Genomic DNA, 285,371 nt, shown 5'->3' with positions numbered 1-285,371 from the left:
CTCAGTGGTAGGATGTATGCTTAGCATGTACAAAGTCCTTGGTTCATGAAATACTCAGCACCAAAAATACTCAGCTAAAATAAAAATAACAGAAAACTTCAACCATTTTAACCAGTTTTTGTTTTTGTTTTTTGGTGGTACTAGAGTTTGAACTCAGGGCTTTGTCCTTGCTAGACAGGTGCTGTCCCATTTGAGCCACACCTCCAGCCCTTTTTGCTTTTTGGTTATTTTTTTAGATAAGATCTCAAGTTTTTGTCTGTGGTTGGACTTTAGAGGTCTACCTGTCATCTTCTGCCTCATCCCATCCCATGTAGCTGGGGTGGCCACCACAGCTGACTTATTTGTTGAGATGGGATTTCTCCAACTTTTTGCCAGGGCTATGATCTTCCCGATCTCTACCTCCTGAATAGGTGGCATCACATGCCTGAGACACAGCGCCCAGACTTTTTTCTTTTATGAGACAGGGGCTCACTATGTAGCCTTAAACTCACTATGTAGCCTAGGCTGGTTTCAACAAACTCATGATTCTCCTGCCTCAGCCTCCTAAGTGCTGGGATTACAGACTTGAACCACCATACCCATCGTTTAAAAAAATTTTTTTTGGTGGTCCTAGGGTTTGAACTCAGGGCTTCACATTTACTAGGCAGGTGCTGTATTGCTTGAGTCACTCCACCAGCCCTTTTTTGTGTGTTTGGTATTTTCGAGACAAATCTCACAAACCATTTGCCCAGAGCTGGCTTTGAACCATGATCCTCCTGATTTCTGTCCCCCAAATAGCTAGGATTATAGGCATGAGCCACCAGCACCCAGCTCACACCCAGCTTTTTAAAGCTGGTCTTAATTGTACATTTCACTGGCATTAGGAACAGTTCACATTATTGTATAGCCATCACCACCATCCATCCCCAGAACTCTTTCCATATTGCAAAACTGAAACTCTGTATCCGTTAAGATTGTGGGAGATTTTTTGCTGGGTTTGTTTGTTTGTTTTGTTTTGTTTTTCTCTCTCTGGGGGAATCCCAGAACACTGAACCCCATGGGTCCCTTCAATGATATGGGGGACTTTTCTGGAACACCTAGGGTACCTTGGCAGTCCAGGACTTTGTTCTTCTGTTGCAGGTTTCCATGATACTGAGGCCATGGAGATTCCTAGAACCCTGTCAAGCACCCCCTCCCCCAGGGCCTGCTGTCCTGGCTAGCAACACCTTTATGACCTGGAGCCAGCAGAAGGTTTCCGAGTCTTCACTGCAGTGGGGCAGGTGGAGAGAGGGGACACCTTCTGCCCAACAACCTCCTTTTCACGCTATCCAATGGAAGAGCTGTGACAAGGACGACTGATTTTTGCCTTACCCTGAGAGAATTCCAGATTCTCCTGTGTTGATTTGGGAACAAGATTTCAGCCACCTGGAACTGAACGCTGCACCCCTATACCCTAAACGATGGTTTTTAGTTCCAGGTTTTGTTCTTTTTCCTTTTTTTTTTTTTTTTTTTTTTTAAGATCACCATGTAAACTGCATCCTTGGCTCAGGTCCAACCCCTCAGAATCTGTCTATGCCCAGGTGACCTTACTCAGGAGCAAATACCTTGGCCTTCCTGGTGCCTCATCTATGCAATGTACCTGTAGCATTCCAGAGCTCACTGGCCTTTCCAGATGTGCCTTCCCGCTTGGCTTCCAGCTGCTTGGCAGTTTCTCTGCCAGATGTGAGGACAGCTAAGACTGCCATCAGACCCACCCTCCCCTCAAGGGCCTGTGCCATAGGTCTGGCCACCTGATCTTCCCCACAGCTCTTGAATACTGGCAGTAGTCTTATTGGCCTGACACCATGACTGGAGCCAGCCCAAGACCACCCTGGCAGCTCCCAGCCCAGAGACTTTAGTCTGGGCTCACTTGTGGGCCCTGGAGGCGATTTTTACCATGTTTCCGAAAGGCCAAGAGAGGGTGGGTTTAGAGGAGTGAGGGGGATAAGGGAGAGGGGACCAGAGTGCCTCATCCAATAGTTTAGTTGTGTTACCAGTATGCTTTTCTGAATAAACTTTGGTTTATCTGATCTTGGTGTTTGTGTCTTCCATCTGGGTCCTCTGCAATAACCCTCTATTTGGGCTGTCCCCAGCCTCCCTCTGTGTACTCGCACAGTGCCCTGTGCTGCCTCCTCTCCACCTCTCTGCCTTCCAGAAGGAAAGGAAAGGGAAAATGAGTTCACAGATTTCCAGTGAGGGGACAGAGGTTGCCTGAGGGCAGGAACCAGAGGGAAGAAAACTGTCTGTCCCTGCCCAAGGCTGCAGGGAATTGCTCTCAATGGGCCTCTGTTTGGGAGTTCCATTGTGGAGCCAACAGGGTCCTGTTCTAGTCTAACCCCATCATCTTACAGAGGGGGAAACAAGGTCTCCCTGTATTGCCTTACAGCTGATTAGGAGTGGAATTGGGGGCTTCTGGAGCCCAGGACCTGGTTTTTTCCTGTTGTGCCTACTCTATGGCCCTGATTCTCCAGAGGTTGTTTGTTGGCCCAGCCGGCTGTTGCTTGCTGACTGATAGGCCAAAGGGCACGCCCGGGGCAGAGGACTGTCCTCCTTGCTGGCTCCTCCTTCCTGTGCCCTGGGCCTGATGTCTGCAGCTGGGAAATGGGATCCTACTGGCAGAGCTTAAACTCAACAGGAACAGCAGCTCCAGGCTGGGATCTGAGGCTGTGTGTCTTCCACACCCACTCTTCCAAAAACCCTCCCAATGTGAAAACTTGGAGTGATGTACGCACATATGCCCACCTTTGTGTTTTGGCCTGGCATTTCTAAGGTGGAGGGAAATGCCACCTGCTGCTGAGTTCCCTCGTTACTCCCCTTCTCCCTCTCCTGTCTGTACATTTCACACAAAATAAAAAGTGCTTCAGCTTTATGCAAAGTCTGGTAAGCCCTTAGCTTGGTGGGACATTTTGCAATGGAAAATGTGCTTTATTGGGCCGGACTTGTTGGTTTATGCCTGTAATCTCAGCTATGAGAGAGGCAGAGATGGGGGATCTCAGTTCCAGACTACCATACAAAGGTTAGCGAGACCCCTATCTCAGCTAAACTGGTGTGGTGTGATATGTCTGTAATCCCCGTTACATGGGAGGTGAAGGTAGAAGGATCCTTGTCTGAGGCCATCTGGAAAAGTATAAGACCCTATCTGAAAAATAAACTAAAGCAAAAAGGGCTGGGGTGTGGCTCAAGTGGTAAAGTGCTTGCTTAGCAGCTCAGGGCCCTGAGTTCAATCCCTAGAACACCACCACCAAAAACAAAACGGAGAGGGCATGCTTTTACCTGCGCTCCCTTATTTGGTTTTCCCAATAAATAGTCTTAGAGGTGAGCATGTTGACTCCTGCCCCAATACAGGAAACAGTCCCAGAGAAGAAAAGGGCCTCATCCAGGGTCACACGGCTGGCCAGACACAGGACAGGGATTGGAAGGCACAGATTCTCTAAGTCCTGTGGTCCTTGGCAGTCTCTGAAACTTGGTTTTCCCTCCTGGAGACCAGGTGTTCAGGAATGGCCTAATCTGGCATTTCCTGCTTCATGCGTGTGTGTTGGGGGATGGGGAGGGACTTTGAAATAAGACAGTGCTTCTCAGGGACAAAATGAGCCTGGGAGATCTCAGGGATTTGCTCTTTTAGGGCTATTATTTTCCCAGTTTTTCTAGGGGTGAGGGTAGCTGGTGATAAGAAAGAAGAATTAATCAACTCACATTTTCAGGCATGAAAGGAAAGAGCAGGGATACAAGAGAAAGATCTGGTTGGGGTGATTTATTTATGAATTTGCTGTTTCATTTGTTACACTAAGTATATCTATTAGAATGTAATAGCAATATATATATATATATATATATATATATATATATATCTCATTTAAAAATTTTGAACAGAAGTGTACAAAGTAAAAATAAAATCATTCAACCATCCTAGAGATGAAACCATTGTTGAGTGCTTGCCTAGCAAGGGTGAGGCCCTGAGATTAAGTCCTAGTACTGTAAAAAAAAAAAGCAAAAACCCAAAGCCAAAGCATTGTTAACTATTACATTTCCTTCCAATTTTTATAATTAACCAAACACATATATGTATGCATACACACAAATGCACATTTAAACTCTAGAAATTCTAGTTTCTTTTTGAATTTGACAGTACTATAGTTCTAACTCTATGTTCATATAAGCAATAGTCAGGAACTGTAAGAATCCCATGGACTTTTTGCTGTTTTTTAAAATTTTTTGGCAGCATTGGAGTTTGAACTCAGGGCCTCATGCTTGCTAGGTAGGCGTTCTACAACTTGAGCCACTCCACCAGCTCTGTGGGTTTTCTGACCTTTAACTTTCTTATGTTAGCTTTGCTACTCCCTTGCCTGCTTCCAATAGAGATCTTTGAAAAATCCTTCAAAGGGAGATGGGTCCTTTTTTAGCAGTGAGTTCACTGAGGCTCAGTGGGTCAAAGTGGTCTACTCAGGGCTGTGCCCTTTCTACCCCCCTACCCTACCAAGAGTAGCAAGTACAAGAGAGTTCTAGAGTGACTGTATCCCACCCCATTGTCAGTCTTAGGGAGAGGAACTCAAGGGACCAGGAAGTGGCTAGAACAAGGTGAGAAGGACCTGAGCCTTTCTGGCTTCTGTGGGGCAAGGTATACTAGGGGTGGGGAAGTGGCCGGAACCCAAGAGGAACACTTGGGCAAAATCAGAAGTCTTTGAGACCCACCTAGTCTAACTTCATCAGCCTATGGAAATCGCAGTCTGGCTAATCTGAAGATGCTTTTGCCCTCTTAATTCCACAACCCCATTCTTTTTTAGTGTTGCTTTTGTTTGCTCTTATTTTTTTTTTTTTTGAGACAGAGTCTCACCATGTAGCCCAGGCTGGCCTCAAACTCATGATCCTTCTGCCTTAGTCTCCCAAGAGCTAGGGTAACAGGCATGCACCACCACACCAGCTGATCCTTTCCTTTTTGAACTGAGTGGTTACTTGGGAACATTGTTTCTCATAAAAAGAAATGAAGCACTAGCTGGGAGTCAGTGGCTCACGCTTGTAATCCTATTTACTCAGGAGGCAGAGATCAGGAGGATTGAGGTCTGAAGCCAGCTTGGGCAAACAGTTTGTGAGACCCTATCTCGAAAATACCTATCACAAAAAAGGGTTGGTGGAGTGGCTCGAGGTGTAGGCCCTGAGTTCAAACCCCAGAACTGCAAAAAAAAAAAAAAGTTGTGCGTTCTTTCCCCTTGGCTGTGGGGACAGTCAGCAGCCAGAGGCAGTTCCTCTAAGCTTCATACCTGCATATCTCTGGTGGGGGTCAAGTCTGCCTCGCTGTCATCTTCATGAATCCTGAAGGAGGCACTCTGTTCCCCAGTTGTAAAGCACTACTGAGTCAAGGCTGGAAGAGGCAGAACTAACTTTATGCAGTGCCTACTATGAGCTAAGAACATGATGGTTACCTTACACTACTCTTATTCTCACAATTCTGTGAGGTACGGAATGAAAAGTTTAACAGTTTACCTCCCAGGGGAAAACTGACTAGCCAGGGTGCTTGACTCCTTAGTGCTAGGAACCAGATCTGTGCTACCCCACCATACCATGCTGCTCCAAGGATTCCAGTAGACAAACTGTTTTCTGAACCATCCAAGGCTTCATCCTAATCCAGTCTGAGTTTTGAAATAGTCATATCTTGAGCCAAGGCTGGAAGAAAGTCATACTATTACAAATCTGAATTACATCAGCTTTTCTCTTCCAGGTTGCTGATGATGTTAGATAGTTCCCTTCAGGTTTAAACAGCACACTGTGCTGCACACAGCCCACCTGTTCCCTGGAGACAGTCCCTGTCTGCCAGATGTGAGGAGGATGCATGACAGCCCTGCATCCTGTGTCTCATTCCTTTCCAGGACCCATGCCATAGTTACGATCACCTGGCCTGATCCTGAAGCCTCCTCCTTTTGAAATCCTGTCTCACCTCCTAGGTGCTCCTCTCTGCCTCCTTTAGTGGGTCTGGGCAGTGAGCATGACTGGCTCACATTTGTAGGTGAGCTCAGCCTGTGAAGTCAGAGAGGAGCCTGATCTCTTATTAGTTGTCTGGTCTGTGGCAATTTGCAGAATTTCTTGGCGTCAGAGCTTCACCACTCAGTCAATGGGGATAATGTCAGTGTCCCCCTCATTGGGCTGTGGACAGGGCTAATGAGATGCTGTCACAGAGCAGAGCGCCTGGCGATTTAGTGAGTATAGTTCAACTGTCAGCAGTATTATGTCTTTGGGAGGTTTTGTAAGACATGTAGGGGAAATGCTGAGCCCAGAGCCTGCCCCGTGGATGACTCCCTCTCCCACCCGAGCAACAGCAGTCTCACCAGCCATAGACGGATGATGCCTTCCATTCTCATGGGTGTCTACTCTGCTTTCGTGGGATCTGAAGTCCTCCTTTACCTTCCTTTTTCTTCCCCTTTGAAGTCTCACTTTGTCTCTGTGCTCCAAGCAGTACCCGCCTTGGCCTTCCTTTCAGCCAGGAAAGAGGACTTACTCCTTCCATTGGGTTTTCTAAGGTTCCAGTCCACGTGGAGAGGTGACTTGGCCTCTGATGGAAAGTGTCAGTAGTGTAACATTCACAGATTCTTCTTGCTATATGTTTGCAGGGTCTCGCATGATTGTGCGTTCAAACCAAAATTTAGCCAGGCAAAAGGTCGTACGTTTCCAGTTACTTGACTTTGCTAACTGGTGCGTATCTGGGCATTTCACAACATGACTTTCCTCACTTCTCTGGTAAACTTGGTTATAATTATTACCTTATCATTGTCCCTAGGAACTAGTGAACTTGCCAGGTTTGTTTTTTTCTAAGTTAAGTGAATAAACTACATCAGAGAGCTTAGCGTAGGATGTGTATAGATTTAGCATGACGTGACTGCAGCCACCTTCAGCTATAACTGCATGTTTGCTCCTCAGTAAACTCAGACACTCATTCCTGAAAATCCTAAGTAGATAAAACCTTCAGAGTCATGTGTGTGATTTTACGATCAGATCCTGGCTCCAGGGATGTGCCTGGCTCTTCCATATTATTTTAAAATAAAACAGGTACATTCCAGGTGGTGTATATTTATACACCAAACTTTTTGACCTAAATTGTGGGGGACCCACTGGACTTGCTATGCCTCAGGACCACACTTTTGTCAGTATGTCTCCAATAAGTTGCATTCTGCAATCTTGGATCTGTCTGCTTCTCTTTATTCCATCTCACGGTATTGTGAGGCTGTTTCTCATACACTAGGACCAAGTTATTCCAGAACAGGGTGCCAGAAGACCAAGATGGTGGAGTCTTTTTTGGTGACTATAACGATGATGATAACAACAACACTATTGGTGATCATGACAGTAATAGTAATAAAGATTATAAATGAGCAAGATGCTGGTGGCTCATGCCTGCAATCTTAGCCTGCAATCTTGGGAGGATCATGGTGTGAGGCTAGCCTGGGCAAAAAGATGACAAGGCCCCACCTCAGTTAATGGCTGGGCTTGGTAGAACACAGTCATCATCAGCTACAGTGGGAAGCATAAAGTAGGAGGGTCAAGGTTCAGGATAGCCTGGACAAAAAGCCAGACCCTATCTCCAAAATAACCAGAGCAAAAAGGGCTGGAGGAGTGGCTCAAGCAGTAGAGTACCTTCATAGCAAGAGTGAAGCCCTGAGTTCAAACACCAACACCAGAAAAAAATTACATAATGTCTCTGTACCTTTGTACTCTCAGTTTACAACATTTTTTGCATTCATGATTTCCTCCTATTCTCTGATCAACAAATGAGGCTCATTTGTTGAGGGGAAGTGGTTGCCTAGATTTTTGGGTTTTGAGGCAGAGTCTTTCTATGCAGCTCAGGCTGGCCTTGAATTTTTTTTTTTTCTTTGGTTTGAACTCAAAGCCTCAGACTTGCTAGGCAGGTGCTCTACGACTTCAGCCATGCATCCAGCCCTTTTTTTTTTGTAATTTTTTTTTTCAAGATAGAGTCTCCAGAACTATTTGCCCTAGCTGGCTTTGAACCACAATTCCTGATCTCTGTCTTCTGAGTAGCTAGGATTACAGGTGTGAGCAACTGGTGCCTGGATGGCCTTGAACTCCTCATCCTCATGTCTTAGCCTCCCAAGTTCTGGGATTACAAGAGTGCACTACCATACCCACCTTAATTTTTGCTATTTCTTTAAGGATAATTGATGTATTCAGATTTTTGGTGGATCTCCATTGTTGACATATTTATTTAGATTGTCCCACTAGAATGTAATGAATGTAACTTTTTTGAGGAAAGAATTCCAGGCTCTCTTGGGAGGCTAAGATCAACAGTTTGAAGCCGGCTTGGGCTACATAGGAAGACCCTGTCTCAAAAAAACCCAAAAGGCACATAATACCTAGTCATGAAAAAAGGTTGATGTCTAGGTGCTACAACAAATACACCCTAACACTTCGGTAGCTTAACATAATAAAAATCGATTTGTGTTTCAAATACACATTGATTTATTCCTCACACACTTGTTCACTGAGGGTGGTCCTGGATAGTGGGCAACTTTCCACAATGAGATGCTTCAAGGACTCTGGCTCTTTCCACTTCATGGTTCCACTAACCCCCTGCATTGGCTGGCAGGTGGGGGAAGAGAGGTGGGGACTAAGTTTCTGAGCACGTTCTGTTGGTCTGTTAGCAACACTGTATCTCCATTCTCGTCCATGGGAGTCACATGACCTGACCTAGGCCTGGGAAATGCAGTCCCTAGTTCTGCAGCTGCTGCCCAGTAACAAGTCTGTACCATGGTGGGTGGTATGTGTAGGGGATGCAGGCTTTTTGGACAGTTAACTGTCTTTCTTGGGAGGCACAAGGTTTTACTGCAGAGGTTTTCATTGCCTTGCACTGTGAGATTTTTTTTTTTTGTGCCAGTGTTTGATGAATGGTTGTTTTCATGGCTGCCAAGAGCCGCTGAGTAAGAATGTGACTGCAGACATTCATTTCCTTGCTGTGTTTGTCCAACAGCTCACTGTCTCACAGCCGGAAAGCTCATTACTCACAAGTACTGCTTTCCCAGGTACAAGAACATAAAGAAGTATTTATTATACACTGTTCAAGGGCAACAGCAGCAAGCTATTGATCCAAAAATACACTCTGGTCAAACATTAACTTTAAAGATTACAGAATATCCAATAGTAGAGAGATGAATGCCAGCTAAACACTTCTTTCATTTACTCATTTTTAAGTTGATACATAAGTCATATATCATAAAATTTCACATAAAAATTCCCATTTCAAAGTGTGCGATTCAGTGGGTTTTAGTATGTTTACAGGGTTACACAGCCATTTCCACTATCTGATTCCAGAATAATTTTATCATTCCCCAAAGAAACCCTGTACCAGTTATCAGTCACTCCCATTTCCTCCCCTCCACCCCTTCCCAGTCTCTGGCAACCAGTATACTACTTTGTCTCTGGATTTGCCTTTTCCGGATGTCTCATATAAATGTGATTGTACAATGTATTTATAGCTGTTTTTTCCATGGAGCGTAATGTTTTCAATCGTTGTTTTTGGTGCAGCATGGATCACTGCTTCATTTCTCTTTATAACAAACAATATACCTTTGAATGGATAGACTACATTTTGCTTATCTATCAATCATTCACTTAAAAATTTTTAAATTGTGGCTAGGACAGGTGGCTCATGTCTGTAATCCTAGCTACTCAGGAGGCAGAGATCAGGAGGACTGCGGTTCAAAACCAGCAAATAGTTTGAGAGACCCTATCTTGAAAATACCCAACACAAAACAGGGGCTGGCAGAGTGGCTCAAGTGGTAGAACTCCTGCCTAGCAAGTGTGAGGCTCTGCATTCAAACTCCAGTACTGCCCCTCCTCAATTTTTTTTAAACTTTGGCAAAGTTATGTTAACATAACTTTGCTATCATAACCTTTTCAAGTGTACAAGTTCATTGGTATTTAAGTACATTGTCAGTGTTGTGCAACCGTTACCACCTTCCATCCGCAGAACTGTTCTCATCTTGCAAAATGGAAATTCTGAAACCATTAAACAATAACTCATTTCCCCTCCCTCCAGTCTGCTTTCTGTCTCTGTGAAGTCAGCTAGGCCAGGCACCTCATCTGGAATCAAACAATATTTGTTCTTTCGTGGTGGAGTCATTTCACTTAGCATAAAGTTCCCCCAAGTTCATCCATGTTGTAGCATGTGTCAGAATTTTCTTTCTTTCTTTCTTTTTTGTGGTACTGAGGCTTGAACTCAGGGGCTACACGTTGAGCCACTCCACCAGCCCTTTTTTGGATGAGTTTTTTTGAGACAGGCTCTCGTGAACTATTTGTGTGCCTGGCTTTGAACTTCAATCTTCCTGATTTCTGCCTCCTGAGTAGCTAGGATTATAGGCTTGAGCCACTGGCGCCTGGCCGAATTTTCTTTCTTTTTAAGGCTGAAAAATTTTCCAGTGTCTGCACATAAACCTTGTTAATCTGCTTATATGTGGATGGGCACAAGGGTTGCTTTTACTTTTGGCTGGTGTGAAAATGGTGCTATACAAAAACAGACATGAAGACCAGTGGAACAGAATAGAGGACCCAGATATGAAGCCACAAAACTGTAACCAACTTGTCTTTGACAAAGGAGCTAAAAATATACGATGGAGAAATAGCAGCCTCTTCAACAAAAACTGCTGGGAAAACTGGTTAGCAGTCTGCAAAAAACTGAAACTAGATCCATGTATATCACCCTATACCAAGATTAACTCAAAATGGATCAAGGATCTTAATATCAGTCCACAAACTCTAAAGTTGATACAGGAAAGAGTAGGAAATACTCTGGAGTTAGTAGGTATAGGTAAGAACTTTCTCAATGAAACCCCAGCAGCACAGCAACTAAGAGATAGCATAGATAAATGGGACCTCATAAAACTAAGAAGCTTCTGTTCATCAAAAGAAATGGTCTCTAAACTGAAGAGAACACCCACAGAGTGGGAGAAAATATTTGCCAGCTACACATCAAAGGACTGATAACCAGAATATATAGGGAACTTAAAAAACTAAATTCTCCCAAAACTAATGAACCAATAAAGAAATGGGCAAGTGAACTAAACAGAACTTTCTCAAAAGAAGAAATTCAAATGGCCAAAAAACACATGAAAAAATGCTCACCATCTCTAGCAATAAAGGAAGTGCAAATTAAAACCACACTAAGATTCCACCTCACCCCTGTTAGAATAGCCATCATCAGCAACACCACCAACAACAGGTGTTGGTGAGGATGTGGGGGAAAAAGGAATCCTCTTATACTGCTGGTGGGAATGTAAACTAGTACAACCACTCTGGAAAAAAATTTGGAGGCTACTTAAAAAGCTAGACATTGATCTACCATTTGATCCAGCAATACCACTCTTGGGGATATACCCAAAAGACTGTGACACAGGTTACTCCAGAGGCACCTGCACACCCATGTTTATTGCGGCACTATTCACAATAGCCAAGTTATGGAAACAGCCAAGATGCCCCACCACTGACGAATGGATTAAGAAAATGTGGTATCTATACACAATGGAATTTTATGCAGCCATGAAGAAGAACGAAATGTTATCACTCGCTGGTAAATGGATGGAATTGGAGAACATCATTCTGAGTGAGGTTAGCCTGGCCCAAAAGACCAAAAATCATATGTTCTCCCTCATATGTGGACATTAGATCAAGGGCAAACACAACAATGGGATTGGACTTTGAGCACATTATAAAAGCGAGAGCACACAAGGGAGGGGTGAGGATAGGTAAGACACCTAAAAAATTAGTTAGCATTTGTTGCCCTTAACACAGAGAAACTAAAGCAGATACCTTAAAAGCAACTGAGGCCAACAGGAAAAGGGGACCAGGAACTAGAGAAAAGGTGAGATCAAAAAGAATTAACCTAGAAGGTAACACACATGCACAGAAAATCAATGTGAGTCAACTCCCTGTATAGCTATCCTTATCTCAACCAGCAAAAACCCTTGTTCCTTCCTATTATTGCTTATACTCTCTCTACAACAAAATTAGAGATAAGGGAAAAATAGTTTCTGCTGGGTATTGAGGGGGTCGGGGGGAGAGAGAGGGGGCGGAGTGGGTGGTAAGGGAGGGGGTGGGGGCAGGGGGGAGAAATGACCCAAGTCTTGTATGCACATGTGAATAAAAAAAAAAAAGAAAGAAAAAGAGAATGGTGCTACAAACATGGGTGTACAAATATCTCTTTTATGACCCTGCTTTTAATCAGGCATACCCAGGAGTGGAATTCCTAGATCCTATGGAAATTTTTATTTATTTATTTTTGCAGTACTGGGTTTTGAACTCAGGATCTACACCACGAACCACTCCACTAGCCCTTTTTTTGTGATGGGGTTTTTCGAGATAGGGTTTTGCGAACTATTTCCCTGGACTGACTTCAAATTGTGATCCTCCTGATCTCTGCCTCCTGAGTAGGTAGGATTACAGGCGTGCACCACCGGTGCCCAGCCTGTATATTCATTTTTAAACAGTCGTTGAGCAGCTATAATGCCAAGGCTCTACACTTGGTAGAAACTGGAACTGCCAAGATGTTAAACCTCAGTCTCTCTGCTCTTAGGAGCTCATTGGGTAAATGCAGGTGTCTCCTAGAGATAGTTCTGTATAAACATAGAAGGAGGAGAAGAATTAGTTGGCGAAGGCTTCACAAAGGACCCAACATTCAACACGGATGTGAAGCGGTGGGAGGTGGTTGGGTGGGGGAGAAGGATATCTAAGCCACAGAGCAGCACATATGGCCAGCCTCCAGGAAGAACCCAATTATTCCATCTCCTGGTATTCATGAAACTGGAGTTTTGGACCCCAGGCCCAAACTCCTGTGCTTCCATACATCAAGTCTGGCCACTTGCTCCAGATTCCAAATAAAGCGACATAGTGAAAGGCAGAGAAAGGACACTAATCACATGGCCAGGGCACACTGGGGGAAGAGGCAAAGTAAGTACTTCAGCCCATCTTCAGCCATCTTCAGGGAACAGACACGAGCTTTAGCTTTAAATAGACAAAGAATTAGAGCAGGGGACAAAAGGTAAGCACAGTTGAACAGTCCCAGTCACAGGTGTGTTCCAGTGGTGGAGTGGGGCCTGGTTGGACATTATCTCAGTCCTTGTTCTTTGGGGGTTTGGACAAGTTGTTAACGCTGTCATCACTTGAGGGGAGCAACCTAGTCTAAGAGATGATTACTCCCATTCCAGGGTACAGTCTCATTATTACAGGTAATTGTCCTCATTTTTTTTAGGGGGGGTGCAAGGCTCTGCTGTTCCTGAGGGGTAGTTTTAGTCCCTTGCCATAAAGATGTTATTAATCATTTCTGTCCTTCCTTGATTCCAGGTGGCTGCAGGAGAGAACGGCTTGGGGTAAAAGACAACAAGTACAAAATGGAGACAGAGATGCTAAACTTTTCTCCTGCTTTCGGTTAATTTGTGGGTCCAGGTAAGAATCCAGTGCTTTTCAGCAAAAGCAGTTTAAGCACCTCTTACACTCACACTCTTGCAATCCCCGCACAGGGCCAGGACTGGCCCAGAAAGCCAATATGAAAATGGTGGTGTGTGGCTTCGTGTGGCTTCCAAGGATGCATCATGAAGGACTTTTGGCTTCTTGCTTTGCTCCCTGTTGGGCCTCTTGCTCTGGGGGATGTTAGCTGCCATGCCATAAGGACACTGAAGAAACCCTCCGGAGAGCCCCAAGTGAAAAGGAACTGAAACCTTCTGCCAGCTTGATATTACTGGCCGTAAGGCTTGGCTCCCACATTGAAAGAAAAATAACATTATACGTAGAAACGGAAAAATGAATTTATTTACAGTTTTGGCCAAAACTAGAGAGAAATTCTCTGTCTCCCTCTTGTCCACAGAGTGTCACAACTTATAGAGAAGATGAAGCCAGTTAGGAAACACACATATGGAGATTCAGCTGTGGCCCCAGGTGAGGGAACTGGGATATAAGTCTTTCTCCTGGCTCGAGGGGCCAGGACTCTTGAGGTGGGCCATTGTCACTCCTAGGATGGAGTTTCCTGTATTTCCCAATTCCTATGCCCTATTGCATTGATAGTATGAGAATGCTAGTGTCAATTTTTCAGCCATGTAGTCAACTCATAAGGGCCAATGTGCCAGCCTCATCCAGCCTTTGATGACACAGCCTTAGCCAACGTCTGACTGTAGCCTCATGAAAGCCTCTGACCTCAGCAGCCCACCAACCCGCTCTTGCCTTCCTCACCCAAACCACTCAAAATCCTAAAACAGGGTGAAATGATGCACATTCGTTATTTGTTAAGCTTTTAAATTTTGAAATAATTTGTTATACAGTAAGACGTAACTAATATATCTAGAAGAAGGAAAATATCTTGCATATTGTGGACATGATGAGAAACTCGTGGAAGCTTACCATGAGAGATCACAGCCAGGAACGTGATGGTCAGAGATGCTGCTGAAACCCCAGGTTCTAGGAAAGAGTGGGTGAGGCTGCCATCTGGTGGCAGAAGGCTTGCTTAGGTATTCTCCCCTCCCTACTCGTTTATAACACTAGTTCTACACAGCATTTCCGCTTAGCTTTCCTCCAAGGGTCATAGTTGAGTTTTATGACTCAATTACGTGGGCCATAAACATACTTGCTTATAGATGCAAAGACTTACTTCTGAAAAATGTCAGTTTAAGGTATTAATTATCCTATTTGATTGTTTTATTTTCTCCCTTAGTCTCTACTACCTATCTGACTCAAAATTATGAAAGGGAAATAAAAAGATAGAATGCAATTATAAAAAAAAAACAGAGTTAGGGCTAGGGATGTAGCCCAGTGGTAGAGCGCTTGCTTGGCATTGTGAAGCCCTGGGTTTCATCTCCAGCACCAGAAACAAATGAACAAACAAAACCAGAGTTAAAAACCAAAAGCCGTGTCCAGTAGATTGTTCCTAACTCTCATTGATGTTGGCCGTGACTGCTGGCCCTTTGCGGTCTTTAGAGCCTTCTTATGTTTTCCAATTTTCCTTCCAAATAATGTCAAAGAGCTCTTGAATAATATCCCCCAATCCTATAGCAGCCTGAGAAGGAAACCGACACTACAAGTGGCCACGACAAGCTTGTGGCCCGTGGTCCAGACAGAACCAGGGGAAGAACTGGAAAGAAACGAAAATTTTCCCACTGGAGTAAATTACTGGTGGTGGATTTTCAGATTTAAGATGGGGGCCTTCTAACTTCAAAACTACATTGTCCAGAAGGCTTTCCCCATTCCACCCTTAGGCTCACCTGTCACTTTCCTTTGTGCCTGCTTTTATGGGACTCACTGCTTTGTATTATAGTTAAGTCAAGTCCCATGGACTTACTAAAGTAAGATTCCTTGGAGGGTGGAATTTGAGCCTTCCTTATCTTTGCAATTTTTTAAATCATTTTTAAGAAACAGGCCTCGTACAGGGTGGAAAGAAATATGGATTCTGTCCTTCAAGAAGTCAACATCCGGAAAGGAAGACATGCACATCTAGCTAGAATGCAAAGAAGAAGCTGACTTGCATGCACTCACTCAAGGGACGTTTGTTGGGTACCTACTTTGTGCTAAAACCTGGACATACAGAAGTTAGTCAAGTCAGTTCTCTCAGAGGAGCCACGAAGTAAACAGACAATGACTTTCCATACATCAAGTGCTGGGATGGGGCCAGTCCCTAATTCCATAAGAAGGATGGAACAGATTGTGGCTCTTGTGGGAGGGGGAGGCAGGGGTGAGACCTGAGTTTTGGAGTTTTGGAAGATGAATAGGACTTGGTCAAGTAAAGAATGTGGGGGAAGAAAGTCTTTTAAAAGGCACAGTAACGAGGGAAGATGTGATATATTGGGGGGACTTCTGGAGGAGTTGAAGATGCCAGGCCCTTTGTAGGTCACAGGTGCCAGTGAAACTTTTGCAGCAAGAGAGTAGTCTGAGTTGGACACAAAAGGCAGGAGGGCAAAGAGGTGGTAGTGGGAATGGCGATGGCCTTCCATGGGATTTAGACCTGGACTAGTCAGAGAGCGAGCAGTGGGGCCTGCAGAGGCTATCTGCATGGGAGACCAAGGAGGCTCCTGGGAAAGATTCATCCTAAGGGTAGAGAGGCACAGTACAGTGGACAGCTTTCTGAATATAGCTCAGTGGTAAAACCCAAAAACAACAAAAAACTTTAAATTTAACCCTAGTACCACCACACACACAAAAAAGCCAAAGAAACCCAAAACCCCTCAAAAAACAACTACAATGAATACAGCTTAGTGGTGTGTGTGGGATTTGCATCTGTCTATATTCTAGCCCTTCATGGATTCTTGTCTGGTTTCTGGGCTTCAAGTAAAATAAAAAGATTGCTAAAAATTTTTGATCATTTAACAATATGCCAGGAATTTATATCCTTTGGCTTGTTTAATTTTCATCATAGCCTTATGAGGCTGCTATTATGGTTATCCTCATTTTATAGTTGGAAAACCCAACTTACCTAAGGAGAAGCCCCCACTAAACTCTTCCTTCCTTCCTTCCTCCTTCCCTCCCTCCTTCCCTCCCTCCTTCTCTCTCTCTCTTTTCTTTGTCTTTTTTCCTGGGGTTTAAACTCAGGGGTTTGTGCTTGGTAGGCAGGTACTATACCACTTGAGCCATACCTCCAGCCTTTCCTTACTCATGTTGGAACTGGTACATGCCAGGTAATTGAAAAAGTTGACTAAAGTAAGGAGCTACATACAAAAAAACTAGTACATATTATAAGCATTTAAGTTTGAGATTTACATATAGTTAAAAGAAATAATAGAGAGGTCCAATACACCAGTCCCCAATGGTATCATCTTGAACCTCTTTTGCAGAACCCCCACTATGTGCCAGGCACTGCTCTGGTTGCTGGAAGGTTAGTTTGGGAAACAGCTGACAGAAGCCTCGAGAATGAGTGAGATTTCCAGGGAATGTGTCTGGAGTTAGAAGGAGGGAAGGTGGCAGACAGACAGCATTTGAGGGGCAAGAAGAAAAGCTGTAAGGAGACCTTGAAGGTAGGAGGACAAGCAGGAGAGGATGGTATCATGGAGGCTAAGGTGGACAAAGGTGCAGGGAAGAAAGGGCAGCGAAGAGTGTACAGTGCTGCAGAGGTCACCTGAGAGGGGGACTGAAAGTATCCATTGCAGCTGGGACATCACAGGCGCCCAATCCTAGGGAGGGAAGCAGGTCGGTGGTGTGGGAGGAGTGAGTTGGGTAAGGAAAGATAGGTAGAGAGTGTAGCAAGGCTTCCAATTAGGGAAAGCAAGAGGGAGTGAAGGAGAAATTTTCCATGGATCTTGTTTCCTGGATGAGGAGTCTTTGTCAGCAAGATGAGGAGTTCGGGACTCATTGAACAGAGCAAGGTGTCATAGTGGGAAGAGTTGGAATTTCCAGACAGCTGGAGGAGCAGGCACCTGTTTTTCTGAAAGGAGATACTTGTTGGAAGAGATGCTGATAAAACTCTGTGGTTGTTGTGAGAGGGAAGTGATTATTTCCAGCTGGGCAAAAGGGGATTGGATTTGGACAGAGGATGGGGGAAGGGCATTCCAAACAATGCAAGGAGACAGGAGTGCCAGGGGTGTTGGAGGTAACAATTGAGGGGTTCAGCTGGCCGAGGTTGAGGCACCCGAAGGGGGTATCAGGGCAGATGAGGCCAGCAAATACATACTAGAGTGGAGGAAGTGGAGTCAGATGATATATGAAGTTCAAATTCCAACTCCCAGTGGCTTATTTGCTATGACATTGAATTAGTTCCTTACCAAGTCTCAAATTCCTCATCTGTGAAATGGTGAGAACCCTGATAGGGTTATTGGAGGAGGACTAGATAGGTAATACATACAGAGAGCTGAGTCCAGTGCCTGGAGGCTGCTGAGCCCGCAGTAAATAAGTGCTATCTGTCATTAACGCAAAGCCATTTGATATTTGATGTGTGTCTTAAGGGTGATTAACGGGATCATATGGTGTGAAGGGGACTGAACAGGGAAAGGCCTTGTACGCAGTAGCTACCCATTCAGCACTAGATGGCATTCAGGATATGGTTTGCCTTTCCTCGGTTCACAGTTCCTAGGGGGACGGTTAGCCAGGTAAGTGCCCCAAAGTCGGGGGCAGGAGAGAATGATGTAAAAATTTCAGCTGAAGCTGGCCCCGGTGGCTCATGCCTGTAATCCTAGCTATGCAGGAGGCAGAGATCAGGAGGTTCAAAGCCAACCCAAGGCAAACAGTTCGAGAGACCCTATTTTGAAAAACCTATCACAAAAAAGGGGGCTGGTAGAGTGTTTCAAGGTGTAGACCCTGAGTTCAAACCCCAGCGCCGCAAAAAAAAAAGAAAAAGAAAAAGGAAAAGAAAAAAAATCAGCTGAGAGCTTCTCGGCAGTTATTAATTTTATTTATCTATTTATTTTACGGTTCTGGGGCTTGAACTCAAGGCCTCACGCCTGCTAGGCAAGCGCCCTACCGCTTGAGCCACTCTACCAACCCTATTTCATTTATTTATTTTTCTTTTAGATCAGGTCTCACTATGTAGCCCAAACTGGCCTCCTATTCGCGATCCTCCCGCCTCCGGCTCCCGAGACTGGGATTATAGTCATGCCCCACCACGCCTGACTCCCAACTGTTCCTTGCTGTAATCCTCCAGGTTGAGACCCCGCAGTGAGGTGCAGGGTCTCCAGGCGCGCACTCCTGGGGCTCCGCATCTGAGCAGCGGCAAGAGTTAATGAATCGCTGTACGCAGGAACAGAGCTAACTCAGGGATGCGTGGAGCGGGAAAGGAGCTCCCCCCGCGCAGCGCAGTGGGTGGGCGGAGCTAAGCCGAGCGAGGGGCGGGCTGGACGCGCTGGACGCGCTGACGTCAGGGGCACGCAACCGCAGAGCGCCTCGCGTCCGGGAAGCAGCGGCGGCGGCGAGGGAGGAGGCGGAGGACGCGGAGGAGGCGGTGGGATTTGCGACTTCACAACGGTCCTGGGAGGAGGCGCGGCGTCAGGGTGGGGTGGGTGGGCCGGAGTAAACGCTCCGCGCACAGCGGTCCTTCCGGTACCCCCTGGCCGTGTCTGCCTCTACCTACTCCGAGCCCGGTAGGTGGGGCCCATCGCACCCCGCCCGTGTGTCCACAGACTTCCGAGTGGGGCGCCTGGGCCCCGCGGGGGCCTCCACCTGCTGGCCTCGCAACCTTGGGCGTGGCCTCCTGGGCCTAAGGGACCCCACCAGGCTTCCTGGGCAGCAGAGGTGCTGGTCAAGGCTTCTGCCAGCGCTGACCTGCTTCACGCCGTCCTAGGCCCCTCTCTTGCTCCCGTCCTGGGTCCTTCGCCCACGGGGATTTAGGGTACTCGGTGGCCCTTTTATCACCTGTCCCGCCGCCCCCCCCCACCCCCGCCGCCCTCCCGCCCCGTGTCGCAGCTCATTGCCCGGGACTGGTTTATATTGCTGTTTGCTGCTTAGCGTTCAGGACAAAACTTTGAAATTAGGAAAAGAGCTTGAAGCTTCATGTGGCTTTCCTCATGAGAAACGAGAAGGGAATGGGGCATTATGGAAGGTGATGGTGTCGAAGATGGGGCAGGCCAGGAGAGAGCCTGGTAGTCCTGGAGGAATATGGTTTATTTACATTGTACACTGTAAACAGTGATTAATAGAGGCCAACCAAAGTTAGAAGAGGAAGCCCGGTAGAAAGCAGGGAGTTTTACTTTGATGTGGTAAGTGTTGTAGGGAGAGTGAGAACTTTCCAATCCAGACTTGGGGGTGTTTGGCAAAGACTTCCCAGAGCAAGCCAGTGGTGTTCAAGCTGACGCCTGAAGGATGAGTAGAAATTGACAGCGCTCCTGAGAAAAATATTCCAGGATGTCATATCTCTTGAGATTATGGGGTAGCTGCCTTCTTCTAGCAACCACATGTGCTGGTCATTATGGCTTGTTTATTTATTTTTACTTTTAAGTCTCTTTTTTTTTCTCGGTACTGGGGCTTGAACTCAGGGCCTTGTGCTTGCTAGGCAGGTGCTCTATCACTTAAGTCACTCCGGCAGCCCTGGCTTATCCTTTTGATGGGTCTATGGAGAAAAGAGCTGAAGAACGGAATTTTATGGGTATTTCTGTTTCACACCTGTGAAATGGGTATTCCTTCTGTTTCACACCTGTGAAATGGGTATTCCACATGTAGCCCCATGGACCTCACAGGTTTGCTGTGAATACTACATTAAATAATGCAGGGGGAAATAAATCGGGGACTGGCAGTACAATGCAAATGTCTGGAATTTTTATGTTCACAGAATGCAACCATCAGAGCGTGAGGGGAGTGGGCCAGAGGTGAGCCCCAACATGATGCCTGAGACTCTCCCAGAGTCTCCACATCCCCCTACCAAGACCCCAGCATTTGATCTCTTCAACTTGGTTCTTTCCTACAAGAGGCTGGAGATCTACCTGGAACCCCTGAAGGATGCAGGTGATGGTGTACGATACTTGCTCAGGTACAGACTTTATGGAGTTGTGGTAGCCTGCTGGGCCTTCTGCCTCCCTACTCTATAGTAGCACTGGCCATTTAGGTGGTGGTTGGACTGTCTATTCTGCCTTAGTGATGACCAGTTTTGGAGGGTCTGTTTGACCTCTAGATTTATCCAGGCACACTCTGTGTCTCAGTCCTACCCCAGGAGAGGCAAGAACTGGGAACATTTGGCCTTTGATCAGAGCTTTTCTTCATGACTGGTTCAGTTCTTGTCTTAGACAGCCTTGAACATTGGCTTTGATAGCCTAGAGCAGGCTTGCTCTTTTCTCTCCCAGTATTAGCATAAATTATATTAAAATTGAGTAAGATTTTGAATAAAAGTCAAATACAAATATGAGTAAGCTGGTACCATTTTCATTAGTTGTTTGCCATTACAGATCTCATTTTTCTTTTCTTCTTTGGTTTTCATAGTCCATAATTTTTTCAGCTTTCTTTCTCTCTCTCTCTCTCTTTTTTTTAATGATACTGGGGTTTGAACTCAGGGTCACTTTTAGCCACTCCACCAGCCTTTTTTTTGTGATGGATTTTTTTGAGATAGAATCTCGCAAATTATTTGCCCATGGGCTGGCTTTGAACCTTGAGCCTCCTGATCTCTGCCTCATGAGTAACTAGGATCACAGGCATGAGCCACCGGTGCCCAATCAGCTTGCTTTATTTCTTATGTTAAAAGTATTTCGAGTTACAGATATATCCCATTCCCTGAATACTTCAGTTTGTGTTTCTAAATAATTAAGAACATTTTCTTTCACCATCAAAGTAACATCATACCTAACACAATTAGTAATGAATAATTCCCTGCTGTCTTCCTACAGTCAGTTCATAGTTGTGTTTCCTTAGTTTTCTTAAGGATGTCATGAAGAATTGTTTTGGTCAAATCATGTTCCAGTCTTCTAATCCAGTACTATGCAGCCTGTGTGATTATGTCTCCCTTAGTCTTTTGCAATCTAAAACAGTCTCTTACTTCTTGATACTGGCATACTTGAAGGGACTGAAGTATTCTGTCTAAAATATTCTGAAAATTCTGACTGTCCCGCAGAATTTCATACTTAGATTTGTGTAGGAAGTTAGATTTAAAGGGTGGACCAGATTCAAAAGTTTTTTTTTCCCCCAAGGTAAGTGTTGTGTCCTTAATACTGCATCACATCAGGAATCAAAAAAAGCCTGGTTGTCCTAAAGAGTAGAGCCTGTGGCTGGGTTTTAGGGGTCAGTGAATCCCCTGAAACTGTGTGTAAGATTGTCTGTTCATTCATGTTTATTTCTAAGAAATACTTTTCATTAGAGTCTCAGAAAGACCCTTAACTCTGTAAAATGCCTAAGGAGACTAGTAGGCAGGATGAGTGGAGTTCGGTTACCTGCAAGGGTGCCATTGTGTTTGTATCCTTGCCTCAATCTGGAAATAGCTGATTTATTATTATTATTAATTTGAGACAGTGTTAAGCTATGTTCTCTAGACTGGCTTTGAATTACTGGGCTCAAGCAGTCCTCCTGGTGGGTCACTTATTATTAACTTTGACCAAGGCCCTAAGTCTTTCTTGTTCAGCCCTTTAACTTGTGGCACTGTCTCTAAGGTGAGAGCTAGTCAGTGTTCTAGAGCCATGCTCCCTACTTTAAGATCTCTGTGCTCTTGGGGACAGAGGTAGGTAGGAGGAGGAGGAACTCTTTTTCTCATTTTACAATCTCAGCACCATCAGCTAGCTGAAATGAGTGTTAGTTTCCCTTAGGGTAGGGAGAGAGTTCTAGGGAGATTAGACTGTGCTTTCTGGCGTTTTCTGTGCACAAGTTGCATGTTTTGACCTTTTGAGGCAAAGCACAAAAGTAGATACATACTGCCCTTCTCTACTGTTTCATAGTGCTTCTTGGCACACCAACCTGTCACGGTTTTTCCATTTTATGGAATTAGAGATCTGAGGATGTTGTAGGGTAGTTAGAGCTGGATGGAGGGGAAGTCTCCGCCCTAAAAACCCTTTCCCCCTAGTCTGTGGTCTCAGAGTGCTGGCAGAGGGAGACTGGTCTGTGAAAGTAGCTGTCATAATAGTTTGTTCTTTTCTTAGTAAAGAGGATTTGACTTTGAAGAGGGACCTAATCTTGGCTTTGGCTATTAGGTCCGAAGCCTGGAGTGTAGTAAAAATTTAATACTCCCTTCTGGGATCACCTACTCTTCTGTGTGGGTCTCCCAGACCAAGCTGTGGGTAAAGACATTAGGGAGAAGGGAGAAACTTTGAAAGGAAGTGACTTCGTGGGTGGTGGTGTGATGTTTTTATTTCTCAAATAGGATTTTCTTTAGACCTAGGTTTTATTTTGTTCTTACTTTGGTAGCATTCACTAAAGGTTCTGAGGCCTAATTGGGGTTGTATGGGTAGAGCATGTTGAATTTCAGGAAAAAGGCAAAAAGAGGCCATTATGTTTCCTCATAATTTCTATTAAAAAGTAAAAGCCCCACATAAATTAACCTCATTTAATAATTGTGAAATCTTCCAATTCGAGCACAAAAAAAAGGCATTTAAATTTTGAATACATTGCTTGTTGGCAGTGTACCTGTTTATTTTCTCAATCTTGTTTCCTCTGATGGCTCACCTTGTGTATACTGACACTGCCTTCAGAATTGGGGCTCAGTGGCTTCATTATTATGTCTGCTCTTATTTCCCTATGAAGGGCTCCTTATTGGGGACTAAGCCAGCAGCTCTCACTTGTCCACAGCAATGGAGTCTCTGGTCTTCTTTTTCCCCTCTCTGGGAACTTCTACATTTGGTGGTGGTGTAGTGGTGGGGGTACCTTTGTGTCTGCTTCCAGCTGTTCCAGTTCGCATGGGGTCTGTTTGCTAAGTGAATGCTGCACCCTATTTTTCAGTTTTTATTTTTTTATGTATTAAGTATTTTTCTCCTTCTAATTAACATATTTTAAAAACTCTCAGATTAAACTTAGTAGTATAGATAATAAGATAAAGTCACAGTGATCAAAGAAGCGCATGATTTGTTCATTCTTTTTTTCTTTTTTTGGGGTTTGAACTTAGGGACTTAACATTTACCTGGCAGGTGCTCTACAACTTGAGTCTCGTGGCTCTTTTGGTTTAGTTATTTTTCATATAGGGTCTCATGGTTTTTGCCTGGGCCAGCCTTGGACTGTGATCTTCCTATATGTGCCTTCCAAGTAGTTGGGATTATGAGTGTGTACCACACACCCAGCTTATTGATTGAGATGGGGGTCTTACTAACTTTGTTTGTACTAGCCTGGTACCATGATCCTCCTGATCTGTACCTCCTGAGTAGCTGGGATTATAAGTGTGAGCCACTGTGGCCAGCCTCTGATTTGTTCTTTCTTGATTTCTGTGTTAAATGAGTTCTTGTGCAATGATGATACGTTCTCATGAAATTGTGAAAAAGAATAAAAGAAAATATTAAAGAATCTTTGTCAGCTTCCCCTATCAAGGAGCATACTTTTTTTTTTTTTTTTCTTTCTTGTGGTACTGGGGTTTAAACTCAGGGCCTACACCTCAAGCCACTCCACCAGTCCTTTTTTTGTGTTGGGTGTTTTCGAGATAGGGTCTTGAGAACTATTCGAACCTCCTGATCTCTGCCTCCTGAGTAGCTAGGATTACAGGTGTGAGCCACTGGTGGCTGGCTTCGAGGAGCTTACATTCCTAAAAAACACAGGTGAAGCAGTATTAACCAAGTTTCTTAGCAAATTCTTCCTTCTGGGAGAAAGTTCTGCAGGTGTTCAGTTTTGTCACCCTAGGGTTAATGTGACCCTAGGAGATGAGGGTCATTATCCCTCTCCTAGATGCCTACCTAAGAGACAGACCCCTTTTCATTTCTCCTTGGTCCTCTGTGCCCCAGGCCTCCTCCCAGCCGGAGGAGCGGCGGTCTGGTGATCAGGACTCTCTGTGTTGTAGGTGGCAGACGCCTTTGTGTTCCTTGCTGACCTGCCTGGGCCTCAACATCTTGTTCCTCACTTTGAATGAGGGTAAGAACTGCTTTTGGGGGCCAGTGTTTTTTTGTGAACAAATGGGGGAGCACTAAAATGTGGCTGTGTGTGAGGGAACCTTCCCTCTTCTTGCCCTGGGTTAGCGTCCTCCTGTGTCTGCTTAGTGTCAGAACACAGGCTCTGGACAGATGGTCCAGGCGGAAACACTTTGTGACCTTGGGCAAATTATTTAACCTCTCTGTTGAGGCCTAATTTTCCTCATCTCTAAAGGGAGGGTAATAATAATATCTTCCTCATAGGGTGTTTGTGAGGAATGGGATCTGTGTGTAACACTTAGTGCAGTGCCTGACACAGACTCTGCAGCCATCTTTTGCTGTTACCATTGTCACCTTCTTGGCTTATTTCTCACGCATTACCTTTTTCCATTTTGCTTTCCTAGCTGACTCAGGTCATTTGGGGACATTATTGGGATAAAGGTCTAGGAGGTTGAGCTGAGGAGGGATTTTTTGCCATGTTCATTGTTTTCTCTAGTCCAGCAAGTAAGCCTGGGCAGAAGGGAGGAGGATGTTCTGCTGGTAAGCTTCCAGTAGTGAAGAGAGGCAGGAAGCCTTGCGGAAGGTGTGTGGACAGGTGGGCGAACATAGTAGTCCTGGGGTTAAAGTCTCCTGTGGACCTCTGTTACAACGTATGCTGTGACTCTGTCCTTTCCCTGGTTAGAACTGGCAGATAGTTGTAGAAGAAGCAACTCCCTCAGGAAGTGAGGGAAAGGTCTAGGCCAGAATGTTCTGAGGAGCTCGTTCTTTATGTGTTCTTTCATACATTGCACTTGTATTTCTTAGCATCTCCTTTGTTTCTTGTGGAGGTAGGGAGTCAGGAGATTAAACATAAACCCAGTGCATACATATAAGATCTCATCTTCTTTTTCTTAGTTGGACTCTTCTTTGATCAAAACTTTGTAGCATGTTATGTTTTTTTGAATATATTTCTAGAGTAAATCAGGCACTATGACAGATATTTAGCAAACATTGATTATAGGCCTGCTGCTCTCTTAGCTTGTTTTTGGGATATTATATGACATGGGATTTGAATGTTTTCTCAGCCTTATTTTTCTCAATCCACAGTGTCCTATGGTATCCTACAAGCTAGAAAAGGGCTTCTAGTCTGACTTAGTGGCCCAAAGGTTTAAAATATCCATTGTTGGGGGCTCCCAACAGCTAGATTGTGGGCATGGACAACCTATTGTGTGCTGGCAGCATTTTTTAATGTATTAAAAATGAGGTTGGAGCTCATGCCAGCCCTTAAGCGCTTATATTAGTGGAGGAGACAGTGAACATACTCACAGTCTGTGGTGTGGTGATAAGATCTGTGAGGAAAAACAAATGGGCTGAGGGGCCTGGGGGAGTGGTGAGAGACTGCGCCTTAGCTGTCCTGCCTATGGGTGATCAGGAAAGGCCTCTCTGGCAGGGCCTTGGAGGAGGCAAGCACATGGGCATCAGGGTGGATAGGCTTAGCTGTGTTACCTGCAGTGTTCTTGATCCCTTAGGTGCATGGTACTCGGTGGGTGCCCTGGTGATTTCAGTGCCTGCCCTGCTGGGCTACCTGCAGGAGGTTTGCCGGGCACAGCTGCCTGAATCAGAGCTGATGCGGAGGAAGTACCACAGCATAAGGCAGGAAGACCTACAGAGAGTTCGGCTTTCTCGACCTGAGGCTGTGGCTGAGGTGAAGAGCTTGTGAGTACCGAAGAGAGGCCAGGGAGGTGAGGGAATGAGCCCTAGTACAGGAATGAAGCAGCCACCATGCTGAATGCTTGTTGTGTGCACCAGATGTCACAGTGGACACACCGCAGATGTCACTCCATTTAATCTTTTTAACAGTTCTGGGCGGTGACTGCTATTGTTACCCTCCACTTATGGCTGAAGACAAGGGCTTATATAGCTAGAAAGTAAGCTGGAATGAGCCTCCAGATTCAGTTGACGTCACAACTATGTTCTTTGGCCCTAGGGAGATAGTCTAGGGTCTCAACTAAACACTGCAAGCTGCTGCCTGGGTTCAAATCCCAGCTTTTCCACTTACTTAATGTAACATCGTATACATTGCTTCCCTGGGCCTCAGGTCCCTCATCTGTCAAATGGAATTGATGAAGGAGCTCATGCCGGGTGGAGATTGCTTGAGTGTTGATTACCCAGGAAGTGTTCAGTAAACATTAAGTCATCATTGCTATACTATGGAGAAACTTCCTAACGTCACAGCTGGTCCTTTGAGGAAGCAGCTCAAGACTGCTTAAGCTGTGCCAGCTTAGGGGATATGTGGCCTTTGCTGATTCCTTCCTTGGGCCAGGATCTATGAAGCTTTTGACATACAGCAAGAATGAAAAAAGTTAGAAACAAACAAATGCCTGGGCCCTGCCCAGAAATTCCGAGTGACCAGGAGTGGGATCAAGTATTAGGCTTTTTAAAAACCTTTTTTTTAACTGTGAAATAATTTAAAACTTACAGAAGAGTTGCATGGAAAAACACAAACAGTTCCCTTATGTCCTGTACTGTAGCTGGAACAGTTACTAACATTTTGCCACAGTGGTTTCAGCTATCACTCTACATGTTTTTTTTCTCTGAACCATTTGAAGATCATGTCTATTTACCTTAAATACTTCAATGTGAATTTCCTAAGAACAAGGACTTTGTCTTACATATCTATAGCACTGTAATAGAAAGGAAATTTAATATTGATAACATGAACATTAGTACTATTATCTACATGTGGTTCATAGTCACATTTTAGTTCTATTAATAAAGTTCTTATCAGCTTCCCCTAACCCAGGATCCAATCCAGGATCCTGCATAAGTTGAGTTGTTTGTTTTGTGGTGCTAGGGATTGAACCCAAGACCTTTATGTGAGACAACTACTGTGTCTCTGAGCTGTGCCCCAGCCCTGAGATTCAGTTTTTATGTCTCTTTAGTTTCCTTTAACCTGGAGCAGTTCCTCATGACGACATACGTGAATACTACAAACTTATTCTTTTGTACAAGCCCCTGAGTTTGGATTGTTTGATTCCTCATAATTAGATTTAGGTTGTGCGTTTTTGGCAGATCTGTGACAAGTGATGTGACATTGTCACTGCCTTCTATCAGAGCACATGACATTAGAAAATACTAACTTTGATCATTTGCTTAAGGTTTTTCCCCTGTAAATTATCATTTTTACCCTTCAATATTAGTAATTTGAGGGGAGATACTTTGAGACTATGTAAATATCTTGTTCCTCATCAGAATATAACCACTGCTTTAAAATCCACTGATGGGGCTTGCCTTCGGTTTATTACTGTGATGGTCCAAGAGATGATTTACCAGTTATCATTCCATCTACATTTATTAGTGGGCATTCTATAGTATTTATTATCAGCATGAGTTCAAAGATTGTTATTTGATTCAGTGTGTTATAATCTATTGCTGTCATTTATTTTCATCTCAGATTGTTCTAGATTTGGCCAGCGAGACCACTTTCGAGCTGGTTTTAGTGTTCTTTTGATCATCATTTTCCAGTGCCTTCTTACTTTATAAAGGATGTTCACATTCATCTTATACCTTCCCTACCTCAGCTCTAGAAGTAGACATTTTCCCAAGGAACCCTTCAGAGACCAGATCTGGGTGTAGGATGTACTCAAGGCTTCTGAGGTACCTCTGTGTTAAACACAAAACTCCCCAAGTGAGTCTGCCTCACATCCTAGTTGGAGCAACATTGATCTGCAACCTGTCATTTATCCTCACAGCTGATGTGTACCTGTGAGTTGGGTCCTCTGATTCTCATTTTACATATGAGGGAACTGCAGCCCTGAAAAAATGAAGTAGCCTGCCTGATACTAAGAGCTAATAAGAGCAGAAACTTTGAATTATATCTGTCTCAGCAGGGGCTCCAAAAAGAGGGACTGAAACATATTTGGAGCATCTTGGCCAGGTCCTCTTCTCTCAGTCTCTGAAGAGATTGACCACCATTTGCCAGCCTGGGCCTTTGAGGTTCCAGGCTCTGCTTCCTTGGATGGGGCAGGGCCTGCCCACTCACAGAAGCCCCTGTGTCTGCAGCTTGATCCAGCTGGAGGCCTTCTTGACACGCCTGTGCTGCACCTGTGAGGCTGCCTACCGTGTACTACACTGGGAGAACCCTGCAGTGTCTTCACAGTGAGTGGTCTCCCCACCCTTCTGCCTCCACCACTCTGTAGAATTTGCAGCTCAGACCTCTCCTCTGCCAAGTGAAGGCAGCTGCCTTGAAAGGATTCTGCCCCCCCTACTTCAGGAGGAGCCCCCCAGGCCCTTGTGTGTAGATGTGCTCCAGTACTGCTGGGTTCTAATTAGTTGCTTTTGTTTAGTTGCTTTTTAAAAAATGTGTGGTAAAAGTACTTTAATAATAGAGAATAACTCACATGTAATCTACCACCGTGATACAGTAGCTGACTTCACGTTTGGTTTGCTTTCTAGAGCTAGTCATGTGATAGATTTTATAGACTCAGAGCTTCATAGTGCTTATGAGATTTCCTTGTCTCATTTTCTTTTTCTTTCTTTTTTTTTTTTTTTTAAACTAATTACATCTTAAATGGTTTTCTTTGTTGCTATAAAACCTTTGGTATTGTTTGTAATATCAGAATAATATAGACTGTGAGTATATTATAACTTATGGAACCATTCTGTTATATGGTTAGTCAATACCTATTTTTTATTACTAACTCTATAGTGATTACTTTATGAATTTAGCTTTAGTATTTTGAAATTTTTTTCTTAGAATAAGCTTGAAGATGAAACTACTACATCAAATGGAATGGATGTGTTTGAGGCTCTGTATATGAATAATAATTATAACTAGTATTTATGTAGTCTTCATTTTGTACAGGCATTGTGCTCAACACTATGTATTATCTCACTCTTTGTAGTAACCTGTTGAGATGGCCCTGTTTTAATCCTTATTTTATGGGCCAAAGAAGTAATACTCAGAAAACCAAGGGACTTGTACAAAGAGAAGTGGCAGAGCCAGACTTAGATCTGTGTCTAGACCTTAGAGTCCATCCTCTGGGAGTCAGTTCACATGCCCCCAGCCTCAGACCCCAGCATGAACCTTGCCACCATCAGTTGTTAGAAACCAGTGACTTGTTGGTACTTCTGAATCCTTCCTCATTATGATTTTCCACTGATCTGTTATGTAGATCTTGCCAGTTTAACTGTGCCCGGGCTATTTCTCACATAGGTCCCTATGTGAGTGTGCTCCAACCTATTTCCTTCTGATCTTATGAATTTCTGATCATCCAGGTTCTATGGGGCTCTTCTGGGCACAGTTTGCATGCTGTATCTGCTGCCACTGTGCTGGGTCCTCGCCCTCTTAAACAGCACACTCTTTCTGGGGAACGTGGAGTTCTTCCGAGGTAAGTCTGATACTTGGGGCCTAGGCCAGCTTTGAAGGCTCTCTGCTTTGTCTCTACATCTCATCCTCTGCTGTGCTTTCCACAATGGGGCAGTACCACACTGGGGTCCTTTCTTGGAGAACCCTGGATCTCTGAGATGTTATTAGAGTAGGCTGACATTGCACCAGGGGAGGCTGCCACCGGAGCAATCCCCTTTCCTTTCTCAAGGAGAATGAACCACTGCTTCCTGAGATGGTGGCTTCTTGGAGATAAGGGAGGGCTGTTTTCTTAAAGCTGCCACCCGTTCTCTGGGCAGTAGCCACCTGGAGTTGCTGCCACAACTCTGTGTAATCGCAGAGTCTGCTGTCTGGCTTTTAAAATGCCACAGCAGTCTGGAGAGGCCCTGTGCTTGAGTGATTGCTATGTTGGTTTTCCTCCCTCTGTGGGGTAATTTGTGGAGTACTTACTATGTTGAATCTCTAGCTACCTGGAGTAGCTGGTGGTGTCTGTATTGCTCATGAGGCTTAGGTTGGGTGATTTGCTCAGTTAAGAAGGCAGCTCTTCCTGTAGCAGAGGGCAGGGTGCTAGTGGTGGAAGTGGGCACCCCCAATGCACCATTCAATCTGTCTGTGTCTGTCTCCCACCCTGTTTTCCTTGCCCTGGGTAGTGGTGTCTGAGTACAGAGCATCTCTACAGCGGCGGATAAGCCCCAAGCAGGAAGAGGGAGCTTTTGAAAGTCCACCACCACTTGACAATGGGGGAAAGGGTACTCTGCTGGACAGCACACCTGCCCCCACACCCACAGAGGTGAGTGCCCTGAACCATTAGTGAGAGCCAGCTGTGTCCAAGTTGGGAGTCTTCCTCTTAACCAGCTTGTTCATAGTGCATAGCTCCTAGACTGGCCCTCTGTGGTGATTCCTGCTTCTTCCCAGGCCACATCTCCTTTGGAGTGCTTAATAATAATAAGAGTAAAAAACAGCTACCCTGTGCTTTACTTAGTCTTACTTTGTGTCAGATGCTGTTCTGAGTGCCTCATAGCTATTACTCCATGGAGTAGGTTGTGTTTGAAAATGAGATTGTTGTCAGTGGTTGAAGAGAAGACTGAGTCACAGAGTGGCTTCTCAAGGCCTCGTGGTTTTGTGTGTGTGTGTGAAAGGGTGCAGAGGAAGAGGGCTGAGTTTCATACCAGGCCCTGTAGTTCCAGAGCCCTGCTCTTTGCCATTGTAAGTCCCGCTGTGGTCTTGTTCCCATCGCACTGGCCCTGTGAGGTTAGAGATTGCTTCTTTCCCATGACTTCCTTTCCTGCAGTGCGCCTTTCCTATGGGGAAGGACCGGAGAGGTGCTTAAGGATGTGGTTCAGGACAGGTGGCCCTCGATTGCGGGGAGCAGGGTTCTGTTCTTCTTCTCATGTCTTCAAGTCTCTTTTCCTAGGACCTCACGCCAGGCAGTGTGGAGGAGGCTGAAGAGGCTGAACCAGATGAGGAGTTCAAAGATGCAATAGAGGTGGGTGGCCCTTCCCCACACCCTCTGTTGACCAGGCAGCAGTTGGGTGGTGCTGGAGTTGTGGGCTTTTTTATTTTTCTATATCCATGTTGGAAGTCTGAACTTGCTTTGAGCTAGATCTTACTGGTTGAAAGAGTCCCACTGTCCCCTCTTTGTTCTGTAGCCTGTCATCTGTCCTGGGTGCCCAGGGAAGGAGTGACTGTGCAGGTCTATGGGAAGCCCCACTGGGGTGCTAATGATTTCCTCCATTTACTGGAGACGTGGGCTCAAGTGCCTTGATGTAGATAGGACAGATTTGGAGGAGGCCCCTGCCCTGAGTCTCTGCTCCTCTATAGAGTGAGTTCTATGGATGTCCCTTTAGGAGGTTGGAGAAAGTGGTTGCATGGCTAAGTGTGGTCAGGGGAAGTTCAGCAGCCTTCTTGATTTTAGCACTGTGGTTTAAATTGATACTTTGCACAAGTGTTTTATTTGGCTTCTACACTTTTAAAATAATTTTTTGAGCCAATGTTTAGGAGATTTTAGTTAGAATGAGGAGATTTTAGTTAGAACTCTAGCTTTTCAGTTTCTCCAGCAGCCTTAATTCTGCAGCAGTCAATATAGCTGAGACACCACTGTCTGCTTCAGACAAATCATGTGCTACAGTTACACATATTCCTCAACAGTCCTGTCTGGTCATGATAGCCTAGTGACCATTATTATTTATTGTCACCTTTACATTGTGGTTTTTCTTAGAGTAGGAAATCATTTCTCTATGTCTCTTTGTAAAGTGGAAGATTGAGATGTGAGCAGTGGAGGTCATGGGAATTCTTACCAGGCCTTTACTGCTATACAGCCCAGACCCTGTGAGGATTCAAAATTTTGACTGTTACAAGATTTCTCCAAGACTTGATATGTGAATGGAGGCTATGAGCCTGGGGAGGGTGGAGCTATGTGTGGCAGGAACTTTCCAGCATTTTTGTGTATTATCGTAAGGGACACCTTTTGCATCTTGATGCAGTTCACATCTCTGTTTGTAAAATATGTAAAACTTAAGTGAAACAAAAATTTTCTGAAAAGACATCATAAGGGATATATTTTTTCCAACTCTGTTCTGTTTTATTTGAATAATGGCCCAGTGTAAAAAGAGTAGGACACAGATTTCTCCAAGCATCTTTGATGCTGGACTCCTTTTAGGGAGGGCATCTGTTAACCTTACCCTGTGGCAGGTGCTCAGAACTCAAGAGTAGCATGGCTAAGTTAACTTTGGCCTAGAGGCTCCCCTCCTGTTCCTCCTTGCTCCTGCTATCTGTCTCTCTGTTTTCTCTCTTCTCCCCTGCACCTTGGGAGGCAGGAGACCCATTTGGTGGTGCTGGTAAGTAGGAGTGTTGTGAGGTGGACAGGGGCTTGGCTGGGTGGAGGGAGGGTGGCTGAGCTGGCTGTGCTGCACCTCATGGGGTCTGCTGTGTCCAGATGCCTCTGCACTCAGGTCCTCAGCCTTGCCAAGAGGTGGGCAGGACTGGAAGGAGCTGTTCCCACAGGAGGATGACGAGGGCGTCCCGTGCCCAGCAGAGGATGAGCTGGCTCTGCAGGACAATGGGTTCCTGAGCAAGAATGAGGTGCTGCGCAGCAAGGTGTCACGGCTCACAGAGCGGCTCCGCAAGCGTTATCCTACCAACAACTTTGGTATGGCCAGGGAAGTGGAGCAGAGGTGGAACGGGGTATCCAGGAGGAACCAGTGGGACTAGGGTGACACTTTGGCCACAGAGACAGAGTCCTGGAATTATGTGTACTGATTGTGACTAGAGCAAGGAGTAAAGATGTCTGTGGGCCAGCAGGAGGTTAGCATATATTCAGCAGAACGTATGTCCCCTTTTAAACATTAGTTTACAGGAAGTTCCCAGTGTAGGAACAGCCACACCAGAACTGCAGAGAGCTCTAATCCTGAGGAAGCGGAACCTCGGAGGCAGTGCAGCAAGCTAAGAACTGCTGTAAATCCTAACTCAGCTGGGTGTCCTGGCCCCCATGCCTCACTTTCCACTTCTGGAACTGGGTATAGTAGTTCTTATAGGGTTGTTTTCTATGTCTCAGATGTGATAGTACTTGTTAAGAGCCAGCACAGAGCCTGGCTGGTTTATAGAAAGTGCTTAGTAAACGGGTACTGTTAATTCAAGAGGCTCTGGCCCATCCTGAGGTTCCTGGGGCCTGCCTTGGTCTTTCTGATCCAGCTAGAAGCAAGTTCGAATCAAAAATATTTTCCTCTGGACATGGTAAAGCTCTGGGGTCACTTCTCCCAGCCAAGTCCCAGCCTTCATAGTAAAGGAGGGAACTTGGAGAAAGGTGGACTTGATTATAAGCACACCTTGGAAGCCTGGCTCAGATCTGGAGCCCTGGGAGCAGAGCCAGTAAAAATCTAGGTGGAAACCTAGAGTAGCTGATGACCTGAGAGCTGTGTGTTCTGGTGTGCAGTAAATTCTAGGTCTGTGCCAGAGAAGCCCATGGAGTTGCTCTTGAGTGTCTGCCTCTCTGCCCTGACAGCGGTTGTTTTCTCAGAATTAGAGGTCATGGACCTGTCATTCCCTTCTGACATTCAAGATTCTTTCTATTTGTGCTGACCACAGACTTCTGAAGAACACTGTGAGCTCTGTGCACTTTGCTATACAAAGTCTCAGTTAGTCCTTGAGGTAGAGGTGGTCAGGCAGGCAGTTCTTATGGGTCCAAAAGCTTCCATGTTCCAGAAGTCCCAAGTAACACTCCAGAGAACTACTACTCCTGGTCCAGCAGACTATCTGTTTACATTTCTGCATTTTAAGTAAAGATACTACATACATGTTCCCATTTTGAAGATGAGTAAACTGAGGTGAAAAGAGACTTTAGCTTGTGAATGCTAAATCTGAGCCTCAAATCTAGGTCAACTGATTTGGCCCTTGTGTCCTTTCTGTCTCATCTATCTCTCTCTGATTTTCCTTTGTTCTGGTGTCAGAAGTCTCTAGTTTTATTTCTGCCTCATTTTTAAATTTGGCTTTTGGTCTAGATATTCCTTGCCAGGAGGGAAAAAGGCCTTGCAGGTACCCTTGAGGATGGTAAAGGCAGGACATGATTTTTTCCCTAAGCCCTTCCTTCCTCTTCATCCTTCTGGACTGCTCATTTCCCCTGCTGAGATGTCCTCGAGCTCTTTGATGTGAGGGCAGGTGTAGTAGCTCTGCTTCCAAGGTGTTGCCCCCTGGTCTGGGTCCCCAGGTCAGGGTGAGGTGGGCTGCTTTGGAGGTTATCTTACTCCCTCTGTGCTGTTGTATGAAAATACTCTAAACTGGGTGGCTTATAAGTAACAGAAAAATTTTCCCACTGTTCCAGAGACTTTGAGTCCAAGATCAAGGAGTCAGCCCAATCGAGTTATGGGGATGGATTGGTTCATAGAGGGTACCTTCTTGTTACCTCCTCACAAGGGACATGACTGTTGCCCTGGCAGGCCCATGTGGCCTTAGGCTCTCTCTGCTCTATAGGTGTTCTAGGGTAGATGTTGGAAGGAACAGGGCTACTCCCCTCAATCACCTGTGTGAGCTGTTATCAGCTTTGAGAGTGCTCCTTGGCCCGAGGCCCGTGTGGGTACACAGCTGTTGCACTGGACTGTGGGACTGCCATTGAGTGCTTGGTCCTGGCTTTCTTTACAGTTCAGAAGAATTCCTGGATACAGGCCTGAGTGCCAGTACTGGAGTAGTTCCTTTCCCTGTCCCATTGCTCTGACTCCTTGCTACAGGAGTCGGGGGCAGGTGGACTTCACCCAGTTCTTAGGGGAGCAGCAGTGTCCTTTATCACCGTTAGGCGTTCGCTGTGTTATTTTCCTTCCTTCTGCTTGAGCTACGAGCTGACCAAAGTAGTGGGCATTACCTCCCATACCTCGGCCTCAGTCCTCCTGGCTCTGGCCAGTCTTCTGTTTCTTGATCTCTGAGGAAACCTCCTTTAGCAAGAGCTCTATCTAAGTGCTCCCAGCTGGACAGAAGAAGGAAGTGCATGGAGCTACCAGTACAGCGTTGATTCATTATGTGAAGGTGAGGCCTGGCTTTATCTCTGGCCAAGCACTTGACCTGGGAGGCACAATAGTGCTCCCTGAGCTAGTCATTACTCTGGCCAAATCACAGCAGGCCTTGGCCCCTTGGCCCAGAAACCTGCTCCTTCCCCATCATTCATCTCTCCTTCATCTTGCCTCTCCCAGCCATTTTTCTAAGCTGCCATCATCTGAAGCTTTGGCATCTTGTCATCGTTGGTGGTTTAGGAAGGATCCCTGGCTTGCCCACCACTCATGGTACTTGAGCATCCTGCCCTCCAAGAACTTCCTGGCAGCAGAGAGCAGGAGTGTACATTTTCAGGAGGCATTTCCATTCCTGCCCTATGGGCAGAGTATCTGTAAGGGAACACTGGAAGGGGTCATGCCACTGAGGGTGTGTGGGTTAGGTCCCTTCCAGCTTGGCTGGATTCTAGGGAGGAGATTCTCAGGATGTTCTTTGATTTCTACTGAACCTGCATGTGGGCTGTTTAGCTCTGGAAGGGCGCATGCAGGACTAGAGCCACAGGTGGCCTGGAGACAGTGGCTTCTGGGGGCTGTTTGGCTTTTCTCCAGTTCTGAATCTGGACCTTTCTCACTGAGCCCAGCCAAATAACTGGTTTGGGCTGGTGTTCTGAGTGCCCCATTTAGAAGAGCCAGGAGCAGGGAGAGTAAAGTAGCTGGGGCTTGGTCAAGGCTGAGTTGCTGCTGCCTCTGTTTCTCAGGGAACTGTACCGGCTGCTCTGCTACCTTCTCGGTGCTGAAGAAGAGGGTAAGTTTCTGAGGCTGTTTGCTGGGGACACTGTGTGGGTTGTGCAGGAGTTGAAGGGAGTCATGGATGAAGTCTGATTCCTCAGGTCACAGTTTGCAGGCAAACTCCCATGGTTTTGCCTTTACCAGTTTTCCCATGGGCTGTACCATCCGGTTGATTTCCTGCCCACCTGGTGCCTCCCCAGTTCCAGTCTCCATGGGTAGGATTGGCCAGTGAAAGGGAGGGAGGTACTTGGGGGTTCCCGCTGTCTGAAGGTGGTGGCTCAGTTTGGCATTGACTTTGGTTCTTGCCTGCAGCGAAGCTGCAGTAACTGTGGAAACAGCTTCTGCTCTCGATGCTGCTCCTTCAAGGTACCCAAGTCCTCCATGGGGGCCACAGGTGAGTGGTGCAGGTGGATGGTGGGTCACAGTGGGGGGTTTGGCTGCTTTCTGCTCCTGAAGAGGAAGGCTGCATTGTGGGAAAGGCGCAAGGACATCCTTGTCCAAGGCCTGCAGGAACGATCCCCAGCCTGTTTAGCAAATAAAAACCAGAAACATTTGATAAGTCTGAAGAATGGATACAATTTACCTGGGAATGATGAAACATTGCACAGAAATGAATACCTGTTGACAGATTCCCACAGTTAACACATACCTCAGGCTCCCCTTTGCCTTTCCCACATGAAACCACCAGCCTGAATTTTACTCTTTTTTCATTACCCTCATAACTTTTTTTTTTTTTGTTGATGGTACTAAGGTTTAAACTTAAGGTTTTATGCTTGCTAGGCCTCTTGAGCTATACCTCCAAGTCCTTTTTGCTCTGGTTATTTTGGAGATAGGGTCTTGCTTTTTGCTTAGTCAGTCCTGGACTGAGTTCCTCTTATTTTATGCTTCCCACCATAGCTGGGATGACAGGCAGGAGAACCACCATGCCCAGCTTTTTTTCCTGTTGAGATGGGTTCTTGTGAACTTTTTTGTTTGGGCTCTCCTAGAACTATGCTCTTCCTGATCTCAGTCTCCTGAGTAGCTGGAATGACAGGAGTGCACCACTAACTCAGATTGGTTGAGATGGGGTCTCATGAACTTTTTGCTGGTCTCTGGATCTCAGCCTTCCATGTAGTTAGGATTTCAGGCATGAGCCACCGGCACCTGGCTGCCTTGGTAACTTTTTTTTTCTTTGTGGTTCTGGGGTTTGAACTTAGGGCCTCGTGCTCGCTAGGCAGGTGCTCTACCACTTAAGCCACTCCTCCAGCTCTTGGTAACATTTTTAACAAAATGAAAATAATTTCTCTTCTTTTCATAAGCTGTACTTTTTTGTAAATAAAACATAGACAAGCAAAAGGAAGAAAAGTAAAAGTGTCCCAGAGAGAGTGGTTGGCCTGCCTATCACAGCACACACATAGGGTGTACATAGGATACATGCATATGCACACTCTTGAAAAATGTGGCCATGTGTTGGTTACTGCCCTGTGGTATGTTAGTGAAAGACCAAGTTGTTTTTTTCCTTTCTGATCTTACAAGTAACACATGCTTATTAACTAGAAAATTTGGAAATGACTATATAGAAGAAGGAAGAGAAGAATAATCCTGTAATCTTACCACCCAGAGATAACCACTGTTAAAACGTTTTGGGGGAATTTTCTCTGGTATTTTACTTAAAAAAACATTTCAAAAAGTGTTCTGTTGGTGCCAAAAGAATTTCTAATGCATAAAACACCTGGGAGAGGCCTGCTGTTGGCATCATCACCCCAGAGTCCCTGGTTCCTTTGGAAGGGCTGTGTCTGAGGCAGGCAGCAAGCTGGTGGTGGTGGGGAAGGGTATGGGCTGGGCGGTGGGTGGTCTGTCTGGGGAGGTGGTTCTAGTATTTGGGGCCATGAGCCAAAGGGCACAAAGAAGTGTCTCATCAAGTTCTTCTTCCTTTCCAGCCCCAGAAGCCCAGAGAGAGACTGTGTTTGTGTGTGCCTCATGCAACCAGACCCTGAGCAAGTGAGGCGAGAGGCCAGGCTCCAAGTGGCAGTAGTCCTGGGGCTAGCAGTAGGCCCCGACTTTCCCCTCTCTTGGCCCATGTGGTGTGTGCTAGGCAAATATGGCCTGAATGCTAGGTAGGCTTCCCTGTGCTTCCCCTGCTGTCTTCAGCCAGGATTGGCAATGCTGTGCTCAAACCCTAGGGGAGAGGAATCCTGGAGGGCCTGGCTATTTTTCCTGCTCTGCCCTAGGCTGAATGAACTGAGGGCTGGCCAGGGAGTGTCCACCAGAGGGCAGCAGGGAGCTAGGCCTGCTGTCAACTGGGCTCTGATGGTCAGGGCCAGTGTGGTTAGGCCTGGGGATTCCAGGAGACCTGTGATTGGGAAAAGAAGTTCTTCCCTGTGGTGTATGGGACCAGTCCCTCGGCCTCAGAGAGCCTGCAGAAGGACTTGAGCACGATTCCCCAACTCTTGGATTTGAGTGGCCCTCCTCAGGTACCAAGGTATAACCATGTCTCCGTCAGAGGTTGTGGCCAGGCCTAAAAAGAACAGGAACAATCTTGAAGCAGAGTTGAAGTTTCCAGGTTCCCCAAAAGGGTGTGTGCTCAGGGGGGCTGGTTGAGTGCTTTAGTATCAGGTGGAGCATAGCATGGGGAAGCAGAGACCTTGCCACCTGGCAGAGACCTTGGCTTGCACAATCTCAGCCCACGTAATACTCTGGTGTCATCACCTCCACTGGGGTGGCTGTGGGGCACTCACATCATTCCTGCTTCTCCTGCCCCGAGTTTAGGGTACTCCTTCCCTGACCTAGTGCCACATCTCCCTTCCTTGCCCCTTGTCCCATGGAGTGTGAGGTCAGGTGAGTGGAGCAGAGGTCCTGGGAAGTGTAGGATCTTGCTGTGCTGGATCCTAGATTCCAGGGCCATCTGCTGGAGGACAGTCTTGTTACAGGATAGAGCCACTTGGTCAATTTCATGTTCTTTCTGAACTTTGAGGGAGCCAATGTCTTCCCTAAGCTGTGAACTGGCTGCCCCTCCCCCTGCCCCACCACTATCCTGCTTTTTCACAGTATTTATTTATTTATTTCATGGTTCGTGGGATCATGCATCACAAGGAGTGAGATGAAGAGGGAAGAGGGGATTCCTCTGGCTGGGACTCTTGCCTGGCGTCATGAGCTACCTGGGACCCTAATCCATAGCAGCAGAGATGTTTCTATTCCCTAAGCAGGGACTGGTGATGCAGTTTGGAGACATGTGACTCCTCTCAGGCCAGCTTTCCCACCAGGCCATGCAGTGCAGCGAGGGCTTGGCAGCTGGTGCCAGTCTGTGGGGAACCAGGCAGGCTTGGTTTACCCCTTTGTCCCAGTAGGTTATAGGGGTTAAGTTGTGTTCTTATTTACATGGGAGAGTGGTGGAAAGGAGTTTTGTGTCTGTGGAAAATGGTCAATAAAAGGCTTCAAACTTCTTATGCTTTTGTCCTGTCCTTGTTTAGTGTTCTCCCTGGGCTGGAGAACCAGTTCTGGCACTGCCTGAGTTTTCAGGCCTTGCTGGACTTGCAGTCTGTTTGTTGTCTGGGTGAGCCCACCCTACAAGAGGAAAGCTGTGCTTTGTACTCAGGGGTTCTCAGCATATGCTAGTGAGGTTGCTTGGGGCTCTGTCTTGTGATCAAAATGAGGACCTGGGGCTGGGGTTGGGATTGGGACCAGAACTTGGTAAATGCTAAACAATTCAGGCTTTAGAATGGAAAGATTTCAGCTAATCTGTCTGTGAAAGCCAAAAAGGATCAGTGCTCAGGGAGGCTGAGAGCCAGCAGGAAACAGGCTGGCTTTGAGAGCTGGGGTGGGTTGGTTGTTTCTTGGGTGCAAGGCACTGTGCTAAGAGCTCTGCACACATTACTTATTTGTACCTGTGAGGTAGGCACTGTTCTCTCTTTCAAGGCAGTAGCACAGATTGTTGAACAGTGGGTGTCTACTGTGGGCCAGCTCCATGCTCATCCCACCTTACCCTCTGCCTTACCACTGGCTGGAGTGGGGCTAGAGGAAGTTCCCTGGTCTTTCTGTGCCACTTTCCTCATCTGTGAAATGGGCCGACAGTGATGTTGGCCTCATGGGCTGTTGTGAAGATGAAATGAGTGGCTGTCTGTAGGAGGCTCAAAGCACAGCCTCATGGCTCAGCCATGCCATCCTCACAGCCTTCGGGCAGACCCCACAACTCTGCTGTGTGTGGCTTAGGATAGTAATTTTTTTTTTTCTTTTAAGCCAGAGAATAATTTTAGATTATTTACCAGGAGACTCTCAGCGCCATGAGTGTGGTTTGAGAAAGCAGCATCAATGTCATTGCATTTTTATCTTTGGGAGATGAAAACAGGAGGAACTGAGGAAGGCTGCCTTGTGGGGCATGGCTCACAGATGTGAGAAACTCAAGAGTTTTCCCCCTTGGGGGTCAGCAGCTTCGGATGGGGAAGCCAGGGGTCACCTTGTCTCCTTGGGTGCATGTGAGAGCAGGCAAGGGATGTCATGGTTAAAGTGCAGGTCCTCTGAGAAGGAAAAGCCACAGAGGGATGTGGTAGGATTAGTGGTGTTGACAGCATGCTGGGGTCAACAAGGCTGAGAGGACCTGCTGCGGGATGGCCTGGGAGACAGACTGTCCTCTGTATGCCTGGTTTGAAGGACACCTGCCAGTTTGTTCTCAGGCAGCTGGGGGAGGGGACATGCAGCCAGGTTCTGTCTCAGCCCTTGCACCTGCTAGGTCAGGACTGGGACCCCAGGCCTGCTTGCCTTGGTTCTGTCAGTGCTGTGTTGAGTCTCCCAAGAAATCTGTGGTCCTTGAATAGGCAGTACTTTCTGGGATCTTCAGGATCTGTGACCTGGCCTGAAGCCAAATGAAGCTACATCTCCTCCCACCCACCCTTTTGTCCTGGGAACCTTGGAGACACCATCTCAGACTGGCCTGGCCCCTTCTGCCTCTCAGCTCGTGGCTCTTAGAATAATAGCAGTACCTATGTTCATCAAGTGCTTGTGCCAGGCAACTGTGTGCAGTACTCATTTCACCTAGCCCACAGTTAGATTCCTTCACCTGACTGATGAGCTGATGGTGGCACTGGGAGGCTAAGTAACCAGCCCCAGGCCATAGAGCCGAACTGGGAAGCTGTGGAGCTGGATGTGAATTGTGCTGTAGGTGTTCCTAGAGGCCTCGTATCAGAGACTGAGTTAACATAGCACCTCCCCTTTTCTGCCTGGTCCCCACTAACTCAGGAGCTAGCTACTGAGCTAACAGGAGGGGCCTATCCACATCCCCGCTTCCGCACCCCACAGCTCCAGGAGAACAGAGGCAGCCTTGTGGCAGGAGCCTTACTTTCCCAGTGCCCAGCGACCCCACCTCCTGTCTACAACACCAGAGTAGCACATTCCATTCTCTGGCTCAGCTGGGGGCTGGGGATTCTGGGTCCCTTTGGCTGCCTGCCTTCTTCACAGCCCCAGCAGAGCCTGCTGTCTGTGCTGGGACACTGGGTCCCAACCACACACATTCCAGCAGCAACTACCCCCCACGTCACATTTCCCAAGGAGGGAACTTCAGCCAGGATTATGGTGACCAAACAGTAGTGGAATGTGAGCTTCCATTGTGGGGAGCTGAGGCTGGACCCTGGTAGGGTGAGAGGAGAGGAGTGCCTAGGGTGGGTTGTCTCTGAGAATCCAGAGGGCCACTGGCTCCTCCGCCTGTTGGGACTATTGCGGTGGGTTTCCTGAAAGGCAGGCTGGTGGAAGCATGGCTGCTTGTACCCCCTGGCCTATTCTTGGCTTTACCTCTGCTGATAGTAGTATAGTGATCAGGAGCATGAGGCCAAATCCCAGCACACCATATATGCCGTGTGACCTCCAACAAGTACCTTTGCCTCTCTGAGCCAAAGCCACTATCATTAAAATGTACTACCTCAAAGGGCTACTGGGACGCTTAAATTCGAATGTGAAAGAGTTTTCAGTAGTGTTGGCTGCTCATCATGGCTTTGATATTTATTCATTTCTAGTATTAGAGTTCTCCCCAATACCTGTTTGGTTTTGTTTTGTGGTATTGGGGATTGAACCCAGGGCCTCAAGCTTGCTAGGCAAGCTCTTACCACTTGAACCTTGCCCTCAGCCCTTTTATTTTGATTTTGACATAGGGTCTTGCTAACTTTTGCCCAAACTGGCCTCAAACTGGCAATCATCCTGTCTCTGCCACTGGAGTAGTTGGGATTATAGGCATGTACCACTATTGCCAAGCCCTAATACTGGTTTATATAGTACCTGGGGATGTAGTTCTGAAGCAAAATTCCAAATGTAGATTAATTTTTATTTTTAGATAAAATACTTCTGCCTTTCTGCCAGCCATATATCTTAGTTGATTAAGGAGTCAGGAATTCTGCTAAGTACCTACTATGTGTAGGCATGGCTAGGTTATGACTTTGGTTAGTAAAAACACAAACAGCCATGTAATGAACATCTAAATGCCATGCATTGTTTCCAGGTTCTTGCCATGTGTTTAACGCTTACCACTCAGCACCTCTGCAGTGGAGGTGCTTCACTCCATTTTTCAGCTGGCAGTGTTCTCAGTGTCACACAGCTGCCCAGTCTCAGGCTTGGAAGCCAGAACCCCACTGTACTCCCTCTTCTCACCTACCCTCAGATGCTTCCTGTTTTATATTGGAACTCTGATGTTCCCAACTGAAAAATGTGACTTCCTCTGCAAGCGGGGGTGACTGTGTGCCTCTGTTCTGGCCATGTGCCAGAAGTGGAAATCTACCAGGTGGGACTAGTTGGGAAATTACTGTTTTCCTGATGAGAAGGACTGGAGGCAGCTGACATGCGGGTTTTGCTCTTAGCCCTTCTCCGCCTTGCTGCCTGGAATGTGGTTGTGAAATGAGGAAGAAGAGGCACTGTCTTATAACCACAAGATCACCCTCCCAGAGGAGGAAGACAGGAGTCTGGGATAGACCCTTCTCCCCAACCCCCACCTCTAGACCTTGTGTGTGGAAAGGCTTGCACTTTCCTCAGTGGTATGTTCTGTTTCATGTGGTCAGAGGCCGTCCTTCACCAGTACCATGGGCCATGGTATGCTCAGGCAGTTCAGCTGCAGGATCTGTGCAGCCAGGAAGAAGGAGGACAACGCAGCAAGCAGAAACTGGAGTGAAATAAGGGCAGGGGATAGGGTTTGGGCTGGGCAGGGCCTCTCTGGTCTCTGGGAGGATTCTTCTTGGTCCCAGAAAAGATGCGTGGGGCCTGGTAGCAGGTGTGAGGCAGTGGATGTAGAACAGAGCCCTGGCCCCACGTGTGGGTGCTGGGAGTGCCTGACCTGGCTTCATGGGGTGGCTGAGGACCTCTCCCCACCCCACTGCTCCTGACAGAGGTCAGCATTGTAACTTCAGCCAGAGGCAGCCCACGGTCTGTGTGCTCTGTGGAAAAATAATCCCTAGTCCTGGTTGACCATAGAAGTGTCCGTAAATATTTGGTCGGGGCAGGAGGCTAGGAGACAAGGAACAGATTCAGGGAGCCAGGTGGGCTGGGCAGGGTTTGGGCAGGGTGGGTGGTAGTGGCTTTGCCAAGGTGGAGGAGAAACAAGTAGACCTTTGCTGCCTCCTGGACTGTGCTGAGGCTACCTGACTGCTCAGGGTGGTTTATGGGCAACTTGTCAAGCCACCTGTTACCGAGACCTTGGGGAATGTAGCTCACATTGATCCCACCGCATAGTTCAGCCTCTGGTCTTTTTGGAGAAATGTCATCCAGTTTATCCCTGGTGACATTTTCCCAAGGTGATGTGCTCCCCAGAGTGGTTTTCCTTACTCATTGCTACTTTGATTTGGATGAATAGCAGTTCTTGATGGGACATGGCATCCTAGATCCACCCTACTGGCCAGGAAAGACCCTTAGGCATTGCCCTGCCTTCTGCTCTGGGGACATCTGCCCTGTCCCTCCATGTCTACTGATGGGCCCTGGGCTCCGCAAGGATCTCTTTCCTGGCACCACCCCTTTCAAACACTGGCTATCTGCGTGGCAGCTGCCTCTTACCTCCATTTGAGGCCTTCTCCCTTCCCTGCTCCATCCACTCCAAAGTGGCTGCAGCAGGTCCCAGTCCCTCACCCTCTCCCCGCCTCAGATGTCACCTCGTCCTGATGGGGTTCTCAGCCTGGTTGCACCTCACCCAGGTGGCATCTAAGATGATGATCTCTGGACAACTCCCAGAGAGCCCATTTTAGTTGCATTGGGGTGGAGCATAGTGTTTTGTAAAAGCTGTGTAGACCGTTTGCTGTTTATGTCTTAAAATGCAGATTCTGATACCACAGGTCCAAGTTGAGGCCTGGGATTCTGCATTCCTAACCAGCTCCTAGGTGATAGGGCTGCTGATGGCCAAGGGAGCATGCTTAGAGTAGCACCACTGTACAACATCTGTCACCTACAGGTCAGTATCGGTGCTGAGGGGTGGCTGAAAACCTTTGGGGAGAAGTGATGTGTCCAGTGCCTCAGGCATAGTTCCCTGGACTCCTCACAACCAGGGGATATGCTGTGGGACTCTCCTGGCCATGGAGCAGGCTGACTAACTTGGCACTTCTGTTCTTCTTCAGGGACAGAAGGCAGTCACCTCCATCCCTCACAGTGGTTGGGATGCAGAGGTGACCCTTGCCATGTGCTCTTGGGAAGCCACAGAAACAGGCATGCCAAAGGAGGTCTGTGTGGTCAGGCTGTGGGTTAGGATAAGGATGTCTTGCTAAAAATCCATTTGAACTTCCATAACCCTCATCTTCTTTGGAACTAGTTGACAAATCATCTGGTCCAAACCAACTTTTGTTTTCTTTCATTTAATTAAAAACTTAAAAAAAATTAATGAAACCTTGCCTGTATCTGTGGTCCAGAACCTATGGCCCCACAGCAGTAGCAATAACTTATCATTACCAGGGGCAGAGGGAGAGCAGGAAGCTGGGGAATGAGCCCCCAGAAGAGCTTGCAGGATAGGGTATATGCAGGGTTGGGGCTGGGCCTGCTTGCCAGTTCACCAGGCTCAAGGCCTAGGGTAGAGAATTGGTCTAGATGGGAAAGCAGGGTGTGGCCAAAGGGCATTGGGAACCTAACTCCTGTTCCTTGGAGTGCTGCAGTAAGGGCACAGAAAGGAGCAGTGGGGGAGGAAACTGTCCCCAAGCAGCTCAGCCTAACACTGAGACCCTCTCAGAGGCAAGGCCCCACCACCAGCAGCAGAGGGGAGCTGACACCGTCTACTTTGGACATCCCTCCTTAGGCTGCCCAAGCCCCAACACCTTTCTCTTGCTCTCACCTCCCTCTGGCCACTTTCTGAGACCCAGGGGAGAAAGCCCTTCTGAGAGAGGGCACCCAAGACTCCAGGGAATCCAGGACTCCTTGGTCAAGGAGGACAACCTAGATTCCCTGCCCATCCACTGGGCCTGTGCCAGTAACAACTGCTCCAAGCTACCTTCCTGTAGGAGCTTGGTCAGCCTGGGAATGGGGGCAAGGCCAGGTGGGCAGAGACAGAGGGCAAGGCACAGCTGGCTGGGTAAGGCAGGAGGAGGGTCCTTCAGTGGGGTTCCCCAGCCCCGTAGAAGAAGGGGTAGTAGAGGGAGCAGGGGTAGGAGAACATGAATTTGACTGCGAACTTCATCTCCTTATTCTTCTTGTCCCAGCGGTAGACGGCCATCAGCAGCAGCTGTCCATCAACTTTGCGGCCCATGACTAGGAAGCTGCCGGCCAGGCTGTCCAGCTGCGGGCAGGGGCACCCTGCTCCATTCTTCATGTGCAGGACCAGCCTTTTGGTGTCCTTGCGTGTTAGAGGGCCTGGCTTGAGCAGCTTCTTCTTCTTCTGAGCTCCAATCAACTTCCTGTCCCCATTCTCTATCTTGATCTCCTTGATGCGCATTTTGACCACTATGGAAGGAGGACAGAGGGGTGGTGTGAGAAGGGTCAAGGCTGCTTAGGACAGTGGTGACCTCAGCCTGGGGCTGGTAGGTCATGGATGTCCATGCTTAGGGAGCCTGATGTGCTGTGGGCTTGGATGGGCAGGGCTTACGTGGGCAGATTTTAATATTTAGGAACCCCCTATCAGGTGCTGACTCCCATGGACATTATGGAGTTTCATTCTCCAAGTACAGAAGGGGGAAATGAGGCATGGAGAGGGTGTGTTCTGTCCAAATTTTGGAGCCTGGCTTGACCCAAGTCTGGCCAACTCTAGAGCCAGAGCTTTTCCATGGTATCAATGGCAGGGTAGAGAGCTCTGGATGGCCAGTAGAGTGGGAGTTGGACGCCCCCCCTCCCCGGGAGGGGATGTAGTGGATGGAGTTGACGCTTGGAGGGGGTCCTTGTGTTGAAGGGAAGCTGGACTTCACCATCTTTGAGAATTTTGATGGGATTCTTAGCTGAGTGTGTGTGATTGCTGTGCCAGGTGGAGTATGGATGTGTGGCATGTCTCTGTGTGGGAGAATGTATTTGTGGTATTATAGGAGTGTGAGTGTGTGGGGTGGGGAGGTGGATGAAGGCAGGGTCTATGGTTAGAGAGTCATGGTCCAGGTCACTCGAGGTGTCCACAGAGAGCCTAGTAACAGTTGAGGATAGTGAGTCCCCTGGGCCTGGAGTGGGGAGTCCCTCAGGCTCTGGTCCTTATCTCTTTGAGAAGCCAGCAAATAACCTTGGCAACTCAGGGAAGGAAATTATCATATCTGCTCCTTTTCTACTCTCTCTTTCTCTCTTACACACACACATACACACACACACACACAACCTGTGTGTACTCTATTTCCAAAGATGCTACCAACATAAAAGACTCCTGTGATGTAAGGATTTAATTACCGTCTTTTCCCCCCTTTTTTATAGACATGAACGCTAAGACACAATACAGGGAACTGACTTGACTTGGCAAAGATCACACACAGAACTCTGTGGACCACGAATGAGCTAGGTCCTCAGTAGATTAGGCTCAGTTGTCCCAGGATGAGGAGGCTCTGGGATGAATCTGTGGGGACAGGTGATCACAGCCACCAGGCCAGAGGAGCACTAGGTATTGGGCAGAGGTGCTGAGGGAGGAGGTGCTCTACTTTCACCCCAGAGCCAGTCTCTCCCACTAGGGCTCATTCATCTCGGGGCTAAGCCTGCATCCCCCACAGAGATAGCCTAGCTGTGGAGGATCCTCCGTGGACAGTGCCAAGGGAGGGCCGCAGGAACTCTTGGCAGGGCTGGTTCCTGAGGTTCATGGACCATGACCATGGGGCTTCTGAAGCATTGCTCTCCTGGGAGGACTTATGGTTATTATCAGCTTTTAAAAGAGGTCAATGATGCAAAAGCTGTTGGAATTCACTGTGAGGGAAGGGGGCATGTGTGTTCATTTGTGTGTCTAGGAGGTTGCTTGCTGGGGGCCATGGCTACAGGGGCTCCACACTCACCGAAGTCACTGGAGCACATCTGTTCCATGAGGCCATCAGCACTGTGCTCCATCTCACACTGGGCGCAGATCTTGGTCACTGAAGAGAGAAGTCAGAGTGGGTGGGAGGGAGATGCTTGGTGAGGGGTTTGGAGGTCAAAGAGCCATTTATGACCAGTGTCACCTCATCTCTACTTCCTCATCAGGAATGATGCCACTACCTGCTCACTGAATGGTTGTGACAAGGACAAGAGAGGAGATTGTGCAAGGACAATACTGCTGAGGTGGGCAGTATTGCTCCATGATCCTGGCAGCAGCAACCATGACATGCATTGTTTCCTATATTCTTTCCCATCTAATCCTCAGCATATGAAGCCAGTATTATTTCTATTTGAGAGGAAAGGAAATGGAGGCCCAGAGTGGTTATCCAAGTTTGCAGAGTCGTGAGAACCGGCTTAGTACTCAGGATTTGTGACTCCCAGTCTAGTGCCGGAGTGGGGGTGTTTGCAGGAGCCAGGGCAGGGCTTGGACTGTGGCAAACTGAGGAGTGCCCCCTCCAAGGCAGGCAGCTTAACATTTCTAGAACTTCCAGTTTTTCAAGAGAAGCCCAAACTTTTCATTTGTCTATGAAATACTGAGTTTTATCTGCTAGCCATACAAACACTTCTCCAAGCTGCTGTTGATCCTCAAGGCCAAGACACAGTGCCTGACCTCTGCTGGCTTCCCTGAGTTCCCCCTCCAGGAGGGTACTCATCACTGGGGAAGGGGACTCTTGAGACAGTGGTGTGCAGAGAGCTAGGTCTGGTGAGATTCTGAGCTTCCAAGGCTGTTCATGTTTGGGCTCTAAAAAAACACAAGAGAAGGAACCTACAGGGATTTCTGCTTGGGACTGACATTTCCCTGCTTGGCTGACTCCCTCCCTGCTCCCTATTCTCTCCACACCCCCTAGACCCAGAACCCCAAGGAGAGGAAAAGGGCCAGGGAATCAGGGCTAAGTAGATGGCAGGTAAGGTTAGCCTGGAGAGGGGCTGTGGGATGGATTAGGGTGGGATCCAGTTGCTTTTTGGGGAGTGAGGAGAACAGGAAAAGAAAGCATGGTGCTGCCCCTTTGGGAGTCTCAGCCTTGGTCCCTTGTATTAACTGACCAGGCAAGGGTTGCCTGCTGGGTGCAACCATGTATCCTCTTGGCTGGGGCACTGGATGCCCAGGGTGGCCTGGAAGGGGAAGGGGGTGCTGTGTGGACCAGCACAGTGAAAGAGAAGGAAAAGTTAGGGGTTATGGCACTGGGGTACAGGTAGGAAGCAGGACTTAGGATCTTATTAGTCCCATGAATCTGGGATTGTTCTTACTAATGGAGAGGTTAAGCAAGTCACCCAAGGACTCCCTTATGGACAGAGCCTTATCCAAAAGACTCCCAGCTCTAGAATTGGGGTAGAGAAGTTAGGGTTCCAGGAATAGAAATGAGGGAGTCATAGTCCTGGAGTTCTCTTAGTCCCTAGTGTTACCCCCCTTCCCAAGGTCCTAACACGGGTAGGGTTGATTGCTTGTCTTAGAACCTTGGGTTGGTAAAAGTCAAGGTTCTGTGGCCAGGGCATTCTTGGGCTGAGAAAAGGAATAAAGCATTTATCAGGATGCCCCAGGGGACCCCAGGGATTCAGCGGCTTGGGAAATGATGGGCGCTGGGCTGCAATCAGAAAGAAGGAGGACCAATGGATTGTCCAGAGAAAGGCGGCTCATAGAGCTGTGCTAAGGTTTGGGGGTGGAGGTTGGGGGAGGCGTTCGTCAGGCCCTAGCTTGCAAGCCTTCAGGGCTGTCGGGAGCGCGGCGGCGTTTGCGCTACCTGGAGGCGCGGTGGCAGGCAGGTGCCCGAACTGCACAGCGATGCAGAGGTCGTTGTCCAGGGGGAACTTGTGGCAGTGCAGCATCTCTGGCCAGGGGAAGCCATAGGCCTCCATGAGCGGCGCGCAGCCGGCTCGCACGGCCTCGCACAGCGAACGGCATGGGTAGATGGGCCGGTCGAGGCAGACGGGCGCGAAGAGCGAGCAGAGGAAGACCTGTGTGTCAGAGTGGCAGCGCTTGGCCAGCAGCGGCAGCCAGCTGCTCGCCTGCTGCTTCACCTCGGCCAGGCTCTCGTGCTCGAGGAGGTTGGGCAGCCTCATGCGCTTGTAGCCCACTGTGTGGCAGAGCGGCAGATCGGTGGGGATGTCGAGGCACTGCGGCGGCTTGGAGTAGGAGCGGCCGTGCAGCGGCTCAGTCTGCCAGCTGTAGTAGTCGTACTCCTGGCCACGCGCTGGCGCCCCGTGCAGTGCCCCCAGCAGCAGCGCCAGCGCGGCCGCCCGCGCGCCCCCGGCCACCAGCATGGCTGCGATCTCCCCCGGGTGCGCTGTGCGGACCTGGACGCCCCAGGTGCCCCGGTGTGTGCCGCAACCTCCACCGCTGTGTTCGTCCAAGTGGGTGGCAGCTTTCCTCAGCTGTGGTGCCTGGAGTGAGCCTGGCACCTCCCACCTCCGGGCTCCAGCCCCAGCCTCCCTGCGCCCCAGCCAATCTGCAGTGGCCGGGCTCTCCCCGCCCCCCCCACCCCCGCCGCCCCAGGGCGAGGCAGGGTGGAGCCCCTCAGCCTCTACCGCCCAGCTCCCGTGTTCCCGCCTAGCGTGGGGAGTGCACCCCTTTTCGGGTCACCGGCTGTCCTGCCCCCAGCCCTGGACTGCCTTGCACTCCTCTCCAGGGCTCCCTCACTTTCCTGGCCTTCTCCTCGCCTCTGGCTTCCCCATCCTTCCTCCTTATCTCTCTGCTCCACAGCCTCTCCTGTTCCTTTTCTTACTCACTTCTCTTGCTTATCTCCCCGCCTGAGTCTTTCCCTCTCCCCTCTGCTCTGTTTTCTCTTCCCCAACACCTCAGTTCCTCTTCTCTCCAGTGGAGGCTTCTGGCTGCCCACACCCTCCTGGTCCAGGCAGGCAGAACTTACCCTGTGGTCTCTAAGTGCCCATTGAGTTTCTGCCTGATGTTAGGCAGTGCAGGCTGCTGGGGGATCAGAGATTGCTAGGACTCAGACTTCCCAGCCAAGATCGGGTGAAGGTAATTACAACTTCAGTTTAGTGAGCTCCTACTAAGTGCCAGTGCCAGGGATGGTGCTGCCACTGCACAACCTTATTGAAGTCCATTTCTAATGGTAGCTAGTACCCAATGAGTGCTAATTGCGTTCCAAGACATTCTAAGCACATTGCACAGACTGCCTCATTTCATTCACACGGTAATGCTATAAGGAGGGTAGGCACCATTATAGTTTCCATTTTACAGATATAGATACTGACACCTAGAGAAGTTGAGCAAGGATTAGAGCTAGCATTTGAACCTATAGTCTGGGTCCAGAGTCAGAGCCCAGAAACAACCAAGAGATTCGTATTTTGAGTCCGTAGGCCTAGAGAGGCTTAGACAGGTGAAGTAATTGGCCCTTGGTCACACAACTTGTATTTGAAGAAGTCAGGCTGCTGGAGTGTGGCTCAAGTGGTAAGAGCGCCTGCCTAGCAAGCGTGAGACCCTGAGTTCAAACTAGTGCCGCCAAAAAAAAAAAATGTTGATTGAAGAAGTCAGGAGTTAAATCCAGGTGTTGATCTCAAAGGATAGGCCTTAACCACTTTGCCATAAGTAGCATAAACAGGAAGCACAGGGGAGGAGGAAGGAAGTGTCACTGTCTCTGAAGAAGGCATCCAGGCAGGCATCAGAGAGGAGGTGACTTTCAGGAATCCCAAACTTGGTTTCCCCTTGTCTGGGCCCTGCCTTCCTTGGCTTTCTTGTGAGAAGAACTTGGAGCAGAGGCTTGGTGGGAGGAGAGACTTTTTTTGTGGGCCTCACCTGACCTCTGACCTCCCAGCCTGGCTCCTCCCTGGGGAGGAGTCTCATAGGAGGGCAGGGGAGTTGGAAGCAGCTCTACTGGGAGGCAGGAGTCCCCCCACCTCTTCCTTATATTCCCTGCCCCCAAATATTTCCAGGGCTCTTGCCTTCTGATGGATTTCTCCTTGCAGTGGTAGTGGAGTCAGGGTTAATATTCAACCACTTCATATGGACTGCTTACTATGTGCAAGGTATGGGGTGTGGTGTGGATGAGGACACAAGTGCAAAAGACGTACCCTTACTTCATCTGATGTATTTGTGAGCAAAAGACTCAAAGCAGGGCAGAGGAGGCAGGAGGGAATTCAGCAGACAGCCTAGGAGGGCAGAGGGTGACCTAATTATGTCCAGGTAGAGTAAGTGGGGGCCTTTCCTTCCCCTTCTTCTTTCTCCATCCCCAGTACTAAGAGGCTCTGCAGATGGTTGCTCAGAAGGGGAAGGACAATCTCTGCAGGGCCAGGTGGTGTAGTATAGTAATGGTGTAAGAACCATCGACTCTGCAGACAGAAGAGCCAGGTTCAAATCCCAGCCCCTGTGTGACCAATCTGACTCTGACTGACCTCCTTGTTGGTAAAGTGGGACTTGTGTTGGGCAAAGAAGATGAACGGGAAGAAAGCCCCCTGTGTAGTGCCAACATATAAAGAGCACCCAGGAATGTTGGATCCCCAGGGAGGTGTGACTTTGAAGTAAAAATGTGGTATGTGTTCTGAAACTCCCCTCAGAGACCTTGGCCCTAATTCTGATTTGGGCTCTGACAGTCATGCTGCTTCCCGTACTCCTGCTCCCTCAACCCTTCTCTGGATCTGGCAGGCTTGTTGCCTCTAGGGGAGGTGTGGTCCTGGGCACTGGTGGTTGTGCAAAGTGCTGGATCCTTGGGTAGCTGGTTGACTGGGGTGTTCTTGGCATCCCAGTGCCTGACCTGGACAGAGCTGGGCATTGTTCCTGCTGTTACTTATGTAAGACTAACACATAGCCCAAGAGCCAAGCGAGTCTAGACCTGGCATCCCTGGAGGTTCCAAAAGGTAGTGGGGCCAGACTGGAAAGTCTCTGGAAGAGGAGGATGCACTGTCTTTACCTGGCAGCTCTGACCTGGGGTCCCCTGAGGCTTTCTGACGTGGACTGGTGATGAGAGCCAGGAGGGAAGCCCTGCCCAGGGACTGTGAGGGCTGTGCCTTGGGGTGGTCATCAGGAGAGTCTCTGTGGTCAGCCCTTTTCCTGGCTCTGGGGCTGGGCAGGCAAGCCCACTCTCTGATGTGGTGCCTTTTCTTGATGAGGCTGACCTAAGGCCTAGGCAGCTGGGTGGAACACCTGGTATGCCGGGCATCTGTCCATCCTGTAGCGTCTGCAGTCTCTCCAGGTGCATGTTTCCCCAGCTGATGGAGGGGACCATTGGTTCAAAAAATGTGTATTTGTGGTTTGAGCAAAGTTCTATATAAATGCTTAGTAAGATACCTCTTAGATCTTAGATACTTCTTTGATTTAACTTGTTAATTATGTCATCAAATTCTACGGTTTTCTTTTTTCTTGTCTGTTTCTGTTAAGAGTTTCTCAGGGATTCCCAGCACCCTTTTGGGGGCTCTGCAAGGTCAAAACTGTATATAACTCAAAGGTCTATTCAAAGTACATAGATTTTAAGGTGACAGTTTGTTGATAGGTCTCTGATTCTACATTACAATGACCATTTAAGAAACTACCATATGTTAATTTTGGGGGTAGTATTAAAGAATATCTACAAACTAGAACCTCCCTATCTCTTCCTCCTGAGTGGTTAGGGTGAACCACAGAGGCCAGTGCCACATGTGTTTTGTCTGAATGATATGAAGAAAATTTGACCTCACACAAAAATGCAGGTGGAATAGGGAGGAGTGTTTTAATAGCCTTTTCAAATAATTGTGAATATCCCTTAATACAATTTGCTAAAAAGGCCCCCCACCCTGAGACTCAGTTGCCTCACCTGTGACATGGGAACACTTTGCCCTGTATTCTCCATGGGGTGATCTTGAGGACTGAATGAGACGATGAAAGGAAGGGGCTTAGGTTGATGATGGAGGTGAGGCTGATGTTGTCTTTGGCATGAGGAATGGAATGACACCCCTGTCCCATCACCTCTCCATCCCCTGACTGTGAGGAGGTCCTTCCAGTCCGGGCTTATCCCTCTTAGGAGAGTAAAACAGAATCTTGCCAGTATTGGCTGAAGTCGTCTGCCTTTTAACCTCAGTACTCCCTGCTGAGCCGCTGTCTTCATGCATTTGTTGTTGGATTCAACAGAAAGCCCAGACCAGTGGTCTGTGTGGTTAACAGAACTATTAGTGCTGGCAGGGGCCTGTTGTCTCCACACTGAGTTTTTTATAAGAGGAAACCAAAACTCAACCTTCCTGACTCCCAGTCAGGAAGCATTGTGCCTTTCTAGTCTTTCAACTTCGTCAATTGTAAAGTTAATATCTGTCCCAGAAGCCCCCAGCTGGGGAGGACCTCCCTGCCAAACAGCCTGGGCTTTGGTGAGCAGTTCAGGCAGGCTTGCTTGGGATTGCAGGGCATCCCAGGAGCAGTGGGGACTGGCTACAGAGGGGCTTGAGTTGAGCTCACTGGCCACCTAGACAAATGGACATATAGGCCAGCCAGAGCCCTCCCTTCTATGAGCCTGGCCACTGACAGCTTCTTCAGGTTGTCCTAGAGCTCACAAACCTCAAGGAATAAAAGCAGAGGCCAGACTTATCTTGAGTGGGGGGGGTGGAGGGGTTTGGTCCAGCTTTAAATGTGCCCATCTGAAGCACAAAAGTAAGTGGGATGAGGTCAGGCGTGCTGGCGTGCTATAGACAGGGCTGTGGATGGAAAGAAGGCTGAATAGTGCTCCCCTCCTCTCCCTGGGTTCCCAATGCACCTGGGAGTTCCTGGGCTGTGCTATAGGTAGGTAGCCCTGGCTAGAAGCACGACAGTCACATGATTTGGTGAAGAGCATGAATTCTGGAGTTAGATTGAGTTCTAATTTCAGCAATGCCACTTGACCTTGGGTTAGTTATTTTACCTCTCTGAGCTTCAGTTTCCTCATTATGTCCATGTTTTATTTTATTTTGGTGGTACTGGGGTATGAACTCAGGGTCTTGCACTTGTTAGGCAGGTACCCTCCATATCTAAAATGGGCGCAGTAATATTTTAATAAAAATAGTTCCTCATAGGATTATTGAGAAGATTAGTTGTAATCTTAAAATTTTCTTAGAGCAGTGCGCACAGTAAGAGTTGCCAATATAATTGATGGTTGCTAACATGGAACATTGGTGTGACAGTAGTCTTTAGAGAGCTTTGCTGAATTCTGCAGCAACTCTTTCCTGAATTTCTTTTCTATCCACTGCACTATTCCTTTCTTGCTCTTCTCTCTCTTCACATCCTCTCCAGCTGCCCTGTAGTCCTCTTTTTCCACTCTGCAAGAGCTGAAGTGATCATTCTGTGCCACAAATCTGATGGCCTCACCCTTCAGCTCAAGGACCTCAATGGCTCCCACTGTCTTTGGCTAGAGTCCTCCCTCAGGCTCCGGTGGACCAGGTCTCCATGCCGGGCATGCTCTAGAACCCTGAAGTTTGCTTAGCAGCCCTCATCACTGGTCATTATATAATTGTGTTTGTTTGCTCCATTTCTGGCTCCCTCTGGAACTGCCTCACAATAAGACCCTGTCTTGTCGTTTCAGTTTTTCTTGCTCTAGGACACTGTTGATGACACAATAGGTATTTCATGAAGGAATGACTGAATGGATGGATGAAGACATGGTGGGAGGAAGTGGCTGGGGAAAGGAGTCTTTTGAACCAGACAGTCTCAGATCCTTTTTTTGGGCTCTGTTGGAATTCTTGGGAGGCCAGGGAAGATCAAAAGGGTTACAGGGTGATTGTAACAGGTAGGGACTGGATGGAGCAGGTTGACCAGTATGTCAGTTGTCTGCTTCTGAGGGGTGGGGAGTAAAGAGCAAATCCCTAAGCTTAGCTTGCCTTCCTGTCCCCCCTTCCTCTCTTACATACTTGTTTAGGGCCTCCTAGGTACCTGGTACCTTGGTACCTCTGTGCTTTCCCATACATGATCTCATTTTGCTATCTCAATAGCATTGTGAGAGAGGTATCATTATCCCTCTTTTGTATGAGAAAACTGAGGCTCAGAGAGGGTAAGTAATTTGCTTAGAGTCAGACAGCCAAAGAGTGGAACCAGAACTCAAACCCAATACTTCTTTCTGTGGTTTGTGGATTCCTGGCTGCATGTGAGAAGTGCCTAGGAGCTGTGCCATCCTGTTGAACACTGACCCAAACTGCCTTGCAGGGGAAGAGGGCCTGAGGGAGCAGATTTCTTCAGTGAGACTCAAGACACTAAAGTTGCAGCAGCTTTGAACCAAGCTAGCCAGGGCTCTGACCTTGGGGAGTTCAGTCTAGAGGGGAGGCCAGGTGAGAACAAATTCAATGAACATGTAACCACAGCCAAGGGGACTTCCTGGTTGGGAGGTGGAGAGGTATCTGAGAGTCACCTAGGTGGAAAGGGGAGAAAGTACTGGGTACGGAGTCAAAGGCCCTTCCATCACTTGCAGACTATGGGAATTCCTGTGCCTCAGTTTCCCTATCTACAACCCAGGGACAGGAAGAATATCTTTGCAGATTTGTTGGGAAGATAACCAAAGGTATATAAAACTGCTGTAGTGTCAGTGTCCAGAGCGTTTTGTGCAATCCCAGGAGGTGGACATTGCAGGTCCCCAGTTTTTTGGCCCTGGTCTTGGTGGCGATGTAGGGTACTGGGGACCCTAGATTTATAAATTGCTGTTCTGAAAGTCATCCTCAGTTTTGCTGGGCCTGACCACCCAGGGGCTGTGGAGGTGGTAGTAAAAGCTCATAAACTATTCTGCATGTTTCCCCAAATCAACACTGAATGGCTCATTTGCCTGTAAATAAAACAGCAGATTTCTGTGCTTTGGGCTGAATTACATGCTCTCAGGACTGAGCTCCTTCTCACGCTGAAAGAAGTCCACTGGCGGCCTATAGAACTCTGAATACTATAAAAAAATAGAGGCAGGGAGGGAGAAATGAGTGGCTCAGCAGGGGACAGCAGGTCAGAGGGGCCTCTGGGGACTTGGCGCTCTGGGTGCTGGAGAGGAAGTTTGGAACCTGGGAGGGACCCCCGGGGGCAGTGGAGGGGAAACCCAGGGCAGAGTGCTTGGGGTGGGAGCCAGCTGTTGGGGAATCCTGGGCAGACAATGGCCTCATTAAGGAGAGGGTGTGGGCTGGGAGGAGCCGGGCATGGCCACAGCTGAGGGGTGAGGAAGTGGTGGACTGTTCCTTTTCTCCTTGACCCCAGCCAATGGAGCAATTGTCCTTTGCTGGGAGGGAGCTGTGGCCTAGCCTGGGAATGGCTGGATGCTTGCTCTTAGGGACACAGAGGTGGTCCTGGCCTCCTTGCCTGGCCAGAATGTTTCCTCTGGGCTGGTTGCTTAGAGTTCAGGCCCCAGAAGGGGCTACCTGGGCCTACTTCAGCTAGCAGTTCAGGGTATGGGTGCCCACACAGGGCTTCTTCAGAAGGGGACCCTACTTCCTGCTGCCCACTTCTGGCAAATGAAGGCCCTGATTAGTTTCATCTCTGAGACCTGGCTCAGCTCACTTCCAGTAGCTTTCCTTTTGCAATTCCACTCCTGCTGCTAGCGGCTGGTGGCTTGGATTGGTGGTTCTTCACTGTAGAATAACAGTTGAGTTAGAAGTGCTTCTCAACATGACCTGTACGTGAGCTAGGTCATGGGCTTGGTCATCAGGAGGATGGGGCTTCCCCTGGCACTTGGTGGGCAGTGTTCTACACAGCCCTACATGGTCAGTGATCAAGACTTATCCTGCCCCAAGTGCAAACAGAACTGCTGAGAGGCATGGAGAGCACTGTGCTTTCACCATTGCTTTTAAAGTAGAGCTTCCAAGAGAGGAATGAGGCATGAGAGAACTCAACAGGTAAAACACATGACAAGGGGGCAAGTGTGATTAGGGCTGGCACTGGGCCTGGATCCCTACTCAGCCATGGACCCTGTCTTATGTGAGCTCACTCCAGGGCCTCATCTGGCTGACATCTGGGGCCTCCCTGCAGCTGGGCCAGCCCTTTTTGGCTGTTCTGGGTGTTCTGATTGGTCAGACCTCTGTCCTGATTGGTTGGTATTGATTCTGATTAATGAGACACCTGCTGTAATTGGTCAGTGACTGCACTATACCAGTTGTTCCTCCTTTCCTGTACATATGCCTAGTGTTTTTGGTTTTGTTTAATTCTAAAAGAAACAGGGAATGGTGATGCAGGTTTTTAATCACAGCACTTGGGAGGCAGAAGGATCATGAGTTTGAGGTGAGCCTGGACTAAATAGTGAGACCCTGTCTCAAAAACAAAACAAAACAGATTCTAAAAGAGATGTTGGGTGGATAATTTATTTTTTTATTTATTTTTGTGGTACTGGGGTTTGAACTCAGGGCCTCACACTTGCTAAGCAGGCATGTTACCACTTGAGCCACTCTGCCAGCCCCAGATAAGGTTTGGGGATTAACTTCCTGCAGCTATGAATTGTCCCTGGTCTCCTGGCCTCCCTTGGCCAGATTGGCTGACTTGGGCACACCCCATTCCTAGTGGGGGAGAGGGGTTCCGAAACTATATTGCAAAGAAATCTCTATTGAAACCAATTAAAATACACATTTATATTTCTGGGCCCCCTACAGAGATCCCAGTGATTTGGATGCAGTGGGCTTTGGACCAGTATGTGAAATGCTGGTATTGGAGGGAAGAACTTGGAGGAGCTGTGCCTGGTCCCCTGTTCCACACCCCTCACCAGCTGTCACAGCCTCCCTTCAGTGCTGTGTTCATGGGCCTCCTTTGACAGAAATGGGAACTCTTCCTTTTGAAGATCTGGAATTCCCTCCTCTGCCCTTGTCTGTCCCTAACCTCTCTGTGGGGTGGTTAGTGGAGTTCATGCCCCTCTTATCTGCTCAGCATCCAGCAGGGCCTGATGGATGATGCTGTCAGTGGATGGTGTGTCAGGCCTGGGCTAAGTGCTTCATTGTCCCATGTAGACCTCTAGCCTTCCCTGTGGGATAGGTGTTATCATCATCCTCTTCCTGGTGCAGATGGGAAGGCAGAGGTGACAAGGTCACATGGTGGGGAGGCTCCCAGATGTATGGGAGGCTCCCATACACAGTCTGAGTGCAGGGAGGCACCAACCATATTATGCTTTGGTCTGGGTTATCATGCTCACCTCCTTGGTGAGTCTGGCTAAAGTTATGATGGTAACCTGAGGGCCTCCCACAGGTTCCTGTTTCAGGAGTAATCCCTGAGGGGACAGCAACTGAGAGCTGCTTGGGTCCTGGTGAGATAACCCCGCCCCCTTTTTTTTTGGTGGTAGTGGTACTGGGGTTTGAATTCAGGGCCTGGGCTTTGCTAGGCAAATGCTCTACCACATAAGTCTTGTTCCCACCCCTTTTTTACTTTAGTTTGTTTTTCAGATAGGGTCTCTTGCTTTTGCCCAGGCTAGCATCAGACTGAGATCCTCCTACCTCTGCCTCCTGAGTAGCTGGAATTATAGGTGTGTACCACCATGCCTTGTGCAGGACAACATATCTTAATGGGATGTTTGGGAATCAAAGCTGTTGCATTGTTCCATCCTTACAACAACTGGGGAGGCATGCATTTTACATGAGGAAGTTCCCATTTTACAAATGAGGAAACTGAGGCTCAGAGAGATTGGTTTACTTGAAATCACCCAGGCAGTGAATGATGGAGCTGGGCCTGAACAAAGCTTGGATTCTCCCCATGTTCTGTTCTTTTCCCATTGCCGCATAAGTTCGGAAAAAGGCCTGGCATTGGCCCCTCCCCAGCCCACTGTGGTGGGCTGTGAAGACAGCTCGGAGTCTGCTGGAGACAAAAAGGCCAGTGCCTTGCTGACCTGATTCTGTGGTGAGGCACTCAGGGTCACAGAGAGGTGCATTCTTTCCCCTCATCACCTAGCCCCTGGCTTCCTGGAATTTTTGTTAGAATTCCAAATTACTTGGCAATAAGTTCTTTTCCCCATAGTTTTTGCAAACAGGAACCCAGCACCCCTCTAATTCCAGACCACACACTTTCACACCCTTCCCTTCTCTATATGGGTGCCAGGACTCTGTTGGGAGCATGCAGATCTGATTGCAGACCTCAGCCAGGTGTGGGCTAGGAGGTAGCAACCTCCTGGCATATGCTGGTCCCCAAGGGAGGCCTCAATGTCCAAAGACTCAGGGTAAATCCCTGACTGGCCACTTCCTGTGTAACCTTGGGAATATTCTCTCTGGATCCCAGTTTCCCCATCTCTTACAGGAAAGCCATCTTGGTGAGAGGCTCAGGTGAGATCATGTCTGTGAAGAGGTTTTATCGCCATAATTATTTGATTAGCTGGAGGTCAAGTTTGTCTGGCGCATTGTTTAGGAGAATCTCTGCAATGATGGAAGCATGCCCTATTGTGCTCTGCAATTCAGTGGCCATGAGCCACATGTGGCAAATGCTCCTGATGAGCTGAATTTTTAATTTAATTGTATTCTAGTGAGGTGAATTTCACATAACACCAACTAATCACCTTACTGTGAGCAGTCCAGTGGCATTTAATATTCTCACAATGCCATGCACCCATTCTTCTATCTAGTTCCAGAATATCCTGTCATCCCCCAAAAGAAAGCCTGCTCACATTAAGCAGTTGCTTCCTGTCCCTCCTTCCCCAGATCCTGACAGCCACAACAATACTTCCTGCCTCTGTGGCTTTACCCCTTTTGGACCGTTCATGTAATTGTGCATCTTCACATATGGCTGTGAGCTTTTGTGGTTGGCTTCTTTCTCTTAACAATAATACAATGCAGCATGCATCAGGACTGCATTCCTTTTTAATGATCAAATAATATCATTTTGTTTAATTTTAATTAATTTAAATTTAAATAGCCATTTGTGGCTGGTGGCCACTGAACCAGACAATTCCTCTGGTGTCCTTCATGGCAAGTGATGGAGTAGGGCCTCTGTGGGCCTGCTATTTCCTAAGAAGACCCCAGGGGAAAGTAGAAGGAACTAGAGAATGAAAAGACTGAGAAGGATGTCCGAGGTCCCCAAAGAAGCCCAAAGTTTTGCCTGATGACATCTATATCCACTATGTTTTCAGGTCTGAGGCCTACCACCGGGCTACAGATGTTAAATCATTCAATCTGCACAGAGGTCCCCCCCACCTTAAAGTTTTTCTTTTTTGATATAGTCTTGCTATGTAGCCTAGGCTGGCCTTGAATTTGCAATCCCCTTTGCCTCAGTCTCAACAGTGCTAGGATTGCAGGCACATGCCACCATGCCCACCTTCACAGAGATCCTTGATGTACACCTGTCCTGCCTTTCATTCTTTTTTTTTTTTTTTTTTAACGGAGTGGTCGACTGGGGCTCAGAGGGCTGAAGAAACTCGTTCAAGGTCACATATCTGGTAAGTGGCAAAAGACAGGTCTATGAACCTAGGTCTTTGAACCATGGGCCCTTGCTGAGGCCCATGGTTTTCACTGTTAGGCTGAAGTGTTGAAGCCTGACCCTGTAGCTAGCTCCCACCCTAACTTCCGCACACAGGGGCAGGGTTTCCCAGCTCCATCTCACACCAGCATTTCTGAGCTCACTGCAGAGATCTGGGACTTTTTTGAGAGACAGAAGGAGTGGCTCATGGATTAGGGAGCAGCCTCTATCTGTTTCCCATTGTTTATCAATGAGTAACCTGGCCATGCCCTCAGCAGGCCCCCCCTATTAATTGATCTGGGAAGGAGGCTCTGTTAATTACTGATCCAGAGTAAACAGGGCTGAGAGAAATGTGGCTGATAGCAGATAGGTTCCTCAGCTCTTTGCCCTCTGGGAAAGGGCAGTGGGAAGGGGCAAAGGAGAGCAAAGGGAAGGAGTGGTCCTAGGAATGTCTTTGGGGTGGGGGAGGGAAGGCTGGCTTCTTTGTGTCCCAAAGAGTCAATCTGTAGATCCTCTGGAAACAAGGTCCCTCTGGGCTCCCAGTGTGCTGTGCCCTGCCAAAGGGATAGGGATGGGGAACAGCAGACTCTGATATCCATCTTCTTCATCCCTCCCCTTATCCATCATCCATTGTCCATACATCCTCCTCTTCATCTTTCCCTTTCAACATCCTTCTACCCTTCCTTTCACCCAGTCTCCCCTTTTATCCCTTCATTCATTTCTCTTTCTTTCCTCATTTAATTGATCTATTATTTTCTTACTCAATTTATTTACCCAAAGGTCTATGTCTCTCTTGCACTCTCCCTCCCCACTACCCCTCACTCATCTTCCTCCTTCCTTCCTCCTTTTCCTGTGTACTGACCATAGTGGTCACTACATTCTAGGGAAGAGACTGATTCCCTTCCAAGCCCAGCCACAGGGTTCTGAGTTTGTGTCCTACACAGTCTTAGCCTAGTTAACTCTTGACTACCTCCATCCTGGTCACTTTCTCCAGGTAAGATGCAGTCTCCCTGACCCTGGAAAAGGGTAAAACTTTGTTCCTTCAACCTAGGGACCATATAACTTATTGTCCAAATGGGCCCTTTAGAGACTGCAGAGCTGATTATCACTTCTGGGTGTTGAGTGATCTGGTACAGTCGTGGGCAAACCGGAGCATTTGGCAGACTGTCCTCAGCCCCAGCCTTGGCAGGCCTGCAATTCAGAGCTGAGCCTGGGTTTGGGGGTGGTCCTGTGAGTACAGCCACACTTTAACGTCAACCCCTTGGTCAGAGCTAGGTCTCTGACTCTCTGGGACCCCGGAGCCTAAGCTCCTGCATGACACAGAGTAGTCTGAAATGGGCTTTCCAGGAGGGAGCTCATTGGAACCACCCTGTGTGGAGGACGATGTAGAGGTTATGGGGAAACTGAGGCTCAGAGTGTGAAAGTATTTGTCACAACCTCACAGTTGGATAAACCTCTAACTCCACTCTCAGGTTACTCAATAAAATGACATAAAAAAATAAATCAGCCCAACAAGCCTATTTCCAAGCCCTAAACTATGTCTACAGATGGGGCACCTAAGTCTGGAAGGGGCATGTGACATTCTGGTTACCCCTGTGGCTAACCAGGTGAGCCGCTCAATTCCAAGTGGTCCTGGCAAGCAACAACATAAGCAGGAACAATGGCTATGGCAGGAACTCCTGTTAGGTGCATGCGCTGTTTTGGGTGCTTGGCCAGTTCAGGTGGGAGAGCAAGAGGGCAGGTGGAGGGCAGGCCCTTTGGGACCCCTGCTCCCACCCTCCTGCAGAACTCTCAGGTTGATCTGGGTACATGTGTTCTCCAGCTGCCACCACCATTACTCTACCACTGTGTAGGGAGATAAGATAGCTGCAGGCCATTAATCCAGGGGCCTGGCAGGGAGGCTGGGCTGGGGCCAGACACCACATCACAGGTGCAGATAAGCCCCCTCCTCCTGGCTCCCCTAGAACTGGGCCAGTGGAGGTTGCTGGGAAGTTTGGCCTCAGGTTCCAATCTCAGGTATCTGGAGAGGTGAGTGGAGCTTTCCATGGGGACTGGGACAGTTGATGGGCTGGGAAACAGGTGTGCAGGCTGATTGAGAGGAACCAGAGGTCCTGGGTTTTCACCTTAGTGTTTCCTCAGTCAGCTGTGGTCCTTGATGAGCCAGTGTGCCTCTGTTTCTACCTCTGAAAAAATGGGAAGGGGAACTAGATGCAATGAAGGGCTCTTACAGTTGGAAGGTGTCCAGTGACTGACCCAGGGGTGGTGAGGGGTGGACTTTTCTGTCTGCAGAGAGAGGGATGGGGTGTGTGGGGGCAGAGGAACCACCTTAGCTAAGGAGCAATGAGCCTGTCTTAGTCACTCTCACAAGAACAAGTGCATGGTGTCAGTGGTAGGGGTTGGGTGGGAGGCAGGATGAGGGATGAGTCCCTGAGCCTCTGTGCACTTCAGGGGGGCCATGCAGCACCCTAGATAGGTGCCTGGGTGCTGGAATAATGGAGTTTGATTCAGATCCCAGCTCTGCTACTCTTCTGTGGTGTAATCTTGGGGGAGTTACACAGCCTCTGGCCCCTCAGTTCTCCCCCACCCCCACCATACAATGAGGGATGATAACAGTATCTATGTGTTGTGATTTGGGGATTTGCTAGGAAGATCAATGTAACTTGCTTAGCCTGATGGCTGGCAGGTGGCAGGCACTCAGTAAATATTAGCTTTTATCATTCTTTCTTGGTCAGGTTCACAGGGCCTGGACAGCCTTCAATGCAGATTCTGTGTGACCACAGCAGTGGAGGAACCCAAAGCAATTGCTGGCTCATGATTCTAAAGTGTATTAGTTATATTTTTGTAAGTAATAAGCAACAAACTTAAAACAACCAACATTTATTCTCTCATCTGTTTTGGTGGGTTGGAGTTTGAGAATGACTGAGTAGGATGGTCTGACTCAGGGTCTCTCATGAGATCAAGATCAAGATGTTGCCTGGGGCTCCAGTCATCCTAATGCCTTGTGGGGTTGGAGAATCTGATTCTAAGCCCACAGGTGTGGCAGGTGGCCAGAAGGCCACGGGGCAGTTTGAGCATCCTCACAACATGGCAGCTGGCCTCCTGGAGCAGGTGTTCTAAGAGAGTCTGTATGGAGAAGGTGTAGCCTTTCCTTCCCTGCTCTCTGAGTTATCCACCTTGCTTCTGCTTGGTTCTGTTCAGTGGGAACATGTTACTACGTCCAACCCACACTCAAAGCAAGGAGAGCACCTGAGAATTTGCGGACGTATCTTACAACCACTGAAAACAGTAACGGCTTTTCTGTGCGCAGGTGCTCTTAGCTGGAAACATAGCATGCATTGTCTCTAAGCCCCATAACTACCTCCTGGTTCAGAGTGGCTGAGAGATTTGCCCAAGGCCACCCAGCTGGGATGCTCATGGTGCTGTCTTGTCTTTCCCATCCACCAGGCCATTTCCCACCCCAGGCAACCCCAGCTGAATCATCCCTAAGCTAGCCTTGGCTCTGAAGCCACACAGGACCAGCTGGGGAAGATGAAATTTTCTTGGCTGTAGGAATAGAAATAACATGTGAGACACAGCACTTAGGAAGAGTGGGGTCTGTAAGAGCTGCACTGGCGTGGGTTTGAGTTCTGACTCCACCATTTACTTCGTGCCTGTTTCCTCATCTACCTGGCAGGACTGCTGCAAGGATAAGATAAAGACTATATGGAGCAGATGTGTGTGCTAGTGGGACCAGTCAGCTCTTGGGCTGGGCTGCTACAGGACTGCTGTTCCTCTGAGGACTGTGCCCTCCTGGTGAAAGTGGTGTTCCCCTTCCTGGTGTGGAGCCCCCAATCCAGGTCTTGCTCAGCAAAAAGGAGCACACAGGGCAGGTAACTACTTGACTAGCCTGGTGGGTAAGGGTACAGCCAAGCCTGCAAGCCTTGGGACAGGAGGCTCCTCACTTGGGCAGTCAGGGCTCCCTCCCAGCTTTCCCCATTCTTCCTAGGGACCCTCTTCAGAGGGTCCTGGCAGGGAGCTCCCAGGGAGCCCCTTCCTTCAGCCTTCCTGTTCACTCCAGTGTGGAGGGATGTTGAAGCACTTGCCCACTTCCACCAGCAGAGGGCGAAGGTGCTGTGTCTGGGAACCTGGGAGAATCCAGGTGAGGTGACTGCAGGGCAGGGATGTTTTTGTCCTGGAAGTCCCTCAGCCCAGGGACTGGCTAGAGTGAGGTGACTTGGAGCAGAGTTGGCAAGGGTGGGGGCTGCATCCTATAGCTCCCCTGAAAAGATCAGTTTTAACTCCCTGAGATGGAGTCAAGGGAAAGGAGGAAAGGGTGGAGTTTCTAGGGTTTGCAATTTCGCATCTCAGTCCCTACCTTGTGCAGTATACAGAGGAGGAACAGAAGCCATCAGTTTCAGCCAGGCATGGGTGACTCATGCCTATAATCCTAGCTACTCAGGAGGTAGAGATCAGGAAGATCATGGTTTGAAATCAGCCCAGGCAATATTTGTGAGACCCTATCTTGAAAAAACCCATCACAAAACATAGCTGGTAGAGTGGCTCAAGGTGTAGGCCCTGAGCTCAGGCCCCAGTACTGGAAAAAAAAAAAAAAAGAAGAAGAAGAAGCCATCAGTTTCACCCCATAATTCATTCAGCAAATGTTGAATACCTACTGTGTGCCAGGCCCTGTGGCATGCAGGAGCGTATGGCAGATGTGGTCTCTTAAGGCTGGGCAGAGGCAAGATGTACAAGTGTCATAATTGTGAATGGCATGTAAAGGAAATAAACAGGAGCCAAGGGAGGCAGCAATAGAGGCTAGGTCTCCATTCACTGAGAGGATCAGGTGAGACCAGGCAGAGCAAGGAAGTGAGTCTGTGAGTGAGACCTGCCCCATTCACTATGTCCTACTCAATTGCAGTCTCCTATTGTCACCAGAAGTCACCACAAGTCACTATAGGAACTGGCGATGACACTGGGGGGGACGTTTAGTCTACCTGACACCTGCAGGCTCACACACAGAGTCAACCCTGCTGGAGGACCTGGAGTAGGACCAGTTTGGTTTCTGGCCTGGCTCCATCACTTTCCAACTGTGTGAAAGAATTGAAGGAACTCAGTCCTGCCTTTTGTTTGTTTTCACCCCCCCAGGGAGGGGGAATATCATTTTTTTTCAAATTTACTCTTTAAATGAAGGAGTGAATACTACCATGAGTTCAGGGTCACAAACAGCACCTGGAGTCACTTTGAAGGGTTCTGAACTGATTCTAGAGACACACAGGGGAAGCAAGCCCTTTAATAATTTTTTTTAACACATACTAGTGTTTCTTGCATGGTTTATCTCCCCAGTTATTGTCCAGAGGACAATTCCATAGGAATATGCAGGCACAGACTCAAGGCCCGGCTTTTTCTCCAATGTTGTGGAAAGGGACTGTACATCATGAGGCAGAGCCCTGTGCTCCTATGTTCCACTAGGACAGAACCCCTTTAATAATTGAATGGATAAATTGCAGACATTCATATAATAGAATATTATTCAGCAAGAAAAAAAGAAAGGAAATGAACTTGAAAGTTGTGAAAAAATATGGAGGAAACCTAGATACATACATACACTGACACTGCAGTTTTGACCAAGTGTGATAAAAAATAAATACATTTTAAAAAATCAAAAGAAATCTTAAAAGCAAAAATCAAAAATTCCTGTGCAGGGATTGCCCAGCTCAGTGGATGTGGAGAAGCTGTCAGTCAGTCCTATGTGATCGTCAGTTGTGTTAAATCACGTGTGATCTGCTGAGAGTTTCCCTGTGTTTCATTTTGTGAAAATATGTCTCCCCAAAAGTATATGATGCCCAAAAAGCAAGATAAAAGTTCTGGTAATTCTTCCAAGCCAAAAAGGGCACACAAAATATGCTTAATTTAAGTGATAAAGTGAAAATTTTAGTTTTGTTGAGTGGTGGCATGTCTGTAGCAGAATTGGTGTGTTTTGGGGACAATGAATCGAGCATCTGTAGTACAGCATCCTGAGCTCTGTGCATTCTGAATATGCGTGGTTTTTCCTCCATGATGGTCTCCTTGGAACCATAGATCTGAGGATACCAAGGGTCTACTGTATTCCCAAGTGAAAGCTGGCAAAACAAAAAGACTGTAGACTATATGGTTCCAGCTACATGACATTCTGAAAAAGGCAAAACTCTGGAGATAGGAAAAGGTTGCCAGGGATGAGGGGAGGAAAGGATGAATAGTGAGATACCTTATTTTTGGGGCAGTGAAACCATTCTGTATGACATTGATAAGGCGACTACATTGTACATTTGTCAAAATTCATAGCAAATACAGTATGGAGAGGACCCAATGTAAACTAGGCTTTTAGCTAATATTGGATCATTGACTGCTAACAAATACACCATACTAAGGCAAGATGTTAATAATAAGGGAAACTATGTGTATCCATTTTTCTATAAACCAAAAACCACTGTAAAAATAGTCTATTAATTTAACAAATGCCACATGCATCTAACATTATCTGTGTCAAAGACTCTCCCCGTTCCCCCTCCCCCGCAAAAGCTAGGAGCTTTTCTAATGAACAGTCATGGACTTGTGATGCTTACTAAAGGGGAAGTGATGAGCATGTGCTAATTGGAAGTTAGCACGTCTTAAAGCCCAGCAGTAATGACATCAGACTTTTAGAACTTGGACCAATGAAGAGTTCTTCAAGGAAGGGGTATTTCATTGCTAATATAGTTCAAAATTGCCACTTGGTGAGAAGAAAACAGAAGACTGGCTTCTGGGTTGTTTACTGGTGTTTTGAAAATCCTTGCTGGCCCGCCCCCATTTGCCTGTTCTGGTGATGTTCACTCCATTGCCCTGCCCTGGGCCCACCCCTGCCAGCATACGGGCATTTGCCACCTTCCCACTGCATGGCATGGAACCCTGCAGCCCATCTCTTAAGACCTTGTTAACATGAAGGAGAGGAGCTATGTCATTTCTCACATCTTTAAAATCCTTTTACTTTAAATAGGCTCTATTCTCTCTCTCTCTTTCTCTCTCTCTCTCTCTCTGTGGTTTGAACTTGGCCTCATGCTTGCTAGGCAGGCACTCTACTGCTTGAGCCATTTCACCATCCCTTTTTTGTGTTGGGTATTTTTGAGATAGAATCTCACAACCTATTTGCCAGGGCTGGCTTTGAACTGTGATCCTCCTGATCTCTGCCTTCTGAGCTGATGAACAGGTTCTAGGTTTACAACATAATTGGGCAGAAAGTACAGAGGATTCCATATGGTGCCCCCACTACTGTCTCTCACACCAGGGTGTCCCACAGCACAGTGGCACATTTGTTACTATTGATGAGCTTGCATCCACACATCATCACTCCAAATTTTGGTTTACATTGGGGTTCACTCTTGGCATTGTACACCCTAGGGATTTGGACAAATGCAGAATGACGTATCTCCACCATTGTAGTACCGTACACAATACTGTATGGTATTCTGTCCCACAAATCCTCTGTGCTCTGCCGATTCATCCGTGCCTCCCCGCAAACCCTGCACACACTAGTCTTTTTAAACTCCATGTTTTTGCCTTTTCCAGAATGTTATATAGTTGGAATCATACCATATGTAGCCTTTTTGCTTTTTTCACTTAAGAATTATGTATTTAGGTTTCTTCCATGTCTTTTTGTGGCTTGAATGCTCATTTCTTTGCATGGAATAATATTTCTTTGTATGGATATGTCACAGGTTATTTATCATCTTATTATTTTTTAAAGAGCAAACATTCCTAGAAGTCTCCCCAGCTGACTTTCTGTCACATCTCACTGGACAGAATCAGGTCATATGCTCCTTCCTAAGCTGGTTCCTGGCAGGACACCCAAGTCACATTACCCAAGTGACCAAGGGTCAGTCCTGGGGCAGGGTAGAGTCCAGACTCCTCTGAAGCTTTAGCCACTTAATACATGAACACATTCCGTGTGTGTGTGTGTGTGTGTGTGTGTGTGTGTGTGTGTGTTTGAGACAGAGATTTGCTGTGTACCCCAATCTGGCCTCCAACTTGAAATACACCTGTTTCAGCCTCCCATGTGCGAGGATGACAGGCATGGGACATCGTGCCTGGCTCATGAACAAATTTTTGCAATGCTTATTTAGTGAGGATGGCATGTGAACTGGTTGCTGGCTGAGTAACTAATAAGGTTTCCCCAGCAACCACATCTTTTTTTTTTTTAAATAAATTTTATTTATTTTTGCTTATAAGAGAATGCATTTTAGAAAATATAAAAACTCTAAAAGTAAACCAAACTCATCTACAATCTCAATTTCTGGTGATTACTGTTGTTAGCCTTCCTTCCTTCCTGAAGTGTGTCTGCATTTCGTCATTGTGATGCATATAATGAGGTTTGAAGTTCAGTCCATTCTAGTTTTGGCTGAGGCGTGGAGACAGACACCCCATGCAGAGGAGTTATGGGGTAGAACCCTGGGGTTGAGAACCCGTGAGATGGCTCACTTGTGCTGAGAGTGAAGGAGGATCAGGAACTGGAGATGTGGGGAGATTTTGAGAGAATTCTTTGTAGAAAGTTGTGATATAAGTCCCAGCCCCTTGGTGCCAACCCCAAACAGAAGAAAGTTTCCTTTTCCTGCAAGTCTGCTAAGACGGGCTTCAAGGACACCCCTTGGTGAAGCTTGTTATGTGTCCCTGGAGTTTGGGAGTCCCAGGGATCCTTGTCTGATGTGAGTCCAAGGTGAGGATCACCTTGGGAATGTATAGCAAGGACAGCAAACCAAAAACAACCCATTTTGAGAGCAAGGGATGTGAACATATGTCCTGTGGACCAAACGAGGGCCATGTGTGAGGGACTTGGCCTGACAGGATCCTCTGGAGGGGCGATGGAACTGAGGATCAGTGAGTGGGCCCTGGGGAAGGGGCAGTCAAGTGCAGTTTACACCTTTGCAGGGGGTCCTGGAGCTCTCTCAGGTCTGAATTCTGTTCTCCCAGGCTTCCCCTCACTTTCCTAGTGCCCCCTTCACATCCTCCCAGTCTGTTGTTCCTGGTCCTTGTGATTGTTCTTCTCCACGGGTCAAGATAAAGTCCCAACACCATACCCCTTCCTTTGGGTTTGTAAAAACTCTGCCAGATGTTAGTGGGTCTTCCTCTGCCACATGTAAACAGTTTGAAAGTTAGAAGAGGGTTTTGACAAAGAAGGAAAAGTTAGAATTTCTGTACTTGGTCTGTGACACAGTATATACTTAAAGGCAAAACACCTCATTATTATCAAAGAACCCACAGAATACACTCAGGCAAGGACCATCCTCCCAAATACCTTTACTTTTCTTCTTTTGGGGCTTCAATTAAAAATATAATAGGTTGTTTCACTTTATTTCCTATGTCTCTTTCTCTCACTTCTATATGTTTTCCAACTTTAATCTCTCTGTGCTTCATTCTGGATAAGTTTCTTTAGACCTAACTTCTAGCTCACTAATTTTCTTCTCAGCTATATCTAATTTGCTGCAAACCTAACAACAAGTTCTGAGCTAGAATTTCTATTTAGTTCTTTTAAAGATCAATTATATCACTTTTTTATAGTTTCCACTTCCCTGACAAATTTTCAAGCTTGGATTTGTATTTCTTTTTTTGCATGAATATGTTTATTTTTGCTAGGATTTATATTTCTTTGAACACAGTAAGCATAGTTGTTTTTAGTTTGCTATCTGATACTACCAATATTTTATATACCTTTGGGTCTATTTCAGTCATCTGTTGTTTCTTTTGTTCTTGTCTTGGATTTTGGAATAATATTTTGAAGTATAGAATTCAAGATCCAGTGAGTATTTTTACTTGCTTTTAAAAATGGGCTGATTTATATCAGATTCATTCCTGGATGGCCCTGGGCTGCAGTCGCAGTTCTGTGCTGGGTCTGGGTTTGTGGCATTCCTAACTCTGACAGTCTCTAGGTTTTCACCTCTTTCCCTCCAGAGCTGAGAGGAACACAGAGCAAAGCCTTGCTCTAGTGTGCTCCCAGGACAGTAGATATCCCTGACACTGAAAGTTGCTTTGTAAGCTGAGCTCATCATTCTGAATTCTTGTCTTCTCTCAGGTTTTTTTTTTTTTTTTTTTTTAGCAGTATTGGAGTTTGAACTTAGGGTTGTATGCTTGCTAGGCAGGTGCTCTCAGACTTGAGCTACACCCCCAAGCCCTTTTGTTTTAGTTATTTTTCAGACAGGGTCTTGTATTTTTGCTTGGGGTTGGCCTCAGACTGGGATCCTCATACCTCTGGCCTCTGAGTAGCTGGGATGATGGGCCCATGCCTCCACACTTGGCTTATTGATTGAGATGAGGTCTCACCTGGGCTGGCCTCAAACTACAAACTTTGATTCTCTCAATCTCTGACTTCTCAGTAGCTGGGATTATAGACATGAATTACCACTCTCAGCTTCTCTCATGTCTTATCCCAGCAATTCCTCAGTAGTTCGTAAACTTTGATGTTTTCAAGATACTGCTTTTCTAATTTTTTTTTTTGACCTACCATTCTTTCATGTCCTCAGAAGAATCTGGACTGAATCACCTTGTCTAACCTTGACCAGCAGTTTACAGGCAGAATGAGTGACGGTGACTTTCAACATCCAGAAATAGCAATGTTGGCCTCATCTGATGAAGGAGGCTTTACTGCCTCCTGGCCAAGGCCACACTTGACTTAGGCATGCAGATGGTGCCCACCTCCCTCACAGCTATTCTCTTGGCCCCCGTTGTCCTCTCGCCACAAGCAGAAGCAGTGACAACTGAGGAGTGAAAAGTTTGGTCTCAGTGGTGACTTGGCCAGCTACTAGTCCCTTACCCTGGATGAGGAAGTTATTTCCTCTCTTAGGACTTTGGGTCTTAAAATACTTTACTTGCAACATGGGATAAAGAATCAGATCTAAGATTATTTCCTATCACGATGCCTGAGAAAATCCCCATCACATGTCTTGTCATATTTAGAGGCTCACAAATGTTTGGTGAATCTGAATCTGAAACAGTTACACGACTATACCAATTTAGTTGTATTAGAAAAGTCCTCCAAATAACAACAACTTTAAGCAGAGAGCTTATTTCTCCTTCTCGTAACAGGCACCTGAAGGCAGGAAATCTAGGGTTTGGTGATGATGGTGATTCTGCTTTGGTGGATAGATGTCTGCCATTCATCCTGCTGCTGTTCTAGCCTTGGGGCACTCTCTCACTGGTCCACGATGCTGCCATACTGCTCTTGCGTTCAGGCAGCAGGAGGAGAAATGGCAGAAAAAGGTCACAGCTCTCCCATGCAGGGAGATTTGTGGGCAGTCCTGAACACACACCTGCTTAATCTCATGGGCCAGACCTTGCATATAGCTCACCAGGAGCTGCCAAGGAAGTGGGGAAGTGGAATCTCTAGTTTGAGTGCACTGGGGTGTTTGTAGGGTTCTTTTTCTACGGAAGACAAGGAAAAGGGAAATTGATAGTCAATTGGCAGTTTCTGACATAATGACCTTGACTGAGTTACTTTTCCTTGTTGGAAAATGATGTTCTCCTTCATTTTTCCATCTACAGAAATTGGTGGCACTCATGGCATTTCGAGTGGCACATTCTTCACTATGCAGAACACATTGGACATTTAGTGTCTCTGTCTCTGGGTCGTACCTCTCAAATGACAGTGACATCCCTAAACATTATGACCATCCCCAGGCAAACAAACCCACTCTTCCAACTGCCCCTAGGGGACAATACTACTCCTGGATGAGAAGCTGTGGACAAGATGATTCTAAAGTCCTTCTAACGGTGGCTTTCTGTGTTAGTCTTGGTTCTGTGTATGTGGATCTCAGGCTCTTCATCAGTCACGTGGCCAAGGGGAGGGGAATGGATGGGAATGCAGATGTCTGCTTCAGTCCTTCTTGACTTTGATGGAGTTGAAAATCGTTATGTAGGTAGAGCTAAGGACATTGATGGGTCTCAGGTGGTCAGAGAAGGAGAAAGGATGGAAGGAAGGACGAGGCCAGGACAGAACTTTCCAAGGAATTGGGATGGGGGTGGGGAGTGGAAGTATGGTCCCCCGTGAGCCCTGCCCCTCCCCCCCCCACCGCCTTCCCCAAGGCACTGCACCATGCCCCTGGTATGAGGGATGGAGGAAGAAGCTGGCACATGGGCCTTCATCTGTCATGATGTCCTCATTAGTGGCTCCCATGTCCATTGGCGAGACTTCATAAGCGGGGCCCATCTGACCTTTCAGGCAGTAGATGCTCCACCTGGCAGAGCTGATCAAAGAATGGTGACCAAGAGGCTGCAGGATCTGGGCTTGTGCCCAGTGGCTCTGCCTCAGGTCTCAGTCTCTTCCTGCCCCTAGACCCTACCCACATGGAGGGCAATTAGGCAGATAGTGCTCTGCTCACCCCATGGGTCCTGATGAACACAGCGGGAGGATGTGTGAGTCAGGAGACTCACACTGCCTGGATCCAAAGCGGGTCTGACATTTACATAATGGTGTGAATGATGGACGAGTTACTTGACCTTTCTTTCTTTTTTGTTGGCTCATCTGTAAAGAGGAGATAGTAGTTCATATCTCACAGGGTCACTGTGACTTGTATATGAGACAGTATGGCCAGGTTATGGAGAAGAGTGCCTGCTGCAGTGCAGGCATTCAGTAAGTGTTGGTCATCATGACCCTGTGTGGAGCCCCTCCTCTCTGTACCTGACCCTGGAGAATCTGGTGCATACTGTGTGGCCTAGAGAGCTTAAGGGTCTTGCCCAAGGTTCCTCAGCCAGCCAGCGTGGGCAGGGGCCTGTCTACCCCAAAGTTCCTGCTCTCTACCATCCCATGATGAAGGGAGAGACTCTCTGAAAGGAAAGAAGTAGCTTGGTGATGGTTGTTCTGCTCAGAGAAACTGGGATGTGGGGGATGAAAGTGATGGAGGTGGTGGAGAGGGATGCAGGCCACACAGCTTATGGTGCTTAAAGGTTCAGAATGTTTACCAAGGCTGGCGAAGAGTGAGGGTGAGGGATGTGAGTGTTCTTGGAGGATGATAGAGTGGGATGGAGGGCAGAGTGGATCAATGAGGCTACATAGCAAGCAAAGTCAAGTGAGTCTCCACTCAGAGTTGACAACTGAGTCCCCAGCTGCCTCAGCTGTGCCCATTCTGGGTCCAGGAACTCAGAGAAAGCTGCTCCCTGCCACCTGCCCTGGTGCAGACATAGATTCAGGCTTTTGTACACTGTTAGATTTTGGTCTTCTTGTACCTAGGAGTGCATGCTGGGAGCTGGAAGGAGGAGTTAACTCAGATCAAAATGATTTGTTCTTGAAAGTCATTCAGGACAAAGGGAGGGAGAATTAGAGGGCTCATGAGCAGGCTTTCCAGAGTCAGCCAGCAGCTCAGAGCCCTGCCATACTTGTTGCTGGGGAAAGCCACACACAGTGTGAATGGAGCAGATACCAAGGCAGCAGGCAGGGCTGGGCCCTAAAAGCACAGAGCGAGGCTGACAGCACCCATCTTGGGCCCTTCTCATCTGTTCCATAGTATCTCCTCCTATTGCCCTCACTCACTGGGCGCTGAGTGTGGAGAGAGAGAGGCAGGACTGTGACTGGGGACTGTGCGGTCTTTGGGCAGATGTGATGGACCTGAGGATTAGAGACTGGCACACAGTGTTGGTTCTGTCATTCATTATCAATGAGCACAATATTTAAGTAACGTAATAATCATAGTGTTAACATTAGACACGTCAATGAATAATGTGCATGAATTAATGATGACAACTATTTTTGTAGTGCTCACTATGTGCCAAATGATAATAAGTGAACTGTCTGTTTTACTCCTCCCAGGAATCTTGTGAGGAAGGTACTGTGACTCTGTGTTCAAAGAGGAAGCTGCACCATGAAGGTTGTGACTCATTCAAGGGCAAAGGGTGGAGGCAGGCACTGGATTCCTCTGTGTGCACTCATTCCACAATTACATGCTGCATCCTGGCTGCACACATCCTTATAACCTGTGAACCTCTACCTGTCTGGATTTCTCTTTACTCATTGGCATTAAAATGGTTAAATCCTCTTAATCCTGAGTAACTGAATCAATAGCATGAGGGATGTGACAAGTATTTATAAGTTCATTCATTATTTAATCAGTGATGGTTTACAGAGCTTGTATCTTGTGCTGGCTGCTCTTCTAGGGGCCAAAGATACAGCAGTAAATAGCACAGGCCTGCTCTCTGCTCTTGGGCTCTAAACTCCAGTTTGGGGTAGGTACCATCCAGGTCAGTGGATAAACAAATCAGGGCGTTCTCAGGATGCTTAGTGCTCTGAGTGAAAGAAGAGAAGCTGATGGGACTGGGTTGGCTTCCCATGGATTGGAAGAGAAGAGCTATCTGGGCAGGTGATACTTGGAGTTGAAACCCTTTGGCACAAGGCCCTGTAAAGAGCCTTACATGTGAGGGCTAGTGAGAAGGTGTGACCAGTGGGTGGCCGAGGAATGGAAATGTAGCCTGAGAAAGAGACAAGAGTCAAGCAGGTCCCAGGTGAGGAGTCTTGTGGGTCCTGCAGGAAGCTTGGACTTGTGGGAGCCTGCAAGTATGCTAGAAATATATGTGGTGCAGAGCACTAAACCAACAGTGGCAAAAACAAATACAAATTTATTTTTCTCACTTGAAAAGAATACCAGAGCCGATGGCTGCTGATGCTGGGTCAGTGGCTTGGTGACTTTTCTGTCACTTCTGGGCTTTCTGCTTAGGGTTTAGGTGGCTAAAGCAGCTGTAGGCATTACATTTCCATGCAAGGCAGCTTCTGCCTGCCTCTCTCAGCCAGAGCTGCTGTGTTCTGCAAGCGCTGGCAAAGAGAGCTGAATGTGGGGGTGGGCCTTTCTGGCCCAGGGTGGAGGCTGGAAGGAATGCAGGTTGCAGGGTGGCCATGGGTCCGTAGTGGCAGCTGTGCACCAGTGCTTCTCAGACCTGCAGGACCCAGCGGAACTGCACTTCAGACAAGCACTCAGGAGATGCTACCCAGCTGGTTCATCACCCAGACTCTGAAAAATATGAGTAAATACCAGGGCGGCATCTTAAGGAAGAACGTAGACCCTGTGGACAGTGCAGTGTAGGGGACAAAGGGCAACACCAGGAGGCCAGTTAGACCAGAAATCATAGTTACTTGGATTAGAATGGCAGTTGGGGAGACGGGGTTGGTAGTTGGATTATAAATAAAATGTTTAAAAATGTTGCCAGGTGCTCATGGCTCATACATGTAATCCTAACTACTATGAAGGCAGAGATCAGGAGGATAGAGGTTCGAAGCCTGCCAGGGGAAATAGTCCACGAGACCCTATCTCAAGAAAACCCATTAAAAAAAAAAAGGCTGGTGGAGTGGCTCAAGGTGTAGGCCTTGAGTTCAAACCCTAGTACTGCAAAAAAAAAAGAAAAAAATTTAAAAAGTTTTAAATTGTAGGGCTGGGGGCATGGTAGAGTGGTAGAGCCCCTGCCCGGCAAGCACAAGGCTCCGAGTTCAACTCCAGTACTGCCATTTCTTTTTAAGCTGTAGAATACACAGAACATAAATTTACCATTTTAATCACTTTTTTTTTCTTTTTGCAGTGCTGGGATTGAACCTATAGCCTCAAGGATGCTGGGCAAGCACTTAACCACTTGAGCTATGCCCTAGCCTTTTTTAAAAAATAAGGCAGGACTGGCCTGGAACTCAAGATCCTCCTACCTCTACCTCCCAAGTTGCTGGAATTACAGGTGTGCACCACCAGGCCCAGCCTAACCACTTTAAAGTATATAGAATTCGGTAGCATTAAGTGGACTCACATTTTTGTAACAACCATCACTACCACCCATTTGCAGAACTTCCTCCTCATCCCAAACAAAATTCCTGTACCTGTTTCCTCCTCTCCACAGGGTCCCTGGTAACCACTTTTGGTCTTCATGAATTTGAATGTTCTGGTCCTTCACATAAGTGGAATCATACAGAGTTTGTCCTTTAGTGACTGGCTCATCTCATTTAACATAATGCCCTCAAAGTTCATCCACATTGGAGCTTGTGTCAGAACTCCTTCTTTTCCTTTGGGATAAGATCTCACTGTGTATGTAGCCACCATGCCCAGCTAGATCCCCCCTCCCCTTTTTTTGTGGTACTGAGTTTTGAACTTGGGGCTACAAGCTTGCTAGGCAAGAACTCTACTGCTTGAGCCAAACCTCCAGCCCTTTTTGCTTTAGTTATTTTTTTTTCAAATAGGGTCTCACGCTTTTACCTGGGCCAACCTGGACTGCAATCCTCCTATTTATGCCTTCTGCATAGCTGGGATGACAGGCTCATATTGCCACAACCACCTTGTTGGTTGAGATGTGGGGGTCTTGTTAACTTTTTCTCTGGGCTGGCACTGAACCATAATCCTTCTGATCTTTGCCTCCTAAGTAGCTGGGATTTCAGATGTGTGCCACTGTGCCTGGCTATTCACTTCTTTTTAAAGCTGAATAATATTCCATTTTATGGATAGGCCCCATTTTGTTAATCCACTCATCAGTTGCTGGACACTTGGGGTTTTCTACCTGTGGCTATTGAGGAGAATGCTGTCTTGAATACTGATGTGCAGGTATCTGTTTGAGTCCAGTGGTTGGTTTGGGGATATGCTTTGAACTAGGACCGTCACAATTTGCTGATGAGAGGAAGCAAGGACCAGAATAGAACTAAGAATTACTCCTGGGGTACTGGCTGCTGCTGGTGGCATTTATTAAGATGGGGAAGAAGTTGTAAACTGTCCAGCAAATACCAGGTACTATTATTAATAGCCATAAATTTACCCCAATAAAGAAACTAAAACATCACTTTAATAAGTGATGCACCTGCGCTCAGGCACTCGGCTCTTGTACTCTTTCAATAGCTCCTGATTGAATCAGAACTTGGCAAACTGGGTCCCACATACCAAATCCAGCCACCACCTGGTCTCATGTTTGAGAGCTAAGAATAGTTTCACATTTTAAAATGTAAAATATATAAGAAAAAGACTACAAAGTCCTTTACCTAGAACAGTTGCTCCATTTTTCCTTTTGGCCTGCAAAACCTATCTGGTCCCTTGTAGAAAACATTTGCTGGCCTCTCACCTGCATGAATTGGTTTGGCTCAGACTGAAGAAATGTGCGCAGGTGGAAGTAACAAAACAAAAATAAAACCAAACTCTCCCGTCACTGCTGACCTACTTCTGTAGTTTTGTTTTTTAAGTACTTGCTGGTTACAGGACACGGTGGGCACCGTCGCCCACCCTGAGCCCACGCTCTGCAGGTCACTGAAGTTTATAGCCTAGTCACTGAGCTGGTGGAACTGATTAATGTTATCTAGCACTGTTTACTGGAACAAGTGATTTATTTAGCATCTAAATTTTAAATGGTGCCTGTGCTTCCCAGGAAGCTGTCTGGCTTACAAAATTACCTATAATAAATGCATGTAATAAATCCATTCTTTTGAACCTAAAGAAAGGTATTCAAGTTTTATATGAGAAAATCAGCTTCTCCTCATCCTCGCTAAATACATATTGTGTAAATAATTAAAAACAATGGTTTGAATGGGTGCTAAATGATCAGCTTGCCAAAATGCAATCATGGCTCTTATTTTAACAATTAATCATGCAAAAAGCCTCATTTGCTGGCTCCTCCCTCAGGAGGCCTCCTTTCCTCTCCAAAATGACCTAAGGATCTGTGGTGCTTACAATGGCTAGGGTGGTCAGCAGGGCTTTGCAATGCTGAGGGCTGGGGTGGGGGTTGGAGGATGTTTGGAGGGGTGACCTTGCACTTGAGGTTTGTAAGTGTTGGAACTGGTTCTGAGCGGTCTGGGGCTTCCTCACTTGCTGCCACAGGGATTCTCTGGCCTGGTTTGCATGCTGATCACAGGGCTGTCCTAATCCCAGACTCTCCAAGTTCTAATTCAGTTCATGCTCGCAGAGTACCCAAAGAACTGGGTCCTAAGAAGTAGCCAGCTTCAGTCCCATTGCCATGAGCTAAGTGGCTAGAGCCATGCAGGCTTTGCTGTGCAGGGGCCGTTCAGGGGAAAGGCACCTATAGGGTGGGCTAGGACCTGATTCTGAGTGTGGGGGGCTGCTGGCTGCTTTTTAACAGGGTTTGGACTGTGTATGTATAGCCTTTCTCAGGGACCGAGAAGTGAGCAATTATAGGGGATGCCATTCACAAAGGCTTCAAGATGAGTGGTGTCCCCTATAGTTGGGTCCTGCCTCTGATTGCCTGGTCTCCTCCCAAGTCACTGCCCTAGGGGTTGGCTCTGTGTGGCCTGCTGGAGATCAAATTGAATAACTTCTTTCCTTCCTGCTGCCTGCGTGCTGTGCAGCACCTCTTAATTTAGGAGTGGAATTCATTAGCACCTGCTCTACACTCTTTCTGGGCACCTTCATGGTGAGGATGACCCCTGGAGCCATCTCTGCAGCTTTTCCGTGTTCTGAGTTTTTACTGTTGGCTCTGCAGCAGCAGCAAGGTCTGTGAAACAACAGAGCTGGAGGGTGCAGGGCAGGGGACCACGTGAGCTTGCATCCTCTATTGGAAACGCGGACCCTGCCTCAGCTTCCCTGAGCTCCACCCTAGCAGTGGGACTTGGAGTCAGAATTTTAGATGTGGTCCCCCCTATGGTTCTGATGCACAGCCAAGTTCGAGGAGTGCTCATAGGGAAGCATGTGGGGAGCCAGGACTTGGTTTTCTTGATAGATTTCATGTATTTAGCACCCAGAGGGACTGGGATCTTCCTGAAGTCTCCAGGTCCACTACCCATGAGGCACTGCTCCGGGTAGTTAGGGAAAATCTTACATCGTAATGTCCTTCCTTGCAATTTCTACTATTGGCTTTGGTTCTGCCTTCTGGAATCAGGCCAAGCAGTCACACTGCTTCTTCTACATGGTAGCCCCTCAGCAACTGAAGTTGCTGTCAAACCAAGATTCTTGGATTTTTTTTTTTGGCCAACATTGATCTGTTATGACCTCCAGACACTTTGCCCTCCTGGTGCCTTCTCTCTCTTTCTCTCTCTTTTCTCCTTCTCCCTCGGTCTGTTTTTTGGCAGTTCTGGGGTTTGAACTCAGGGCCTTACACTTGCTAGGCAGGTGCTCTACCACTTGAGCCACACTCCCAGACATTTTTGCTTTTAGTTATTTCTCAAGTAGGATTTTGCACTTTTTCCCTGGGCTGACTTCAGACCATGATCCTCTTACCTCTGCTTTCTGAGTAGCTGGGATTACAGGTATTTACCACCATGCCAGGTCCTGGGTACTCTCTTGTGCTATAAACTTTTTGTGTATTCTCATTTAATCCTCCCAACATCTCAGTAAGGTTGACTTTATTATGCCCATTTTACAGATGAGGAAATGCATGCTCAGTGATGCAAAGGGACTTTCCTAAGGTTAGATGACTAGTTTATGCCAGAGCTGGGATTTAAACTCAAGGTCAGCTAGAACACCAGAGCCAGAAGACTCTCAGGACCCTCATTTTATGGACAGAGAAACTGAAGCTTAGAGAGTTTAAAGACTTACCACCTATGTCACACCAAAATACAATGGTAGAGCAGGGATATGACCTCAGCAGCTGCATTCTTAGTCATAATGCCAAATATAGCCTTCCTGTACAGAATCTGCATCTATATCAGCTTTGAAGCTTAACACAGAGCTAGCTGGCACGGAGAATGCAGCCAAAAGAAATATTGGTGAAGAGGATTATTGATATTGTTCTCAGAGCTTGACACTGCTCCTGTCTAATATGACATATATGTATATTTATGGACAAATACACCAATCGTATCAAAGAGAAAACATTTTTTAACTTGACACACTATGAGATAATTGAAATTGCTGTTGCCTGGGTGTGAAGAGGGTGTTTCAGACCATCTTCAAGTGACTGGTGCTGTTCAATGCTTCCAATAGTGTTTACTAGCACATCCCAGGATGTAGGGTGCCCTGTATCAGGTCCCACAGCTATCTGTTAACAGACAGCCCCCTTCCTTATAGACTGAATCAGATTGCATTCTGGTTTTGGACCCTTTCTCCAGCTGCAAAGGCCAAATATACGTTAGCTCAAACCAGTCATTCTTATCTCTGGTTACACATAATTCCAGTTGTCTTGCTGGTGTTTGTTTTAGGTCTGTCTGGGCATATGATAGGTGCACAATGGCCTCTCACTTGGCCAGTGAGACGTTAGGAGAAGAGAACATGGGGTGACCCAGCCCTGATTTTGTTGAGCTGTGGAGTTAACATAATCTGGAAGTCTCCTGCCTCCAGGCTTCCTGTATGAAATAAGAGGTGCCTTATTACATAAGTAACCTCTAGTTGGACATTCTGTTACTTGTAGCTCAAAGCACATCCTAAATGCATATGACTCCTAAAGAGTTTACAGGGCTACTGGGGAGACACTCGAGTGTTATTAGGGTCAGCACATGACAGCAATGTATAACTTAGTGCTGGCCACACAGCCAGCTACAGATGTGACATCCCAGGAAAAGAGAGTGAGGTCAACGGGAAAGGGGAGGTGTTCATAGAGGAGGAGGAGGAGGAGGAGGAGGAGGAAGAAGAAGAAAAAAGGTAGAGAGAGACAAGTATGGATTTGGAGCTTGGGCTGTAGAACCTGCTTCTATTGTTCATGAGCAGGGGGATTTTTAAAAACTGACAACTTGTCTTGGCCTTAGTGTCCCTATTTATTGAGGATCATATTAGGGCCCAAATTATTTGAAAAGACATTTCTTATGCTCCTCAGCACATGGCAAACTGTCAAATGAAGGCCCCTGTTGTATTATTCCCAAGATATGACCCACTGGGAGAACCCTGGCTGCAGCCACACTTCTGCCACCTGCCCTTAACCAGCTGCAGGGTCTTCCTCCCTGTGTGCACCTGGCTCAGGGGATAATGAAGAAACACTTTGGCAAAGATCTTTTTTCAGGATGCTTCTGTTTCTTTTTACTTGTGTTCTATTTCTGGATTTCAGGGCTCAGCTCTATCCCAGAACCCAGAGTTCTGCCTTTGTATTGATCCTGACCTGGTCCTCCGACTTCTGACTTTTTGGGGGCTATGAATTTGGCCTCCCAGGTCTTTAAGCTCTTGAGAAACCCTTTTGACCTACCTAGTTTGATACTCTGAGGATCAAACCTTCCTGCTGATAAATTGACTCACAGACCGCCTGGCTTGGGGCTTCTCCAACCTGTGCCCCAGACAATATCCTGGTGAGAGCGTGAACCCTGTTCAAATTGGCTACCAGTGAGGGAGGAGGCTGATGCCCACATCTGACTTTTAATTCCTAGGGATTTTGTACTTCCTAACATGAACAGGTCAATATGATATAAAAAGTTTAAAGTAGCTCACCGTCAGGAAGGACTGCAAAGACCGGCCATGGCTGCCCACTGACTGCCACATGGCCTGCAGTGGCAGATGACAAGAAGGTCCTCACATCTCGTTGGCCTCTGTGCCTCTTTACAAGCTTCCCAACGAGTGGGCGAGACAGTCTCCAGCCTGCTGGCTTATGGGTCTCTGTGGGAGGCCTTTCCCTCCCTTCTTCCATTGCTATTTGCTCCTTTTATTATTGAGGTAAAATTTATATCAAGTCCATAAATCTTTAAATGTGCCATAGACTATGCACTTTTCTATATGGATACACCTGTGTGAGCACCATCCAAATGAGGATGTGGAACATTTCCACCCTTCTAGAGGGCTTCCTTGTCCCCACTCATCCTCCCGCCCCCATCAGCCCAGTTGTCCTCACTACCCTCAGTTATCTCTGCTTCACTTAATGCAATATGGCAGTACAGACCACGGGCTTCACGTTGTTCCCTCAGTAACTTCACTTCTTTTCTCATCGATTGCAGGCAGGCTCTGTCACTCCTCAGACCGGCCAGCCTCCTCCCTGTTGTCACATCCCTGGTGACAGTCTGCTTTTGTCTCCTGAGATGGGTTGAACTCTCCGATATGCCTCCTCTGGCAGGAGTGTGTCTAGGGAAACCAGACTGCGTCTTTGCTCCAGGGGCAGCTGTGTGACTTTGCTGGCTGTTGTCATTGTAGGATTCAGAGGAGCTGGGTATAGACTGGGGGCTGTGTGCCCTATATAAAGGTTCCCAAGAGATAAGTGGCCTGAAGTGAGGACACACTGGGGGCTTTATGGAGGAAGTGGATCAGGCTGGAGGTGAATATGCAGGGATGCTGGAAGATACTGCTACCATGCATGAGTGAGTCAGGCATTTATCTGGACCTCCACTTAGATAGGGCCCCACTCCACTGACTGATAAGGCTGGCCTTAGGCAAAGGTTCCCCTCCCTCAAAAATATCCTCTCACCTGACTGCTGATGCCATGTTTTCCTTTACTGGGAGGACTCTGGGTATGCTAGGAGATGTGTGGCACCAATGGCCAAGGATGACACAGGGTCTCCTGCCCCAAGGGGTTCACTATCTAGACCAGGCTGTCAAGAAGTAGCCCACAGGCTAGATTTGGCCCTCAGATGTACTTGCTTTGGCTCCTGTACTTAAAAAATCTGGAAAAACAGCTGGGCTCCAGTAGTTTATACCTGTAATCCTTGCTACTCGGGATTGAGGATAGAGGCCAGCCTGGGCAAAACATTCATGAGACTCCATGTCTTCTTAAGAGCTGGGTTCAGTGGTGCATGGCTGCCATCCTAAGATACATGGGAGGCTGAGATCAGGAGGATGGCATTCCTGAGCTAGCCTGGGAAAAAAATGTTTGTGAGACCCCATGCCAATAGAAAACAGCTGGGCGTGGTGGTGTGTGCCTGTCATTCTAGCAATGGGGTGGGGGAGATCCTAAAATAGAAGGATCCCCATCCAGGCTGGCCTGAGAAAAAAGGGAGAACCTATCTCCAAAATAATCAGAGCAAAATGGACTGGAGGCATGGCTCAAGTGATAGAGTACCTGCACAGCAAGCACAACGTCCTGAGTTCAAACCTCAGAAACACACACACACACACACAAATCTGGAAATTGCCAATAAATACCATATTTTTGCAGTCTCTGGACGCACTTTGTCCTGTTCGCTACAGCCCATCCCCCTCTGGCATCATCCCTGGTCTTCCCCTCTCAGTACTTCTCTGCTGGCCACCTTTGACATTTCTGCTAATTTGGGTGATGGGAAGGTTGATGAAGGCTTCCTGGGGGAGGGCAGCAGACTTCAGCCCCTGTGGGAATGAGCCCTCCAGTCTTCTCAGCTCATACCCTCTGGGTGAGTGATGCTATCAGGTCAGTATGTGAAAAGAGAGGGGGTGAGATGCTGAGCTGATAGCACCAGGGCTCATGGAGTGGTTCTGACTCCAGGTCACCTGGATCAGAATCACCCACTGCAGCAAAACCAAGGGGAAAGTGGCCAAGATGATGTCAAGGTCACTCAAGTATTGGACTCACACAGACAGGCTGGAGTTTAGGGGGTGATGGGGTCAGGTGCAAACAGTGTTTATAGGGCAAGGCTGGGAATCTGACTATCATCCAGTCCTCTGATGGAGCCTTGTTTTGTACAATTTTGGTACAGCTGAGGCCTCCACTAGGTAAAGAGCATAAGAAATATCCTCTGTAGTCTTCTTGCCCCTGCACCTGGAGGAAAGGTCACATTTGTCTTTGCCAAGCCTTGTCATCTCCTGGAATTTTTGAACTGTTACCCAGGCAGGGGGCCAATTCCAGGATGGGACAGTGGCAGCTGGCAGGTAAGGACCATCTTACCTTCTTCTCAGCCAGGTGGGCCTGACAGTTGCTGGGCTCTGGCCAGGGAGCAGGGATCATGGCCCTGTGCTGGGAGAGAGGAAGGTTCGGTGATTTGTGCAAAGGGACAATGCTTTCCTGGGTTGGGATGAGCTGAGACAGTGTGGGGGAGTCTTGGACTACTTTTCCTTTGGAACTTCAGCTACAGGAGTGAGGGTGGGGAGTCGTGTGGAGGCACATGGGGAGTGTTAGGGCAGGGTCTAGGGAGTGTACAAGGAGGTGCAAATTTTCTTTCTTTCTTTCTTTTTCTCTTTTGTGGTACTCAGGATAGAACCCAAGACCTTGCATGCAAGGCAAGTGCTCTACCATTGAGTTGCCTCCCCAACCCCAGCCCCAAGAGGTGCTCATTCTTAGGGCCTTACAAACAAACCCAGATTCTTTTTTTTGGCAGTCCTGGAATTTGAATTCAGAGCCTCATCCTTGCTAGGCAGGCGCTCTACTGCTTAAGCCACTCCACCAGCCCTTTTTTGCGTTGGGTGACTTTTGAGATGGGGTCTTATGAACTATTTGCCCAGACTGGCTTTGAACCTCGATCCTCCTGATTTCTGTCTCCTGAGTAGCTAGGATCACAGGCGTGAGCCACCAGCGCCCAGCTAAGCTTAGGTTCTTAAAGTGACCCTGGGTACCTCCTTAAAAATGAGGTGCCCAGGGAACGAACTGCGGGAGGCCCTATTCCCAGGGTCCTGAAGTGCCACCTGCACTTGTAAGAACCTGAGAGTTAGGGCCCATGGCCTAAGTGTCGCTGGAGAGGAGTGCCCTGGCACTTATAGGTAGAAGAGAAGAGGGTGGGGCATGGAGAACCTTCCAGAATGCTCAGGCAAGCCCTTGATTCTTAACTTGGCTGCACATAGGAGGCCCCTAGAGAACTTTAGGATCTCATGACATCTAGGATCTACTTCTGGAGATTTGACTTTAAGTGTTCTGGGCCTCAGCCTGGCTCCTGGGGTTTTAAAAACTCCCTAGGGTTTCTAATGCCCAGCGGCATTTGTAAACCTCCAGTCTGGATGGGCCAGGGTGGGTACTCTTCACTGGTTACTCTTCCCTGAGTTTTACCTGTGAACCACAGACTCACAAGCCGGACACAGACTTCTGTGGCAGAGCCAGAGAACAGAGCACAAGTGGATGTGAGCCTGGGAGGAGGCCGACCATTCAAGTTCCCAGGGTGTGCCAGATGCATTTTGTCTGTTACCTGACAATCAATCCAGGAGGCCTTGTAGTCGTAAGCTGTTTACAGACAGGAGCCTAAGTCTTAGCCAGGTTGAGGACATTGCCTGTGTTCCACAGCTTTGAAATTCACATGTGAAAAGAAACTGGAATGACAGTTGGTCCTGTTGCTTACAGACTGACTTACCAAAGTATTTCTTTCCTTTTTCTTTCTTTCTTTCTTTTTTTTTTTTGTGGCACTGGGATTTGAACTCAGGGTCTCATGCTTGTTAGGCAGGCACTCTACCACTTGAGCCACTCTGCCAGCCCATCTCAAAGTATTTCTGAGGTCAGCTTCCCTCGTGTGATAGAGGAGACTCCTCTCTGCCTCTAAATCAACAAGCCTGTGCACATGCACACATGCACAATGCTGCAATTCCACCAGTTAGGTCATTGCATCAACACAAAAAGTCCTTGTGGAAGGGTAAATGGGGGACTAGTCAGCCATCACCCCAGATTGTAGATTACTGAGTGACTTTGCGGGGAGCCAGTTCTGGCGTCCTTGGCAGCTCCTGACATCCTAGCAGACAGCAAAGAAACATGCCAGGAAAGTCTTCTGGAGATGCAGAGAGAGCATTTAAGGCAAGGCTTGGAGGGTGCTGAAAGTTGATATATAGTGGTTCACTCATGCAAAATAATTATCACACTGACTTCCAAAGCAGGTGACAGTGCTGCGAGCAGTGTCTTGCTATGGTTGCAAAAGTCTGCTTTATTCTGCGGATGGTACTTTTGGCTTCTTCAGGGGAAATTTCTGCAGGAGTGGCGGGAAGGAAGAAAGCACCTGGCCAGCTGAGACATTGGTTCCTGTCCTGCCTGGCCACTGACTCAATGCTCTCCTGGGTAAGGAGCTAAGCCCCCAATCCTGATTTTCTCATATACATGTTGGGGGCTTCTTCTAGCCATGACTGAGTGATAGACTGTATTTATCCTACATGCACCCGAAAGCCACCTGAAAGAGTTTAAAAGACAAGCAAAACAGACAAAATCCTTAAAGTGATGGTTTTCAACACACTGGGCATTTGGCCACACAGTCTGGATCTCAGAGCCTTAAGACTTCTCTGTTTACTGCCTTGGCACAGAGGAGGAAAGTGAGCTATGGGGAGAAGTTGAAGGTACTACTGTGTGGTCCTTATACTTAGGAGATATAACACAACATCACTTGCATGTAGACTGAAAAAGATCAAGGTGAATACTATAAATACTAAAGCAGTCGCTAGAATAGAAAATAGGTATAGCTAATTATCCAGCAATGGAGATAAAATGAATCATAGAAAATAGCCTAGAAGGAGGCAGGAAAAGAGAATGAAAAACAGACGGGAAAAAACCAGAACAAATTGCAAAGTGAGAGACTGACTGCTCAAATTTAACCATGTGAACAATCACATTAAATTTAAATGGTGTGAACACTAAGTAGAGATGGTCATGTTGGGTAAACAAATAGACTCAACTGTATGCTGCCTTGTAGAAATGCACTGTATAAAGAAATAAATATATACTTGTGAAAGAATGGAAAAAGGCCACCAACATACAATCACCAACACTAATCCAAAAGGAAGCTGGAATGGCTGCATTCATATCAGACAAAGTAGATTTCAGAACAAAGACCTGGCAGATCTAGATCTATGGCTGGATCTCTGATCTGTGTCTATAATACAGTAAGCAATGATCATGCCGCATGAGATTTTGGTAAGACCCAAGTGAAGTAATACCTGGGAAAGTGTTTATAGATTGTAAAACATGACACAGGGCTCTAATTATTAGAAGCAGGACCGCTTAAATCCTTATGAAGAACCAGAGAGCCTAGTCTGAACTGTATGGTACTCAAGAAAAAAGAAGGAGGCTGGGTGTGGTGGTTCAGCTTGTAATTCCAACTACTTAGGAGGTGGAGATTGGGAGGATCAAAGTTCAAGGCCAGCCTGGGAAAAAGTTTGAGAAGCCCCATCTCAATCAATGATTAGGCTGGTGGCCTGCTCCTGTCATGCCCCAGCTGTGTGGGGAAGTACAAATAGGAGGGTCATGGACCAGGTTGACCCAATCATAAAACACAAGACAATGTCTCAAAAATAACCAACACTAAAAGGGCGAGAGGTATGGCTCAAGTGGTAGAGTACCTGCCTAGTGTACTCTACAGCAGGTGGGAGGCCCTGAGTTCAACCCCCAATACCGCAAAAAAAAAAAAAAGTAAGAAAAAAAGAAGGAAATACTGGAATACTGGACAGTCTCTGTAAGGCAAGCATGCCAGGGTTGGCAGGAGGAAGGGGGCCCAGAAACATCAGTACTCTGTACCTAGGCCAGTACTTCCTAAGACTGGTGAGTTTACCAGAAATCTGCAGTAACAGGGAGGCTTCCTCAGCTTCAGGGGGAAGAGGAATGGGCAAAGCCTGAAGCCAGAATACCATGAATGGACCTTGGCTTTGCATAGTACTGTCAAGGTCCATCCATGTTCTAGCATGATCAGTGCTTCATTTGTTTTTATGGCTGAGTAATATTCCATTGTATGGTTATACCACAATTTCTTGTTGATGTACACTTGGGTTGTTTCCACTTCTTGGTTATTGTGGATAGTGCTGTATATTTGTGAATGCTTATCTATTTGAGTACTTGTTTCCAGTTAAGCATAATCCAAGGACTGCAATTGGGTCATACAACAATTTTATGTTTTAACTTTTTGAGGAGCCACCAAACTGTTTTCCACATTGGCTATAACTTGCTTCACTTTTAAGATTATATTCTGAGTGTCAAGATAATAAACACCATAGAAAACTAGGAAATTATTTATTGAGCAAATTTAAAAAAGTTTTAAAGTAACTTTAGCCAGGAGTGGTGGCACACACCTGTAATTCTAGCACTGGGCAGGTGGAGGAAGTAGGATTGAAAGTTTGAGGTCAGCCTGGGTTATAAAACAAGACCCTGTCTCAAAAAACCAAAGACCCCCCATCAAAAAAACCAAACAAAATACAAGTTTTTTTTTTCTGAGAAATGACCCAAACATTGTATGCATATAACAAAATACAATTTAAAAAACAAACAAACAAACAAAAACAATGGCCCACTGAGTGTGGTAGCTGAAGCCTGTAATTCCAGCTACTTGGGAGGTAGAGATTAGGAGGATCATGGCTTGAGGTCAGCCCTGGCAAAAAGACCCCATCTGAACCAAAGGCCAGGAGTATTGATGTGTGCCTGTAATCACCAGCTGCTGTGGGAAGCACAAATAGGAGGACTGCAGTCCAGCCTGGCCTGGGCAACAAGCAAGACCCTATCTCAAAGATAACCAATACAAAAAGGGCTGGAAGAGTGGCTCAAGTAGTAAAGTGCCAGTCTAGCAAGCTCAAGGCCCTGAATTTAACCTTCAGTATCAGAACAACAACAACAAAATTCCAAAAAACCAAAAAACTAAGGGTCAGGGATGCAGCAGTGGTGGAGTACTTGCTTGGCATGCACAAGGTTCTGGGTTTAATCCCTAGCATCGCAAAAAAATTTTTTTAAAATTAATTTTAAAAATTATATAAAATACATGATTACTATAACAATTCAAATAAGGAAATTTTTAGGCCAGACAAATCCCCTTTATCTTCTTTTCCTGAGGCTGACCAATATTAACCTTTACTGCATATCCTTCCAGACATTTTCTGGACATTGATACCATTTTTAAATTTTTTTCACCCAAATATCCCACAGCATCTATATCATCTTGCCTTGAATTCTTTCTACCCATTTCTTACAAATTTCAGTTGTTCTAAAAACCGTCCTAGAGCCAGGCTGAGGGTCTCTCCCCTCAGATCTGAGATATGTCCTTATCCTGTTTAAAGAGTCTGAAAGTTGGCCTCAGGCTGGCCAACTTTGTTTGGGCGGCTGGATAACAAACCTATCATAGGAATGTATTATAATTTTCCTTTCATCTGCGTCTACTAATTCTTTGTAAAATGAATATGAATTGCTTTTATAATAAGAAATAAAGAAGTAGGGGAGAATTGAGGGCCTGCAGGCTCAGTGCCCAGCTTGTACCTTAATTTAGCACTTACTTCATTCTTCCTCTTGCATAATGAGTTGTTTATGTGTTTGCCTCCCTTGAGGGCGGACAGGCTTATTTATCTCCCTGCCCTCCCTTCTCCTCTCCTGGCAGAGCTGAGCCCTGTGCCAGGCACACAGCAGGCTAGCTGAACGAGCAAGGGCCCCTCCAGGCTTGTGTGGAGGCTTCAGAGGGGGAGGGTAGGACCCAAAGGCCCTCAGCTCCAGCTCACAAAGCCCATTCCTGGGTGTGGGTGTCAGACCCTGAGGAGCAGGCCCTGGGTCCCTGAGCAGGACATGGGGCTCAGCCTTCCTGGGAAGCCAGGTGTGAGGGCAGGTACATTGATGCCTGGTGGCCTCAGCTAGGGGTGGCAGGCAGCACCCAGCTGAGGAAGTAATTAGTGCTGCCAGGAGCAGGAAGTGGGAGAGGCTTGGGGGCCTGGGCTCCTTTTTCAAGAGAGAGAGAAAGAGAGAGAGAGAGAGAGAGAGAGAGAGAGAGAGAGATAAATAGCCGGTCTCTGGGCGGAGGTGGAGAGCTGTACACTTAGGAATGGAGGTGCGAATAGTCAGTGCCCAGGCTGTGGGGTGCGGGCTGTCTTCTTGGGCATGTCTGTCTGTCGGTCTGGATTGAGAAGATGCAGGAAATGGCACGGGGAGAAGGGGACTGTGGTCTGTGGCTGTGAGGCTGCCTGGCTGTGGATCTCCTTTCCCTCCCTGGGATTCCTCCATGTGTCCCCAGGGACTGGCCTGCCAGGGCTCACATCGCTGTTCAGGACGCAGACCACTAGTAAGAGGGCATCACGATAGCCCCATGGACCCCTGCTGGTCCCAGTCTCCTGCAGTTGAGGGCTGGTGGGAGCCCAGAAACCAGGACCATTTACAGCACTTCTACGGCTTCAGTCCTGAGGGTGCTGGGCAGCTTTGAGCCTGACTCATCCAAAAACACTTTATAAATAACCTGGTGGAGGGATGTGGGCTGTCCACGCCCCCCCTCCGCCCCATGCTCTGAGCAGGTGTCAGCACTACAGTGCTAGGTTTCCATGCTGTGCAGGGTGCAGCACCTCTGCTCTGGTGAGGATCCAGGGCAGGGTACTGCCGGGAGTGTTGTCAGTCTAGGAGTGGCAGAGAAGAAGGGCTGGGGCACCCCAGAGCCCTCTGCCCAGCCACAATGTTGTTGGCACCCTAGCCTTCAGTGGGGAGCCTTAGGGATTTCTGGTGGGCAAACAAAGCCAGTGTGGGCCGAACTTGCTGAATGACCCAGGGTAAGTCTCTCCCCAGTCTGGTCTCATAGCCCTCACTGATAAGATAAGAGGGTGGAATCATGTATGTAGGTCCTGTCTTGCTGTTATAGTTTTGATTCTCCTTAGTGGGCACAGGTTGTCATTCTTAAATTAGACTCCACCAATATTTACTGAGCCCCTGTGTACCTGGCTCTGTGCTAAGTGCCCTGAGCAAACATATTGAATAAGGCTCATCTGCTGCTGGTTGGCCAGTTGGCTGGGGCCTTTGCTGATCTGCCAATGTCAAGGTCCTGTGCCAGGCCACAGCTGTGTAGGTACTGGTTGTCCAAAGGACCAGCAAGGGGTGTGGCAGTGGGCCAGGTAGACGTGGGAACACCTGGCCCTGATGTGGAAGGACACTGTGGGCTCCATGCTTTTTTTTTTTTTTTTTTGAATTTCCCCCAGTAGCCTGGTCCACCAGACAGGTCCGAGGACTTTCTCAAGGTCACACAGCTGAAAGTGGGAGTGACCATACTTTGGTGTTCTGATTTCCAGCTCAGTTTTCAAGGGAGGAGTGACTGCTATTTCTTTCCTCTCTGTGTGGAAAGATCTAAGGTTGCCAAGATGGTGCCAGGAGCCAGCTGCCCATGCTTGCTGTTGATTAGGGTTCTGCTCTGGTCTTGGGCTGGGGAGGACACTATCCCTGGCACTCAGTGCTGAGTCTGGCGCATTCTAAGTGTGACTGAGTGACTAGACATTCCCACGTCAAATGCTGGGTATGTGCGCCACGGTGGGGATTAGGAGGAGCCTGTGTGCCGGACAAGCAGGGTCTGCTGCTGTCCAAAGAGAGCGCTTGGATAGGGCTGATTTTTGTCTCTGAGAAGAAGAGATGTTTGACTGGTTAGCCTTGGGCAACTGATGTGAGTGTGGCACGGCCTGTGTGCTCACAGCTGGAGCCCTTGCATCATAGATAGTGAGCTCCCTGGCCCCAAGTGGGTGGTCTCCTGGAAGGGCAGGGAAGTTCCCAACATGGCCAAGTGTTACAGGCCTGGAGGAGTTTATTTATATTACAAGTCCCTTGTCCTCTTCCTACTGAGCAGGACCCCTGGCAGAGGAAGTGGGAGTCTCTGAGTTGTACAGCATCTATGGCAGCCTGATGGTCCATGGGGCCTATGGCCATCAGAAGGCTGGGGCTCCCTCCCTTTTTTGTAGCCTTTCTCACCACTTATCACCTTTTAGCATGTTATGTATTTGTATTATTTATTACTTGTCCTTCCCACTAGAATAAAAGCTCATGAGAACAGGACTTTTTTGGTCTGTTTTATGCTTCACTGTATCTCTTGCATCTAGCTCAGAATTGGTACTCAATAATATGTGCTGTAATTTTTGTATTATTATTTCTGGAGCATGGACAATAGATTGGACCAACCTTCCTCTGCTGAATGTGATTTTCCCTGTGATCAGGGTCTTGGAGGTGGCTTAGCTGGTCTGGAAGGCGTTTACTCCAGGCAGATCTCCTCCACAGGAGCCCTGGAGCTGCAGGCAACTAGTGGCCTGCCTCCTCCCCCACTGTAGACATTCCTGCTTATTTCAAAACAGTCTCTCCACTCCCTCTGGGGCTCCCTCTTGCCAGGAAACTCAGCGAACACTGGGGGTGTCGGCTGGCAGCCTGGGTGCCATCTCATTCGGGAGGAATTTCCCTGGTTCCCAAAGCAGCTGTGTGCCTGGGAGCCCTGAGCCTAGGTGGCCTGATTTAAATCCTGGGAGCAGGGCTGCAGCTGCAGTCTCCCCTCCACCTGGATCTCCATGCTGGGGCCTCTTTGAAAAGTCTCCTGGTCTTACATGTCCCTACCCCAGGGAATTGGTCTTTCCTGACCTTTGGGTTGTGTTCAAGCATGGAACAAGGTCCTGTGGTCTTCCTTTCTTTAGGAGTGTCTCCCAAAGCCACCTTGTATCTCTAAGATCCCTCCCTCTGAAGAGTCCCAGTGCCAGCCCCTGTCAAGCCCTCTTAGCTACATCCCACATGCTTATTGCCTGGCCTATTGGAGTGGCTGATGTTCTAACACATTCCCCATATACTGTGTCCTCTTGGGGAACTTTAGGACACGCAATGCGTCATTCCCAGGTGTGGCTAATAGAACTACAGACTGGCAGGGGCAGGATTTCAGCCTTGCCTGGGCTGGTGGAGTGGCTCAAGTGGTAGAGTGCCTGCCTAGCAAGCATGAGGCCCTGAGTTCAAACCCCAGTGTCACCAAAACAAGAACAACACACACACACGGTTGGGGGCGGGGAGAGAGGGAGAGAGAGAATAGCTTGGCTTTTGGTCTCTGAATCTCTTTTAGGGGGAATGGAGACTGCCAGATCTGGAGTCAGAAGGACTAGACCCAGAATACTAACTTTTCTACTGAGCTGTGTCACCTCGAGGAACTTGCTTGTCCATCCATAAAATGGGTGTAGTAAAGGTGGTACCTCCTCCTTGGGTGGCTGTAGAGTTTTTTTTTTTTTTAATTTCTTTTATTCATATGTGCATACAATGTTTGGGTCATTTCTCTCCCCTTCCCTCTGCCCCCTCCCTTTCCCCCCACCCCTCTCCCAGCTGTAGAGTTATGTGAGATGATGTATACAAGGCCCAGAGCAAGGGCTCAGCGAAGAGGAGCAGCAGAATGCTGGCCTGGTCTTCCTCTGCCAAGTGTGGAGCCATCAGCAGTGTCCAGCCCTTCTAGGCCTGTCTGAAACCCTGCAGGGCCAGCTGTTCTCTTGCAACCTGCCCTGGGAACCAGGTGAGGGCTGCTTTCCCTGGGGCTGGTTTCTCTCTGGCTGTGGGTTTCCATGCAGAACCTGGTCCTTCCAGCCTGTTCTTTCTGCCCGACCAGCCAGTGCCCTGATGAAGTAGGCCACCCAGGCCCACTTCCCCCAGGAGAGATCTTCGCCCATTGTGTTTGGCAGATCCAACGACTCCAATTAGCAGAGACCTCTCAAGGATCCCCATTTCCTGTAAAATGACTCTTAGAAGGAAGAGCACTCTGTGCTGTTTCTGTAGCAGGGTGGGCTCTCCCCAGCTTGGTTGATCAAACGCTCCCACATCGCAGGACCTCACATCCCCTGGAAGCTTCCTTTCTCCCCATCAGAACAGCAGAACTAGGAACTGTTCTAAATGTGCCCCATGTAGCACTTTGTTTACGCTGCTTTGTGATCCTGGTTTCTTATGTTTCAGTTTTTGGCCAAAGGCCATGGCATCCCTGATTTTCATTCCAAGAAGTTGGGGAGCCAAGTTAGCTTCAGAGGCCCCAGACAGGGAACCAGGGATTACCTGTGTCCCTACCAGATCTCACAGGTTGGGCCTGTCTTCTGCTGAGTCTTTGCAGGCTGTGCCATTCCAGCAGGCCTGGCTTCCCCCACCTTTGTCATCCTACTCATCCCTACCCTCATCTTCCCCTAACTTGCAAGAAAGGAGCTTGTCTATCTTGGAAATCTTAACAATACTTTTTTTTTTGGCAGTGCTAGGGATTGAACCCAGGGCCGCTACATGCTAGGCACTGAGCCACATTCCCAGCCAGACAGATACCTTTAAACCAAGGACTGGGCCTTTCTGCAAGCCTGTTTGTGCCCAGATGCTCACAAATGAGTCCTTCTCTTTGCAGGAAGGGCCTGTGAGGTGAAAGTCATGGTCTTGCAGCCAGGGAGCCTGCTGTCCACTTGGCAGCAAAAGGCTGCTTGGTTGGTTTCTCCTGCCTGGAAAAGAAAGGCTAGGAAGATGTAGAGCCTATCTGACCAGGCTTTCCTGCTGAGCATCCCATCTCCCAGGAATCTCACATTGCCCTAGCCTGTGTTATCTGCACTGAGACCTACCACCAACTTTGTGCATCTTTCCCAAGTGGCGAGATCCCAGCGAAATCCAATGAGTGTCTTGTAGCTGACATCTCGTACGTTTTCTATTTACCCAGCACTGTGCACGGGCCTATGTAAATGACCATATTCACTCACCCCAATTATCTTACAGTGCAGGTGTTGCCACCATTATGAAGATGCAGAAACTGAGGCCCTGGACTCTTGAAGCATGTGCTGAAGGTCAGACAGCCAGAAAGCTGCCAGAGAGCCCAGAATCCAGCTCTCTCTGACCAAGAGCCTGTGACAAATGACTATTACACCATCCTGCCATCAGATCACCTCTGTCCCCGACGCCTGATCCCAGCCTTCTAGAATAAAGGCCCTGTACTTGTAGAGTCTCCAGGCCTGGCTCATGCTGGGCTTGAATACCATCAGGGTGGCATCCCACTCCTTCCGTTAGCAAACTGCTGCTCAACCTCAGAGCTTTCCCTGGGAGGAAATGGTTCCTGCCACTAAGCCCCAAATTCCCAGGGATTCAGCTTATTCTACTCCACATAATTATACCCTCTCATGCCATCTCCAATACCTCCCCCTCCAGAGGGCTTCACACTCCTTAGAGCCTTGTATACAATTACCCTATTCCATTTAACTTGGCAAATCCCGGAGTGTGGGTCTTTTCATCTGTTATAATTATTCCATTTCCTCTGTTCCTGCATTGTTTCAGATATTTCATCTCTGAACATCCTCCAATTTCAGGGTATCTTTCTGGAACACTGGTTGCCAAGAACCCAATGCCAGAAGTCAGGAAAAAGCTCATTAGGAGTGGAGAGAGGGAGGGAGTGTACTCACTGAGCAGAGTTGTGACCTGACAGTAATAGGGCCATCTGGAAGGTCTTACCTCCTTCCTTCCTGAATACCCAGGAATGTCAGCATACTAGTCTGAAGGCAGGAGGGGCTTACTGAGTGCCTTCCTGAGGCACAGAGGGACTGAGACCTGAAGGTGGGCAAGACCCTGCCAGGGAAAGATGTCAGGGTGGGTTTCTCGGAGAGGGGACAGGAAGTGCAAAGCCCTGGGCAAAGACCACTGATCTGAGCAGAAGGGTGATGGAAGGTCAGTGTGCCTGGGCCAAGGTTGGAGGGAAGGTGGCCCAGGTAGGAGGGGTTTCCTGCTGCTGGGACAGGAGCAAGTAATTTAGTTAAGCCCTTGTGTTTTCTTTGTTGGAATGGAGGTAGCAAATTCCCCTCCTAAGCACAGCAGGAGGCTTCAATGAGATCTAGGGGCTGGGCCTGGCACAGGGGAGGGAGTGATGCTTCTCCCTTTTATTTGCACCCCCTAGCTCCTTAAGGACAAACATCCTAATGTCTTGGCTGTCTCTCCAGACTACCCCTTTCTTCCATTCCTCTCCCTCCCAAATGGGGGTCTCTCTTAGTCCACCTGACACCCAGACAAGGCTAGTTAGACTTCGACCAGTCTGAACCCTGTGGTGTCTAAGCTCTGCAGATCCCAGATGATGACACATTGGGAAAGTCTGGGGCCCCCAGGGCGGGCTGCATGCGGCCTTTATCTCCCCTGAAATCTCTAAAATTAAGAACATACTGATGCCTGTGTACCCACCACTCCGTTTTAGATGGTTTCCTTCCCATGTGGAGTCTGTGGTAGGCTTGTCCCCAAGCTTCACTAGAGCTAAGAACTTCCTTGAATTTTGTGTTTATCTTTGTATCTTTCCTGATAGTTTCACACTTGTGTTAATTTACATAAGTAACATATTGTTTTAGTTTTGGAACTTTATATAAATGCAACCATACTGGATATATTCTGCTACCATTTGCGTGTGTGTGTGTGTGTGTGTGTGTGTGTGTGTGTATGTGATGTGAGATTTGTGCAGGTTGTTGCTGCTGTATAGTATTCCATAGTGGGAATGGATCATTAATTATCCATTTTCTAGTCTCAGCTATTTGGGTTGTTTTCAATTTTTTTTTTTTTTGAGACAGGGTCTTGCTACGTAGGCAAGGCTGCCCTTGAACTTGCCATCCTCCTGCCTCTATCTCCTGAGTCCTGGAATAACAGACATGTGCCTGCCTACCACACATGACCTGGGTCTTCTTTTCTATTTACAGAGTGCTGCTGTGAACATTCCCATTTCTGACTGGAAACACACAGACAGTGATATGAACCTAGGAGGGGAATTGCTGGTTAAGTTGTTTTCCAAATTGACTGAAGGTACTGATACTCCCGTAGCAATGTAGATGTGTCCATGTTGCTTCCCAATGCCTGATTTATGTGTCTTTTTAATGGTCGATGATCTGGATAGAGGGTGGTGGCTCATTGTGTTCCCCCCTTGATTTTCTTTAGTGTTCCTCAAATTAGTCATTTTCATTTCTTAAAAGACAGCTTCCTGTTGTAGCTTAGGCTGGCCTCAAACTTGATTCTCCTGTCTCTACCTCCTGAGTGCTGGGATTACAGGTGTGAGTCATCATGCTTGGCTTCATTTTTTGGCATTGGTGAGGTTAAGGTTACTCTCTTCTCTTCAAAATCTGTTTCCATGCCTACATTCTTGCCCATAGTAGCCTCTTCCTCCCTCAGACCTGGGTCCCTCTCTTCTCCTTTAGAAGCTTGCTGCTTCCCTTTGTCACTGTCATCTTCAGAGTCTCCTTTATATATGATTACCACATTTCATAACTGAGAAATGTGGCAGACAGCATTGGTTTCATACCCAATCTGACTATTTTCAGCTTTTTCTTCCTCACTTTTCTCCTCCTATCGAGTCTGAAAATGCTTTCCCCTTGCAACTAGAAATGGCCATGTGACCCAGTCCTGGCCAATGAGACGTAAGTTATGTCTGCTTGGAGGCTTCTGGGAAGGATTTAACTCCCTGAGAAAAGGAGGTAGGTTCTTCTCTCCTTCCTGCCATAAGTGCTCAGATGTGAGTACATGAGGTCTGGTGCACACTAGCATCTTCCAACTACGGGACAATAGGTCTGAGGGCAAAAGCAAAGTGCTCAAGATGTCGTAGTGAAAGGATGGGAAAAACCTGGGTTCTTGGGGACACTGGTGGGCCACTGGGCACTAGCCAGGAGGATTACGTGGAGCTGCACCCTCCAGACTTCTTATATTAATTAAATGTCTTTATTGTTCAAATGGTGTTAACAGGACAACCTATTTGCAGTCTCTGGGGGAGACAAGTTTCATGCCCATAGGGCTTATGGTCCAACAGGAAAGACAGACATTCAGGGTAACTGTAGAGTGCTCACAGTCAGGGCTTAATCATGGCTAAAGTATGAGGGAAGGCTTCCCCAAGAGCTGTGGCTTCAATGTGTCCCTTCTAGAATTCAGGTGTTGACTCTCTCTGGATGCTTTTAAGAGGTAGCTAGACCAGGAGGATCCTCCTTCCTGAATGGGGATTAAGGCCTTTATAAAAGTCACACAGCGTTTGGCAGAACTTGGAATGTCAGGGAAGTATTCCGAGGGAAGTATTCCGCTTGTTGGACCCTCCTCTGTGATCTAGCCAGTGGTCAGGAATTCCAAAAGCTCTGTGGAGTTTCCAAGCAGAGCACGGTAAGAGAAGTGTTTAGAAAGCTCTGTCTGATGGTAGGAAGGCTCAAGAAAGGTTTCTTGGGACTAATTAACTTCTAGATGCACCTGCAAGGTGGGAGCCCTTGTGCTGGGGTTGGCAGGTTAGAACAGCCTTCTCTCCTTCCTGCCCCAATTCCTCCAGTAGTGTCCAGAACATATTCTTAGCTATGGTTAAGCCCCCAGGCTCTGGGGCTCACAGTGGCCCAGTTCCTTCTGGAAGAAACCCCTCTCCCTCTTCTTTCCACAGCAGGAGCTGTGTTAGGGAATGTGGGATTGGCAAAGGTCACTTCAACATTCACTTCCTTCTTAGCATCTACCAAGTAGGCAAATACTGTCTTTCCAAGACAACTGGACCACTTGTCCAAACATGCAAAGCTAATAAGGGGCCTGAATGGAGATTTTTATCTATTTGACACCTCCCCCATTGTCCTGAAGAGGTTTATATCCTCTATAAATAAAAATTTTCATTTCTATTCCTTCCCATAGAACAAAATCAGATGTAAAATGATTGGTTCTAACAGTATTGCAAAGAAACCTCATCTTTCTCTCCTTTCCAGAGAATTCTACTTTAATTAATTCAGCAAGTATCTATAGGGCCAGACATTCTTCTAGTATTTTGGGTGCATCAGTGGTGAACATCGCAAAGATCCCTATCTAAGCTTGCAATTTTTCAGGCAAGACAAACAGAAGACATAAGAAGTAAATGGCAGACTTTGCCTTTTCTAAGGTGATGAGTGCTATAGAAAAAAGAAGGGGAACTGGAGAGTTTTCTCTTCCACCAATCAACACACCTGAGTGGCCAGGCAGATGGGAATTATGGAAGGGAAGGAAGAGATAGGACACAGTTTCTGTTTGTCATGATCAGCCTTTTGCCCATGGTGGGGATTTTAAACCAATTGCATGTGTTTCTTTGGTAACAAGAAAAAGTAAGTTTAAAGAGTGACGGATCCATATTGACACATGAGGTTCGGAACATGAGCCACCCTCTACTGCCACTGCAGAAAACAAGACAAGGTTCCTAGAGTTGATAGATTAAGAAACAGAAGAAGCACAAGCCTATCATTTAGCAACTTAAAGATGGCCATCAGAAGAATTTAAAACAGAAACCACTAAAAGAGTGAAAAAGTCATTTCTTCTAGAGAATAGATGACAGGGTGGGAAGGTGTAAGACAGAGTAAGTGGGGGCCTCCTGCCTTTTCTTTGGCTTTCTCTGTCTGGCTTTTTAAAGTCATAGGTGTGTGCTACTTTGATGATTAAAAGAACCATTCTGCAGAACCCTAGGGGTCCTTGGTCTGGGGAGGGTGCCTTAGGGATGTCTGGGGTAGGGAGAGGATGAGGGGGTGGGAGAGCAAGGGCGTCCTGTCTCCCTTCATCCAAATCCACTTTCTTTCATTTATTTTATAGATCTGTCTTTCATGCAAGAATTTGTCTGAACAAAGGGTTCTGCAGCTAAAATTGGCTTGAACTCCATGATCCCTTTTGGCTCTGGTAATTAATGATGCTTTTAAAGCACCTGTTACCCTTTATGCTCATGCCTATTTGCTTTCTGAAGTAATTTCCTTCTTAGTCAGAAGCCTTGCCATCTTTCCAGTAGGCTATGGTTTGAAGTGATTGGTGAGTTCGCTGCCAGTTTGCTTGGTGTGGATGTGAGACCCTGCATTCAATCATTTGTGATTGCCACTCTATGTGCCTTGTGAGCCACTATTGGGACAGGGGTCCCTTGGCATTCTGTCTGGCCTCCAACCCAGTGGCTGCAGTAATGACAGGTGAACATTTTAGCCAAGAGTTCCTGATGTCATCCCAGGGTCTGCAACCTCACATGGGCAGGGTAGCTATGAGTTCTACTTACAGAACCTTGCCTCTTGCCTCCCATTTCACTGCCTCTGGTGGGAGGAAAGACGGGGTGGGGGGGCAGAGAGAGAGAGAGAGAGACTCTGAATTAAATTGAATGAAGTTAACAAAGGGAGGCAACTCCCCTTTAGCTTAGTCACCTCCTAGTGACTCCACTTGCAGACATGTGTCATGGTCTGCCTGCTCTTGCTCTGGTACTATTTTTAGGGCAGGTGCCCTCCATTCATGTTTTAGAGGCTTTTGAGTTGTCCTTGTTTCTGCTTGGGGACTGCTTCTTTGAGTCCAGGGTTCCAGAGGTTCTCATTTCCAGGCACTGCTCAAGCCTTTTCTTTGGTTTTCTTTGGCTATCTGGCAGTCTGACACTAATCCTCGCAGACCACACTCAAATTCCATAGCTTGTAAAACCTTTCCTGGACCCCAACTCTGAGAACTCTGCCTTCATCTTAGCACTTATCACAGACCCTAGTTGTTGTTAATGACACAGACCAGGTAAGTTATAAAAAAAAGAAGTTTATTTTGGCTTATGGTTCTGGTCCAAGGCTTATGGTTTATGCACAAGGGCTGCATATGGTGGTGATTTCCTTGTGGCTCAGGAAAGCACATGGTAAGAGACAGGGAATGCATGAGAGACCTGGTCCAATTGGCTTTTATAGCAGATCCACTCTCGAGATAAGCACATTAACCACTACTTCATTATTTGCATGAGTTCTAATCACCTCTTGATTTCTCATAGTGGGGATTAAGTTTCAGCATGAATCTCAGAAGGGAAACCCTATTCCATATTCCAACCATCATACTGGTCATCGTCATCACTAGATGGTATTTTGGTGCCCTCCTGGGGTTGGGAGCATCCTACGGTCATTTTCTGACTGACTGCAGGGGATGTTCAGTAACTGCTCATGGAGTGAAAGGAAGCACATTTGCTGATATTTTTTCTGTGCTTTAGGAAATCCTATTGGATCTGGAACAACCATCACTGTGGGAAGATCTCCATCAGCGTTTCTGTGTAAACCCTTTCCTGTTTTTGTCTTGAAAGACCCTGTTTGGAAGAGTCAGGTAACATCTAGAGAAAGCCTCCTGTATTTGATGACTCCTATTTGGAGTGTGTGTGTGTGAGAAATTATTGCTACCATTTTACAGATCAGAGAACTGAGGCTCACACTGATTGAGACTCGCCTATGATCACATAGTAAATAGCAGAGCTAGAGACTGAACTCCATGCCACCTGGCTCCAGGGACACAGTTTCGTACCACACACTTCCTCGTAGTCTCCACAGTGTGCTCAGAGATGACACCATTTAAAATTTTCCAGACCACAATTTCCCCTCAAGCATTCAGGCAATTGTTTTCCTTCCAGACCCAACTGCTGAGACTCTCCTTGTCTCATGCCTTTTCTCCATTTCTCTGAGGTTTGCTAGCTCTTTCCCTGGCTCCTCTGCAGTCTGCAGGAGTTCATTTTTCTCTCATCTCTTTCCAGATATCAGGATTTCCAAATCTTTCAGTTGGTTTCTTTTTTTGGCTGTGGTCCTTTATTTTTGGATACTTTCCAAAGCAGCCACAGATTGGAAGATGATAACAGTGAATTAGTTAGTAGATCTTCTTTGATGTTATTTTGTGGGGGAACTCATTAATTTATGACAAAAACATCAAAGAGCTGGGCTCCTGCATGGGACTAGGTTGTCCCAAGGCATCTGGATAATAATGATTAGTCAGATTAAATCTCAAAGGCCTCTCGGCCTCAAGAGTTACAGTCCAGATGACTGGGGTGTGGGAACATCCCACCCTATAGCATCCCATACCAGCTTGAGTCAGCATGGTATGGAACTCCCCCCACTCTTCATGGCTTCCACTTTGATGCCTCCAAGACTTGAAGTCCAGTAAAGGTTGTTGTAACCACCCTGGGGGCAAGGTAGGGAAGGAGGCTGAAGCTGTTAAAGTCTCTTCTGTCAGTGGAGCCAGATGTTAAAATGAAGCCCTTGTCCTTGCATAGGTGATCTCAATGCCTTTTATAGCATCCTTGTCCTGTAATGACAATGGGAAGACATTTTCCTGGGCTACACAGGAAAGAGGCAGCACCATACCTGGCATTTGGCAAGCCTTCTATTCATACAGATTTAATGGACACGTTAGGATAAGTCATGATGCGTGGATAGTCCTTGACTAGTTGAAGTGGAGCTTGGAGTAGAGCTCAGGTCTTTCCATATACCACAAAACCTCCTAAGCAGCTCACATCTGTGGCCATTTGCCCTGCTTCTTTTGCTATCTGTGGTGGAAAATTGGCCATGCTCCTCCCCAAAGTCATCCCCTCTGTGTTTGTCTCAGATCTCATTTTCTGATGACATTATAGGGATTTGCTCCTGCCATTAGTCTGCTCTTTCCTGATCCATCAATGTTTCACTCTCCACTATACTTCCTATCAGTGTACAAACAAACTCCAATGTCTCTCATCTTGAAAAGAACCTCCCTTGCTCCCACCTGTCCCTCAGACCATAGCAAAATGCTTCTAAAGAATTGTCTGCACATGTAGTATCTCTACTTCCTCTCCTTTATTTTAACTCTCAAACCCACTTAATCAGGATCTCATCCCTATACCACAGAGCTCTTCTCAATGTTGCCAGTGACCTTCCTGCTGCCAAGCCAAGGGTCATCTCTTAGTCCTTATCTTATGCTACATGGAGAGGCTTTGGACACAGTGGGCAAGCTCTCTTCTCAGCCTTCCAGGGGACCATGCTCACAGGCCTCTGACTTCACTGCCCTCTTTTCAGCCATCTTTTTTTCTAGTCTGAAAGTAAGGAAGTACCCAGGATTAGTTCTTAGACAATTTTTCTAGCTATATCTAGTCTTTAGGTGATCTCCTGCTTTAAACCCCATCCACATATGGGTGACTCCTGAAGTTTATCTCTAGCTCCTATCCCTCACCTAAACCCCAATTGCCTTCTCTACTACTCTGCTTATAATATACACGTCAAACATCAAATGTAAGTCAGCTAAACCTGACCAAAATGCTATATTACCCATCCTTTCAAGCCTACTTATCCCATACTTCCTCTACTCTCAAATATATAGAAACCCTTTTCTTTCAGTAGCTCAGTCTTAAATATTGGGAATCATCTTTAACTTTTCCAGACCACATATCCAATCCATTGTAGATCCTGTCAATTGTGTCTAGAGCCTGGCCACTTCTCACCACCTCCACCGGCACTACCTTGTTGTAAGCCACCACCACATCTTGGGTGGACTAATCTAAGTGGTCTTGCAGCTTCTATGCTTGCCTCCCCTCCACCCTAGCATCCAGAATAATCTTTAAAATGCCACAATTGGATAATACCATGCCTCTAACTCTAATCCTTCTGAATTGGATCCAAAGTCCTTAGCAGGGCCTAAGTCCCATAAGACTGATTCGTTCTTACCACTTCTCTGATTTCCCATCTCTCTTTCACTTGCTCACTTCAATCTACCTACACTGATTTAGCTTTTTTTTTTTTTCTGAACATACCAAGCCCACTACTTCCTAGGGCCCTTATACTCTCTTATACTCTGTCCTCTCTGTCTGTACCTTGGCTCAAATTGTACCTTACCAAAAAAGTCTTCCCTCGCTATTCCTTCTAAGGCCTTCCTTCCCTTTGTCACCATCATTTTATCTTACTGGCAATGATCACAACTTGACATATTTTTTACTTACATATTATAGATTATTACCTCATTACCATGTAAGCTCAATAGGAACTTTGTGTATTTAGTCATTGCTGTATTTCAAGTTCCTAGAAGAATCTAGGTAGGTGTTCAGCGAATATACATTGATTGAATAGATTTATTGAGTGGACTCATCCAAGCTTCTCTCTAGTCATTGGGTAAAAAGAATGGTTTTCAGATGGCTGTCAAATTAATATGATCAAAATAAGCTGGGCAGGGACACACATCTGTAACCCTAACACCTGGGAGGCTGTGGTAGAAGCATTGGGCTATATAGAAAAAATGAACAAAAAAAGTAAGTGAGAAGAACTGTGAAGTTCTGGAGATCATCAGATGATGTGTTTATTTATTTATTTATTTTTACCGGTGACCACCGTGTTTGTAACTCTTTGATACCAAATCATTTACCAAACTCGGAGGTGGAGTGAAACATCTGCCTTTAACTTTTTTGGACTCTGTGTGCTTAGCTGTGAAGCAGGCAGTTGCTGCTGTGCTAGCTTATGGTCTATAAGAAGCTGGAGGGAGGCAGCGCAGTCAGGAGGAACACTCAGGTTCTGGAGCTTGATTGCCTATGTCTAAGTCCTGTCTTCATTTCTCCCAAGCCATGTGACCTGAAGCAACTTACTCAGTTTCTTCATTTGTAAAGTGGAAATAACAAAGGTAAGAACATGCTGCTCAAAGAGTAATTGTGAGGGTTACATAGTCAGGTGGCCTGGCACATAGCATGTGCTTGATAAATGTTAGCTATTACAAGTGGAAAGTTCTGGAGGAATTGCTACTAATGTGTAGAACAACAAACTACCCTATGATTGTAGATGATGTAGAATTTTAAAAGACATGATAATGATACTGTGGTTAGGCAGGAGAATGCTCTTACTCTGAGGAGATGGAATGCTGATGCTCATATAAAGCCTTACAATGCCTTTCCCTTCTCGTAATCTAATCAAATGTATCTCTGTTTCTACATGTCTCAATAAAGCAAATATAGTAAAATGTTGATTATAGTTGAAGCAGTTGGATAGTATAGTTTATTGCACTATTCTTTCAACTTTTCTGTATACTAGGAAATTTCAAAATAAAAAGTGGAAGGAAAAAAAGAAACGGCCTTCAGTATAGTCTAGTGCAGTCCAACCTCATATTTTACAGAAAGGGGACCATGAGCTCAGCAGGTGAGACAATGTCTGTCCACAGTCAGACAGCTGGAGAAGCCTGGAACCAGATCCCAGGTCTTCTGGCTGCCGTCTGTCCCTTTGTGTGGCTTGTTGCTGTTGACCTTTGGACACCAGGGAGAAGCAGAGGAACACACCTAGCTCCCCACAGAGAGTTGCAGGGGGATTGTAGATGTGTATAAGGGCACCCGTGTTGGGGTTTTCTGTTTAGTAAGCAAACAGACCATTTGGTTGGAAGGTAGGTCTGACACCAACAAATGGAAGGCAGCCCCAGGCCAGACAACAACCCTTGGAGAGCTGGCATACTGGTTTGGCAGTCTCTGCCTGTGGTTTTCGAGTGGCAGGTGGAGTGTGTGTAAACTCTGGGATTGCAAAGGAAAGAAAGAGAGTAAGGGGTGGGGACCACAGCCAGGAGGAACCTAAAGAGACGCTGGTCTCCATTCTGGAGCTCCCTGGAAGAAGAGACCCCAGGGTAGAGCTGGGGGTGAAATTCGGGCACACATTTAAAGAAAGGAAACGATTCTCTGCAGCCTGCAGCATCTTCGTCTAGCTAGAGGGAAGGAGAGGGAAGAGGAAAGATCCATGTTAGAATTTGGAACGTCCATGGTGGTGGTCAACATGTAAAATGAATGAGGAGAGAAAAAAAGAGGAAGTCTGGGATAGGGTGGGGGCCAGGTTAGAGCTGCGCTGCTGGGGGGCGTTTGGGAGGTAAAGAGGCCGCACCTGGAGGCCTGCGAACGGGTGGTTTCTGCAGACGAGTGTCTTGTCGCAGAGCGTTCCTGCCTCTTTCCCTGGAGACCGCGGTAGCGAGCGCAGAGCCCTGGCGCTCTTTCTTACTAGGGGGGAAGGGCAGGCAGGAGAGGCGGGGCCTCGAGGAGGGGCCTCGAGGCGGGGCGGGGCGGGGCGGGGCGGGGCGGGGCGGGGCGGGAGCGAGCCTGTGGCGGCCGGCGGGGCTCCTCTCCCGCGGGCGCCGGAGTCTGGGGGCAGCGGCTTCCCCCTCCCGGCCCGCGGAGGCGCTGGCCCCTCCTTCCCCCGCCGCCCCCGTCCCCGCCGCCGCGGCTGTCAAAGATAAACCGGGCCATTGCCTGCAGGAGCCGCGGCAGCGGGCGATCGGGCCGTGAGGAGCCTCGGGTGCGGCCTCGCCTCCCCGGCCCGGCGCCCGCATCAGCACCGCAGACAGCACAGCGCCCCTCGCCAGCACCCAGCCTCGCGCCCTCCTGTTTCTGGCCCGCGGCGCTCGAATCAGCACCGCGGACAGCGCCCAGTGTCAGCCTCGAAGCCGCCAGCCCACCTGCTCCCCGAGTCAGCACCGCGGACAGCCTCCCTTGACCAGCCCCGCGGTAGCCCCGGAGCCGCCTGCGTCCCCGGAACATGGCCACCGAGGTAGGGGCGCGCACCCGGCCCGCAGGCAGTGTCCGACTGCCGCCGCGGGAACGAATCCCCGCTAGGGGTGGAATGGGCGGGAGGGGAAGGCGGGGGAGGTGTGGGGGTGCGAGGTGGTTCCCCGGGGCGAGTCCCAGGAGAGGAGGGGAAGGTGGGGTGGAGTGGCAGGGCGGAAGAGAGGGGCTCTTGATATGAGGGCTTATCTAGCCTTTGACCTGTCAATCTTCTCCATGCTCCCTCTGAGCCCTGAAGTGTCCACTTGTTGGCACCAGCGCCAGGGTTGCTCCAGGGTCCCAGGCTGGGGTCTCTCTTTCTCCTGAACTTCAGGGTTCCCACTTGCCCCAGAGGGTTGGAGACACATGCACGCGTGTGTAATGGGATGGGCAGGGGAGGTGGTTAGCTGCTGTTGTGTAGCGTGGTCACCCAGCTTCTGAACCCAAAAACCTGGCTAAGGAAGACAGACTGGCCTCTATATCTGCATTTCTTTTGGAGGAAGAATGGGACAAAGACATCCTGAGGCCCAGAACCCAAATGGTTGGTTTTAATGAGCTTTTTGCACTGTCCCCCCGCCCACTTTTGTAAACCACCCCTTCTTGCTTTTTCACCTCATTCAAGTTACCTGACTGGGTGTATCCACATTTGCTCAGTGTCTTGTGGGAGGCACATAGTAAAATCTAGGTGCAATGGTTAAGAGATCAGGAATTACTCCCTCCAACCCTCATTTTGTGAGGGAGATGGGAGCTCTTTATGGTCCCACTTTATAAGTGATAAAGCTGGCATATGGAGAAGGAGGACCAGTTTGACACATAGCATATCAACAGCAGAGCTGAAAGTTTCTTCTTTTGAATTTTTGGAGTGGAACCCAGGACACCCAGCTCTGATGTTGACTTCCTTTGTGGTGTCTCCTTATTTCCAATGTACCTGGAACACAGCCAGGAGAGCAGAGGCCTTTGAATGATTCTGTGCAGTGCCTCTGGGCATCCTGGTGATTAGAGTGACATCAGTAGCAAGTGCTATTGTAATTCCAGATTCTCCTCCAAAGAGCAAGGGGCAGCTGCCTGGCATAGTTTGACTTTCTGATGAAGCTCAGGTTTGGTAGGAGGGGCTGTGCCCACTCAGGACCCCATGTGGAGGCAAGCCCTGGATGGAGCTTGGAGCCTGGCTTCTAGAGTGGAGGACTGCAGAGCGCTCAGAGAGTGCCATGGACACTGAGAAGAGCAGGAAGAATAAGAGGAGAAATGGCCAAGGAGCTGGTCACCTTCCAGAGAGGGCTGCAGACTGCAGCAGAGGCTGTGGTGTTGGATAGAAAGGAGGCAGTTCAGCCACATGGGTGTGGATGGGCCAGCAATGTGAGCAGAGAAGGCGGCCCCTTGGGTGATGTGATCTGACAGATTCCAACAAGCCCATCTGTCCTAGCATCTCTCCCACTCAGGCTAACAGCTTCTAAGCCACAGGCTGACACCTCTAGGTTGAAGCCAGGTTTCCGGGAGGCTGCTGTAAGCATGATGACTCTCCCCTGGGAGAGGCTGTGCTCACAATGCTTCTGTGGATATAGCAGTTTCCTGTGTACAAAGTACCATCACACACGTGAATGCCTTTTAGCCTTAGAGCAGCCCTGTGAAGTGGCCAGGTATGGTGTTATTATCTGCAATTAACAGATGAGACAACAGAGGCTCAGAAGCTTGCCTGAGCCCTATGAAGGCGGCAAAGAAGGCATCATTACCCCATTTTACAGATGATGCAACCACAGGGTTGAGACTTAAGAAAATATGGCTAAAAAGTGGCTGGGCCAGGATGAACACCTGAATTGCTTGCCTCCATAGCCATTATCTTTGTTGTTGTTATTGCATCCAGGGTTAGTGTGTCCAATTAGGTAGTTGTGGTGTCTTAACAGAGAGAAGGGTGCCAGGGGCCTTGGCACGAGGCTTTAGTTGGGGGAGGTCAGGAAAGACTCAGATGTGAGGACTCTGACTGGCCTGGCTGGGTCAGCTTGAGAGCAGAGAGATGTCCAGAAGGGACAGGCAGCTGAGGACAAGCATTTCCCATTGCATGGTTTGGCCTTGGTGGACTCTGATGGCAGTGCAGAGGGAGGAAGCTGAGGCTGTGCCAAAGCACAGGATGTGTACAGTATCTGAGCTGGAGTGAGTCATTCTCCCCAGGCTGTTTCACTATTAGGATTGAGTTGAGATTACCAGGAAAAACCTGTTGGGAGAAGAAAACCTCATTCTAAGTTCTCATAGCTGTCCCCTTAGGATTCTGAAGAGGAAGTCCTCAGCTCTAGCTGCAGGCGTATTGACAGGAGAAGAGAGGAGAGAAAAAAAAGGAGAGAGGAGGGGTAGAGGGAGAGAGAGAAGATCTCTCTGGATGAAAGCTGGATATTTCCAGGTCCACAATTTCTGTTTACAACTTAGCATTAGGGGAGGCACACATGTGAAGGACGCAGAGGAGGGACAAAGCCTCCCGAGTCATGTGCTGACCTCATTCAGAGAGCTGTAATGAGCCCATTTGCTAAGCAGCTGACCTCTGCAAATGTGTGTCACTGGGATCAGGGTCTTCCTGGGAAAGAGTCCAGATGACCAAGGACAATTGGAAGGTGTCCAGTTGGAAGGGACTTCTCCAACTGGAGTTTGGCCCCTCTGAGATTTTTAAATCACTTTCTTCTTTTCTATTAACATACCCGCATATGACATACTTTGATCAAATTCGTGTCCTCTATTATTCTTATCTACCCCTCATTTTTTTTGAGTACTGGGGTTTGAACTCAGGGCCTCATGCTTGCTCAGGCACTTTACCACTTGAATCACTCTGCCAGCCCCCTGTGAGATTTTTTAAATGTACCCAAGTAGCACTATCCAACAGGGAATTTGGAGGTTTGATCTCTGAGGCATGAGGTTAACAACAGTCAATGATTTGGGCTTGGGCCCTGGTATAGACTGAGAAAGAGGTGACCCTGTGCCCAGCTTGCAGGTAGGCCCTACCTGGCTACTTCTGACTCACGATCCACACTCCTCTGCCATGCTCCAGCTAGAGAGCACAATGCTGGAGCATCAGTTGAATCCTGTGATTCTTGAGTTGCGCCTCACCTGCAACCTGTGCAAGAGATGGTTTTAATGAGGACAGAGATGTGGGCCAGGTGGGAGTCATTTGTATGTCTTGGGCAGACCAGGCCCAGAGCTCATTGCAATCCACTGGTTCTCCTCTCCAGCCCAGCCTGGTGGACTGTTAGGTGTACAGGCCCTAACCATGGGACCTGTGGTATTCCCTCTCCAGGCAGCCTTCTTGTCCTCATCATGCTGCAGCTTGAAAAGTGGTGCCAGCAGATCTCACTACTGAGTCTTTCCTCATCAGGTCTTGTCTTTATTCAGCTGCCAGAAGGCTGGGGAATGGTGATGGGAGAGAGGGGCTTGGCTGAGGAAGATGAGAAGGAAAGAGCTGCTTAGGTCTCTGGGTCAGTTGAACCTTTGGAGAGAAGCTCAGGAGAGCTGCCCAGGGGAGACACAGAGGCTGCAGCCTCAGGGAGAGGTGTTCTCATGTTCTGAGATCCACCTGTAGGATTCTGGAGCATTGTGGAGCTATGCTGAAACCCGTCTCCTGCTTCTGGAACGCTAAGTAGCTGGCAGGTGGCTGGGGGTCTGGCTCTAATTTTTAGTCCTAGTCTAGCAGCTCTAGGAATGAGTCTGGTTCACAGGTGAGCCTTATTTGGCCCACTTAGTGCTTATAAATTAAAAAAAAATTGGAAATATTTAAAAGTCAGGATATCTGATGTTAAGAAGATCTGAATTTGTGGCTGGTATGAAAAATCAGGAGTGCTGGCAACCTGGGCACACTCTCGCAAGGCAGCAATCATTGGCTCCTAGGGATTGATCATGAGTTCTCTCGTTAGCCAGAGGCCCCACCCGGCCCATTTACTGCTCAGTCCCTGGAAACATTTGTGTTCACAATCCCTGAAAAGACCTGTAGAAAGTCAGAGCTTGGAGGGGCTCTAGTGATATAGAGTTCCAGGTTTAGTTTGTAGTTGAAGAAATGAAATGGGAGCATAGAGAAGGGAGAAACAAGACTTTTCCAGGGCCATGTTGCCCAGTATCAAGTCTCCTACTCTCTGCTTAGTGGAACATTTTTCTGCTAGGGCCTCTTGGCATAATGAAGCCAACATGGATGGAGAGAGCCACGAGACCCTGCCTTGCTTTAAATCCTGGTCTTCACCAATTGCACCAATTGCACACATGAGCCTGTGATGTGTGTGCTCCATGTAGGTCTGGGAAATCAAGGCTCTGCCAAGTAAAATATGTCTGATCCCATTGTTTAGCAACTGCTCAGGTCCCCGTCCTCACTCTCCAGGGACAGAAGTGGATTTCTAGTTACCTGGAGCCAGGAAGGTATCTAAAGCTCAGAAATTTGAGAACCTATGACTCAAAGCCAAGAGGAAATGGGACTGCATGTAAGGTAGCACCCTACTATCTTAATGGGTCAATACAATTGATGATTATTTCCTGCTTGGTAAACTCTCAGACAGAGTTCCTGATCAGCTGGTGGATGTTTTCCAGGCAGTGATTCAGGTCAAAGGCCATTTCCAACTTGTGGTTCAACCATCTTGAACACATGGCTCCTCTAGTGTCTGTGGAAGGGGAAAGAGCAGGAAGGAGTGGCAGGTCTTTATGGTCAAATCTACACAGGACATCATTTTCACTCACTTCCACTCAGCCATGTGGTCACCCCTAACTGTAAAGGAGCCTGGGGATTAATTTAGCTGTGTGCCTAGAGGAAGGAGAATGGCTGGTCAGCAACCAGCTAGTCACTGAGAGACTCTCGTGGGAGCACCCACATATGTGTGTACATAGGCTCAGACAGAGGAAGATGTAGGCATGGGAGGAGTGGGGGCAGCTGAGTCCATGTCAGAATGGCTGATGCACTGTTCTTTCCCTTCTCACCACCTCAATTCTTGGTTTTAGGCCTGCTTTAGTTGTCCCCTGGACTACTACAAAAAGAATCTCCCTCCGTGTCGCCTAATCCCAGTCTTGCCCACTTCCTACAAAACTGCCAGAATGATCCTTCTAGGGTTAGAAGAATCTCATAAGTTGGTTTTAGAAGGGCAAGAGAAGGCCACAGCCATTTCTTTTCTTTTGAAAATATATTACCTTGAAGTCATAACTAGACCAACAGACACATCAGTGTTTAACTCATTTATATTTCCAAAGCATCTTTATTTTTCAAAATTATTGTAGGATCCTAATAGATGTCAAAAGGGGACCTCTTCAATGAAAGCCTTGATTAGCAGAATCAAGGCCTATTAAAACTAGAGGAATGCTTGTACATTATTTAATCCATTCCAAAACTTTGAGATCACATCTTTTACCTAGATTTACAAAGTCTTATGTAGTCTTCTCTGATTCCTACCTTTTCAGGACCTTGCTGTCTTAATTATTGGCTCCTTCTTCCTTATCGAGAACCTTTCTCTATTTATTCTTTCCCCCCAGCTTTTAAGTATCTCCCATCTTAAATCTTCTTGTCCAGCTTTGTGATCTAACTCTTGCCTCCTATACTAGCTCATCTCCCATGGCTCTTATCTATCTGTAAGCCAGCTGTAGCCCCTTGCTGCAATCTGCCTCAAGCCACTAGGTAGATCCTGCTCTTCTGTCTTCATCAATCCATTTGTCTGGTCACCTTTTCCTCTTCCCACTCACTATTTGCCTTCAGCACTTGTAACCTATGGCCTCCCTTTAGGACTTGACACAGGCTTCAGAAAGCCTTTTCTGAATGTTTCTGAGCAAGTGACTTCTCTCTACCATTCATCACAGTCTAATTCATTATATATTTACTTGTCTTCCTCCCTGGAGCTCACAGACTGTCTTTTGCTCAGCATCCCCAGAGCCTGGCCCTAGTAGGAACTCAATAAATGAGAGCTGAGCAACTGAACAGAGTCAGCTTAATTACACAGGATGAACTGGCTATTTGTTCAGTCTGCCTTCAGGGCCTGGTCTCCACGTGGTTCCAGTGTTGGGCATATTTCACCCAGTGGGATGTTGTCTCCAATGTGGGTGACTGAGGCTGGTGAGGTGGAAGAAAGAGGCCTTGTTCTTTTGTGGAATTGAGCCCACTATCCTCAAATGCTAGGGCCTGAGTCAATGTCAAAGTTTGCAGATTCGAACAAGGGACAAAAATCACCCACTCCTTCTTACCAGGGAAAGCTATTACTTCAACTTCTGGCCTCACTTTTTCCTCACTTTTCTCTGGGAAAGTAGACATTCCTGGGCACTTTGTTTCCTGTGGTGAGAAGCGTGGGATGTGGAAACCATCTCTGGTGCTCCCAGGCCCCAGTCATAACTTGGCCTGGACTTCAGTGTCCCTGAGTTCAGGGGAACATCAGTGTCTTCTCTGTCCCACATCCTCCCAGCCCCTACTCCTGTTGTGATCTCTATTTGCAGAGCTTGGTGACTTCAGTCTTGTTCAGTGCCAGGTACCCCAAGCACAGGGCCCGCCACCAGGGTGTCTTGTTCCTTTTGTTAAAATTGGTTTTGGTGCTGTGGATGGTTCTGAACTTCTCATTTGGCTCAGCTTTGGTTCCAATTTAGCTTCTTTTTAGACCTGTCTGGGATAATTCCAGCAGCTTTTCTAGTAAACGCCAGTCTTGCTTCCCCAGGGCCTTCTCGGAGCACTTGCAGCACAGCTGCCTCATTTCTGTTTGCTGTGAACTTGGCTCTGAAAGACCTCCATTCCAGGGAATAAGTTTAGGATAAACTGAGGTGGGTGGTCACCCTGAGCGTTTAAAGTTAATTTGAGAATTAAGATTTACCACAATGTCAGTGCCTAGGCCCCTCACCTAGAGATTGGAATTTAAGTTGTTTGGGATGTAACCTGGGCATTAGGATTTTTTTTCATCTCCTGTCAATCTCCTCAGGTCCACAATCTGCAGGAGCTCCGGCGAAGTGCCTCACTGGCCACCAAAGTCTTCATCCAGAGAGATTACAGTGATGGGACCATCTGTCAGTTCCAGACCAAATTCCCCCCAGAGCTGGACAGCCGGGTAAGGACACCTTTTCTAAACTTAAGACCCAGAGCCATGATTGAACTGAGGGTTTTATTAGAATGTATATTTTTCCAGGATCATGTGCCACATAACATCATAGGACACATAACTTATTCAGTCACTTCAAATGGAAGACTTAAAAAACCTTCAACATTGTCCTGCTATCTCCTCATAGAAAGTTCTTTGAAGAAGCCTCAGATTTTCTAGTCCAGTAGCTCTCAAATTTCAGTTGTACCAGAATCATCTACAGAACTTGTTAAACAAATGTAAATTCACCAGTGATAGCAGGTGATAATTATGTGCCAGCCAGAGATGCTGACTCAGTTGTTGGACTGTGGTTAAGTAGTCTCCACTTATCAGTGACCATTCTTAACCTTGCACATTAGAATTTCCTGGGGAGCCAAAAAAACCAAAAATTCCAATGTCCCCAGGCTGTACCCTGAACCACTTAAATCCCAGTCTGTGGGAGTGGGGTCTAAGCATTGGCATTGTTCTAAATCTTCATTCTTAAAACTGATTTTTAAAATTTAAGTGAAATAAAAATTTTGCTGGGTGCTGGTGGTTCACAGCTGTAATTCTAGTTACTCAGAAGGCAGAGATCAGGTGGATGTGGCTCAAACCAGCCTGGGCAAATAGTTTGTGAGACCCTATCTTGAAAAACCGTCCACAAAAATAGGGTTGGTGGAGTGGCTCAAGGTGAAGGCCCTGAGTTCAAGCCCCAATACTGCAAGAAAAACATTATTTTAAACATAATTGTTTAAACTTCAATTTTTAATGATGAATTCCCAGGCACAAAGGAATGGAGTGCCTCATGGGTCTCACTTGGGAGGTGCTGGTCTTCCAGCACAGTGCTTCTTCTCGATCTTGGCTGCACATTAGGGTCACCTGGAAGCTTTGGGAAAAGGTACCTTGCAGGGTTTCCACTTGGGTAGGGTAGGGCAGTGGGTCTTTACTTCTCTGACCATCCTCCTACTTCCCAGACTACTGGGGTCAGAGTTTCTTGGGGGTGAGCCTTGAGCACTGAAGGCTTTAAAAGCTGCTCAGGTGATTTTTGTGTACAGCCAGAGTTGAACACCACTAAGTTCTTGTTTTGAAACTGTGTTTTGTGGTTGACAAGGTCAGTATCACCTGAGAGCTTGGTAGCAATGCAAGATCTCAGAACTAATCTTGGATTTCCTGAATCTGAATCTTTTAACCAGATCCTCAGTGTACAAATACACAAATTAAAGTTTGAGAAGCATCCTGCAAGACCATTCTCTTGAGGAAACTTAAGGACCAGAAGGAGGAAGTGATTTCACTGAAATTAGAAAGCACTACAAGGCCACATGCCTTGCCTCTCTACTTTTCCACAGGACTCTGATACGCCTACTGACACAATTGTATCCTCAGTGGGTAGAGACAAAACTAGATGCCTTGTGATCAGAATCATGGCAGTGAAAGCTTAGAGACACAGAGAAAGTGTTGGAGGCTCCTTTTCCTTCCTTGCTCCTGCCTTGTGTGGAGGGGAGCCAATCTCCATCTCCATCTGCTGTGGCATCCAAGGCGGCTACCAAGGACTCTGTGTCCCTCTAGACTCAGACACTGCAGTACCTCATGGACCACGGACTGCTTGCCTGGCATCAGCTGCTGAGTTTTGCTCCTGGTTCTGGGGGTGCATGTAATCCCCATTCCAGGCTGCCTTAGAGCTAGCCTGGGACTGGGAGAGGACAAAGGGCAGGTCCTGGCTTTCTTTCTGATCAGCAGTCCAGGCACATCTGAATGGGTTTGGGAAGGGCTAGCCTTTGCTGATCTGACCCCCAGTGGCTTTTGGAGATCCATGAGAGTCTCTTTCTCATGTTAGCATGCTTATCCTTTCAGGTGAGGACTCCCAGGGTTGAGGGGCAGAGCTTGGGTTACGGCCAGGATAGGCGAAATTTTCTGCGTGTTTCCTCCTGCTCTACTTGGAGATAGTAGCTGGGAACCTCATAGCATCTCACTGTTCTTGGGGAGAGATTTAGTCCTAGACTTGCATAGAAATCCCTAAACTCTGTGATGAGCAGTTATATTTCTGTGAAGGTAAAACGGGAGGAGGTACTCTGAGGAAGGTGACAAATGGGGCTACAGATAGTTGGATACCTGCTGAGTTTGGAGCATGACCTTGCAGGTGTAGGGTTATGGTAAAGAGCCAGACTCTTGGGTCAGAGCTGGGTAACCTTGGACAAGTTCACTTAGCATTTACCCAGTATTTATTGTGTATCTGCTATACGTTAGGCACTGGAGATAGGGGAGTGAATTAATGGGCTTTTCTTTTCTACTAGACAGTACAGAAAATAAACATATAGTAGCCCAGGAGGTAGCAAATATAGAAGGAGAGGGTGTCAAGGGATGTGTTTGGGAGAGGTGACCTGTCAAGAGAGACTTCTTGGATAAGATGAAGTACAGGATGAGCCCTGGAGCTGTGTAGGGAAGAGTCTGTAGCTGAACACACAAGCACAAAGGGCCAGAGACATTTTCAATAAGCAGGGAACTAAATGATGAGGATAGCAGGAGACAGGTTCAGAAGAGTGGCAGGGTGAGGCCATGAGGGCCTGGCAGGCATTGTCAGGACTTCTTGGATTTTCCTTGCAAAGAGATAGGAAGCTCTTCATCAGAGCTCTGATGTAATCCAACTTTAACAGGAAGCTAGCACAGGGGTGGGTCAGGGAGGCTAGTGACGAGGCCAGAGATAGTGGTGGCTGGGATCACAGAGTAGTCCTCACCTGTAAAATGGAAAGTAAAACATTAGTATTTTGCTGATAAAATTGTCATGAGATGCAATGAGTGTGCAAAAAGAATGCCTGGGATACAGAAATTGCTCCATAAGTGTTAGCTATTATTATGGATACAGGCAGGCCAGCTTCTCACTTGTCCACACACACAGGGGTGTGATGTGCTGGGTGACCGCTTAGTTAGGAAGGAATGTCCCCCCTCTCCCTGGAGAGATTCTTCCAAGGTCTCACCTAGACAGTCTCATGCATTTGGGGTCCCCCTCAAAACCTGGAAAATTTGGCCCCCAGGAGTTTGGTTCCAAGTTTGGCACAGCCATCACAAAGTCACTACACTGCTTGTCTGAGGGGCCTCAGGAAGCATAAGATATCCTGAGAGCCTCCTGTTTCCAAGGGTGGCCAAACAGCCATTCTTATTCCCATTCTACAGATAAGGAACCTGAAGCCTACTGTGGGTAAGCCATTAGTCCAAGGCCAAGCAGCTGGTTCCCGGCCAAATCTGGACTGGACCCCAGGTGTCCTGCCTCCCAGGTCTATGCGCTTTCTGCTCCACCTGCCGTGTCTTAGTCATACCCATGTGCCAGTATTTTATCTCCTCACGCTTATGTGTCTCCACCACCGTCACCCCAGCCTCACCTGTGACTGTCCACACCCCAGAGAGGCTAACCCTGCCTGGCTCTGTCCCTCTCTCCCTTCAGATTGAGCGGCAACTCTTCGAGGAGACCGTGAAGACCCTCAATGGCTTTTACGCTGAGGCCGAGAAGATTGGAGGCAGCTCCTACCTCGAGGGCTGCCTGGCATGTGCCACAGCCTACTTCATCTTCCTTTGCATGGAGACCCACTATGAGAAGGTGGCACCTCCCCAGCCTCCCTGCTTTCCCTGCTCTCCACCTGCTCCCCCGCCCCCTGCTTCCCTGTCACAGCTCACCCCCAATGGGCCCCTGTTTCTGCAGGTTCTCAAGAAGATCTCCCGCTATATTCAGGAGCAGAATGAGAAGATCTTTGCACCTCGAGGCCTCCTGCTTACGGACCCTGTGGAGCGTGGGATGAGGGTCATATCCTTTCTGGCTCTTCTGTGTGACAGCACAGAGTTGCCCATCCAGTGGGCTCCCTGGCAAAGCTGCTGGGGGAAGTGGGAGGCACCCTAGAGTCCTCTGCTCAGGGTTTTCCCAGGATTCTGCATATTGCTGGCCACAGGTCCCTCTCCACCTTTAGTTATTGGGACTGCTTGAGAGTTTCAGGGTTTGTGTTTATTGAGCTACCTTTAATCAGTGCTTAATAGATACCAGATGCCATATTAAGGGCTTTGAAAATTGGAATTCATGTAATTGCCATTGCAAGCCTAAGAGGTGGGCAGTTCTTATTCTCCTATCTACACAAGGATGATGGCTCAGAGTCACCTAGCAGATCAATGTCAGAGCTAGGATTTGACCCCAGGCTCTTTCTTAACTTTAAGGCTCTCCCACCCTTCAAGGAATATGCAAACCCTCCACAATCTCATGTCACTCTCATTTAATCTCGCTGTAAACAGGACCCCTCCATCCTCTTATTTACCCTTGAGAACAATGAGGCTAGGATGAGAGGACTCCCAAAGGTCACAGTCCTAGTGGGAGGATGGAACAGGGAGTGGGCCATAGTTTTGCTGACCCCAGCTGGGACTGCAGGGTCCAAGTGTGCTCACATCTCTCCCTCCCAGGTGGTAGCAACAACAGTAGCACGGTCACAAAGTAATTTTTACTGCAAAACTTAGAGGAAAAATACCACAGAAAATACAAATGCCCAGAACCAGAAGTTTACAGAGCCTGGTGAGAGGTGCTTGTTTTCACTGAGCCTGTGCTATGTGCTAGGTGTTGTGCCTAGGGCTGGCTGTACACACAGGATTTCATTGAATTAAGCTTCCCAGTACCTGCTAGATTCTATTATCCTCATTTTACAGAGCCATAGTTGACAGTTAACAAGTTAAGGGACCGGGGACTGCCTAGCTTGTGAGTGGGCAAGTCAGGATTTGAATTAGGCACACTGAAGTACTCATACTTCCTGCAGTAACACCACTTCACCAACCCGGCCATGCCCTAAGATAGAATGATGCTCCCCAAAGGCCAGACCCTGTGCCCCCGTGACCCTGGCTGTGTGCCCGCCCAGCCTGGTGCGCGACCCTGTGAGTATCCTGTTAGCTGAGGAATGAATGCGCAAGAACCGGCCTGGCGAAGGGCTCCCAGGTCTTCCCATCTCCACTGTCCTGGAAACAGCTAAGCTCTGCTGCCAGGGCCTCTGGCTGGGTTCCCCCATCCTGCTCAGCAGCGGGCATAGCAGCTCCTTAACCTGCGCCCCAGATCGAGATCTCCATCTATGAGGACCGGTGCAGCAGCGGCAGCTCCAGCAGCGGCAGCAGCAGTGGCAGCGGCAGCAGCAGCAGCGCAGGCGGGGGCGGGGCGGGGGCCCGGTGACTGGCCGAGAGTCCCTGCAGGGAGATATATGGCCGGAGCGAGGGCCTGGCCGACCTGCGGCGGCTGCGCTACCAGAGCACCCGATTCTGAGTCATTCTCTGCGCCCACCCTGCTGCTGGAGGGAGGGTGACTGTCCTCATGTTCCAGTGGCTATGAACCCATGTCCCCTGCCCCTGTCCCCTTGGCAGGATCAGTCCACTACCTGACCTGGAGCCTTTCTTTTACCAATGGGGCTGATGTGAGTCACCGGAGCCACATCTTGGTAGGGAAGGCTGCTTTGTGAAGAACACTGTTTGGACAACCTCTCTTTCTCAGCTGCTTCCCCCACACCCCTAAGAGGGGCCCAGAGAATTCCTATCTTGCATGATTCCACATCCCAAAGCCCGCATTGTAGTCCACTGGACTCTTCCTTTGGGTCCTGCTCCCTGTGTTGGCTCTTTCTGAGACCACTGAAGGGCCGCTGCCTGTCTATGATCCCACTTCTGCCAAATTGGACATCTGGCGAGATGGGCACTGTGTTGGGGACCTGTTCAGCCATTCTCCTGGACCTGTGGCTTTCTAGTTCTCCACTCAGAGCTGGAGGCCACCTCAACCTTGCCAAGAAGTGTCCAACTCTGAGACTTTGCAGGCCCCCAGATGCTGGTTGTGGGGTGCACAGCCTGGGGCTCTGGGAGGTTTTGTTGGGATCTGGGAAATGTCTTTGAAGAGAGATGTAGCCTTGGGGAGCCTGAACCTCCTGAAGTGTAGCCAACTTCCAGAAATAATGTGTGTGTGTGTGAGAGAATGACTGTGTGCACACATGTGTAGTGCACTGTGTGCATGAATGCAGGTATGTATGTATATAATGGGTGGGTACATATGTGAGTGCATGAATGTGAATGTGAGTGTATACATGAGTGCCTGTGTGTACACAAATGTGCATGAACCCATGTTTATCTGAGTGCAAGAGTGTACATGTATGAGTGTGAATGAGTGCGTGAATGCATATGTGTGAGTGTGTATGTGCTTGAGTGCGCATGTGTGTGAGTGGGAATGCACGTGTGTGCATGGACATGTGTGCAATAGTGTGTATGGCGTGAGTGCATGTGTAAGTGCACCTATGTGCATGCATGCACATATGTATGAGTGAATGAGAATGTGTGAGCTTGTAAGTGCTTGTGAGTGTGAGTGTGCACTTGTGTGTTTCCCTTGGCACTGTTGTGGCCTCCTTTGTCTTGTTAAAACAGTGGACGCTGGCTATTTCCTTGTGTGGGTCCTACCTGGCCCTCTGTAAGTCAATGTCCTAAAGCCCCTCAACCATTTGCTTGGGCTGCCCAGCTTGGCTCCCCCTTCTATTCTCCCCCACCTCTGACTCTACTGTGCACATTTTAGCAGAAGAGAAGTTGGGATCCTAGGAGAGCAGAGCCAACCTTCTGGTGGTCTTTAGTGCCCCTCTTCCACCGCCTGACAAACATTGGGGCCACAGATACTGCATATTCAGCCTCCCCAGACTCCAGGGCTCTAAGGCTGTGAGGCATGGCTTCCCTGGACATTCAAGGGAGCTGGCAACCTGCAGGGGCAAAAGCAAAATCACCTTGCTTGGAAAGAGGGGCTTCCCAGCCAACACTGCTCTGGCTCCTAAGGCCCAGGAAGCCAGTGGGAAGGAGACTTGGGACCTGGGATCCTAAGGTGGGTGCAAAGGGACTGTCTGCCTACCTTGCAGGAGGTGCTAGCAGTGGACAGGAAACAGCAGCCACTGCAGGTAGCTTTCTGGGGCCACACAGAGTCCTGGGTTTCTTCTGGACACCAGAGTAGCTTAGCCAGAGAACTGGAGTGGGGGAGCCTAATCCCTGAGGCCTCAGGAAGCCTGAGTGCTAGTGAGGCCTGGTGCAAGGGCACTCCCTACCCCACCCGCAGGGTTGCAGCCCCGCAGGCTCCACTGCAGCCCCTGACTCCTGGCTGCAGCCTGTGCCCACCCTGGCCCACAGTGTGGCTGGGCATTCTGTCTGACCTGTGCATCTCCCATGGGAGGGCTGGGCACAGGCAATATGGTGGCCTTTTGTTTTATTATTTCTTTTTCCAATAAAAGGACTTGCCCACCTTGAGGCTCCATGCTGCTTTCTCTGCCCCACAGTGACAGGGCCAGTTCTGTGCCCCAAGATCATGTGAGCAGATGTTTGGCTGCCTGAATTAGTTGCCTTAGCACACATTTGCAAAGCAGCAGATCCAACATGGGGCTGATGGACCGACTTCTCAGAATTTACAGTTTAGTGGGAAGACAGACACTCTAGGTTCTGAATCTTTGTTGGCACTTGCAGCCTTGGGTGGGAGGAACAGGTTCAAATGCCAAGCCCAAAGTAATCAATCACCAAATTAGGTAGGACCCATTTCTTGAGCTCTTAATCTAAGTTGGGCCCTGTTAGGGGTTGGTAACATGGGCTACTTAATACTAAAGATTAGGAAGTAGATGGGTGTTGGAGCTTGGTCCAGTTGTGTCTTCGATTTGATAAATCCTACATTAATTGAGTTGGATACTTTGGGTGTCAGATATTTTGCTAAAAGCATATGCTAGAGGTGGGAGGGGATTTAAAGTTTACCTGACTCCTGTCATAAGGTTCAGAGAGGCTGAGTGACTTTCTCCAGGTTACACAGCAGGTTGAGGAGGTTAAAATGGAAGTTTCTGAACCAGTTAGGAAGTTGCTTGAGGCTGTAGGAGGCAGTCTTGTAGGTCTGTGAGCTAAGGATCTGTTCCGGAGGTCTCACCAGATAGTGGGGACGACGTTCTGGTCCCTGGAGGAGGTGGGGATCCTCACTGGGTGATGCTGAATGGAACTATGGGTGACACTCAGGTTTTTACTCACTGCCCATAAGGGACAGCTAGGTGTGTGCCTGAGCCCTGGGCAGCCTGGACTTCTCTCTGAAGAAGTTTGACAAGCTCAAGCTTGGGCTGAGGGGGTTGGCATGAGGGGCTGTTCTCTAGTGACATGGAGGGTCACTCTGGAGTCCTGCTTGGGGTAGGAAGTTTGTTCTGTTCTGGGCCCAGCTGTTTCAGTGAGGGGAACTTGCAGAGGGGTGGGAATTTCCGAACTGGCAAAATCCGCTCCACGGACTAAGAGGCGTAGTAATAATAATGATGAGAATAACAGTAGCTAACGCTTATTTAATACTATGTACCGGGCACTAGGCTAACACGCTACGTAATTCATCATTCAATCCTTTCTACAACCATCTAGGGCATGGATGATTTTTTTTTTCAGTACTGGGGCTTGAACTCAGGGCCTTCACCTTGAGTCATTCCTCCAGCCCTATTTTTGTGAAGGGTTTTTTGAGATAGAGTTCCGTGGAACTATTTGCCTGGTCTGGCTTCGAACTGCATCCTTCTGATCTCTACTTCCTGAGTAGCTAGGATTACAGGTGTGAGCCACCAGTGCCTGGCTGGATGATGATTATTTCCATTTTACAGATGAGGAGACTAAAGCTCACAGACGTTAAATTGCCCAAAGTCATATAGTGAGGAACTGGCAGAGCTTGAATTTTAAACAAGGCAGCCTGACTTCAAACTCTGGGGATCTATCCAGCTTCAGAGGCCACCTCAACCATCCAAGGGCTGAGATCTGGCAGATTTCCCAGGAACGACCTGGAACTGGCTGTGTGTGGACTCTGAGGCAGTGCTGGTACCTCCATTCCCAGCAGCCCAGGAGTATGGGTGGAATGTGCTCCGATGCATGGGGCTCCCCCACCCCCAGGGGCAGCCTGAAAGGCAAGGGGAGACCTAACTCTGCAAGCTGGATGAAGTGTGGCTTTCTCTGGTGGACAGTGAATGACCTCCCATTGAAGTAAGCTTGTAGCTATGTCCTGCATCACCCTTGCCAGCCAGGGACAGGCCTCATGTCCCCTCAACCCCCTCTGAAGGGCACAGCACACTTGGTTTACCTCAGGTGCAAATCTGTTGCTGCTCAAGCTCTGCCAGCTGACTTCTGTTGGCTTCCTTCCTTTGGCCAAGGGTAGAGCGTGTGTGCTGACCACGGGGTTTATGGAAGCTCGAGGTGCCACGGAGTGGTGGGATCGTGCACTGCACCCAGGAATCAAAAGCGGTGGGGGCAAATCTACCCAGCTGCTCTGAAACTTCCCCTACCATGACCCCCAAGTCAGTAGCCACTGCCACCTGCAAGGAGTTTTCTGTGGTTTCTAGAGATGCAGGGCAAGGGAAGATGTCAGTGGTGACCACAGTTTCTCCCCACAGCCAGTGACAGGTTGAATTTTGGGCACTCGTGACCTGGGAGTCCCCCTCTTCCCCCACCTTCAAAAGGACTTCTGGTGAGAAGGGTCCCAACAGCTGGTATCTTCTCCTGGCTTTGGCCTCACTATGCACCCAAGGACCAGTCAGAGCAAATATCACTCTAAGTCAGAATTGAATTTGAACTCTGACTTTGTGCCATCAGCACACAGTAGAGTCTCCTGGAGCCTCAGTTTCCTTGGCTGAGGGATCTAATGCTTTGCAGAATTGTTTAGACCCAAGGTCTTCAACCTTGAATAAGACTGGTCACCTGGGAACATAAAAACCTCCAATACTTGGTTCTATCCCTTAGAGACTCTGACTTAATCATTCTGGCACATGCAGCCTGAGAACCAGGGTTTTAAAAAGCTCCCTGGTGTGAAGGGGGATAGATGGGAACTTCTGGTTTCAGCAGTGCCAAGAGCCTACAGCCTTTCATAGGCATCTGAAAATGCCTGAGAGCTGAATAAAAAGCTTAATGGTTCCACAAAAGCAGCCAGATGCAAAATACACACATGCTATGTGATCCTACTTAGGACAAATTCAAAGACAAACATCACTAGTCTATGGTGTGAGATCCAGGATGGCAGCTTTCAGGGGGGAAGGGCAAATGGAAGGGGCCTTGGGGTTCTTGGGCTCTCCTGAGGTTGTTCTGCTTCTTGGACAGAGAGCTGGTAGCACAGGGGCGCTCACTTTATGAGAATTCTTCGTATCGTAGCTGTATGCTGCAGGTACACATCTTTTTTCTGTATGTGTGATATCTTTCAATAAGATTTATCAATAAAGTTTATTGACTCCAAAATAGGAAAACACAACACTGAAATTCATGTTTTATTAAAGATCTGGGAATATAATGTATTATGTCAAATGAGACAACTGCAATTCAACTTGATATATATGTGTGTATATATATTAATATAATATCCGTAACATATTATATGTGGGTTGTGGATAGATACAATAATGTTTGATATGATGAAGGTGGGGACTCCCCAAAAAAAAAAGAAGAAGAAGAAGATGATGATCCCTAGTGCCTAAGAAAGCCTGAAAACAGTCCAGGTTCAGACCAGGAAGTCTTGTATGCCTAGCTGGTTTCCTTATCAGGGGAACAAACGCCATAGCTTTCAGAAGATTCCCAAAGGGGCATGTGATGATCCACCCCAAAAGGTTAAGAATAACTGGTTTTGAGGAATCTCAGACACATACTGTGAAGATTCCTGGAATGAAATAGGTGGTCTGTAATGTCAGTTCCTTTCCTTGCTTAGCAGAATCCAGCCTTTGGAGGGGGAGGGGTTCCATATGAACCTTCTCAGGTGACTTCTAGGAGGATTTATTACTCTGGCAGTGCCAAGGGCAGACTGTGCCGAGCTCACAGCTCTTCCTTCAAGAGGCTGTTCGAAGGTCCACCATTTCAGAACTCAGCGTGCAGCATCCTGGGATAACACGGGGGTGGTGAGGATGGAGGAGGTGGATATGTGTGAAAGGAATAAGGGCTACACCAGCCAGGGGATCCCCCCAGTCATGCCCTTAACTTTTGTGAGTCTCAGGTTTGTCATTTGCAAACTGAGAACACCATAATAGTGCATCTTTGTAAACACTAATCTGTTTCTCCGATGTAACATAATACTGTTATTGCAGAAGTGACAGTAGGACCTCATTATACGATGGCCTTATGACAGATTTATAACAGGTTTCAGACACTTGCCTAAAGTAAACAGATATTTATCCAAGGGCTCACCGATTCCCTAATATACACGAGGAGCACTCACATACGTTATTATTCCATTTACTTCCCTAACACTCTGGTGGGTGGTTATGTTCGAAGTCTGATTTTATAGATGAAGAAACTGATGTCCCAGGTTATTAGGTGGCTAGGCAAGGGCCCACTGCTGGAAAGCGTCAGAGTGAAGGCTTGCACTTAAGTCTCTGCCTCCAAATCCTGCTTCATTCTTCCAGTGTATGTCACAGTCAAACGCAAGACGCTGTTCTACCTGGATTGACTCATAAAGACGGATTCCAGACCCAGAGTGAAGCACGTGGGCAAATACAGACACACAAAAATTAGTTTTGCAGGGCTATGAAGGTGCTCGTTATTTTGGAGTAATTCAAGTTATCATTTCTGTAATGGAAAAGTGATTGGGGCCCAGCTACCACCTGAGAGCAGTGTTGAGCGAGGCTCTGGGAAGGGGTAAACATTACACATAGCTTGCAAGGCGTTGGCTATGGTGAGGGTCCTTTTCCCTGCTGCCCCCAATAGATCAGTAAACTCCTCGAGGGTGGGAATTTTACCTTGCTCATTTCTACCTCCTCCTTCCCCCTGCTCCAGTGCCTGTCACAGGGCCTTGCTCATGGAAAGACATGCAGCCCATTACAGGCTGGCAGAAGAGGGGGAATTTACAGCTGTGTATAATCCAAAGGTCCCAGGGGTAATGTACCACTGAGAAGTGGTACAGGCTGATGCCGATAGGTAGTGGTCACTAAGTGATGCAATTTAACTGCAAGTGGTCACTGAATAAATTATAGGGTGGAGGCAGTGACCCTGGCCATCCCCATAGACTGGCAGCAGCTATCAGTAATGTACTGGTTGTCTTCTTGTGGCTCTGTTCATGGCCTCCTGGGAGTGGAGAGGGAAACTGTGCATCCTGACACCACTTAGCCCCTGCCAATGCTCCCTGAAGAGGGAGATCCTTCTGAGTGTTTTGCCTGAAGTCTAGGTCTGGGGCCCTAGAGGGTGAAGTACCATGGGTGGATGGATGGACAGATAAGTAGATGGAGACAGAGAAGATGGGTGCAGGGAGATGACTGATGGGTCAGAGATGAGTGAGGGGGTTACCTGGTTGGAGATGGATGCTCATAGAGCCTGGGGAGGCAGGTGAATGGATGGGTACCAATAGGCCCTGTGCTCCACAGGGCTGGACTCTTCAAAGGGATGATGCTGAGTTCACCCAGTCCCCATATGAACTCTGTGTTTGTAGCTCTGTGATGGATGCGACTTGTTGGGAAGGAGTTTTACAGGTCTAATATTGCCCCAGTTAATGACTTATAGATTGTTGTAAAATCAGCAGCTGCTAGAAGTGAAACCAGGAGGTGAAGGACCTGGAACAGATTTTATAATAATCCCTGCATTTTATCAGTGCCAACACTTTGCTGAGTACCTTACATGCTTTGTCTGGAAGGAGCCTCGCCACCATTCCTCGAGGCTGCTACTACTGCCTCCATTTTGTGAATGGAGAAACTGAGGCTCAGAGAGGAAATAACTTGCTTTAGGCCACTTCAGAGTATGGGGGTAGCATGTCTGGGATTCTAACCTGAGTCTTTGATCCCAGAGTCTCCAGGTAAAGAAAAATTTAAGGGTAAGTGGAAGGAAAGAAGAAGGGAAAGACATAGGTTTTTAAGAAAGAACATGGCATTTTACACCCAGGACCACTTCTGCAGTGGGCTTGAGGTGTTGAGAGTTTCCAGTGCCAGTATTCTGGAGATAGCTCCAAGTCCCCTTCTCCCTCTTTCCTCTCTGTGCCTGCTTTCAGGGCTGTAGATCTTGAATCTGGGACCTGAAACTGCAGAGGGTATATATCTGGATTACTTTCCCCCAATGTCCTGAACATGCCCTTCTGCCATGGTCCCCAAGAACAACTGGGGTGTGGTTTCTCCTTCCTCAGAAGCTCTGCAGATGGAAGGGAGTTAGCCTCTAGACTGGGGGTGCATTCAGAATTCTGGGGCCCATCATGCAGAAAGAGCTAACCTTATGAGAAGTACTATAGCCTCAGTCTGTTTTCCTTTTGGCAGGCTGGGGGTGGAGTGAGGCACGCAGCTCTGGGCAAGGCTTCCTGGGAAGGAGTGACGCAGATTCTCCTCCCCCACTCCACCCCCGCCACACACACACCTTCTCTCTTTCAGCTGCGCAGGCTCCTCCTTCCCTGGGTATCTTCATCCAGAGCTTCCATTCATGCTGATGTTCCAATGACCAAGCGTGGCTCTTCCAACCACTTAGTGGGCACATACCCTGGCTCAGTCTCCAGGTCAGCAAAATGGGAAGAACCAGCATTTTCCCCCACTCATTCCTAAAATTGCCTATGCCTTTGTACTTCTGAAACATCTGGAGTTTCTGGGGAAGGAGGCTGGGCTCTTTGGAGGAGTTGTGGGCAGTGTGGACTGGGAGGAGGTCAGAGAGGGAGAGAGATTCTGTGGTCCTTGGGAAAGTCATGGTGCTTTTTGGGCCTCAGTTTCCCCATCTGAAAAGGATGGAGCAGACTAGATGACTTCTCAGGTTCCTCTGGATTTACTGCTCTTGAATTTTGTGGTTGTTGAGGGCGAACGTCTAGCCCATGAACTTTACATATGTGACCTCTGCTCTGTGTAGCCTGATCCATCCCATGCCTGCACTGCTCTGTTTATCTTGTTTTATGACCGTTCTCTCTGGGAATGGCATCAGGTGAGCACCAGACTAAGTAGCCCAGCTCAGGCCCAGGGAGGTTGGCTTTGCCCCGTTATGGCCATTTGTGTCCTGCAGTCCCTTTCAGGCTAAACTGTCAGCACCCTGGGGTGACCAAAACCCTCCACATCAACAACTCCTGGAGACCCCCAGGTGGCCCAGATGGCACATGCAGGGAAGCAGAGGAGCTTTGGCATTGAATAGGTCTGGGGCTCCACCTTGAACTTTTTTTTTTTTCCCCTTGTGGTACTGGGATTTAAACTTAGGGCCTTGGGCTTGCTAGATAGGCTGCCACTTGAGCCCTACTTCCAGCCCTTGTTGCCTTTAGTTATTTTTCAGATAGGGTTCCCTGATATTTTCCTGGGGCGGTCTGGAGCATGAGCCTCCCATCGACAACTCCCTGTAGCTGGGACCACAGGCATGAATCACCACCATACCCAGTTTGTTGGTTGAGATGGGGGGGTCTCACTAAATTTTTGCCCTACCTGGCCTTGAACCTTGGTCCTCCTGATCGCTACCTCCCCAGTAGCTGGGAGTACAGGCAGGAGTACCCACACCTGGTTTCATTTTGAAACTTGTTAATTATAATTGTATCTCTAATTTATTGGGGCTCGCTTGGTGTCAGGTATCAGGTCAAGTTTAATATAATAACTGTGAGGTATCAGCATTATAGGTAACTCTTTCAAGATTAGTAAATAACACTGTGAAGCTTCTTCCCCATTCTACACATAAGCCACTGAGGTGTGAGGACACCTCACCTACTCTGTCCTTGTTCAAATGTCTCTTCTTCAGGGAGACCCACCTTGACCCACTGTATTTCAAATGATAGTCTGCCTTCATCTGGGCACTTCCAAATTGCCCTAACACTGCTCCCCCCCTCCCCATAGCATTTAGCATCTTTTAATGTCCCATACACTTTTACTCCCTGTTTGCTGTTTAGTTCCTGCCATCTGTCACTAGGGTAGGAATCTTTGCTGGTATTGTTCACAATTGTATATCCCAAGCCACTAGAACAATGTCCAGTACATAGTAGGTGCCTAAGTAATGCATGTTGAGTAAAGAACCGATTAAATAATGCACCTAGGTTTCAATTACCTGGAAATTGAACACCACAAGGCTAAGAACCCAGGTCATGGAGTAGACAGTTTTGGGTTTGAATTAGTGCTTGTCATCTTTAGCTAGCTGTGACCTTGGGTAACTTACTCTTTCTGAGCCTCAGTTTCTTTGATAATAAAATAGACTAATAACATTTGTCTTGCAGGATGGGTGTGAGGATTAATGGAGACACCTATAGTGGGTATTCTGTAAATGTTAACTCCTTCCCCCAGGGGTGTTCTTTTCTCTTCTTGCTTCTCATTTTTCCTCTGAAGGCCTACCCTTTGGCCACCTCACTGTTCAACAGCAGTTCTTAAGAACACTGAGCCACTGAAGGTGGGGGCTGGCATTATTTGCGGCGTTAACCAGCCTGAGCTTTCTTGCCTTCCTTCTTCCTGCTTCCAGGATGTGCCTGGTGCTAAGGAGATGAAGCAGCAACTCCTGGCCTCTGCAGCTGGGTTTCTGGCCATATAAAAGAGCGAGACAATGGGTGACCCTGGGAAGGGAGAAGAGGGGAGGGACTCTGCTTGCCTCCTGGGCTAGGAGTCTGAGTTGGGGTATGGTCTGAAATCTTCTGGAAAGGCTCAACTGGTTTCTTGAGAAAATGTTCATCCTCCTATCTCCACGTGGCTCTTGGAGGCTGGAGTGGAGCTCTTGCTTGGGCTGTGGTCCAGCAACACCAGTATGAATGTGATGCCCAGACCTTGGGAGGGGGCCATAGCAGCCAGAGTGACTCATAATCAAACTCCTGGCCCTCACAATGGCACCTTCCCAGAGCAGGGCTGGCAACTGTGGAGATGCTGGAAGAGACCTGGCAGGTGATTCTCCATTCTGCACTGGAGGTCTGGCCAAGCTGGCCTGGTAAGGGTGATCTCCTCATGGGTACAGCCAGCTCTTCTTGCAGGCTCGGACATGATCATGGAATGACTGCCTTGGATATGAGCCCTCTGGGTACTCCATTTTTCCTTTCCTACCCAGCTCTTGACTCTGGGCAGCATGAGAGATTGTGCCCACCCAGATGAAGTGGGCAGCAGTGGTTGTTTAGGGCACAGGAGGAGGAGCCAGACTGCCTGGGATACAATCCCACCTTTATCTGTCCCAGCTGTGTGACCCTGACAAATCATTTAACTTATCTGTGAAAGTAGGATAATTATAGCACTTTCCTCTTGGGATTGTTGTGAAGATTAAGCAAGTTGATTCTTATAAAGAGTTTAGATCCGACCCAGACACACTGAGCTCACTACAACATGCTATTATTGAGCATCTTGAGGGGGCACATTCCTGGGGAGAGGCTGTATTTTTGGACAGAATAAAATGGTATTATTATTATTAGGATTTCCTTGAAAAATGGGAAGTGTGGTAACACAGGCCCACCGTCCCTCTCAGCTGGAGTGGATCGTGACTCTTCCATTTGCATCATCTCCTGGGCCCATTTCATTATTGATCTGCCTCTGAATCTCTTTGCTGTTATTGTTACACCTTCAAGATCAGTATAAGCCAACAAGGATGTCAGGAACCTTGGTGTGGCTATGGGACAAAGAAATTATGTGTTCTCAGAAGGGGACAGTGATGGTTCAGATCCCATGGGTCTCAGGAAGAGGAATTACAAGAATGGGGGACAGGAATGCTGGGCCTGGCCAGCCTGGGTGAGGCTTTGCACAGCATGCATCTGTGGTTGACAAAGCTTGGCAGTGAATGCATTGAGCTGGAGGCACCTGGCTCAGAAAGCCTGGGCTCCTAGCCCTCTGGTAGGTCCTGTGTTTGGGGGCAGGTAATGCTGAATCACTTCGGTGCCTGCCTGTCCTGTCTTTTAGCCTTGTATTTTTTCCAATACAAGCTTCTTGGGGCAGGAGATTTGATGTCCTCATTGGAGGGAGCTTGTCACTTTCCTCATGGAAGGGACCAAATGCTTGTCACACAGGAGGTTCTCAATAAATGCTTACTGATGAATATTGGATGAATGAGGAAATGTAGAGTTTGCTTCCTAGTGCAGTAACCTAAAGATCTAGCCAGGCTTTTTCAGAAAGCCCCCTGCCTCCTTCCTCCCCTACACTCAGCTCCTCCTTCTGGCTGAGGGGAAGGCAGTGTGGCCGCATTAGCTTCACTTGTCATTGTGTGTCTAGAGCTCTACTTAATCCCTAGTGCATGGAAAACCTTCTTACCCTGACTGCTCTTATCACCTGGGGAGCCTTGAACTCCTCTTTGTAACTTATTGGCCCAGCAAGTGGAGTAAACTGTCACAGTCAGATCCTGTTAAATTCAATGTGCAGGACTTCAGGGTATCCTCCAGTCCTCCGAAGTTTTCTGTCACTCCAAAACTCCTGATGTCCTTGGCAGGCTGTCTCACTACTTGTCCTGCCCTGTATTTCTTGTGCTGTTGCGGGTGGCTCGTCAATGGGCTGTTGTCTTGTCATTTACCGCTATCATTGTATTTGGAACCACTGCTCTATGGGCTTTGGGTTTTTGTTATCTCACTATCTCAGATCCACTTGTTCATTTCTAAAAAGGAAGCAGCTTCCAGAATGACTAGGGAATAGTCTGAACAGTGACGGAGCTGTCTGTCACCCCTGTGTCAAGATGGGATGGTAGGAAAGGGCTCTAGCCCTGACTCAAGGCACCCTCTTGGGCAGGGTGACCTCTATCACTTCGTCTCTCTGAGCCTCATCTCTGGGGACCTTTCAGTTCTCTAATTCTATGGCAGCACACAAGAATGGGCTTTCTAGAAGTGGAGTGATTTTTAAGTTGGTATATGCTTCTCAGGAAATTGTAGCTGTTTTCATTTTAAAACTTTTCATTTATGCTCCTGTTCCGAGTGTAAAAACAGCGCTAGCTGCAAGGAATTCATATTTTGTGATTTATTGGGAGTATTATTATGATATCAGAAAAGGGAAGTTTTTTTTGTTAAATATGTTTTTAAAAGGCTTGCTGCATTCCTAAGTGTGATTTTATTATATCTTGGAGCGACTTTTTTCCCCTATGAAGAATAGATTTGTGATTTATAATGTGCCTTCACTACCCGAGGCTGAGCGTGAACATATTCTGTGGCGTTACATCATCCCCAAAGGGTGCTCTGGCTACAGGAGCTTCCAGGCTCCTAAGCATATTGCAAAGACCCAGTTGTAAGGTTCTTTCTAGAAATCAGGATAGCCTGCGACTAGCCATGTCTATGTCTAGCCACACGTGGAGGAGTCAGAAAGGAATGGGGTATACCAGTCCAACTCTCTTGCCATTTACATTAGGGAAATGGAAGCCCAGAACAGAGAAGTGACTTCCCACAGGTAAATGGCCCAGAGTTGTGCCTCCATATTTGCCCCTTGCTCATCCCATATCCCTTCCCTGGTTCAAGTCCTGGTCCCCTAAATATGAACATTGTTGAACACATCCTAACCACTGCTTATGCCTGGGGCTAGTACTTTCTCTCTATCACAGCTTGCTTTCTAAGCACCTTCTGGTGGAAGGGCCATGGCTAAGCTAGCATTCCAACCAGCACATACTCGCCCAGACACAGTTTACCCCACCAGCTAGGTGCTAATATCCAGCAGAGAGTTTATTGGCATAATTTCTCCAGAAAAGAGGCTGGAAGACTTAGCAAGTTCAAACTTTAACATTTTTATCAAGAGCCCCGAAGGGTCACCCCTTTCCCTTCCCACCATCACCATCAACCCCAATAAGGCTTTTGTTATCATAGGAAGTCAGGGCGCACAAAGCAGCAACAGCACAGGCCAAACCAGCAGGCACATGATACATTACTGAATCAATTGAGCAAGCAACCACCTGGCAGCCATCTTTGTTAAGGGCAAGATAAGAATCTTTGATACAGAAAAGACAGGACTATTTTGAGTCTTCTGAAGGAGTGAGGAAGGGTGGATGGAGTACAGGGGAGACTTTCCTTTTCTGTTTTCTCAGAAAACATGCAAAGAAAGGCTTCACAAACAACTAAGGTTGGATCTCCCAAAAATCCCTTTTCAAAGATGGCCAACCCTGCTGTCCATTCAGAGGAGCAAGTGGCAGAAACTACTGGGCTTGAAGAGAGATAGGCAGCAGGAGAGAGATTTAGTTTTCCACAAAGGTTGTTAGTTTGTTTTGTTTTTTTTTTCTTTTATTGATGGGATTTAAAGTGCATATAACTGAAGGCAAAGTCCAAGGCCTAGAGAAAGATATGAGGCCTGAGAGAGAGTCTCAGAGATTCTAAAGGCAGCCGAAGAATACCCACCTAAAAAGGCCACTTGAGCTGCAAAAAAGGAGAGGGAAGGGAGATAGAGAATGGGGAAGAGACAGTGGATGGGGCAGGGTAGGGGTGGAGGAAGGAATTTGGGAGGAAGAAGATAAACACTAGTTCAGAAATTCAGCCAAAGAGAACTCATAGGAGCTAGTTTACATCCCAGCTATGGAAACACGGGCTGACCTCCAAGTAGGAACTCTTGTTTTAGTAGATGTGAGAAGAGGGATACCTCAGGCCAGGACACAGCACCCTGGGACCCTCTGGTTGGTGGTAGTAGTGATAGGGCTTCTCCAAGCCTCTGTCATGGTCTTTCCTGGAGACCCAGTGTGAGTCCAGGAAAAGCAGAGGCTTAGGGCCTTGGTCTGGAGTCTTCCAAGCCTCCAGTGGAAGGGAACCTCCCTTTGCTACTAGACTGTGGCTGGGGCCCCACTTACCCACACAGGCTGTGCCATCTTCGTTGGGCTCATAGCCCCGACTGCATCTCTTGTTGGTCCGGCACCTGTAGCTTCCATAGGTGTTGACACACACAGGCTTGTCTCGAGGGCACACAAATGGGAACTGGATGCATTCATTGGTGTCTGAAAGGCAAGAGGAGTCACTCACCAGGGAGGTGTGGGCAGTGGCTTCTCGCTCAGGTTCTGTTTGCCCACCCACTCTGTGACTTTGGACATGCCCCTTCTCCTTACTGGGCTTGGATTCCTCATTTGAGTCCCCTTGGCTAATTTCTCCTGTACTTGGCCTCTACATGTAGGAGGGCACTCAGTGTTGACCCTCAGTCTTCTCTTCCATCCACTGCACTTCCTCTAGTTGGTCTCTTCATATGTGGATGATTGCACATTTCCTGCCTCCAGCCATAACCTCCCCTCTGGGCCCCAGGCTCATGAATCCAACCACCAATGAGCTACTTGGCAGTTCCACCTGGATGTCTTAATACACACCTCAAACTTACTATGTCCAAAATGGAACTCTAGATTTCCCTGAGCCTTAAACTTCTGCCCCCTGCTTCTACCTTCCTTAGCTCCATCAGTGCCACCACCATCCTCTTGGACATGCCAGCAGAAATTGCAGCGGCCCCCAAATCTTCCCTTTTCCTCACTCCCACAGCAGAGTCTGTCCATTCTGTGCCACAGCACACCTTTCATCTGTCCAACTATCTTACTCCTCTACCACCACCCTATTCCCAGCACCCACGGTCTCTTGCCTGGATGTCTGCAGCGGCTCCCTTACTGGCCTCCTGGCTTCCACTCTTTCCTCCAATTCAGTCTGCAATTCAGCAGCCAGAGTGATCTTTTAAAAACGTGAATCACATCAGGTCACTCTCCTGCTTAGCTTCCAAGGACTCTAAGAACAAAATCCAGACTCCTTCCTGGAGCTTCAAGCCCTTTCTTGACCTGGCCCTCCACTCATCTCAGGCATGGTGGCCGCCTGCCTGTCCCTCTGACTGCCTTGGGGTTTTTGCTCTAGCTGTTCTCTATTCCAGGAGTACCTAGGCTTCTTTCTCCTCAGCTCTGTCTGGGGCTGAATCCTTCTAGTTCTTGGGGTCTCAGATGAAAGGTCCTCCTCCCTGTATACTCTTCCCAGAACAGTCTCCAGAGAGCACCTTGTTTACAAGGCTCTTGAACTGTCTTGCCTAGCTTTGTGGTCCCACGTTTAGGATCTGTCCTGCTGCACCAGAGTCAACGCTCCTCAGAGCAGGCACTTGGCTGCATCCCCAGTGCCCAGCCAGGTGCTTGGTACCTTACAGGAGGCACAACAAAGGGGGAGGGGCCTGCTCTGGTGATCTGGAAAGGGTCTTCTAGCACGCAGACAAGACTGGAGTTTCCTGTGCCTGCACTGTCTGTTTAGGATGGGGCCAGGGAGGGGATATGAAGAGTGTTCTCCTTAAAGCACCCTCAGCACCCCTGCTTCCTCATTTCCTCATTTTGTGATCCTTTGCCCTGGGAGGGCCCTCCATGGAACCACTGCCTCCCCTCTCCATGCCTGTCAACTCCTCATCATTCCCCAGGTTGCAGTTTAGAGCTTGCTTTCTCTAAGCTACCTTCTCAGACCCTCCCTAGACTGGTTTAGGGCTCCCATCTTTGTGCTCCTCTGCTCATCTCAGCCTTGACCCTATGTGTGGTCCTTGCTGTTCACTTGTGGGACTCTCCTTGGCTATATGCTCCAAAAGGGTGGGACTGTGTTTGTTTGGTTTACTTGTAGACTCGGGTCGAAGGAAGGAGGAATTCTTGACCTGATTCCTCATTGTTGGTCATTGTCTAGAAGATGTTGAGTAGGAGGTCTTTTAGACACTGAGTACCTAGGCTTCCCCATTTGCATTATAGACTCTTGGGGGGCTTTCAGAAAGTGACTGGACCCTCATAGAGCTGCCACCTGGAAGCTACCTGCCCCCAGTACTGTACCAGGCTTCAATCTCCTAGCTATACTGTGACCACATTCTACACTCTGTTTTGCCTGTATGCCCCCAGCAATGCCCACCCTTGTCTGCCAGCCCCTTTTCTGGCTGCTCCCCTGGCTGGCCACAGCATGTGGTTGTTTTGCCTCTGTCAGGGTGAAGCTTAACCACCACGGTCTCCAATATCCACATGGTGGTATGTTTCTTCTCCAGGTTTGTTCTCTTGATATTCATGGCAGGGGGTACCACCAATGCCAAGAACTGTGGCAAGTCACCCAGCTGGTCACTAATATAACTCCCACATTGGTAGTTGTCTTGGTTTCTGGAGCCCCAGGAATCAGCATCACTGTCCTCTCCCCCTTTCCAGTCCCATCTGTACCCTGACCTTGTCCCCAGCTATCCCAGCCTCTGTCTCATTCGTTGGGGCCTGCAGGCAACTTACCCATGCAATGACCATTTTCCTGCTGGGAGAATCCTTGGCCGCACTGCAAGGTGGGCAAAAGCAGAGACAGTTGTGAGTTGAGAAGGGCCTACTTCAAGTCCCCTCTTAGTCACAGCCACAGAGCAGCTGTTACTCTGATCCTAACACAAGGGATGCTTTTATCTCCAGACCCAGAAGGAGTCCCTCGCTTCTAGGACCCTTTGCCTTGCACTGAGAATAGGAGACCAGGCTGGGGTGGAGAGGACAAGAAGCATTGTAACTTGAACTCCTGCTCATTTCCCTGCACATGGGATCCATGTACCTGAGCTGGACCAGAGACTGGTCCACAGCTGTTCCTCCAAGAACCCCGCAGAGGTTCTTCATAGTAGGCCCCCAGAGGCCCTACTGTGGGTCTGACCCCACCGTTAGGCCACTAGGAAGCCTTCTCAGAGACATGGAGAGAACCAGGAGGGCAGCAGGAGACTTGGGGTCAATTCTTAACCCTGCTCAGAGCTGGCTATGCAGCTTTGGTTGGTCTTGGGTTCCCTCTCGTGGCCTCTCTTTTCCTCCTCTGTAAAATGGGAGCAAAGACACTTGCCCTGCTAGTCCTCCAGGATTTCTATGAGAAGCAGAAGAGTTCTGGGGGTGATAGTGTTGTACAAATTACAAATGAAGGGGTCATCCTGAAGCCTGCCCTTTGCTAAGATGGTTTCCATTATTCTGGAGGCCAAGCCTACAGATTGGCCCCTGGGGAGGTGCGTGTTGCCTGCTTTTCTGGCTATGAGGTCCAGATGTCTTGGCCCACCTCCAGTGGGGCTGGCTCCTGAGGTCTGCCCTCATTCTGGGGGTAGAGGATCTGCAGCACCGAGTTCATCTCTCCACTGGCCACGCTGCGGCTCACCATCTTGCCATCTGGCCAGGTCACTTCCACAGTGCTGGCTTCATCCCTTCCTGGGGGAAGAAGGAGAGAGGTCAGGAGCAGAGTAGAGAGGGGCTTTCAGGCAGAGTGTCAGCATTCATGTGCTCACTCATTGAATAAAAATATTAATTCACGGAGCACTATTCTATGGGCTGGGAATGAACGAGGCGGATCTGAGTTGTCTCCTTCTTAGAGCAATGCTGCCCAACAGTGTCCTGCAGTGATGGAAAAGCTGAGTCTGAGTATGTGTCCTGTCACATGTGCCTATTGAGCACTCGAAGTGAGACTAGTGTGACTGAGGAACTGAATTTGAAATTTATTTAATTTTACTTAATTTATATTTAAATAGCCACACATGGCTAGTGGCTACCATTTTAGACCCCACGGCTATAGAATTTATATTCTAGCTGATAGGCCAATCAGCATGAGGCTGAATTTGGGGAGATGTATGTCCTGGTGGTATGCAGGTGGGACTCTGGGGCCTGGGGTTCAAGTCTTGTCTCAACTGCTTACCTGATCCATTAGAAAGAACGTAGTGGGGAGCAGGTGGCTGGGGGACCAGAGGATGGATCCCAGCTCTGCAGCCAACTCACTGCATACACCTGGGCATGCCTCTTTTATTTCTATTTATGGTGCTCTGCTAGGGACCTGGCTCTCTGTTGTCACTGGGAACATCCCTGCTTTTATGGGACTTCCACTCTCCAGGTGGGAGACACACAAACAGATGAATGAGTCAGTTATGTCAGATATGGACAAGTTCCATGAAGAAAGCAGAAAGCAAGCAACAGGGTGCAGAGGATCTGGAGGCCCTTCTGTCCGGTGGTCAGCCAAAGCCTGTCAGGGAGGAGGCCTGTGAGCTGAGCTCTGAATAAAGACCTGGAAAAGACGGGTGGAGGGAACCCAAGACAGACCATTGTGTAGAGCTGAAAGTTTACAAAAGATAGCAGTGAAGCTCAGACAATATCACAGTGAATCCGTTTGCACACATTTCAGAGCCACACAGTACACCATGGGCAGAAAACAGGTCAGAAAGACTTGTCAGGTGTTTAGGTGTTGTCAATGACTGCAGGGCGCCTGCATCAGGAAGCAGGCGGGTCCCTGTGGCTAGGTCAGGCTAAGGGTGATGGATCTGGGATTAGAGGCTGAGCTTCGCCTGCAGGGGGAGAACTTTGCAGGTAAATCACTGGGGCAGGAGGGCAGTGCTGAGCACACGGTCATGGTGCTCTGGAGGCACAGGTCTATGTACCGCCCCCAAACATCATTCTGAGTGAATAAAGGACCTATCTCCCACAGTAATGCCCTACTATTTTTTCCTAAATGTATGTAGATACTGTTAGAAAACAAATTACACTTAAAAGTGCTGTTGAGTCATTATCATCTATCAATGGATGTGACGGTAGCTACTATGGGGGTACAGGGCAGTTTGTGAGTTATTTTGATGAGTAGAGGGGGTTCCCATGTTTTAACAATGTGGGTTGGAAGCCCCATGCAGGCTTCGTGGAGAATCTAGTGTATACTCTCATGTACAGAGGTCCATGGTGGAGCAGGGACCAGGCCAGCTTGGTGTGGAAGGAAGGGCCCAGCAGCCTCTTTCTTTCCAGTCCCCAGATGTCTGTCACTGGGGACCTTGACAACCTCATTTCCTGGCTTTCCATTCTCACTGTGTTTGATTTCCTTTTGCTTTCCCCTTGGCTTCCAGAGAAGTCTCACTGGGACATTCCAGTGTCGCTACTGCTGGGAGGGGGGAAGTTAAAGACCAACTGGAGCAGCCCCTGGAGGCCTCAGGGCTGGCAAGCATAAGTCAGGGGAGGGGCACGGAGGGAAGGACCTGTAGTCACAGCTCTCACCAGAGCCCCTTTTCTTCCAGGTTCCAGCTCCCTGGTTCTGGGCTTTACCGAATTAAGCCAGAAGAGACTTCTCACCAGGCCTCCTCCTCCACTCCCTCAGTCTGCGACTCTTTCTGGGGCAGAGGTGGAAATGGGGCTGGGGAGCACTGATTACAAATGTTCCTTTTCTGTTTTGAAGTGGAATCTTGGGATGCAAAGATTAGGCATGTGTAGGGTATACGGTGTCCAAATTAAGTGGTACAGGTAAAAAGTAAACATTTTCCATTTAAAAAAAAAGGAGACAAAGAAAAGCAAATGTTTCTCACCTAAGCCAACCAAACAGCTACATGAATACATTTTGCAGCCTGACTGAAGCCGCAAATAACTCCAAAGAGTTGAGGAATATTCATAGGCTGTCACAAATTTACAGCTTGCATTCGGGGCGTGTGGCTCCAAGTCCTCTACCTCCCTTCCTCCAGACCCAGCATGGGGGGACTATTGGATGTGAACCTGGGAAGCCCAGCAGGACTCCCACCTTTGCCACTGATTTTTTGCTGACTTGGGTGGGCATCCATTCTGGGCCTCAGTTTCCTCATCTGTAAGATGGGGGTGCTAGTCCAGAGCCTCAACACCCCTAGAAGCACAGTTCTCCTTTCTTAGAAGATAAACTCTGCCCCACTGATTAATCAGCACCCCCACTTTCCTAGTCATCATCAGCTCTTCAGTTCCCGAAGAGCTTTGCTTGTTCATATAGGTGGTGAACCCTGACATGGTACCCCAAACGGAACCAGGTAGTGTTAATGCATCAGACTCTCACAACACTCCCACAGGCAAGGTGGTAGTTTTGGAATTTCCATCTTAGAGATGAGAACACTGAGACTTGAAGAGGTGAAAAGAATTGCCCAGTTACTCAGTGAAGGTCTGTGGGATCCCAGAGCCATATCTGCTATGGCCTTATTATATTCCCACCCCATACCCACACCCAGCATTGCACAGGGATCTGGGGTTCAGCAATGAAACAGCAAGACCCAGGCCTCATTCCGGAGGAACTGGTTTGCATGGGAGCAATGAACACAAGTGATTACACTATGTAATAAATTTGGTATGGGTAGTAGTAGTGTCAGTACCACTTGGTGAGGAGAAGCAGGTCATTTCGTTTGGGTGTTGTAGGAGGAATAAGAGTTTGTGAGGCACAGAAGGGAGGGAGCGAGCATTTCAGGTAGAAAGAATAGCATGGGTAAAGGGGCAGAGCTGTGAGAGGGCTCCGTGTGTGTTTGAATACCCAAGAGAAGTTCAAAGTAGGGGAAGCAGAAGTGAGACTGTATTAGATGGGGAAGGTGGACAGGACCCTTGGGAGGGACTCTGCAGGCTTCACCCCTGCAAGGTGCCCATTCCCTGGATGTAGCCTCTGAGGTTTGGTGAAGTAAAGTGACTTGCAGATGTCTAAGCTAGGGCTGGAACCTAGACTCTTGTCCTCAGGTTGCAGGTGAGACCTCTCCAGTGTTTATAAAATTGTAGAATCGGGTGGCCTCTGAGTGAACAGCCTGCTGGATCCCTGTGCAGTGGGACAGGGTCTGAAGAGGAGGGGCCCATTAACCAGCAGAGACACAGGTCAGGAGCAGCAGGGAGTTGCCTCTGGCAGCTTTTAAAGGCCAAAGGCCAAAGAGAATTGCACTTTTCAGAATTACAAGCAAAACAGATGGTGGGAATACAGTTGGTGGAATATTTTTGCACTTTAATAAAGCAATTTTTATGTGGGCCACTGAATTTTCCTTCCCTAAATGAGCACCAGCCGGCTTGGAGGCAGCTCTGAGTCATTTGCAAACAATTAACTGAAAGGAAGGGGTGCGTGGGTGGGTGGGGCACAGTCAATGCTGGGGGTGGGTAGCCTGAGTGGGTGACCCTGGCAGGGGCTGGTGAAAAAAGAGGACAAATGGATTCTTGGTGCTTGTTTGTATTTGGTTTGGTGGTGAGCTGGCACAGCCCACTGGCAGGCAGGAGATGGAGAGCCAGGGTGGGCAGCTGTGTGGTGCTGGGGGATGCTTATAGCACTCAACACTGCTATAAGCAGAAAGGCTTATTTGTGGAGCTGGCAGGTGGTCTGCACCCAGGAGGGGGAGGAACAGGTCAGGGCAGCTGCAGAAGAACTGCAAAACTTGACCAGGGGCTCCCCTGAGCAAGGGCAGGGTCTGCTGAGCAGGATGACCCTGAGAGCGCTCTGCACAGCTGAGTGGGCTCCGGGGACCATGGAGAACAGAGCCAGGCAAGGTCCTTGAGATTTTATTGTGTGGTGCAGTGCAGCCTGGGCTCTGGGGATGGAGGTGTGGAGTGCATGTGAGGGTCTGAGTCCTTGGCTGTTGTACAAACAGACCTTGCAAGGCCTAGAGCACTGGGAGAGGCAATGTCAAAGACAGGTGCATGCCAGCGAGCCTGAGCTTGATGTTTCCCATGGGGGAAAGGAAAGGCCGAGGAGGTTGTGTGTGTGTGCACATCCATGTCCATGCCCTGATACCCGCTCATCACACCTTTCTGCAAAGTGATTCATGGAGGGAGGACAGGACACTGCTTCTCAGTCATGCAGAACCCTAAGTCAGGCCTCCCCTGGATGCATGTTCTGGACTGCCCTCTTCTTACCTCAAACTGCTCAGAATTAGAAACAATCTGGCTGTCCATCAGCCATCAACAAGGGACTTGGTAAATAAATTATGAATGCTGCTCCACGGTGAAATACTCTGCAGCATTGAAAGAACACAAAAGAGATGCGCAGAGACTCAGACTGATGGCCAGGCTGTGTTGTTAAGGGAAGGAAAAAAGCAAGTTAGCGGAACCAGTGGAAGAGTATCATCGTTTTTGTTTTAAAAAAGGCCCAAGTAGTATATACCTATAAATGTGTTCCTGTGTATATTGCATGTGGTAAAACATGGAACTTGAACAGGCCAGCCAGACCTGGCATTTGAAGATTGCTACTTGCCTTTTAGTCCATTCTTAGTCCCTTTGCACTGCTTGACTTTTTTTTCATAGCACTTAATATCATCTTAACATCTTACATTTTCACCTATTTATTATGTTTATTGTACATTCTATTTTTCTCCTCCTTCCACCAGAACACAAGAGTGCTGTGGCAAGGCCCTTGTCTAGTTACTCATGGGAACACAGTGTTCAGTAAACATGAAATGAATAAATGAATCAAATGGTGCTGGGGGAGGATGAATGGGAAAACATTTATTTTTACTTAATATTCCATAAACAATAGTGGGATTGTGGGGGATTTTTTTTTTCCTTTTTATGATTTGTTATATTGTCTAATCTTCCTATAATCAATATGCATTGTTCTCCCAATCTGGAGAAAATTTTGAGGAGGCTTCTAAGAACAAGTGCCTACATGACTGTCACTCCCCACGTGGGGACTCTGTTCCTGCTGGGGACTGCAGGTCTCTTTGCAGCACAGCTCCTTCACAGCAAGGCTGACTTTGGCTTTCCTGGTTTTGTAGGCACCCATTTGCCCACCTTGCCCTGTCTAGCCTGCCTTGGAGACCCCAGACAGCTCAGCCTGGCCCCACTTTCCAGGCTTAGCTCCCATTCCTTGGACTGAACACTCCTACCTCTGAGCCTGGCCCCTGGAAGGCTCTTCTTAGCCCCTGTTCACACCTTCTAAATTCCCACCATCCTTTTAGCCCTACCTACAGTCCTGCTTCCTGGGGAAAGCTGCCTAGAACAAAGCTAGTTTCTCTTGCCTTGTCCTCTCAAGGCTGTGGGCTAGTGTGGTGGCACATCCAAGTCTGCCTTGTACTTGAGTTCCTGGGTCTATCTCCCCTTCCACGGAGCTGTGTGCCTGGAGGGCTGAACATTTCTTCTTATATCTTTCCCACATCTCTGCCTCTCATCTTCCTCAGGCTTTGCTTATGTTTCTCTTTCTTTGCTCTCTTTCCTCAGTCCTTCCCAACACCTGGCCTTCCCCACTGGCTCCCACTCCTTCTGCTCCATTGCTGGCTCCCCGTCAGTCAGTAAGGTCTCTGCTATGCTCACTCCATTAAGGAGCCCTCGTAGAACCATGAGGACCTGCAGGGATGGAGCCCATCTGCCTCACTGTGTCCCAGGCTGCTGGCTCTGCCTATCTGCTCCAGGGAGTCACTGCTAGTGCCAGTTGACCTACAAGAGCCTGTCCCTGAAAGTAGCCTTCCTTTGAGTGCCCCTCTCAAAGGGGAGTCCTACAAAAGAGGAACCTGCTGGGGGACCCTTGAACAGTTTGAGCCAGAGTTCAAACCAAGAACAAATCTCATGGCCTTGCAAAACAGCAAGGACTGGCACCAGGCAGGTGCCATGAACATTGCCCAGGGTGTGAGAGGCAGCTGGCTCCTGAACACCCTAGATGACCAAATGACCTGGCCAGGCTGTCCAGTTGAGGAAGCAGGTCTGTTATTCTGGCAGGGGAAGATTCTGGCCAGAGAAAAGACCCAGAGAGGTCTATACTACACATCTTAAAATAGCAGAGGCAGCCCATGGGATGTGGAGATAGACAACCTCAGCCCCTATCCTGGCCTCACCATTGATTTATTCTGTGAACCTCAATTTCTTCTTTTGTCCAGTGGAGTGAGAGGTGATACCCAGATTGATACCTGATGAATATCCTACCTATGAGACCATGACAGCCAACCTGGTGCTTGGATGGCCTCCCTTTGTCACCTGGTAACTGAGGCGATGTGGATCTCCAGGAAGAAGCAGAACTGAAGGAACTTGGTTGACTGTGCACAGAGCAGCAAAGGAGTAGGGAGTCACAGTGATCAACAACTCAGGTTGCAGTGTCCACAGAGGTGGGGTGCAAAGCCAGCCCTTCCTACCTGCTGCAATTTACGTCACCTCAACCTCAGTTTCTTGACCTGTAAAATGCAGACTACGACACCTAATTCATCAAGTTGTGGTGACAATTGACAAAGTAGCTATGCAAAACACTTACCCAGGGCTGGGGACACACTAAGCGCTCCATAACACTACTGCAATTTTCAAATGGATTCTATACTTAAAAGTAGTCTTGTAAATGACCCAAACAATGTATGCACATGTGAATAAATGAACAAAAAAAAATAGTCTTGTGCTTTTAGGACCAGCATGGTAAATGGCTGTCCTAGGAGCGATAGATGCCCCAAACTCAGGCCGACCCACTTAGGCTCAATAGCTCAAGAACATGCTCATATAACCAGACCCTGCATTCCCCTAAATATTTATTGCTTCTTTTTCAGAATACACAAATATTATGTGTTCCCTGTAAATACTAGAAGGCGCACACACACACACACACACACACACACATACCCCAACACATATGGAAGAAAATAAAAACCATATCCTCAAGCAGGCTTGGGTTTGAAGTATCATGTGACCTTGGGCAGGTTTCTTTTATTGTTTTGATCATCAGTTTTTCCATTCGTAAAATGGGAACAATAATGCCCATCTCACAAGGACAAAGTGAAGTAATGAGAATAAAATGCTCAGTGCCATGACTTGAATGAGAAGATGTTACTATAATAATCTAGTTACTCAAATGGAAGCACTGTTCATACTTTTTTCATTTTATTTCAGTTCTTTCTATGCACATATGATGCCTGTATAATATTCACACTGCTATACATTTATTAATTGGAGAACATATTGCCTAATCTTTTTATATTAAAATCATATCACCTCATGAGGTGCTAACACATGGGAAAATGTCTGGTTTGAATTGGGGAATCTTTGAGTCAAATGTCTTCTTAACTTTTGTGTTTTAGCACTCCCAACTTCTCAATCTTTTTTTCTATTATTGCAATTCTTGCAGAATTTTTATACTTTTCCTTAATCCCCCCATGCATTTCTATAAAAGCAATTTATTTTGAAATAATTGGAGATTCACAGTAAGTTGCAAGGACAGTGCAGAGAGGCCCGTGGGCCTGTTAACCAGTTGCCCTGGAAGTTTCAGCTTATGTAGCAACAGTACCACAGGAAACCAGGAGCTTGATGTGGGCACAGGTGTGAGTTATATACTGCATGCATAGATTTGGATAGCCACCACCAACAAGAACAGGACTGTACTATCGTTACAAAAATGTCCCTTTCTAGTGACATTCTTCCCCTTTACAATCTCTAAGCCCTGGATCCACCAATCTGTTCTCCACTTTATGGCGCTGTCAGTAGGAAATGGAATCACCTGATCTTTGGAGATGAGATTTCTTCACTCACCAGACACCCTGGAGGTCTATCCAGGTGTTCTGTCCATGGTTATTCCTCCTCTGGCTGAGTCATATTCCACGGCATGGATGTGTAAGTGTGTTGAACCATTAACCTACTGAAGGACATCTACATTGCTTTTAGTTAGGGGCTGGCAAATGTAAACTGCTATGAATAGTAATGTAGAGATTTTTCTGTGCATATGTTTTCATTCCTCTGAGATAAATGGCGAGGGATTTGTATAGACAGCCCCCAACTCATGATGCTTGGACTTCTAATTTTTTGACTTTACAATGGCGTGAAAATGATAGGCATTTGGTAGAAATTGTACTTTGAATGTTGAATTTGGATCTTTTCCCAGGCTAGTAATATGCAGTGTGATCCTTTCTCACAATGCTAGATATCACCAGGAGCTGAAGCTCCCAGTCCGTTTGGTAATCAGGAGGGGAAATAGTGACACCATGCAGAGCACGGTGCTGCTAAGCTGTGGTGTTCCATAGGTTGGGTGGATTCACTGAAGTTTTGACTTAGGACATGCCTACTGGGACGGAACCCCATTGTAAGTAGCGAAGTGTCTGTAATGGCTGGGCCATACACAAGTAGTTTAGCTGTTTTCATTGTTATTATTAGAATCTGCCCAACTGTTTTAGAAGCTACACCAGTTTATGTTCCCACACCAATGTGTGAGCCAGTTTTGTTCATCTCTCAGAGCTATCAAGATCCTCACCAGCATTAGATATTGGTACTACTTTTTTTTAACCTTAGCTGTTCTAATAGGTGTGTATTGACATCTTGGGAGTGTCACAGATATACTGTTTATCTGTTTACGTGTACATGTATTGGTGCTTTGAGAGTTTTTTCATCCCCATCCTCTGCCCTGAGCCAGCTTTGCCCCTCCCTCGGGTGACTTCATGACTGTTGGGAATACAGGGCTCCCCAAGCCTTCCATCCAAGGGAATACATCAGACTTTGGGGAGACATCTTAGAACCTGAGCCAGCTGCCAAGTGGCCACAGGATCAGCTGCTCCGTACACATTTGGTGCAGACCAGCATGTGAAGAACAAGGCTACGACCTTGGATAAATGGAGGATTAAATATTCTGAATCCAAGATGAGCTGAGATTACAGAGGCCCTGGGAAGGGGACTCCTGCAAGCAAAAGACATGGAATCCTAGCGGCCAGACTTTCCTGCTCCCTTTCCCTTGAGTGCAGGTTCATCACGGGGCAAGGTTTGCCTCAAATAGCGGATGTTCACCATGTTACCATGTGAAGCAGCACCACTAAGATACTCAGGCTGGGGTTCCCTGAATCACATGCCATGCTGCAGGACCATCCCCCAGCAGACCCTGACTCACCCAGGCCAAAGTGTGCCACAGGTTCCATCTCGCACAGGTAGCCTGAGCCCCCATCGATGATCCTCAGGTGGGCCCCACTCTTCTTGGTGTAGAGCATGACCTTGGCCCCTCTGGCAAAGGCCCCGAATTGGGTGCGTGGCACCACTCGCAGCCAGTTGTTGCTGAAGCCCTGCAGGGAGGGAGGAGTATGGGCATCAGAGAGGAGGGGCAGAGCAGGGAGCAGGGATGAGAGGGGAAAGAAGGGAGAGAGGTGAGAGTGAGGGAGAAGAAGAGCAGGGGCAGAAGAAAGAGAGAGGAAGAGGAAACCATACAATGAAGGTGAACATGCAAGGTGGGGGGAGCCAAGAGGCTCAGGAAAAACTGTTATTGGCAGAGAAGGGCAGGTGGAAGGCAGAGGGGCCGAGGGCTTCTCCCGGGAGGCAGCCCTTCCAAGGTTTATTGTGTTGCCGGGAATTTATTTGCTTCCATGTCCCAGGATTTCCATTTCCTATCACACTGGCCAGCACACACCTCCACCCTGGGTCCCTGGGAGCACACCGGACTGGGAGTTATGGGTCCTAAGGTCCATGCACACCTGATTCACCCGGAAGACGGATAGTGGCTGAGCCATGGACTCTCCATGGGACAAGATGAGGTCCAGCATCCCATCTCCATCGAAGTCTGTCACCACTCCTCCTACAAACAATGTGGATTTCACCTCTGGCCATCAGCCAGCAGACCTGCAGGAAGAGGGGCTCCCAGCCAGAAGCAGCAACCATAACTCTGATTGTGGAAGGCAGAGAAAGAGCAGTACTGGGGCAGAAGAGGGACCAGGCCCATCTTTCTCCTGTCCAACAGCTGGTTCGGGACCGCAGTTCACAGGACAGGATGTGACATGAGTGGGTGGGTGCAAGTACTTACTCACTGGTCTTTCTGGTAGAGTTTGAATAACGCGTCTTTATATGCATATTTTTGTCAATTTATCAAGTGTTTGCGTATGCATGATCTCCTTTTGGTCCGCATTACATCCCAGATTGCTGAGGAGGGCAGATGATCCCCATTTTATGGAAAGCGAGACCCAGAAAGTGAGGCAACTGCAGACCAAGGTCTGCTCTTGGTCTGACACCAAGCTGATTGCCAGGAAGGGAGGGGTCAGGTGCAGTGCCTCTGCTGGGGAGCAGAAGGGACCCATTCTCCTTCCCAGCCCCATCCCGTATGACTTGGTCGGCAAAGCTGTGTCTACAGACCCCCAGCCTCCCCCAACCCTCTGCAGCCCTGGGAATGGGAGAAGGGATCTCCTCTGTCTCCTGCCTGGCAGTGCTCCAGGTTCTTCCCTCTCCCCATGCCCTTGGGTCTCAGCCCTCAGAGTGGCAGGGACAGAAGGAACCCTGCCAGGGGTTGATTGCCCCACCTCTCCTGCCCTTGACCCAGGGTATGGCCAGTGTAGGACAGGGTCTCAGTATGGAGAGAACAGCGCAGAGTCCTAAGGTGCCTCACCTGTGCCCCGGCCCTCAGGCTCCAGGGCATCACCAGGATTGAGCTCCTCGATGAGGGGGTCCCCATGCTCCCTGCGGATGACGCTGCAGGAAAGACAGGCTTGTTCTGACAAGGTTCCCATGGCCCCCCTGGACCTAGAGGCCCAGTTGCTCCATTCTGTCCCCTGTGCGCAGGCTGCTACCTGGATGCCCACAAGTCTTGTGCTCACAGATTCTGCCTTCACCCTGACGGTTCCCTTCTTAGGTTTTAATTTATGTTGGTAAACATTGATTTTTCCTTCTCTAATGGATGAATTATAGACAGCCTGGGGAAGGTCAGCTGATGGATAGAGAAGGGCAGGGGCACAACTACCTTCAACTGACCTTCGCTCTCCTCTGAGGGGGCCTGGGTTTCCTAGTTCTGGAAGCTGCTCAGGGTTCAGGCACACACAGGTGCTCCCTCATCATGTCCACCCAGGCTGACCATCCTGCTGGCAGCCCTCCCTGCCTCCTCTTTTATCGCCTTCCTGGCCCTTATCGCTTTGGGCCTGTGTTAGCATTGTGGACGAATGCATCTTATCTCCCGCTGGCCTGTGAGCTCTATGCAGGCTGGGACCTTGTATTAATCATCTTTGCATCTCCTGCAGCATCTAACAGTGCCTGGCTCTTGGAAGGCTCCTCACACTGTGGGGTGTGAGGGGAAATGTCAGAGGAAAGCAGAAGGAAGGGTTCCTTTGGGGTGCAGAAGTAGGTGCTTCCTGTCTATTGAACTTTGAATCTTGGCCACGTGTATTTGTTTTAGAGACACCTGCTCTCAATGATCTGCCCTGTCTCCACATGAAGTGCAATGCTAAGCTTTCCTCTCTAGCTTTTCTTACTCGTTATGTTCTTCAGCTGTGGGTGCTCAGCCCTCTCTCGGTGGAGCCATGGGGGAGCCAGAGGTGGGGCAGGGCAGATGAGGACTCTGCATTCCTCTTCACTACACTGTCTGCACAAACCATAGGACAACTGCACAAACCATGGGAGAACTGAGACCAGGGCTTTTAGGAGGGGACCAAGGTCCCCTGAGCTGCAGCTTGTGTAGGCCAGATGCAGAGAGCTAGAAGACCTTCAGGTGCCTGCAGGGTTGAGAAGACACCCGTGAATTGCCCTCTGTCCACAAGAGGCATCTATGCTGAGCATATATACCCATGTGTATATCTGAGGAGCACCCGGTGTGCCTAGTATACCTGGGAAGAGGACTTGGGTATAAGAGTGGCTGGGTGTGTGCACACGTGCTGGAGGTTTGATGTTTCAGGCTGCTGACACCCAGAGTCACTTTGATCATTTGTGTCCTGCAGGCTCTGCTGAAGCTGGGAAGACACCTCTTGGTTCAGGTGACAGTGCAGTTAAGGATTCCTAATGACAAAAACCAGCAGTTCCACTGTGTTCATGCATTCAGTGAACACATTCTTCTGCAGCAACTTCTGTGTGCCTGCCCTGATGTGGGCCTGAGGGTACTGCAAACTACAGGGGGGTGTGGAGCTCAGAGTCCATATCAGCAGGGAGGCACATACACAGAGCTGAAAGCTGGCAGGGGAGAATGCAGAGCTGCGCAGCTCACCCAGCCTGGGGCAATGGAAGGCTTCCCAGAGGAAGGTGGCTAAACTGAGACCTGAACAATGGTGCTACTCAGATGAAGAAGCTAAGAATGGGCCCTGGAGGGTGTGGGCAGCTTGAGGGCCCAGGCCCAGCAGAGCCCAGAACTGAAAGAAACTTGGGGTGTCTGGTGCTTAGGTGCAAATGGGGGAAGGGAGTGTGAAGAGGCTGAGGACTTTATCAGAAAGGAATGGGGAGCTTCAGTAGGGTGGTAAGTGGAGAAAGATGCGGCCTGGTTGGTGGTTCAACAGCTCTCTCTGCAGGGCCAGAGATGAGGAGAGGGCTAAAGGCAGGTGTAGGAAGCTCTGTAAAAGACCAGGGAGTGGTACAGAGGAGAAATAAGTCCAGAACAGAGGCATGTTTAGGTGCACAAGATGGGGACCATACACACCCCAGTTGGCCTTGGAGAGTCCCTGGTTCCACCTGTTGTCTTGCTGTGATCACTTACAGGCCCCTTTCACTCGTGGTTGGGTCTGGTTTGTGTGATGCTCAGCCCTACGTATCATTAAAGGACCTATAGACTCATGCAGAGGACACTTTGGGTGCCCAGGGTCTGGCTATGCCACAGGAGAGCACTGGGCCCAAGGAGCCTGATGTTCTGTTTGGCGACAGGTGAGAAACCTGTGCAGTAAGAGGCGGGTGAGGGTTAAACTTTCAGAGACATCAGCTGAGCAGCGGTCCCTATGGCAGCCCCTGAGCTGTGTGCTCAGGACCTGGCCATCTGCCACCAGGACTTGGGGCCAGCCACATACCTGGGAGGTGGCTTCTACTACCTCTGAATGGAAGGAAACACCACCCCACGGGGCAACCATGTGGTGACTGTCCACTGCCAGCCCAGAGCCAGGACCAGCCCAGCTTGGGCAGTTTGAAGCAGGCAAAAGGACAGGCAGGCGGGGAGTTGCCTGGGTTCTCTGGTCACCGAGACCAGTGCACTAGACAACTCAGTGCTCAGAGGACCTGGCACTTTATTAGTCAGAGAAGGAAAGCAGTGTCTCTGTTAACGAGCAATTGATCTTCTGCAATTAATCCGGAAGTTGTGAATAAGCTTTTTGCAAGGCACCTAATTAGTAAATCTGGTGCCTTTGGGGGGTGATTACATCCAGTCAGGATTGATGCTTGGTTAATAATTATATTTTAAAACATGCTTAGTCACAGCTCATGCTTTTTATTAATAGTTGAGCCCTTCCCAGAGAAAGGGGTTGGTTGGACTTGGGGGGCCAGGTAGGTGGTCTGACCCATTTCCTGACTCCAAGACCTTTGGCTCACCCTCCTCTCCTCACCTGGTCCTGAGCCTCTGTGGCATGGTTTAGGCTCTGAACAGGAACAGTTCAGGCCAGTAAGTCCTGAGGTTTATCTCCAGCAATGGTTCTCATACTTCCGTGTGGTAGGAAACGCCTGGGGACTGCTGTAGGCAGAACAGATTCCTGGGCCTTGCCTCCTGAGCTCTGCACCTGGAGATCTGGGCTGGGCCCTGGGGTTCTGTTCTCTAGACAGCCATCCTGGGATATTCTGACACCAATGGTCTCTGTCCCTGGGAAAAGTGTCCCCTCACAAATTCCACCCTTTCTCCCTAGACATGGTGCTTAGGTGCTTGCCGATACCTCTTGTTCCTGAAACTCCCTTTTCCTTCTCTACCACCAATGCTCTCCTCCAGCATCCCAAAGGATGCTGTGCAGAGCACCAATCCCAGGAGAAACGCCTTTGGAAGAAGTGTCCTATGGTCAAATCTATTTGGAACATTCATCCATTTTTTGGAAAGTTGAAATACTGTGGTCCTGTTACAGTCCCTTGGAAGTCTGTGGTCAACAAAACTCTCTGTCTGCTTATTCCAGACACCCTTGACTTGCAGCTCTTCTGTGGCCATAGGTGTTTCTATCCTGTGGGACTGGAAATGGGGTCTTGTCTTCTCTGCCCATGTGCTGGCTACAGTGGGGGGATGGTGCCTTGCCCAGGGCTCTCTCTCACCATCTCTGCAGCCTCTTGCTTGATTCCTGTCCCTCCTTTGTTCTGTTTCTTCACCAGAGACCTCTTCCTGCTGGCCACTGACTCCCTCCCCAACCCTAGGAACCCTTCCCACTGATGCCAAGCTCCCCCAGCCCGCATACTGTACCGGAAGAGGCGGTTGGCTGAGGAGCCGCGGTAGGCGATATTGTTGAAGAAGATCTCCAGCTCCTGGTCATTGTCAAAGTCAGCAGCGATGACAGTGCGGACAGGGGACGGCATGGAGAACTTGGGTGAGGCAATGTCCTGAAGGAGAGAAGGTTGCAGGTCAGTAGGTAGGAGGGTGGGGACAAACAAGAGCCCACTCTCCTCTATTGTGTGTGGATGCAAAGATGAGAATCCCAATGCCTTCTCTCACCTCCCTGGTAAGGGACCTATGGTGGCTGCCTGGGTGACCACATGAACTTTGGACTGCTTGTAGGAGAACAGGGAGGAAGGAGAAGAGTTACGGCACATGCCAGTGAGCATACAGCTGTTCTTTGGTCTAATCACCCTTTGCCCTCCTGTCAGTTCCCTAAGCAGTACAGAATCAGAGATCCCATTTTACAGGTGGGGTGACAGTCCTGGGAAGAGACTTATAGTTATAGCTAATGATAGGACCCCAGTTGGGGTTCTGATTCCAGGTTCCTCCTCCATGGTGAGTTGGAAGCTGGGAGGGGGGGACCAGAAACTGCATGCATGTATTGAAATTCAGGTTCTCCTACTGACTAGCTGTGTGACCTTAAGCAAGGTACCCAGCCCCTTGGATCTCACTTTCCTCATCAGCGACATGGGGAAAACAATAGCTGCTCAGGTTGTGAGAGCCGCATGTCAGAAGCTTGGCACACAGTGGGCATGAGATAGATTGCTGGAAACCTGCGCCATCTTGTCCTTGCCACCAGTCCCATGGGGGGATAAAGTGGTGGCCTTTATTTGTGTCTTTTGCTGCCTCTACTATTTTATGTTATTTCTTGGGAGCCTTAAGGATGTTTTTGTTTGTTTTTGAGACATCTTCTTTGAGGGAGTTGCAGAATCAGCTATACCTGTCCAGGACTCATGGGGAGACCCCCAAGTGCTAGCAGAGTCTCGAGATGGTCTGGCGAAGGGTACAGGGTGGGGGAGGGATTTGTTTTTGAACTAGAAGATCTGTGTAAGGCAATCCTTTGCTTCTGAGCAGAATACTTCCATTGTAGGTGAAGATCTGCATACAGACTACACACTAGGGCCCAGACGGAGAGGGCTGGGAAGGGCAGAATCCGTGTCTTTGGGAAGTCCCTTGCCTCTGGGCCTGGCCCTGTCCTCATCTCCTGCTGCAGCCTGTCTTTTTGGCCACAGGAAGGAGTTGGCCTGGGTCAGGTGTTGAGCTGTCTAGAGGTCAGACATGGAGGCGGTCTTTATCAGTACAGTAATATGAGGTTGATTACGAGCCGGCCAGCTGGTCAGGGTGGGCTGAGCAGTGCAGTAAAAGCTGGGGAGCAAGAAGACCTGAGAAGCTCTAACTTGTTATTGTTCCATCGATCCTATAAAAATGGAACCTACATAGCTCCCTTGGGGTTGCCCTGCTGGATGCCTGAGACTCTGAGATAATGTATGTAAAGCTCTTAGCACGGTTCCTGGCACATGGGATGCACTTGATAAGTGGGGTATTTATTATTATTGTTGTTGTTCCTGTGAGCTCTGCATGGGCCCTCAGAAGGCTAAAGGTTCTTTAACCTCAGCACACTGACATCTGAGGCCAGATGACTTTGCTGTGCATTGTGGGGTGTTCAGTAGCCTCTCTGGCCTCTATCCACTCAATGTTAATGGTGATGGCCCCTTCCCCAGTTGGGACAACCAAAAATGTTCCCAGACATTGTCAAAGGGGACAATGTCCTGGGGGGGCGGAAGGTAAAATTGTCTCTGTTGAGAACCTGGGCTAGAACAAAAGCTGAATAAAGATGGAGATCATCCAGGATGCTAGAATCAACCGCCCTGAGTTCAGAGAACGCCTCCTCCCCTCTTCTCTAGTGCCAGTGGGAAGAGAGCCCAACATGGTTCCCACAGCTAGGTGCTTGGAGTGGAGCCTCTCTGTGGCCACACAGACGTTAAGGAAGCTGGAGAGTTCCCTGGGCCCAGGAAGCCAAGCACTCCAAAATCTTTTCATTCCCTTGGGGGTTTCCAACAAGATGTAGGTGCCTTCAGATCAGTCCTGGCTCTCTGAGATCAGCCTTAATGATGCTGTGCCCTCTGTTGCCTTCCCTGAGAATACCCCAACTCAAGTGTCTCATGCTGGTACACCTCTAATTACCACCAAACTGTCCTACTGAGAAATTCTCAGTGTCACAGTCCACTGACAGCTAAGGAGGTGGCACAGATGACCACCCTGCCCATCAACTATTTGCCCTTAGGAGCAGCCTTGGGGACTTCAGGGCTTCAACCTACCTCCCCCCTCTCTTGTCCCCATCCTGCCACTCTGCAGTAGTTCTGAACCTCAATTTGTAAAGCTCAGGCTGCAGCTACATGTCAGCCTTCCAGGAGCCCCCAGAAACAATGGCCTCCAGCCAAAGAATGAAATCCACCTGGCAGGGGCTCCCGCCACTCTGGAAGCTGCTCCTCTTCTCAGTTACCTGGCTTTCTGCTCTTCACAGAGCCAGGCTGGAGCCCACTGTCCCCTGCATGTTACCTTCATTGTGACCCTGACCCCAGGCTCTAGCGAGCCCCAAGACCCTATGACATGCCGAGGATGATACTGTCATGCCTAGTGGGAGGGAAGGCAGGAGGGAGGGGCCCTTCTCACCCGAAAGCGGACCTTCCCATGAACACTCATCTGCAGATAAAGGCGGTGGGGGCCGTTCCAGTTGCCATAGACGATGTCCACTTTGCCATCACGGTTGAAGTCAGCTAGGGCAACACCTCGCCCATGCTGATGGGGGTCATCCACACCTGGGGAGGAGACACAGGAGCCTCAGGGTGGCATCCCCTGCATATCCACAAACACTCACCTTGAACTACAAGGGAGGTGGCCCTTGTTCCGTCTCTGCCTTCCTGGGGAGTTGGGGAGCTATGTCTTAGATATTCTCCACAGGGGCAGGAGGTGGTGCAGTCATATACTTGCAAAGGGGGCAAGGGACTTGGCTTCAGGCTGCGTTTGCCTGCTGAGCACACGACTCATGCTCAGTTTGGAGTAGCATGGGCTGGGGGAGGAGAATAGTGGAAATTCTGGTGGGCTAAAGCCTCTCTCAGCACCGCCCCCATGGCCACCGGGAGACCTGAAGTAAACCATGTCACTCCTTTGTTCAAATCTCTCAAGGGCTCCCCAGTATTCTTGGGTCAAGTTCAACACCTGCATGGGGATCATAAGGCTTAGCCTGGCCATGTCCCTGACCACCTTATGTGGTCTTTACTGGGCGTCACTGATCCCTTCAGGCTTCAAATGAACCAAGCTCCTTCCAGCGACTGGGTCTTTGCTCAATCTGGTCTTTCCCTCTGGGATGCCTTCTGGCCAAGGGTTACCCAAACCCCTTATTTTTCTCAGTCACAGGTCACCTCCTCAGGGAAGTCTTCCCTGAGCACTGAATCTAAAATACCCCCTCCCCCACCCTGCCCAGCACCTATTATTTTCCTTCAAGGTGCTGGTCACAAGGGTGGTCATGTTCCTTTGTCATCTACTTGTTTAGGATCTGGTTTTCCCAAGAGCCCTGACATCCCTGAGGTCAGCACTGTCCTCTTGGTACCTGGGTACATGCAGGTCTATCTCAGTGCCTGCGGTTGCCTGGCAGTTTTTAGTAAGTACTTGCTGAATGAATGAAGAGACATAAATAATTTGACAGCAGGGAAACTGGGGATGTTGGTGATAGCAGAAGAAATACTGTGGCCATGACAGAGAAACCCACAGCATGCCTGTGAGAACTGGAAGAGAAGCAGGTGTCTAATGTCACCCACTTACGCCTCCACTAATGAGCTAGCCCTAGGGGAGGAGGATGGGCCTTACCTGGCTGCCTGAGGCAGACCCACTTGCTCCTCAAGCCAGGTGCAGAGCCAGGCAAAGATGACACTTTCAGAGGACAAATAGTTCCAGGTCATCAGGCCCTCAGGGGTGACTGGCAGAGACCCCAGGGCACAGTTACAACAGGGCAATCCTGAGGGTGGTGGGAGCCAAAAGAAGGTGGAGGTGAGGGCCCCTGAGAACCTTGGAGGCTGGTATCCTCATGGGGCATGGAAGGATCTGGAGAAGAGGCAGTGAGATCCAGACCTGGGAAAGAAGGTCCTCAAAGGACTGGGTCAGCCTCCAATCCCTAGGATTGATACCCTATTAATTTTTGGCAAACTCACCGGCCTAAGTGTCGGTGGCCTTCTGTGCTGGCCCATTTCTCTCCTATCTATGAGGCACCTTGACAAGGAGCTGTTTCCTTTTCATGGGACTAAGCGGTGCCAGGCTGCATTTCACAGCAGCATCTGTTTGTGTGATGAATGCCCCCTTGACATGTCTTGTTAAACCCCTGCAATCATTCTGACTTTCAATTACGGGCCTCGCACCTTGCCTCTCCTTCTGCCTGATACCTTCTCCCACTCCAACTTGTTCGCTCACCTCTGCTTCCATCTCTTTAACACCTTATCAAATCCTCTAGGTTTTCTCTACTACCCCCTTCCCTTCACCCTGTGATTTTTCAGGAGTGAGAACGTTTGCTGCCAGAGTACATACAGCACAGGAAGGAGGAGCAGGGAGGAGAGCAGGTCAGGGAGCTGCCAGGTAGGGAGATGTCAGGGGAAGGACAGAGGATGAGGGGCTACAAGCTGGAGGTGGTTATTCTAGCCCAAGAGTTCACCCACATGGAGACTCCTGAGGAGGAAGCTGGGGCAGGAAACACTTTTGCATCAGAGAGGATGGATGGCATGCGCTCAGGCTTTGATACCACCATGGGTACTAGCTAGAGCTATTGGTCTAGATACCTAGTTACCACTTCCCTGTAACTTAAAGAAGGAGGTAGATTCAAACTTCCCATTCATTCACAAGGTAAGGGGAAAATGGGAATGAGGAAGGGGTTAAAGGGCAGACATCATATCCACAAACTCTATCATTTAGTAGTTTACTGGGTGACCTCTGAGTGTCAAGCATTGTGTCAAGACTGAATAGCACAGAGTCCCAGTATTTAAAGAGCTCATAGACTAATTGTGATGACAATGAAGGAGGCTGAGTGAGAGGTACATGCAAGGGGTGATGGGGACACAGATGGAGTCAGGAAAGGCTTCACAGAGGTGAATGTTGAAGGATACATGGAAGTTCTGTAGACAGAGAAGAGGGAGGGAAGTCCAGCAGAGGGAATGGCAGGTGCAGAAGTCCAGAGGTTGACAGCAGATGAGCAAAAAGGGAAGAGGGAGCCTCAGGGCACTACTCAGTGGATTTTATCCTGCTTCTTACAGCTGTTTGCCTTTCTGTTTCTAGAAAGTCAGTGCCTTTTCTACGTGGTCAGCATCCCCCAGTCTTGCTATCAGCCTGGCACTTAGCAAAGGTTCCATAGATGGCTATTGGGTTGAACTTATGTTTAAGATAAATGCAGGATGGACCAAGATGGGAAGAGGCAGCTTGGAGGGGAAATTGTGCTGGGAGACACAAGCAGGACTCAGAGGGTCCTGGGCCAATGCCAGTTGTAGGCAAATGACAATGTCAGGGGTCTCAGCTTCCCCATCCCAGCAGGCCTGAGTGGGGATATGGCAAGAATTGCTCAGTCTCCCTGAGGCTGGTAAGGGCTGCATGGTTGGGGGCTCCCGAGGGAGGGCCTAGGGAGATCAGGGGCATGGGGCAGGGTTACATCCACTCACCGGCGTTGGCTGCAGCATCCACGAAAGTGCCGTTGCCCTGGTTGTGGAAGAGGAAGTTGGGCCCATTCTCATTGTCACAGAAGATATCTGAGGCACTGCTGCTGAGGATGGGGCCAACGCTGACACCCCGGCCCCCTAGGAGAGGATGTACACCCACAGTGAGTGGCAGAAGAGCCGCCCTAGGCCCACCTGGAGTACAGGACTGCCTCTGAGGCCCAGAAGAAGCTGTAATAGAGGTGTTTCAGAAGACCCTTGGGTTGGGGTTAGGGTGTCTGACCTTCTGGATGCTTCCCTAGCCACGTTTGGGCTTCTAGTCTCCATAAATCACTGTGCCAAAGACTTCATTCCATGTCCCAAAGAACACAGGATTTTGATCCTCACACATGTGCTGGTGCCCTTCCCCTCCCTTCTAAGAGAAGGGGCTGAATTACAATAACCCTAAACCCAGCTCTTATCATCAGAAAGATGATAAGTGTCCTTGAGAAGGCAGAGAAAAAGGAAGTTTGTTCAAGTCACAAGTCCCCTGACAGCCCCAAAACTCCCACTCCAAGCCCCAAATATGCTGGTCAAGACTGCTGGGTGTTCCTGTTTTAAGAATCTACAGAAATATCGAGGTGTGGTGGTAAACTCCTGTAATCCCAGCTATTCGTGAGGCAGAGTTCAGGGCCAGCCCAGGCAAAGTTATTGAGACCCTATTTCAAAAACAAAATAAAACAAAAGGCTAGGGGCATGGCACAAGTCATAGGGCACTTGCCTAGTATGTATCAGGCTTGGGGTTCAATCTTCAGTATAGAAGAAAAAAGAACCTACAGAAATAGGCCCTGGCTACCAGTACAAAAATGCTTATTTTGCTTTGTTTGATGTAGTAAGCAATTACGTCTGTCAATAGTGAACTGGTTGAATGGATTATGGTGCATCCATATGGTGGATCATTCTGCAGCTACTAAAAAGACTGTGTAGATCCATATGTATTGACTTGGAGGAGTGCCCATGATATATTGTTAAAGAGAAAGCATTTTGGCAAGTAATGGTATTGCGTGATCTTACTCTTATTAAAAAAAGGAAAACACATTATATTTCTGAATATATATATTTGTGCAAGCTTGTTCAAGTTTGGAGAAAAGTGGAGAAGGCCACACTTGAAGTTGTTAACACTGGCTACCACGATGTGTAGGACTGGGAGGCAGAGAGATGGTAGTTGGCCTTCTCTTTCAATGTCTTTGTGTTGTTTGGCATGTTGCAGCTAGAATTGCTTCTGTTGTTTGAAAGGAAAAAAAAAATCCAATAGAGCGTATTTTTTTTTTAAAGAAAAAAAAAATCAAGCCAGCTCTACTACATGAGGCGCTGAAGTTTCCAAGATCAAATTTGAGCTCCCCACAGCAAAAAGTCTAACCTTAATATGTCCTGGATAAAACATCCCTAACTAGTCAGTTTCAAATAAAGCCTCTGCTTGCCAGGCCCCACCTGTTCCTAGGAAAACTCACCTGTGCCCAGAAAGCTTTCCCTCAGCAATGCCCCTTCCCCAGACACTGGAAACACCTGGTAGAAAACAGCACAACCAGGATGGGCCATGGACTATAGTCCTAGTTTGGCTTCTTACAATTTATGTTACCCTTTGAGCCTCAGTTTCCTCATCTGTAAAATGGGAATGGCCCTGCCTTTTACTACTTCAGAATTTTTGAGAGGATCAAATGAGGTGAGATATCCCTGTTAGAATGGGGATTATCAGAAAGATGACAAATGTCCTTGAGAAGGCAGAGAAAAAGGAACCATTGTATACTGTTGTTGGGGATATAAATTAGTACAACCACTATGCAAAACAGTATGAAGTGTTCTCAAAAAAATTAAAACTAGAACGCCCATATGATCCAGCAATCCCACTACTGGGTATATAGGCAAAGGAGATGAAATCAGTACATTGAAGAGACATCTGTACACCCATGTTCATTGCAGCACTGTTCACTATGGGGTCAAGATGTGGAATCGCCCTGGTCTCCAGCAGTGGGTGAATGGATAAAGAAAATGTAGAATATTTCCGCAATGAGATGTTATCCAGCCTTACAAAGGAAGAAGTCCTGTCATTTGTGACAACATAGATGAGCCCGAAGGACATTATGCTAAGTGAAGAGAGACAAATAGGCGTGCGCTCACTCCAGTGTGGAGTCTACAGTCACACTCACGGAAGCAGATGGCGAAATGGTGGCTGCCAGGGGCTGGGTGAAGCAGGAAGTTGGGGAAAGGGGTGATCTTGGTCCAAGGGCCCACTAAACAGGGGGGATAAATTCAGTATGGTGCCTGTAGTTAGTAACAAGGCACTGTATACTTGAACTTGCGAAGAGAGTGGGTTTTAAGTGACCTCACCGAAATTAAGTGATAAGTATGTGAGGTAATGCATGTTAATTCTTTCAAGTCAGCCATTCCACAAGGCATATCTCAAAAATCTCATGTTGCACATGATAGACACACACAAATTTAACAAATAAATGCTTCTTAGAAATGCAGAATCTTGGCCCTACTGAATGAACACCTGCATCCTAACAAGCCCCTGCCTGGTTTGTGTGCACATTAGAGCTTAAAACCTGTTGTTCTAAAGAGCTAGTTAGGGTTGCCAGGATAGTCTCAAGACCACCTAAACCTGAGTTGCTTAACAAACAAGAGCTCAGACAGAGCTGTGTGATGGGCCAGGCCACTCCATGGCCACCTCTGGAAGGGGTGAGATATCCATGAGTGACAGTTACTTTGAGAAGAGGATTCTCTGGGTCCCTAAGCTCCTCCCACCCTGAGAGATGCCCTGAAGGAAATCAGGGAGCCTTCCTCCCTGTGTAAGAGCCTTCCCAACTGCCATTGGGCGCCGGGGAGATGCAGAGTGAGCAGCATTGCCACTCACAGCTGTCATGGTCAGACTCCTTGTTAGCACCCTCTGGGCCTTTTCCTCTCGGATTCCTCCCAGATAATCTGACTAGCTCTCCAGGAGAGTCGAGTCTCATGAAAATGAGACTAAAGCCACAATGTTCCTGGGAGCATCCACCAGACATGCACTGGGTTTCATGGGAGCCATGGAGTGGGCTGGGTGGCTTTGGTGCCTTTCTACAGCCAGCAGGAAAGGGGCTGAGCCTTCACCTGGGTACCACCACTATCCATTAAAAGAGGAGCCTTAAGTGGCTTCTGGCAGCTTTCCCTGCCCAGGTCCTGCCAGGCTCCAGCCCAGGGGCAGGCTTTCCCTGGAGACACCCTCAACATAGCTGAGGGTGGGACTCAAGACTTGCTGTGCAGCTCCATCCTTCTTCCCCATTCTGGCATCTTCCCATTTCCTCTCTGCCTCTGGCTCCCAGGCTGTGACACATTCCCTTCATTTTCTATAAAACAGGTTATTTCCCTTTTGGACAAATTTCTAAATCTTTCTAATTAACTAATTGGGTTGGGTTGAAGCCTTGCACCATTTGTAACCTGTAATTACTAGAAAATTGCCATGGTAACCACACTACTAATTAGCAGCAATTTATCACCATGGCAACCAGACCATAACAGAGATATTACCCACAACTCCTTCTTGGCAAGTTGGCCACACAGTTGGGGAGCAGGTGAGCCCATCATCAGGGAGCCAGCCCCTTGGGTAGCTTCCCCAGCAGCCTTAGGATGGCTCCAAAGCAGAGTTGGAGGCAGGGGCAGCCAGGAGTCTGCACCCTCGCCAGTGCCACAGGGGAGACTCTTCCATCTGATGAAATCCACCCATGGAAGTGTAACCCGCCAGTCCTCCTCCCCTAGGTTAAGTGACAAAGGTATCAGCGCATCATTTCCCAGGACCCGTTCCCTCCTTTTCTTCCTCCTTTGTCTCACCTTCTCCTCCACCCCTGAGGTTTAGCACATACCATATGGGGATGCCCAGAGGGCTGTTAGGAACATCTTTATTTAGTCTTGGAGACTGATGTCCTACCAGGGAGTTGGCTCCACTTTATATCAATTAATTCTTTTCTATTTGAGGTTAGCCCATTCTCTCAGGGACACAGTTCCCCAGGTAAGGCTGGAGGCCGTACTGGTGAAGAGCAGATTTTAAGACTGGAAATCACAAGTCCAAGTTTGAGCTGTGTGACTTTGGGCACATCACTTAACCTTTCTGGGCTTCTGTATTCTTGTCTATGACATAATACTGGTAATAATAATAATAATAGTTCCTTCTCAGGGCTGTCATAAATATTAAGTGAGATGATTTTTGGAAGGTACTTTGGAAAATGTCAGGTGCCACACAGTCATTAGCTAGAACTATTTACTACCTGCTGGGTGAATAATATCACTTTATTTTTCCCCAGCACTTTTAAGCTTCCAAGGCCTCCTTGTTGTGCTGTTGGGCTTTGAATGTTCCTCCCTGCCCATCCCTCCCAAGGACTTCTGCTTGCTCTGCCCACGTGGCTGGGTGGGAGGGTGAAGTTATAGGGGAGATGCTCCTCTGGGGTCTCTGCTTCCTTTTGTCACATTGCAGCCCTCCCCCCATGATCTGCTCATTGGACCCAAGCCCAACCAGGGTGGGGCAGCCTTGGTTGTCCTTAAGAGCTGCCCCCCAGACCTCTGAACCCTGGCATTTGGCAATGCAGACTCAAGCACACGTGAGGCCAGCCCTCGGGGACTGGAGTGAGGGAGGAAGGGAAAGGCTGTGGGATGGGACACAAGTTGCCAAAGAGCAGCGTGTCTGGGCCTGAGGAACCAGGGATGAGGCAGCCTAGGGACCCAGGTGCTAAGGAAAGACCTCTAGGATCTCGCCTGGCCTCTGTCTCTCTCTGGCTGCAGGAACTTGGGAAATTCGTCCTCCAGGCCTCAGTCTCCTGCCCTGTGAAGTGGGTGGTGGAATGAGAAGATCCCCAAGGTTCCTTCTAGCTTTAGGCAAGTGCTCTCCCATTTGAGCCACGCCCCCAGCCCTTTTTGCTTTAGCTCATGGTCCAGGTAGGGTCTCATGCGTTTTGCTTGGGGCCAGGCTTGGACTTTGGTCTTTTTACCTCCACCTCTTGAATAGATGAGATTACAGGCACATGTCACTATGCCTGGCCCCCAACTTTTCTTTTCAGTGCATGTATCCTCCAGGGTGGATAAATGTGTTGGGAGTCATTTTCTGTACCCTCTGCCCCATGTGAAGGCTCAGAGGCGAGCCCTTCAGTAAAGAAACTTGGACTCATGGCATTCATCTGCTAAAGTCTTGGTAGAAATGGGGTTCTGGTGGACACCAAGTTTGCCAAGACCATCCAAGATATTATAAGAGAGTAGGGCTGAGATGTTGGGAAATGTGAGGCAGAGGAATTGGACAGTGTGTGTGTGTGTGTGTGTGTGTGTGTGTGTGTGTATGTGAGAGAGAGAGAGAGAGAGAGAGAGAGAGAGTGAGTTTGCAGGAGAGAAGGTGGTGTGAGGAAAATGGGCAGAATGGTAACAGGGTTGCCTGTCCTACATTTCCAGAAGAATTCTGAAACAGGAGCCCTGGGCCCCTCTGCTGGGGCTGTGTTGGGCTGGGCTGGACTGTGCGGTTGCATGGGAGTGGAGTATGTCAGACAAGGACACTCCCACCTTGCTCTCATTTTCCCTGTCCTGTCTCTGCAGAATGCCCAAGGACATCAGTCATTGCCTTCGGGGGAGGAGGGTGGTCTCCAAACCTCAGCCACCTGGTGGTGCAGGAAGGCCCCTCCTCACTGTGCCTCCCCACCCAGCTTTGAGGAGCAAGGAAGAAGCTGTTTAAAGCCAGGGACAGGTAAAGGAGTGGCAGGAAGAGTTGCTCTGGTACCAATGGCCTGGACCTGTGTGCTGGGCACCACGCAGATGTACCTCAAGTCAGTGTTACAACACCTCAAGATGTGTCTTGTCACCACCACTTCCTTTTTTAACTGAGAAAAACATAGCATATATCTATCATGTACAGCATGTTTTGAAAAATGTATACATTATGAAATGGCTAAATCCAGCTAACATATGCATCATCTCACATACTTATTTTTGTGACAGGAAGATTTAAAATCTATCCTGCTAGCGATTGCAAGACTGCAATGCATTGTTGTTAACCATAGTCACCATGTTGTACAATGGAGCCCTTGAGTGTACTCCTCCTGTCTAACTGAACTCCGTGGCCTTTGGTCAACATCTCCCCAGTATTCCTCCCACTGCCCCTATTTTCTAGGTGAGAAAACTGAGGCTTTTGGAGGAGCAATCACAGCTGACAGGTGGTGGATCACAATTCAAACCCCGTGCTCTCTCCTGAGCCTGCTTCTCAAATGTTTTCTGCTAACACCCCCACTCAACAGAAAGGGATTTATACCAGAGTATTAAGGGTATAGCCCAGAGTGGCCAGCCATAGTCTTGATATTTCTTTAAAATATCTTGTGTTAGCTGAGAAAAATGCATAAAAAATTACATTTTTATTTATTTATTTATTTTGGTGGCACTGGGTTTGAACTCAGGGCTTCACTCTTGCCAGGTGTGTGCTTTTAACACTTGAACCACTCTGCCAGCCTCAAACCCACGTTTTTAAGCAACATACCTTGTTTGTATTAAAGGAAAAAATGACATACCCTTCTGACAATAATCATATGCATCTGACTCCCCAGGGAAATGGTCCCTTAAGTATCCTGGGCTTTGGGAGCCCTGGTAGGCTCAGGCTGTACTCCCTGGGGGGTCTCAGACCTGGCTGAGAAGCCTGTCACTGCAGCCCTACCTGGTCCTGGCTGTGCTCCTGTGGAAAGGTCAGCACTTGCCTGGGGATCTGGGAGGCTCCTTGGTCCCCACCCTGCGGCCCCCAGTCATACAGCTGATGGGGATCCGCCAGAAGGGCTCAGCTGGGCTTTAGATCTCTCCGTCTCCTTCAATAATGACTTCCTATAAATCAGATCTGCCCTCCGCTTTGTTCCACACTGCTCCCAGCCAACAGCAAAACTCTCCACCCGACATCATAAATCCACCTTCATTTTCTTTCCAAATTTCTTTTAAGGCTCCTTTAATCACCACCTTGCAGCCCAGGCAGATGCTCCCTTAAAGGGTGAGGCCCAAAATGCAGGACTCTTGGGGAAGGGGTGGATGCAGCATCTGAGTAGAAGGAGGGAAGATAGCTGGATCTCAGTGGGGAGGTGATGAAGATGCCATGGTGTACCCAGGACTGGAAGCCAGGCAGGGGACATGGACATAAGGCCTCCTTTTACTCACCCCCTGTACTTAGCACTGGGCTCCCAGGAGATGCCCAGCAGAGAGCCCTGTGTCACTGTGTCACAGTCCAGGACAGAAGGGTCTGGGTATTTGCTACACACGGCAGGCCCTGTCTGCACCAGGTATACTTCATGCTCCCCTCTTCTCTAAAACCCCACTGATGAGAGAAACTGCACTGGGAGAAGGATATACCCACTGCTGCCTGCACTAGAAGGCATGGAGCACACAGAAGCCTGCTTCAGACCCTGTCCCCTTAGCCTCTCTGACATTCAATGTGCTCAGAGAAGCTGGGGAATGTGACCAAGGTCACTGGGCTGCAGGGGTGGTACAGGACTTTTGACTCCCACCTTCCCCCTCTGTTCATGCCAGGCTCTGCTGTGTGGAACCCGGTAGTCAGGATTCCCATGCAGGGCAGCTCCTGGCAGCATCCTGGCTCCAAGAGGCCTCAGGAAGTTAGAGAAACTAGGGCCTGAGATTCCTAGGGACCCATGGCATGGGAGAGTGATCTCCCTACTGCCTCTGTCCAGTAGCTCTCGCTCCGCTGCCCTCCAGGGGCTCACAGTCCCTCGAGATCAGGCTCATTGGCCGCTAGATGGCACTGTGACCCAGCAGAGTGGTGGTGACTGCTGGAATGAATAGTGTCTGGAGATGAGACTTCCCCTCCCCCTCCCCTTCCTGCAGAGCTGGACAGCCTGTATGCAGGCAACGCCATTGCCCACCAGTCGTTGTGGTGATCTGGCTCCCTCTGCTGCCCTGAGCACCTCAGGCCAGGCAGCTGCTTCAGTCTTGACAAGCTGGGACGTGGTTCAAAGCCTGCGTGCCAGTGCTGGGGTGCATTCCCAGTGGGTGTGGGACCTCCCCTTCACCAGCCTGGAGCAGGATTTTCAAGCTGTAGGTCATCAAATCCTGCTGGTTGTGGCAGGTTAGCATCAGGAGTGAGGGCTCCAAGTGCGACTTTTCTACAGATCTCCTAGGTGACCTTGGGCAAGTCCTTTCTCCTCTCTGGACCTCCATATGTTCCCTTGGAAAATGGGAGTTTCTCCAAGATCACCCTCCCATCTAGCAGACGAGGGCTATGTGGCCTGGCTGCTGAGGCCTCAGCTCCCTGGTGCACATCTGGCCAGGGCTTGCTCTCTTCAGCCTGCTCAGGCCCTGCTCATCCTTCCTGCTTTGGTTTCCTCCCAGCTTCCCAGGCCCCCTGGTACCAGCCTGGCGCTGAGCACTGGCCACCAGCCCAGAGCCTCAGCCATGAGGCTGGGCTCAGTATGGTGGCCTTTACATTTGGGGTTCATTCCTGGGGCTCAAGGGTACACTTGGGGTTAGTTTTCCAGCCAGATGCCTATGTGTCATTAGCTGAGTGATAAGTTGGGGAGTTGCAGGGTAGTGTTGGGGAGCTTGGCGAGAAGGGAAAGGGTGGGCTGGGGAAGGCAGGCAGACAGAATAGTAACTTGGTAGGCCAAATTGGTTCTTGTCAGCCAAATGGCTTCTGGAAGTCTGCAGAGCTGCTCTGATGTGTCCTCTGGGCATGCCAGCTGCCCCGGCCTCCTCCATGCCTCTAAAGAAGCTGCAGTCCCCATCTTGGGCTGCCCTGTCCTTCCAGCACAGTTGGCTGGTGCTCTATCACATCCCTGCTCCTCAGCTGTCCCTGCTTCATTCCCCTCCTCCTTCCTAGGTTCTGTGCCAGCCCAGCCAGTGAGAACAATGCCCCTTTCATGCTCCAACCTTCCGCATCCTTCTATTCTACATGTAACCCACTCTCCCAGTCCTTGCCTCCCTTCCATCTCATCATTTTCAAGTGCTTCCCCCAGACCCTCCCTCTCCCCCCTTTCCTGCAAGATCAAGGCACTTAATTGCCAAGCCAGCCCTGTGCACAGAACTGGGAGCTACTCAGAAAAATTGACTGTACCAATCTAGGCTGAAGCGCTTGCATGTTTATTCCTTTTCCCAGGGAAACGTGGTTTATTACTGACACTCAGCCTTTCGGCGGTATGTTCATGCACGGAGCTCTCAGGCACTTTGATGGGGCTTGAGCTGTGCAAACTACTTTATTGTCTAGTCATTTGTCCCCACAAACTTTGTCAGATGGGTCAACATTAATCTCCTTTCACGGAGGTGGGAAGGTGGCTAGAGAAGGGCATCATAAATGGCAGGGAGGCAGGGACAACGTTTCCTGGGTAGGTCTTTGAGATTCTGCCACCAGCCAGGTATTTGGAAGCAGAGGGATGGCCCAAATGACCTCTCACATACTGTTCCAGCTTCAGGATTAGGGATCAGGTTGGCTTTTACTTCAGAAGTCTTTCCAGTACAAGTTGGAGTGGATATACAAGGAAGGTCAACTGAGAAGACAATTTCTATGCCTAAGTGCAGGGCAGGTGTGAGTGAGGCTGAAGCTTGGGAGATGTGTTCAGCCCTGGCTTCCTGATTTTTGGCACCCAAAACAGGAACTGGATGGCTCTGCCATCAGCGGTCTATTGGCAGATTATCAGAGTTTAGTCAGCAGCCGTGCTAGAATTAGAAAAACAGCCTTCCCTAGAAAGATCTCCCTGTCAGAGACTCTGACAATAGGTTCCCCATCCAGAAAGACAGAGCGAGGAGCATGCCTTCAAAAAAAAGTGCTGGAGAGGTTTTGGAACAAGAGCACAATTCTTTGAGCTCAGTTATCCGAGACGGGACCCAGCTGAAGCTTAGGGATTTAGCACTCAATTCCTGGCCGCTTATGTGTAAGTAAATAATTTCATCTGCTGTTTGGCAATAAAGAATGCTTTAAATCTCGGCTTTTGTGATTTGTCAGCTTTCTCCTCCAGAACCTGCTCAACCAACATTGGGGCTACAGCAAGGGATGGGGCAAGAGGTTCCAGAGAGAGAATGATGTGCTGGTTTCCTCACCTCACTTGCCAGCAAGCCCCTAGGCCTGACGCTCCCCTTTTCCCCCCCAAAGCTCATACTCATCAGACAGGTCACCAACCCTTGGAGAAGGTGACCAAGGGAGTCACCACACCAAGGGAGTGTGGGAGGAGCCTTGTGTGCATAGTGGGATGGAACAATGCCTTCATCTTTCCCTCCTCAGGGACATATGCCTACCCTGTCCCCAGGGTCACTGATGAATTAGACTCATCTTTGCAGGGCCTTGGACCCCAGCCCCAGCCCCTCTGCTCACAGCCTCTGTGGCCCTCCGCATACCTGTGTATTTGCTGACCCCAGCCTCAGCAGCCACATCTCTGAGAGCCAGAATGCCCCGGGAGAGGTCACTGGCCTCGGGGTCCATTTCAATGAGGGCATCGGGCCCCACATTACCGTAGGCATAGTTGGCAATGTAGATAGAGTAGCGTCCGGAGCCCTGAGGAGGAAGGGGAGGAGGCAAGTAAGGAGGCCCATCTTGGTTTGTCCCAGAAATCACCCCGACCTAGGATCATAGCTCTTTCAGTGGCTTGGGGTCTGCTCCCCACATCTGCAGTCAATGGCCTTGCAGGCTGCACAGGGCTAGGACACCCAGGGGGTCTTTTCACAAAGGGTATAATGTGAATGACATCCCCACTCCCCAGTCAACAAAGCAGCCCTGCTTCGCCTTCTATCCTGTTCCTTTTTCCCCACAACCACCTTTTTATAGACAATTTTCTAATGTGCCTCCCTCCAGCTGAGCTCTCTCCAGCTGCCAGCCAGGGTAGCTGCTCAATAAATATTTGCTGATTGATTGATCTACCAATTCCCATTATTCTCCATCTCTCTCTCCCATTCAAGCCCACTCCAGCCAAGATGACAAGCAAATTCCTGACTCATCTTTCCTCCTCCCTACCCTTCATTTCTTCCTTTCTCAATTTCGATAGCAAGAGAGGCACAGATTTGCAGGGTCTTCCTTCCATTTTCCATTCCCTTTTCCTCCCCATACTATGAGAAAGAAATATTTCATTGCTTCTGCCTTTACAATACTGTCTCAATTTTTTTTTCTTTGCATCCAGGAGAAGCCCTGGGCACCTGCTCCTCTTTGCTGTAGTCATTCTCCTCTGTAGTCCAAACACTGCTGATAAAAGATTCTTTCTGCCTGTTATTATAAAGGTGTTCTTTCTTCCAGGGATGTCTCCCCTCCCCCAAGAGATCCACATGATTTCTAAATCACTTTTCCAGGTTTCCTCAGTGAATATTTCTTCCCTCTAGTGAATATTTCTTGAGCTCCAACTATGTACAAGGTGCTCGGTGATAAATGTACGGAAAACATAGCTGTGTCCTTAGTGGCTTGGAGTCTAGTTTGAAAGACAAGCCATAAATAAAAGAGGACACAAGAAAAATAATAACAAGACTGTACTGTCTCCCCTCTTCTTGGCCCTCTTTTCTTGCTTCTGTCTCTTATCCAATGATGTCATGAGCAGAACCCTCATCCCATCTAACTGGTCACTGACTTTATACCTTCTTCTGGACCATTTTCTTTGAGGAAGCTGAATAAGAGCCTGTGTGACTGGTGGGTAAGGACAGGGAAGGAGCTTCAGGGCTCTGGGATGCAGAAGCATCTACAATCACACAAGCCATGGTGGAGACTTTGTACAGGTTTTCCTGGGTGCACAGAAGAGGTGCTTCTAACCTGGAGGTGGGTGTGCCTCATTATGGGAAGTGACAGGTTCTCCAAGAGGCGTCTCAGCCAGTGAAACGGAGGGAAAAGAACCTTCCAGACAGAGAATGATGTATGTAGGGAAAGCAAATGCCATCAGTTCAGTGTTGTTAGAATGTAAAATGCAAGAGGGAAGTGTTAAGTGACGAAGTTGGATTTGCTGCCCTTTCTGTTTTAGTTATCTGAATCTTTACCTGCTACCTGGGAATCAATACTTTACAAGTCTTGAATGTAATTTTTTTTTTGGCAGTACTGGGGCTTGAACTCAGGGCCTCGCACTTGCTAGGCAGGCACTCTACCACTTGAGCCATGCCCCCAGCCCGACTTTACAAGTCTTGATGCTCCAATTGGTTCCTGGGCCACAAGCATTGGTAACATTGGGAAGTATGTTAGAAATATAGAACCTCGGGCCCTACTCCATATCAGCTTGATCAGAATCTGCATTGCAAGACATCACTTGACTCCTAGGCAAAAACTGAAGTTTGAGAAGCACTGCTTTATAATACATTGGGTTTTTGATTAGAGGAGGACTCTGAAAGGTTCTCCCTCATCCCAGGAGCTTGGTATGTGTGTAGGGAATGATGGGTGAAGACTGAAGGGAAGGGGCTAAGCAGGAAAGGGCACAATCATGGGTCATTCCTGACCCCACCAGCTGTTAGTCAGCTCATCAACAAATGGGCAATTAAGCCCAAATGGACTGAAATGCACTCGGCTAGAATAGGAGATGGATAAAGTTCAGATATACTTCGTTCTTACTTCAATTTATTTGGGGTGGTAAAGCAGATAAACAGATGTGTGATAGTTGTAGAAGATTGCAGAAATTCACATGTAAACTTGACATGAAGTAATTCTAAGAGGCTGAGATGATTCCAGGGAACAGAAGATGTTTCTGGAGTTCTGGGTCCAGGGTGATGGTTCTCACACGTTAGCTATCACAGAATCACTTGGAAAGCTTGTTAAAAACAGATGCTGGGACCCATCCCAAGAGTTTCTGATTTAAGAAGTCTGGAGTGGGCCCTGAAAATGTGCATTTCTAACAAATTCCCAGGTGATGTTGACATTGCTGGTCTAGGAACCTCATTTTGAGAAGCACTGGTCTAGGAATATTAGCTTGGTCCTGGTCTAGCATCAGCCCTGAACTGGCTCCATGTCTTTGTATGCATTCCTCACTGTCTGCAGGCTGCATGTCTGTACGTGCTAAATGGGGATCAGATTCTCCCTGCTTCCTGGCAGGGTTGTTGAGAAGATGAAATGAGACAACGTATGTGAAAGGTCTTTGAAAAGATAAAAATGCTATATAAACATGAGGCATAATCATTATCGACCAGGAACCGCTTCTTGTAATAGATCAGCTTTGAGCTGGATCCAGAAAGGCGGGTGAGTGATGAGGTAGCTGAAGATGCAGGACAGGTGGGCTCTAGGTTTGGGACAGAGCAGGCACAAGAGCTGGAAGGGAAGTGGCTCATGGAACAGCTCATGACGGGGACTGAGGCATCACCTGGGGCCCGCCCTCAAACTTCAGCATGTACACCCAACACCTGCAGGTCTAGTTGAACCCCAGATCACTGGGCCCCACTCCCAGAGGTTCTGATTTAGCAGACATGGAGAGTGGCATGGGACAAGGCCTAAGAATTTTCATTTCTAACAGTGTGGATGCTGTTGATCTGGGGACCACATTGAAAACCACTGAGCAGGTGAATGACCAAAAGACCTTCAGGTGGGGACTGTGGGGCTAAGGGAGGATGGCTAGGGCGGATGCTATAATAGAACCTGTGTCTGATGTCATTTTATGCAGAGGCATGGTAACAGAGGGGTGAAAAGGGGCTACTTCATCTTCAGGCAGGCAGGGCTCAATTCCCAGCTTTTACCTGCCATTTGCTGTGTGATCAAGTTACTTAATTGCTCCAAGCCTTAATTTCCATACCTGTTAAAGGGGATATAGTCCAAACCTCATAGGTTTATGAAGGTTTATAGAGGCTGTAACACTTAGCACAGGACTTGGCAGGTGGTTAGTTGAGTAAGTGTGCTGTTCTTATCATTACAATTGCTGTTGGGTTTGCCTGCACCGTGCTGCATTCCTGTTTTCAGCTTCTACACTGGCCTTGGTGTCTCCCTACCCCTCCCTCACAGTTCCTAGACCACAGGGATGGCCAAGGTGATGGCTGGCCTCCTGGAGCACCTCTTCCCCTGGTGGTAAATGACTGTAGGGCTCTTTCTAGTTCCCTGAAACTTGGGGCTGGAGTCTGGCCGAGCAAGGAGCAGGCAGTTTCTGAACCCATCATGCTGTGGTGCCAGTGTGTCTTTTTTCTTTTTTTTTTTTCCTGTTGCATTTCACATGGTGCTTTTGTCCTGTGGTTAAATGTGTGGGTGTGCAGATGACCTTGTTAGGACAAAGCACATCTCTTCATGATTAACCTTCAGGCCCCGCCCTCCAATTCTTGGAGAAGTTTCCTACTTTAGCTAATGTGGGAAGCTTGGTCCTGACCAGAGAGAAAGGAAGCCAGGAGAAGCAGGGGAAGTGGCCCCCCAGCTCTGATCAGGCATGCCCCCCGCCCCCAGCCCCCCATACTTTCCAGGACTGTTCAAAGCTGCCTCGCCATCCCCTCCCACCAGGCAGGAGTCCAGGTGGCACGGATTCAGGTCAGGGCTAAATGTGGCTTCACAGCCCAGCTTGGCTTCTCCTCCCAGCACCAGCTTGTTAAGAAATAAATATTTATACCTGGCACCTGCCTTCTCCCAAGGCCTGGAGGCCCCTGCTGTGAAGATTCACGCTGAATATCCAATCCCATCGGTGCCATCTCAATCCGAATCAGCCCATCCCCTCGGCCCTGCCCCAGAATGGGGACTTGAGATGCCCCGTGAAAGCAGGGCAGCAGCTGGGTCCCCATTGCAATGATGGCTGTTGGCAGGGGAGCCCCTCAGGTGACAGGAGGGATAAATTACCTCCACAGCAAGCCTTTGGCTCTGGATGGGATTGCTGGGACCTGAGCCTGGGTGGGCAGTCTTTCCTCCTCAGGAAAGACAGAGGCTACAGCTACTCCTGCCTCTCCCAGTGCGGCCAGACATCACCATGTTTTTGGCCAGGCACCTCTGGATACGATGCACTAGCAGGGCAAGAGGGAATTGATGGAGCTATTGATTAACTAAAGTGCTTGTATGTTCAGGCAATCCTGCCCTTGCCCACCTGTGCACCCCTCTGTTATGCCTTTATTTCTTCCATAGATATCTACAAGGGGTCCCATGGCTCAATGCCTCTCAATGTCCAACTCACAGGAGGCACTTAATGTTAGATGAATGAATAAATGAACACAAGATTTAGAACTTTTTTGGGTCCCCATCTAAGTTACCGCTCCAAACTGAGCCTCAGTCCCTCAAATATCCAATGGACACAACGTTGATAACCCCTGGCTGCTTCATCTTGTTGGTCATCTTGAGGGTCACATGAGAGAAAGGATGTGAAATGTACATTGTAACTCATCCTGCAAGCACCCACTCTGGCAAGACACTGTGGGAGCTACCAAGATGGTGCAGCCTTGTGCCCTTGGGGGGCTCTGTCATCATTGTGTCAGGGGACAGCTACCTGGTGGTCTCTTTCCTGGCTCCCACATCCCTGTGTGCCCTCAGTTTCTTCCCAGGCCCCCATGAACCCTGAACTCACCGTCCTGTCCACACAGGCCACAGAGCGTCCGGCAAAGAGACTGGCCACGCCACGGGCCACGTTGACCTCGTCACTCAGGATGTCTTCCCACCGGTTATTGCGGAACTTGAACAACTTGTCAGTGTATGTGGCCACCCCTGGAGAGAGGAGTAAAAGGAGGGCCAGTGGACGGTGGGTAGAGTTCAAGTTCTGACCTCTGGGTATGTCTCCTGGCACCTGCTTCAAGGCTGGGGTCAAAGTGGATGGGTGATCAACTGCAAGGAAGAACTCAAGCAAGCAAGGTTTGTGTTTGGGGATACTCAGATCTTTCCAGTTTGAACCTGACCTTCTGGCTGGCCTGGGGAAGAGGCTTAGGCCAAGAGAGACAGCATGGGCCAATGGTTAATGAACTTGGAGTTCAGAGTTAGTGAGCCTAAATTCCAACTGCAGTTATATCTAGATTCTACTTGGTTCTAGATGTTGGGCAAGTTGCTTAGCATCTCGGAGTCTCAGTTTTCTTATTTGTAAGTGGGAACAACAGTAATGACTCCATTCAAGGTTACTGTGAGTAATTAATGAGATGGTGCACATTAAAGGTTTGGCACAGTGCCCCCCAAATGGTAGCTATTATTAGACAGAAATGATTTTTCCCACTTTATAGATGAACTACTCTCCAAGGACCTTAGGACACAGCAGGTCTGCACTGCTGGGGTTTGGTGAGAGTCAGTGATTCCGTGAGAGTTGAGAGTGTGAGAGTGAGATTCAGTGTACGTGAGCATGAAGAATGAGTGAATGAGTGTGCAACTCAGCATGAGTGTGAGAATGGTACATGTGAGAGCAAGGGCACGAAAGTGGATGTGGAGATTGAGTGGATACATCGTGTGAAGATGCATGTAAAAGTGAGAATGTGTGCTCAAAAGTCAGAGAGTCAGGATGAGAATGAGTGTGTGGCTGAGGGTGTATGAGCGAGAGTGCAAGGGTAAAAGTGTGTATGAGAACAAGTGAACGAGCACGGGAGAGATGAGCACGGGAAAGAATGCATGGGAGCGACAGTGAATGTGTGAGAATGAGAACAGGTGTGTGGGAACAGTGCATATGTGAGGGAAGCTGTGGCAAGGTGAGTGACGAAGGAGAGTGTAGGTAAAAGTGTGAATATATGCAGGTGCGAGTGGTGTGTATGCCAGGTGGATCAGCCAGGAGAGGATAAAAGCGCCTGGCCTCTGAGGGGCCTTGTTTGGGAACCGATGGGGTTGGAGCATCATTGGTGGGGGCTGGAACTGGCTGAACACCAGGAACTGGTGTCTGTAGCAGAGCCATCCTGTCCCTGTCTGACACAGGGGAGCTGAGGTTCTGGTGCTCTGGAGGGGAAGCCCTCAGGAGGAGCAGGGAGGCAGAGTCTGGGGCCTTGCAGGGTGTTTTAGGTGGGGATTTCTGAGAGGACACAGATTTGGATCTTTACAGAGCTGCTGTGGTTTGACAAGGATGCTGGGGGGAAACTGAGGCACTAGTAAGTGCCTTACCCTCTTCTGGCCTTTGTTTCTTCTTCGAGAATCATGACAAATAGCTGGGCTTACAGTGTCTCTGTGGTAATTGTGAGAGAACATACATGCAGCCTGGTCACAGGTCAGACAGGACAAGAGAGCACAGCAACAGCTTCACACTGTGGCAGGACCAGGATCATAGCCTCTCGTGGAGATCCCTGGGGGCCCAATGTGTTTAGAAGTCTTGATTTTTCTTTCATAGTTTAGAAAGATAACACAGTATACACACTGTTGATTACATAACACCCCCAGCAGGGACTGGGGGTGGCACCCCATAATTAAACACATTAATATTTCTGCAGTGAAACATGAATATTCACATTAAGTAGGATAAGTAAAGTTTATAAATAGCTCACATCAACTCAGGACAGGTTTTGTTATCCATTGAATTTCCTATAAACTTAAAAAAATGCACTTGAGATTTCCAGAGTGTTCTGGATTTCAGAGTGTGCTGAAGAAGGGACTTGGAGTTAGGCTGCTGTCATGATGGCTGTCCAGGGGTCAGTGGTAGGCTTGTCATCCCTTCCAGGTGCCTGGGGGGCCCACAAGATGGCCCCGACTGGCTTCTGGTCTCCAACCTTCACTAACAGCAAGCAACCCTTGCCCATCCCTGTCAGACCAGGGTCCCCTTAGGTCACCTGCTTCCTTCCTAAAATGCTACTGTAGAACTCTGATGGGCACCTCTGAATTCAGTGGGGAAAATTTCTAAAGCCACCAAGCTTCTGCCTCAGCTAGACAAGAAGAGAAGATATTCCCTTCTGTTTACTTCATCATCTCCCATTCCTCCTGCCTACACAGGGTAGCATTTTCCGAAGTGTGCTTTGTGTAACCCTGGTCTCTGTGAGCTGCGTGGAGAAAGTATTTCACGTTCATTTGAGTTTGGGAAAGTCAGCACGCTTGCCTGACTCTTGGAGATTCTGAACAGCCAGACAATTAAAACTTTGGAAATTCCACAATAAATTGCCTGTTTAATTTTATTGAGTCTAGTCTTTCTCAAATGAACTGGGCTATGGAACCCTTTTTTGAAGATCAACTATGAGCATCCTGAGGAACCATCCTTGACAAGTTGCTGTCCAGGGTGCTGATGCCCAAGCAGCTCTGGGCTTTGTGGCTGGAGGTGTTTGGGTGTCCTGTGCTGTTGGCCTTTTCTCCTCACCAGCTTCCTGGCTTCCAAGCTCACTGGGGCCCAGAAGAATAAACTAATTAAGGTAAAATGTGAAACAGTGATGCAGAGCCTTGTAGATCATAAATGGGAACGGCAAAATCAATGGCAGCCCTTCTGCAGGCAGAGGCCCGGAGGCCTGGGCGACAGGAGGGATGGGAGCCCATGATTTAGGAAGAGCAAACGCGCTGGCAGCTGCAACCTGGGTAATTAGGTGTGTCAGGAAGACAGATAAACAGCGAGCTGTGTGGGTCGATGGCACAGGCAATAAACACCCAGCACTGGCCCCTGGCCTGTGTCAGCATAGAGGCCCACCTCTGGGCTCCTTGTAGCTACACCTTGCTCTGGGATCCTTCATCAAGGCAGGAACACAGATCAGGAAGGGGATAGGATGTTAGGGCAGTGGAAAGAAGCTCTTTTGAGTCCCTAGGACTCAACAGACAGGGAGAGGGTGGAGGCCAAGAAGAAACAAGAGGGGTTCTGGGGTAGGGCAGGGGCTATAGAGGCCACAGGTGTCATAGAAGGCAACTCTAGAAAATCTATGGCACTGAGATTACTGTCAAACAGCAGGTTGAGGAGGCAGCTCGCCACATTCCTTCCTCGTTGACCTTGGGTGAGTCATGCACTTATCTTTTTCTTACTATAAAATGGAATAATGAGGGCCAGACATGATGGTTCACACCTGTAATCCCAGCTACTCAGGAGGTGGAGGTAGGGGGATTGTGGTCCAGGCCTGGGACAAAAGCATGAGATCCTTTTTGAAACAAACAAACAAATACAAACTAAAGCAAAAAGAGTGGGGGTGTGGCTCAACAGAGTTCAAATCCCAGTACCAAGAGAGAGAGCGAGAGAGAAAAAAAAAAAAAGGATAATAAGAATGGCCACTTCATCAGGTCGTCATGAGCATTAAACTAAATAATGTATATAAAGTGTTTAGAGCAGTGCTTGGCACAGGATAAGTTCAATAAACAATAACAATATCACTATCTTCTCCTCCTTTTCCTCCTCCTCAGAGAATTAGAGGGCATGACCAGGCAGGTCCTCAATGAGCCACATCCCAGGAGGCAACTGTGCCATTAAGTTTAAAATGGTTTACAAGACTTAGTCAATGGAAAGCCAGCAGAGCAGTGATGGCCCCAGGAGGAAAAAGAACTAGTTCAGGCAGACATTTTTAAAAAGTGAACATAGGCTTTCCTGGTCCCCGACATAATTCCTGTCCCTAGCCTTCCTCCCCCCATCCCCTGTTGCCTCCCCTCATCAGCTCCTTTCATCTCCTCCCTAGTCTTACCAGGAGGATAGCTTCCACAGAGAGAAGTTGGGGCTCAGAGGATCAACTTGTTTGCCTGAGGTTGCACAGCTGCTGTTAAGTGGCAATACCAAGTTTAGAACGGTGGTTCAATGTTGCAAAGCCCCTCACCCAGTGTTACAGAGCTGAGGCAGCTGGAGGAGGAGTTTTTGCATCCAGGGATGCAAAAGGCGATGGCCTCTGGGGCCCCTTTATTGTGCTGCTTTGGTACCTTCCCTCCATCCTTGCTGCTTATCAGCTATCTGGGATGAGGTTATGGGGGGGGGCGGGTGGAGGACAGGAGAACTCCAGTAGCACTTGAGATCATCTCCCCAAATGGGACCATGCTGGGAGAGCTGAAAGCCAGGACTCTTGCATCCAAGTGAGACCTGGTTGGTGGGGGATGAGCAATCCACTTCAGGGCTTAGAGAAAAGAGGGTGGAGACTCAGGCAGCTCAGGAAGACTCACTGAGCACAGGAAGCTCCTGGAGATTAAAATGGGGATTCCGGTCTAGTAGGTCTGTGGTGGGGCCCTGAAGCCTACATTTCTCTGAGCCTCCAGCTGACTCCAAGCTGCCAGCCTCTGCATCACACTTGAGGAGGAGTGCAGAGCATCTGGGTACAGCTGAAACCGGGCCTGGGTGAGGGAGCTGCTGGGCAAGAGGTGCTTTCCTTGAGAGCAGATGGCTCATCTGTTACGTAGGCAGAGAGGCCGGTGACTGACATCTCGTCTCTTCTCCAAGAGATTATTAAGAAGGCCTCTGCAGAAGGCCTCTCTAGGTATGATACACAGCCCAGAAGCCATAAAAGAAAAGTCATAAATCCAAGTCCATAAAAATGAAAGTTTTCCACATTACAAAACCCACCATGAGCAAAGACAAAAGAAAAATGACAAACGAGGGAAAGCTATCAGCAACTTGTGTGTCAGACAAAGGGCTAATTTCCCTAATTTATAAAGAGGTGTTTCAAATCAATAAGAAAAAGACCAATAGTCAATAGGAAAAAAATGGGCAAAGGCTATGAGCAGACAAAAGATTCAAATATATAAAAACATTCTTAGCCTCACTCATTTAAGAAAAATGAAAATTAAAACTACACTTGGAAATCAATTTTTTCCAATCAGATTGGCAAATACAGAAAAAATTGATGAAACATTGTATTGGCGAATGCTGAAAAGAGCTCACTCATCAGCCATGGGCCTTGGGTACATGGCTGATGGAATTGTAATGAGTACTGTCCCCAGGGAGGGCAACTTGGCACTTCAAAACTGCACATGTATATTCCTTTGACACAACTACTCCTGTAAGTTTCTATAAACTTATCTTACAAATGTCCCTGCAATTGCAGGAAATGGCACAGTGTACAAGCTTATTCATTTGGTGGCATTATTTGTAAGGATAAGAGGATTGCAAGCAATCTAAATGTTCACCCATAGAGGACCAATTCAATTAATGGCAAATCTGTATACTGGAGTACTATACAGCCATAAAAGAATGAGAACGCTTTCTGTATGTTGCCATGAAATGATATTCAAAGGTGCACTGAAAATGCAAAGAGCAGAACTATGAACTCATTTTTCTTAAATGAGTGAGGCTGAGAACTATGAACTCTGTTTGGTAGAAAGCAGGGAGGTAAATGTATTTTCAAACAGTGCCTTGCACAGGGCAGATGTCCAATGCCCATTTTGTTGAATTGAGTGGGTGAAAATAAAGTAAGTGGTGGGGTTCATGGCTCATGCTGACTTGTCCACAACCTGTGCGCTCGTTTAGCAGCAGGGTGGGCCAGTGTATGATCCCTAGGGATGGTTTTGTCTAGGAGCTGCAAGAGTCCTGGGTTCCAGAGTATGGGTAGAGTAGCTAGCACCTGTCTCTCATCCTCCCCGCTCCCCACCCTGACCCCCCCGCCTTGCGTATGGTACTATCTGGTCAGCAGTACCAGAGCGGCACTATCTGAAACAACCAGTCTGGTATTTTTCCAGATCATTTAAGCCTTAAGTGGGTTTCCTGGCCTTGGCCTCCTTGAGATTGTGGTAAGTCTTCCTTCTCTCCTTTCCCCCTCACTACTTTTCAGTTCTCAACACTTGACCATGCCAGCATGGTACCCTCAACTGGGCAGTGTGTTCTTCATACTGTGGTCATTTCCTCTTTTTGCTCCTAGGTTCTCTTTCCTGTGGGCCTGGAGGAAGGCCTGTGTCCCCCTGCCCAGGACGCTATTAGAGGCTCTGGCTTTTTCATAGCCACAGAACTATAAACAGCTGTTGTTAGAGAGTACTTATTAACTTCTAGGTGCTGTAATGAGTTCTTTTCATTCATAACCCCAGTCATTCATTCAAAAACCTGTATTTGATGTTTTCTAAGAGACAGGCACTTTTTGGGTCCCTGAAGTACAGCAGGGAGCATGACAAAGTTTCTGCTCCTGGAGTTAAGATTGTAGTAGGAGAGATGGACAAGAAGCTGAAATAGAACACACTTTCAGATAGGCATAGGTGCGAGGAAGGAAAGCAAAGCAAGGTAGGACACAGGATGTAGCAAAAGTATGATTTTGGATAAGATGTTTGGAGAGATCTTATCTGGGCCCTGAGCAGATCAATGGGAAAAGCATTTCAGGCAGGGGGAACAGCAAGTTTGAAAGCCTCAGGTGGAAATTTAGTAACTATGAGGAAAAAAAAAGATCCGAGAGGCAGCCAGGCTGCATCAGGAGTGCATTGCAGATGGTGGTAGACTGCATATTGTCTGCGGAGCCACTGGTGGGAGCTGTTTTTGAAGCTGGTTTTATTTTTCCTGTCCTACAGATGAGATGGTTGAGACCAAGGAAGGTCAAGTACCTTGTCCAAGTACCCAATAAGTAAGGGTAGAGTCAAGTTTGCATGCACTGACTCCCACTGGACACTTCAGGGTCTCAGGCTCTTCCAAGGACCCCAATGCAAACATTCCAAAGGCTGGCTGAAGGAAGGGAAAGGACTGTCCTTCCATAGGTCCCTCCAACACCCTGATGGCCAGGGGCATATCCCAGCTGGCTGTGGCTCCTGGACAGACCCTCAGAATCCCCCAATGAGGGCAGGGTACCAATGACCCAGTGCTGTGCCAGCTGGACCCAAGGAAATGCTGACATGGCATAAATGTCCCATCTCCACACCCAATCTCTGTCGATGAGTCAATTGAATCACTCAACTGAAAAATTAAAACAGACCCACACACGTCCCTCAAACCCACAGAAGGTCACCAGGAGGTGCACATCTGGAGCTGAGGCTGTTGGGCACTGTTGTCCTCACCCCAGCCCTGAGGGCAGCCCAGCTTCCCCAGGTGAGCACTATGTCACACTCCCAGGAGCCAGGCCTCCATGTGGCCTGTCTGCCCTGACATCCTTCTCCTTATAAACCTCCTCTTGTGCCAGCAGCTCAGCTCCTATTCTTCCTGGGACTTATTTGCCCAGTTTTAATTGAGTTCCTTGGATGGTAAGGTCTGGCTGGGATCACTGGGAAGACTGAACTTCAAGAGGATGGGACTGCTGTTTCATGCACTGGGGCATCTTCAGTGTCTAGAACAGTCCCTGGCATACAGCAGGTGCTCAGTAGATATTGGTCCACTGAATGAATATATCGATGGATGACTGACTGGCTGTGGTGGAGCTGAGCCTGGGACTGACATAATTCCAAGGTGATGGAGAACCTCGTCTTCAGCTGCAGTGGGAATCAGCTGAGAGCTTTACAGTCTGAGAACTGGGTCCTGCTTCCAGCATTCTGATTGGATTGCCTGGGGTGCAGCTTAGCTGAGGTTGTCAAAAGCTCTGTAGGTAACTCTGACTCTCAGCCTGGGCTGGAACTGTTGCTCTGGGATTTGTTAGGATTTGTGATGGTGCACTCTGACAGCACAGGATGGGCTCAGCCCTGGGGTCTCATACAGGTATTCTGTGCTTGGTGAGCAGGGGAGAGGCAGTCCCTTCATCTGACATCCTGTGGCAGAGCCCACATAGGACAATTGTCCCTGATCCCGCCTCCTAGCCTTCCAGGGCCTTCCTGGGGACTCACCCCTTCTGCGGGCATCCCTGAGTGCTGCTCCCTTCCTGACCTTGCCCCACATTAAAGAGTTGATCAGCCCATCAATTAATCGCATCCTAATCCAATCTTGGCTTGGTTGGAGAGAGGGCAGTAAATCCAGCTGGGTAATCATGCCCTGATATTTGTGTAGGGATAATTACCATCTCTCAGGCCTCACTTGGTGGCAAGATGAGATGAAAACCCATAAAACACCACTTGGGGCTGTGGCTCATTGTTTCTTGGCTGCACAAGGCTGGCTCTCAGCCAGCCAGGACCGCCCACCCCTGCCCTGGCACAGGCGCCAACCTCTTCCCCTCCTGTCCATGTCACTGGCTAAGCACAAAACCAGGGGGCAGTCTGGGGGCTGGGTTCTGGCTTGGGACTGACAGCCAGAAGGGGCAGCATATGGCCCTGGGAAAGCCAGTGTGTGTGTGTGTGTGTGTGTGTGTGTGTGTGTGTGTGTAAGTGGTGAGGGGACAGGGAAGGAGTCCCTATACTAAGCAGTCAGTGATTCGAGGAGGTAGGAGGGTCCACGATGGTGCTTGCACAGGTCTGAACCACACAACCTGGTCCAGAACCAACCCAAGAGCCTGCTGCTATCTGGAGGAGCCCAGGGGACATCCATCCAGCTGCATCTCTAGGGGCTGCCATGGCACAGGACTTCCCATGGATGTTATGGCCCCACAGGAGTGGTCTTCATCTTAGCGGGCCTGGATCAGGCTTGAGAAGATGTGAGAGTCAGGGGTGGGGGAACTCTTTGATTTACAGCCCCAAGAAACAGCCCCCAACACATGAAACACTGATTGGCCACCTCAGTCAGGCTCTCTTCCAACCCCCAAGGACCCAGGATTGAGAACAGCCACAGTGTGTCTTTCAAAGGAAGGATCTAGAGTCAAAGCCCTGGGTGTGAATCCTGGGACTTACAAGCTGTGAGGTCTTGGGCAAGTCAGCTAACCTCTTGGTGCATCAGTTTCCTCAACTATGAAGTGGGTCGACCAGTAGCTTCCTAATTGAGTGGTAGTGAGGTGACATGATATAATCAAGGTGCTGAGGTCAGGGTCCAGGACATAGTTGGTATTCCTTAAATATTACCTGTTTTTACTGTCACTATTGTCAAGCCTTCAGTTTCCCTCATCTGTTCCTTGTTACTTGGAGTGTGATCCCTGTACCAGCAGCATCACAGTGGCCTGAGTGTGCAGCAGAAAGGCCGGCCCTCAGGCTCTTGGGCCCTCAGAGCCAAAGTCTGCCCTCACACAGAACCTCAGTGACTCCTATGCATGTTGCAGTATGAGAGACACTGAAAAAGGCTCCCTGAACTCAAGGTCTGAGTTCCTCGAAGTTGCTCCCCTGTCACTCTCTTGTCACCCAACATCTGTCTGGTACACAGTAGGTTATGAGCAAAAATTTATGAAGGAGTCCATGAGCTCAGCTAAGAGCCCTGAGGGGCAAATCCTTGAAGAATTTTGAAGCATTTGAGAAAGGGCCCATAGAGCAGTGCGGAGGGTGGGTCCAAGGACATCTGCTGGCTCCAGCAGTGACCCAGGGGAGCAGGAAGCAGTGTGTGAACCATGGCAGAACCAGTGGGATCCAGGAGGGGGCTGCTCTGGCTGGGAGGCTGAGAGGACATCTAGCCTGAGAGAGAGAACCAGTCTGTGTTCATGCCTTGGGCCCGGGGACAAGAACTCCAAGGTTCATCACAGAAGAAGGAGCCATCCTAGGGTCTCTGGTTCCCAGAGAGGTCATAGAGGCACTGGCCTAGCAGCCAGAGACAGTGGCCTGATCACAGGCTGTGGGTGTTGGGAGGAAGAAGACAGGGAGCAGGAGTGGCCTGATGTCCCCACCCTCACCTGAGAAGGCATTGTTGGTGTTGAGGAAGTAGATCTCTTCCCGGCCATCCCCGTCGATGTCGCAGGCTGTGACTCCGATGGCATTCCCTTGCCGGTCCCGCAGCGCATAGTAGGGTGAGCTGCGCTCATCCACAGCTATGTTCACCAGCCGCTTCTGGGCCCGGTTGTACTTCAGAACCAGGTTGGGGCCATTGTACCTGGAGAAGGAATGAGGAGGGGAGGTTGGGGGGGAGCAGCTGGGCCCACTCAGTCCACCAGAGCAAATCTATGGCCTCAGGGTCCACTCTGACATGCTGCAAAGCAATTCAGTCCCAGTCACTCCCAGGAGCCTTGTCTCAGGGGACCCTGGGTTCTGGGTGAGTGTCCCTGAAGCAGGTCACTCTGACCCAAGCAAGATGAGAGTCACCTGGATCTGTGTGGGGCACAATATAAGGAGCCAGCTATTACCAAGGCCCAAAACGTCCCTGGCATTTATCTTGTCCATTTCAATGCAAAAGGAACTTTCACACTGATGACCTAATTAATTAAATCTAGCAACAATCAAGGGAGGTGTGGGAGGCTGTATTAACCCGTTTTACAGACAAGGCAACAGGTAAGGATTATCAGGGAAATTGTAACTCAGAGAGGTTGAGTGCCCTTCTCACAGCAACACAGTATCAGAAGCAGAGGCCAGGGCCTTCCCATAGCCCTTGCACAAAGGAGTCATGGAAGAGAAGAGGAGGATGTGCCACGGAGGTTTGGAACAACACTCTCCCTACTGGGAGCCCTAGTATTTAAACAATAGTATGAAGTTAGCATCCTGGATGACAGAATATGAACACGTCCAATGTCACTGGGCAGACCAGCTGGATCTCTTTCTAGGGAACTCAAGAAAATGCCAAAACTGTCCATCACTCCTTTTTTGCTCATGTCAATACCCTGAACCCACACAGCTTCCTTGCCAAACTGGAGTCCTAGGCATGTCCTTGCCCCAGGGACTTTGCACTTTCTATTCCCTGTCTGGGATGCTGTTCCTCTAGACATCCACATAGCAGGCTCCCTCCTTCATCTCCTTCAGGTCCTTGCTCCATTGCTCCTTCTCAGTGAGGTCTTCCCTGATCATATTCCCCAAACCTGCAGCCACCCATTCCCTCCACTTCCTCCCTCACCCTGGGTCTCCCATGGCTCTCCATCTTCCCAGTTTATCTCTCCCTGTTCTTGACCCCACTAGAAAGCAGCTGCATGAGAGCAGAACTTTTGTCTGTGTTACTCTTGAGTCCTAGAACAGCACCTGACACACAGTAGGCACTCCATGAACATCTGATGAACAAGAAATGAATGAAACCTCAGAGCTCTCATCTGAGTCCTAAGGGTTCAGGAGTCCCTTTCCATCTGGAGAAATGAACAGCTGGGCGGAAAAGCATATGTCTGCCAAGGTCAGGCAGCATGGCCATGAACGCTGGAAGGGCTCCGCCTCCTGGGAGCACCAGGAGGAACCCTGCCCCGGCCCATCCACACAGTCCCCGCTGCTCACCTGTCTTCAGCTGGATGTGTCTATCCTAAGTGAAGTTCTGGTGCTGTTGAGAGTACCTGGGGTGTGGGGGTGGAGGTAGGAAGAGCTCCGCAGGTTCTTTGAGAGAAACCACTTCTTTCTGTCTTGAAACTGGTCTAACCTGGCCCTCGCCTTTATCACCCAGACGCAGAAGCTGGTAAAGTCTGGAGGATGCTGGGTGGCTGGCTGGGTGCCTTCTGGAATCCATAGTATGAAAGGAGAGATAGAGTTCACTGTGGGGGGAGGGGCTGAGTCAGCACCAGGTGATGGTGATGAAGGGTGCCCCTTAGACACCTTGACAAAGTGTGTCTGAGCTCTGGGCATCAAGGGCGCTGCATTGCCTTCAGAGACATGTCCAGGCAGGGGAGACAGAACACTTAGACCAGCACTGTCAGCAGCTGGCTCTAGCTGTGGGGACAGGAAGTGCCTTTGGATCACTAAACACTAGTCCTGAAAGCCTTGGGCCATCTGTTCTTCCGCCACCATTCCACTGCCTATCTCTTAAAATGACTGTATTCATTGGGTGCTTGGCCTTGTTAAGAGCACTTTCATGATTGTCTTGTTCGAGCTCCATACAATTCCAGAAAAAAAATGAGGTAGGGCATTTTTCTAGAAAAAGAAGCAGAGGGTCAGAAGGGCAAAGTGAGGTCCTAGGTTACACAGCCCATAAGTGGCAGCGCTAGTCCTTAATTGTGTCTCTAGGGTTCAAATCCTGAGTTCTTTCCACACTGCCTACGATGCCAACACCTTAGCCCTGCAAATGCTTTTTCCCAACATCTCCTCCTCCCAACATGTGGCCTTAAGAAAGATAGCAATCCTATGTTTTGACAGCACTTTACAGTTTACAAAGAACTTTCTCAACTTTGATCTCCTTTGCTTCTTAAAGGTCCTAGCTCTGCCACAGACTAGAGTGGAGACCTTGGTCTGGTGAGTTCGCGTCTCAAGGCTCTGGGATTCTCTTCAGTAAGATGGGAGAGGTAGACTAAATGAGAGCGGGTCACAAGATATGTAGACCAGTGGAGCATGCTCTCCATCGTAGCTTCGACCAGAGTATTTCTATGCTGACCCATTTTCTTTTAGCCACCGCATTCCATGATATGTGAAGAAAGGGATTCCAGACATAATGTCCACTGCTGACATTCTCCTTCACCTCCCTGCCCCTTGTGTCTCCTGGAATGTCTTCACCATGCCCTGGAGCAACCTGCCCTGGGAGCTGTCCCAACAGGAGGGGAGGAACCATGGCTACCCCATATTATGGAGGCCAGTCCTTTTGCCCTGAATCTGGGTGGCTGGGGTGCACACAGGTCCTTGTCCCTGTGGTAGTGGCTGTGGAGTAGAAGATGGCCCTGACTCATCTCTTCCTGGAAGAACGTGGGGTGCTAGTTGTAGGGCACCCTCCTATGGGGGGATTGTAGACTGAGGTTGCAAGGCTGGGCCAAACTCTTTGATCTGTTACAGAGTCAGCACATGTCAAGGGGCCTCCCCAAAACTGCATGGTGGCCTAGGATGAGTTCTGATGCGCCACACTTCCACCCCCTGCTCCTCTGGGGACACGAAGCCAGCCCAACTATTCCCAGGTGGGGCTTGGGGACAATCATGGGGCAAGGCTATGAGGCAGTACTTGTTGGACCACTGCCCTCACAAGTTGCTCACAAGTCCTCTCCTCCAGGGAGCTGGCCCTTCACTTTGTCTCTTTGCAGCCCCTGAAGATGTCCTGCCCTTTCCACAGTGCCTGTGGTTTTGCTCAACCCCTCCATGGGGAAGGTTCTCCCCACGCTGCAGCCTCCCATGAAGCCTGCCCTGACTGCCTGGTTGGATGTGACCTTCTCTCCTCTGGATGCCTGAAGCACTTGCACCTCACTTGCTCATGGGAGGACAGAGGTGTCTGCATTTCAGCCTTTCCCCTCATTAAACAGGTGCGCTGAGCTGGGGAAGCACACGGAGTGACTGAGTCTCTGCATGTGTTGTGCCTAGAGCCATCGTGGCAGGAGCTGTTTTGCAAACATCACATCAGATGCAAGAATGAGGGAGGAAGGGAGGGAATCCAAAAAACCATGGGGCAGTCCCCACACATCAAGCACTGTGCTGAGCCCTTTGTACCCACAGTCATTCGTCCTCGTGGCAACATTAGCACATGGGTCCCATTAGCATGCCCATTCTACAGATGTGGAGCCTGGGCCCAGAAAAAGGTAACTTACTCACAGTCACTGTGGTGCCAGTCCTTACCCTAAGGTGCCTGGGGAGCTCATGAGGTCATGCATTTCCTCTCTGTGACACCTGTTAGAGGTGCTGGGCCCTTGTAGGACTCTAGGAGGTCTTGAAGCACAGTTAAATGGTGCCAGGAAGTGGGACAATGCCCCATGTTCTTGAAAGGCAGATATGGATTTCAATATCAAAGGATGGGGTCAGACCAACAGCAGCCTGGGGGTGAGCCCTGGCTCTGACCTTGAGCTCATCACTCAGTTCCCTCAAGCTTCAGCTTCCTCACCGTAACTTGGAGCTGCCTCATACCTCACAGCATGGCCGTGAGGATTAAGTGCGAGAGTGCGTGTGTCAACACTTGGTAAACTGTGAAGAATTACACAATTACACATTCTCACCACTATTTCAAAAAACACAACAAACCCGAGGCATGACCTCTTACTCTCCAGTGATCATTTTGTTAGTTTCTAAACGACTCCAGTGTGTCTCATTCCCAAACAGCCCACTCTTGGTTACTCATCCACTGTAGGTATATTTCTTTATTGCCCTTTGTAACCAAACTTGTCAAAAGAGTTGTCTTCATGGATCGGGGGAATGGCTAAAGAGACAGAGTACCTGCCTAGCCAGCACAAGGCCCTGAATTCAAACCTCAGTTCCTTCCTCCCCCTGAAAGAGTTGTCTTTACAAGGTCTCCACTTTCCCACCCCCATTCAATTTCAGCTTTTGAGCTGTTCTTGCTACATTCATGGGTGGCTCTGCTGTGGATATACCCAGCAAGACCCTTTCTGCAGTAAAAAAAAAATTTTTTTTGGCAGCACAGAGGTTTGAACTCAGGGCCTCACAGCTGCTAGGCAGGCACTCTTACTGCTTGAGCCACTCTGCCAGTGGAAGACCCTTTCTGTCCTCATTGCCTTTGGCCTCTCAGCTGCACCTGGCACTGGCACTGCCCCCTCTGTCTCTGCCCCTCCACTCCCTCCTAAGATACCCTCCTCTCCTGGATTTAGGATGCTGCCTTTGTCTGGTCTGTCCTTCTCTCTGCCTTCCTTCTTTTCCCACCCTCTTGATGTTGGGGTTCCCAGGCCTGGCCCTGAGCCCTCATCTCTTCTGTCTCTCCCCTCTCACTAACTGATAATATTCATTCCCATGACTGACAGCCCCCAAATTTATATCTCTAGCTCAAATTCCCAGCCCAGACTCAGACTCATATATCCCACCGCCTACATGACATCTCCCCTGCGTGTCCCACAGCCGTCTCTGATGGAACATGTCCAAAATGGAACTATTGATTGCTCCATCCCTCCCTCCCCTAAATGGGTACCAGGTACTAAAGCCAGAAGCCTGGCGTCAGCCTTGGTGCTCCCTCCCCCTTGTCTTCACATCTAATTCATCAGTCCATTCTGTCATTTCTACCTCTGAAAATATTTCAACTCCATTCTCTTCTTTCTTCTCTGACTGCTACCCTCTCTAGGGACCCTCCTTTCTTTGTTTTTGCACTTGTCCCACTGACCGAACTCCCTACACTATAGCCAGAGGCATCTTTTTAAGATGTCAGATAATGCCAGCCTCCTGCCTAAAACCCTTGGATGCATTTCATTGTATTGCCACTCCTGGCCTGGGGTCCTGGTCCTTCTGCTGCCCCCTTTGGTGACCTTCCCCAGCCCTCATGTTCCAGCAGGTGGATGTTCTTGGACAGCTCTCTCTGCCTAGCATCTTCTTCCCCATTTCCCTCCTGCTGGGCCCCCCGGCTGGGTACTCTCATCTCTTAGGTCTCATCTTAAAAGGCAACTCCTCAGAGGTTGCCTCCTTTTCTAGTCCTCCCATCCTTGCATCTGGCTTCCTACAATTGTTTTTTCACTTATTTATTGCCTGTTTCTCCTGATAAACCATAAGCTTTAAGAGGGCAGGAATGTGCCTGTTTGGTTTGCTTCCATCATCCAAACTGAGTGCTCAGTAAATACTTGCACAGTGGGCAGAAGAGAGGAGCCAGAAAAGGTACAAGATCATCTCCAGGTGACTGAACTAAAGGTGTACTGTGCCACCAGCCTCCTGTTTGGGTCTTTGACCCTCCAATTTTGTTAATTTCCAAAACATACATGTAAACAGAGCAATGACAAAGAGGATGTGTAGAGCTGGTGTCCCTGGTAGGGGTGAGGGATAATAACTCACAGATAGATTCAGAGGATCAATGGGTTTCACATAAGGGAAGCCATAAAAGATGCAATTACTAAGTAGCTACTGCATAGCAGGACTGGCCTAAGTAATTTACATGTATCTCATTTTTCATAAATAGAAACTTTGCTTTTAGTTTTGAAAGATATATAACATTAATTTTGAAAAATTTTTCCTTTGGTGATACTGGGGTTTGAACTCAGGGCTTCATGCTTGCTAGGCAGGCGTGCTACTACTTGACTCACTCCACCAGCTCTGTTTCCCATTTTGAATGCATATCCTTGAGCACAGATTATTTCTTTGGAAATGTGTATAATGCTTTTTTTTCCCTTTTCACATATTTAATTCTTTGAAAGTCACTGAAGTTAAATAAGACCAGAAAACATATGGGAAGTTATTCAAATAGGAGATTCCCAGATTGTATCCTGGAATAGGATCTGTCCAGAGGCCAGGTATTCATCCTGAAGGAGTGGATGGAGCTTTGGTTCTGAGTGTGATGAGAACTCTGGGGAGGAGATCCTGGGGTGGTGGTGGTAGTAGATTGGATAGAGTTGAAAAGGGCATCCCAGAAAACAAAATGAAACAAAAACAGTGAGCAGACTTGATCCTGATTTAGGAGCAGGCCAGAGTGAAGACCTCCCAAATAGAGTGTTCTATTGAGGAAAATAACTTTAAGATGAAGGAGAAAAACCTTTTGTCCTAAGGGGTGGATGGTTTTTCAAGAAAAGGATGTTTGGTACTAAAAGGTCAGGATAATCTGCGGTGATGAGTGTCTGTGTTCTGTAAAAACTCCACGCAGACTGATTGATTTATGCCTTGTTCTAAAAAAGATCTGTGCTCAGCATGTGCTCTGTACCCTTGGAATTTCTTATGTTTTGATGCACACAGAAGCACCCAGAAGGCAGAGGCCATCACAAGCAGGTGTGTCCCCCCAGACCTATGGCAGTGCTGGGAAAGAGCAGATGCTCTGTCATGTTTGCAGATGTTAATGATGACGGGAAAGGCCATGATTTCATTCATCAATGAATTTCCAGAAAAGAAGGGAGACAGGGAAGGAGGGATTCCATAAACTGTCAAAGGAGGGATTCAGGGGACAGACGGAGTCTGTGTTAATCAGGATTCTTTGGTTCCAATTGATGACAAACACTTAACCTGAACTAGTTGAAGAATTTCTTGGTTCAGATGTTGAAATTGCAGCTAGGCCTGTGGGGTGACTGGACAGGAGGGTTCTCACCTAAGGAGATGCAGGGCTTTATCTTCCTTCCTTCTTCCTCTCTGTCTGTTGGCCTCATTCTTTTTCATGCCATCTTTCTGCATGAGGCGTGAATGGTGGCAGCATCCAGGCCTCACATCCCAGGTCTAGCATCACCTTAAATGATGTCCTTCTTGAGTCCCAATGACAAACCCCATAGAATAGTTGATTGGCCTAGTATGGGTCACATGTCTATCCCAGAGGCAGCAGCTGGGGATCTATAGTTGACAGCCTTCAAGTAGAAGCTGTGTATCATGTTTAGGAAGAGAAGCATCTAGAGGATGAATGAGTGTCTCTAGATGACAGTGACTCATCCGGTCTGTGCGTTTTGGAGACATATTCCCCAGAGCCTACTGATGGGAGACAGAACTTCTCTGGCTCTATCAAGTCCCTGTGTCCTTAGACACATCCCAAGGTCTCTCTACTCATCCCCAGAAGCTCTAGAAAGAGGTAAACACTGACTGTGAAACAAGTGTCTGGCTCTCTAGGTTCTGGAAATGGGCTGGGTCTTGACCTCTTGCCTGATGTTCAGGCCTGTGTTCTGGGTAGCAGAGCTGTGCTGCAGGCCCTGAGAGTCAGCTGCCATGACAGCAGCAGGTGCATAGGCTTGCTGTGGACTCAGGCAGATCACTAACTGCTAGGTCACAAAACACTTTAAATCTTTACTCAGACTTTCTTTCTGGCATGCTAGGAGCTGCCACCTGCAAGGCTTTTGTCTTTGCCTCTTTTTCAGCAGAGGACATGGGCCAACTTAGGGGCATGATGGTGTGGCAAGTAGTCAATGAATGCTTCCACTTGTCCAGAAGCACATGGTAAATGACCCTTGACATGAAAGGAAAATCCTGGCAAACTTATAAACACGACCAAATCTATGATTATGATGTGATATTTGTAGCTCTCTTCTGAGTAAATGAAAAAGCTAACATTTGTTAACTTACAAGTTATTTCAACATAGTTAAGACTCTCTAGAAAACATGTGTACAAATCTTCTTTGAAGAAAATATACATTGATAAATAAAAAATACAAAATCCCCATAAAAGTGTCATTTGCTCCTTAAAAGAAAAAAGATAAGGTCTACATATAAATGGTAAGAACTTTCCAGGTAAGGCCAGTAAGAAAATTCAAATGCTTGTATCTTCTTTAAAAGTACAAAACTTAAGTCTGTCACTGACTTCACGTCACCCTACTAGGATCCTATTTCTAGGCTGGACCGACAGCCAGGTTCTATGATGGATTCATGGCTAGTCTTAGGATCCAGGATAGGGCTGCCTACCCTTAGCCTCAAGGGGTGGCTGGGTGAAGGTAACAGAGGCCCCTGCTCTTCAGAGAGAGGTGGGCTTGACCCAGAGTGGCCGAAAGAGCAGTGGGCTTGGAGTCAGAACATGCAGAGTGAGAGGTACATCTCAGGGCAGCTCTGCAGTGAGGTGCTCTGCAGCCCCCAGCTGTGTGAGTGCTCTGGACAACCACCAAGTCCTCTGAGTCTCAGCCCCTCACATGTAATGAGGACATCATCAGCTCCTGTGCCGAGGACTGAGATCATACCTGTAAGGTGGTTAATGCAGTGCGTGGCACAGAGCACATGCTCAGTAAACACTAGTTAGCAAGTCTTCTTTTTTCTCACATACTCAGTGCCTGACACACAATGGGAATCGATAAATAGTTTTGAAAGGATGAGTTATTATTACTATCTGGGTAGCCTTGAGCACAAGAGACTGTGAGCTCCACAGTATTCTGGACCATATTTTATTCTTCTAGCTCTGAACACAGCTTTGATAAAGGAACCTGCTTATATTAACTAGGATTCAGTTTCCTCATCTATAAAGTGGGGCTAGTATTTGCTCTACTTCAAGGTCAAATGAGATAATGTGTAAACTGTGACACAGATGTAGGTTTTGCCCACGTGTGCGTGTACACGCACATACACAGCGTGTGTGGCTATTTTCTGCACTGGAGGCAGCTGTCTGGGCCCTCCAGGGAGCCCTAGCTCTTCTACCCAGCTTGACAGGAGCTGAATGATAGGCCCTTGGAGCTGCAGGAATGCCCGGGTTAAGGGAGACGATGGGAATTTGTTGAGGGCCTGGTCAGCAGACAGCTGTGTTTTTCTTCAGCCGGGAGAAGTCTGGGGTTGGGCTTGGGCTGGAGATATACAGAAGGCTACTGTAAGCTAGCCTGGCCAGACGTCTGCGTTAGACAAGCAAGAAGATACAGGTCACTGGACACCAGTCACAGGCTCTTGCGAGGGACAGGGAGTAGTCAGGTCTTAGCTGGTGAAGCCCAGGACTGTCATTTGAAGACAAGGACCAGGTGGGCTCTTGGTCACAGCTCAGTGGGGAATGGGGATAATCGTCTTTAGATCAGAGCAAGCCTGTCCTTCTGGCCCAGCACTCTGTCTAACCAAGGTCTTGGGCCAGATTCAGCTGAGTGGTTGGCCCCTCTTCATGATGGTAAAATTCCCCCACGATGACTATCTTCTTGAAATTTCTAATACAAGTCACTGCTCAAATCCCCTGTGCCTGTCAGGCCACAGGCTACATTGTCTTAGACCCTGTTTCCCTTCACTTGCTGGCATTTCCACATGCTCTGTCCATACTTTGTGCATAACTGTTCCTATTGCTGGACTCCACTCCATGCTCGCCCAGGCTATCCCATCCCAATGGGGAAATCAAGTTCCTCCTAGTGTTCCCTCTCATGCTGCAGCTAATGGCTGTATCTTGAGAAATAATGGCTGGAGGAAGCAGCAAAAGCCTTCTAGTTGCTATGGAGTGTTAACTGATGAATTCAGCTCTTCATTTTGATTGGAAGGAAATAGTTCTAGAAGAGACTCTTGCGTTAAAAAAAATATAGAGCTGCCAACTACTAAAGGCGTTCATTCAGAGGGGTCTTTGTTGCCAAGCTGGCTTCAATTCCCTTAGCCATGCATTAACACTAATCAGACTCTGGCTGGTGGAGCAAATGTGCATTAAAGTTTAGGGACAGAAAATGTGTGTTAAGTATTAGTGAGAAAGTACCAAATTGGACTGAGCTAGACATTTATTTCTTTAAAGTGCTCACTGTATAAAAATTACCCACCTGACTGGCAGTTAAGATAAATAGTTATGTTAATTACAAATGAAAGGTACATGGACTATCATCTAAAATATTAGGTCAGCAGGCATTTTATGGTTTGAGTCATCCATCTAGAACAAAATCCCTGTTAGGGCTGGTCCATCCTGATTGCAGGAAGAACAGCGAGTACCTTCCTGTTACTGAGTGTAGAATTGTTGGGGGGTGGGGGGGGTGGGCAGTGTGGCATCATTTGGGAACCTATTAAAAATGCAAAATTTTGGGCCCCATCCCCGATCTCAGAATCAGAATCTGCATTTTTAGCAAGGTGCCCAGGGGATTCTTGGGCACATAAAACTTTCAGAAGGGCTGGTCTGGATCAATGTTTCTCAAAAGAGTAGCCTATAGATAGATGCTCACATCTGAAATTCCCAGGGAGCTGGTTACAAATGCAAATTCTGAGTACCATTCAACCTTCTGAATCAAAGTCCAGGAATCTGCATTCCAAAGCAACACCCAAGTGGTTTTTAGGTTCATCAAAACATGAGACACAGCTGGGAACTGGTGGCTCAAGCCTGTAATCCTAGCTACTCAGGAGACAGAGATCGGGAGGATCGAGGTTCAAAGCCAGTCCGGGGAAATAGTTCACAAGACCCTTTCTCAAAAAAACTCATCTCACACACACACACACACACACACACACACACACACACACACACACACAAAGAGGGCTGGTGGAGTGACTCAAGGTATAGGCCCTGAGTTCAAGCCCCAATAATGCAAAAAAAAGAAAAAAAAGTGAGACACATCTCTCGTCCTTCCCATCTCCTCAAGATCCATTAAGAATCAGTTAATACAGGGTTCTGTGTCAAGTACAGAAGGACTTAGATGAAGCACTTCTCTGCTATTCAGGAGTTTATAGCAACATTGCTGCAGTTGAACATGTTGAGAACAAGTTGTGGTGTGAATACCCAGAAGGATATTATTGATTAATTCACAACTCACAACGCATCTGAGTTTCCCGTCCACACTTGTGAATATATGTCCTCCCTGAGGGTAGAGAACAACTAATGCCTTGTCCTCATCCTTCCCAGTTCTCCTCTTGGAACTCGGTAGATTCCTACTCTGAGCAACCATTTGTTCTCTTGAGCTACTGAGAGGAGCCCAGCACAGCTCAAGCCACCCCAGTGTCTTGCCCTAAGCAGACAAGTAGGTACCCAGCGACTTATTTCATGAGCCTTTTCCTCCTGTGCCCAGCAGGTCTTCTAAGGACCAGGCAAGCTGTCCGTCTGCAGCTCTGTCTACGTCCAGTTCCCAAGACATGGGTCAGTAAAGGCCAGATCAAACCTTGGTGTTTGCAAGAGCTCAGCCCTTTGGGATGGTGCAAGCATTCTTTTTTTCCTTGTGATGTGCACACTGAGTTTCTTTAGAAAGAGAGACACAAACCACAGCACTCTCTTTTAGAGATAAGAGAAACCAGCCTGCATCTTTTGAAATTCAGTGTGTGACAGAGATGGGACAGTGTGTGACAGAGTCCAGCTGGAGGTCTCTGTTGATTCGTAGCCTCAATAAATGGCCAGGAGGCAGCAGGCACCCCACAATGGTCCTTTGATGGAACAGAGTGTATGCTGGGCTACCTAACTCTGACCTTGGAATTCAAAACACAGAGCCAGAAGGACAAAGCATTGCCTTCCATCCTCAGGGCCTAGCAGTCCAAATGGGCAGTTGCACAGTGCTTCATGGTTTTCCCACACTACCTTCATCCTTTCAGCAACCCAGTAGGGCCATCACCCCTTAAAGGGGAAACTGATGCCAGAGATTAGTCATGTGCCCAAGTCACACAGCTGGAAAGGGGCAGGATGGGCTGTGAATTTGGTTCCTCTGATTCTAAATTCTAGTTCCTTTTTCCCCAACCATAATGCCTTATTTTTCTCCTGCTTATAAGCTAACATATTATTTTAACTAGACCAGGGATTCCTTTTGGACAAGCTTTCTCTAAATTATACCAGTGGGTGCAGAATGAGCATGTGATGCCCTCTCAGCAGGCATGGTGGACAAAAATAAATAAATAAATAAAAAACAGTCACTGCTTCTTTATGTTGTGCCTCTGGCAAATTCTCAGGAGGTGTAGCTGAAAAATCAGAGCCAGATGGCTCCATGGCTGTGTAGTCGCCCTGGGAGGGACATCTTTGCAGCTGAGGAACAAGGCATGACCATGCTGGACCCCAGCCCTCCCAAGTCTCCTGGTTGCTTTGCAGTACCACAGACTTAACTCAGCTCAGCAACTCTTGCCCAAAAAGACTGCTATTGAAGTAAAGCAAGAAGAGAGGACACGTAGCAAGCACAGTGTCTAGGAGGCATTACTGCTCATCTGAGAGAGTCCCCCACAGGCCTGAAGGTAGATGGTGATAAAGGGGAATGTGACAGCACAAATAAGACTCCTGTCCACACCATCATTAGACTCAACAGATAAATGTGGCTCCGTTGTCAGAAATGACAATCTGGGTGTTACAAATAACTGACTTGCCATTGTGATTGCTAGAGCTGAGGTTCAGAAGGAAAGCCAAAATCTGAGTGGTGACTGAACTTCTGCCCTCTAAAGGGTCTCCAAAAAGCAGACAGGATTCCTGCCCAAACCCCTTCCCCCATGCAGGAGTGAGCTGGGCACCTCTGATACTTTATCCCAAGGACTCTAGCTTATGTCTTATGCCTTCCTCTTCGTGTGAAGCAAGTCCCAGAAAAAGCATGAGGACTAGGGCCACACTGGGACAGGGACTCTGTGCTGATTCTGTTGGGCTGCTATAACCAAGCACCACTGGGATCACCATAGAACTGTTGCCCCCTGCAGTTCTGGGGGCCAGAAATCTGCAATCAAGGATAGGTAAGGTGGCACTTCCTGCCAAGGGTCTGGAGACAATGTGTTCCTTGACTTTCCCAGATTCTGGTGGCTGCCACTCCAAGATAAATTCTTCCTAAGACCTTAAGCTCTGTCATGTCTTTTGCCATATAAGGTGATGTGCATGGGCTCCAGGAACATGGACACAGCTTTGGGGGGCCACCAACCACTACACTCTGCTCTGGATTAACTCTTAATTTCCCAGAAAAACCTACCTGCTTGGCTCCTAACCATAGTAGCTAGAGAGGGTGCACCAGCTCACTGAGTTTTCCCGACTGCTCTGGCAAGCCCGAGTTGTGCTACCTTTCACAAAGAGAAACAGAAACTCTGAAGTCCACACTCCTTCCGAGGGTTCTGGCCTGAGTCCTGTGGATCTCAAGGGTTCCCAGATGCTCTTCAAGGACCTTTAAGGAGGGGAAGAGGGGATGAGAAAGGCTCTGTGCTCCAGACTCCCTTCTGACTTCTATGATAGGGTGCTATGTAAGATTTTCTTTTTGTTCCAAAGGGTAACACTAAGAAAATAAAGTTTGAACACCACAGCCCTACACCCCATTGCCTGGTGTTTTTTGTGCTGGAGCTCCATCTCTACAACTAGACATACCACTGCTCAAATCTCCTCTCCATCCTTTCCTTGTTCTGGTCCTTGGGCAAGTTACCTGGTCTCTCTGAGCATGAAGCTTTTCCTCTGTGCAAGGGAAATGTTAACAGGACCTACCTCAAAGGGCTTCTGTGGGAACTGAACAAGATAATGCACCTATAATACTCAAAACACACTCAGGAAAGAGTGGCTGTCGGTTGCCTTGTGTTCGTTACCTTGTGCATGCCTCCACTGGTCAATTCCCATGTTCAGTCTGGGAATACTGAAAAGTAAAAACGTTTATCTAGAACAGGTGAGTCCTGCTCTGTTTCCTTCATGAGTATCCAGGGTCGATGGCTGGCATCCGGGGCAATGTTGTGCAGTATCACTTTCCCAGCTCATCATATATGAGGGTGCTGCCATCCACATAGTGCCCAAAGGGCCCATGTCACATGGGTAGTGATGGTGATGTATCCAAGGTACAGTCATGGACTCCAACAGGATCCAGAAGATGCTGTGATGGCTTACAGAGGCAGTCCCCACCCCACTCAGGGGGAGATGTGGGAATTTCTTGTTATCTTTGAAAATTGCAAGAGTTTATTTACCCACAACTGTGGGCTTCTAGATGACCTTGTGGCAGGCAACTGAAGCCTCAGTGACTAAGGACAATTCATGAGAAGGGACCACCTACGTGGCAAAGGGCAGTGAATCTGCTTCTGTGAAAGGCCCCCATTACACTTGCTTCCAGATTGGATGTGAGTGAGTCATAAGCTCCAGGAGGCAGCTGACTGACACCAAACCCTCTGCTCTATTCCCAAACAGCTGCTTTGAGCTCAGACTCGGATTGGATTTGAGAATGCATCATAATGACAGTTTAGCATGTATTGACTGCTTACTGCCTGCCAGGCACCGGTCTAAGAACTTTATATGCATGTTCTCATGTCCCCCCAAATGAACCTATTATCCCTTCTTACAGATGAGGTGTAGGAGCTCAAGTGACTTCCTGAACGTCATTTAGCTATAAAGGGACAGCGTTTGGCTCCGACTGGGATTTGCAGACTCTCCAGAGGCTGTGCTCTCCATCCAGACACGATTCCCCTCTAGGGTGTCTGTTTTTGAGAAAGAATTTGCACTACCAGCTCTTGGGTGTATTTATTATTGACAGGGTCTAATCCTTACTATTAAAAATATATGTTATATACAGCAAGAGTGGTAATTAAGCAAAACAAACAAAGCAAAAAAACTTGCAACCACTACCAACGAAACACAAACAAACATTTCTTTGGACTTGATTCTCCTCTTAATCACAGGAACCTACCACTGTGGGATCTCAAAAGGGACAAATACAAGCATGGACCTAGACTGTTTTCCCTGAGGCACAGCAGTATGCTAGAGTGGCAGAAATGAGCTCAGATGGAGGTGTTGGTGTAGGGGACCTCTCTGGAAAGTGCACACTGAGAAGCAGAGGACTTATTTTTAACAGAAGAGCAGGTCTCTCTTTGGGGATGAGAATGTCTTCAAAAAGACATTGGGACAAGGGTGTGTCTGGCATTGGTAGTCTTTGGAGGGGGTGACAGAGAATGAGGAGAGAGAGGTAACAATAAGGTACAGAAGGGGGTGATAGGGAAAGAGAATGACATTTTACTGTGACCCTGAGAAGGTGGACTTCTTCCCGCAGCAGCAGCAGCAACACCACGTACAGTGGCATCGGCAGCGGCAGCCATTGAGTGAGGGCTCACTGTGAACCCTGTGTCCTCCAGTTGAAGTATCTCATTTAATCTTCACACTCTGTGGAGTAGAAACTATTATTTGCTGATGAGGAAACCAAGGCTTAGCAAGGTTCAGTAACTTGCCTCAGGTTGCACAGCTGAAAAGCAGCAGAGATGGTTCTAACCCAGGCCTATGGGATCCTAGAGCTCATGGTCTTACCACAGTTTTCTTTTTGCCTTTCCCATCGCCTGGACATTCCCTGTACTCCCAACCCAATTCCCCCCCACCCCACACACTGAAGGTGAATGCATTTTTGATGCAGTGGGGACTGTCCCCTGACATTGCCCATGCCTATTATATTAGAATGCAACAAATCCCCATCCCATAGATTGGGTATAGTGTATGGGATGTCAAAGACACACTGAGTATATGTGTGGTGGTGGGGAACATGGTGGGTGAGAGGCTTAGAGACAAGAAGTGGCAAGGACATAAGTTAACATGCATCACAACTTCTTGTGTCAATCAAAAATGGACTTGAATTTAAAGTTGCTCAGGTATGTCCCCCTAGCCCTACTTCTGTAGTTTCTGTATCATCCTCAGGGCTGTATGGGGGAAGTCTCTTCCTTCTTCACCTCTTCCATGCTCTGCCAAGGTATTGTTGTCACCCTATCAGGAAAATGGGGCCATAGGAAGTAGGGTGCCTGTTAAGGGTCATTTTATGATAAACTTCTGGTTCTCTCCACCTCAGGGCTTCTTGGGTGAAGGATGCAGTTTCAAGACAGAGAACTGGGCATTCAGCACCTTCTCAGACTGGGGGAGTCCATCTCTTGCCAGTTGGCAAAAGAAAGGGGACAATTTCTTCTCTCTCAAAGACATTTCAGTACATTTAGTGGAGACAGCAGTAGGAAATATAGAAATTAGTCACTCTTTTCAGAGAGTGGCCCTCTCTTGCTGCCCTAATCCACACCCTAAACCACACTTGCAGAGATAAAGCATGTCCTTTAAAAAATTTAATGGATTTTAGTGTTTTAGAGCAGTTTTAGGTTCACATAAAAATTGAGCAGGAAGGACAGAGATACCCGTATGTCCTGTGCTGCCCCTCCCCCATGCTATTGCTCCAGAGTGACACAATTGCTATCATGATGAACCTACACTGACACATCATTACTACTAAAAGCCAAAGTTTACGTTAGTATTCACTCTTGGTGCTGCACATTCTATGGGTTTGGCCCATGTCCTTTTTTTCTCTTACAGGACAAGGAAAGGGTAACTGGCTGGCAACTGCCAGATAAGGCAAGGAATCAGCCAATACTAGTACCAAACTCCTGGTTAGTTGGCACAACCACACCTTCTTTGGCAGAAATATGACCACCTGGTCTCAGGGGGCCAATAACAAGAAAGAGATGTATAGTGGGTCCACTGGGATGCAACCAACAGGAATAAGTTCCATGGGCCTGAAAAATAGGAACCATTCCCCAACTTACTGCTTTGGGTGGTCTGTCCAACAGTTTATTCTTATCCTAGAAGATGATAAGACGAGACTGGGGGATTCTGGAAATATGAAGACAGCAGGACTCTCCATTCAGGTGTTGGGAACTACAGGAACAGTGAGCCATTATGTGACTTCATGTGACATGAGAGCCTTTGGACTTAACCTGGGTTCAAGTCCTGGATCTGTGAGTTACAAGTGATAAGTGCAAAATGGCCAGAAGAAGTATGTGACAGAATGAGGCTCAAATGCCTGTGGACCAGGGGTCCCTAGGATCTTCCTGGGATTAATGATTTACTTAGATGTCACATGGCTTAGCATAGAATCTTCCTCCTGGTGAAGATTTATTGGGTGAAAGAATACAAAGCAAAACTGGCAAAGGAAAAAGGCACGTGGGAGAAGTCCAGGAGTTACCAGGCACAAAAGTCCTCTCCCAGAGGAGCACACAGACAACACTTAATTTCCCCAGCAATGAGTTGTGACAACATGTGTGAAATGCTGTCCACCAGGAAAGCTCATTAGACTCAGTGCCCGGTGTTATACAGGGGCTGGTCCCTCAGGCATCCTCTGCCTAGCACATACCAAGATGCCTGTCTCCCAGAAGGAAAGCGGGGCTTCAGCATAAACAACATTGATTGTATTAATGGTTAAGGCACAGTAAGCCAAGCATGTCCATTATAGGGATTGTGGGAGCCTCCCCTCTTCCCACCAAAGCCAAGATCCCAGACACCAGCCGAAAGCCAACCTTGCCAGTAGGTCTTTCTAATGTAACAGCCTCAGGCCTGCTGTGACTCTTCTCTGCACAGCCTGCTTCATTGTCTGGCACATAGCAGATGATCAATAAATTGCAGTTCTCATCGTCAGCAGCATGGCATACTTGTACCTTTCTCCATAGCAAGGACAGACCACCAATAGCCTCCTTCAAGTCAAATGGAATACCCACTTGGAAAAGGAAGAACATGTACCAGTTACTTATATACACAAATACATTATACATATCTATAACATATGTTTCCATAATGGTCTTTGTACATACAAGTGGGTATCTAAGATAAAGTAACGGATTGCACAATAAACCTTTCCTCTCTAAATGTCAAATCATTATTCTATCTCTAGTCTTAGTTTGCCACTTATAATACTGATAATCATTCCTTCCGAGTCTAGCTGAGTCATTGATAAGAATGGATTCAATGAGGCAGGACCCTGGACAGAGCCTTCCTATTCACTCTGAATCAACCTTTGGGATGGGATTCTAGCTAAGAGAATGTTCATCTATGGCTTATTGAATCAATGGATTCAAGGTGATAAAGTTTGGGGAGACTGTAAACTGCTTCACTAAAATAAAAGTAAATGATGTCTATAGCATCCAGTTGGGTGCTTCCTTGCAAGAAAACAAGAGTAGTTGTGCATAGATCCTTCAGAGTCACTCAGCGCTCACTCCCAGTGACCCCACACAGTGTCTCACTTATTCATTGTTTAAAACCACTGTTCTTTAATCTTTGGGTCCACTCTTTTTTTCCTCCTGTTTGAAATAATTTGTCTGTTTTCTTCCCAACTGCTTCATTTTTCTGGGATCACCACAGGTCATTAAGAGTACAGCTGCATCTTGTCTAGTAAATTTTATTTCAGATGGCCAGATGTGCATCTCACCTGCCTTAGGCTGTGCTTCCCTTAGTAGACACTGGCTCTGCATGTACCAGTTTGAAGGCCTTGTGGAGAAGACAGACATCAACAGAATTTCTAAGTCCCACTTTCATTCTTGTACTTACAACATATTCTGCACTCTCCCAACCTCTGACCCTCTTTCTCATCTTTTGTTACTCTAAACAAGAAGAACACTGCCACTGTATTCCAAGACATCAATAATTAGGGAAAATACCATTAAAAATCCATCAGAATTACAGGGGGGTCATTATGCTGTGTGGCCCCTTTTTATATACTTTTTGGTTTTTTTCTTTCTTTCTTTTCTTTTTTTTTTTTAAACAAAAGTCAGCCAAAATAATGTCCACAGTTTTAGAAAACACAAATGATCAGTCTGGATGTTGGGTTAAGGGAAAGGGGAAGAGGGGTTTGTTACACAAATAGGGAGTAGATAAACCAAGTAAGAGACAGGATCATGCAGAAATGATTAACTTCTGTAGGGTCTTATAATTCTAAACCCCAAAGCCCAAATGCCCTTCTTCCTAGTTCTTCCTCCCCTGACAATGGTGATGGCTAAAAGAGAGAATTCTTACTCTTTTTCAGCAAAGATGCCCCAATGCTCCAGACCCTGATTTCCTGCCTACCCTGCTCTTGCCTAGAGTCTAATCTTAGAGGCAACTGGTTAATTTCCATATATATTTAGTGTGTGTACCTTCTTTACATCTAACCTCTTTAGTGGTATTGTTTTTAGAACACAAGATCCCAGAAGACAGATTCCATGTCTGTAAATGTCTTCAGAGAGTCACAGAACATGCCAGGTTACACTGGTTCTCTCTGTCCAGTTGCTAAATCAACACTCCCAGCGAGAGCAAGGAAAGGGAAGATGAGCAGATCTGCAGCAGCCTTCCTGAGCAAGATGAAGCGGGGCGGATCATGCACAACTTCCTAGGAGAAGTTTCTGAACCACAGAAAATAGGATGCTGCATCAGTAAGAAACACCTAGAACCATTTTTCAAAACTAGCAGCTGTAACAGAATTAACGGAGATAACCACTTAGCGCACACACGGCCTCGTTCCTCCCTCACAGAGCTTCAGAGTCATTATTAAAGGACACATTTCAGAGCATAATATTATTAGGCTATTGATCGTTGTTTGTTTCAATGCTTAATTCAGTAACAACTCGGGTTGTACAGAGCTTTAAATGAAATGGATGCTCTGAAGACTTGCACAAACGTTCCAATTTTCCACTGGGTTTCACAAGGAGCTTTGGCAATACCATGGGGACAGGGGTCTTCTGATGCCACGAGGTTCTTACAGGCAGGGAATCCAGGGGCTGCCTGCTGAGCCCGTCTGCAGTCTTCTGGTACAGAAAATAGGAGAGGCAGAGAGTTCCATAACAATCCAAACAACATCCGCTCCCTCTGTCACCACACATTAAATGATCCGGGACCGAAATTCAATACACACTTCGGGCAGTCTTGCGGAACGGTACGTGCACATCTTGTTGGTATCAACATCCCAGGAGGAACAGAATAGTAACTGTGTGCTAGGGGGTGAATATAGAGACCACACCGGGAAGCCACTCCCAGCCGGACCACAGGATGAGTTCCAAAGGTACCATGACAGCTGTTCCTCACCTAGAAACTGGTGAGTCAGCAGGACCCCAAAGGTATGCAGGAAATTCAGAGATAAGCAAATCCTAAGTACAGACTTAGAGGCAGCTGAGTCCTGGGTCCCTTGTTGTCACCATTCCTGTCCATTCCCTCAAGCCTTGCTTAAACCAGTGTCCTCACTATTCCTAGTTGGTGTCTGTGCCCTCTTTCTGTCTTCCTGCCTGGACTGTGCCTGCCCTTATCTGGTCCTCTGATGGGTGTCATCCAGGAACTTGTTAAAGATGCACTTTCTCAGGTCCCATCCCAGGCTTCTCAAACCAGAAACTCTGAGGGTGAGGCCCAGAAACCTGTGCATCTGGTGCATATTCAGTTTGAGAACCAGTGGCTTGGATGATTGCAACAGTGTGTAATGGTCACCCGCCTTCAGTTCAGCCCTTCCCCACCACCAGAGCTGGCCTTCTAAAATACACACTTCATCAGCTTCATTGCCTGGCATGGCATGGCACATAGTAGATACACAATAAATATTTATTGACTGGCTAAAAGAAATATGACTTCTACTTTTAATAACTTTGATGGCTACTCATTGGCCTATAAAAAATAAAGTAGAAACCTCTCAGTAAAGCAGAGAACCATTTATCTGATTTTATTTGTTAGTACTATTTTTATTAGTACCTATCATCTGTGGAGCCTCTATGTCACCATTATTAATTTTTCTTTTAAATCTCTCAGCCTTGAGAGATACAGATAGGCAGTTGCTCTTTTCAGTTGAAGAAAATGAGGCTCAGAGAGGTTGTGTGACCTGCCGAAGGACATTCAGATGGAGAGTGATGAGCTGGAGTTCAAATCCAGGTTTGTGTGTCTCCATGACTCATGCCTTCAATGCATGTCCTTTCAAAACCAAATCTTAATGTCCTTTCCATTTTTCTCACTTGTCACGCTCTCCCTGGACCCCACAGTTTGGTGTGAGCTGGTTCCTCTTTCTGGCACACCTTTCCTTCTTCTCCTGCCTGGAGACTGACACCATCTACAGCAGCTCGGATCCTCATTCAGGACAGAAGGACTGCTTTCTGATTACACTAATGATCTGGTGCTGTGTGCTGGTGGCTTAGGAGGCCTCAAAGCTCCTAGGTGAGTAGAAGAAGCCTGGTCTTCAGATCACCTGCATCGCATCACCTGGGGAGCATGTGAGAAATGCCAAGCCCCTGTCCACCGAGCACCCTCTGCTCCCCAAAATCTGACACAGCAGGCTTGGAATGGGGCTGGAGTTGCATTTTCCCAGGCAACTGAGGTTTCTGCACAGGTTTGTGTGAGGAACACTGCCTCAGGAGAGGGCTATTCTTATTCACATGAGTCGCCAGCAGCAGATACACAAGGGCTGTGGCTTGACAGGCCATCAGAGGATGAATGAATGAGCCCTTTTGCCTTGAAAGGATTGAGGTGGGATGGGGTGTCCCATAAAATACTCATAGGAGAAAAAACCCACAGCCGAAACAGCCTTTCCAGATGTGGCACCAGCTGTTGGCAAGTAAGAAACAAGCCTGAGTGTGAATAGAAGACACATGTTCCAGCCACAAAAACTTGACGTATTGACTTTGGCAAGGCTTGCGGACCACGCAGCGCTGATAATGTTATTAATGCTGAATGTATTTGCCTGACCTTATCAGGCTGTATAAAGAGCACAGGTGTCTAATTAAGTTCGGATGCCAGCATCTCTAACTTCTTTTTCGATAGCTACTGAGCCCATCATTTACCCTGATGCTCCTGAAATGATTGTCTTTAAAACCAAAGGAAGTTGGTCATTAGCATTTGTGAGGTGCTTGTCATGATTTGTGCTGAGAGGAATGCAGTGCCCAGAGATGGGAGCATTTCATTCCACTTGGCATGATACAAGCCCAGTTGGTAGGAGACTTGGTCTTATCACCCTATCACACTCGCCACCAGGCTCTGCCCACCATCCCTGTCTATTCAGTATTCACACAGATGACTTGGAAGGGGACCCTGATGGGCTCACTGATCATATTAGCAGATGATATAAAATTGGGAGGGGAAGCCAGTGCTTTGTGTCAGAGCTGGGATCCAAAAGGAAGCCATGAGTCAAGAGTGATTTACGAGGGGCTGGTGGAAGGTCTTCTACTTGGACTGGCTCCACTCTCAGAAAAAAACCATTAAATTATTTGTAAACAATAGGAAACGTTTATGGCGTACTTACTGTGGGCCGGAAATGTGGTTCAAGCCCCATCACACACATTAATTTGTTTAATTCCCAGGACTCTGTGAGATGGGCTCAATTACTGTCCTCATTTTAAGCATGAGGAAACTGAGGCAACAGCATGTAAGAAACTTATCCAGGGGACTGTAAACACTGTTGGATTGAAGTTCCCTTTTCAGTCCCACCCTCTTTCATTGCAGGTGCAAGTGGACTTGAACACTCTCAGTGGTAGAACACTCACAACTCTCAGAAACCCTGTTTCTCCTTTCTTTCTCCCCTTCCTTCTTTTCCTCCTTCCCTCCTCCATCCCTCCCTTTCTCCGTACTGGGGTTTGAACTTGGGACCTTGTGCTTGCCATAGGCTTACCATTTGAGCCACATTCCCAGACCTTTTTGTTTTTGTTAGTTTTTAAAACAGGGTGTCTTTTTTTTTTTTTAATGCTTGGGCTGGCCTGGATTGCTCTCTTCCTACTTATGTTTCCCAAGTAGCTAGGATGACAAGCATGGGTCACGATGCCCAGCTTTTTATTGGTGGAAGTGGTCTCCAGATGGCTTCCAACTGCAATTCTCCCAACCTCTGCCTCTCAAGTAGCTAGGATTACACGTGTGAACCTATTCTGGGTCCCTTCCTTCCTTCCTTCCTTCCTTCCTTCCTCCCTCCCTCCCTTCCTTCCTTCCTTGCTCCCTCCATCCCTCCCCCCTCCCATAAGCTTTAACTTTGCGGAAAGTTATTCCTTATGTTGATTGTACTTGGAAATATTTTTTTTAAATTGCACAGCTGAGTTGGAGTTATTAGTGCAAGATGACTGCACCCCCCTCCCCAAGTAAAAGCCACTGAAGTCACCGTGGGCCACTGTAACAGAAATATAAGTATACAAAGTGAAAGAAGTGGTAGGTCTGCTCTTCCCTGGTCTGGACAGCTTTACTCAGAGGGTTCTGCCCAGTTCTGGTTCCTCAATGAACTTGAGAAGGCGGTTGTCAAACTGAGCTGTGCCTGAGGAAGAGTGGTCTGCTCAGTGGGAAAGACTGAAACCAGGACTTAGGATGTGATGAAGAAGACAGAAAGATCTGCCTTAGAAATGAGATGACAGATGGGGCAAGGGATAGGCTAGTATGATGACTGCCCTTGGGGACACAGGGCTGACCTGTTGCAATAATTTGGATCTTAAATGTCCCCAAAGCCCATGTGTGAGAGCCTTGGCCCCCAGAGAGGCAGTACTGGGAGGTAGTAGAATCTTCAGGAGGTGAGCCTAGTGGGAGGTCTTTACGTCACTGGGAGTTGCCCCTGAAGTGGCTTGCAGGACCACGTGTCTCTCCTCCGTCTCTTTTGCTTCCCAGCTGATGAGATGAGTGGTTTTGCCCTGCCAAGTGGCAGGTTTTGCCCCTGTCATGATGTGCTGCCTCTGCAAAGGCCCAAAGTGAACTTTTCAGCCCATGGGCTGGAACTTCACAAACCATGAGCCAAACAAGCCTTCTCCCTTTATAAGTTATAATAGTGGAAGGCTGACTAACATACTTGTTCTAGGTCATTTTTGAGTTGTTTCAGGCAGAGCCAAGGTCAGTACCTAGATAAGAAGGGCTGGTTTTCTTTTTTTCAAATCAACGTTTTAGTTTAGGATAGTCTTAGATTTACAGAAAAACTGAGAATGTAGTATAGAAGGTTCCCACATATGCTACACCCAGTTTCCCCTATCATTAATATCCTGCATTAGTTTGGTCTACTTGTCATCATTACTGAACCAATGTCAAGTCATGACCATTGGCTTACATCTATCCTTTATTCAGATTTCCTTAGTATTTACCCAAGGTCTTTTTATGTTCCAGGGTTGCATCCAGGATATCACATCACATTTAGTTGTCATGTCTCCCGAGCTCCCTGTGCTGTCTTGCTTATCTTCCTTGGTTTTAATGACCTGGACAGTTATGAGAGGTACTGGTCAGGTGTTTTGCAGAATGTCCCTCCACTGAAATTTGTCAGGAGTTTTTCTTATGGTTACACTGGGGTTAATGGGTTTGGGGGAGGATGAGCACAGAGGCAAAGTGCCATTTTTATCACATTAATTCAAAGGGTGCATACTGCTAACATGACTTATTCCCACTGAAGCAGTGGTGTTTGTTCAATACTGTATTCTTTGGAAGGAAGTTCACACTTAAGGAGTGGGGAGTTATGCTTCACCTCCTTCAGGATGGAGTATCCACATAAATTATTTGGACTTCTTCTACATGGGAGATTTATCTTTTTTTCCCTTATGTATTTATCTATGCAATCATTTATTTATATCAGTAGAGATTCATTGATATTTATTTTATGCTTAGGGTTATAATCCAATACCACTTCATTTAGGTTGTTCTTACAGCTATTGCTACTGAGAGTTCTTTGTATCTCTTTGGTTCCTCTTTTGGCTCCTGTGCCTCTTTGAAATAACCCCTCCTTGTGGTTTTGCTGAACACTTCCTTCCTTCAGCCCTCCCAGTCTCATCTTGAGTATTTCCTACCCCAGGCATAGACTCAGTCATTTCTCCAAGAAGCCCTGATTCTTTTACTGGAGAATGATACTAGAAACCAAATCTGGGGGTTGGGTGTGCTTGTTACTATTGTGTTGACAGCTGATTTTAGGGTCTCTGAGATGACAGAGTAAGGAAAAAAATATATATATACACATATATGTGTGTGTGTGCATGTATGTATGTATGTATGTATGTATACCAACCCAGGTATCCATGCATATAAACATATCTAAATATTTCTGTAGGTAACCATCGGTACCTACATCAAGTTAAATGTGAGTTCACACTGATGTCTCCAACTCCAGCTCCATGATCACATGGGCACTCTATCTCAGAATCTTAGAGGAGGCTGATTTTATGTGTGAGTGTGTGTGTGTCTGCATATTACTGGGGTTTTACTCAGAGAGGCAACAGCTCTATTGCTTGAGCCCTGCCTCCAGCCCTTTTTGCTCTGGTTATGTGGGTATTTATTTATTTTTTTTACACTGCTGAGGTTTGAACACAGGGTCTCATGCTTGCTAGGCAGGTTCTCTACCACATGAGCCATTCCACCAGCCCTGCTCTGGTTATTTTGGGAATGGGGTCTTGCTCTTTGCCCTGGCCATCCTGGACTGTGATCCTCCTCTTTTAGGCCTTCTGCCATACCTTGGAATGTCAGGTGCACACTATTGCACCCAACTATCACCTGAAATGTGGTCTCCAGAACTTTTTGCCCAGGTTGGTCTCCCCATCAGTCTCCCAAGTAGCTAGAATTACAGGCATGAGCCACAGGTGCCTGACTGATTTTTAAACAGCTCTATATAAAAGAAAGCTGCACTGGAGGCATGGCTCAGGCAGTAGAGCACCTGCCTAGCAAAGGTAAAGACCTGAGTTTAAACCTTAGTATTGCCAAAAAAAAAAAAAAAAAAGTCTGCAAAATTGGAGCTGGTTATCTCTGGAGGTAGTTCAATTTAACTATGTTCAAGATCCCTTCTAGCTCTATGATTGTTGAAACCGAAGTGCCATATAAGGAAAGTACATATGGCTTCCCAGGAGGATTTGTTGTCTTCTAGCTTCCAGAAGTCTAAGAGATGGGCAAGGAGAAAAAGCCAGCATTTAGGACAAATGAAGGAGGCACTATTCAACAGGTGAGAAATTTATGGAATTTGTAATCCAAGGAAGAGAAAACAGCCTTAAAATATAAATGAAGCTCAGAAACAGTTTTAATTCACAGATGACAGGGCCAGAAGGGATTATGAAAGGAGACTGTTACTGGCTTGTGGGAGGGACGCTTGCCAGGGTGTTGGCATTTAAGGAGTTAATCCTGCTGTCTCTTTGAGAGTCCTGGGTGTGCAGAGTGAGAGGGACAATACTTTGTGTTCCACTGCAGTAGCCCAGAGTCTAGTGGGAGGAAATGGGGCAGCAGAGAGTCCAAGAGAAGGAAACAAGGAATTGACTGTCCTGAACACGCAAGAGGCTGACCCCCAGGAAGGCAGTGCTGACTTGGGTTTAGGATGTTTTAGAAACAGATGGGCACTCCCTGCAGGAAAGAGGTCCCCACCTCAACTAGCAGTTCTTCCTCTTTGCTAAAGCCTTGTCCCCAAAGACCAGGGATCTCCTCTGCAGGAAAGAATAGATAGGAAGGGACAAAGAGAGAATTCCTATACCGGGTGCTTGCTGAAAATGCAGACTGTGGGTCCCATCCCCAAAGATTTCGAGCCATCTGGAGATGTGCTCAGAGGTTTATTTTTAAAATCATCTCCCTAGGTGACGCTGATATGGGAATTTCTCAACCACATGTGGGGCTCTGCTAGTGGTTTTAATACCGACTGGAGTTTGTCTAGGACAGTCCTGGTTGATGCCTGTGACCCTGGGTAATTATCGGAAGGTCCCCTTTCCCCATGTCAAAAGTGCCCTGCTTTGGGTGGTAAATTATGTGGTCACTCTTCTCAGTCCTCCTCTGTCCCTAAGCAGCATGTATTGGTGAGCATCCTTTTAGCCCAGCACAGCTATTCCATCCCTGACTCCAGTCTGAGAGCATAGTCAATTTGAAAGTGAATGGGGCAGGAGAGGTTCTAGAATTTCCTGGACTCAGGGGAGTTGGGGGCCAGGGAAAAATAGATTGACAAAGCTTCCCAGGTGTTTGATGCTCCTCTTCCTCACAGTCACCAAACAATCACTTTAAGGAAGGGGGTAGCAGATAGGGACAGAGCTGCCACTCCAGCCCCCAGCCTCCCTCTAGGCTCCTTGCCCTTCCTTTCTCTTTAGCCTTCTTTCTTTCTCCAGAGTCTGCATTTCCCCCTGCCAATATCAAAAGGCTGCCAATGTGCTTTACCCTGTTGATGATGAGTCTTGAGATTAAAGAGTTAGCTGATCTTTGGTCAAACGTAACCATGGAAATCTGAGACATTAACCATGGCCTGCTGGGGACCTCTGATGAGAATCTCTTAGATTCTCTGCTCAGAAGAGATGGGATAAACCACAGGCAACCTACAGAATCATTGATCTGAAACACAGATCTGATCACATCTTTTCTCCCCACCTATGCTACTCCCAGCCTGGTACCCCTCCAAGTTCCAAAACACCAAAGGGTCCAGAAGTTCCCTGATGGTGGCAGCAGCAGGCTTAGTCACTGGGTATCTCTACTCTCTTCTATCCATTCTCATACTTTGGTGACCTCACACAGTATCAGGGCTTTAAATACCATCTCTGAGCTGACAACTCCCAAATTTATATCTCTACCCCAGACCTCTTCCCTGAACTCCAGACTCATATATCCAACTGCCTACTCGACATCGCTCCTGAATGTTTAATAGACATTTCAAACTTAACTTGTCAAAAACTGAGCTCCCGACTGCCCATCTGGATCTTCTCCTGCTGTCTTTCTTTTCTCAACTTCTGACTTCCAGGTGCTCAGGCGAAAAGCTTGAAGTCTTACTGGACTCAGTTCATACCTCTTCCCCAATTCTTCAGCAAACCCCAGCTGTCTGCCTTGTCTTATTATATACACAATCTGATTATTTCTCACTCATCTGCTAACCTGGGCTGAGACCCTCATCTTTCCTTTGGATTACTTTGAGAACTTCCCAACAGTTCTCTCAGCTTCCCTTTCCTTCCTTCTGTCTATTTTCAACCTGAAAACCGGAGTGATGCTTTTAAAGTGTGAGTCACAGCACGTCTCCCCTTGGCTCAAAATCCCTCCTCTAACGGCCTTCTTTTCACTGAGAGAAGCCCAAGTCTGAGCAACCAGCCTACAAGGGTTTGAGCATGGCTTGCCCCTGCGAAGCTCACGTTGAAACATGATTGCCTCTCTGGTGGTGTTGGGAGGAGGGGCCTGGAAGAGGTGATGAGGGCTTAATGCCCTTCTCAGGGGATCAGTTATGAGGAGGGCAGTCTGTTATGGACTGAGTCTGTCCTCATGTTTGTCCTCTTTCCATGTGCGCCCATTTGCCCTCTGCTTTCTCTCGTAAGTTGAAGTAGCATGAGCCCCACAAGAGGAGGCTGCTTGATCTTGGACTTCCCAGGCAGTGGACCAAAATGAACGTCTTCTTCTTTTTTTTTTTTAATAAATTATCTAATCTTGGGTATTTTGTGATAGCAACAGAAAACAGACTAAGAGGCAGTCCTCAGTGCCAACATGGTCTGTGGCTCTGGTCACACTAAGACCTTATTCTCCCTCCTCTCTCCTTTGTCATTCTGCTCCAGCTGAGATAACTCTGGGGTTCTTGCCTCAGGGCCTTTGCTTAGGCTGGGCCCTTTGATTGAAACCTCTCCCCAGATAACCACAGGGCTCCTGCTCCCCTGCCTCAGGGCTGCTCAAACTCTTCAGCCCCTACACTTCCTCCTCCCTTCCCCATTTACTTTTCTATTGAGCACTCACACCATCCAGCATACTACACATGTTGTTTAATGTCTTCCCCCTCTCTAGGGTGTAAACTCCATGAGAGCAGGGATTTTCGTTTGATGGGTCCCATCAGCGTCTCCTCTGCCTAGATGGTGCCTGAGGCAAGCACTACAAGAACACTGGTGATTATATGAACAAATTGGTCATCTACAGGGAGTGCATATCAAGTAATAAGTACTACATCTTTAACAGGAAAATGATCAGAGGACATAAAAAGACAGTTTACAAGAGAAACACATGCAGACATACACAAAAAAGTTCACTTTCATTAGGAATGCTCAAAAAAATGTGTGTTAGAAAAATGACATGCTATATTTCTAGTATCAAAGTAACAAAAACAAACCGGATAACAATATCCAATGCTGACACGCACACTTACATACTGAGAAAGGTAGTGTAGTGTAGAAAACTTGGTAAAAAGCTTTCAGAAAGCAATTTGGCAATAGGTATCAAGAGTCTAAAATTTTTCATACCTTTTGATTGATGATCAGCAATTTATTCTAGAGAGACAGCCCAAAATTCAGACAAAAGCTGGTGCACTCCAATGGATGAATGGATAAACAAAATGTTGTCTCTACACACCACAGAAGATTATTTCAGCCTTAAAAAGGAAGGAAATTCTGACACATGCTGCAGTGTGGATGAGCCTTGAGGACATTACACTAAATGAAATAAGCCAGCATAAAAGGTCAAACTGTATGATTCCACCATATCAGGTGCCTAGAATAGTCAAATTCATAGAGCCAGAAGTAGAATGGTGGCTTCCAGAGGCTGGAGAGGGGGAATAATGAGTTATTGATTAATGGGGTGAGAGTTTCAGTTTGGACAGCTCAAAAGACGTCAGTGGGTGGAGGGTGTTGATGGTGACACAACAGAATGAGTGCACCTCATTCTATTAAGAAGGTTAAGAAGGTAAAGCTTATGTGTATTTTACCACAATTTTTTAAAAAAGGATATGTGTTGGACATGTAACTGTAGCTGTCACCAATGGTTTATTATATACCTTGGAGATACAGCAGTATAATACACATTTTTTAAAGATAAGTCTTATTATATCATAATCGATGTGTGGCTTGTGGCATACATTTATCTCCAAAGAAAATACTAGAAACAATAAAAAAGCTATGCACAGCTTTTTTTCACTGAACTACTATATACAGTAGTAAAAAGAAATCAATATCGTACCTATTTACTAGGGAAATTGTTAAGTGAATTGTGGAGTATCTATGTAATGGAATATTATGTAGCTATTAAAACTATTTTGATGAATACTTTTGTAACTTGGAGAATTCTTGTGGCATAACTCTGATGAAGAAGCAAGACAGAAAATTTGAAGTATGAGAACTCAAGCTTGAAAAAAGATACATAGCTTATGCCATCAATTCTAAGACATAGATTCCCTCTCCCCACCACATTTTCGCTAATTCAAAATAAGATGTGTCTCATACTCTCTGATAATTGCATATTGTTAGTGGCACAAAAAGTAATGATGGGCTTCCAAGTCAGGGTGTCTTAGATTTAATGAAATAATATATAGAAAGAAAGGCTAAAAGAATGCCAAAATGTTAATGGTAATTATGTATTTGTGTTTCTTTATACTTGTACATATTTTAAGAAATTTCTATAATGAGCTTGTATTACCTTCAGAATCAGAAAAAAAGAGTATGTTAAAAATCTCTCTTCATGGTTGTTCATTGCCTGACCAGATATAATGCCAGCTCTGCAACTCCCTTTGGCTCCTGCCTCATTTTTAACGTGTTATCTCCCTTCTGCCCCCTCTCACACAATTCACACTCCAGCAGATTGTTCTGGCCTCCACTTCCGGAAATGGCCAACCCTGGGTCCCCTCCTACCTGGCCATTCCTTACTAATTTCTCAACCACCCATTCAAAAATGGACTCCTTTGTGAAGACTTCCTGTTCACTTCCCCCTCAGAAAGATCAGCCCAGTACTCTTGTTGCCACTTCCCCATCTGGCCCAAGATTTTGAAGAAGGCTCTATGCTTGTCTCCACCATCTTGTTTTTTGGCCTTGCCTTGAAAAATCCAACTTCCTCTCCTCCCCTCACTGAAACTTTTCTTCCAGGTCACCACCATCAACTTGCTGCTTTCTAATTCTAATGCACATTTATTTCCCAGTTCTTAATATTTTTTTCCCAGCTATCTGAGTTGTCTGATAGGCAGTACTTCATCCCCAGCCTCTTCTGGTTTGCTGTTTCAGTGACAACTTTTCTAGCATGTTCTTCTCCACCTAATGTCTTCTTCCTAACCACCACCAATGAAACTTCCTTTTAGACATTCGCTGAAATGCCAGTGTTCCCAGCCTTCTTCCCTTGGCCTCCTGGTTCTCAAGTGGAGTAAAGCAGGTCTGTGGTTAGGCCCTAGGCATTCATGAACCACCGTACATGGTTTGCAGATTCTATGATTATGAGAGGGTACTCATTGCCTGGCGCGATAGCCACAGTATGTCTCACAAAAGATCCCATGCTCTACCAAAGAAGGCAAAAAAATGGTCCCTGTATCTTCTCCAGGGACTTCATCACTTTTGATTTTAAGATAAAATATTACTTACTCTTTTAATCTCCCCCCAAAGAACTTCTAAACCCTAACATCGCCTGCATCACGTAGGAGACCTTTTGTACGGGAAGAGGTGTTTCTTTATGTCACACTCAACCAGTCTCTGTGTACAGGAGGAAGGAGGTCTGCCAGACACCCAGGAAGTGCATGTCAGTGTGTGGCAGGGAGGACTGGATGGAGCAGGAACTGTCATGAAACCCTGACCCACAAGCAGCCACCACCAGGCAGCCCCCTGCTGTATAACAGGCAGACTAACTTGCACATTTCTGATCACAGCACCGAAGTCTGGTGCTTCACGTGCTCAGTACCTCTGGTTAATGCTCAGGCTGCAAGGTCATCTGCCTACAACTCAGAAAAAACAGATAAACTGCTTAGAGCATCTGAATAGACTCCTGTCTCCAGGACCAGCATGTTTACCTCCTTCAATACTTTTCAATTTCCTCCAAAAATACAGAAAAAAATATTAATCTGAATGTGGAGAAATCACTTTGGTAGAAATTGTTTTCTTCTTGGAGTCTCCAGACCTTGAAGATAAAAAGTGGATTTCATCTCTGATTCCCTGGAGTCCCTTCTGGGCACCCTCCACCCCATCCTGCTTTGCCCCTGTCCCTCCTTTCAGGGGTCACCCCTGCCTCTGCCGTGGCTACTGGATGGACTCCAGAGCTGGGCTGCTCTGAACTGCCTCCTATTTGGGATCAGGGAGGACGAGCTTGGATCCTAAGGCCGGCATTTATGCTCCCTGCTCAGAGATAGGAAAAAAGACCCTTTTCTTCTGCTTGATATATTTAGTAACGACCTTAAAGAGTCTGCGAGGCTGAATGAATTGGTGCATCTCGCTGCATTGGAAGCAGCTGCCACGGCGCAGACAGGAGGAGGGAGAGACTGGAGGGGAAGAGGGGAAGGCTGGCGGGAGACGATGGGGAGAAAGGGAGCGGGAGGCTGGGGAGAGAAGAGAGGGAGAGAACATGGAGACGGAGGGGAGGAAGCCAAGAAGATGCCCGGGAAGCGCCAAGCCCGGCTGCTGCGTGCAGAGCCCCTGGCTGTCTGGGCGGCCGGGCGGGCGCGGGATCGATTCCGGTGACTGTGGAGGGTCAGGCCAGGCAGGGTGGGTGGCTGTGGGAGAATGGGGAGGGGGGGGGCCGGGTGGCCAGAGTCTACCGTTAAATCTGGCTAAATGGCAGCACTTAAGGGCCCTGTGAAGGAATCCAATTTGCTCACAAGGATCGTCTACAAATTTATATGTCGGCATTTAACACAAAACACGCCTGGACCAATCCCAGGCCAGAGAGAGCCCTGGGGCCTGGCTGATGGATCCGCTTAGCCTTCCTGTCCAGATCAGGGGCTGAGGAGGCCAGAGCCTGCCCCAGACCTGCCTGCAGGATGGAGGGTTCAGAAGGCTGGAGACCTCTGGGCCCTATGTATCCAGATGTGGAGGTGTGAGTGTGTGAAGGATGGAGGGTCCTGGCACACCCCTTTCTTCCTTTTCTTCAGGGGAGGGAGGAGTAACTGAAAAATCTACCACCCCTCTCACCAAAGAGGAGGAAGAGAATTAAACTCTCTTACTTTGGCCCAGGTCAGGATGAAGCCCAACTCCTCCCTCTTCCTAGAGTGTGGGATTGTTGCCACAGGGCACCATTTCTGTCAATCCTGCTGGCCACATCTCTCTGGCATAGTCCTAGACAGACCCTTCCTGGGAGAGACAAAAGGTGCCCTTTCCTCCTGGCCTGCATAGCCTCCCCAAAACAGGGCTGGGGAGCACAGTGATGCTGGATTCCCAGCCCCCACTCACAGAGACTCTTTTTTTTTTTTTTTTACTTTTTTAAACAAGTCACTGTGTAACCTAGGCCACCCTCCAACTCATGATCCTCCTGCCTCAGCCTCTCAGCTAGGTGTACAACCACCCTGTTTACTACAGCCTCTCCCATTTCTTCCCACTGAGAGAAGGAAGAAGGGCACACCCGAAAGAGCTTACTCCAGGCCTGCAGGTGAGGTGCCAGCTTGCTGCCTCTAGAGTCCAGGAAGCCAGGGGAGAAAAGCCATGCTGTGTAGGCCCTCCTCCTTAGTAACAGCTTACATCTCAGAGCTCTTAAAGGAACCACGGACAGGAGTCCAAAGCCTCAAAGGAAGAGAGGCGGGTTCACCTGGCCTCCGAGGACTGTGAAGACTCTTGGGTAGGAAGCTGCATCTTGGAGAGCCGTCCTTGCCTTTTTTGAGCTCTGAGAGGCAGGCTGTGACAGCTTGCTCTCATCCAGGGCTTTGCTGATTAGGTGGCTCAAAAGCCCGCGGTAAGGAATAAACAAACATCTTCAGTAGCTCCTCATTGCTTACTTTGCTTCTAACAAAGCTCAACAGAGTTGATTAGTGATTTAAACGTGAGAGTGATAACAAAAGGAACCAAATGTCTTGTATGGAGAGGTCGGAGTTTCTTAGTTAACAGCTAGGGCACTGGCTCTAGGCTGCCTGGGTTGGAATCCCATCTCCCTGTATTTGGGCTGGGTAAGGTCACCCGATTTTGTTGAACTTCACCTGTCTCACCTGTACTGGGGATAATAGCATAAGAACCCACCTCATGGGGTAAAGAGATGATCACGAGTTAACACTTTAAAAGCACTTAAGACAGCATTTGATACCCAGGGAGAGCTTAACTCAGTAGTGATTGTTAGTTTCATTAAAAATGCTCACTGCCTGGTTGAAATTCTATCTATTCCCTGGGCAAACCACACCCATTGCCACCTGTCCAGGAGATTGTTCCAGATTTCTCCAGTTAGAACCAATCTTCTCTCCCACCCAGCTTCCAGCCATACTTCCTTCTTGCTTCTAATGGACTCAGATTCTATTCTGTGTACCAGATCCCTGTGGATACATCTTTGGGCTCAGCTATAAAAGTACAGTTCTCTTGAATACAGGAATGTACCTTACATTTCTTTGTTTCTCCTTGAGTGATTGGCAAAATTCCGTCCTATGGCTCAATAAATGTTTGTTGAATTGAATAATATGTAGACAGTTATAGCCGAAGTCGGTCATTAATTGTTAATTTAGGCCCAGGGATCATTTCAACAAAAGGGGTGAAGTAGATGTTCCCTCAGCAGTCTCAGTCTTTGCTGGACTTTCAAGATGTCACAGGAGTGTTTGCCAAGTGTTTCTACATGCTTGGTAATCACGTGCCACTTACCGCCAAATTAGCATTGAGTTTTCCTGGAATGTATGGGTGAGTTCTGAACAGCTGGGCCAGGTGGGCCCCTGACAGCTAAGAGAGCCAGGATAATTGATAAGGGGCTACACTCAGGCATCTTCCGTGACAAGTCCTTTGGCAAGCTGCTCATCATGACAGGAGCAGAACTGTGATGTCTGGGATGCTATCTGGTTGGGCAGGGGAGCAGTAACTCTAGGTACACTGTCTAGCACGTGAGCAAGAGGGGAGAAGGCAAGAAGGGAGCTGTAATTGGATCTCTGCTGGTGGGTTTTTTTTTTTTAGGACTGGTGCTGCTCCCCCCACTGGGATAGGACACTGTGAAAGGTCTCTCAAATCAAGTCATGTCAGTCTTTTTCCCTCTCTGGGTACCAGTGGCTACTGCAGTGACGTCTCTGCTAGTAAAAGGAAGCCAGCTGTTCACAATCCATGCTGATTTTTTTTTCCCCAGCGAAAGTCTTAATTGCGGCTTTCCAGGGTCCAAACCTGAGGCTGGAGAAGCAACCTGGTGAGGAACATTGGCTCTGAGATCCTGAGAGGAACAAGATCTGGTTAGCAAGGAGCCAGAAGGCAGCCACGCCGCCCTTGGAAACATAACTAAGAAGAGAAACGCTGGCTTCATGGAGTTGGTTTTTGCTATCAAAACTGAAACCTAAAATAACTCAACAAGTTCCCTATTGGAATTGATGAGCACCTCCTGAGCGTAAATCAGAGTGGCAGGGAACCAATATGCTACCATCATCAGTATGTATGGCCTGACCCAGGCTGTGCCTAAGACAAAGGAGAGATTTTACACTAGCCAGGACTCCAGCATCTCTGCTGTGGCTGAGGGGGAGGGCAGTCCCTGCTGCCTCCTCCTGGGGCTTTTTATCTGAGTTTGAAAAGACTTCAACCTCTGATTCTGGGTGGCTGGCTAGGGTTGGGAGAGGTTAATTCCAAGGGCATAGTCTACCTGGTCAAGTGGCCAGAATATGAAATAATTCTCACCCCCATTCCAAATAATCCTCACTCCCCATCCCAATTTGTACCAAACAGCAATGGTCAGCATCCATGGTGATCTAAGACCTTGCTACTCAAAGTGTGGTCCATGGACCAGCAGGAGTGACATCGCCTGGGAGCTTGTCAGAAATTCAGAATCTCAGACCCTGTCTCAAACCAATCAAGTGAGAATTTCCCTTTTCACAAGGCCCCCCAATGCTTTGTGTGCACATCAAACACATAAGCTCCATCACTTACCAGCCCTGTCCCTTCAGGGGTGTTCCTTTACTCCTTTCCACCTAAGCTTTTCCCATACAAAACTCAGCATCTTCTACTAGGCTGTCTAACTGCTAAAGGCAAGCGCATCACAACAAGAGCTCTGCAACTTGGCAGGAAGTTTGGATAAAGAACACTCATAATTACTCATAATCCAAAATGAGGATGAAACCCTTTCCTCTTACATCATGAGGCTGCAGTGAGATAATGGATGTGGAGATCATATGACTGCTGTGCACACATCACCCTCGACTTGCTTTCTGCTCGTCACATACACCAAGCTCATTCCTACCCCAGGAAGTTTTGCACCAGCTGTTCACTGTGGCATGTGATGCTGGGTCACTTCCTCAATGTCCTCATTATTAAGAACCCATTTGCAACAGTCTTGATGGGGCTCTTCTTCCAAGTCTTCCAGCCTCTTTTGTCTTTCACGTCTCTGCTTCAGTGTCCTCCCTTTAGGTTGCTTTTTGCAACCTAAAGCTTCTCTCTAGTCCTCATCTTCACATCACGTACTACACTCTGAAATTACCTTGCTTGTTTTTTGTGTTTGGTGGCTCCCCATGACAGCTCTGTGAAGGTAAAAATCTGGTCTAACTTATCTACTGTCCTTCACCAGCCATTGGAACACTGCCCGATGCTCGGTAGGCATCACATACACTCTGCTGAAAGATTTGATGAATTGACATTGGGGTCTGGAAGCGTGTGTAATAACCCATGATTGAGGAGGAGATGGGAGGGGCTGGTCTTACTCATTTGTGTGGGTGTCTCAGGGCTGTCTCCTGCAACTGTCGTGGCCAAAGGTCCTGACACCCAGAGGAAAGCTACCTCAGAGAACTTCCTCTTTCAACACACAGTTGAAATGCTAGACAGTGGTCTTCTGATCACACAGGGTGGTTTCCTGACCTGCAGTGTCAGTCCCACCCTGGCCCTACCTATCAGAACCCATGGGGTGGGGGCTGACCATCTTTTAGGGGTTAACTTAGGGATTCATAGTCACTTCAGACATGCCCCCCAGCCCTTTTTTGCTTTAAGTTATTTTTCAGATAGGGTCTCACATTTTGCCTGGGGTGGATCTCACTCGGACTGTGATCCTTCCCTAAGTAGCTGAGATGACAGGCGTGAACCACCATACCTGGCCCTCCACCCCATGTGGTTCTGATACCGTCTAAGGCATGAGGACATTCTGGCCAGAGAACAAGAGAATTCCCTCCTCATCCCTGCTCATCTGTCAGCACCTTAAGGACCTCAGGTTTTGGTGTTCAGTCAGGAGCTAGGGAGCAAAGGGATGTAACACCCTACTGGCTGTATGGCTTTTCTTCACTCAGCCCTACCATGCCCCTCTCCAACTGCAAGGCTGGAATTGGGAAACAGCTGGCTAGTACCGAGTGACTCTTCTTTTACCAGTGTTTTTGTAGAGTTAAGTCAGGCTCATTTAATTTTAATCAGCCAAGGCAGCAGAGCGGTGGTTCTCTACTCTGCCTGCGCTTTAGAATCACCTGGAGAGCTTGAAGATACCAAACCCTGGGACTCACCCCAGTCTCATTAAGTCAGAATGTCTCGGGGTGGAGTCTGGCACCCATACTTTTTTAGTGCTCCCCAGATGATTCTAACTTGCAGCCAGGGCTGAGCACCATGGCAACATTGTCAAACACCTGCTCACCCAGCTTGCCTGATGAGAAGAGCCACCAGGGACTCTTGTTAAAATCACCAATTCCCATGTCCCTCCTCAGACCACTTTGGCAGAGAGGTTCCAAAGCCTGGGGGGCTGTCTCTTTAGTAAACACCTTGTCCTTCTATGAACCAAGGTTGGGACACACTGGACCAATGACCTTTGCAAGCTCTGGGATTGGATTCTAGTTTTGCAACTTAAAGAGATATGGGAAGTTTCTTAAGCCTCTGTTTTCCCATCTATAAAATGGGGGAGATGATAGTGTCAATCCCAGAAGATTGCTGCAGATTAGGTCAGAGGATCCATGAAAAGTGCTCATCACAATACCAGGCACACAGCATAGGGGCTCAGTGACTGTACCTTGCTATCCTTTTCCAGGTGGGCTCTGGGAAGGTGTTTCCGGCAATGCACTAGTTTCTATTTCAGTTTTGGGCATATGTTTGGGTTCTACCTCTTGTTGAAATCAAAGCCTCGCCTACCATTTTCTTCTGAGCCTCCAGAGCCCAAAATACTGTATGCTATACTCCAAGAGCTTTGTGTCTGCCCACAGAATGGGGTTTTAATCCTCCAGTAGTCCTGGAATTTCCTCCACAAAATGTTGCCATTGGAGTCTTAATAATGTAATGAGGGCAGGGGTCAAGTGGTAGACGCTTGCCTAGCTTGCATGAGGCCTTGGGTTCAATCCCTGGTACTGCAAAAGAAAATCAATAACAAAAAGAATAACAAGGGGATAGAAGAAGTGAACGACTCCAAGCGTCTAGAAGCAACCGAGGCAGAAATGAAGACGCCTTAGCTCACGTGGTCCACCTTCCTCATGCTGCAGCTGGGAGGTACAAGGCATTTAATTTTCAGCACATGCCACCAATTTAGAGAGAGAGAAATTGAAGCATCTACACACAAGGGAAGAGGCTCAAAGAAAAGACAGAAAACTGACCCCAGGAATATGCCTAGTATTCCTTCAACATTTTAAGTCACATATAGATTTAAACACCACACACAGTGTAATCACCAGCTCCCTTATTATTCTTGGACAGAGAGTTAGTAAGAAGGAAGATGTAGCTGAGCTCTGGAAAGAGATTTCAGAAGCTTTCTCAGTTAAGACAATTATTGAGGGACATGTTTTCAACTCTACTCTGCAACACCAGACAAAAGAACCTGCAGCATCCCTCTGATTCTTGACAAGGTATAGAAAATCATCAAGCAGCTAAAAAAACAAGGGACCTAGAGCCAATGGAATTTCTGCTAAAAATTTCCAAATTAGGTGAAGAGGAACACATAATAGTTCTCCCTGTTTTCATCCTGAGGGTCTAAAATTCTGAGAAACAAAATTCTTTGGATGTTGTGAATATAATCATTGAAAGTTTTTTCCTGATTATAGAAAAATGTACTGGGATAGTTAATCTTGATTGACAGCTTGATTTGATTGAGAGAAGCCTAGGAGATTAGTAAAGCACACTTCTGGGTGTGTCTGTGAAGGCACTTCCAGAGAAGATTAGATTGTAAGAGCCTGGACCTAATCAATGTTTTGATCCATTGATGGATCATAAGGAGAGGTGGTAGAACTGTGGAGAGTGGGGCCTCGCTAGAGGTAGTGGGTCCGCTGGAGGTGTGACTCTGGTCCCTTCCTGCTATTCCTCCCTGCTTCCTGGCTGCCATTAAGTGAGTAGATCTCCTCTATCCTGCCCTCTCCACCATGATGTTTCATCTCACCTCCATTGCCTTCATGGAGCCAGCCAACCATGAACCAAAATAAATCCTTCCTCCTTTTAAGATGTTTCTCTTGGGTGTTTGTCACAGCAATGAAAAGTCTGACTAACACATGTACTTTGTGAAGTCTTTACAAAAATAAGGAAAAAACCAGAAAAGCATAAGTAATAAAATAAGAATAGCCTCTAAATCAACTGTCTAGATAATTTTTTAAAACTTTGGTGTATTTCCTTCTAGCCTTTTTCTGTGTACATTTAAATGTTTTACAAAGTTGGGACCATATTAGGTAAAGTTCTGTATTATGCTTCTTTTCCTTAGTTATTATATAATGAATAATTCTCTCATGCCCTTAATTCTTTGAAGAGAATTTTTAGTAACCACACAGTATTTCCTTATATTCATATTCCATAATTACGTAACCACTTTCTTATTAGCGGATTTTAAAGTTGCTGTCAGCCAGGTGCTGATGGCTCATACCTATAATCTTAGATATTTCGGAGTGAGGATTGTGGTTTGAAGCCAGCCCAGGCAAAGAGTCTGAGAGCCCTATCTTGAAAATACTCAACACAAAAAAGGGCTGGTGAAGTAGCTCAAATGGTAGAGTACCTGCCTAGCAAGCATGTAGGCCCTGAGTTCAAACCCCGTACTGACAAAAAATAAAGTTGTTTTTAATTTTTTCTCTATAAAAAGGTATTAACAAATAGCTTTGCATATAAATTTTTGGTCATATATTTTTTATTATTTCTCTACAACAGTTATACAAGTAGCATTATACAGTCAAAAGGTTTATATATTTTTAAGGTGCTTAGTACTTTTTGACAAATTTTTCAGTCTTCTGAACTATTAGTAGTTCATGAAAATATCCACCTAATCATGTCTTCGCCAATTCTGAGTAGTGCAATCTGTCTAAATTTTCACCTGTTTTGTAAGTGAAAACTACAGTCCGATTTTATCCTACATCTTAAAAATTCTTAGAAGTTGTGTACTTTTCCCTGTCTGCTGGCCATTTGCATCTCTTCTTCAGTGAATTATTGGTGGAGATTATTTTAAGAATTCATATGTAGACTGAAATTGCACATATCATGTTATAGGAAATGCCTGCACATGAGTTGTCTCTTTCCAAATCTCACTGTGGCTTTAAGTCATGTAGACTCAGGCTCATAAATGGCTACTTTCACCTCTTGCCAGTGGCAAGAAATACTCAGAAACCATAATCCTATTCTTTTTTACCTTATCTGATTTCATGAAAGCTTCTGATTCACTCAAATGATAGCTACTGTTGGAAGATGCTCATCAATACAAACGCCCACCAAAACATGTCAACATTTGTTTTCTCTATGATGCTTTACGGGCAGAAATCTTTGATAATGTATACATTCTCAGACCCGTCAAGGTCAACACAAAAGTCAAACAAGGCTGGATTTCATTCCGATGCTCCTTGACATTTCTTTTGCTGATGGTAAGTTATGTCACTAACCATCTTCCAGCAAGAAGTTAAATCAGTCGGTGGACGGTAAATCTCTGCTGACTCTGGGGGAGAAGTAAAACCCACTCTGATCTAATCAAATCTAATCATCAAGCTCAAAAATGCTGCTGCGGCGGCTTTAATTTCAGTAACAGATCTTCACACGACTGTCAACATCATTACCAAAACACATCAGAAAATTGGATGAAAGCGTAACACGTAGACAATCATAATCCCCCATCATCAATCTCTAACAGTCCCCAGTTGACAATTCAGATTAGGAGGTGAGCCTCTAGGGGACACACTTTGTAAAAGAGTAACATTAACCCCAGAAATACCTCAGTTGTATGAACTCAGGTGCTGGCCAACTGAGAATCAGGAATTAAAAGAGTATCACAATATTAGAAGAAAGTTTATGGTCTGACCTATTAGTTATGGGATGACATGACACAACAAGTAGTCGAAGGAAGTAGAAAAGTCATTGCTCATGGAAAGCCTTTTAAATACACAGAGTGAGAGAAGAAACAAGCAAAAATCAAGAGCATCAAGCAACGGTGAGTTGACAGTGATTGTTCTGGATAAACCATAGGAGCCTTCAATTCTAGACTCTCAGAGGGGCTTATCTGCTAATGTGATGAATGAGAATGCTCAGGAGAATGGCAAAAACCATGTTTTGAGAATAAGCACTGAACACATTTGAAACATGCCAAGAGGGCAATGGTGACTTTCACCACAGGGAGGGAATCCACTGTTGGACTCCCTTTAATTACCATGGAAGCCACAGAGAGTTAAAGATGGAAGGACCTTTGGCGCTATCCCACTCACACTTATGGAGCATCTTTGTTGTGTCAGGCACTATGTCTTAGACTTACCCTCAAGAACATAGGTCCAAAGAGGTTAAATAATTTGTCCAAGGTCAGACAGATAGTTAAAGCCAACACATCCACTGAGAAACTAGCATTTCAATTTTTTATGACAAGAGATAGAAAAAGAATGTTTGACAGAAATGAGTTACAGAACAAATAAATAATCCAAGACTGTCTTGGAGCCTGCCAAAAGTAGAGATTCTTCCTCCTCTAGTTGGGCTGTTATCTTTTGATCATAAAGAGATGGAAATTGCAAGATACCCAGAGACAAGTCAATACTGAAAGCTTTGTTCTTCCTTTGTTTCCCTGTCAAAAGACACATCAAGGAAGACCACAGTTCTTCTGCCCCCCGGCTGAAAGGTGTGATTCTTTAATTGCTGAAATAGTCCAGGACCTTGTACCTGGTGATGACATGTGGTTGGATGACAGAGGTTGTATCCATTCCTCTGCCTGACTGTGTGTGGGCAAAATCAGGTCTCCATGTCAAGACAGGGGTAGGGGAAGGGTGTGCTCAACCCACTCAAATGATTGAATTTGTGTCATTCAAGCATATATATGCACAACACACACACACACACACACACACACACACACACACACACACTTACTTTGGGAAACCTAATGGCAGTGTTTCCTGAGTCTAACAGCAACTTAAAATACAAGGAAGCGTGATATCTACACAAGAGACTTTAAGGCAAAGATTTGCTGGTGGACGTTGCATATTCTCTTAATTTAGATTTGCAACCCATCCATGAGCAGAGGACACATATTCTGCTTAAGAACAACAGATAATAGCCACTTTCTGTTAAACTCATCCGCTTCCCAAGGGAAGAGAAACATCCCTAAGTGCAACCTCCTATCTAGGAGGTTGCACAGGGGTCTCAGGGTGCATATAGGGGATTTTCTAAAGGGTCTTTAAAACAAAAAGTCTAATTCTTAGGCTTTGGAACCTGTCTCCACCAGAGTGTGGCTTTTTGATAATGAGATGGGCGCCTCAATATATATGGAAGAATATGTCCATCTAAATGAGTGTCCCTCCCCGTTCTGAACAGTCATCAGAGATGCCAGATATTTACCCCAATGCCACCATTGTCTCAAACACGCTGAGGCTCCCATGAGACTTTTCTTCAAATCGATGCCACATTATTTGGAATAAGCACAATAGTGGCAGATCCTCATCCTGTGAAGCTGAATTTTATTTTTGGAAATAGTCAAGAGGTTTTTTGGCATTTATAGCCAAGCCCAGTGAATAACCAGCTGATTGAGCTGGTAATGTTGTTCTGGGTCCAAGTCGAGGCATGTTTGTAAGTTCCCATGTTCTGCGTGGCATGGAAACAGGCTCACAGGGTCATTTCAAATGAAGAGATGCTGTACTCTGGGAGGGCTGGCACACTGCAGGACCAGGGACGTGACCTTTCAGTAACCCTCTGTGAAGAGGACAACACTAATTTGGGTGGGTAATTCTCAGTGGGGTTCTTTGGTTGGAAGCAACAGAAACTGACTCTGCCTAACTTAGATGAAAAAGAAATTGTCTGGCAGGCTATGGGGGAGCTCATTTGTTCAAAAGGGGAGGTCAGAAGATCAGGCTCAGAACAGACAGCTCCAGGAGGAACCTGACAGCCTAGCTCAGGTGCTATAGCTAAAATGACTAAATTCCAGACAATTCTTCCATCCTTGCATTGCTCTGCCCAAAAATGAGACTCGGGGGAACTTTCGATTGGATGTGCTTAGGACTGGTGCCCACCTCTTGGCTCTACCCCTTAGCATCTGATGCTGGAATCTCCAGGGATCCTTTTAGTGTCTGTGGAGTGAGGGCAGTATTCCTTGATTGCCACTTCTCCAAAACTTCCCTCATAAGGGGATAAAGATGAAAAGAAGAATGTTTTTAGGAGGAGGAGGGAATAAATGCTAGGCATATTAAAAAAAAAAAAAGACAAACAGGAGCCACAACTAAGTCCTGTTATTATTCTTACTACTGCTGCATAATAGTAAGTACAATATTATACTTTGCTCTCTATCAACATTTTTCTCATGTTGTGAATTACACTGGCCTCATTAGCCATCTCCTGTTCCATGAGCTGATGGAGTCTTTCCCTTTTATCTTACAACTCCTAAAAAACGCACTGGTCTTTGGTCTGCTTCTTCTGTAGGTGGAGCCAGACCATGTTCCTTTCCCTCAGAGCACTCATGCATCCAGAGAACCAGCCCAGCTCTGCTCCTCTTCCTAATTGAGAGCACAGGTGCTATTCCTGTTTGTGTGGATGCCTGCCACAGCCAGATTTGGCAGCCACAGTGTGGCCACACTGTGTGGCTGTCACTGTGAATGAGCTGGGGCATGAGTGACAATAGCCTTTGCTCAGCTCAGAGGTATACTTGCCTCTGCAAAGTGCCAAAACTCCCTGTGAATGTGTCTGTTCCCAAGAAGCCCGACCACTGGGCCTGTCTAGGAGCAAGCCATCCTTGAACACTTGTATACAGAGAAGAAGCATATGCGTGCACTAAGACCATTATTAACATGCAAGGCAGGCTGAGGCAGTAACTGGCCCACCTACCCCAGCCTACCTGGAATTGAAATGAGAAATCTTTTTGTGAACTGCCAAGAATTCTGGGGAACCCATTTGGCCTCAGTGTTTGACCAGCTAAGGAGACAGTGTACAGTTCATAGCCTCCCCATTGGATTCTCTGAGAAGTTATTCCAAGCCAGAGCACCAAAAGAGGGCCACAAAAGCTGGCCTCAGCCTTCTTATGTGCTCTTATGGGGGCAGTGTAGAAGAGTTGGGCTCTGGGAAGGAGGAAGGATAAAGGGAAGATGTGGCTGCGAACTGGGAGTAGTGCCTAGTAACATTCTGGGTGTAAACAACAGAAACTGCCTAACTTACACAAAAAAGAACTTGACTGGCAGGCAATGGAGGAATCACTGAGCCCAAGGACCTGGAGGAGGGCTGCTTGGGGTGAAATATACCAGGGGCATAAACTAGGGCTAACCAGCAGCCTGCCACCATCCTCAGGAGAGTAGAGCTTCAGCATTTGGACTCCAAACCCTCAGCAAGGACCTTTACCTCCTTAAGCCTCAGTTTCCTAATCTGTAAAGTGAAGGTAAGACCTTAGAGGTAACTTGTGGAAATCACCCACCTTACCAACCCCCAACGGCAAGCACTCACTGAAGGCCAGCCCTTCCACTTTGAGGCACCAACGTTATACAGAGCGGTGCTTTCCAGACTTTGAGATTTCACAGCACAGTCAATTTCAAAACACAAACTTCCCAGCACTGACACAGAATTGTCAATGTTTTATTTTGCCAACTAAGGCAAAACAAACAAACAAATAACAACAAATTTGAAAATCCAACACCCTTCCATCTGTAATATAGCCATAAAAATACTTTTTTTTAACACTCCCGAAAAGAAGTACAAAAATTTTAAATTAAAAAAATGGAATTTAGATGGACTACTTTTAACTTTATAAAAAAAAAATCACATCATCTTTACTTAGTTAATTTTGCTACAAAGTCAAAACAACTGCATTTCAGGCTGGCCCTGCACAGGAGTGGGCATTTTGGAGCCAGAGGCAGATAGGAAAGTGTTTGGGCCTTGGAGTCAAACAAGCCACTGTCACCTCCCAGTTCTGCCTTTAGTACCTGCTTGCCTTCACCATGAGACCTGCCCTGTTGGTCTTGCTTTCCTCCTTTATAAACTAGAACCAATAGCACCTCCTTCCAAAATAAGAAAACATGAAAAGGGCAAACAAAGCATAGAGCTTGCTACATAGTAAGGGCTCATTAAGTGCTAATGTCAGAGCCTCCCAACGTTTCAGTGAGAACTGGGTCACTTACAGATTTTGAGATTTCAGTACAAATGTCCCTCAACTTAAAATGGGGTATGTTCTATCCAGTAAACCTATCATAAAGTCAAAAAATCTTAAGGCCAACCATTTAAAATCAGGGACTGTCACTATACTAAAAAATGAAGAAATACCAAAACAGAGATGACAAAATCATTCATGTACTTTCAAAATAGATACACTAGAAAAAAATCTTTAAAACACATCCACACACAAATACAACAACGATATACAACCCCCTAAATCTCACATCTGCGGGAGTGAAGTTGGAGCCTGGTAGTCCCTGGGGCCCAGTGGTAGGTCCCAGTTGACTCCTTTAAGCCATGGTTCTTATGGATGTCACACTCTGAAACACCCATTTTGCTTGTTTTTCCTCTCCACTGTTCTTTTCCCTCACTGGAGTTCAGATGGAACATTGCTCCGGGTCTCCCTACCTTGAGTGCATAATTCTGAGCCTGTAGACCTTGGAGATCTAGCTGGTGTCTTCTTTGCATCGCTGGCTCTCAATGGGCTTCTAAAGGACTAAAATTGAGGGTTAGAAGGGAAGATAAATGGGTGCTGAAGTGGATGATTAAACCAGGGGATTCCAAGCAACCAAGAAAGGGAAGGGATTGCTGGAGGGCCCTGTGGGTGGTGATATAGCCATGCAGCAGGAGGCTCTTGGAGATTTTCCTATGAGGTGTTCATGTGTTTGTGAGTGCATGACACATGTGCATGCAACTATGCAGACCTTGTTTCTCTGAAAGAAATTCAAATCTCTTGTTCCTCTGTTTATTGCTATCTCCTATTGGAATGACAGCTCCAGGAAAGCAGGGACCATGTAAATCTCAGCCACCTCTGTATCTCTGGGCCTGACTACAAGGTTAGGGAAACAGTAGGTGCTCGATGAATGACGGTGTCATGACTGAGTGCTCAGCACTCTTCTTCTTGGATCTCCTTACTTTTGGGGGAATCCACCTTTCCTTCCCCGTCACGGTTTCCTTAACCACAGGGTGGGCATGTGGCTACTCATAATCTTTCTCTTGTAATTGGAACTTTCTCTCTGGTGGTCGGCTGGGAAGATTTACGCCCCAGATTGCTGGCAGTTCTGGAGCCAGACTCACAGAGAAAAGGTGCTCTGAAATAATTAAGCTGACAGGCTGAGGCACAGACACAGGGATGAGAGGCAGAAACACAGGGAGAGCCATCCTGACCATAGTTTGTCTCTGACTCCTGTCAGTCCTGTTGTCCCCCTGCTGTCCCCGTGCCTACTTTCTTGAGGCTCAGTTGATCAGGTCTTCTTTGAGTTATGTGAGTTGTCCTGTATACCTCCACATCTACTTTTTTTTTGAAAGGGGTGTAAGAGAGCACATGGTTAGTGTCTACTGAAATTAAAAGTTCTGGCTAACCCAGTTTATTAAAGATAAGAATTGATGAGAGAGTAGCAGTCAGATATTTGACTCTGCAAAACTTCATGGGTAAATGCAAGGTGGGACAGTTAGGAACAGGTAGCTAATATTTGAGAGAGGACTTCCCATGTGTCTGACACAAGACCAAAATTTCATATGCATTATTTTATTTAGCTGCTGTGATGGGTCCTTTTATGTGTCACTTTGAGCAGGCCACAGGGTGCTAGCCATATTAAATGTTGTTTCTGGGTGTGTCTGTGAAGATGCTTCCAGATAAGACGAACATTTGAATCTGTGAACTCCACAAAGTAGATCAGCCTCTCCAATGTGGTATATCATTTAATCCATTGAGGGCCTGAATAGAACAAAACTAGAGGAGGGAGAATTTGCCCCTCATTTCCTACCTCAGTGCTGAACTAGGGTGCCTCACCTTATCTCTTCCTGCCATTGGGCTGGGATTTAAATCTTGGCTCCTCCTGTTTTCAGGCCTCTATACTCAGCTGAACTATACTACCAGCTTTCCTAGGTTGCCAGATTGCGGATGGCAGGAATTCCTACAAGTTTATGAAACTTGATAATTTCCCACCTACATCTTTGTACATTTCTTCTCTCTTTTCCTTTTCCCCCTCCCCTGTTCTCTTATGCTTTATGTCTCGTCTGAGGTCTCGCACTCTTTCTTCTCTCTTCAGTGACCCTTTGATCCCATTTTCATGACCATCCATAAGCATATATTTTAAGACCATGGCTTTTTAAATATGAAGATACCTTTTAATGTTAAAAAATCTCACATAATTGTAGCTGTGCTTACATGTATTGATAAAATGCCTACGCACAGATGGATTCTCAGATGCCTTGTGACCTCTAGGTTGGCATTCACTACTTTAAAATATACAGAAGAAGCCATATAACCATTGCTCTTACTGCTATCTGCCTGGTGTGTTACAATATATAAATGCCTTGTAAATGCTACTTCAGAGCTCTTTTTTGCTCACCCTCTGCCTTAAGGCTACTAATTTCTTCTGAAATGTGGTCTTTTTGTCCCATCTCTAATATGTTTAATTATTTAAGAAGGCATGAACTATGATACTTACATTTTATATATCACCTCCTGATTATTCAGGGGCTGATTAATTCATGGGTTGCCTAAGTCATGTCCTTCTCCATTCCATCCCCATTTTGTTTTATCATTCCACTTCTTATTAGCGTTTTTTAGTCAGAATGGTCAGTGGGAATGAGAAATGATTCTGGATACAAATTATGAATTCTGATGAAAGATTTGGTTGGAGGAAGGTGAAATTATTTCCCAAAGTAAGAATTTCTTTAATTCATCAGGCATATTGATTCTCTCTGAGCTCATGAAAGTAGGAGTTGCTCTCGTTCACTACTAACCTCCAGGGCTCAGCAAGGTGCCTGGCACATGATAGCTTAATAAAAAAAAATTGCAAAATGAATGAATAAGAGCCGACTAATATAATAGGGTAAATAAACTTTCTCCTAGGTGAGACATTGATTTATAGGAAACTAAGCAAAATACAAGATAACTTATTTTAGAGTTGCATGTCTGCAGACAACACAGAATAACAATGTTTAAATGACTGTGTTAAAAATTAACAACAGAGGATATGTAGTTCTAATTAAAAAACAAAAACTGTTACCTAGAGCCATGTTATCCTACTTCTAGAAGAGGGGACTGAGAGACCCTGAGGTGTCTAAGACAAGGGGTTGGTCCAGGCAAATGCCTTCTGCTCTATTAAACATTAAACACAGTCACCCTCACACACTAACCATCGAGCATCTCACATGTGTCAGGTGCTGTGCTAAGCCATGTGTGTGCCTTATCTCATTTGTTTTTACCACAACTTAGGAGGTATTATTATCTGATAGTCATCAGAAAGTTGCCAGTGTTCCTTCAAAATTTCTTTAGCTCTCCAGCTTTTTGAACCAAGAATGAACTTGTCTTCTTTTTACTTCCTAGTTTTTAAATTAAAGTTTTATTTTCCTATGAAATGTTAGATGTGTTTGAAAGATTGACTTAGATTTTCGACATGTCCTTGGAAACTTTGAGATAATCTGTTATTTCACTAGCATTTGCCTTTGGACGTTAAAGAATTGTCTCGAAAGGAAACTTTTATAATGAGACTTGCCATATTTTCAAAGTCTTCCTAACTTGTGGAAGCAAAATGCTTTGCATGGAAAGATGCAGCAGGGAAGGACAGGGTCTCTGGATCTTTTCCATGGCTCTGGTGCTGTTCAGGACTCTGGTGCTGAAATGGCTTAGCCAAGGCCTTCCTAAGTCAGTGGTGGCATGCAGTGATAGCTGGTGGGAAGTGGGGGTGTGATGCCAGGCCTATAGCCTGATACAGCCATAGCTTCCCAGAATAGGGAAGCAACTTTAAAGATCCTGGAGGAACTAGAATATGGCCCATATTATTTGGACAGGGTTGAGGGAAATGGTTCTCTCCCTTCTGCTCCTTTGCTTTTAGCTTAGAGGGAAAGATAAGGACAACAGGTTACTAATGGACAATATATATTTTAAAGAAGGTTGATTATGGAAAACAATGTGGAATTTTCTCAAAAAATTAAAAATATAACTACTATATGATCCAGCAATCCCACTTCTGGGTATAATCCAGAGGAAAGGAAATCAGTATGTCATAGAGACACCTGTGCTCCCATGTTCATTGCACTATTAGTCACAATAGCCAAAATATGGAATCAATTTAAGAGTCCACCAATGGGAGAATGGATATAGAAAATGTGGACTATACACGCAATAAAATATTGTTCAGTCTTTAAAAATCTGTGACAACATGGATGAACCTGAATGCATTATGGTAAGTCAAAAAAGCCAGGCACACAGACCAGCTGTGCATGATTTCACTTATATATATAATCTAAAAATGTTGCTTTTCATAGAAGCAGAGAATAGAATGATGATAACCAGAGGCTAGAAGAGGGAGATTTGGGGAGATGATGGTCAGTTAGATAGGAAGAATAAGTTCAAGAGATCTACTGTATGGCATGTAAGCTACAGTTAGTAACATATTATATTCTCAAAAATCTCTAAAAGCATAGCTTGTAACTGATCTTACCACAAAAAATAAGTATGTGAGGTAATGCATATGTTAATCTGTAATGCTTACATATTTCAAAGCATCAGCCTGTACATGATAAATACATACAATTTTTATTTTTTAATTCTACGTTTGTATAACTAGTTAGTGGTGCATTTTGGAGAATTTCACTGCCTCTCTGAAGGGTTAAGGCAAGAACCAGAAAGAGTGAGCACTGGAGACTCAGTGATATTGTTGGTCTTTTGGGATTACTCAGTCAACAAACACTTGTTCTGGTTTAATGAAAGGGAAACGAACACAGAGACCCTGGCTGCCATTGTAAAAGATCAAACCTAAGACATCACAGAGAAATCCCACAGAAAGGGAAAAAAGCCACATTACCACACTTCAGATGAAATTCACTGTTTATAAGAAACTGGAATATTCCTCGGGGACGTGAACCTGGTAAGTGTACTGAACACGGATGAGTGTTTTCTTTCTACCTATTATAATATTCTGGTATGTTATTTTTGTATATACCTTATCCTTCCTATGACTCTGATGGCCAGTAGGAAGGGATCATATCCTTGTATTTGCCAAAGCACAGAGCACACAGCTATGTACACGATAGGGAGGCAAATAGAAACAAATAGAAAATTTGTTTCCTGAATTGATTAATGTTGCTCTCAAGGCTAAGGTCATTCAATCAATCACTTGTGAATGTAGCTAATGTTTATTGTTTTCATTAGTTCCCTTACCTAAGAGCTTCCATCCATCCAGAAGACCCCTGCCTATTAAACTTAATTGAACAAGGACTAGGTGCTAGACTAGGTAGGTACATAGATGAAAAAGGTAAGATTCCTGTCTTTAGGAGTCTGCAATCTAATATGAGAGGAGAAATTTTAAAAGGATTGATTGGACTTTATCATAACATATACAGAACACTTACTGCTTAACTAAGTAACATCATTTTTTGAGTTTCTTTTTAAAATGGATTTGGTTAGCAAAAACCCATGTTTTGGAAACACAGGTTAATACTGATTACAGATTATAGTATTATTAACAATCTTCCCGCTGACTAAATAGTTACAACGTCTCCTATGGGACTAGGGACAGTTATGACAGTTATGCTGTGGTCTGAAGCACAGAAACGGATAAGGGTCTTGCTCTGACTTGAAAAGGAGTTTTGACCATGTCTGATTTATGAGCCATGAGTGGTGAGAGGCTGTAGAGAAAAGGAAGGGGAGGAGGATTTAATGGAGGTATGCAAGGGTGTTTCAGATCTAAAGCAGAGCAGCAGGAGACCCATTGTTCTGGGGACCTCAGGGTCAGGAATCATGGTTTTGATGCTCCCAGGATTCTTTCTAGGTGTCATTTTCATTCTTTTAGGGGAGAGGGTAGGTGGTAGTTATGATATGCCTTTACAACTCAATGTCTAAGATCAAAAGGAAAGCTTTTCTTCATAGATTCAAGATAGAAAATTCAGATCAAGACACTGACTGGACAGTCTTAGGTCTTAGGGAACCCTGGACTATTCCCTAGTGGCCAAAGGGCTACCTTGATTGTCAGTCCCACAGGATCTTGTGATTGGAATAGTTGTTCAAATAACAAGGACTCTTCTTCCCAGGAGAAGGTATAAAGGTGCTATAGGGCGCACACATCAGTTCCTGCCTTCTCACACAGGAGGCCACCAAAGCAACGCAGTTCTGCTCTCCAGGAGAGCTCCTGGAGAAATCCTTCTTAGCCTGGTTATCTCTGCCCACTGCCCAGGTATGGACAGTAACTACAACACCAAGCATGTCAGAGAATACTGAGTCCATGACCTCATATGGCTATAAGCATTCTGTAAACAACACGGGGAGTTGGTTACTGGGGGTGGGGAGGAATCCTTCTGGATGTGCAATCACACTTTTCCTTGGTTGGCAGTCAATGACATTTGATGGTATCATCTAATGGTCTTGACTGACTCTGCTCTTGACTTTCCTGGGCTCCTCCAAAGAAGGCCAATTCAAGGGTCTGGCCTGGCTATATGAGTGCACAAGGCTTACTGCACGTGTTTCTACACACACACACACACACACACACACACACACACACACACACACACTTGTCCATCTCACATTCAAGTCTCCCATACAATAGAACTCTTTCTATTTTGCAAGAAGTGAGTTGAAGCATCTCTAAACAGCTAAAGAGAGAACCTCTTAAAATTATTTCTTTTAGTTGCACATACCCTCCCATGTCTTCCTGATAGTAGAAAGAACAGAAGCATTGGGGATCCTAAGTTTGTTGACAACTCTAGACTCTCATTTTCATTTGGACATAGACTTCCAAAGAATCTTACCACTACAGAACAAGTAAACTCCAGATAAAAGATATTTTTAATGTATTACTGGGCTCACAAACTTAAGAGAAATATCCAAAAATTCCCACCATTGAGAAAAGTGAGTTTAAATCAAACCTGGCAGCAGTGAGTGGTAAACAAATGAGAAAGGGGCCAAGAGCACTATAGAGTATTACTAACCCCTGAGCTGGCAGTGAGGTGGAGATGCTGAACCCCAGAATCTTACATTAATCTAGAACCTTTGGAAAGAGCCAGAGTGTTCCCAGGTCAGTAGGACCTCTGGCCTTCTGACACAAATCCTTCTGATAAAGTGCCTTCAATTTAGCCCTGTAGAACTTTCACATTTTAAGATCAAGCATATATAATAAAAAGGCAAGCCACCCCAAATAAGCAGCAATAAAGACAACTAAGAACACATTTAACCCCCAAATACGTCAGATATTAGAACTGTCAAATATAGAACATCTATATAAAAAATGTTTAAAGGGAAAACCCATGAAATCACAAGAGTAAATAAGCAATAAGACACCACCAGAAATTATTAGGGAGATTTGAAATGGACCACACAAAATTCCTGGAAACAAAAAACCATTTTTGAAATAAAACTCTCAGTAGTTTAGATGCAACTGAAAAAGGAATTAGTGAGCTGGAAGACATACCTGGAAAATCATACAGAATGCAGTAGCATGGAGAGACAGGGGATGAAATGATATGTAAAAGGTTAAGAGAGTTGGAAGTCAAAGTGAGAAAGCCTGACATGTCTGAGTGGAGTCCCAGGAAGAGAGAGTAGAAACAAGGCAGGGGAGACTTTCTCAAAGACAAGGCTGAGAGCTATTCAAATTGAGGAAGCACAAACTGGGTTTTAAAAAAGAGAGACATTCATAACTTTACATGTGGTAGTAGAACAACAAAATGCAAAAGATGGAAAAAAAAAACAGACAAGAGACAGATCACTTACAAAGGAATGTCATTGTTAGTAATAGACTCTCCAAAGCAATATGGCAGCTAGAAGACAGTAGGATAATAACTGTCTGCCTGAAACATATCTTTCCTGAATGGAGATGACATAAAGATATTTTTAGATTAAACAAAAACTGGGTGCTTTTACCAGTCTACTGGTAAAGTACACTTTCAGTACAAGAACATCCTAAGGAGGTATATCAGGAAGAAGAAAAATAATCACAGGAGGTCTTTCTGAGATATGAGAAGGAAAGATGAGCAAATCAAATAGTAAAAAAAGATGCTATAAACAACAGTAACAATACTATTGGCAATGATTGCAATGGGAGGTTAACAAAGGGCAAGATTAAAATACAATATGTAGACCAAGAGGACAAGTTCATGGCGAAAGTGTATGAAAGGCCTTGTTTTGTTATAAAAGGAGGTTAAGATAATTTTAGAGTCTGCAAAGTTAAGATGTCCCATAAAATTTCAAAGTAAACCTCAAAAAGAACAGAAGTATAGGGTATAAACCCCAAATCAATAGGGATAAAAATGAGATTTAAGAAACAAGAACTTCTCCATTCTCGATAAAACAGCCCTTCAATAAATCAAAAGTTTTAAAAAGTAAAGAGAGAGAGAGAGAGAAAGCATTGAAAACATGGAAACTGGAAAAATAAGATAATAGAAACAAGCATTTAAAACTAAAAATAGAACTGCCATATGACCCAGCAATACCACCCCTACGGATATACGTGAAGGAAAGTAAGTCAGGTTACAGTCAAGGCACCTGCACACCCATGTTTATTGCAGCACTATTCACAATAGCTAAGCTGTGAAACAGCCAAGATGCCCCACTACTGACAAATGGTGAGGAGGTGAAAAAAAAGAGAAAAAGCAGCTGTGGTCCCACTATTCCCTTTGAGAGCAGACCCCCCAGTGACTGGAAGATCTTCCAATAGGCCTCACATTTTAAAGTTTCCAATTACTTCCCAATAGAGCCCCTCTGGCAACCAAGCCTTTAACTCATGGGTCTTTGGGGGGACATTTGAGATCCAAACTATAGAAGCTGGCAAACACTACCCAAAATAAAACTAAATAGCTACAATAATATTAGACCAAAAGTGTAATTAGGGATGGATGAGATTACTTTGTAATGATAATGGATCCAGTCCCCAGGAAAACACAAAAATTGTGAAGTTGCACCTAATAAATTAACCTCAACATCTATAACAAAAAAAATGACAGCATCAAGGAAAGAAATGAACCACCATAGTAGGGTATTATAAAATGAGCTTCCCAGTTATTAATAAGCCAGGCAGGAAAAAATCTAATAAAGATTACGAACACACATTAAAGAGCTTAATTTCATGGGTATATATGGTACAGGACGTCCACCTTTCACCATGGGTATGACCCATGGGTATATATGGTACAGGACGTCCACCTTTCACCATGGGTATGACCCATGGGTATATATGGTACAGGACGTCCACCTTTCACCATGGGTATGACCCTAAGCAGATCTCTGGACCTAAGTTTCCTCATTTGCAAAGGGGGCTAGCTCTATTTAGTGTTTTCATCCAGTCTGTGGTGTCATTGGCAATAAGGCTCGCCACTATTTTACATATTTCTAGAGAAGGAAAACCCTCGATTCAATGCAAGCTGCCAAATGGAAGTCATATATTAATTTTGAAGATATTAAAATGTAAGAAAAAAAATTGTGACTTAGTATTGAGATGCTGCTTATCACACAGACTGTTGCGATGGTTAAAAAGAGAAAATGGGAGTAAAACAGCAGACACATGGTGCTTCTGTTCTCCAGCCTCCGAAACTTCATTCTGCAAGCAGGGAAGGAAAACCAGGGTGGATTGTGATAAAATTCGGGAGTGGTAATGTTTGTTTTTAGCTTCTTCCCACCCTCTTCTGTTTTTCTAGACTACTTGCATCTCAAAAGTATCCCCTTCCTCGGGAAAGTTAAGTCAAAGCCATAGCATCCTTGTAAGAAGGGATAAAACCACCTGCTCTCTAGGACAGTAGGCCACTGAAGAAGAAGGGTTGTGCAAAGAAACCTGCAAAGGGGTGTGTGTGTACTGGGATCAGAGCTGAAGCGATGGTTGGAGTGGAACCCCCATTCCAAGGACCAGGGTAAGAAGGAGGGAAGCCTGCCGCAGGGCTGTGGAGGATGGCCTTAGCTCTTTGCAGCCCATGGTGGAGCCCAGCGGATCAAGAAGGCCCTTCGCCAGCACACCACTTAAAAAATGGGAAGAGAGACTTCAGTGAAGTGACAGGAGACAGGGCATATGTCGACTTTCTGAATGGATGAAAAATTCAGATTACTAAAAGTAGCTTTGCCGTTTTCAGCAGAGGCAATTTTAGTGTCTTAATTATATTACTATTTTTGAATGGCTTTTTATGAAAACTCCTCACTTCTTTGTGAAAATCAGTTTTTTTTTTATTTTGGTTGTTAAAATTTTTTTAAAAAATAAATTTAAAAACAAATAAATGACAACAAACAAGCCAAAAACTATCTTTGACCTAGAAAGGCCTCTGTCCCCTTGCTAAACAGACCCTCAGGCTACCTATTGTTCTGTCCCTTCCCAGGCCTTTGCCATTCTCAACTAGAAGTGCTTGGATCACCCCTGACCTCCAAGAAGGCTGCATCTCTAGGATGGTGCTGGTCCCTTGTGACTCCTCTCAGTTTGGGTATATTTGTCCCTCCAAGGACAGTGAGATCTTTAAACACTCCTTCCCCTCTCCCCACCTGCAGTCACCCACAGCAGTGGGTGTCAAACAGTGACAGGGCCTTTGAGTATGAAGGGTCTCTAAACAACAATGTATTCTTTACAAATTCTTTTCAAAACTAATGTGTTTCTATGACAGGGGATTGATGCTGGTTTTAATACAGCATTTTGTTGGTGAAGTACATTTTATTGTTATGAAATTATAAAAATAATACTGTTCACCTCTCTGAAAAATGACCCTAAGCACTTGACTTTTTACCTACTGCACTGTCACAGGAAAGGTCCTGTGGCTGCTACAAAAAATCACCACAAACCCCATGGCTTAAAGCAATACAAACTGATGATCTTGCAATTCTGTAAGTTAGAAGGCTCATGTGGAACCCACTGGTCTGATTCTCCAGTGAGAGGGTTTCAGGTCTGCATTCTCTTCTAGAAACCCTGGGGTAAACCTGCTCCTTACCTCAGAGACATCCTCTATAGGCCACCCACATCCCCTGGCTCTCATCCTTTTCCTCTATCGTCAATGTCATGGAGGGAAGGTGGAATCTTCCTCACATAGAATCACTCTCACCTCCTCCCCTCCCTTTTTTGAGGTAGTGGGGATTGAACTCAGGGCCTCGTGCTTGCTAGGCAAGTGTTCTACCACTTGAGCCACAAACCCAGCCCTTTTTGCTTTAGTTCATTTTTGGTAGGGTCTCACTGCCTCAGACTGCCATCTTTCTAACTTTACTCTCCCCTTACCCCCAGTAGATGGGACGACAGGCATACACCACCATACCTGACTTGTTTTTTGAAGTAGGATTTCGTTAACTTTGCTCTGGATGGCCATTGAACCATGATCCTCCTGCTTCCACCTCCAGAGTAGTTAGTATTATAGGTATGTGCTACCACCCCCAGCATATAGTTATTAACTTTTTGTGGAGGGGCAGCACTTGGGATTGAGCCCAGGGCCTCATACAGCTAGGCAAGCCCTCTAACCATGCCTCAGCCCTTCCCACTTCCCTTTTCCCACTTTTAAGGACCCTGTGATTAAACAAGGCCCACTCAGGTAATACAGAGTAATCTCCCCAGCTCAAGGTCCTTAACTTGGTTATGTCTACAAAATCCCCTTTGCATATAAGATAACATATACATGGGTTTGGGGGATTAGGAGTGGACCTCTTTGGGTGAACATTATTCTATCTACCATACCCGTGGACATCCTTTCCGTGTGTGTGTCAGCTCATCAGGAGACACCGCAACTTGAAGGGTGGGTAGATGCAGCATTGGTGCCGCTTGTTTATAGCTGCCCTGGGATGGGGAGACAGGGTATGCATACAGCAATGAGACATCGCTGGTAAGTCTGTCATGTACTGCTGAGTGACCTTTTTAGGAAGGTTTTTAAAAAGGGTTAATAAGACCTGGCTCCTGCTCCAACACAAGTCTTGTTAGTATTCAGAATCGGGGACGGTCCATGCTGAGCCACAGCAGAATTGGTACCTGCAATCTTTCTTCCATGATACTGGCAACAATGAATCTTGGGGTTAAGGGTGACCCATTTAAGAAATATATTTTTGCAGAAGAGGCTTTAGAGGAAGTCCTTTTTTTTTGCAGTTTGAATTAGAAAGCATTGAAGTTCCTCAATCCAGTTTTAACAGCAGCAGCTTCTTTTGCTGATGGAGTATAGCCCCCCTTTTTTCCTTCTTGGAACTGTTAAATCTAAATTGATAAAGTTCAGACCCTGGAACATATATGGCTATCCATGGAGCAGACGTTCAAACAGCTGCTGAACAGAATAATCCCCAAGCTTACTTTTCATTTTCAGCCTATGAATAAACAGAAAAGGATTGAAACTGGAAGTAATTTGGTGATATCCATTAAAATTTAAAACATACCTATCCTTAATCCAGCATTTCCACTTCTTGGAAAAATTTCCGCTTTTTTCCTAGAGAAGAATTCAGGTACATGTGTAAGGATGTGCAGGGATATGTGTGAGGGTGTGCATGCAGTGTGGTTGCTTGCAATGGTTACAGATTAAACGCAGCTTAAATGTCACCACTCTAAGCAACTTTTTTTTAAAAAGCTAGGTCTATATATTTGAACATGTTATGCAGTGAAAAACAAACAAACAAACAGGTGGAACAACATGTATCAGTGTGATTCCTCCCCAAATTAGGTATCTTGCAATATAGATACCTCAGAGAAATTTATATAACAGACTATAATATAGATTCTTTCTATATAACATGGAGATATCTAGAAGCATAAACACCAAAGCAAAAGCAGGTGTTATTACAAGAAGTCACTGGGATGGATGGGCTTGGGGTAGGGGTCAGATGAGAAAAGACTTTTACCTTCTTCTATATTGTATGACTTTGTTTTGTTTTGTTTTTTGGCAACAAAACAAATTTAAGTGTAATTAGAAGTAAAGTATACTTTAAGTTAAAAAAAGAGCTGGAGGTGTGGCTCAAGTGATAGAGTGCCTATGAACCCGAGTTCAAATCCAAGTACTGTAATAAGAGAGAGAGAGAGAGCTAAACTAATGTAATATTTTAAGATAGCGTCAAAACTGATGATCAAATTGCTTAAAATGTTATACTTTACAAAACAGTAGACTGAAAGTTCAAAACTATCCCCATTTTGTTAAAGTCATGTGTGTGTGTTTGTATATGTATTTAGAAATATGTAGTATTCACTACATGTATCTAAATCTATTTATATACGTAGTGCGTCTATCTAGCTACTATTCCCGCCTATCTCTACATATATCTGTATACTATATGTATATATCTGTAGCTATAATGGTATGTATAAATGCTGTTTTGTTTAAATCATAGTAAATGTTCTTTTCGGTATCATTGTTCTTATTATTTTTAATGGCAAAAATATCTCCTATATGATCATGATTAATCTGGTAATTGAATACAGTTTGCCTTTTACATAATTCAATTAACTTTAGTAAATTAAAAAAGTTTCCTGACATAGTTGCAAAATTAGGAAGAAAATAAAACCTTGCTTTACAATATGTAACATCCCTTTAAATGAAGCCCTTAAGAATGCGGTTAGGTTCTACCAAATGAATGCTCTTTGTGTAGAAAAACTGATCTAAGTCGTAATTTAGATTTTACAACCACTACAATCTATTTGAGGAAAGTTCTGCTGGAAGCTGAGAGGGCAGGGGGGTTATCTCAGACCTCCAGGGATAGCCCAGAAAACAAAAGCTGCTCTAAGGAATTGTGCAAGATTGACACGACAGGAATTCCTTCCTTTCCCGACCCGCGAGACTGGAGATTGGGTGTTTAGTACCACTGAGAAAAGGGGAAGCCACTGGGTTTTGCATTTGCCCAGGGAACAGTCCTGAAGACCCTCGATGGTCTGTGCGTGCGAGGCCGTCTCTGGGGATGATCAAATCCTCCCCTCGCCCCGCAGGGAGGCGGCTGTGCGCAGACCGCAATCACGCACCTGCGGGTTAGCAGATAAGCCCTTCATATGCGGAGGCACTCGCCCAGCTGTGGCGGAGGAGCTGAGCCGGCCCCTTCCCTCCCCCATCCCCACAGAACAAAGGGCGGTCATCTTCTGCTCCTCCCAGAGTCAGAGACACGCACACGCCTTCCATCACAATTAACTCAAGAATCTGAAACACAACACAAACCCACCGGCAACATGCTCAAAATCAATGTCGTCAATATCCAGAACGAGGATACTGAAAAAGCAAAACAAAACAAACCTATTCAAAGAGTAAATACTCAAAGCAACAGGGCACACTACAAGGTCAACAAATCCAAGACAAGTTCAAGTAGTGGGCGCCTTATAAACTGAAGAGCTGGCCATTATCCCAGGGGTTGCAAAAGTAAAATGCCTTCAGAGGACAGGTAATGGAAAGATCTATAAGATAATAGAGAATGGGCCTGTCAGAAGCAGGACACAGGTGCCCCAGGTAAAGGCATTCAAATCCAATTTTTAAAATTTTCAACTCCTGCTACATGATTCTTAAACAGAGAGTGTACCATCAGACAGAGAAGGAAACCAAATTCAATATGGGGTAGGGTGGTGAAAATCTGAAATGTAGCCAAGGAGGCCACGTGGAATGAAAGGCAGGACAGTGATCCAGGCTGTCATTATTTGGAAAGATGGTGGACACCTGGTTTATGTCTTCAAAGGCAATAGCAAAACAAAAGCTAAAAGAAAAACTAAGCTGTGATATGAGGAATTCAGATTACTCATACTGGTTTTTGACAAGAGTTACTATTGAGTTAGATTGCAAAATAATTGCATACATTCCCTTGGAGGGCTCTCAGTAAATGGAGCTTCCAAATGCTATAGGTGTGGCCTTATTGGAAGGCAAGGGAGTGAACCAAATGACCTCCCAAGGTCCTGATTTAAATATGTCTATACAGTCAACTCTTGGTTATCCGGCCCAAAGGAGAAGACAGTGACAAATCATCCTAAGCTGAAGATAATAAAAAGTTATATTTGCCTTTGGAATGTATTTTGGTACTTAAATTAGAACATGTCTTTCTGATGCTCTGAGAATTCAAAATGCTTCATAACAGCCGCAAAGAAACCCTGACCTAGAGCTGGGAGCCTGCCCAATTTTGCCATCATCCTGTCCTATGTTTAACTCTTACCCTTTGCTGGGGGTAAGCAACAAATACATCTTTCAGAATAACGCACAGCAGCAAACTTGACAGAGACGACCTGACACAACCCTTTCCTGGGAGAAGAGACGGGGGTCTGTCTGAACAGCTGAATTGGGAACAGGACCATTCAGAGTCCTCCAGGCCCCACAGTAAGCAGGGAGCTAGACAAGGTTCAGATATCTACTCTAAGCTGATGACAATACTACAAAGGACACAAAAACGAAATTCTTGAGTTCCTTAGAAGAGAAAAAGACATCATGGAAGAGGAAGATGAAATGCATGCCCAGGGCTCAGAAAAGAAGCTGCTGGAGCCCCCTGTATTTCAAAGGATGGGTGGGATGGAGACCCACACTTGAAGCCACATTTATACTAGGGCATGGGTAGCTGACCTCAGCAGTGGGCTTTTAGGGGCAGAAGCACAGCCTTTGACCTGGGAAGGACAAAGGAGACACTGAAAATTCTGCCAACAAACAGTTTTTCTTTTTCCCAAACACACCAGGTTAGGACCAGCCTGCAGATGGGACCTTCTCTGTTAGTTCTGTTCTTCACAGCTGAAAGATGAACCACAGGGAGGGTGGTGCAGCCCGTGACTACTGTGTCAGCATGCCTTGGAGAGAGATGCCCCAGGAAGGGGTGGAATGATGAGAAAAATAGTAAAAGGAAGCTGTGAAACATTCTTGCATCTTCCTTATGGGTGGGTGTGCTCTGCTCTTCGTGCCTTTCTCTGTCTCCCTCTGAAACCCTGGGAGAAAAGTGAGCAGCAGCAGAAGGAAACCAAAGGTCTCCTGAAGTGGCTGGGAGTGATGGGCCAGGCTGTGAGAACCAGGGAGGGCTGTTTGGTATGGGAGGAGTGCAAGCTACTGAAATCAGAGATGCCTTCTCTCTGGAGACAGTGAGAGACATTCCATATGCTGGACCTGGTAACTCCTTGTCCCAGAAGGAAAGGAAAAGAAGGTGAGGAGACTTCCTGTTCTCATCTCAGGTCTCATTTTTTCCCACTAATTTGTGGGAATACAAGATTATATCATCATCCAAGATGAAAGGAGAGCATGTTTGTAGTAGTAACCTGGGGGTGAGGGTGGGCGGGAGGAAGGAAGGAAAGTTGCCCTGATATTCTCTGTCTTCTGTCCCCAGGACCAGTGGAAGCTGGGGTCACTCAGCAGGAGGTAGAGCCAACCAGAACATCTCAGAAGTGCATCAAACTCCTTTAGCTAGAGACTCAGGCAGAGTGGCATGTGGTTCTGGGAGTTAGGATGGGCACAGGAGGGCTGCCCTCTGATTCCTGGAGGGACCGGGCAGTCACAGAGCGGAACACAGGCAAGCTGCTTGGCCCAAATCTGCTAGCTTGTCTCTGTGAAAAGGGTAGCTACTACTATTCCTAGCTCCCTTTTTTCCATCATATTCTGCTCTTTAGTTGTTCATTCCAAAAACCCAGAATTGAACTGTCCACTCTGCATATGGCTATTTAATTAAAATTAAAACAAATTAGCATTCAGCTCCTGGATTGCACTAGCCATGTCTCAAGTGCTTAAGAGCCACCTGTGGGCAACACCAACATAGAACATCTATGTCATCACAAAAAATTCTACTGGATGGCACACCAATAGAACCATTGATTTAGACTGAACTTCTAGAAGGCCTAGATCCTAGAACTTCTCTTTGCAGGGAAGAAGAAATGAATAATGAAAGAAGAAATGAACTTCATAAAGTATCTTGGCTATACATCATCTCTGACCTTTAGGGCTGCCCAGTGAAGTAGACAGGATAGATTTCAATATACCCATTTTTAAGATGAGGAAAGTGGGTTTATGAAGCTAATTCAGTTACACAACGTTTGCAACTATTGGGTTAGGTATGGTTAAAATTAAAATCAGTTCTTCCAGTTCCAAGGTCAATGCTTTTCACTGTTACATGCAACTGTTACAAATAATGTTACCTGCCAGGTACTTTGTTCTGTGCTACCATAAAAGCTCAGGCCTCCCAGAATGAGGTCGACAGGCCCCTGTAGTGTTTTTATTGATTGGCTGATTTTTGAAGTGATAACTAAACTTTGTACAGTGTAGTCTGGCAGCTCTAGAGTTAGGAAGCCTTGAGGTTCAAGTCCTGACTCATCCACTTGCTGCTTATTTAGTTGACAGAGAGCAAGCTGCTTACTGTCTCTAAGCCTCAATTTCCTTTTCTCTAAATGGGGATGTAGTGCTGTTCAGAGGATGCACGCAGAACAAGATGATGCATGTGAAATAAAATGGTGAACAGTGCCTGGCACATTTTAGTGTTCAGTGAATACTAATTATCAATGGTGATTGGCAGAAGTTACAATGCATTGTCACATGTAATAGCTTATTGAGGCTTCAGGACCACAAGTCATTACAGTGATCCCCTTTTTACAGATGGTGTATCTGAATCTCAATGATTAAGGGACTGACTCAAGGTCATATGACTAGAAAGTTGTACACCTAGGACATGATTTCAAACTATTTGAAGTCCAAAGTCTCAGATTTTCTTGTTATACAATGCTGTTTCTTAGGACACACGGGAGCAGGGGCACCAAGGTATGGCTAGAGGAGGGTTAGCTAAACCTTTGATTCCCATTGAACAGGGAATTAATGTTTTTTAGTCTTTTTTTTTCTCTTTTTTGGTGGTTCTGGGCTTTGTACTTGCTAGGCAGGCACTCTGCTGCTTGATTCATACCTCCAGCCCCAGCCCCTTTTGCTCTGATTATTTTGGAGATAGGGTGTTACTTTTTGCTAAGGAGACAGCTATCCTCCTAGTTTAAACTTCCCATGCTAAATGGGATGACAAGTGTGTGCCACCATGCCTGGCTTTTTTTCCATTGATATGGAGTCTTGCAAACATTTTTTGGCCGGGCTGGCCTGGATCTGCAATCCTCCCGGTCTCTGCAACCCTCCTGATCTGGGATGACTGGAGTGTGTCCCCTGCCCAACTATTGGTTGAGATTGGGGTCTCAGGTCAAAACTGGCTGTGAATCGTAATCTTCCTGATCTCACTTGGCTCCTTCTCGTGGTCTTACGTAAAGTGCTATGCAAGTCAGCACTGAGTATCCTCTTCTACCACGACTGACACGACTGCCACCGTTCAGCCCTGTAGAGATCCTACATCCCCACAGGGAAGGAAGTCAGACCTGCATGACCAAGGAGGCTTAAGTGTGACAAGAAGGCAGGGACTAGAAGCCCAGGAAAACCTGTGGAACAAATAGTCTTCCAAACTGCCCTCGATCCCAACTCCATTCAAAGGTCAAGACCATAGCATCCCAGAACCCCAGCTGAACCAGTTGGCTATGGCTAAGCTACAAAGGACCAAGACCTGTGAGTGAGAATGTCTGTTGCCCCAAGTCCCGAGATTTTTGCAGTTATTTGTTATATAAGCTTATCACAGCACAAACTGATTAATTTAGCTGTCAAACCCAGGGTGGAAGGCACTTACCCTGCCACCACGATCTCGAAGTCCCCATCATGGTCCACATCAGTCACTGCGACGCCATAGTTGAGCTGGGTAGGGTTGCTGTCATAGTCAGGTGGCAGAACTGAGTTGGTGACTGCAGTGAACATGGGTTCAGCCCTCTGGGACCCCTCTGTGGGGGACAGAAACCACAGCAGCAGCAGGAACAGTAACATCCTGAACACCTGAAACCCAAAGTTACAAACAGTACTGAAAGATCCTGGAGGCACTCAGCTGGAAAAATCCAGTCCCAGGTAGGTCCAGAAGTGCCTTTCTTCCCTGTTAGGGGGGCTTGGCAATTTCTGGACTGCTGTTTTTCCACAAGTCCTTCCCTGGCTACCCTCTTTAAAACTGCAACCTGCCTCTATCATAGTGGGTCACCCTTATCCCCTTCTGCTTTCTCTTTTACTATGGCACCCATCACTGAATAACATACAATATAATTTACTTATTCATTGGGCTATTTGCTGCCTGTCTTCCTCTGCTAGAATATAAGCTCCACTTGGACAATGATATTTGTCTGTTTGATTCACTGATATATACAAAGCCAAGAACAGGGTGCAAAATGGATACTCAGTACATATTTGTGGAAGGAAGGAAGGAATAAAAGAAAGAAGGAAGGAAGGAAGAAAGCTATATTTATTTATTTATCTTCCATACTCTGGGAGACAGACTGGGAGGATGGAGAAAATAACTGTATGGAAGTGGGGGAGAGACCCCCATGGTATACAGGTCTACAACAATAACAGAAGTATTGCCTCTGGGCTGTTCAAGATCTGTTATTTCCTCCTATTGCTATTCTATATGCCATATTGTATGTTATATAATATATATATAATATTATTATTACCCCAGAGGTAAGCTGGCAGGCTCTCCAAGCCAAGATCCCTCCCTACGGTAGCCAGCCATTGCCTCTAGAACCAAGAAGCAGTCAGTCAGGGGATGCATTCCAGCAAGGTCTGGCGAGCAGCACATCATTCACTCGGAGAAATTAAACCATTGCATGCGTGTTTTATTATAAATTAATTATGTATAATGCATTGTATAATTCATTATTATATCTCTAACATAACTCAGGGTGTTGCCAAGCAGCCTGGGTCATGGAAGCCAGTGGCACTCACCCAGGAGACAGATGAGAATGGCAAGGGGGTGGGAGGGCTCTGCCCCCTCTGAACAAGAGAAAAGGAAACACTTAGAACGCTGCAGTGGCACCACCCAGAGTCTGTCCTCAGGCCTAGAATCAGACCTCATGCGGCGTTCCAAAGGCCCTCTGGGACAAGGCCCACCAAACCTATGTGGGTCCAGTCCTGGCAGGCAAAGCACCACCTTCCTGCCTTCAGAAGGCAGCAAACCTCTTCCTGATGGGATTTCTGCTGCTGGCTTGTCAGTACATCTGGCAGCCGAGAGCAAGGCTGAGCAAGGTTGACGTCTTAATGAGGGAAGAAAGAGGAAGATCTGAAGACTGTCTCCCCATACGGAGACAAATGCTCCTTCCAGCAAATAAGCTTGCTCCAGGTCAAGGATCCAGAGACCAAAATAAGGCGGCCAGGCCCTGCCTTCAGGTCAAACAGGATCCAAAGCCTCCTTGATACCATGATAGAGAGGATGGAGAGATGTGGGGGTAGGGCTCCAACTGTAGGGCAGAAACTTCCTGGGGGAGTCTTCCTCAGAAGAAGGGTCTAGTAACATGTTCAAAGGATGCATGTTGGGAGTCATAGTACCAGAGTGAGGTCATCCCAAATTACAGTGACACCTGAATGAGACCACCTGTCAAATCATAAAAGGCCTCATGACCAGGTTCTGCAACTTAGCAAGAAGTTTGATTGGATAAAGGAAATTCATAATTGGATGAATGAGCAGCTGGAGTAGAAGGGGGAAGATAAAGAGTATTTAATAACCAGTGTAGAGATTCTGAAATAAATGTAGCATGGATCTAGAGGCCACTGGACTTTTTTCAGGGTGTCACCTCTATTGAAAGGACACCAATGAGCTTCAACTTGAAAGCCACATTGACAGTGGCTAGCAAGAGTGATCAGCTTACAATACCTCCAATGAGCATGGAAGAGAGAGGTGGTATTGGCCATGTCTTCTAGAAGCTAGTCATTTCCTTTCAGGCCTTGTACCTGCCACCAGGGACCAGGTCCTATTAGGGCCTGGTAGAAATTTTTTAATGAAGGCCACAAGGGACAAGAACCCTGATCCAGCCTCTTGATTTTTACCTTTTCTCTGAAAAGTAGAACTTTTAATTAAAGGAGTCATGAAAAAAGAGAAGTTACTCCATACTACCGTTTTCCAGATAAATAACCCACAGCAAGATGAAAAGAAATGATGTGTCTCTATTCTGCTTGGTGATCTTGACAAGTCACGACCTCTTTTGGGTCCCAGGTTTCCCTCCAAAAAGAAGGTTGGGAGGAGATTGCTAAGGGTCCTTTCTGGCTCTAAAATTCTACGATGGATTAAAGGAGTTTTTGAGAAGCAAACCTTCAGCAGTCTCCCCACCTGCCTCCACCAGCTTCTATAAACTTCAACCTGCATGGTTTTCCTTTCTGAGTGTATTAAACATATGTTGAACAAAACAGCTTTCCAGCAGTTTCCTGCAGTAGTTCCCTCATAAGGGCCACAACTGGAGAGAAAAAGGTCATCATTGGTGTAGATCTTAAATACTCCCAGCATGGATGGACCAGTAGATGCCACGCCCAGGGGGTGGGGCAGGGGAAAGGTGTCCTTTACATTTCATTCCAAAGGTATCCCATACACAACCACTGGGGCTGCTTAGGACCAGTTGAAAGCTAGAGGATAAGAGGTGGACTATCTTGATGATGGATTGAGAAGCATTTATGGTGAGGAAGCTTAGGAGAGGGGCTGGTCAGTCTCTATCCTCTCCTCTCAAGGCTTGGAGGACATCAGTGAAATGTTCTTGGCATGCAGAATCTTGGGCTCCATCCCAGACTCAATAGATCAGAACATGCACTTTCACAGGATTCCAGGGAACTAAACACACATCAAAATTTGACAAACATTGCTCCATCTTAATTGTACTTTGAAATCATTGAGGAGCTGCAAGAAACTTTCATGTTTGACAAAGATTTCTTAGATAAGACACCAAAAGTACAGGCAACAAAAGGAAAGCTAGACAAAATGGGCTATGTATACCAAAATTAAAACTTTCAGGCCGCATAGGACACTAACAAAAGGATGAAAAGGCAACCCACAGAATAGGAGAAAATGTTTGCAAGTCATACATCTGATAAGGTATTAATATCCAGAATATATCAATAAAGAACTCTTCCAACAACAACAACAAAAAAACCAAAATGATCTGATTCAAAATGGGCAAAGGACTTAGAAGACATATCTCCAAAGATATACAAATGGCCAAGAAGAACATGAAACATTACTAATTGTAGAGTAAATGCAAAGCAAAACCACAATGATATATCATTTCACATCCATTAGGATGGCTATAATGAAAACCCAGAAAATAACAAATGATGAGGATATGGGAAAAGTGGAATACTTGTGCATTGCTGGTAGGAATGTAAAATGGTGCAGTTGCTGTGGAAAACAGTAAGGTTGCTCCTCAAAAACTTGAAAATAGAATTACTATATGATTTGGCAATTCCATTTCTTAGTATATAACCCTAAAATTGAAAGAAGATATTTCAATGGGTATTTGCATACCCATGTTCATAGCAGCATTATTCAAAAGGTGGAAGCAACCCAAGTGTCCATGAATGAATGAATGGATAAGCAAAATAAATATATAATGGAGTATTATTCAGCCTTAAAAAGGAAAGAAATTCTAACACATACTGCAATGTGAATGAATCTTGAAGGCATGTTTCTAGATGAGGTAGGCTAAACATAGAAGGACCAACGTTGTTTGATTTCACTCATATGAGGTGCCTGGAGTAGTCAAATTCATAGATATAGTCAGGTGCAGTAGCTCATGCCTGTAATCCTAGCTACTTGGGAGGCAGAGATCAGAAGGATGACAGCCAGGCAAAAGCTCACCAGACCCCATCTCAATCAATAAAAGCTGGATGTGGCAGCATGCGCCTGTCATCCCAGTTATGCAGGAAGCATAAATAGGAGGATCAAGGTCCATGCTGGCCTTCATAAATATGAGACCCTGTTTGAGAAATACCTAAAGTAAAAAGGGCTGGGGCATGGCTCAAGTGGTAGAGCACCTGCCCAGCAAGTGCAAGGCCCTGTGTTCAAGCCCTAGTGAGGCCAAAAAAATTCATAAAGACAGAAAATAGAGTATGATTTCCAGGAGATAGGAAGAAAGGAGAATGGGGAGTTAGTGTTTTCTGTAGGAAGATGAAAAACGCTGGAGATGGACGTGGTAATGGTTGCACAACAACACGAATGGTCTTCATGCCACAAAACGGTACACTGAAATATGATTTAACGGTGAACTTTATGCTCTGTATCTTTTTAGCACAATTAAAAAATACTGTTGCCTGAGTCTCAACCCAAGATATTCTGTTTTAATTGGTCCAGGATGCAACCTTCACATTGTATTTTTTAAAATTTATGCACGATACAAAATTTGAGAAACACTGTTCTATACTAGTGTTTCACACTTTTCAAACTTTAACATGTCCGTAAATCGCCTGGTGGGTCTTGTTAAAATGCAGATTCTGACTCCACAACTCTGCCATAGAGCCCAAGATTCTTTATTTCTAAGAAGCTCCCAGGTGGCGTTGTAACGCTGGTCCATAAACCACACATCGAATAACAAGATTCTAACCACGACCTTCAGAGCCACGAGACCGGGCTGTATACCTCAGTGAAGGGTTGGGATTGGCTCAAGAACCTTCTGTGCCTCTAGATCTGAGAAGCTGAAATCAACCACAGGGCCATCCAGACCCTAAGGCTGCACAGGCCCAGTTCATTTCTAGACATTCCAAGTGCTTGTTGTCTTCAGCTCAAGGTCAAATTGCCACAATTGATAGGGAATAGCAGAGAGATTCAGACTGTAACTTTTGCCCAGAGTGAGAGGAGAGGAAGGGCTGGAACTGGAGGGCATCAGGTCAAGGAGACAAGTGAGAGAGAGATACCATCAAAGAGCAGAGCCCTGAGGAAATGGAACACGGGCAAGGATGTGCGGGCTAAGGTGAGACGCATGCCAACGCATTCCCAGAAACCATCGCAGGAGATGCTCTATTAATATTTGTTAAATGAAGGAAGGAAGGAAGGAAGGAACACGTACAAATCATAATCAGCAGAAACTGCTTGCAACTTGTCATAGGTGTCTGAAAACTGTTCTTTTTCTAAAACAATGCTTCTCAAACTGGAAAGTACTTGACAATCACCTGAGGATCTTCTTTCAAAGCAGATTCTGACTTAAGTGGTCTGCATGTCTAACAAGCTGACAGGTGAGGCCCAGGCCACTGGTCTACAGCACTCACTTCCAGCAGCCAGGCTCCAGACTAGCGGCTCCCCCCACCAGGTGCCCAACAGAATCACCTGGGAGCCCTGTGACATGTGCTGCTGCCAGGCTGGTGTGTGATTTGATTGGTCTGGATGCTGTATTGTGTTAGAAGCTGCACAGATGATATGAATGGACAGTCTGGCTGAAAACCACTGCCCCAAACTCATGGTCCCCCAATGGGACCTGCAATCTGATTTGAAGTGAAAAATGTTTCTGCTACCAAAATTCATCATCAGCTTGTTGAAGTACATGAAGAAAATCTATTTAGCTAGAGAGTGTCAACAGAGTGGGGGATATGAAATTTGGGAAGAAAGCAGGGCAGGCTGATACTGCCTGAAGCAGAAGGGCAGCAGGTACCCCCAAATGACCTCACATTTGATATGGCTCACTTGGGAAGCCTTCTGTCACACCACTGTGAACATCTGAATCCTTTGGGAGAACAGGTAGAGAAGTTAAAAATAGAATGAAAAAGTGGGTTGATAGGAGCATTATGTTTTCTTGAATGCTTGTGTATCAAACACCTACAAGGTGTGCTGGTACCAGCAGGAGTTGCACTGGAGTAGTATGCAGAGTACCAGAGCGTGTACAGCACTTACTGGTACACAGTACTAGTATTCTAGTACACAGTATGTAGTACTCTGTGTATGTAGTACATCTGCTAAAGATGCAGTGAGTTCCAGGAATGCAAAGATGAACAAAACCTGGTCCTTGTCCTCACAGAGCTCTGCCAACTAGCAATGGTATAGATGTGCCATCTATTGTAGGGGTCATGGAAGGCTCTCAGGGACAGAACAGCTCCAGTGAGAGGAGGCTAAACATCAAACACTGTGCTCAGACAGAGGGGTGCAGGGCCAGAGCACAAGGAACATGGGCTTTTCCTGCAAGGCAGATGTGGGGAAGGGGAAAACAAGTGTCATCATAAGGGCCAGAAATGTAGGGCTTATGTCTCAGGCTTTGGGAAGAAATGCTTCGTAATAACAATTTCTTTAAAATGCTCCATAAGCGAACTTTTTGAACAATCCTCAGCAAGACAGAAAGAGAGAGAGCCCAAAGCCTGGAGTCAGCGACCTGGATTTGTATCTCAAGCTCACCACAAACCAGCGAGTGACCCTGAGCAGTTCTCCCACCTTTCTGGTCTTGATGTCCTCAGCTGTAATGGGGAAGTGAGTCAGGGGTAGGCCTGGCAGGACAGGCAGAAGGCAGCCTGGGTGCCCGCTCTCCCACAGTGAGGAGTAGAGATCTCCAGACATTGCCTCCAGGTCACATGCAGTCAAACTCAGTTTTCTGTAGCCTCAGGACTTTCCTGAATTGGGTCTGAAAACTGGTATCCAAGCAACCTGGCTTCTCTGCCGTGGGGTCAGGCAGCTGTGGGAGAGGCTTCCAGGACAATTTCCAGGGCAAGCAGTTCTTTTGCAATTATCAAAAGAGCAAGGACACATCCCACACTCTCACAAAAGCAAGAGGCCAAATGTTGGGAACAAGCAGAGAATGCAGAACCTCTTCTGATACTTGTCAGAGAGCTGAGACATGAGGGAGAGAGGCAGTCACAGAAACAATCTGCCCTGCACAGGCTGGGCCACCAAAGAGCTCACAGAAAAGGACAACGATACTAGAGAAGAGCTGACCAAGGCTGCTTGGGCTCACTCACCCCACAGCAACACTTCCCACAGATCTGCCATGAACCTGGCCTTGTACTAGGCCCTGGGGTCATGGAGTGAATGTTCCTCAGCATTTGCAGGACAGGGTGAAGAGTGCTATGGAGGAGGGACCACAGAGAGACCTAAGATCCAGTGAGGGAGCTGGGTGGGCTTCCCAGAGGGTGTGTGCTGTGGCTGGGCTTTGAAAGATACTAAGAAGTTAGATGGACAAGGAGATGAGGAGGAGGAGGAAGGAAGAGCAATACAGATAGTGAACAGATGCCTGCAAATGTTGGCAGGCCCAGCTGTTAACCCTACCAGTCCTCCAGTCCTGCTGCCTGGGTCAGGAGTTGGGAGAGCTTTTACTCCCTACTCCTTGATTCTGTCTGGAAGACCTGCCATTAAACTAGAGCTGTGGTTCCCTACTTGAGACCCTGGGACTATTTGTCAATGTCTGAAGACATTTTTGTAGTCAAACCAGGGAAGTGGGGCTACTGGCACTCAGTGGATAGAAGTCAGAAATGCTGTTGGATAACCTACAATGTACTGGACAGTCCCCAGTATAAAGAACCATCCAGCCTCAAATGTCAATAGTGTCAAGATTGAGACACTACAGCAATGTTCCTGTTCTCCCATCCCCCATCACCCAGCAGACTGGCCAGTTTGAAAGAACCAGGTGTAGAGCACCCTCTCTGGACCTGATCTCTGCCTGCAAAGGTCACTCATCCTGGGCTGAGCTTGGCCAGGCAGGCCCAGCCCCTCTTCAACCATAGGGTGCCTTCAGGAGGCAAAGGCAGAGCACCAGCAAGCCCAATGGACCGCACTGAACAACTGCATCTGTGACACAGGTGCCATTTCATCTCCATCTAACTGAGCCCTGCCTGTCCTCTGCCATTGGTCGCGAATCTGAGTAGGAAAGTGGGGTGCTAGTCACAGGGTCCCTTCAAATCCAATATGTCTACTCAGGATAGAAACCTAGTAGCATACTTGTTTTTACTTCTTCATTCTTTATAACTACTGGGTCATGGAGTCAACTCTCCTTGGCAAATGTCAGGGCTGCCCAGATTTTCTACCAGGCTGAGGGGAATTTGTCTTCTTTATTCTTCACATGAACCAAAGCAGTACTCACCAACTCTTCCTTTCATCTCACCCACTTCCACGAGGCAGTCAGAGCTCCCTTTCTAGGTCTCAGAGCTGATCTTGAGGCTCTTCAGCCAAGTTTACAGAACCTGATACCATGCAGAAAGAATGGACAGAAAGAACTGGAGGCAATGGTTCACACCTATAATCCTGGATACTCAGGAGGTGGACATCAGGAGGATCACTGTCTGAGGCCAGCCTATGCAAAAAGTTAGCAAGACTCCATGTCAACAAAACAAGCCAGGAGTGGTGCTGTGTGTATCATCCCAGCTACATGAGAGGCCTAGGTAGGAGGATCAAGGTCCAAGGCTGGTCCCTGGCAAAAAGAAGACCCTGCAACCTAAAGCAAAAAGGACAAGAGGTGTGACTCAAGTGGTAGAGTGCTTGTCTAGAAAGTGTGACGCCCCAAGTTCAAATCCCAGTACCTGCGGTTTAAAAGAATGGAGAGTAGTAATAACAATAACACTTACCTACCACTGACTGTGCCAGACACTGTTCTAATCCTTCACATGAATGACTCATTTAATCCTCATAGAAAGGCTGGAAGAAACTGGAGGCCTTGTGGGACATGAGCCCAAGGGTGAAGGGAGGATGAGGCTAGAGCAGAATAGTAGAAAACTAACTGACTAAGTAGTAAAGCGCTTGCCTAGGCTAGCATGCAAGGCTGTAGGTTTGAGCCCCAGCACTGCAAATAAATAAATAAATAAATAAATAAATAAATAAAAGAAACAACACAGTATTGGTACTGAAGGCACAAGAGGGCTGGGCTACAAGCAGAGAGGACAGTTGGGAGGTGAATACCGTGGCCCTGGTGAGTGAAAAGGCTGGAGCTTCCACTCCTCACTCACTCACTCAGGACTGCCATGTATTTCTTCATGCTGGGTCCTGTGCTGGCCATTAGGAAAGCCCTGAGAATGAAAGAAAGCCCTTGTCCTATAGCACACACATTCTAAAACCTCAGTTCTGTTTCTCCAGCCTGTCCCATCTGGGTTCCCCTCATTGCCACCCTGGAAGAACTCTAGACTTCTACATTCATCCCCACCCCCCAGGAGGCACCATGCCTGTGCATCTTCCCCAACACAGAGAAAATACGTGTCTCTCTCCACTTCCCTCCACATGGAGCGTTCTCCAGACACTGCCTGTGGCAGTACCAGAGAAAAGACTTGGATGTTTTCCAGAAACAGGCAAAAGAAAGCCCAGGAGACCAGGCCAGGAGGTGCCTCAGAGAGCATCGGGCTAATGAAATGGTATTTCTAAAAGTGAGAGGATGCTTGGTGTCTCCTAGCCTTATGCACAAAGCCTAATAGGATCTTAGTAAGTATTTCAACTGCTTAGTCTTCTTGTTCTGTAAAATGGGAAGGCAGGCTTACTGGGCTGCTATGAGAACAAAATGAGATTAACACATGTTAACTTCTAAGCATAGCACTGGGTGCAGAGAACCCCCATACATGGTAGGTAATGCTACCAATAATCACACTGCTACTACTGGTAATAGATGTTTGCTGCCTGAATGAATGCATCTCAGGAGATGGAGCCAGCCACGCAGATGCCCCCTTCCAGGAGTAGCTGTCAGATGTTGAGTGGAATGCTCTGGTCTGTAGGATTGTGAGGAATAGGTTTGCTTCTCTTACTAATTTGTCTTGGGACCCCAGTGGAGTTCTTTGACTCCTTAAACACTGCTTTCTGAATGCAGAAGCCCTCAGTATACTTTGATACACACACTCATTCTTCAAACATGTAGAAGATGCCTATAGGACAGATGAGAAATGATGAGGTGGGCATGGTCTCTGACCCCAGTGAGCTGACAGTCTGCATAATACAGGGTTAAGTTCAGAGCAGCAGCAGGCATGAAGTCCAGATGTAGCCCACGGGAGGAAGGGATTAAATGGTGAGCTGAGTGGGAAGGGCAGGCAGGAAAGGCCCTCTGGAGCAGGTGAAGTGAGATTCCACATGGTGGAGACCTATGGGTCAAAGGCATGGATGTGAGGCAGTTTGCTGGAGAATGCAGTGTCTGGGACATGGGGGAGGGTGGTGGAGAAAGAGGGAAGGAGAGGGAGAAAGGTAGGGGCTGCAGTTGAGGTCTGTAGAGCCTGCAATGCCAGGTAAGGAGCCTGGAGTCACACCGTGGGGAGGTTTTGAAGTCAGGCTGAGACATGATCAGACTTGCATTTTCAAAAGGGCATTTTAGCTTTGGGGCAGCAGTGTGCAGGATGATCGGCTGTATTTCTGAACAGTGAGCAAGAGTGTCTCAGGGGAGAGTTGAACAGCCTGGGGTGGGGGAGGGACAGGCCACTTGATGACCTCCAAAGTTCTTTTCCAGAGTCTATGGGTCAGGTTTTTTCCGAAATCACTTAAAATGCATTACTGGACCTTGCTATTTAAAAGCATCCTCCCAGGAATGTTTTTGTGAAGCAATGATTCACTCCCTCATTTGTCTTCAGTGGAAATCCGAATTTTCACCTAGTTCATCTACTTAAAACAAGCTTCACTGCAGCTGCCTATGGCGAAGGTGGAGGGAAGGAGTTGGAAGAGTAAGAGGAACAGAAACTGAGCCTTCATCAAGGCTTGGAGTGCACCACTATTCCATGAGGCGGGCCTTGAACAAGATCCCACACCCTGCTGCTCAGCGGGGCCCTGGAAGTATACGTGGCTCTAATGCCAAGTGTTAGCTCTGGGAAGGAGCTAGAGGGGAAGCAGGCCTCACTGACCAAGGCCAGTTTGGGGATCCATCTTAAAATACCAAGGGCCACCTCTGTCCCAGAATAGCCACCTACATTCCCCAGTTCATGGTTCACTCACCTAGCACCTGTTGGGCTCTCCCACATGTCAAGTGCCATGCTAGGTGCTGAATCTATACCTGGGAAGAAATGACACAGAGCCTCCTGGCACACCATTGCCAAGGTAGTCTCTCTCCTTCTTAAGAACTCTTACTTTATTTCCCCACTTGAAAAGGCCTCTTTGGAGACTCATAGCTTCTTAGATGAGGGGTACATGGTTATGATGTCAAACAGAGGCTGTCCTTAGAGACCAAAGTGAAAGGGCAGCAGACTTCACATGCAGAAGGAGCCTGTGGAGATTGAAGGGCCTGTCACCCAGCCTCTCTGGTTATGGAGACTGACCTCTAGAGGCCAAGGGATCTACCTCAGGGCCTGCAGGCATTTAAATCAGGGCTCTAAGCAGTAAATCCTGCGCCCCCTCCCCAACACACACACACAGAGGGTAGGAAGGAGTGCCCCAAGCAACTCCCTACCTCCAATCCTGAGCATAAATTAAAGGACAAGCCCAGGGTTGAGCCTTATGCAAAAAGCCCCAATTGAGACTGTTTCCATCAATGCTATTGCAGCTGCCCATCCAGGATGGAAATGTGGGCTTCCAGGCCTGTTCCCTTCCTGAGAGCCTGGCAGGATTTGCAAGACATGATGGTTCCTTTAAGACAGAGGCTCAGAGACCAAGCCAGAAATGTGGCTCTCTGAGTAGAGTGGAGGCTGGTGTAAGGGAGAGAAGAGGTCCTGGCAGTCCCTCCTCTGGTCACCAGGACAGTCCCTGAGCTCAGTAGTCGTTCTGTGACCCTGTCAGTATACTTGTCAGGTGCAAACAAAGATAAGAGTAACTGGAAACAACAGCGAGGGTCATTTTATACTCTCTGCACTCTCGAGTCTTCTGTGGCTAATTAAAGTAATATGTCAAAATGTCCCTTGGAAGAGATCTTTAAGAATATGTCTGTTAAGTAAACAAGGTTTTACTAATTAACGCCACGCCTTCCCATCCCTCACTCAAGTTTCCTGTAGAACTTCCCTGTGCCCAGAGGCCCTGCCGAGCAGGAAAGGGTGCCAGGGAAGTCACTGTCTCTCCTTCCTGGAGGGAGTGGAGACAAATCCAGTCACTTGTCATTTGTGGAGCTATCAGTTTCTCCTCTGGATGTTGATCAGATTTCCTGGGCTGGAACCAACTCACAGGGCCAGTGTACTGGAATTTTTCCAAGAAGTAAGCGTTTTGCTCCTTATGAAGTTCACATGATTTCTTTCAAGGAAAAATTTTTTCTATTTTTTTAGGTGTCTAGGGTTTTTGAAGGGCAAATCTTTGGACTTTTCTCTAACAGGAAGGATTATGATATATTTATCTTTGTTAAGACCACCCCCCCACTACCACACACATGCACACAGAAGCACAGGGGAATGATTTGTCTAACATTATACAGTGAGTCAGTGGCACAGCCAGAAATAGAACTTTACAAACTCCCAAGTTCGTAATAATAGCAATATTAATAATAATCTCCTTATAATTTTCTAAGTGTTTTCACACTCACATTTATCCTTCACAAAAACTTCGGGGGAGTCTGGGTAAGTCAGTCTCAGAAGAACAGACGTGAGCTCCATTCCAGCTCTGCTACTTACTTGCTGTGTGACCCTGGCTGGTTCCCTGTCTTCTTTGGATTTCCATGTCCTCAACTGCAAAACAGAACTGGAGGAGAATGCTTACAAATATCTTCCACTTGTAGCGTGCTGGGATTCTGTTGTAAAACTTCAGTTCAGGGGCTCTCAATGGCAATTACTGACATTTGAGGTCATATATATCTATGCATAATTGGTGGTACCGGGGACTGAACTCAGGGCCTTGTGCTTGCTAGGCAAGCACTCTACCACTTGAGCCACACTCTCAGTCCTTAGTTTGTTTTTCAGATAAGGGTCTCATGATTTGGCTCAGATTCAGCCAGGAATTTTCCTACCTCTGCCTCCCTAGCAGCTGGAATTACAGGTGTGAAGCACCACACCCAGTACTAGGTAACTGTGTAGGGGCTTCCCTGTACATTGTAGGATGTTTATCTGCATCACCAGCTTCTTCTCACTAGATGCCCGTAGCACCCCTCACTCCTGTTGTGGCAATAGAAATTGTCTCTAAATATTGCCAACTGTCTGGGGATGGGGGTTAAGTAGCCCAAGAACTTCAATAAGGTCAAGATTATGCATGGCTCAGTGGAAAAAAGGTTTTCCTGTCCCCTGCTTTCCCCTCTCTCCTTCACACCTTTCTGCACACTTTCTAAACCCAATCTTTCAGTCATTTACTACCTTTCATTATTTAAATGCCCTAAGTGGTCCAGGGTATGTTCGGTGTGATAATGAACCAATTGACTCCATACTTTCTCCTAAGCAGAGTTCACAGGTTTATGTCCCCTAAGCAACCAGCCAGTCTCTCCAGCAATCCCGAGCAGAGTTTGGGCTGGCCTGAAAGCCAATCTGCAGCCTGCAGGAGGCTTGGTGAACACGGATTTGTCAGCACTCTTAAATCACTGGACTCTGAGGAAGGCTTCTCCCAGAAGAAAGATCCTTCCTTAGGAATCAATAGCTCAGGGCCCTCCATCACATTCAGAATTATCCCGGGACCTGTAAAATTCCTTTTCCCTAAGCATGGCAGAATCCCAAAGTGAAAACCCTGAGATGGGGGAGAGAAGAAGGAAAGGAGGGAGCCCTGCCAAGAAGGTTTTGTCCATCAGCCCAGATGTGGCTATGAGTAAAAACTGATGCAGAAACCTGGACACTTGGCCTTGCTTGCAGGATAAAAAGACCCTGTATTGTTCCCAGTGATCCAGGGAATATCCCCTTCCAACTGCATACCTCCCTCCATCTTTGCTATCCTACACTCATTATGGTTCACCAGTTTTGTCACTTATCAGAGGGGAAACTGAGGCACACAATGGTCAAATGATTTGTCCAAGGTCTCTAAGCCAGATTCTGTACTGCTGTGCTTAGCAGTACAATGAGAGAGGGTAAGGGTCAGTCATCTATTAGGGATCAACATCGTGTTTTCTCAGTGTATAGGCCACTTGCCAAACTCTACTCCTCCCCCACTAAACAAACACAAGACAGTTTGTCAGCTTCCTATACCATATGTAGTTATACTCCTCTGGCTTCCAGAGCCAGACAAAGCCTTGAGATCACTGGGCCATTTCTCTAGCTAAAGCAGGGGACTGACACGGATGTCAAGCACAGTTCTTAGAAACCCACTTGAAAGGGACTATTGTTCTCTGGTGGCCCACATTACCCTCACCTCCCTCCTCTCCTATAGATGAAGACCCTCCTTGTCTATGAGACTAACCTCCAGCATCTTCCTGGCAATAAGCATCCCTTGGGTGAACATTAGGGACAGAAAAGGCTTCTGACTCTCAGAACTCAGCACTGGTTTCCTCATACAGATAGACTGCCATGTCTGCTGGGGCTCTGAGGAAGTGCATACAGCATGAAAAGAAATGAGGTGGGAAAGGAAAACAGAGGGGGCAGCCATGGGTCAGTTACAATCCTGCTTCCCATGGCCTTGCTCAGATATCAACAGTCAGACTCACAGAACAGAAAAAAGGGCAACAAAAATGGGAGTGTCTTCCAGGGTCACACAAGAAGCCTGAACAGGAGGATTTTGCAAAAATAGAACATTTTAGCACTCTGACCTTGAGCTGGGAGCAGCAAGGATGGGGAAATTGGCAAATACTCTAGAAACTCTCCAATCCATCCAGAACTGTTTGAGAGGTCCCGTCAACAGGGGTGTGACTATAAGACAGAGAGACCCCACTTAGCAAAGGAAAGGAAGAACTCCAGGCCTGGGTTCCAAGACCATATGGCAAAGGCCTGGGCACTTCTGATTCCAGTGCATGGAGAGAATCTAGAGTTGCATGATTCTTGCCAAAAGACCACTTGGAGCAATGAGACAAAACAGTGGAGGAAAGAGTAATTAGGAATTTCCATGACTTGTATACATACACTATAAGAATTATATCTGCTCCTCAGTCTGCATACAGATTCAAATGATTTTTCTCCAAATTTACTGAAGTTATTTACCGAAGTCTGGTCAGTCAGTAATTACCAGTGCCTACTGAATAGAGAACATATGTCCATCTTCACAGCACAGAGGAGGCAGGTCACTGAAGTGGAAAGAGCTCTGAATAGAGAACTGGGAATCCTAGGACTTAGTGCCATCTCTTCCACCAAACGGCCGTGTGACCTTGGTCAAGATACTTCCTTTACCAGGCTTCAGTGTTATCATCTGTTAATGAAATGTACATGTGAATGTTGGGAATGGAGGGAGGTTGGATTAGATGCTCCCCAAGACTCATTTCTTCTAGTTAAAATGTTCTTGGGTTCTATGAGCCCTTAAACAGTTCAAAAGAACACACCAGCACCAAGCACAAAGCAATGATCTCAGACAGTGGGTGGGGCTATGTACCAGCTCTGTCTCCTTGGAATGCAGTGCCTCCCTTGCCCATTGCACCTGAGGCCACAGGAATCACCTAAAGTCCAGAAAGCATGTGATAGAAGGGCTCCAATGACAATGGTGATGGCTGGAAGCTGTGACCTGAGCTGGCTTAAAGTGTTAAGTTACTACGTATGGGCAGTGAAGGGCAAGAAGTGAGAAAGTCAGTAGCCCTGAGCTAGGTGCTTTTGGTGCCCCCTACTGGACACCAAGGAACTCGCTCCACTGTTAATCTCCCACCAACTCTGCAGGGAGCAATGACACTTGAGAACCAACTCACAAGCTGTTTAACAGAACTACTTCCCTGGTTAGTAGTCCATTCTTTCTATAAGAATCTGTGTTTCACTTCTAGAATTACACAGGCCATTGGTCCACACATTCACAGGGACACCCTGTATAACCACTGGGGCACCTTAACCAAACATTCAAGTGCCAAAAAATAGACATCAGGGTTCAGAACACCAGGTGCAGCCCAGATGGAGAAGAGGAAAGAAAGAGCAACAAGCAGGTATTTCACTGCACAAATTCCCAGTGGAGAAAAGGTCTTGGGAAATGTAGCAGAAAAATGCTGACTGCAGGCAGAGGACAGAGCTGGGGTTTGGGGTATGGATTGATAGCTCTATAAAAGGTCTCCAGGCTAAGGCAAGTATCCTAGAAGTTTAAACACACCCTCCATGTGCATGGACTGAGCATCTGCAGAGCAGGTGACCACCACACACCTTTTGACCTTCTCCAGAGTCCCTTATTACCAAGTGGAAACTGGAATGTTCTAATTGTGGTCCCATAAGCCAGCACCAAGACTCTAAACCCCCTTCATTGCCTCCTAAATTGACTTTAGGACCTGCTGCCAGAATGATGTCCTTAACCAAGTCAGAAAGAAAGACAATGCTTCCTCAAGAACCATATTGGAACACCTGCCATATTCCCACTTTTCCATTCTTCCCTTTTCTTCCCCATGGCTGAGAATGAGGCACAGTGCAACTATCTGTCTGAATTAGCCTTAATTCAGTCTTGGGGTATTTCCTGCCTCAAGTTATCAGGGTACCAAATCTCCCATGCTAGCTTTTCTTTTCCTGTATGGTTCTTCTGACTCAAGACAGCAACACAGAGCTGTTCCCTTCCAGGACCCTCTTGCCTTCTTCTCCACCTGGCTTCACTTGGGAAGTCCTGCACCCAACCCAGAAGGTACCTCAAGTGAGACTCAAGAATGTGTCCTGCTTGGCGAACTGAAGCACTTCTTGGGATGCAGAGAAGCCACGGTAGGTGAACCCACCACCAGCAGCAAGGATACACATCAGTCATTCACGGAGGAAGCCCCCACCCCCACCCCATAGGGATGCTCCCATACAAGCTGGGATGACTTTGGATTCTTGAGTTGGTTTCTGCAGAAGCGGGACTAACCAGGGCTCCCAACTACTGTACTGCAAAGAATCGCGCTGCATTGCTGGGCATGCCCCCAAGCCCGGCCTGCAGCCCCACCAAAACCTCTACGTGCTTCCAGGGGGAACAGGGGAGATCCCCGGTTCCCCTGGAATGTCCGAAGCAGACTTGCCTTAGACAGCCTGAAGGCGAGACCACACCTCGGTCTAGCAAAAGGCGGCTGGCAGCTACATCGCGCGCGAGGCTGGCTCCGGAGCTCTCTGCCAACCAGCGCTGTGCAGGGAAGAGACCTGACTTCCCCAGGGAAGGAGGCTGACAGTCCCCCCCCCCCCCCGAGGCTCGTCTCCAGCCTGGAAGCACAGGCACTGGGCTTTCCTGGCCCTAAGCTGATCCCACCTGGCTGGGTGACTCCCTGATACCCCTGCACAGTCTTCCTCACCTACTCCACTTTCTCCCAACCCCTGTGCCCCCTCCCCAAACACCTGACCTCCAGTGCGCCCCCCAACATCTTCTCTGCCTGCTGCGGGCTGTCATCCCCACACCTCGGCTCCCACCTCTCCGCCACCTCCAGCCCTGCGCCCGCCTCGCCCCCAGTCCGCAAGGGAGGCTCTGCGCGCCAATCCAGTCCAGCGCCTCTTGGCAAGTTGGAAGCAAAGCCACCGCCTTCGCGGTCGCGGTCTTCCCAGGTTCCCAGGGGCATCCCCACCACCCCCGAGGGCGGATGGGAAGGGGTGCACAGGGCTGGAGAAACTTTCTCTGCCTGAGGTGGTGGGGGCTCCGGGAGCTGGTACTCACGCCGGGGTCAGCGCTCCGAGCCATCCTTCAGCTCTCTCAGCCCCACCGCCTGGGGGCGTCAGAGCGCGGGCGCTCGCTGCCGCCGCTGCCGCCGCTGCCGCCTCTGCCGCCGCCGCCGCCGCCGCCGCCTTGCAGCTCCCAGCCCCGGTCCCGGGCTGGCCTCGAGCCTCCCGCCCCGACGCCGCGCGCTCGCTTTATACAACTCCACTCGAGCGCGCCCGGGCTTATGTAAAGGCTGGCGGAGGCCCGCAGCCAATGGCGCGGCAGCTGGAGCCGGGGCCCAGGGTGGGGGGCGCCCGTGTGGCCAATCGCGGCCCGGGCAGCCGGGTGGGGGAAGGGGCGCCTCCCCGCGCTGATTTAGGAGCAGAGATTGCGGTGGCAGCAGCCGGCAGCCAGGCTAGCCCGGCGCGGCGCGGCGGGCGCTGGGGTGGGCGGCGGCGCAGGCGGTGGCGAGGGCGAGCGCCCACAGCGCTCCGCCGCGCCCCGCCACTGCGTCGCGTAACCTTCAGGAGGCAACGGGGCCTGGCGAGATGGGGGGTGGGGGGAGAGGGCGTCTGGCGGGGCGTTGGGGCCAGGGCCGGCGGGAAGCAGATGTCCCTCGGGAGGAAGCGCCGAGAAGGAATGCAAAGGGGGAGGGGAGGGCGGCGAGCCCCAGGACCCCGCAGCCACCCTGCGCGCAGGGCCGAGGGTGGCGGCTGGAGCGGCGGCGCTGCCTTCTCCCCCCCCCGCCCAGATAGCGATCTGGCGTAGCCGGGCCGGAGCTGCTGCGCGAGCCGCACTGATGGCGAGATTTTGCGCTGCGGAGCGAGCGCCAAGCCGATCTTTATCCAGCGTGGGGACGTGTCCGAGTGCTTCCCGGGGACTGCTCTGTATGGGGAGCAGAGCTTCACGACGGCCTCAGCGGGCGGGGAGCGGGCGAGCACAGTTCCGAGATCAGGCTCGGCGTCCAGGCGGCTGCGGGGCAGTGGATGAGCCCCCACCCCCGCACCCCCGCTGGCAGGTCCCCACTCCACCTCACCCCACCTAACCCCACTCTGGCAGTTACGGGCTGAGCCTGGTCTACCTGCTCTGACCCTCTGTGTCCTACCAGCCTCCCTCACTGCTTTGCTCACAGGGACTGCTAACCCCAGCCCTCTGCGGACGGTGGGATGGCTTCCTGCCTTTCTGGAGGTGGGGGTTAAGATCAACAGGAACGGCTTGGTCAGCGCACCCAAATGCCCGTGTCCAGGCCGGGAAACAGGCCTAGGTAGACAATACTCTGAAAATAAGTCCCTTATTTTGCATCTGGAATAGAATCTGGCACGTAGTAGGTGTTCAGTAGACATTTATTGAACTGTGCCTTGAGCCTCCTTGAGGCTCAGGTTTCAAGTCTTTAGAAGAGAAAGACCTAGGAATGTGCCATCAGAGGGAGAATGAGCAAGGACTCTTCTCATCTACTGAGGCTTTTGTGACTGTCACCCACTGGCCTGGCTTCTGGGCACTTGACACTTAAAATGACTTCAGTGACTTTTTAATGAAAGACCCTGCTGGCCAGCCCCTGGACCACCCTGTAATCCCCAAATACTGAACCTGTGTTCAGGTCTCTGTAACCTTTCCTCTCAAAAGTAACAGTTAAGCATTGACACACCTTCTAGCTTTTTGGGCTAGACAACAAGCTCATATTCTTAACCTTTGAAGGGTTGTGGATGCCTTTGAGAGTATGGAAAGAGTTACTGAATCCTTTTCCTACAAAAATACACAAACACATTTACACACACACCTGAGTATAATTTTAGAATAATCAGGAACCCTGAGTCTTTTGGGGCTCTGCCCAACATCAACCTGTCTCTTCAGTGGTCTAGGCCAGTGGTTTAATAGTCACCCTCCTTTGGGAGATCACAGATCCTTTTGAACCTGCAAATCTGATGAATGTTCTGGTCTGTTTCTCAGAAACAAGCTCCCTTACATACACACATGGTGAAGTGCAGTTTTGGGAGGGAGCTCATGGAACTTAAGACCTTTCACCAAGCAGCAAGTACACTCTGTCTCAAGGGCACATCTGATCCCAGCTCTCTCCAGAAGGAGAGCAGTTGGCTCTACACCCTGCTGGATGCCACTGCCCTGTTCTGAGAGCATCTGTATTTAGGTGCCATGTTGGCACTGGAGAGACTGTCTCCACACTCATCCTCTGCATCTTGGTCCCTGACACCTCCTTAGTGTGGAAATAAGTTGTAGGTTGTCAGATTCTGTCTGATCCATGAGCTTTCCTTAGCCAGAAACTCCAACTCAGGGAGACAGCAAGTGACTGGTAATTAACCAGTTTCACTCAATCCCAGGCATCTGAGCACACCTTTCTTGGTTTTGTTCTCACCTCTCTCTCTGCCTGGGAAGCTGTGAGGAGCAGCCCCAGCTGTGGGGCTTCACCTCACCTAAACCTGACAGATTTAGTAACCAGTGTAGTAATTACCAACATTAGCTATCCAGATGTGAATAGTTTCTCTGCACAAAACAGCTCTGTAATGATCCCACACTTTTCTTCAGCTAGTTAGGTAAGGACACAACAGGTCAGAGGTGCTGGGAAGGACAGAGAAGTAGGAAATGACAGAGATGTTCTATCCAGAAAATTCTTCAGGGAATGCAGTCCAGCTCCAGAACTTGAACTTAAAAGGACAGAGCCCAATCATCCAGACAGTTCTGGCCCTATAATTTCTAACTCCTCTAGTGTTGTTTCTGTCTATTCTGAAGTCCTTGAAGCCAGGGGTGTTTTAGAATTCAGAAAGGAACCAAACATGTTAAACCATCCCATGAGATCTGGAGCAGCATCTCAAAATCGGACACATTCATATTTCTGCAGTGAAATGTAGAAATGTTTACACTGAGTGTGAGGATAAAGTGGCTTCACATCAATTTAGGCCAGGTTTTGTCACCAGATGAGTTTTGGCACCAAACTAGCAGAAAGAAAACCAAAACAAAATATTTTGACATTCAGAGATTTGGGGGTTTGGGATTGCAGATAAGAGATTGTGGAATGATATTTTAGGTTTAGTTGTCCTAAAGGAAATGAATGTTTTGTGAGAGTTTGGAGAAGGAGCAATAACAGAAGAGTTTAAGGGGTGTGAGGAAGTAACCCTTTCTCAAATCTAACTGTATCATCCTCTGGAAGTCTACATACACTGTTGACATGAGTGCCCTGGGGGGTTTCAGGCACACTTGTGTCAAGAGAGGGCTGCAGGTGGCAGATGTACATAATGGGATTTGTGGGGGAGGCAAGAAGGGGTGAAGATGGACAGAGCCTCTTTGAAAGAAGCCACAGACGCTGGGTGACAGTTCCTTCTAGAAGTCTGGCTGTGGCAGATGCAGAAAGGAGTCTTCCAGGTGACCAGTTAGGTCAGAAGAGCTGGAAATGGGAGTATAGCTATAAGTAAACTCTTCCAGGCAGGGCACAGACCACAAAAGGAGGATTTTGTGGAGTTCTGGGACAGCTGGGTAGCAAGGTGGAGCCCCTCAGGGCTGAGGGAACTCAGAGGATGATGCAGGAGAGGTCTGCTCATTGAGTTAATCTATGCCAAGAGGGCCTGGGGCCCAGCACTCACCTGCCTATGTTTGGAATGTTCTTTGGGGTTTCTCCACACTGTAGTAGGGTGACTCTGCAATCCGGGGACTGGCTGAGAGTGTGATATGTGGAGGAAGATGGGAAAAGGCAAAGCCCTGGACAAGCCCTGACTACATAACTCTCTGTTCTTGCCTGACATGCTCACCTAACAATGCCCTCCATGGCAAGGGGGCTCCCTGAAGCCCAAGGGTCAACAGCACGGGGCCTCACGGTGACTCTTAAGATTGGTCGTCTTGCTGACTTTGGTCCTGTTCTGCCTTTGTTCCTTGGTTCTGGAACTTGATACTTACCTTTTTCTCTTGACAGAGCTCTGTCTAGTACCCCCAGCTCTAGTAACTGTGTTTCTGTCTCATTCTCTCTTTGGATTCTCTACTCCATGACTCAAATACTCAGAGCCTATGATTCTGAGATCCAAACACCTTACCTTCACCCCTGTGGCTGAGTCTTTGCCACCTGCCACCCCACATTCCTGCTATCAAATGCCTTCTTAGCCTCTGCCAGCTGCCTCATGCCAGCTTCCTTTGACATCCCCTAGCCTGGCCTCACTTCCTCCCACCACTAGCTGCCAAGACCCCCCAGATCCTGGCCCTGCCTCAGTGGGCAGATCTTACTCCAGGTTCCAGCTCCTCCTAGTCTGGCACTTCCAGCTGCCAGCCCAGCCAAATTTCTGACAGACATGAGCTCATGATCCTGGTTTAAAGTAGCTGGGTAGTGGTAGCAGTCATCTTCCAGCAGCAAATGCCAGAGAGAGTTCATAGGCTGGGGTGATGCTAAGAATGCTAGTTCCATCCTGAGGGAAGAGAGAGGAGTGAGTGAAAGTGAACAGGAGAGGAAGGTGAACAAGAAGGAGGAGAGAAAAGGAGAATCAAGAGAAGAGAAAAAGGGAAGGGAGAATGTGTCAGGAGAGCAAGATGTGTGAGAGAGAGGGAGAGAGAGAGAGAGAGAGAGAGAGAGAGAGAGAGAGAGAGAGAGAGAGAGAAAGAAGAGGGGAGGGAAGGGGAGGGCACAAGAAAAGGAGGGAGGAAATGGACTCTTAAGGAAGGGCTAATAAGAAAAGGTGAACAAATACTGATGGCAGAAGGCTGGGGGAATGGCTCAAATGGTAGAGTGCCTGCCTAGGAAGCATGAAACCCTAAGTTCAAACCCCTGTACCACAAAAAAAAAAGGAAAAAAGAAAAAAAGATGAGGGCATCTTGGGAAAGAACCCATGTTTGAAATTCACAAGAGACATTATTTCTGGTTACTCTATCCTGATCTCATTAACCAAGGTTTGTTGAACACCTTCTTCCCCTATCACCTATCTCTCCACCTCTTGATTCTTCTCTGATTGGTTCTGAAACTCCACCCTCACCCTGGTACCACATTCCATTAAAAACGATGGATTTGTAAAGTTCAGGTTCAAGGTCCAGAGGTATGGTATGACCTGCTAGATGCAAAGGGGAAATGAGGATAATGAAACCTCAGCACAGGGCTTTGATAAGGAGCAGATATGATGTATGCACCACCCTTAGCAGAGCTGGTACACAGTGGTGGTCCCATAAATGATAGCAATCATTGTTCTTCCTTTCTCTTTCCTCCTAACTCTGTGCCAACTGCCACCTTCTCCTGCCTTTTCGTCCTATGAAATGCCACTCACTTCCATCCCTTTTTTCTCTTCAGCATGCAGTATCTGCCTTCCTGCAACAGCAGATCTGCAGACCTCTGTGTTCATACTCTCCCCACCCCAATCTACAGTGATCCTTTAATTTGCCTAGCACTTTGCAGAATAAGGAAAAAAAAGTCCTCACCAATTCTTACCTATAAGGCAGACACATAAACAAAAGCTCAGAGAGGTGACGTGTCTTGCCCGACATAGCACAGCTGAGGAAAGGCAGAGTTGGGATGCAAATTTAGTCTCTTGGGCTCAAATCAGCACATTCTCCACCATCCAGAGTTGAGTAACTGATGCTTTCATGATGCTATTCTTGAGGATTGAGACTTGGTTTGATATTTCTCGTAAACATCTTCAGGACTTGGCCCACAGAGGTCCTTGATCAGTGTCAGTTGATTCACTTCCAGGTACCCAGGGGAGTCCAGAGCCATCCTTGTTCAGCTCTGCCTCCATAACAGAGGGTCCTTTCTGCGTCATTGTTGCCTGCTCAGGCCTCAGAATGGCAGCCCAGCTTGAGCCAGCTCTGTGTATACGGTACATGAGGGTTGCTCAGAAGCCAAGTCTATATTCCAGCAAGGCAGGGAGAAAATCCTGAGGAATTAGGCTTGTTTACAAGCAGCTCAGACAGGTAGAAAATAAAAGCAACTTCATGCTCATTGCAACAGAAAGCTACTAAGACTTCATGAAAAGAAGGCTTTCTTCTCTGTGAGAGTTGAGATGTTAGAGTGAGATTCCTGCAGAGGTTGTAGAAACTGCTCCCCTGGAGGTCTTTAAGAACTGGAGAGCCACTGGCTTTCTAGCAGGATGTGGATTTGACAGCAGTAGAGTATGGGGCTGGGGCACCAGCAGCTGAGAAGGGCTCTGCATGCAGCAGGCCTCAATGGACACCTCTGGGGGTAGGTCAGAATTCAAAGGTGTGGGTGGGGTGGGAAGAGAGTTCAGGATCAGGGAGGAGACAGTAGACTCATGAGGCAGGTCAGGGAGTCAGACAGCAAGACAGTCTAATGGCGTGTTTAGTTCTTGGTGCAGAGCCTGGCAGGCTGAGAATTGTCTCATCTGTCATTGCTACTATGGACCGGGGCAGTGGGTAGGGCAGCGTGGAGGGAAGGAGCACATACTGGGCTCTCAGGTAGACTGGACACAAAAGGACAGAAGCCATGCCTTTTCTCTGAATATTGCAGTGTTAAGCACAAATCACTAAACCTGCAGTGAGCGGTGCAGTGGTGCACACCTGTGATGACAACACCAGGAAGGCTGGGGCAGGAGGGTCATGAATTTGAGGCTGATCTGAGCTACACACATAGCAAGTCCAGGCCAGCCTGGTCGACAGCGTGAGACCCTATCTCAAAAACAAAAAACAAATGAACCCCCCATCAACAATAAAAACCCCAAACAAACAAATGCACTAACTAACATGCATCACGACTTGTACAATTTTACAGAGGGATGCTTGGGAGTACTTCAGGAACACAAAGTACCCCAGGTAAAAGCACACATCTTCCTGAAGTACCCATTTTTATCAGAAGATTTACTACAGGCAGGGACAAGGGAAGTAGTGCTGGGTAATTTAACTGGTAAGAACTAAAAAAATGTAAAATCACTACTCAGGAGGGAAAGATTGGGAGGATCACGGTTTGAAGTGAGCACAGAGGAAAAAAAAGTTTGAGAGAACCCATTTTAATCAATGGCTGGGAGTGGTGGTGAGTGTCTGTCATCCAAGCTACACGGAGAAGCACAAATAAGAGGATCACAGTTCAGGCCAGCTTGGGTATAAAGCCAGAGCCTATCTTAAAAATAACCAACACAGAAAGGACTGGAAAAATGACTCAAAAAGTGTGAGGCCCTGAGTTCTACCCCTAGTATAGCACTGAAAAAAAAAAAAAAGGAAATTGAATCATTTAATATCTTGGAATATCATGGAACCAATACAAAATCATGCAAGACTATTGAAGACACAGTACATCCTTGAAAAGATCTTTCAGGCTGTCTGCTGGGTAAGTCCCCAGGCTCCCAGGGTGGGGGTACGTGATAAGACATTCTGACATGCTCATGTTCTTTGGTGGGAAAGTTTTGACAGGGTTGCTTTCATCTATACAACACATTGTCTCATGTACTATCTCGTTAGGATATTCAACAAGTATCTACACCCGTGTTTGCCAGCTCCGTGCCCCTTATGACAAAGATGTTGGTAGGTACAGAAAGATGACCACAGTTCTCATGTGGCAAAGCATGGTTAGGAATGTGATGCTCCTTTTTTTTTAGCATACCCTGCCTCTTCCATCCTTCCTGCTGCTGTTCTCCATGCCTCTGTAATTCCTCCTTTATTCCTTCCATTAAGCATTTTTATAGCACTCACTGCCACTTGCCACCCTCCCCAGAGCCTTCCAGGCAGGAGGGATGGGTCATAGGCAAATGGGAAACCCAGGAATGCCAGCTGGTGCCTATACTTATTTCCCTCTGCCTGTGGCCATGGTATGATCTGCCCATTTTTACAGGTAAGGATATTAGCACAGAGAAACCAGCATTCCCAGGTCACAGGCAGAGCATGCAATTCTGAGGTTAGCTGGTGGATTTCTGGCTCAGTGCATAGCCCAGGGTTATCTGGGATGTGAACAGTTCAGTGTATGGCTCAGGATGGATTGCTCACCAGCAAACATTTATCTAGGGCTTGTTAGGTGCAGACTCTGTTAGGCTAGTGGGTGAACAAAGATAAATAAGACTTTCTCTGCCTTCAAGGAGCTTACAGTAAGCAGGAAATGGATGTCCAACTCATGCTGAGAGAGATAAGAATGAGCAAAGGGCTGGAGAGATGTGCAGTCAGGTCATGCCCCTCCTCCTGCATCCTGTGACCTCCCCCCTCCGAGATGCTGTGGGGCAGCATTTGTACCCCTTGGCCACAAGTTCCCCTATCTCCATGTGGAACTCTCCCCTCTCTCTGCTTATTTGCAGGTATCACATCCTCACCTGCAATTAAACATTCTTCTTTCTTTGCAATTCCCAGCAGTCACCTCAACCAAAGCCACCACTGCCTGCCAACCCTCTGAAATGGGGTGGATGATGATGTACATACGTGGGCACTACGCCAGTGTGCTGATGCTTTCATCTCCCCAACAAGCCTACTACTCTGCTAGTCTGCCCATTTTACAGATGAAAAGCTGAGCTCAAGGAGACAGCAAGTATAGCAAAGCTGGGGCTGTCACTCAAGTCCATGGTAGCCATTCCATATACAGCACCTCATGAGGGCCTCACCTTGGTGTAGATAGACTGGGAAGTCAAGACCCAGAAAGGTCAATGGCAATGCCAAGCTCAACTGGTCTGTGGGTAAAGCAGACATGAGAACCCTGGTCTGGATCTTAGCTGGTGTGCTTTCCATTACAATTTGTGGCTGAAGTAACACCATAGTCCTTGTATACTTCCAGTAGCTCTGCATCCACCTGGGTTTTGGAGGAGTGGCTCTTTGCACTTTACTACAGGGTGAAAACAGTCTTGACCAGGCTATCACCAGAAAAGCTTGAAAGACTGCCACCTGGTGGCTTTCTCCGTGGTGGCGGCAGAAACTGGGCTGGGGTTGTGAGCAAGTCCTTAATAGCAGAAGGTGGACTTACTGAGCACCAACTATGTGCTAGGTGCTCTGCTAAGCACTTATTCCTCACATTCACTGTGAACTTGATTCTCTTATCACTACCCCATTTCAAAGATGAGGAAGCTAAGACTCAGAGATTAAGCAAGGTCATACTGTTTTTAGTCCCCTGGGATTCAAGTCCAGGTTCTTCTGATTCCAGCCCTGCATTCTTTTAATACTCCTTATCCTGCCACCCCCAGCCTTACACCATCAGAGGTCTTCCCACCTCTCCTATCACATCCTAAAACTGCAGCCATCCAACTCTTCTCTCCTTTGAGCTTATCTTCGTGCAGGGCCTTTGCTCTTGCTGTGCCCTCTCAGGTTTACCCATCACTGCTACTTGTCACACAGGTCTTGGCTCAGCTAGGTCATCCCCCTCAAAGAGGCTCTTCCACTCACGCATCCACATTGCCCTGCTCAAGCCCAGTTCCTCACTGTCGAATCAATGAACTGCATGGCCTTCCTAGGGTTTAGCAGTCTCTGAAATCATTTGTTTGGGTGCTATCTGTGTTCCCACAGGGAATGTCAGCTTCCTGGGGCGAGGACTGCCACAGTGACTGGTACAGTGCCTGCATAGTGGTGGTGCCATAGTTGTTTTGTGGATGAATGATTGGAAAGAAGGTATAGAAGAGGAGAGACCTGTGACTGGCATATTATCCATTCTTCTCAGAGGTCATCTCATCCCTTTGGTTTCCTGTCATCCTTACCTCTTTCTTTCTTTCTTCTTCTTCTTCTTCTTATTATTGGCAGTGCTGAGGTTTGAATCTGGGGCTTGTGCTTGCTAGGCAAGCACTCTATCACTCCTCCAGCTTTTTTACTTTTAGTTTATTTTTCAGATAGGTTCTAATGTTTTTGCCCGGGCTGGCCTTGGATTCTCCCAAGGCCACCTCCCTAGTAGCTTGGATACAGGCATGCACCATCATGCTTGGATGCTTCTTTCTCCTTTGAACCCTTGTGTATCCAGCATCAGCAGTGAATGGAGGCCAGAGCTAGCTCTTGGTTCAATCTGGCAGCTATACAGTAAAGTATCAGGTGCAGTTAAAAAAAAAAAGACAGCTCACATTTTTGGTCTTCAGTATTTGATATAGTTGCAGTTTCTGGGCTTTTTTGGTAGTGGTTGTTGTTAATTCTTGTAATTAGCTTGTATCTTAGAGATATTGCTCTGGGTCATTTAGAAAGGGGCTTAATTGGTCATTCAGGCCTGGAACCTATTCTGTTCTCCAACTTTATTACTTCCTCCACCACATTCAGAACCTGGAAAGGTAGATTAGCATCTCAGAATTATAAACTGCCTGCTTTCACTCACCCACACTTGGATGTGCTCCAAGAAGCAGACTCTGGTTTGTGAATTTGAATTCAGAGGCCTGCACCTGGAAGCAGCTCAAATCCAGGCACAGTATGTCTGCTGGAGGGAGGAGCAGACTGTAAATACTTAGAATTTGCAGCCAAAGACACAGCGGCTCAGACAGGAATTGCCATGTTGGCTAATGGTCACCACAGCCTACTCAATGCAATTTCAAAGAACGAGGAGAGCCATAAGCCCCTCTAAATAAACTTGGAGATTAAGCTCCAAGCTAATAGCCCCACTATGGTGATAGGGTGGCAGAGCACTGTTGAGGGTGAGCATCAAGAGAACGAGTCAGGCAACCTGGCCTCTCGTGGGGCACAGCCTCACTGCATGGCCTATCATATTCTGAAGAAGAAGTAGAGCTGGATGAACACTCAAACTCCTCACAGCTTTGATACTCTAGGTCTTTCTCTGGGGGTGGGGTAAGAGACAGCACTGGAGGGAAGAGGCCACTGTTGACCAGGATCCAGCTCCACCTAGGTGCTGAACCAGGTGGCGGCAGCCTCGAGTACTCCCAGTGGCCGCTCACAGGTCTCTGGTTTTCAAATGAGGGAAAGGAGATTTGTGGTAGCCTAATGTCACACAGCCAGGGTGCATTGCATGGGAGCCCCAGCTAGCATGCTTTTGCTTTAGCACAGCATCTGGCACTTGAAGCCCTCTCTACCCTCTGCTGCAGTGCACCTCCCTCAAGATAGCCCTCCATCCCCACAGAGCATGGGAATGTGGAAGGGGACATGTCAGTAGGGGTCAGATGGCTTGTTTTATTCCAACACCGTTCTCCAGCTCCTCATTAGGCAGATAGGGTGAAAGCTGACCTTGATGTAATGGGCAGTAGACCTGGCATCAGAGGTCCACTCTGCAGGACAGAACAACTCTGTAATTGCACTGTCCAGTGTCCATTGAGGACCACATACAGAGAGAGGTTCCTGAGGGCTCACCGTGTACATCACCCATGAGGGGAGTAATTGGAGGCTCCCCGCTTCCTGGTTGAGGAGCTTGGATCTCTATCTCCGAATGATGAAATAAGCACCCTTAGGCTGAGCAGGATCAGCCTGTTTCTGCTTCTGTGCTGTGGGAGTGGGAAGATGTTAACTCACTAGGTAAGACGAGAGGCTGTATTTTCTGAATGAAAAATTGGTGCGTATTGTCTGACACATTGGCAGGTGGTGGAGCAGGGTCTTTGAAAAGTTCAGGGGAAGTCACTATCGGTGTGGGTCTCAGACTGTCACCTATTTCTTGGTACCCCCTCTGTTTCATGTACTGTGTTTACCATGCTACGCTCTGACTGCCCAAAATCCTCTCACGAAGGCTTAACAGTCTGACTTCTCTCCCACCACAGCATCCCATGCTCGGAAATTATGACTTCTTGTAATCTACAACTGAATCACCATTTCTAGGCTAACATTCCTCTCCCCGTTTATTTGGGGGAAACTAATCTTGTGCAATTCATACTGAGGTGTGAATGATTGACAAGCCACCTGTTACTGGCAAGTGTTCATCTTTTTAAATAGAAGTTAGCTTATCCATCAGAGAGATTTCCCTAAGAATCCCAGTTGCCTGCCATTCCACACTCTATAGGGGCAGTCCTGTGGGGTTAAGTAGAGAAGGAAGTCATCTCCCCAAGGGGCCATTTTCCAAAGGAAGACACTTTATCTCCTCCTCGCAGTATGTGAACAGAGCACGGTGGCACAGGGAGAGCCCTTGAAAACCCTACAACACCTATCCCATTGGTATCATCTTGCCTTTCAAAACCCTCTCTTCAGTGAGAAAACATTTTAATAAGGCTCTAATTTTGTTACAGAAGTTTGTAATTAAATATCCTTAAAAGAAATGAGGTTCCAGGTCCCTATCTCCCAATTTATCATAGACTTAATGCCCCGAGTTACACAGTGTTTAATTAAGGATGTATCCCTGTTGTAACTGCATGCAGCTTCCTGGCCTTAGAGCTAGGAAGTGCTCTGAATTTATCACGAAGGGTGCTCTCTGTTCTTGAGATGTCCTGTTTTTGAAGATGCAAAATAAATGGAGGCTTCTTAGTCAGAGCTGGCAGGCTTTCCCTCACCCCCCACCCCTATCCCGGCTCCATGGGCCTCTCTCACCTTCAGAGGTAAATCCACCCCTCAGTTCATACAGTAAGAGCCAAGCATTGGCTTCTTCACTTAAGGAGCCAACGTGCTCCCCCTGCTGGTCGAGGGCAGCCAATACACCTGTGTGCTGTAAAATCGCAGCCCTGTCTTCTGACTCCCCTCAAACCACAGGTAGCAGCCCCTACAAACCACAGGTAGTAGCCCCTACTATGTGCTAGGTGTAGTGCTAAATAATATAAGGTAAAAAGGACCAGGCCTTGTCCTCAAAGTGCTTAGAGTCTTGTAGAAGAAACAAAACGTTCATATATTATGCAGAATCCACAACACAACAGGGTTAACATTTATTTACTTAATTGTGAGATCACAGAGAAGGGAGATATTACTTCTGTCCACAGAGACAAGGAGGCTCTGTGGTGAGGTCAGAATTTGATCTGCATGGTGAAAAAGCAGTTTGAGTCAGAAAGTGAAGAGGGAGAGAGTGGCCTACGATGATGGCCTGAAGACTTGTTCCTGTTTGTTATTCTCCTTTAAAAATGAGAAAAAAGAGCTTCACAGGCAACAACCTTGGGGCTAGTGCTGGAACAGAGACTGGGACCCACATCTTCTCACTCCAACTCCAAATGCCAGGAAATCCAGGCCGAGGGAGGGGAGAGGCTGAGTGGGAAGTGCACAAGTGTCAGGGAAATGGAGGAAGGAGTTTGTGTCACCGCAAGAAATTCAATCCCACTTACTGAGGAAGTGCAATGGTCTGGTTAATTTAATTTCCTAATTAGATGGAAGTTCTGTAGAAAGGCTGCTTTGTTAGAAAATGTAGATTAAAAAAAAACTTTCTAAAATGTTTTATTCCACTTTCCTGCCCTAGCAAGCAAAGTGAATGCAACTGTTCAGTGATTGATCATTCTGGACCCTGCTGTATCTCCTGATAGTGTGAACACAGAGAATGTCCAGCTGCACATATGCAAACCCTACAGAGCTCTTTAAATCTTTAATAACAATGAGTTTGCCCTCCGTTTATTTCTTTATTATCACCTACAGTATTTACATTTATTTGTCAGCGTGGGGTAGTTGAATAAAGAAAAAAATTTAATCAAGTTCTGGCTCCCTTTACCCTGGCCAATTAAGGCTTTGCTGAATTACTTAGGGCAGTCCTTCTCAGCCCCCACAAAACCTGGCCTCCCACTTTTGCGGGACAGCACTGGACAGTTGGGCTTCCGCAAGGTAGCCCTGCAGACATTGTGGGCTTGCTTTGGAAAGGAACAGGGAGGACACTCTGCAGATGACACTTGGTTAGTCACGCTTAAGTTCTCTTCACTGAGAACTCCCCTCCCCCAACAAATTATAAGCAAGTTCCAGGGCTTCTCTAAAATTGGCTCCAGCTTGGGTGTGGCAGGCAGCCTCCCAGATAGCCCCAGGATCCCTGCCATTGACATTCACCCCACATTAGCCTGGTGGGGTCTCCCCCTGCATTATAGGCAGATTGGTCTGAGGAACCACTAAAATACATGTGTGATATCTGTTGCTTCCTGCCTAGGTTAGAAAAGTTGCAGGTTTCTTCCTTGTTACTCTGTCTCTCAGATCACCTGAAGCCTTACCTGCCATATCGTGAGCATCACAGAGAGGCCCATGTGGCAAGGACCTGAGGCCACCAGCTTGTGGCTGTGTGAGTGTTCCTGGAAGCATAGCCTCCAGCCCTAGTCCAGCCTTCAGATGACTACATCCCTGGCGGCACCCTGACTGCTACCCGTGAGGAAGTCTGAGCTGGCTCCACCCAGCTTAGCTGCCCCCAGAGGCCTGTCTCTCAGAAATAGAAGGAGATGATACCTGTTTGTTGCTTTAAGTATAGCTGGACAAACCCAGGACACTTTCCCAGTGCCCTATCTGAGTGTCCAGGGGTACTTTTGGCATTCTGAAGCCCAAGGGGAAAAGGCCTTATTTAACCAGGCTGAGATAAGACTTGGGTCTCCTGATTTGGGATTATTCCCACTTCTGGCACCTACATAGCTTCTCCATTTACTACAATTTTGTTCATCAAATGTTTGTAGAGTCCCTGCTATGTGCTGGGAACTAAAGGCTCTGAGCATACTTGGAATATGGTCAAAAGTTCTTGCTTGAATTACACATATTTATCATAATAGATATGCATTGAATATGGACCGGGAGGCTCATGTTAGTCCTGGCTCTACCACTAGTGTCCTGGGTCTCCTTTGTCCTTTTCTGTCAGTGAATCTTCCAATCCGGTGTCAGTACAAAGACTTAGATTAAGACGTAGGATCTTAGACTTTTAGAACTAGAAAGGCCTTGGCAGGCAAGTGATGTGGAATTTTAGAGGGAAAGTGATCCCTTTGAAGATTAGATGAGCTGTAATGGGCCTCCTTACCTGCGTCCACAAAACATGTGCGTTCAATTTTTGGGGCTTCCTTGAACATCTGAAGCCTGCCTCTGGACATCCTAGGAATCCATAAGCCAAGAACTCCTGATCTGGTCTAACCTGTTATTTTCGATGTGAACACTGAGCCCATAGAAGGAAGCAACTTGCACCACATGTATAGCAAGTGTGCGGCAAATATGATTGGGTCCTGTGCTCTCCCCCAGAGCCCTGGCTTACTGGAAGCATGAGGATCTTGCGGAAACAGCCCTGGCTCCCGACACACAGAGCTTAAGGAAGTTACACACTAGTATTTATTTTCTGTTAATAGTGCTAAAGGACAGACGGAGTGGCTCAGACAACCATCTCTGTCTCCAGAGCTAGGCTAGCAGGCACCGCTGGAGGCTTCCAAAAATGGGGCAATTAGGAAGTACCAGAGAGGGGGCTAGCAGAGCCAGTGGGCAGGGAGAAAGCAGAGACTCCAGGTAGGCTGTGTGTTTGGTGGTCAAGCCCCAAGGACAGTTGGCTTTGCTGCTGGTCCCAGAGCTCAGGAGGCTGTTCTGCCACCCAACAGGTGGTCCATGTTCAGACAATGTCCCATCTCTCATTGTCACATTAGAACCAGCTCAGCACAGTGTCCAGGAGTGGAAGCCTTTGTGCCAGTCTGCTTGACTTCAGTCATGTTTTGCTACTTGCTGGCTTTGCCATCTTGGGTCACTAGCTAGGCTCTCTTCTTAACCTAATAAATGGGGACCCTGATGGCCTACTTACCACACGATTGCAGGCAGGATTGGATAAGTTAGTCGTGCAGAGCACCAAAATCAGAGCCTGACGTATAGTAAGTGCTATATAAATATATGGCAAATAAGGACAAAAAAATGCATGCTTTCTTTTTTGGTTTGGTTTGCCTTTTGTTTTTTTGAGATAGGGTCTCACTATGTAGCTCAGACTGGCCTCAAATTCATGATCCTCTTGCCTCTACCTCTCAAGTGTTGGAAATACAGGCATATATTTAGCTACCACGCTTGCCTAAAAAATCCCATTTTTCTCTCTACTTAAGAAATTGTTAGATTTAAAAATCAACTTTATTGAGATATAAATTGTATACAATAATATGTACAAACCTATTGTAAGTAAACACTTAGATGGAGGAGTTTTGACAAATTTCTACATACCATGATCAGGATACAGAACATTTCTATCACCCCACAAAGCTTCCTTGCCCTCATCCCAGTCAAACCCTCTTGTTCCCAGCACCAGGTGACCCTGGTCTTTGCCACCAATGGGGAGGATGGTACATCTCTTGGCAGTTGGTAGTTCTAGGGATTGAACCAGTGCCTTACAGTTGCTAGGCAAACACTCTGCCACTTGAGCTACACCTCCAGCCCTTTTGTTTTTATTTCATTTTTGAGATAGGGTCTCGCTGACTTTGCCCAGACTGGCCTCCAACTCTTACTCCTCCTGCCCTGCAATTACAAGCATGTGTTCCATGCCCAGCCTCTGTTTTATTTCTTAGATTAAAATAAATGTAAGGAAATTATTAAGCAAGTGGACAATTTGTGAATATATTAAAGGGGCCATGAAGGTTTTTGTATAGTTCTTGAAAATTTTCCATAAGTTTGACATTATATCAAAATAAAAACTTATGCCAAGTAAAAATAAATATAAGTAGCAGTAGACAGAGGCACTGGTGAGCATTTTGATCACTAACTTTTCTCAGAATCCCCTAGAAAGTCTGTTTGCCATGCCAAAAGTCCAGGCCTTGCATCAGTTCCAAGGAATCAGAAGCTCTATGGGGTGAGGCCTTGGGCATTGGCTTGGTGCACATTGAGGCAGCCAGGGCTCTCCAGGGCCACAGGGCCTTGGCAGGAGAGGGCACTGTCCAGCTGGCTTAGTGCACATTGATCTTTGGAATAGAATGGTCCAACCTTGAGTCTGGTGGGCAAAGAGCTGGCTCAAGTTAATGGGGCAGCTGTGTTTGTGAAAACGCTTTGTGTCCATAAAGCAGTGTGTATGGAGAAGGGCTTAAGGCACCCACATCCTTTGGGAAAGAGGCAGTTCCAAAGTGATGACGTATACAAGTGTACTATAAAGTATCAGTTAATTATTAGACTGTCACTACTACCCTGGTTTGCCTGGGACTGTCCCAAATTAAGCCCTGATAGCCTGCATCTTAGGAAAATTCTCTAGTCTGGGCCAACGGGGAGGGCTGGTCACCTAGAGCCTCTGACTGGCCTTACGATTGCAGGATCTCTTTAGTTACTACTGTAGTAGTCTGCTTAGGCTGCCATAACAAAATCTCATGGACTGTGTGGCTTAAACAGCAGAAATTGATTTTCTCAATTTTGAAGGCTGAGAAGGTCAAGATCAAGGTTCTGGCCTGTTAGGCTCCTGGTGAGGGTTGTCTCCCTGGCTCATATCTGGCTGCCTTCTCATTGTGTATCCTCACCTGGCCATGAGGAGGGGGAATTCTGGTGTCTCCCTCCTCCTCCATGAGACAGAACAGGGTCACACCCTTATGACCTCATTTAACCTTAATTATTTCTGAAAAGGCCCCATCTCCAAATGTAGTTATATGGGGTTAGGGCTTCAGTATATGAATTTTGAGGGAACACAAACATTCATGCTCCAACACCTACCATCCACTCCAACCACCACCATCACATCCCACCTGTGTAACCATCCCACCTGAGTAACCATCCCAACTCTGTAACCATCTCACCTGTGTAACCATTCCATCTGTGTAACCATCCCAACTGGGTAACCATCCCAACTGGGTAACCATCCCTTTGGCTCTTGGTTCCAGTTGTACCTGCTTCTCTTGGGATGGCTCCTACCTGCCATTGCCCACTTTCATCACTGTGCCCGCTTTCTCTGAGTCCCTCTGCTGCTTGCTAGAGATGTTCTATGTCTTTGCCTGTGCCTTCTCTTGGCTACTTGCCTTGGGCAAGGGAAAGCCAGGCTTTCACAGAAGCTGGATCTCCAAAGGGATTCCCTAGAACCTGTGCATATACACAGCCCACTCCTGTCAAACTACCCCAACAACACACACCTCATCTTCTGGCTTTGCCATCACAATGTCCATCTTGGCAGCTACACGACCATGAGGGACTCATGAAGGTTAACAAGGCTCAGGCTACTAGTCCTTCTGGAGGTCACTGTCACCCCAAATCGTGCCCCAGAGCCCTGTGCTGGCCTCTTCCTGTCGCCAGGACATCATTACAAATGTTAATTATTAATTATCACTAAAAGCCCTTTTTGCTGCATTGCTGTTCTTGAATGCTCTCACCATCTCCCTTCCTCACTTTCTTTCTGCAACTGGATCCTGGTTCCTGGGCCTCCTGCTTTCCTTTTCGTCTTCTTTCTCTGTTTACCTCTCACCTGCAGCCTGAGGAGCTGGGGTGTCTTGGGGCAAGGGGCAGCTAGCAAGCGGCACCTGGCCATGACCTCCTGCTGTGTCATTCTAGCCAGAGTGTCCACTTCTTTCTTGCAAAGTATGGAGGAACCAGAACATAGAAATGGGACAGAACCTGGGCAAGAACTGGGTTCTAGTGTTCCCAGGTATTTTGATGGCTCCTCTTCCTCCCACCCTCTGTATCCTCAGCTCAGATGCTGAGACCAGTTTTGGCTGACAAATATGGGGAGGCACTAAAAGAGACGTAATTTGATCTCATTAAATTCCCCCAACTTCCCTGGGTTTTTCTATCAAAATGTCAACGCACTCTGTCATGGCACCACAATGTCCCTGCAACCTGTCATGGTACCACAATGTCTCTACAGCCATCATGGCACCACAATGTCCCTGCAACCTGTCATGGCACCACAATGTCCCTGCAGCCGTCACGGCACCACGATGTCCCTACAGCCTGTCACGGCACCACGATGTCCCTACAGCCTGTCACGGCACCACGATGTCCCTGCAGCCTGTCACGGCACCACGATGTCCCTGCAGCCGTCACGGCACCACGATGTCCCTGCAGCCGTCATGGCACCTTACTTCTACCTTTGAGGAGGGGGAGAGTGCTGGGGGAATTGGTGAAAGTTCCACGTCGTCACTACTTTTTTTTTTTTTTTTGGCATGCCCCAGAGCCAAAACACACACACATGCACACATGCATGTGGACACACACACACACAAACCTCAGGACCTAACACCTACTAGGCAAGTGCTCTACCCCTTGACCTTCTGTGCTTTAGTTTGTTTCAGGGAAGATCTTGAGTTTTTGCCTGGAGCTGACCCAGAATTTTTGTTTGGAGCTGACCCCAGACCATGGTCCTTCTACTTCCACCTCCTGAATAGCTGGGATTATAGATGTGAATGATTACACCCAGCCCCAGTTGTTGCTCCTTTCTGTGAGAACTTGGATCACCTCTTCTCATCTCACACCACATAGTTTAGTTAAAAGAACATAGCTTTGGAGTCAGGAGACCTGGTTTGAATCCCTTCTCTGCCACATACTTGCTGTGTGGGTTTAGACAAGTTAGATGACCTCTCGGAACCTCATAATTAAACCACAGCAATAATTTTTCCTTTTCTGAGATATTGGTGAATTTAATGAGATCATGATCTCTAGCTCTAAGCCTCACACACTGTGGCTGTTTAATAAATTTCTTATCCATAAAAAAAGAGATGAAAACTCTTGCCCTTTCTGTATGACAGAGCTGAGAAAGCTGAACTTCTGAGAGACTGTCATGTGGCTAACACTGTTCTAATGTTTATATGTACCACTCATTTCATCCTTATAACAACTTTGCAACAGAGACCCTCTTCTTATTGCTATTTATTTTCATTTAGACATCTAGTAATGACTGTAATAATTATTACTTATGAAATAAGTGAGTCCAACAAAGAAACAGTCAAATGACTGACCTGAGGTCATGTGCTAGGGAAAGGAAGGCTGGGAGTTTAGGATTTTTAGGACCTAGAACTATGTCATCCTTACCTGTTACATTTTTTAGGGGGTGGTATTTGTTCGTTTGTTTTTACTGGGGTTTGAACTCAGGGCCTCCAACTTTCTAGGCAGGTGCTCTACCATTTAAGCTACACCTCCAGCCCTTTTTGCTTAAGTGAGTTTTCAGATAGGGTTTTGAGGGGTTTTTTTTTGGCCTGGGTTGGTCTACTACTCCATCGTATCTATGCTTCTTGCATAGCTGGGAAGACAGGCATGAACCACCGAGCCCAGACTGTTTTGTTGAAATGGGGTCTCCCTAATCTTTTTGTTTGGCCTGGCCTCAAACTTCAGTCCTCTCAATTTTTTCCTCTCCGGTAGCTGGAATTACAGGTGTGAGCCACTTCACCCAGTCCAGATTTGACTTTTGAGTCTTTGAGAGAGGCTACTAAATTATACTCTTGATTGATGGTCAAGACTTAGAACAAAAAGAGATGAAATAAAAGTAGCTTGCTACTAATTTTTATATTGATTACATGTTAAAATGGTAATATTTTAGGGATATATTGGATTAATAAGATGTTATTAAAATCAACCTTACCTGTTTCTTTGTCTTAATTTTGTTTGTTTGGTTTTTGCAGTGCTGGGGATAGAACCCAGGTCCTCGTGCATGCTAGGCAAGTGATCTATTACTGAACTACACCCCCAGCCCTCTTTGTACTATTTTTAATGTTGGCTACTAGAAAACTTTAGCTCTCTGGTAGAGCACGTGCTTGGCCTGTGTGAGGCCCTGGCTTCAATCCTTGACCCTAAAAAATCAAAATTAAATGACATACGTAGGTCATATTAGATATTCACTGGACCACATGGCCTAGAACCTTGCTCATAACCACACAGTATATTGTCGCCAGCAGTGAGGATTTGTGGAGCATGACAGGCTGGGTTGTGTCATGATGGCCAAGTTGCCACCAGCTCTGAAACGTATGTTCTTGGTGTCCTGTCAATATCAGGAGTTCCCTTCTTATGGCACAGATGTCTCTGTGAGGGCAATGCGCTGCCTTCTGCAGGGTAGGCCTGAAATAGCCCTGAGAAACTAAGGCTTTGACCTTGAGTGTTTACCTCACTCCTTGCCACACAGACTGGAGGAGGCAGTGAAAGGAAAGAAGCTTGTCCAGAAGGAACTTTTGCTTCTCTGTTCCGCCCATTCCCCTAAGCCACGTGGGTGGTGGTGGTGGTGAGGATTCACATGTTTCAACTGACATCCTAACCTGTGGCTGGGAGGGAGGCAGGTGCATGACCTGGGATGCATTCTTGGGATCACTGCAACTGGCTCTGCCTGAGGCTCAGTGTCCCTAAGAATGGCTGGGGTCACCTGGGAATTCCTCTCTCTCTCTCTCTCTCTCTCTCTCTCTCTCTCTGTTACACACACACACACACACACACACACATACATACACACACAATAGACCTACAGGCAGAACTCTCATTTTGATGTCACAGTGCCCAACAGTGACAACAGTTGTGACATCACAACTGTTCCTAAAAATAAAGTGGCCAAACTTTCAAATCATTTGCAGACTCCCAGTTCCTCTTCTAGCAGTGTGGCTTGTGCTCATCTGCCTTTCAGAACACTTTTGAGACCAGAAGGGAAGGGTGTGGTGTTGCTGGCATGTGATGGTATCATGCACACCCACACCGTGTCATGTGTCTGCTCAGGGACGTCAGTGGTGTAAGAGCAGGAGGATGAGTCAGCAATCACATTAACACTGGGTTTGCTGTGTGGCCAGCGATGGGCTAGAGGACTTGATGGGTGTTCTCTCATTCAGCCTCCCACTGAGCCACCCCTAATCCTTGATCCTCTTACTGAGCCTCCCCTAATCATTGGTGGGAGTGCCATTATTGGTTCAAGTTTACAAACGGAGAAACTGAGAAGAGAGTTAGGGTAACTTGTTGGAGGTTGCCCAGCTGGCAAAAAGAACATAAACAAGCCAGAACAAGGTCTTGCATAGTAGGTAGCTCTGGCTTGGAAATTCAGTTCCATGGTGACTAAAGGTGGCTGGGGTGCTCCATATGTTCCTCATGCAGTTACCCAGATAAAGGAATTCTGCCACTTCTCCTTGGGAGGACCACAGAGACACAGCACACAGGGAACCAGGAAGCACATTGTTCTTCTTAGGACCTGGCCCAACACCAATACAGGGTTCTGGTAATCTTGGAGAACCCTGACTTCAAAGAGAGATGCCTAGAACCAAAGCCAGCCAGAAGGCCTGCTCTGCTGACTTCCAGGCCAATATGCCTTCTCAATTCTTGGCTTTTAATCTTCCAACTGGAGGAAAAGTTACAATTGCCAGCCAGAAGCAGATGGGCTCCTGGGAGACCAGGGCACAGGTCTGCGGTTTTCCTTCCTGGGCCCTCCCCCTGCCAGGATACCAGGTTTGGTGTAGTAAAGACATCAGGACTATTATATCAAGACAGACTGTGACACTTCCTCAGTCACTA

General features: G+C 47.3%; 5 protein-coding genes, 1 non-coding gene and 1 pseudogene across 23 annotated transcripts in view; 4 read left to right on the top strand and 3 right to left on the bottom strand.

Annotated features, from left to right (window-relative positions):
* Marveld1 (MARVEL domain containing 1) overlaps positions 1-1,497 on the top strand; it is a 4,085-nt gene extending 2,588 nt beyond the window's left edge. Inside the window, exon 2 of the mRNA XM_020177742.2 lies at positions 1,120-1,497. The gene's annotated coding sequence lies outside the window, so the exon portion shown is untranslated. The remainder of the gene's footprint in view (positions 1-1,119) is intronic.
* A 17,342-nt stretch (positions 1,498-18,839) lies between these two features.
* Positions 18,840-39,475, top strand: Zfyve27 (zinc finger FYVE-type containing 27). Of its 13 annotated transcripts, none has more exons than XM_074078583.1 (14): positions 18,840-18,916; positions 20,240-20,437; positions 24,362-24,432; positions 25,937-26,123; positions 28,470-28,565; positions 29,685-29,797; positions 30,444-30,583; positions 31,208-31,279; positions 32,610-32,630; positions 32,797-32,941; positions 36,023-36,069; positions 36,198-36,268; positions 36,366-36,447; positions 37,973-39,475. In XM_074078583.1, the coding sequence occupies exons 2-14, from the start codon at positions 20,241-20,243 to the stop codon at positions 38,027-38,029; spliced, it is 1,299 nt and encodes a 432-aa protein (XP_073934684.1). In that variant the 5' UTR covers positions 18,840-18,916; position 20,240; the 3' UTR covers positions 38,030-39,475. The 13 variants fall into 13 exon arrangements, 12 of the variants coding, with proteins under 12 accessions (XP_073934684.1, XP_073934685.1, XP_073934683.1 ...); XM_074078584.1 differs by having other exon boundaries at positions 18,846-18,939; XM_074078582.1 differs by lacking the exon at positions 18,840-18,916 and adding an exon at positions 18,925-19,055.
* A 5,371-nt stretch (positions 39,476-44,846) lies between these two features.
* On the bottom strand, positions 44,847-49,894 carry Sfrp5 (secreted frizzled related protein 5). The gene is made up of 3 exons (XM_020183895.2): positions 49,241-49,894; positions 47,423-47,500; positions 44,847-45,914 (listed from the first exon to the last, which is right to left on the bottom strand). Exons 1-3 carry the CDS (start codon positions 49,758-49,760, stop codon positions 45,568-45,570), a joined length of 945 nt encoding a protein of 314 aa, XP_020039484.1. The 5' UTR covers positions 49,761-49,894; the 3' UTR covers positions 44,847-45,567.
* A 10,795-nt stretch (positions 49,895-60,689) lies between these two features.
* On the top strand, positions 60,690-120,664 carry Golga7b (golgin A7 family member B). 4 transcript variants are annotated; one of them, XM_074078577.1, is made up of 12 exons: positions 60,690-60,748; positions 63,501-63,609; positions 64,442-64,637; positions 93,469-93,652; positions 96,819-96,921; positions 101,072-101,181; positions 104,421-104,478; positions 106,079-106,370; positions 113,266-113,391; positions 116,837-116,989; positions 117,092-117,195; positions 118,474-120,664. In XM_074078577.1, exons 8-12 carry the CDS (start codon positions 106,359-106,361, stop codon positions 118,583-118,585), a joined length of 507 nt encoding a protein of 168 aa, XP_073934678.1. In that variant the 5' UTR covers positions 60,690-60,748; positions 63,501-63,609; positions 64,442-64,637; positions 93,469-93,652; positions 96,819-96,921; positions 101,072-101,181; positions 104,421-104,478; positions 106,079-106,358; the 3' UTR covers positions 118,586-120,664. The 4 variants fall into 4 exon arrangements, with proteins under 4 accessions (XP_073934678.1, XP_073934680.1, XP_073934679.1 ...); XM_074078579.1 differs by lacking the exons at positions 60,690-60,748; positions 63,501-63,609; positions 64,442-64,637 and adding an exon at positions 90,711-90,914; XM_074078578.1 differs by lacking the exons at positions 60,690-60,748; positions 63,501-63,609; positions 64,442-64,637; positions 93,469-93,652; positions 96,819-96,921 and having other exon boundaries at positions 100,895-101,181.
* LOC141425275 (small nucleolar RNA SNORA73 family) lies at positions 66,061-66,252 on the bottom strand (annotated as a pseudogene).
* On the top strand, positions 93,054-93,126 carry Trnaa-agc (transfer RNA alanine (anticodon AGC)). Its single transcript has one exon. It is a non-coding gene; the product is annotated as a tRNA-Ala (tRNA).
* Positions 120,665-131,960: 11,296 nt separating the features above from the next.
* Crtac1 (cartilage acidic protein 1) lies at positions 131,961-263,438 on the bottom strand. Of its 3 annotated transcripts, none has more exons than XM_074078574.1 (15): positions 263,319-263,438; positions 245,673-245,872; positions 181,852-182,048; positions 172,002-172,138; positions 166,924-167,080; positions 156,574-156,708; positions 153,551-153,696; positions 150,905-151,041; positions 147,179-147,261; positions 146,277-146,377; positions 145,703-145,871; positions 136,208-136,353; positions 135,424-135,466; positions 133,024-133,167; positions 131,961-132,598 (listed from the first exon to the last, which is right to left on the bottom strand). In XM_074078574.1, the coding sequence occupies exons 1-15, from the start codon at positions 263,340-263,342 to the stop codon at positions 132,480-132,482; spliced, it is 1,938 nt and encodes a 645-aa protein (XP_073934675.1). In that variant the 5' UTR covers positions 263,343-263,438; the 3' UTR covers positions 131,961-132,479. The 3 variants fall into 3 exon arrangements, with proteins under 3 accessions (XP_073934675.1, XP_073934676.1, XP_073934677.1); XM_074078575.1 differs by lacking the exon at positions 263,319-263,438 and adding an exon at positions 253,894-253,994; XM_074078576.1 differs by lacking the exons at positions 166,924-167,080; positions 172,002-172,138.
* Between the last annotated feature and the right edge of the window lie 21,933 nt (positions 263,439-285,371).

The sequence above is a fragment of the Castor canadensis genome, chromosome 7 (assembly GCF_047511655.1).
Source record: "Castor canadensis chromosome 7, mCasCan1.hap1v2, whole genome shotgun sequence".
NCBI classification, from domain to species: domain Eukaryota; kingdom Metazoa; phylum Chordata; class Mammalia; order Rodentia; family Castoridae; genus Castor; species Castor canadensis.
Note: the sequence above shows the minus strand (reverse complement) of the source record. Positions and strands in the feature narration are given on the sequence as shown.

What these genes read in the sequence shown, in the direction of transcription:
- Zfyve27 (XM_074078583.1), top strand. Translation starts at nt 20,241, where the DNA reads ATGCAACCATCAGAGCGTGAGGGGAGTGGGCCAGAGGTGAGCCCCAAC. An exon ending in AACCCTGCAGTGTCTTCACA is followed by an intron (nt 28,566 to 29,684) that starts GTGAGTGGTCTC and finishes CTGATCATCCAG; the next exon opens with GTTCTATGGGGCTCTTCTGG. An exon ending in GAACGTGGAGTTCTTCCGAG is followed by an intron (nt 29,798 to 30,443) that starts GTAAGTCTGATA and finishes TGCCCTGGGTAG; the next exon opens with TGGTGTCTGAGTACAGAGCA.
- Sfrp5 (XM_020183895.2), bottom strand. Translation starts at nt 49,760, where the DNA reads ATGCTGGTGGCCGGGGGCGCGCGGGCGGCCGCGCTGGCGCTGCTGCTG. An exon ending in GCCTGCCACCGCGCCTCCAG is followed by an intron (nt 47,501 to 49,240) that starts GTAGCGCAAACG and finishes TTCTCTCTTCAG; the next exon opens with TGACCAAGATCTGCGCCCAG. An exon ending in GATGTGCTCCAGTGACTTCG is followed by an intron (nt 45,915 to 47,422) that starts GTGAGTGTGGAG and finishes CTCCTTCCATAG; the next exon opens with TGGTCAAAATGCGCATCAAG.
- Golga7b (XM_074078577.1), top strand. An exon ending in CCCCAGAGCTGGACAGCCGG is followed by an intron (nt 113,392 to 116,836) that starts GTAAGGACACCT and finishes CTCTCCCTTCAG; the next exon opens with ATTGAGCGGCAACTCTTCGA. An exon ending in GAGCGTGGGATGAGGGTCAT is followed by an intron (nt 117,196 to 118,473) that starts ATCCTTTCTGGC and finishes TGCGCCCCAGAT; the next exon opens with CGAGATCTCCATCTATGAGG.
- Crtac1 (XM_074078574.1), bottom strand. Translation starts at nt 263,342, where the DNA reads ATGGCTCGGAGCGCTGACCCCGGC. An exon ending in TGGCCTGTGTGGACAGGACG is followed by an intron (nt 167,081 to 172,001) that starts GTGAGTTCAGGG and finishes CTTCCTCCTCAG; the next exon opens with GGCTCCGGACGCTACTCTAT. An exon ending in TCAGCCAACCGCCTCTTCCG is followed by an intron (nt 147,262 to 150,904) that starts GTACAGTATGCG and finishes TCTTTCCTGCAG; the next exon opens with CGTCATCCGCAGGGAGCATG.